Source organism: Bubalus bubalis, chromosome 6 (genome assembly GCF_019923935.1).
Source record: "Bubalus bubalis isolate 160015118507 breed Murrah chromosome 6, NDDB_SH_1, whole genome shotgun sequence".
In the NCBI taxonomy this organism is placed as follows: domain Eukaryota; kingdom Metazoa; phylum Chordata; class Mammalia; order Artiodactyla; family Bovidae; genus Bubalus; species Bubalus bubalis.
In genome coordinates, this window is record NC_059162.1 from 15,722,643 (window position 1) to 15,999,623 (window position 276,981).

The window sequence follows — 276,981 nt, forward strand, 5'->3', positions numbered from 1 at the left end:
TGCTTTAGCACATGCATTAAAATGAACAGGTAAACAGGGAGTTCTGAAAGCTTTCGCAATATGAACAAGTTTATTCTTTTTTGGGTGTGTTTGTAGGATTATGTGGGAGGCAGTGTGAGGTTCACTTAAGAAATTTTAAGACGTCACCACCCCGGGAAGAGAATAGTTGCGTCCAACTCCCTCCTCCCCACGTGTCACGCGCGTCAGCTAAGAAGGCGGGGCCGTGACGTCAGGTTGTGGGAGGGTTGGACGATTCCAAATGAGTTCAGGTAGGGGAGCTTCTTTAAGGGAGAAGGCTGCCTTAGGAATTAACATTCTTTCTCTCCATATTCCACTTGCGCAGGCTTTAATTTAAAACCATGGAAGCACGTGTGCTGGCTGACTGTCGTCTCCACGGCCATGAAGAAGACGGCGGCGGGGGCGGAACCCCTCCTTGTTGCCGCTCCACCGAGTGGCCGCGTCCATTCTGGGCCGGTGGTCGGATTTAAGGGGTAGGGAAAAGTTAGCTTTAGGGATCGCAAAGCGTGGTGACCCTATGGCCCCGCTGGGAGGCGTACCGGGGCTGGTGCTGCTGTTCAGCGGGAAGAGGAAATCCGGGAAGGACTTCGTGACCGAGGCGCTTCAGAGCAGGTGTCCGTGGGGGTGGGGAAGGAGGAGGACCGGGAGACCCCGAGTCATGTGACACGAAGGGTGTGTTGGGGTGTGATGGAGTGAGCTTTGGAGTTGGGGTCCTCAGGTTGCAGGGCAGAAGGAGCACTGAGTGGCCAGAAGTGGAGGACTGTCACCGTCAGGAAAAACAGCAGTCTACACACGCCAACATCAAAAAAGCAGGCCGGGCTATAGATCTTTCAAGAAGTATTAGTAACAGTTGCTACCAAGACGCTTTTTATACACCATTCCTAATCCTCCAGAGAGTATTTTGAAGTAATGTACAGAAGAAGAAACTGAGTCACAAATAAAGGATTTGCCTCAGACCACACCCCCGTTGTACCTGACTCCACAGACAAATCCTTAGCTAGCACTCCACCTAGTTGATGGGATTTATTGAGCCTTTATTGTATGCCAGATACTGTTGTTAGGTACTGTGTGGTATTTTTAGTACTATCTTCATTTTGCACATGCAGAAAAGGAGACTCTGAAAAGTTCAAAAGAAAACCACCCAAATCTGCCAGGAACACAAAGTAATTGGTAGATCCAGGACTCAAATTCAGCTTTCATCTAGCTCTAAGGAATGGGTTCTTTTTGCTTTTCCCCACTGCTTCTTTAATACTTTTTTGTTTAACTGTCTTTTTTTATTTTTTTTTTTTGGCCTCTGCCTGCATGCCTTTGAGACTTAGTTCCCCAATCAGGGATGGAATCCCAGCCCTTAGCAGCGAAAGCGTGGAGTCTTAACCCCTGGGCCACCAGGGCATTTCAGCAGGTTTTCTCCCAAAGGAAGATGTTCTGTGTAGGAGCATTTTTTCTGGGTAAGGAGAGCACAGAAGCCAGAGAAGGTGGAGTGGGGCTTCTCTCCTGTTGAAGGCCAGTGTGTTGAGGGTGCTAGGAGGCTGCTTTTGGGAACCATGGGGAGTCTAAGAGGTTGTGGAAAATCCAAGGCAGAGTTTGCCACCTGAATCTTTCACCACTAAGTATCTGCCACCTTTTCCCAAGTTACATTTCTCCACCCAGCACATCAATCAATTTGTGGTCAGAAGCAGACTCGGGAATTAGACTGCTGGGATTCAAATCCTGACTCACCACTTTATTCGAGTATGATCTTGTCCAAATTTCTAATGCATTCTGTTCCTCAGTTTTGTCATCCGTGAGTTGGAGATAATAGGGTGATTGTAAGGATTATATAAGATAATGTTCACAACTCTTAGCACCTAGTTACAGGCATGGCTTCCCAGGTGACTCAGTGATAAAGAATCCGTCTGCCAATTCAGGAGACACAGGACACGTTGGGCTTTGATCCCTGGGTCTGGAAGATCCCTGGAGTAGAAAATGGCAACCCACTCCAGTATTCTTGCCTGGAAAATGCCAAAGACAGAGGAGCCTGTTGGGCTACAGTATTTGGGGTCACAAAGAATCAGACATGACTTAGCAACTGAACACACCTGCACAGGCACTGGGACTAAACATGGCTTGTATTTTTATTTTACCAACGTGTGCGTGTGTGTGCTCAGTCAAGTCCGACTCTCCAGCACTCTGAACTGTAGCCTGACAGGCTCCTCTGTCCATGGAATTTTCCAGGCAAGAATACTGGAGTGGGTGCTATTTCCTACTCTAGGGGATCTTCCTGATCCAGTGATTGAACCCGTGTCTCTTGCTTTGACAGGCGGATTCTTTACCACTGCGCCACCTAGGATGCATTTTACAATACTGGCTTTGTTACTAGTACTTGACTTGCAGTGGTCCTTGGGGTGAGTCGGTTTTCCTCCCTCAACCTCAGTTTCCTCACCTGAAACATGGAAATAAGAACACCCACCTCACCACGTCAGTGTTTAAGTGAATCTCTGAGCATCTCACAGTCAGGGCAGAAGTCATGTATCTTTTTTTTTGGCCATGTGGCAAGCAGGATCTTAGTTCCATGACCAGGAATTGAACCCATGCCCCCTGCAGTGGAAACATGGAGTCTTAAGCACCGGACCAATAGTGAAGTCCCAGAAATCGCATAGCTTATTCACATTTGTATCACCTGGATCCAAATATAGTACCCAACAGATGGTTGGTTGAGTAAATTGAGCAAGTGAATGAATGAGTTGTTATGTGTGGGGACCAAGTCCTTTAAGACTGAGATACCCCTGGCTATGAGAGAACAAATTCGGGAGCCCAGCAGTAACCAAATCCAGACTGAATATTCCTGGGATCTTCACACTGTAATTAATACTTTCATTTGTCTTACTTGTTAGTTTCAGGGCTTTTTCACATTTGAGTTTCATGTTAATCCTGTGGGAGACAGAACAGACATTGTTACCCCATTTTACAGATGAGGAGATCAGGGAAGTTGAGACCTGACAGGGTTATATGGGTACTGACAGCAGACATGGGGCTTCACTCTTCTGGGGCCTGGAAGCCTTAGGTTAATGGGGTTCGGCTCTCCCTGTCTCACAGGCTAGGGGCTGATGTGTGCGCTATCCTCCGGCTCTCCGGTCCACTCAAGGAGCAGTACGCTCAGGTAGGTGGCAGCTCTGTGGCACCTGGTGGGTTGGAAGGAGCCAGCTCCCAAGCTTTGGTTGCTGTGCTGTCGCTTGAGTCACTAGCAGGGTCCCTATGACCCCCTGCTGCAGGGTCCCTATGACCCCCTGCTGCAGGGTCCCTATGACCCCCTGCTGCAGGGTGACACAGCTCTCCGCTTTCTATAGGTGGACCTATAGGGTGGCATTTTCCATTTCAGTTTCTTTCCCATTGGCCTTACTCACTTCAGGCCACTTCCCTAGAGGATGTTCAGGAAAATGTGTCCAGAAAAGGCTGTAGATGTGAGTTGGCAGCTCTGATGCTGTGTTATTGGTAACAGTCTGTACCCTTGTTCAAAAAATATGACACAGATCACCTCCCCTGCCCCCGCTAAAGTTGGCCCGCCACAACCCATGGAATTCTCCCCTTAGAAATTTAATCACATGACTTGTCAAGTTATATTGTTAAGTGAAAAAAAGCAAGATGTAGAACAGTGTGTAGAGAACACTGCTGTTGCTAAGTCGCTTCAGTCGTGTCCAACTCTTTGTGACCCAATGAACTGTAGCCCGTGAGGCTCCCCTGTCTATGGGATTTTCCAGGCAAGGATGCTGGAGTGGATTGCCATGCCCTCCTTCAGGGGATCTTCTAGACCCAGGAATGGAATCCACATCTCTTACATCTCCTGCATTGGCAGACAGGTTCTTTACCGCTAGTGCCACCTGGGAATACCGTAGAGAATGCTGCATTTATATAAAAATGGGGAAAATTGTAAACATTTGTTCATATATTCAGCCATTCAACAGATACACATGGCGCGCATTCAGCACCATTCTGGATGCTTGGGTTGTGTAAGAGCCTGGGCAGGATACATAAGAGACTGGACCACTGGCTGCCTCCAGGAGGGGAGCTGTGTGGCTGGGGAACAGAGAACGGAGATGCTTCACTGTGAACAATGTTTATTTTTTGAGTTTTGAACCATGTAAATTAAAAAAAAAAAAGGACTGTAAAAAATAAACAGGAATCTCAGAACCTTAGATTTTAAAAAGGGAGCCTAGGAATTGGAATCAGCTCCCCACACCATGGAGAGCCTGCTCTTCGCTTGCATTTCTGCCCTTGACCTCTAGGTGTGTCCTTGTACTTACGGTTCCTTGGTCAGCTGGCCCGTGTCTGGGCGACTGAGTCCATGCAAAATGAATCTGTTCCCTCTGCCATTGGTCTTCTCCCACCAGCACAACAGACCCATTTGTAGGGTGGCAGCCTGGGGGGTCCTGGGATAACAGAGTCAGTGGTTCTCAAAATCTTTTCCTTGTGGGAACCTTTCCCAAATGAAATTGGATGTAGAGATTCTTTGTATCCAGTAGACAGACTGGGAGCAATTTTGAGTGAGGGGGAGGCACTCAGCTTTCCCCAGTGGGGCTTGACACTTCCAAACCCCAGGGCTCAGAGGAACAGTTTAAATACCACTGGTCTGCTTCCAGACTTCCCGAATGAGGCCCCAGTCCAGACTGCTGAGCCAGGCTGTAGGGTGGGGTAGGGCCAGTGGGCAGGAGTTGGCATTTCTAAAACCTCAGTAGGAGACTCTGATAGGCCAGCCTGCCCCTGCTGTTTTTAAGTCCAGCACCACTTCATCCCTTACACCCATTACAAAACAGATTCAAAATGAAATGTTAACGCATTGATTTCTTCAGTTGCAGTGGGGACTATAATTGACAGGCCGACCATAATGCCCCTGGGAGCTAACCTTCTCCCATGGTAGAGTTCGTGGGAAAGTAGTTTATAAATGGGAGATGGCTGTTGGCTTCACCTTGGAAGGTGGTAGTAGTTGATTTGACTGGCTGGGTCACTGCCCCCTCAGTTTGCCCATGAAGAGACTGAGTGGGGAGAGGGTCTTGCTGCATTGAATGCCAGGGGAGCTGAAACCTGAACCCTCCCATTCTGGGGCCCTCTGATGGACCCCGTTGCTTGCAGTGTCCCTGGAGAAAGGGAGGCCCGCCGGGAAGCAGCTGCCCAGGGCGTCAGAGCTGCCCCTCCTGCCTCAGGGTTCCAGGAGTGCCCGGAGCCAAACATAGGCTGACTCAGCAAAGGTGCCCGGAATTGGGAGTGAGGAAGGGGGTGGGGGGAGGGGAGAGAGACAGGGAAGCCAGGTCTCCTGGGCTTTGGGATGGGGACAGACAGTGCCAGAAGGGGTAGTGGAAGGACACAGAGTGCAGTGTTTTGAGACTTCCCACTTCTGGGTGAAGGCTGAGCCTGTGTGCCCAAGGGAGGCAGACTAATTCCAGGACTAGTTTAAGCCAGAAATAATTGGGAAGGTAAAACCGTTGCAGAAGGGAAAACCACATCACACATTTAAAGGCAAGCCAAGACAGTTTCTGGATGACCTCAAGACTTTTCTTCCATCTGTCTGCCAGTGCTCGGGATTTCTCAGTTTCTAGGCCGCTTTCCCTTGCAGGCCTCTGTCCTGGCGGCAACCTCATGAGTCCTTGTAGCAGCCCTCAGGGAGGGCGGGTCAAGGTGGGGGTGGCGGGGAACCCTCTTTCTGTTTTAGGGGAGACCAGCGAGGTTGAGAGGCTGGTGGCATAAACAGAATGTGCTTTGGGCAGGAGCACGGCTTGGACTTCCAGAGACTCCTGGACGCCAGCACCTACAAGGAGGCCTATCGGAGCGACATGATCCGCTGGGGGGAGGAGAAGCGCCAGGCTGACCCAGGCTTCTTCTGCAGGAAGATTGTGGAGGGTGTCTGCCAGCCTGTCTGGGTGAGTGGGCTCTGTGGTGGCACTGAGAAAATCTGTTTCCCCAGCCCTCCGTCCCTCCCCAGGTATGTCCATTTCTCTCTCTCCACAGCCACCTCCTTGGCCCAAGGCCCCGCTGTCTCTCACCCAGACAGCTGGAGTAGCCCCCACACTGGTCCCTGCTTCGACTCTTGTCCCTTGTGATCCATTCATCACACAGCAGCCAGAGTGACCTTTTAAAAACACAAACCAAGTCGTGTTTGGAACCCTTTGTCCTGCCGTTCTGATGGACGAATCGAAATCCTTAACATGAACTTCTGGGCCTTGACGATCGGCTCCTGCTGCCCTTCTAGCCTCCTTGTTCCTTCAACTGCAGCAACATGGGCTTTCTCTCTATTCCTGAAATAAATCAACCTCCTTCTAGAATCAGGGCCTCCGCCCATGTCCTTCTACCTGCCTGGAGTGCTCTTCCTTTCCCTCTTCACCTGGTTCGGTCCAGCTCAGAGTCCGTGGCACCTCCATCGGGAAGCCTTCCGTGATGCCCAGGTCCTAACTGGTGCTCCCTCTCCGGTGCTCCTGTAGCTCCTTACCCTTTCCCTTCCTCATTCTTTCTGGCAGCCAGTGGCACCTTCTTGTACCAGGACTGGTTCCAGGTGATGTGGGGATACATCATGTGAAAATCTGAAGTCCCTACTCTCAGGATACATACATTGTGGCTGGGGGTAGAGGGAGTTAGGCCCTAAATAAATATAGAATATGTGGAGATAGCTACTAAGGGGCAAAAGAAAGCAGGCTGCAGCTATGAGGAGGCCCTGGTTGCTGCTTTGTTAAGGGTATCAGGGAAGGCCTCACTGACATGATGACATTTGAGCAGGACCTGCAGGAAGTAAGGGGTGACCTAGATGGATTTTTGCAGGTGAGAGTTGAGTGGCAGGAGGTGAGGTCAAGTCATGCAGGTTCTCTGGAAGAGCCTGGACTTTGCTCTGAGTGAGATGGGGACTCACTGGAGGGTTTTGAGCAGAGGAGAGGCATAATCTGATCTTACGTTTTTAAAAATTTTATTTTAAAGATGATCTAGGATTTAAGAGGCTCTTCCTGGCTGTTGGGAGGAGGGCAAGAGTGGAAGCAGAGAGCCCAGACCGAGGATCTTTCCACAGGACAGCAAAGTGGCCATGGCTTGACTCGGAGTGGCAGGGGAGTGGAGAGAGGGGTAAATTCTGCACAGGTTTTGAACATAGAACCAGTAGGATTTCCTGATATGATGGCTCTAGGGTGGAAGGACAAGAGACAAGTCCAAGGATTTGGTTCTGAGCAGTTGGACAGCTGGAGTTGTCGTTTTCTGAGACAGCAATGATGTGGCAGAACAAGTTTGGGGAGAAAACCAGGAGTTTGGTTTCACAGTGTTAAGGTCCAGATGCAAGCTGATATGTGCTGTGATTGCCCGGTAATTAGTAAAGCTGCTGGCTTAGAGTGTCTCTCCCACTAGACTGTGAGCTCCCTGAGGGCAAGTACCAGGTCTGCCTACAACTCTACTCTTAAGAGTCTAACACAGTGCCAGGCACATAGCAGGCGTTTGACAGGTGTGTGTTAGTCGCTCAGTCGTGTCTGACTCTTTGCGACCCCAAGTACTGTCGCCTGCTAGGCTCCTCTGTCTATGGGTTTCTTCAGGCAAGAATGCTGGAGTGAGTATTCTTCCCTTCATAGTATTTGTTTAATAATTGGCTGAGTGACCATGCCCGCAGCTTGGACAAGAACATCTGGCCTCTTTATTCACTGATTCATTCATTCATTGACCGTGTGCTCCTGAATGCTCCCTGTGGGTCAGGTGGTGCTATGGGCCAGGGACAGAGTAGTGAGTGAGACACAGTCCTTCCCCTCATGGAGCTACTCTACAGAGCAGGGATCAGACAATCAACCCACAGAGAGATAATGATGGTTTCATGAATACTTAGTGGTCAGAGAATAAACAGCATATCAGAATTGAGAGGGACAGGAAGGGAGCCAGGGTGGTAGGGTCAGCCTGTCCCAGGAGGTGACATTTGAGCAGAAACCTCTCTGAAGTGAGGGAGCCAGGCAGAAGGAGAAGGAAGGGCAAAAGCCCTGAGGAGGAGACCTGGTTGGGATGTTTAAGAAAGGGCAAGGTTGTCCGCTGGACGCAGCAGAATGAATGAAGGGAAGGTGACAGGAAATAGGTGTCACATCTTAAAGGGCCTTGTGAGCTGGGGTGAGAGCTTTGGATTTTATTAAAATGATGGGAAGTCTTAGGGGGACTTAGGGCAGGGGACTGACAAGGTCATATTTCCATTTTAAAAGGTTTTGGGGGCACGGACTGATTAAGGTATCTTTGTTTCTGGCCTGGGTTTGTTCATCTGTAAAATGACTGGCTGATCTGATTTCAGAGCCTGAGGCCTCTTCAGCTCACAGCACACAGAGTGGGAAGAGCAGGGCTCAGGCTGCGTTGATCAGGGAGGGATGCCTGAAGGGAGGAGTGGCTGTCCCTCCCAGCTGGTTGGGTGATCACAGGGAATGGGGCTACACTTGTCTGGGCTCTGAGGTCTGGGCTCCTGCTTACTGGGAGTGGGGCCTGGTCTCTCTCGCTCCCCTTTGGCTCCAGCGTCCGGTCCTGCTGCTTCCTGCACCACGTCCTGTTGGTCACTGGTTTATGTTCTTTTCCTGTAGCTGGTGAGTGATACACGGAGGGTATCTGACATCCAGTGGTTTCAGGAGGCCTATGGGGCTGTGACACAGACGGTCCGTGTGGTGGCCACGGAGGACAGCCGGCAGCAGCGGGGCTGGGTGTTCACACCAGGTGAGCTGCTCACAGCCTCTGCCCCAGGGCTTAGCATGCAGGCTGGCTGGCCCTCTTTGACCCGGCTACCCACTCCCACATTCTCGGTCTTCCGCTGTCTCCCTGGCAGGCTGGGGGGTGTGAGCAGGGGGTTATAAAAAGGAGTCTGAGGTCTGGGCTCAGGAGTGCCTCCAGATTAATAAGTGGAGTTGAGTAGAGGATGGTATCCTTGGGATAAGGGTTTCCCTGTGACCTTGGCCTGGTTCCCTTACCTGGGTTGTCTTCTCTAGGCCAGTGGGCTTCTGGAGGTCTGGCTGGGATTCTCTGCTGCCCCTGGTCCTTCACCTTTGTGTTCCAGCCTGGAGGGGGCACTGACAGTGAGGCAGAGGGCAGGCCTGACAAACCTCACTCCTGTTTGATTGACACAGTGGGGGACGGGGAGAGGAAGCTCTCCTAGATGGCCCTAGTGGTGGCAGCCCAGGACCTGCTCTGTGGCAGTTGAGGGACATAGCTCAGGTGTCACTGTGACTTGAGGGATCAGTGGGTCTGACTCTTCTAAATGAGGTGAATAGCTTCCTAAGGGCAACCCACTCCAGTATTCTTGCCTGGAGAATCCTACGGACAGAGAAGCCTGGTGGGCTACAGTCCCTGGGGTCGCACAGAGTCACGACTGAGTGTCTAAGCACATTCATCTCCTGGGCACTCACTCTGGCTTTGAGCATATTATCTCACTTTATAGTCACAGCGGACCTGCCAGGTGGATGCCCTTGTTACCAGCCTCACTGAGAATGGCACATGCTGCCTCCCAAGGGGCCTGAGTCGGAGATGTCGGGATCGAAATTGACACAACCGGCTTTGCATAGAATGAAAACAAAATTACCGTTTGGGTTGTCTGTGGTTTGAGATGGCAGTGACAAGTGAAGACATCCGTGGGCCCCTCTGTGGGGCTCAGGTGCTGTGGGCCGCTGAATCTGATGTCCCGGTGTTTCAGGGGTGCGGGAGTGCCCTCTGGGGTGACTGGTGCTTAGCTCTGAGGGTCTGAGGAGCATTCAAGAGAGGGTGGCTCCTTGTGGGGCCCGCAGGCCTCGATGCCCTGTGTTTGTTGGGAGGGATGGGCCTGACCCTGCCATACCTTTCTGCAGGGGTGGACGACGCTGAGTCAGAGTGTGGCCTGGACAACTTCGGGACCTTCGATTGGGTCATTGAGAACCACGGGGATGAGCAGCGCCTGGAGGAGCAGTTGGAGCACCTAATAGAATTTGTCCGCTCCAGACTTTAGCTGGCAGCTTCTAGGAGCAGGCCGGGGGCCGCTGGGCTGAGGGTGGGCTGACTGTGTTGGACATGTGGTTGCTGATGCTGGCTGAGGTTGGGGAGCAGACAGAGGGCCTGGGTCAAGCTTTCTGGGGGCTGATAGGTGTCAGACAAGAAACCGCTAGGGACCTTATTTCGTCATGAAAAGGACAGCCCTGCCTCTTTACGAGGAGACTTAAAGGGCAGAGGGAGGGAGTTGGCTGTGTTTGAAGCAGAAGCGTTACCATCTCCACAGGCGCCAGGCCTGTCAGCCTGGGGTGGCCGTGATTCCCTGACTGGATGTTCTCAGCCCCTTGTTCTGAGCAGGAGCCTGGGGCTCCCCAGTGTGGATATAATAAACCTCTTTGGAGCACCTGCTCAGAACTGGACATCTCTCTTCCCAGATGACAGCTCAGCTTGCGTGGGGCTCCGTAGTGTCTAGGCTGACCTGGTGGCTCTGGGTTCCTGCTCTGTCTCCCTCCTGGGCTGCAGCATATCCTCCAGAGGCCGACCTTGATCTGGACCACTCAGGTAACAGGCCTGTGTATGTCTGAGGCAGGATGGGAGTCTGAGGGTCTCATCTGCTGGGATGGCCCCAAGAGAGGCTCAGTGTTCCACAGAAAGTGCACCAGCAGGTACCCAGAAGGGCTGCGGTGTCATAGAAAGCCAGAGGCACCAGAGCTGGAAGGCCCTTGGTAACCATTGAGAGGCCCTGGGCAAGTCATGTAACCTTAGCTTTCCCACAGAAGTCCTTGGACTTGACCCCGATTATTTACAGAGCCGTGTGTGTGTGTGTGTGTGTGTGTGCGTGCGTGCGTGCGTGCCAGGTCACTTCAGTCATGTCCAACTCTTTGCGACCCCTTGGACTGTGACCTGCCAGGCTCCTCTGTCCATGGGATTCTCTAGGCAAGAATACTAGAGTGGGTTGCCGTGCCCTCCTCTAGGGGATCTTCCCACCCAGGGATCAGTCCTGCATCTCTTATGTCTCCTGCATTGGCAGGCAGGTTCTTTACCACTGGTGCCACCTGGGAAGCCCCATAGAGCCTTATGCTGCTGCTGCTGCTAAGTCGCTTCAGTCGTGTCCGACTCTGTGTGACCCCATAAACGGCAGCCCACCAGGCTCCCCCATCCCTGGGATTCTCCAGGCAAGAACACTGGAGTGGGTTGCCATTGCCTTCTCCAATAGAGCCTTATACAATATCTAAATTTCTTCCAGATTCTTCACAGCTACTCTGTGAACAGTCAAGGAGGACATTTTATCTGCATTTAGCAGATGCCAGGAACTCAAGAGAAGTAAACAACCTGTCCAGGGTAGAGGATTAGTAAATGTTGGCACTCTGGCCAGAACACAGGCCGCCTGACTCCTGACCGGGGCCCTCGGCCATGTACCTTTGGGGTATGGTGCAAAGCCGCATGGCCATCTTGGCCATCCTATTGCGTAGCCTGGGCCCACCACCTCTCTGGCACTGACTTTGTTCTCCTTCTATAAATTCTGATGGTTCACACTGATAATGGGACAACCAAGGAAATTCCATCAGTTTCACTGTGACCACAGTGAACTCTACACATCCCTGCCCACATCTCCTCCCTAGATTACCTCTTCCTGAGACTAGTCCCCTGGCTCCCCCACAGGCCTGAAAGCCGTGGACTCCTCTGTGTCCCCTAACCCCCGGCTGATTGGTCTCCAGGTTATGTTAATCTGCCTTGCCTGTGTCTGTTACTGAATGCCAGTCTGTGTGCCTGACACACAGTGAGGCCAGACAAGACTGAAATGTCAGAGTTTGGAGCAGAGAGAGGTTCACTGCAGGGCCACGCAAGGAGTCGGGTGGCTTCTGCCTTAAAAGACCCCCAACTCCTGGAAAGCTTTCAGCAAAGCTCTTTTATAGGAAAGGAGGGTGGCGTGGTTAGTTGTTGCAGGCTTCTTGGCGTCAGAGCCTTTGTTCTTAAGGTCAGGTCAAGGTCCGGTCACAAGGTTGCTGGAAGCCTCCACCAAAACAAATGTTATTCTCTGTTCTGACAAAGAAGGGCAAAGTCCTAAGGCTCAACTTTTGCCCTCTGAGGCCCAGGCTAAGAGGAGGAGGAGTCCCTGGGCTGGCCGGTTACTCTGCCCCAGAGCGTTGGTCGAGTACCCAGTTTGTGTCCTTCCACCAGTGTCCAGGCCCTGCTGAAGAGGCAGATCTCAGGGGGTGGCGCACTCAGGGGCAGGTCCCCAGAGCCTGCCCAGCCATCATCACTGCGGGAGCCAGGCGCCCAGCACCCAGCCAGCCCTCGGGCTTTTCATTTAAACTGGAGCGAATCATTTGGGTGGGATCAGTAGGGATACATGTTGTAGCAAATGCCCATCAGGTTAGTTCCCAGCTCACAGCAGCTGCCGTTCTATGAGAACAGCTCCACCCATAAAGATAGACCTGAAGTCATGATGAGCAGTGACCTTGCAACCTAAACTTGACCTCTGGCCACCTCCTAGGGGATAGACAGCTGATCTCAGCTATATCAATTTTTGAAATGTGAATGGAGACACTGAAGCTGGTTGAAGCTGTGACCTTAATGGCAGTGTCCATGTACTCCAGTTGCTGAGGGAGGCCTCTGTGGCTGGTGACCCGTGGAGACCAGCACCACCATTAGATCGCAGCGGGGGAATGGAGGAGAGGGCGCAGCTGCTGCAAGGCCTGGGCCTGGCCAGCAAGTGGCCGTGGTGAGGGCTCTGGAGCTCTGTGAGAGACAGCTCTCTGCCTGTCCCCGGGCCCCCCAGCTCACCCACCAGCTCTGAGGCTAGAGAGCCTGGATAGCCCCGGGGAGAAGGCCGAGATCACCTCTCACCTACTCTGCTGTGAGGACCACTGCCCGGCTGACTGTTGGCGGAGTGGCACCTCTAACCACAGCGCTAAGGGTCTGGAACTCATCACCGAGCACCTGCCCCGCCCCATCACATGTCTTCCCTCTGGGATTCTCACTGGAAGGTAAACTCCCTGATGGTTGGGCTGTGTCTGTCCATAGTTGCAGTCCTGTCTCCTAGAGCTGTGGGTCCACAGTGGGCATCAGACAGTGGATGTGATTGGAGGCAGGGTGAGGCAGGACTGTGGGAGTCACGCTGGGTGGAATCCTGTGGGTGGTCATTTCATGCATTGGATGTTTCCTCGCCTCCCAGCAGAGGCTCTGATCCAGCCCCGCTACCACTCTCCCTGGGCCTGGAACCTCTGCTTCCTGCTGGTATTGAGGCTGCTGGGGTCCTTTCCAACACAGAGACTCTGGCTCCTTAGTTCCTTAGTTCCACTCTTTGTGAGGGCTTCCCTGATAGCTCACTTAGTAAAGAATCTGCCTGCAATGCAGGAGACCCTGGTTCAATTCCTGGGTAGGGAAGATCTGCTGTGGAAGGGATAGGCTACCCACTTCGGTATTCTTGGGCTTCCCTTGTGGCTCAGCTGGTAAAGAATCTGCTTGTAATACGGGAGACCTGGGTTCGATCCCTGGGTTGAGAACGCCCTCTGGAAAAGGGAAGGGCTACCCACTTCAGTATTCTGGCCTGGAGAATTCTATGGAATTGCGAAGAGTCAGACATGACTGAGCGACTTTCACTTCATTTGTGAGGTCACGTCCCCCTCAGCGTTGTACCAGGCTCAGAGATGATGGATTTGTTTTTCTTTCTTCCTAGCTTTAGTGAGCTGTAATTGACGTATAATATTTATAAGTTTAAGGTGTACACATGGTATTTTGATACATATTATCTATTACAAAATTGGTGAAGAGCCGACTCACTGGAAAAGATCCTGCTGCTGGGAAAGGTTGCAGGCAGGAAGAGAATGGGGCAGGGGATGAGATGGTTGGATGTCATCACTGGCTCAGTGGACATGAGTTTGAGCAAACTCCAGGAGATAGTGAAGGACAGGGAAGCCTGGCGTGCTGTAGTCCACAGGATCACAACGAGTCGGACATGACTGAACAACACCACCTCTGTCACCTCACATAAGGGTCGTTTGTTTTGGGTGATGGTGAGGACATGTGGCAACTTCCAAGTATATAATACAGTGTTGCTAAGTACACTGACTGTGTGGTACCTTAGATCTCCAGAACTTGCTCATCTCGTAACTGAAAGTTTGTAACCTCTAACCAACATCTCTGCATTTCTCCAACTTGCAGCCCCTGGCAGCCAACATTTTACTCTTGTTTTTGAGTTCAGTTTTTTTAGATCCTACATGTAAGTGAGATCATGCAGTATTTATCTTTGTCTGACTCTTTCACTTAGCATAATGCCCTCAAGGTTCATCCATATTGCTGCCAAAGGTGGATTTCCCTCCTTTTTTTTTTTTTTTTTTTTTGGTTGAAAATATTCCATTCTGTGTAAACGTAGCACATTTTCTTAATCCATTCACTCACGGATGGACAGTTAGGCTGTTTCCATGTCTGGCTAGTGTGAACGATGCTGCAGTAAACATGGCGGTGTGGATATCTCTGAAATAGTTGTTTTCTTCCCTTCAGATGTCTGCCCAGCAGTGGAATTGCCCTATGATCACTGATTGTTGTTAATTAAGTTTAAATACCAAGGAGGCAGGGATGAAGCAGAGAAGGGAACGTGGGGTTGGTGGTTCTCATATGTCCCTTGTAGGGGTGCTGACCTGGTTCCTGGCTCGGAGTGTTTGGAAGAGTCACAGGATGTGACTTGGGAAGCCAGTGAGTCTGCTGTCCATCCTTCGACAGGTTGGCCCTGATGCCTCTTAATGTGGGAGGACCCAGTGGCTAACTAGAGTCACTTCTACTGGACTTGAAGATTCTCTGCACTTTAAAAAAAAACCCTGAAATTTCTCTAAATATCAAAATCAATAATAACCCTGAGTTTTGATGCCCTATGTTATGATGAGAGTTTTAACTCCTTTTGTTTCAAGACATTCTCCCCACCCTCCTAATCTGTTAATTTTGTATATGGTTATGATCTCAGAGTATTGCTCTTAAGTTATTTTTAATATTATATATATGTTCTTAATAATAATGATTTGTATCACTAACATTCTCTTAAAATTTTACTATTCTGCTTTTAAACTGCTAAATGGAGGTATAATTGGTATTAATTGCACATATTTAAAGTACACAATTTGGCAAGTTTTGATATTTGTATATGCCCATGATCACAACTATGATGGTCATATCCAGGACTTCCCTGGTGGTCCAGTGGCTAAGACTCCGAGCTCCCAACGCAGGGGGCTTGGGTTTGATCCCTGGTCAGGGAACTAGATCCCATATACCACAGCTGAGAGTTCTCACGCTGCAGCTAAAGATCCCAGATGCTGTAACGAAGATCTGGGATCCTGTGTGCAACTGAAGACTGGTGCAGCCAAATAAATAAATATTAAAAAAAAAATGGACATATCCATCATCCTCAAAAACTTCACCATGTCTCCCTTCCCTCTCCCAACCCTTGTTCCCAGGCAACTACTGATTTGCTTTCTGACTCTATAGATTAGTTGTCATTTTCAATAACTTTGTATAAATGAGCTATACACTGATAGTCTTTTTTGGTCTGATTTCTTTCACTCAGCATAAGTTTTGAGATCCATCTACATCACTGCAGGTTCATGTGGATAGTTTGCTTCTTTTAATTGCTGTTGTGTGGTATGAATATACCACCATCGTCTGTTCATTCACCTGTTGAACATTTGGGTTCTTTCCAGTGTTTGGATATAACAAATAAAGAAGCTATGAACACTCAGGTAACATTTTGGTGTGTGGATATGTATTTTGGATAGATACATTCTTAACTTTTTAGGAAGCCATCACACTGTTTTCCAAAGTGGTGGTACAACATGCTCCCCAGTACTGAATGAGAATTCCAGTTGCTTCATATCCTCACCAATGCTTGGTATGGTCAGTCTTTTTAATTTTACCTATTCTAGTAGGTATATAGTGGAATCTCATTAACATTTTATTTGCATTTCTCTAAGATTAATTTGATACAAATCCTATGTTCAATTTTGATAAAAATCTCTCAGCAAACTGGGAATAAAATGGAGCATCCTCTACCTGAAAAAGAACATCTACAAGAGCCCTATAGCTAACAGCATACTTCATAGTGAAATACTAAATGCTTTCACTCTAAGACTGGGAAATGAGGGAGGGTTGTCAACTCTTATTACCTATTCAACATCATATTGAAGAGTCTAGTCTGTAATAAGAAAAAGAAAAGGCATCTGGATTGGGGCGGGGGGAAGTGTAAAAATGTCTTTATTCACATATAGCATGATCATTTATATAGAAAATCTGATGGAGTCTCCAAAAAAACTACTAGAATTGATAAGTGAGCTCAAGATTTCAAGATATAAGATCAATGGATAAAAAGAAATTGTATTTCTCTTTATAAGCAAGAATTAAAATCGGGCTTCACTGGTCCAGTGGTTAAGAATCTGTCTGCCAATTCAGGAGACAGAGATTCGATCCCTGGTTCAGGAAGATTCTACGCGCCTCGGGGCAGCTAAACGTATGTGCCACAACTACTGAGCCTGGGATCTGGAGCCTGTCTGTGCCCTGTGACCAGAGAAGCTACTGCAGTGTGAAGCCCTCACGCCACAGTGAGGAGGAGCATCTCATCTCTGCAACTGGAGAAAGCCCACAAAGCAGCGAAGACCCAGCGCAGCCAAAAAATAAGAAACGAAATCTTAAAAAGTTTAAATGATGCAAATTAACTATAGCATAAAAAACATGAAATAGTGGTAAATCTGATAAAAGATATGCAAAATCTGTACACTGAAATCATTAAAGATGACCTAAAAAGCAGAGATTATACCATATTCATAGATTCTAAGAATCCAGATATTCATTTTTATTGAGACATCATTACATACAGTGAAATGTACTGGCTTTAAGTGTACAATTTGAGTTTTGACAAATGTGCATATCTGTTTAATAAAAGTCATTTATAAAATAGAGATGTTTTCTTCACTCTAGGTTTCTTTTTCATCCTTCCTAGGAAGTCAGCCCCTGTCCCCCCAGAAACAACTGTTGTTTTAATTTCTTTCATATTAATTAATATTAATTAATTCATATTAATTAATAATTTCTTTCATATATTAATTTTGCCTGTTCTGGAATTTCATATAAATGGCTAACATCCAGTGTGAAAACACGTTTACAACAATTATTTTTTATTTTTAAAATTAATTTTTATTGGAGCGTATTTGCTTTACAATGTTGTTAGTTTCTGCTGTACAGCAAAGTGAATCAGCTACATGCATATCCATGTATCCTCTCTTTTTTGGATTTCTTTCCCATTTAGTTCCCATTTAGTGGATTCTCATTAGTTATCTATGTTGTACATGATATCAATAGTGTATATATGTTGATCCTAATATTGTTTATTGGCCATTCCATGCAGCTTGTGGGATCTTAGTTCCCTGACCAGGGACTGAACCTGGGCTCTGGCAGTGAAAGTGGAGTCCTAACCACTGGACTGCCAGGGAAATTCCCCAACAATAATTTATTTTTTAGACTTAACTGGTTTACTGCACACTTTTGAGTTTTTCCATGTTACCTCAACTTCCCCATTTTTGAATTTTTATTTTACTTCCTCTCCAGATGGTTAATTGCCTTCAAATACTTTTTTCAAAAAGGTCATGTGGGTGGTATGATTTTCTGAGCCCCTGTGAATGAGAGAATGACATTCTGTTGCCTCTACACGTGGACAGTGCCTTGGCTGGCTCAGGATTCATGACCTGGTTCCACTGTTAGTGTTTAATGTTGAGGAGTCTGAGGTCACCTTGAGTTTTGTTCCTTTGAAGGTAACCTCCTTTTGCTGTCTGGATGCTTTTATTTTTTTTTCCTTGGCCTTCACTTTTGAAATTCAAATTCTGGCATTCTCCAAGGCAGAACGTGGACATGTTTGAACAGAAAAAAGTTGGTGCTCATTGTTCCCTGTAAAGCATTATGGAGAAATGAGATGGAAATTTAAACTGTCTCATATATCCAAGAGCCAGCCTGAAGGATCCCCCTCAACAGAGAGGCTGTCTCTATCGGTGTCTTGGAGTGGCTGGACTCCACAATGGCAAATTCTCATCCCCTGAAAGTGGATTTCGGTTTTGGAAACAGCCAAAGGAAATTTGGTGCTAAATTCTGCTGAGAGGAGTGAGGTGAGAGATATACTTTTTGGCTAGAATAAATAATGCCTATAGTTCGGTTCAGTCAGTCATATCTGACTCTTTGTGACCCCATGGACTGCAGCACGCCAGGCCTGCCTGTCCATCACCAACTCCTGGAGTTCACTCAAACTCATGTCCATTGTGTCGGTGATGCCATCCAACCATCTCATCCTCTGTTATCCCCTTCTCCTCCTGCCTTCAATCTTTCCCGGCATCAGGATCTTTTCAAACGAGTCAGTTCTTCACATCAGGTGGCCAAAGTGTTGGAGTTTCAGCTTCAGCATCAGCCCTTCCAGTGAATATTTCAGGACTGATTTCCTTTAGGATGGACTGGTTGGATCTCCTTGCAGTCCAAGGGACTTGCAAGAGTCTTCTCCAACACTACAGTTCAAAAGCATCAATTCTTCAGCACTCAGCTTTCTGTATAGTTCGACTCTCACACCATACATGACTACTAGAAAAACCATAGCTTTGACTAGACAGACCTTTTTGGCTCTGCTTTTTAATAAATAAATAAATAAAATATCTCTTCTTTTTAATATGCTGTCTGGGTTGATCACAACTTTTCTTCCACGGAGTAAGCGTCTTTTAATTTCATGGCTGCAGTCACCATCTGCAGTAATTTTGAAGCCCTCCAAAATAAAGTCTGTCACTGTTTCCACTGTTTCCCCATGATGGTACTAGATGCCATGATCTTCGTTTTCTGAATGTTGAGTTTTAAGCCAACTTTTTCACTCTTCTCTTTCACTTTCATCAAGAGGCTCTTTAGTTCTTCTTAGCTTTCTGTCATAAGGGTGGTGTCATCTGCATATCTGCATATTTCTCCTGGCAATCTTGATTCCAGCTTGTGCTTCCCCCAGCCCAGCATTTCTCATGACGTACTCTGCATATAAGTTAAATAATCAGGGTGACAATATACAGCCTTGGTGTACTCCTTTCCCAATTTGGAACCAGTCTGTTGTTCTATGTCCAGTTCTAGCTGTTGCTTCCTGATCTGCATACAGATTTCTGAAGAGGCAGGTCAGGTGGTCTGGTACTCCCATCTCTTTCAGAATTTTCCACAGTTTGTTGTGATCCACACAGTTAAAGGCTTTGGCCTAGTCAATAAAGAAGAAATAGATGTTTTTCTGGAACTCGCTTGCTTTTCCAATGATCTAATGGATGTTTGCAATTTGATCTCTGATTCCTCTGCCTTTTCTAAATCCAACCTGAACATCTGGAAGTTTACAGTTCATGTACTGTTGAAGCCTGGCTTGGAGAATTTTGAGCATTACTTTACTAGCGTGTGAGATGTGTGCAATTGTGGGGTAGTTTGAGCATTCTTTGGCATTGCCTTTCTTTGGGATTGGAATGAAAATGGACATTTTCCAGTCCTGTAGCCACTGCTGAGTTTTCCAAATTTGCTGGCATATTGAGTGCAGTACTTCCACAGCATCATCTTTTAGGATTTGAAATAGCTCAACTGGTATTCCATCACCTCCACTAGCTTTGTTTGTAGTGATGCTTCCTAAGGCCCACTTGACTTCACATTCCAGGATGTCTGGCTCTAGGTGAGTGATCACACCATTGTGGTTATCTGGGTCATGAAGATCTTTTTTGTTCAGTTCTTCTGTGTATTCTTGCCACCTCTTCTTAATATCTTCTGCTTCTGTTAGGTCCATACCATTTCTGTCCTTTATCGAGCCCATCTTTGCAAGAAATGTTCCTTTGGTATCTCTAATTTTCTTGAAGAGATCTCTAGTCTTTCCCATTTTGTTGTTTTCATCTATTTCTTTGCATTGGTCACTGAGGAAGGCTTTCTTATCTCTCCTTCCTATTCTTTGGAACTCTGCATTCAGATAGGTATATCTTTCCTTTTCTCCTTTGCTTTTCACTTCTCTTCTTTTCACAGCTATTTGTAAGGCCTCTTCAGACAACCATTTTGCTTTTTTGCATTTCTTTTTCTTGGGGATGGTCTTGATCCCTGTCTCCTGTACAGTGTCACAAACCTCCATCCATAGTTCTTCAGGCACCCTGTCTATCAGATCTAATCCCTTGAGTCTATTTCTCACTTCCACTGTATAATCGTAAGGGATTTGATTTAGGTCATACCTGAATGGTCTAGTGGTTTTCCCTATTTTCTTCAATTTAAGTCTGAATTTGGCAATAAGGAGTTCATGATCTGAGCCACAGTCAGCTCCTGGTGTGTTTTTGCTGACTGTATAGAACTTCTCCATCTTTGGCTACAAAGAATATAATCAATCTGATTTCGATGTTGGCCATCTGGTGATGTCCAGGTATAGAGTCTTCTCTTGTGATGTTGGAAGAGGGTGTTTGCTATGACCAGTGCATTCTCTTGGCAGAACTCTATTAGCCTTTGCCCTGCCAATAGTAGATCAACTTTAAAACTTCCTCAAAGCCAATCCTAGAAAGAAACTTTAAAAAATTGTCTTATCACCCATCCCTCTGTGCCTTTGCATATGCCATTCCCTCTGCCTCCAGTGCCCTTCCCTGTGGCTTGCAACTAGCATTCAGGTCGCTCCACTCCCGGAGTGTCCTGTGGCATATGCTGTCTCACTCCTCTACCACCCTGTGAGCAATTCAGGAAGTTTTTGTCTGATTTTGTTTTCTTTGGTTTTTGAATTTTTGGTGCCTGACATATAGTAGATCTCAGTACATGTTTGTTTAAATGGAAAAGTTGTTTTTTTTTTTTTTTGGCCGTACCATGTGGCATGCAGGATCTTCCCTGACCAGGGACTTGAACTTGTGCCCTCCTACATTGGAAGCGCAGAGTCTTAACCACTAGACTGCCTTAGTCCTGAAAATATTTTATAAGTGTTAGGAAAGAATATAACCTCCTAAGATTACTGTCTTGAGTTAGCCAGCAGTCATTTGGACGGATAAAGTTATGGTGAGTGTGTTTCAGCAGCAGCACGCCGACTCCTGTTGCACTGCTCTTATTTATAAACAGTGGTGTGCTGGTAAATATCGAAAACTTGGCTCTCTGGGGGGAAAAGAAGCCCTCTTTGATGGGCTTTTACATTTCTGAGATGTAAATACTCCTGCTATAGCTGATTTCAAGCTGCTGCTGCTGCTACTAAGTTGCATCAGTCGTGTCCAGCTCTGTGCTACCCCACAGATGGTAGCCCACCAGGCTCCACTGTCCCTGGGATTCTCCAGGCAAGAATACTGGAGTGGGTTGCCATTTCCTTCTCCAATGATTTCAAGTTACTAAACACAATACTAACTGGCTACCAAAATTCCCGAATATTTAAAAATGAGCTCTTGCAAGCTCTCTCCAGTACACGGTACATCATGAAAATTCTACACTGCTTTTGTTTTTTCACCATTACCCAGTTTGTTTGGGTGACTTTTTTGCTGTTTATACAGCACATGTCTCTGTATTGTATACTTTATCTCTTGCATCAATCCAATTATTACTCTTATCCTCAGAGACTAAGAGACTTCTCCAAGGTGGCAAAGCTTTCCTGTCTATTCCTGGGTTTGGGCTTTCTGTCTGGAGCTTGCTGCCAGCACCACGAGGGGCTGGAGAGATGTGTGCTTTGCCCAGTGTTCTGTTTGCTGGTGTTGCGGTGAGCTGCTGGAAGGACCCAGGGATCTGTTCTTGGCCCAGGATATACCTGTCAGTAACCAGACTGTGATGAAAGCTGGCCTTTGTTATGTTCCCTTGTGACCTGATAAACAGATGACAAGGAGGCAAATTTATTATATTTTGGATGAACAGCTGTCACTTTCATGACCTCATTCAGGATCTGGACGGTGCCTCATTGTCTGACAGGCGAATGAAGTGATGAGCTCCCCTTTACAGTTTAGAGTGTTAGCCTGTTTCTTTTAGGTGGGTTCAGGGAGAGCCCTGCAGCAAGTTGTGTTCCTCCGGAGCCTCAGCTGAGGGCAGTGAGGGCTCCCCCAGGAGGTGAGAGGTGGACCTGCCGCCTATTCCCGGCTTGGCTTCCCTGGTGGCTCAGATGGTAAAGAATCTACCTGCAATGCAGGAGACCTGCATTCGATCCCTGAGTTGGGAAGATTCCCTGGAGGAGGGCATGGCAGCCCACTCCAGTATTCTTGCCTGGAGAATTCTGTGGACAGAGGAGCCCGGCGGGCTGCAATCCATGGGGTTGCAAAGACTCAGACATGACTGAGTGAGTAACAATTTCTGACTCAAATGACGTCCAGTTTCAGGGCCTGTGAAGCGTCTGTGTTGGGGACTGTGTGAGGCTTTCTGAGGGTGACCACGATATGTGATGTCATAGAAAGCAAGTATTATAATGGGTCTCAGTGATCCAGTTTCAGACCCTTCGCTTACAGATGAGGAGACAGGACCAGCAAGAGGAAGTGCTTTGCTCAAGGTCATACAGCAATCCTGGCCATGCCAGGCCCAGGCCCCGGGGCTCCTGACTCCCCACCCAAGGCTCATCCCCTACCCCTTGTGTCCCTGAGGGTGCGTGAGCCTTGTGCCCTTTATCAGAGGCTGGCAGAGAAAGCCCAGCTTGAGCTCTTGGGAGCTCGGCCTGCTTCCTGGGTTTTTCCAGAGTTCCCTGAGGAGGCTGGGCCACCTGTCTACACCACCTGGCATGTTCTGTTTAGATGAATCAAGCTGTACCAGGACGAGGAGGCCACAGAGGCCACTTCCCAGGAGGGAACACTCGTGGCGTGCGAGGGACAAGGAGGGGAGAGATGGGTGTAGACCCGGACCTGCCTTCCTCAGAGGCTAGGGCTGGGGTTCTGAAAGCAGAGGGCCCTGCCCAGCACCACGGCTGCTTTCCACCTGGGCGTAGACAGTGTCTCCCAGGTGGAGACATTCCCAGCAATGTCCCCGTGTCGTGACAACTCTGGTGAGTTTCCAGGCACACCCAGTCCTGAGCCAGCAAGTACTGTTGGCACATCAGGTCTCCAGCTGCCATGGCTGGCTGGTCCTACAAGATGGTTTGGAGGCTCCAGGACAGCTGGCCAGGGTTGGACATCCTTGTTCTAGCAGATCTGCAATGTTCCAGGAACTATGATAAATCCTGTTGAGTATTGGCCAAGCAAGCCAGGAAGGGCAGGGAGTCCAGACCTTGGCTCGGTTTGGCAGAGTCTTTCTCAACACCTGCCCTCTGTGAGGTGGGGAGGGGGAAGCAGCAGGGAGGGGAGTAGCTCAGATTGTGCCCCAGCGCGGGGAGGGGCACAGGGAGGACAGTAACGGGGGCATCAGGCTTTACAGTTTACCATGTGTGTTTCTGCGTATTATTTCATTCCATTCTCGCAGTCGCTTTATTACTGTCCCCATTTTAAAATTGAAAAAATAGGGACACAGAAAGGTGAGTGACTTTGCTCAGCACGGTCTGTCATCAGGCTTGAACCCCACCTGTCATTATCCAGCTGTGGAACCTTGAGCTGGTTGGATCACTTTCTGAGCTTTGATTCCCAGCTTTGCTACTCACTGCAGAGGTTGTGCAGGTAGCACTGTGCTTGGCTTAGCCCTTGGGAGCTCAGTTCCTGAGACTGCTTCCTTTCCCCCCTCCCTGCAAACCACACAGCCAGCAGCCAGTGAGTTGGGCCTGGAATTGAGCTTCTATTCCATTTTTTAGGGTTTTTTTTTTCTCCCCTCTACCTTTCCCTTTGGTATGTGTAAGCCAAACTTTCCTTTTTTGGAAAGGGAATTCCTACTAAGAAATAAAGGAAAACACAGGACTTCCCCGGGTGGTCCAGTGGTTGAGACTCCACACTCCCAATGCAGGGGCCCAGGTTCAGTCCCGGGTTGGGGAACTAGATCCTGCATGCTGGAACGCAGAGCCTGCATGTGGCCTCGAGGATGTGGCACAGACCAAAAAAAAAAGAGAGAAAGAGAAAACTATCAGGCTGGCTTGCCTGGGGCTCACCACATCTACCTCCGGGCCTTTGTTCCTCTCTGCCTTCCCTCCCTCCCTCCCTTTGTTTCCTCTGGGAGTGCAGACACTGACTTGCAAGGGCCCCCTGGCAGGTTCTCCAGGGCCCTTAGACCTTCCCAGAAGCTCCTCCCACCTTCACTGGGACTGGGCCCTCAGGGTGGGCTCACTGGTGCATGGTCTGAGCCCACCTTGAACCTGGAGGGAGTGCTCAACTCGAATCAGCCCTGGAGAAGGCTCAGCTGTGCTCTTTGGTGTCTCTGGGGCCCTGAGCAGCTTCTCAGCACACCCCAGGATGCCGACCCCTTCCCACCCTGGCTTGGAAACTATAGAGGTTTTTCAATTGATAACCCACACATCTGGGAGGACCACACTCAAGATGGTACTGGACATACAAGCAGAAGTCAGGTGCAGTTCAGGGCTTGTTCAGACCAGACCTCTGTCAATCCTTCTTCAGAGGCCTTGCTTCCATGACATCGATGGGACTAAACCTGATCAGCTAAAAAAAAGTCGGTTATTTTCAGTTTCCATTAAGCCAAGCTGGTACAGGCTCTCTCCTTCCTTCTTCCCTTCCTCTCTCTGTCCTTCCCTCCCTCCCTTTCTTTCACATTTCTGATAGTCACTGATTTAATCACTGCAGCAATTCCCTCCCTCCCTGCCACCCGCTGGCAAGGGTTATGGATTTTATTCAGTACACAATGTACACAGTTGTTTTGGTCCCAGGATATAGTGACCTGTGGAGGCTGTACTTGTAATTAGGTAATTATTTTATTCTGGTTTTTTTTTTTTTTTTTTTTTTTGCTAAATATCTCAGGCAAGCCCTGTTCCTATGGCTTCTACCCCATCCCTTGAATGACTGTTCTATGCTCTGCTCTGCAGCCACCCTGACCTTTCCAATCCTGGTTCTTGGAATCACCAGGTCTTGCTCATTTCTGTGTCTTTGAGTGATCTATACCCTCTGCCTGGAACACCACTGCCCTTGTTGTTCTCTTGGCTCCTTCCTCCTCCGGCCTTGGTTCTTAGCTTATGTGTTGCTTTCTCCCCACGTGCTTCCTCCCTAAGGTGAGATGTCCTTGCTCTGGAATTCCATATCCCCTTCTGTCTAGCCTTACCACACTCTGTGAAGGTCTGCTTCATCTTGCTCCTTGCTGCTCTCTGAGCTCTGTGAGGGCAAGTCCAGGTCCCTCTGACTTTTGTAACTCCCAGCATTCAGTGAAGTACCCATCACAGAGTAGGGGGTGGTGAAGAAAGTGAGTGTTGGTTGCTTGTGTCTGACTCTGTGTGACCCTGTAGACTGTAGCCCGCCAGGCTCCTCTGTCCATGGAGTTCTCCAGGCAAGAATACTGGTGTGGGTAGCCATTCCCTTCTCCAGGGGATCTTCCCGACCCAGGGATCGAACCTGGGTCTCCTGCATTGCAGCCAGATTCTTTACAGTCTGAGCTACCAGGGAAGCCCAATATTGTCAAATAAGTGAATGAGAGAGTGAACCACGGTTGGTCAGGAGATATTTATTATGACCATGGAAGTGACTGGGCTCTTGGGCATATGGGTCCTTTAGCTCAGATGCCAAACACACAGTGGTGGTTCGGCCATGCTGACCTTTGTTTCCCAGGCTGGGGAGGTGACAGCAGCCGCAGTGGCTGAGCCCCAACCTGTGTCCTCTCTCCCCCCTCAACTCCATCCTCCTCCTGGCCCTCCTGCCTTGGGGGTGGAGGGCCTGGCCCTGGTTCTCTGCAGTGTTGTACTCCCACTAGTGGTCCATCCCTCCATCGAGGACTTGGCTGCCTCAATTAACTCCCTTCTGTTGGATTTCCCAGTTTCTCCACCTTCGCCTGTCCTAAAACAGCTTCTGTTCCGTTTACTGACCCCTCAATTACCATCTCAGTTTTCTCTTCCTGTTACTCCTTTACACCCTGCAATTGGACCTCCACTCCTGTCTCTTCTGAAACGGCTTCTATAGGTCACCCACCGTGGACACATGTCTTCAGTTCTCACTCCTGGCCTGCCTGCATCCGCGGAGATGACCACCCACTCCCTCTCTCTTCAATTCACTTTTCTTGGTTCTCCTGCCTCTCTGCTCCTGCCTTTTCTATTTCTGACTCCTCCTCTCTTCTTGTCCTAGAAATACAGGTGTTCTTCAGGCCCTCGCCTTCTGTTCTCTCTCTTCCCCCCTTCCCTTGGTGAGCTCATCTTGATGCGGATGACTCCCAAATTTTCTTGCTTCGCTACACATGCCACTAGTTATACTCAAACCAGCCTTGTCATATCCAAGTCTGCTCCTTCCCTTCCGTGTTCCGTTGCTCAAACTGTAGCAGGGTGCTCTGGCTGAGACCAATCTCTCAGACTTTTGAAACCTTGATGAAAAACTCTCTGGAAAGGTCACAAGTTTTGGTCTTTAGAAGTGATGACTTCAATTCTTTTTGGAGCAGGCAGTTCCTTTGTTTCAGAAAAATTGCCCAAAGCAGTCCCTTCATTATATGCATGTAAAGTAAGCATTTACCCATTGTTCTCAGGGAGAAGTGAAGTCATGGGGTCCTTGAGTGCGTTCCCAGCTGTCCAGTCATTCTGTTTGGTAATAGCAACTCTTGCATATAGTTGAGTCAGAGCTCTGCCTCTGAAACTTTCTTACTTTCAGGGGTGGTGGTTGGGGTGGGTGGTGGTTGGGGTGGGCGGTGGGGAGTTGCGGGAAGTGTTTCTTGAATCTTTGTGAATATGGGGGACCCTGAGCAGCAGACTGCTGTTTGTTCTTCAGCGTTGGGTGTTCTTGTTGGGCCAGTAGTCCGTGGGCATCCAGAGCCGAGTGAAGACCGGCTGGCAGGATCCATGGTCCCCACACCTCACCGGGAGGGGAGACTGAAGCCAGAGCAGCTGGCCCTGGTGCATCCCACCTGGATTGGATGGGCTGCAGGGCCTCTATGTGTGTGACTCTGGTGTCACTCCCTCACGGGGCTGAAGACTTCATGAGGGCGGGGACCCTGCATCTGTCAGGTGAGGTAATGAATGGATAAATAGTGTGTTCTGCTGTCTCTGGGGTCATAGAGCAGGAGCACCCTCTCTTGGTAGGCTGGGGTTTCTCCCAAGGGCCCATCATCCCAGGAAGCTGATGCTCCTGGCTAAGGAAGGCAGATATCTGCCCGGCTATGGGGAAGTCATCTTTTTTCCCTCTGAAGGTGGGCCGGGAGTGCGTTATGGAGGGACTGTGGGCCCTGGGAGTGGCCCCTTCTCTGGTAGCTGGGGTTGTTTATCCTCTGTATGCTTGTCTTCCATCACCCTCAGAAAGAGTCTGAAGGCACAGCCAGTGGACCTGCCCATCGGGTTTGTGTTTGGCTGAGGGGAGAGGCCTACATAATATCACATGGCCAAATGTTTAAAAGTTATAAGGAAAACAAACTGTTTTCTTTATAAATAATAAAATACCTTCTAACCTTCTACTTTGGCAAATATAACTTTATAACAACAAAACTAGGAAATATGTAACTCAAAGTTGGCAACATAATCAGAACTGATTGAATTTAATTTTGTGCATGTCCGGGTGTTCTGTTAATGGGCCAGAGATGACTGGATAAGTAATAAAGACAAATATCATTCATAAACTATTATATAATTTTCATGGAATTGATTTTTCTTGTCTTTATTTTAATAAAATCACTAATTATATTGATTTGGTTAAGATTTTCCCTAGTTTGTGTGCTTGTTGATAGCAATGAACTAAAGAATAAAAGTACAAAGAACACTTTCCAAAAAGTACAGACCTTGAATTGTTTCGTTAATTCAATGTAAATTGAAGCAAATGTAAAAACTATAAAGTGAAAATTAATTACCATATATTTTCAAAGAAATCCCTTTTCTTCCAAAAATCATTAAAGTGCACACTACTAATTTAAATAGAAAAATAAAAAAATGTAGAGCAAATATTTTGAATAAAGCTGATGACTTGAATTTTTATTTTATGAAAATTCAGTAAAATCTTTTTTTTTCTTTGGCTACACCTTGACTTGTGGGATCTTAGTGCCCTGACCTGGGATTGAACCCTGGAATCCTAACCACTAGGCCTTCAATTGAATCTTATTACCTGATTTTATGAGCATAAAACTATTTCCAGCTCTAGTAGTCAGTATTCTTCTGGTGGCCGATGTAAAGACTCAGTACTGAGCTGTATGCATTTCCATCTAGACCTCCACATTTACAAATCAAGGAATAATACGAATGATTTATTATTGAAAATATTTCTCAAAAATCACATGTACGAGTTGTGAATACTCTGCTCATTCCTGAATACTTTATGATTTGAACAGGAAGAGAAGCAAGAACATCAACACCCTCTTCCTGGGAAAAGATGTATTGTCACATGATCTAAAAGGAAGGATCTGGCAAGTGGATTGCTTTTTCTTTCCATCTGCTGAAGACTTCCTCGGGACTGTCTTCCTTGCCCTCTAAAGCAGGCCCATCTCCAGCACTGGCTGTGCCACGGCCACCCCTTGTCCTGACCCTTGGCTTAGGTGTCTTTGACAGGAAGCCATGGGGCCAGAGACATGGAAGAACATGGGTCACAGCAGAGGATGCTGAGGGTTGCACGCTGCACTGCGTGTGCCCTGAGCTACGCTTCTGAGAGAGGGAGGTGTCTGTGTGTGTCTGTGCGTGCGTTTATTATTAACAGCTGTATTCTAACAGTATTTACACACCATACCACTCGCCCATTTCAAATGAATAGGTCAGTGGTTTTTAGTATGTTCGCACAGTTCTGCAACAATTTCAGAGTGTCTTTTTTTTTCCTATCAACTAGAAAAGAAATGCTGCACCCATGAGCTGTCGCCTTTCCTTCTCCCTTCTCCCAAGTCCCTGGCAACTACTAGTCTACTTCTTTCTGTATGAATTTGCCTATTTTGAACATTAAATATAAACAAAATCATAACATGTGCCTTTTTGTGGCTGACTTTTTTTACTTAGCATAATGTTTTCAAGGCTTGTCCAAGTTGAAGCATGTATTGGCACGTCGTTCCTTTCTGTGACTGAATGAGATACCAGTGTTTGGAGAGACCACGTTCTGTTTACCCAGTTTCCTGTTGATGGACATTTGGACTGTTTCCACTTTTTGTGGCTATAGTGAATCATGCTGCAGTGAACATCCATGTGCAAGCTTTTGTGTGGATATATGTTTCTGTTCTGGAGATGAACTTAAGAGGGAATGGAATTGCTGAGTCACTCGTGTTCTTTAACAATATTTCTGTGTATGCATGTGTGTTTGGGTATATGCGTATGTGTGTGTGTGTGTGTGTGTGTGTGTGCACGCGCATGCAGGACGTCCCAGGACAGGGCTCCTTGGCCTAGGTCTAAGAATGGTGCTGGCAGCCTATTTCTGCGGCGCAGTGGGGAATGAAAGCAAAGGCTTTTGTCACATTGGTTCTGGGCGGCTAGAAAGGCATATAGGACCAGAATCCTGGCAGTCAGTCGGCTGCAATTTGGGTAATTTACATGAAATGAGGTCGACCTTATTCTTCGGTCCTAGTGTGGTGAGGTGTTACCCCCTGGTTTAGGGCCATAGCTCTCCTCATCACCTAGGTTAAAATCTGCAGCACAGTTTCTGTGACTCTTGTCTCATCAATAGCTCTCATGCCTGCCCTCTTCTCTGTACTCCCTCTGCCACTGTCCTAGTTCAACTGCCTGCCATTTATTACCTCTTGTTTGCCTTCAGTATTTTCTGGTCACTGGCTTCCCTGGTGGCTCAGTGGTAAAGAATCTGGCCGCCAATGCAGGCAGATGTAAGAGACATGAATTCAGTCCCTGAGTCAGGAAGATCCCCTGGAGGCGGGCACAGCATTTTTGCTGGGAGAATCCCCATGGACAGAGGAGCCTGGAGGCTTGCAGTCCATAGGGTCGCACGGAGTTGGACACGACTGAAGCGGCTTAGCACGCATACACATATGCCAATGCAGGAGACACGGGTTTGATCCCTGGTCTGGGAAGATCCCACATGCTGCGGAGCAACTAAGCCTGTGCACCACAACTATTGAGCCTGTGCTCTAGAGTCTATGAGCTGCAGCTACTGAGCCCAGGCGCCCTAGAGCCGTATATTGAAACGACTGAGCCCGAGTGTGGCAACCACGGAAGCCTGCGTTATCTGTAGCCTGTGCTCAGCAACGAGAGACGCCACAGCAATGAGAAGCCTGTGCACCGCAACTAGAGTGTCCTGAGCAGCGGTGAAGATCCAGCACAGCCAAAAATAAAAAATACACACATTAGAAAATTTCTGGTCACAGAAATAATGTATGGATATACACACCCAACACACTGCAGAAATATAAAATCTAAAAAGTTGCACCTCCCTGCATACAGAATCCCCTCAAAATAACTGTCACAAACAGTTTAGTATATTCTCTTCCAACATTTTTATACACATATTAACATATTTTATTTCTTTTTAAAAACAAAAATAGGATAGTATTGTGTATATGGCTCATTCTGCAACTTGTTTTTCTCCCCATTGGACTATATTAGATGTCTTTTCTAGAAAATACAGATAAATCTGCCTCATCCTTTTAAGTCTGTTGTGCAGTTCTACAATAGTTTATGTAACCAGTCCCCTATTTATGGACATTGGAGTTATAGCCAAGTTTCTGCCATGATAAATAGTGCTGCAGTGTTTTTGTGGGAGTTTGTCTGCAGGATAAACACCCAGAAGTGAAAATGTTGGGTCAGAGAACACAGACATTTAATATTTTAAATAGATACTACCAAAGTTGCCTCCAGAAGCATTTGTTGGTCAGTCACTCAGTCGTGTCCGACTCTTTGCGACCCCATGGACTGCAGCACGCCAGGCTTCCCTGTCCTTCATGATCTCTCAGAGTTTGCTCAAACTCATGTCCGTTGAGTGGGTGATGCCATCCAACCATCTCATCGTGTTGCTCTCTTCTCCTCCTGCCCTCAGTCTTTCCCAAATCAGGGTCTTTTCTAATGAATCGGCTTTTTCGCATCAGGTGGCCAAAGTACTGGGGCTTCAGCTTCAGCATCAGTCCTTCCAGTGAATATTCAGGGTTGATTTCCTTTAGGATTGACAGGTTTGACCTCCTTGCAGCCCAAGGGACGCTCAAAAGTCTTTTCCAGCACCACAATTCAAAGGCATCAATTCTTTGGTGCTCAGCCTTTTTTTATTGTCCAACTCTAACATCCGTACATGACTACTGGGAAAACCGTAGCTTTCACTATATGGACCTTTGTAGGGAAAGTAATGTCTCTGCTTTTTAACACACTGTCTAGGTTTGTCATAGCTTTCTTTCCAAAGAGCTAGCATCTTTTAATTTCGTGGCTCCAGTCACCATCCACAGTGATTTTGAAATCCAAGAAAATAAAGTCTGTCACTGTTTCCATTCTTTCCCCATCTATTTGCCATGAAGTGATGGGACCGGATGCCATGATATTTGTGTTTTGAAGCATTGCATAGTTTATAGTGTCATTATCAGTTCATGAGAATGCTGGTCTCCCTGCCCCTGCCAGCCCTGGATATCTTTGACTGTTGCCTTTGATCAGTCTCGGCAGCATGTTCTCTTGCCTCCCCTGTGGCATCAGTTTCCTACAGCCCCACTCTACTCCCAGCTTCCCTCCTTTTGCATGTCGATCTTCCATTACCTAGTTTTAATAATGACCTTGACAACTTAAAAAACCCCTCTAAAAAATTGAAATAGGCTTGTCCAGGACACCTTTATTCAGCCAATCAAGACGTAGTCATTGCCTATTAATCAGGTCCCAGGCACTGTCTAAGCGCAGTACTGAATGAGAATGATAAGGCCTCTGCCGTTGTGGAGTTTAATTCTTGTAGTGGGGGATGGATCACAAAGGAAGAAGCAGAAAATGATCGAGCAGTTAGTCTGCGTGTGAGGTCACTTCAATCTTATGGACTGTAGCCCCACCAGGCTCCTCTGTCCATGCAATTCTCCAGGCAAGAATACTGGAGTGGGTAGACATTCCCTTCTTCAAGGGATCTTCCCGACCCAGGGATTGAACTCGTGTCTCTTATGTCTCTTGCATTGGCAGGTGGATTCTTTGCCACTAGCACCACCTGGGAAGCCCAACAGTCAGTTTACTTACTAGACAGTTAAGTGTTATCCTGAGAATTAATACAGGGAGACGTGATGGTTACTGGGAGGTTGGTTGAGGCTGAATGGTCAAGAAAAGAACTTCTGAGGGAAAAAACACATAACCCAAGCTCTGAAGGACAAGAGCAAAGATTGGAGAGGAGCATGCTAGGCAGTGGGAGCAGCATGTGCAAAGGCTGGAAAGTAGGAAGGAGCTTGGCTATTTGGTCGGGGGCATTGAGAGAGAACGATGGATGAGTGGGTGGAGTGTGGGTTGCTGCCACTGCCCGACAGTTTTGCTGTGGAGGGGGAGGAAAGCTTGGGGCGAGCCCCTGGAAGGGGACATGAGACTGTGGGAAGATGTTTACGGACACGAGATGCTGAAGCATGCTTATGTGCTGATGGGTGGCTTTGGGAGAAGAGAAGCTCGTGATGCAGGTATGAGGGCCTGGGCAGGAGCCATGTCCTTGGGGAGTGGGGCAGCGTGGGATCAAAGCACCTGGATGGACCTAGGACATTATCCCTCCTCACAGGAGGGAAGCGGACAGGTGGTCCTGATGTGAGTAGGCCAGTGGTTTGTGGTAAGGAGAGGAGAGGGTTCCTGTCAGATTGCACTAGGTTTTTCCCCAGGAAGTAGAAAGCAAGGTCATTGGCGTGGTGGTGGTATGAAGTGGCAGGGGTGGGAGGAGAATGTGGGAGGTGTGAAGAGTGAGAGGAGGAGCATGTATATCACTTTGGAGTCTGGGGAAATGTCATTCTGAGGAGGCAGACGGGGCTCACTGAGCATGCGGGTGCCCATTTGAAATGAAAAAAAATTATTTGGCTGCTCTGGGTCTTTTGTTGCAGCACGGGGAATCTTCCCGTCACAGCATGCGAACTCTTAGTTGCCACACGTGGATGCGGAGTCTAGTTCCCTGATTGGGGATCGAACCTGGGCCCCCTGTCTTGGGAGTGTGGAGTCTTAGCCACTGAGCCACCAGGCAAGCCCCCCATCTGAGCTCGACTTACAGCTGTGCCCAGCTGTTGACTCGGGGAAGCCTCTGTTCTTCCAGGCCCAGCAGTCCCACTCCTAGCTTCGCTCGCTCACCACCTTAGTTGGGAGCACGAGGTAGGAACCCGGATGAATTCTGCACCTGAGAGCTGGCAGGAGGAGGCAGGCGAGGAGGAAGGGCGAGCAGTGGAAGAAAACCAAGCAGGCCCCTGTCCCCAGCTCAGGAAGTCAGTGGCCCTGGGCAGCGGCAGGAGCCCTGGCAGGCCCGGAGGCTAATTTTAGAAGGCCTCCAGGTTCCATTGTTCCGGGTGAAGCTGGGCAATAGAGGCGGCGGCTGGGGCGGTGATACCAGTGTGGGAAAGGAAGCCAGGCTTCGTGTGAGAAGGATGGAAACTCTGAGGGTGGTGTGCAGGTTTCGGCCCTTGGGGACGTTCTGCCCCGGTTCCCACGGGCCAGGTAGGAAGCCACGCCTCCCCTGACTCCTTTCTAACATGGGTAGCTTTTCCATCGTCCTGCTGAGCACGTGGTTGGCTAGAACCCTCGGCTCCCACGCCCGCTCCAGCACTGTTGACCCCGGCCAGCTCTCAGGCCGGGGGAGGGTAAATGCCAGTCCATCAGAGGAGCCCAGTGACCCTGTGCAATTGTCCCCACTGCTGATGAGGCAGCTAGGTCCACTTTACGTGGAAGGATTTGAGGCCCAGATGCAACGAGTGACTGCCCAAGGTCTCACTTGGGTAGCTGCGCCCTGTCAAGATCCACCGGCTGGTGGTTTAGTCGCTGTTCTGTCCGACTCTTGCAACCCCATGGACTGTAGCCCCCCAGGCTCCTCTGTCCATGGGATTCTCCAGGCAAGAATACTGGAGTGGGTTGCCATTTCTTTCTCCAGGGGATCTTCCTGACCCAGGAATTGAACCTGGGTCTCCTGCACTGCAGGCAGGTTCTTTACTGACTGAGCTATGAGGGAAGGCATGATCTACCGGGGGATTCCTAGATTTCTGGAAGAGTAGAACACTGTTGTTGCCCTGGTGAGGTTGGCTGCTGTTCGCATAGCAGACTGTAGGCACAGTGGAGATGCTTTTCTGAGAATTCGTGTAAGAAGAGAGGCAGTGCAGGGGTCCAGGAATGGGCCCCCACCAGGTGCTAGCTGCGTGACCTTGGGCAAGCTATTTAATCTCTGGGTTTTAATCCCAGGTCTTCATCTGCTATGTGGGCCCCAGAATCCCTGGCTGGTTCTCAACTTGGATGAGATAACGTGCTGGAAAGCACTGCGCAAGAAGGAACTCTTATCAACATGAAGCTCTAAGGCCACATCAAAGGCTGGATTTTTATCTCAGCCCAAGGGGAAAAGGCTTGCTTCTCAAAAGGAGAAAGGATTCTTTGTAAGTAGGTGAGGGTTTCATGGCTAGGTGGATCTTGTTGTTAAAGTCTCATGACTGAAGGGCACACAGGGGAGAGGGATGAGGCGTGTCCAGGCTAGGAAAATTCCAGACCCCGTTGGTCTCCAAGGTCCTCTCAAGGTGGAGAGCTCTTACAGGCAGGGAAAACCATTCAAGAGGGCCACTTGCATGATTTAGAATTCTGAAGATGACTTGATAGCTGGGTATGTTCTTTGTTGCTTAATGGGTTTTTTCCAGTTAATTCTCCTGGGTTCTTTCCATTTCCTGGGCAGAAGGAGTCAGCTTTAATATATTCCCACTGGCAATAAGCTGTGGCCTGGTGAACGGAGGTGAGAAGGTGCAGATTCAAGGGGGAGAGAGGACTTAGGGAAAGGATCTCATCTCCAGGCTTGGAGGGAAGTCAGGCTGTCCTCAAAGTGACAGATTCAGCTGATCATTCTTACTTCTCTTGTTAGCTGGCGAAAGCCTACTTAGCCTATCAATCAAAGGTTGAATGATGTCCCCTCTGGGAAGACTTCCTCAGTATTATCAGACAAAATTAATGAGCTCTCTTCTATGCTCCTATATCAGTAAGGATGCTTTTAGATGAAGTAAGAGGAAATTCCATTCAAATGGACTTAAATAATAAAGAGAATTTATTATCTCAGATGCCTAAGAATTTCAGAAGTAACAGCTTCAGGCATGGTTTGATCAGGACTCTGGCTCCTTTTGTCAATCCACGATCATTCGTTCTCTAGATTCTAGCCTCTTCAGACGTGTTGGCTTTGTTTTCAGATTGACTTCTCTCAAGGAGTCAAGGTGGCTGCTACCAGCGATAAAGACTACATTCATCCTTCTTGACTTAAGGGCAGAAAGAGAGAATGTGTTCTTCCCCAGCCATAGGGCAAAAGCCTTAAACCCCACTGTGGTTAGACTGACATAAAGTGGACAAGAGAATCCACGCACCAGTTAATATCGTAGCTTCTCTTCCTGAAGCAGTCAGTGTGTGGTACAAACAATGAAATTATGCCAGGCAGATCACCTTGGAACTGGAGTGCAAGCAATCTCATCCAAGCACGTGGCTCCTACAAAGTAGAAGTGGGGTGGTTCCCAGAGGGAGAGTTTTTAGGACAGAGATGAGGGCAATTATTGCCGGGAATGTAACCAACTAATGCCCACTATACTCCCACGGCACTTGGCATACTGTACTAAAATCGGGTGCATTTTGTTAGGCTCTCCAATTCCCCTTAATTGTGTTGAAGTTCAGTTTATCATTTTTTCTTTTATAGACTGTGCTTTTACTATCGTATCTGTTGATCTATAGATTCAGTACAATCCCAATCAAAACCCCAGTCTGACCCAAGGTCACAAAGATTTTCTCCTGTGTTCTCTTCTAGAAGTTATATAAATTTAGGTTTTACATTTAAGCCTATGATCCATTTTAAGTTGATTTCTGTATGTAGAGTGAGGTATAGATTGTTAGCTTTTTTTTTTTTTTTTTTTTTGCCTATAGATATCCAGTTGTTCTGGCATAAATTATTGAAAAGACTATCTTTTCTCTATGGAATTGCCTTTCCACACTTGTTGAAAACCAGTAGTATGCATATGAGTGTGTGCTAAGTCACTTCAGTCGTGCCCGACTCTGTGTGACCATATGGACTGTAGCCCACTGGGCTCCTCTGTCCATAGGATTCTCCAAGCAAGAATACTGGAGTGGGTTGCGATGCCCTTCTCAAGGGGATCTTCCCCACCCAGGGATGGAACCCGAGTCTCTTAAGTCTCCTGCATTGGCAGGCAGGTTCTTTAACCACCAGCACCACCGGGGAAGCCCTGTGTACACACATGTCTAGGCCTGTTTCTGGACTCTCTATTCCTTTCTGTTGATCTATTTGTCTACTTTTTAAAGCAAACTTCACACTATCTTAATTGTTTTAGCTAGATAATTAGTCTTCAAACCAGGTAGTGTAAATCCTCCAACTTTGTTTTTCAAGGTTTTTTTCAGTTCCTCAAGGTCCTTTGCGTTTCCACATACATAAACTTTAGAACAAGCTCATAAATATCTATAAAAAAAGCTGCCTGGGGTTTTGGTTGGGATTGCATTGAATCCCATAGACACTTTGGGAGAATTGGCATTTTAACATCCTTGAGTCTCTGATCCATGACTGTGGTATATATCTCTCCACTTATTTAGTTCTTCTCAGCCATGTTTTGTAATTTTTAGTGCACAGATGTTGCATGTCTTTGATCAGATCTACCCCTACATCATAGTTATAAAACTATTATTTTGTTGTCATTACTTATTCATTGCTAATAAGTAGAAATACGATTGAGTTTTGTATATTGATCTTGTATCCTGCAACTTCATTGAATTCACTTATCATTTCCAGTAGCTCTTTTAGAGAACTTCATCAAATTTTCTCCATCGATGATTATGTCATCTCTGAATAGAGACAGTGTCTTTTGTTTTGTTTTTTTTTTGCTTTGTTTTGTTTAGTCACTAAGTCATGTCCGACTGTTTTGAGACCCTCTGGACTGTAGCCTGCCAGGCTCTTTTGTCCATGGGATTTTTCCCAGGAAAGAATGGTGGACTGTGTTGCCATTTCCTTCTCCAGGAGATCTTCCTGACCCAGGAATAGAACCCATATCTCCTGGGTCTCCTGCATTGCAGGTGGATTCTTTATCGCTGAGCCACCAGGGAAGCCTAAAGGCAGTTTCACTTCTTTCTAATATGGATGTCTTTTATTTCTTATCTTGTTGCGCTGGCTAGAAACTTCAGTACCATCATCAGAATAGGTGATGAGTTTGGATGTCACTCATCCCCAGTCTTGGGCAGAAAGCCCTTAGACTTTAACCATTACATATGCTGTTAACCATAGTTATTTCTGTAGATGCCTTTTATCAGACTGGGGAAGTTTGTTCTATTACTGGTTCGCTGAAGGTTTTTAATCAGGAATGTATGTTGGATTTCATCAAATACCTTTGCCACATCTAAAAATATCTTTTTCTTTTTACATTTATTATTAATAACATAGGGAATTATATTGATTGATTTTCAAATGTTAGACCAACTTTGCCTTTGTTGGCTAAATCTCACTTGATTGTGGTATTTTATAGTTTATATATATATATATATATATATATATATTCTTTTCAAATATAGCAAAATTCAATTTGCTAAATTTTGGTGTAGAATTTTTGTGCCCATGTTTGTGAGGAATTTCAGCCTTGTTTTCTTTTCTTATAATGCCTTTGTCTTGTTTTGGTATCAGAGTAATTCTAGCTTCATAGAATGAATTAGGGGTACTTCCTCTTCTTCAGTTATCTGGAAGAGTTTGTGTAAAATTGGTATTATTTCTTCCTTGAATACTCGGTAAAATCCATCAGTCAAGACATGCAGGGCTGGAGTTTCTTTGTGGGAAGATTTTAAACAAGGAAATTTCCTTAATAAATATAGGATTATTCACATTATCTATTTCTTTCTGTATGAACTTTGGTAGTTTGCATCTTTCAAGCCATTTGTCCATTTCATTTAAGTTGTCAAATTTATTGGCCTAGAGTTGTTTTCAATATTTCCTCATTATCTTCTTAATACTTAAGAATATGGAGGTTTGTTACTTTCTCAGTCCTGATGTTGATGAATTTTTGTCTTTCCTCTTTTCCCTGATTGATTTGGCTAGAGATTCATCAATTTTTAAAAAAATATGTTACCAGTTTATTTAAGGATATACAGAGATACACGGGGCAAGGTCTGGGAGGGTCCTGAGCACAGGAGTCTCTGTCCCTGAGGAGCTGGGAACCATTGTTTTACCACGATGTGGTGTGTTCACCAACCTGCAAGCTCCCCGAACCCCGTGCGATTGGGATTTTATGGAGGCTTCCTCGTGTAGGCATGATCAATTTTAATTAACTCCATTTCCAGCCTCTCTCCCCTCTCTGGAGGATGAGGAGTAGGGCTCAAAACTTCAGGCTTCTAATCACAGCTTGGTATTTCTTGTGACCAGCTGTTATCCTGGAGTCAGAGATTCATCAATTTCATTAATGTTCTCAAAGATGCAGCTTTTGGTTTGATAGATTTTTTTCCCCTAATTTTTTAGGTTTTCTATTTCATTGATTTCCACTGATACTCCTTTCTTTCATTTGCTTAGGTTTTTAATTTTCTCTTCTTTCCTTAACTTTTTCTTTTAAAATATGGAATGCGTTCACCAGTTTGCCTGTCATCCTCGCCCAGCGGCCATGCTAATCTTCCCTGTATTTGTTCCTGCATTGGTAGGCGGGTTCTTTTCCACTAGCGCCACCTGGGAAGCCCTGTATGGTTCCAATTTTAGTATATGTGCTGCTGAAGCGAGCACCCCAACTTCTTAACATTAAAGCGAAAGTCATTTGTTTGTGATCCTTATTCTTTAAAAAAAATTTTTTTTGGCTGTATCTTTCGGGACCTTAGTTCTCTGACCAGGGATTGAATCCGCACACCCTGCAGCAGAAGTGCAAAATCTTAACTGCTGAACGATTCTTTATTCTTTTCTAAATACAGGTATTTGGTGCTATAACTTTAAGTACTGTTTCGTGGCAAATTATAATTTGTGTGTTTTCTTTTCATCCAAAATACTTTCTCTTGTCCCGTTTGATTTCTTCTTTGACCCATGGATTATTTGGAGGTGTGTTATTTGGTTTCCAAATGGTTGCGGATATTGCTGAGATCTTTCTGTAATTTTTTTTGCATTTTGTACTGGGGTACAGCCGATTAACAATGTTGTGATAGTTTTGGGTGAACAGCCAAGGGACTCAGCCACACATATACATGTATCCATTCTCCGCCAAACCCTGCTCCCATCGAGGCTGCCACATAACATTGAGCAGAGTTCCATGTGCTATACAATAAGTCCTTGTTGGTTACCCATTTGAAATACAGCAGTGTGTACATGACCATCCCAGGCTCTCTTACTATCCCTACCAGCCCCCATCTCTTGCAACCATAAGTTCATTTTCTAAGTCTGTGAGTTTTTTTGTTTGTTTTGTAAGTAAGTTCATTTGTATCATTTCTTTTTAGATTCCACATATAAGGGATTTCATATGATATTCCCCCTTCTCTGTCTGACTTCTGTTATTGATTTCTAAGTTAGTTTCATTATGGTCAGAGAATATTTTTATGTGACTTAAATTCTTTGAGACTTGCTTTATGGTTCTGGATATAGTTTGTCTTGGTAAAGGTCCTATGTGCACATGAAAATAATGTGTTTTACTATTGTTGCGTGGAGGGTTCTGTAAATGTCAATTAGGTCAACTTGGTTGATTGTACCATTTAAGGCATTTACATCCTAACTGAATTTTTGTTTGTCCTCTTTATTTTTGTCTCTTTCCCCCTTTTTTGGTTTAGTTTTGGATTGAAAGAAAGTGAAAGAAATTGAAGTCGCTCAGTCATGTCTGACTCTTTGCAACCCCATGGACTGCAGCCTACCAGGCTCCTCTGTCCATGGGATTTTCCTGGCAAGAGTACTGGAGTGGGGTGCCATCGCCTTCTCCAGGAGATCTTCCCAACACAGGGATTGAACCCTGGTCTCCTGCACTGCAGGCAGATGCTTTACCATCTGAGTTACCAGGGAAGTCTTTAAATCCATTTTCTCTAATTTTTTTGCTTATTCACATAGTTACCAGTTTTAATGTTCTTCATTCCTTTGTGTAGATATATATATATATATATCTACATATATATAACATATATATGGTATCATTTTCCTTCTGTTTGATGGACTTCCTTACATATATATAACATATATATACGTTATCATTTTCCTTCTGTTTGATGGACTTCCTTTGTCATCTATAACTGTAGTTCAGGTCTCCTTTTGATGAAACTTTTTAGGTTTTGTATGTCTGAAAACATCTTTGTTTTATCTTCATTTTGAAGATTTTTCACTGGGTATAGAGTTCATAGTCTACTGTGCTTTTCTTCTTTTAAAAATATTTATCTATTCATTTTTATTCCCTTTGGCTGTGTAGGGTCTTAGCCGTGGCACGCGGGATCTGCGCTGCATCACGTGGGGTCTCTTGTACATGGATTCTCTAGCCCTGGCACGCAGGATCTGCACTGCGTCACGTGGGGTCTCTTGTACACGGATTCTCTAGTTTGGCGCTCAGCCTCAGTAGTTGTAGCCCGTGGGCTTAGTTGCTCCCGGCATGTGGGATCTTAGTTTCCCCACCAGGGACTGGACTTGCCTCCCCACCAGGGAAGTCCGATAGTGCTTTTCTTTTAATACTTTAAAGATGTTGTTTAATAGTTCTCTGGCTTGAATTATTTATGACAGGAAGTCTGCTATTACACTATCATTTTTCTTCTGGATATAATGTCTCTGGTTGCTTTTAAGATTTTCTCTTTAGTCCTCTCTGATATTGACATATCTGAGCATCAACCTTTCTTTTTTTTTTTTTTAAACAAATTATTTATTTATTTTGGCTCTGCTGGGTCTTCCTTGCTGTGCCCGGGCTTTCTTTAGTGGCAGTGGGCGGGGCTATTCTTTGCTGCAGGGCTCAGGCTTCTCATCGCGGTGGCTTCTCCTGTTGGGGAGCACAGGCTCTAGGTGCATGGGTTTCAGTAGTAGCAGCACACAAGCTCGGTAGTTGAGGTGCACTGGCTTTTCATTGCTCTGTGGCATGTGGAAGTGTCCCAGACCAGGGATCGAACCCGTGTCTCCTGCATTGGCAGGCGGATTCCTATCCACTGTACCACCAGGGAAGTCTTCTGAGCATCAACCTTTCATTCCAAGTGCTTGACAAATCGTTTCTGAACTGCACGCCTGCTGGCCTCTCTCTTGAGCTCCGGGCCCACTTAACATGTGCATTTGGTTTGGCTCACAGACACCCCAATTCAACATATCAAATAAGTGGTGTATCATCACCTTGCCCTGATCTCTTCTTCATCCTGCATTCCTTAGCTTAGATAATCTGCCTTCACTGAGCTCCTCAAGACAGGAATTTGGGAATGACCCTCTTCTCCATCTTAATCTATTTTGTCACCAAAATAGATTACCAAAATTGTCACCTTGTCAATCCTATCTTCAACACCTCTCTAATTTTCCTCTTTCCCTCCTTTCTCTTCTTACTGCCTCAGCCCAGGCCCTTATCAGCTTCTTGGATTTTACTGCAGCAGCCTCCAAATTGATCTTCTTGCCTCCAACCTTGATACCATGCCATCCTTTCTCCATTCTGGAGCCAAAGTGTACTTTTTTTTTTTAAAAAACATAAGGTCACTCTCCTGTTTAAATCCTTTGATGCTCTCCATTTCCTTATCAAACTACCTCTCTTGGTTATAAAAATCGTTCAATCTATCTCCTGCTTAATTCTTTTTTTTTTTTTTTTTTTTGTCTCCTGCCATCTCTCAAAGTGTTCTTGCACTCAGGTGAATCCAAGCCATGTGGGATTATTTTCAGTTTCTACAAAACCATCCTCCAAAGCTTTATCGCTGCCTAACGTGAGAATCTCTTCACTCTAGCCCCTGGTTGGCTCACCTCAGCCCCACCCACGTTTTAGGGATTGATCCAGGGGCCTCATCGGTGTCTACTGGCACAGCTCCTAGCTCTATGCTATAATTGCCACTTAACAATTTAAAAAATTAATTAATTAATTTGGCCACATTGGGTCTTCGTTGTGGCATGTGAGATTTTTCTTTGTGGTGCACGGGCTTCTCTCTAGTCGTGGCACACAGGCTCATTAGTTGTGGTGCCTGGGGCTTAATTGTTCCACGGGACATGGGATCTTATTTCCCTGACCAGGAAATGAACTCATGTCCCCTGCACTGAAAGGCAGATTCTTAACCCTTGGACCAGCAGGAAAGTGTCTTACTTAATTTTTGTAGAACTTCTGTGCTCCAGGCCCTAGGTTACCCGGCACCCACTCTTTGGAGTTTCTGTTTTAGTGGGAGTTGGGGTGGAAGGCTCCAGCACTAAGTACATAGCCTCTGGTTAGAATTGAGCTAGTGCCAGGGAAGCTGCTGCTGCTGCTAAGTCACTTCAGTCGTGTCTGACTCTGTGCGACCCCATAGACGGCAGCCCACCAGGCTCCGCCGTCCCTGTGATTCTCCAGGCAAGAACACTGGAGTGGGTTGCCATTTCCTTCTCCAATACAAGAAAGTGAAAAGTGAAAGTGAAGTCGCTCAGTTGTGTCTGACTCTTCGTGACCCCATGGACTGCAGCCCACCAGGCTCCTCCGCCCATGGGATTTTCCAGGCAAGAGTACTGGAGTGGGGTGCCATTGCCTTCTCCAGCCAGGGAAGCTAAGACAGGGTATTAATGGAATGAATAACAGAGAACCAGCCTTAGCCTAGGGATCAGGGATGGCTTCCTTGAGGAGGCGATGGCTGCATGGGAACTCTAGGGATGGGGAGGGGTTGGTGGTCAGGGAAGGAAGATGGTGGGACGGGGTGTTGGTGGTATTCTAGGCAGAGGAACATCACAGGCACCCTGAGTGGTGAGGTCACCTGGCTCTCTGTGGAGCTGGAGAAAGCCAGTGAGGTGGGTGTGTAGGAGCAGGCGGGGAGAGATGAAGGGTGATGTAAGGGAGGAGAGTGAGGTCGGCCCCCTGGGCCATGGGGCTGCACTGAAGAGGACTTTGGCTTTCATCCCAAGGGCCCTGGGAAGCCATTATGGGCTTTTAAGCAGAGGAGCAGGGCTTCCCTGGTGGTTTAGCAGTAAAGAATGCATCTGTAATGCAGGAGCCGCAAAAGATGTGGGTTCGATCCCTGGGTCAAGAAGGTCCCCTGGAGGAGGGCGTGGCAACCTACTCCAGTATCCTTGCCTGGAGAATTCCAGGGACAGAGGAGGCTGGTGGGCTATAGTCCATGGGGTCTCAAAGAGTCAGACACGACTGAAGCGAATCAGTGTGCATGCAAGCAGTGGAGCAATATGATCAGATTCACATTTTCAAAGGATTTCCCTGCTGCCCTGTGCAGGGTGGGTGTGAAGGTGGGGGAGGTGACAGTCGGACCAATCAGGAGCTGTTGGGGTCATGGCTTGGACTAGAGAGGTGGAGAGGAAAAGAGGAAGATGTTGTAAGGCGTTTATGAGCCTGGGTCGGCAGGATCAGAAGCAGGAACTGAGGACGGCTTCAAGCATCTGGAGGCGGCGTGTGGGTGGTGGTGATGGGGCTTTCTCCGCCTGAGATGAGGAATACGGGACAAGGGGATGGTTTTGGGATTGCAAAACAGGAGCCAGTTTGGGACAAAAGGGTGAGTTCCTTAAGGATGGACTCATCTATTATTCACCTTGAATTCTCGGTATTAGGCTCAGCAGGGGCCCAAGGACTGTATGTGGAGTGAACAGCAGGACAGCCGCTCTCAGGCCTGCTGACCTGCTTTGTCAGTTGAACGGCCAGCAGACAAGTGCTGCTCCTTGGATGACAGGGAAAGCCCTGTTATGTTCTTTCCCACCCAGCAGGTTATCTGCCCAAACAGACTGCTCTGGTGGTTACCCCAGATGAGAGCGGAGAGGCTCACATGGGTAGGAGCGGGTGGATGTGTGGGTGTGAGAACACGTGAGGGACACCGGGAGCTGGGCGAGCTTTGTACTCAGCATCTCATCACCATTCGTTCCCTTTGCTGCTCAGCTGGGGGCAGGGTCCGGCTGCCGCAGGGCGGCACTGTGGACCACGGACTTGGAACACTTCCCTGCTGCTAACACGTACCAGTCCCAGATTTCCCCAGAGGCTTGGGGCTCTGTTTTGCAGTCAGGGAGTATAACACACGGGAGGCTGAGATGCTGCCAAGGCATCTAAGCACAGTTCATCCACCCCCACCCCCATCTATGCACCATTCATGCATTCATTCATTTGCCCACTGTGGGGCAGGATCTGGGCTCCAGGTGTATCCCGGCAACCTGGCCCCAGCCCCCTGAGCTCATACGCTTCACCTGCAAGCATACGCCAGTGGTGCCACCGCCACCACAGCCACCTTAGGGTCAGTTAGCGGCTTCCAGAGCGCATTGTCCTTGCTTCCATCTAAGCTGGCTGACACGCAGCACTTCCGGAATCCATCGATGATGCTGTTATTAGAAGCTTTACCTCTAACCGCACATACGTGCTTGCTGGAGGTTCAGAGCAGTGATGCTGATAATGGCCAGAAACTGACAAGCACCCCAAGATAGTGAATGACTGAGCAAACTGTAGACATAAGATGGGAGAGGAAGACTAACAAAAACACCGAGTAGGTAGGATTACGGAGAAGGCGATGGCAAGCCACTCCAGTGTTCTTGCCTGGAGAATCCCAGGGACGGCAGAGCCTGGTGGGCTGCTGTCTATGGGGTCGCACAGAGTCGGACACAACTGAAGCGACTTAGCAGCAGCAGGTAGGATTATACTTATTTGTAGTACGATGGAATTTAATGTGTTGGTGAGATTTCCTTTTATGAAATAAACAGAACAGAAAGTCAGATAGAAAGTCAAATACATACTAATTACAACTACTGTAAAACCTATGTACATACACCACGATCTCAATTTTACAAGGAAAACAGTCCATCGCAGAAGACTGGGATATGCCAAACATCAACAATGCCTGATTCAGATAGAGAGTATATACATGATTTTTTTGGCTTCTTTATTGTCTTCTATTCTTTCCACACCTTTCATGATGAGGAAGCCTTTCCTATGAAAATTCAGAAAAGAAAATAAATGAAAACACTGGAACCTTCCTGTGTCTACACATTTACATAGATTAGTGATCTACTCCAAGGGATGTAAGAAGAGCTTGAATCTTACGTAATTCCTAGATTCTGTTGTTCATGTTTGCGATAAAACTGATATTTGAGAGCTGGACTCAGTGAGTGCTAAGTGCTCTTTGGCTCCAATGTTCTGGGATTCAATTTGATTCCACACAAGTTGAGCAGCTCACCATCTAGTCAGGGAAGCAGACTTATTTATTTATTCATTCATTAAGTCAACAAATATTTATGGCATTTCTGCTATGTTTGTGGCATTGCCCAGTTACTGGGGAACATAAATGCATAATTACAATGCTATGTGAGAAGTGCCTCAAGAGAATTCCTTTTCAGAGTGTTAGGGGGCACATAGCAGGGGATGCAGCTGACCCTTTGGGGGGTGTAAAGGGTCATGGAAGGAGGCTTATCTGAATAGGGTTTTGAGGGGTGAATAAGAGTTCTTTAGGCAGCAACTAGAGGGAAACAGAGCTTTTGCCAAGTTGACAGTTATTCCTGGAGAGGGTATGTGGGAAGATGGAATACACAGATTGTTTATAGACGCTTGTCCTCATCCCATCCACGGAAACCAGGATAAGAAGTGAGTTCAGATGTCAGAGCTCACAAAGTGAGAATAACTCTTTTGAGTCCCAGCTGTTTCTTCTTCCACCTTTAACTAGGAGTCAGGCGTATTCAAGGCCTCTTTGAGTAATGACCCCTTGACCCTTCAGTCCAGCCTCTTTCAGGAACTGGAAACATCTGGATCCTGCTGGCTGGAAAAACATTGTGTGACCCCCGGATTTCTGTCCTCGTGCAGAAAGCAAAGCCAGCTATAAGAAGATTACCTAGGGCTGGAAATTCCAACCAGTAAACAAGAATCCTTGAAAAAGTGATCATTGGACATCTCCTGTCTGCCTAGTTCTGTGGCTTGTCTTTCTTCCCTTCTTTTCCCAGTTTCTCATCTCCTTTTCCTCCTTTCTCTCCCCTTTGTCACAACAACTTTCCTCCCTTTCTCTTTTCCATCTCTCTTTAGTCTCTTGATCTCACTCTCTGCTTCCTGTTTCTCCAAGTGTTTTTGTCTCTCTCGCTTTGCATATTTTCTCTTTCTCTTTTCCCTTATCTCTTGCCTGTCTTCAGGTCAGGGTTTTCTGACCTGAAAGGGGTTTTCTCCATTGAAAGGGGCCCTGGCCTGCCTTTGAGGGGCTTTGGAGAGGGCAGAATTGGTGGGCTACTCTGAGCTTGTTTGGCCTTCTTAGACAAGCATCTCTCTTTAAGGAGTCTGAATTTAGAGCGTGACCACATAAAGAGCCCTTTCATTCTGGCTCTCATATATCCCTACTTGAGCTGAGACGTTTCCAGACAGATAATCATCAGGCTTCCTACAGGAAATTAAAGACCTTGGTGCTGTGTAGCTGCTTGCCTCACCTGTGTGGCCCGTTAAGTTTCACAAAAGGCTTCGCTTCCCTGTTATGTGACAGAATATATCTCTGATAAGATTTCTTTTCCAAATCTCTCTAATGAAGGCTGTTGTGTGTGTCTTCTAGATAAGCAAGCTCACAATAAGGCCAGTGGTTCTCATTTTGGTGCAAGCTGGCGCCTCGCCCCTTTTTATCGGAGTTACAGGGATGCTGAGTTGGTACATGGCCTCAGGTCCACACTCAGGGCAAGCATCCTTTTAATAATGTACATTTGGATCTTTGGCTAACTTGCAGATGCAGTACTTGACTCACGTCTTTCATGAATCCCCACTTTGTCCACACCCTCTGGTCAGCACCTTCCTTACAGGACAACAGGTCCCAATCTAGACAGCATGGTAATCCTGCTCCCATGGGATTTGTCAGTGATTGGCTTAGGTCTGAGCATGCAACCCATTTTTAACCAGTGAGAAGTTAAGGAAAACCTAGGGACTGCTGGGACAGTTTTTCTCATTATTAAAAAGAGATCCAAGGGACTTTCCTGGTGTTCCACTTTCCTAGTGGTCCCTGCTAAGACTCCTGGCTCCTAATGCAGGGGGCTCAGGTTCGATCCCTGGTCAGGAAACTAGATCCTACGTGCTGCAACTGAGAATTTGCATGCTGCAACAAAAGTCGAAGATACTGCATGCTGCAACTGAGCCCTGAAGCAGCCAAGGAAATAAATAAATATTTAAAAAAGAGAGGGAGAGATCCAAGACAAGAGTGCTTCCTTTACTTGTCTCTGCATTTTGAAGTGTAATGGTGGGATGCCTGGAGGTGCTGCAGCCATCTTGTGACCATGAGGGAGTGGCCAACATGCAGAAGATAGAGCAGAAAGTCAGAAAGAACATGTTCATGGTGACACGTACCATCAAATTAATGGCCCTTGAAACTGTCCTACCTTTGGAGTTAGTGTGTGGGATACTAAATGTCCTTTTTTTTTTTTTTTTTTTGCCATGTGGCTTGTAGGACCTTAGTTCCCCAAGGAGGGACTGAATCTGGGCCATAGCAGTGAAAATGCCGAGTCCTAACCCCTCGGACAACCAGGGAACTCCCTAAATGTCTTTGTAAACTCTCTTGAGTTAGGGTTTCTTTACTGGCAACTGAATGTATCTTAGCAAATACAGACAGGGAGGTCCAAGACGGGCCCACTGTGTCTTGTGAGGGAAGCGTGAGTTCGCTGAGACAGGGATGGGGTGGGGAAATGAGCCTTGGGGTGAGCCTTGCTCTGAGCCAGAGCACCAGCTTTGTTGCTCCTGGCTGTGACAAGTCACGGGCAAATCACTTCACCTCCCTGAGTTGTAGTTTCCTTGGCTCAGAATAAGTATTGAGTCCCACGTGGATGCTCAATAATTGTCACTTCTCTTCCCACTAGGTATGTTTCTCTTCCAGTTATTTTTAAAGGGACCAGGAGGGGCCAGGCGCAGAGAGTTATTTCATGGCATTTAAGTGCTAGGGGGAGTTCATACAGAGACCATTCTGAGTCCTTTCCCACAGTTGCTCCAAGTACAAATCACATCTCTAATGCCAGCAAGAGCGCTGAGGGGGAGGCAAATACACCCAATTCTCAATTCTCCATGGTGATGAGGGACGTGGATAATTGAAAACAGCAGATAATCCCCGAACCTGCTTTGAGTCACTGACTTCCACCACCTCCCCCACCATCACTTCTTCGGTACAGCTGACAAACTGCTGCAAGGATGCCCGTCTCTGCTCTCCTCTGGTGCATCGCTCGGCAAAGCTGCTTCAGTACAGTCAAGGCCAGGGCGATGGGAGAAGCAAGGGGACTGACACCTCCCCCGCCCTCCGCCCCAGCCAAGAACAACTCAGAAGCTGCGTGACTAAGCTCGCCTTGGAGTTGGGCTCTGTCTACACTTAGGCTAGTTTCTCCAAGCTCCTCCAGGTGGAAATGAGCCCCACAGATGCAGGTTCTTCACCTCTGATGGGCCCTATTCAGGCCAGACAGGGCAAAACTACACATATGCTCAGAGATCCTCCCCTTACGTCATCATTTCTTAGGGCCAAGGGTGACTTTCCCTCTCCCGAGCAATGGCATGAACTAAAATGAATTAGATGCATTGAATTTAGAGCTTTTGGATTTTTGAAGAAAAATTTTGGCTGTGTCGGGTCTTGGCTGTGGCACGTGGGATCTTTCATTGCAGCTCGAGGGCTCTCTAGTTGTGGAGCACAGGCTTAACTGCCCCGAGGTCTTCCCTGGTGGCTCAGATGGTAAAGAATCTGCCTGCAATGCAGGAGACCCCAGGTTCCATCCCTGGGTCGGGAAGATGCCCCGGAGAAGGGAATACTTCAGTATTCTCATCTGGAGAATTCCCTAGAGAGAGGAGCCTACAGTTGCCAGGAGTTGGACACAACTGAGTGATAAAGCACACCGATGGGATATGAAACATTAAGTGCAATTGCAAAGTCACTCATTTCCCATCTTCCACCACACGTGAGATCTTGGTTCCCTGACTAGGGATCGAACCCACATCTCCTGCATTGGAAGGTGGATTCCTAACCACTGGACCAGCAGGGAAGTCCCCTAGAGCTTTTGGATTCTTTAGCCAGGTGACAGAACCCTCTTATTTACCAAAGCCTCCTTTCTGTCAGTGAAACACCTTCATATGAAAAGGATGAAAAGTGAGGCAAGAAAGATGAACATTTGAGTACCTATCGCATGCTGTCTCTGTGCTAAGCACTTTGCATCTTTTACTTCATGGGGAGACCAGATCTTTCTAATGAAAACTTGTCTAGCCTTAAGTAGGAGATACTGGCTGCTTGCTTGTCTCTGGTAACCTATTCTGGAAAATTCCTGCTTTGGTACCAATAACACAAAAATAAATCTTCTCCAGTCCTAGACCTGGGGTTCAGGTCTCTCGGGCTCTCTTGCAATCTTGTTCTTTTTCTCTACTCTAAAAATTTGATCAGACGAGATCTGTGGGTCTAAGAGAACTGGGCAAACTGAAATTTCTTGGCTGGGGAGTTGCTAGCCTTCTTGGCCTGTATTAGGAGATGCAGAAGTGCCCCATTGGCCAGAATCAAGGCTCAGAGCACCGGAAGCCACTATGATAAGATCTAGGGGGTCTTCAGGGCAGTCTCTCATCCCTCTTTCTCTTCTTTCCCTTCTATGGCCCTTCTGGGTGGTTTAGAAGCTCTCTAATGGAAGTGACAAGAAGTAAGTAGGAAGCCACTGGCCTTTCTCACCCTCTGCGGCTCACATCTGCCAGTTCCTGGAGCTACCAGGAGGCTAAATCACTAGGTTTGCAGGAGGAAAAAGCTATTATGCTAAGAAAGACGATTAGTGCTCACCAGGCCTCCCCGGGGCTCCCACCATGGGCCACAGGGATTTCCAGAGATGGTATTTGTCATAAAATCAGCGCTGGGAACATAGTTTCAGAGCAATCAGAGGAGGCAAGGTTTCCTAAATTGTGGGAAAAACTCCCCAGTTAGAATAATGGCTTATTTTTGGCACATACTCTTTCTGAGAGGGCTTTCCCAGTGGCTCAGCGGTAAAGAATCCACCTGCAGTACAGGAGACACAGGAGACAACGGGTTTGATTTCTGGGTCAGGAAGATCCCCTAGAGGAGGAAATGGCAACCTGCTGCAGTATACTTGCCTAGAGAATCCTGTGGACAGAGGAGCCTGGTGGGCTGCAGTCCCTAGGGTCGGAGAATGGCATTGAAACATGTAAAATATCATGTATGAAACGAGTTGCCAGTCCAGGTTCGATGCACGATACTGGATGCTTGGGGCTGGTGCACTGGGACAACCCAGAGGGATGGAATGGGGAGGGAGGAGGGAGGAGGGCTCAGGATGGGGAACACATGTATACCTGTGGTGGATTCATTTTGATATTTGGCAAAACTAATACAATTATGTAAAGTTTAAAAAAAATATATAAAAAAAAAAGAGTCGAACACAACGGAGGGACTGAGCAGCAGCAGCAGCAGCTTTCTGAGACACACAGCCTCGTCTCATTTCCTTTCTGTACGTGCCTTTCAAACATCAGACGGGAAAACAGCCAAGATGAGCGTGCTGGGCCTTTAGAGTCTGCAACTCAGTTATTTGATCTTGGGCAGGTCCCCTAGGCCTCTTGTTTCTCTTTGTTTTACAGTTTCAATTGTTTTATTTTTGGCTGCACGGGGTCTTCGTTGCTGCGTGTGGACTTTGCCTGGTTGCGGCGAGCAGGGGCCACTCTCTCGTGCTGTGCTCGGGCTCCTCACGGCGGTGGCTTCTCTTGCAGAGCACAGGCTCTAGAGCCTGTGGGCTCAGTAGCTGTGGTGCACGGGCTCTGTTGCCCCAAGGCATGTGGGATCTTAGTTTCTGGAGGGATCAAAACGGTGTCCCCCGCATTGCCAGGCAGATTCTTAACCACGGGGGCACCATCTTGTTATCTGTATGATGGGGATGACAGGAACTGCCTAGCAGAGGATCACCAGCTCAGTGAGAAGTTGGTTGCACAATGTCTGGGGCCTGCTGAAAGTGAAAGTGTTAGTTGCTCAGTCACGTACGACTCTTTGTGACCCCAGGGATTGTAGCCCACTAGGCTCCTCTGCTCATGGAATTCTCCAGGCAAGAATACTGGAGTGGGTAGCCATTTCTTCTCTAGGGGATCTTCCTCATCCAGGTCTCCCGCATTGCAGGCAGAATCTTTACCGCCTGAGCTACCAGCTTGGTAGGTGCCCCCAAACTGTTGTTACAATTGGTTTCTGAACTATGGTTCAGGCCTGGTATTGTGGCAATGGAAGGAGTATCCTTGCGCAGCCCACATGCCCTTTCTCCCCATCCAATGATGGGCAGCCTGGAAATCCAGAAATAAAGTGTTCTCTCTTCTCTTGACCCTCCTGAGAGTCAACCGAGCTCATTATCAGGAAGAGATTTCCCAGGTAGAGGGCAGAGGCCAGGACTGAAAGGACTAGGCTGGCAGCCCCCCTGATCTCATGGGGGTGTCCTATATGAGGTCTCCCCGCTTCTTTGGTGTCTTTCCTTTTATTAGAAAAACCTACCAGAGGCTCTGGAGCAGAAAGCGGAGTCCAGGCTGGATTGTGGTTCCCAGCAGTGGGGAATTGTCACTACACCGAGTGTCCAGCCAGCGGTGCTTGGGCCTCCGCCTTTCTGGCACTGTAGACCCTCAGCATTCTAGCTCCAGCGTCTGTGAGAAGGGTTATCTTTGAGTGACCCTCGCTCCCGGATGGGGTGTTATTTGTGGTTCTCCCGAGGTGTCGGATGGAGTTCCACTTGTCATGAAGTCAGCATTGGAGAGAGTCACTGCTGGTATGTGAGCCCAGCTGGTTGTCCTGCACCCATTTTCTGGGGTGACCTCGTGATCTTGTTTTCAAGGTAAGTCTTGGAATTTCCATTACAGGTCTGGGGGAGAAACAGCTTTTCTGTTCTGCTTCATTGTATTTAATGGCTGAAATTGAAAATGAGAGAAATAGTGTAAATGTGGGGATTTGGAAAAGCTTTTGATCCTTCCCTTAATCAATCTTTTTCAAGCTTTAAAAAAAATATGTGTATAGACACATGTATATACATATATATGTGTATGTGTATGTATGTGTGTAGATCTCTATCTGTATCATCTATATCTATCTCAAGGATCTTTGGGGGTAGAGATAGGGCTTCCCTGGTTCATTCACATGCTTCTTCCAGGATATGGTTTTTTTTTTTTTTTAGTGGTGTTCAGGGCACAGCTTCTTCACTCTCCTCCTTCTGCCATTAGAATGGTATTATTTGCATATCTGAGGTTGCTGATATTTCTCCTGGCAATCTTGATACCACTCTAATGGCAGAAAGCCAAGAGGAACTGAAGAACCTCTTGATGAGGGTGAAAGAGGAGAGTGAAAAAGCTGGCTTAAAACTCAACATTCAAGAAACTAAGATCATGGCATCCAGTCCCATCACTTCATGGCAAATAGAAGGGGAAAAAGTGGAAGCAGTGACAGATTTTATTTTCTTGGGCTCCCAAATCACTGTGGACGGTGACTGCAGTCATGAAATTAAAAGACACTTGCTCTTTGGAAGGAAAGCTATGACAAACCTAGACAATGTATTAAAAAAAGCAGAGACATCACTTTGCTGAAAAAGGTCCTTATAGTAAAAACTATGGTTTTTTTCCCAGTGGTCAAGTATGGATGTGAGATCTGGACCATAAAGAAGGCTAAGCACCAAAGAATTGATACTTTCAAATTGTGGTGCTGGAGAAGATTCTTGAGAATCCCTTGGAGAGCAACACCAAACCAGTCAATCCTAAAGGAAATCAGTACTATATTCATCTAAAGGACTGAGGCTGAAGCTGAAGCTCCAATACTTTGGCCACTCAGTGAGAAGAAATGACAGATTGGGAAAGACCTTAATACTGGAAAAGCTTGAAGGCAGGAGGAAAAGGGGACGACAGAGGATGAGACGGTTGGATAGCATCACTGACTCAATGGACATGAGTTTGAGCAAACTCCGGAAAAAAGTGAAGGACAGGGAAGCCTGGTGTGCTGCAGTCCACGGGGTCACAAAGAGTCAAACACAACTTACTGACTGAACAACAATCTTGATTCCAGCTTGTGATTCATTCACCCCAGCATTTTGCATGATGTACTCTGCATGTAAGTTAAATAAGCAAGGTGACAATATACAGCCTTGTCATACTCCTTTCCCAATCTGGAATCAGTCAGTTGTTCCCTGTCCCGATCTTTAAAGGTTCCTTGTGGCCACTGGAGGCGCTGGAGGATGAAACTGGCTGTCCTTCCAACCAAAAGCATGCGGCTTTTGGTTGAAAACAGAGAAAGGATGTTCCACTTTGAACTCTCCTGTTCAGTTGGACCTGAGTCCATAGCTGTATGGAATCTCGCTCATGGTCTTGGTGACCTGGTCTGATGTGTAGATGGGCAGCCGTGGGATGGACACGGGTAGTTCTGATTTCCTGGTAGAGAGCCCAGTGCCGGAAAAGAGCTCTAGTCTCAGGATGGGGACAATAATAGCAGCGGTGGTATCCTGATCTCTCAGAGGGCATGTCCACAGAGGTGGTGTGCTCTGGTTCTCATGGCAGGGACAGGATTCGAGGTGAGAGTGCTCCTGTCACCTGGTGGGATCCTAATGGGCGGGTGGCAGGGCAGGCTCTGTTCCCATGGTGGGGAAACTAGTAGCGGTGATGATGCTTTGATCTCTTGGGGAGGATAAATGAATGTGGCAGGGGGGAGTTGGGATGCCTCTGCCCACAGGGCAGCAGGGGGTCCAGGAGTTGAGCTCAGAGAAGCTCCTGGACTCATGTTTGTCCTTATGTAAGAGCAAGAAGGCTGTCAAGGTCTTTCCTGCAGACACTGCTCACGCACACAGCTGTGGGGCCTCGCTTCTCCCCCTCTTCCTTTCAGAATCCTGCTTGAGAGACGCCGGCCACAGTGATTAAGTGTCTGATTTGACGGGGATCCTGTTAAGACACTAATGCTTTTCTAATTCTGGCTAAATCGACATTGGTTTTGTCGATCTACCTACAAAGGTTGAGCTTGTTGCTTCCAATTTCAAGTGATTTCCATCTTGTCACTGTGTCCTTCCCCCTTAGCCTGTCTAATCCCTGGGTTCTTCCAGCTGCCTGGTACCTCCTGCGAGGCTTCCTCCTGCCTCTGAGGCTTGGCAATTAGAAACAGACTCCAGCAGGGAGGGCGGCTACGGGATTATTATTGAGGAGGGAGAGCCTGAGTGCAGTGTCCATAGCAACCCTCCCGTTTTCACCTTTACCGGGAGAGGAGGAAGGCAAGGGAAGGCAGGAAGGCAGCGAGATGCCTGCCCTTTTGCATTATTCATATCAAAGTGCTGGGTGCAGAAGGCCTTGGCTGTTGACTTTGCCCTGCGCAGGTGGTGCGGGGAGAGGGGACTTTTCCCCATCTAGTAACAGCGACTTGGAGTGGAGCTTGGGTATGGGGTGGAGTCAGTAAGAAAGCAGGCTTCCCAGGTGGCGATAGTGGTAAAGAACCTGCTTTAACAACGCAAGAGACGCAGGTTCAATCTCTGTGGTTCCTTCCAGCCCTCTCAGTCAGCGATTTTATGCTGGCTTCCTTAGGAAGATGATAGTGGTAATATATTCTTTTCCGATGATGAAACAGCTCGAGGAACCTGCCAAATAGGAGCTACCTCTTCGAAACGTTCACAGAGGTGAATCCTGGCACTGAATGTAGTTCCTGGGTCTCCAAGGAAGGAGGCAGAAGGTTAAGGGCGTGGTTCTGTTTGGGGATCTCCCTCGTGGCTTCCCAAGGGGCCTGGAGCGCAGTGCTATGTGTACATGCCACCAGCAGAGGTCGCCACACTCCTCACAAACCCGCCACTGGTTTCGGTGCCCCAGGTGGGTGACGGGTGAGCATAGGCTGTGGCCTCAGTCTCAAAGCCAGAGCTGGGCTGGGAGCCACCACGACCTTCCTGCTTGAGCCACCACTGGTCAACTGGAGTCTGGGGAAGGGCTGATGTTATCGGTTGGCTCAGAAGCCTGGGGCCCAAGTTACTAGCCAGCCTCTGGGGACCTGTTCTCTCTCTCAACCCGAACTGTAGGAGGGCCATTCATCCAAGGCTACAGAGTGCCTGGGGCCTTGGGCTGCCCTGGTTCTTGGCCTTCTCTTTGGCAGCTCAGGTGCCAGTTCTGGGTTTGGGAAACTGTTAGAGGTAATTTTTTTTTTCCTCCTCTGAGCCTTTTGGGACTGAGACCAGGAAATGGACTTAATCAGTAAATCTTAATTGAGGGCATGCGCTATGCTAGGTACGGGGGATTCAGCAGTGGATAAAATAGACAGAAATTCCACCCGCAGGAAGCTGAATGTCTAGTCGGGGACGGGGGGAGGATGCCATCACCTACACTGCAGTGTGGGGCTGGGAGTGGGCACACCTACCTCTCCACTGACTTAGCCCTCAGTAGACTGGCCTTTGGACCTGCCCTGACTCTAGGGATGAGGGTCAGGTGCTGAACCCTGGCCAAATGGGTCTCATGGGCTCCACCCCAGCCACCAAGGTCCACCAAGGTCCACCAAAGTCCTTGCACTTTCCCAGTCAACCACTTTACAGTTTGCAAAGTGTGTGCCCTTATCCTAGCTCCTGTGAGCCTGGCCAGGCAGCGTGGTGACAAGATGCTGGTGCCCTGTACCCATTATCTCATGCATTCTTTGCAGAGATCATATCAGCACCTTTTGTTTGACCTCTGTGCATGCCAAGTTGCTTCAGTTGTGTCTGACTCTTTGCAACCCCATGGACTGTAGCCCGCCAGGTTCCTCTGTCCATGGGATTCTCCACGCAAGAAGACTGGAGGGGGTTGCCATGCCCTCCTCCAGGGAATCTTCCCGACCCAGGGATCAACCCGTGTCTCTTATGTTTCCTGCATTGGCAGACGAGTCCTTTACCGCTAGCCCCACCTGGGAAGCCCCCAAAGACCTTTAACTCCTCTAAAAAAACGGACCCATCCAGACTGACTCATCTGGCCAGGACAGCAAGTTCTCACACCAAAGCCATGGAGAAAGGGTCAGGAGAAGCATTTAAAAATGTGTCCCGATTTTCACAAGACGACTGTGGAGGGAGGCATGACTGGGTCCAGCTTTATGGGCTCAGAGTGGTGCCGTGTGGTCACCGGCAGGAAGACGGTGGCTCTAAAGCAGACAGATTGGAGTCCCAGCCTGAGGCTCCTCCGGCTCCGCCGCCTGCCTGCTCACTCTGTCTTCTCTTCTCATCCAGAACCAGCCCCGCCGGCCACACGGTTTTTAGAGCAGAATCGTCACCCTTCCTTCACCCTTCTCTGTGAAGCTGCTTTTATGAAACTTCCCCAGGTCCTTTTGTCAGAGGGGGTTTCACGGAGAACCTGCCTAGAAGTGGAGGGCGGGAGGAATTGTCCTCTGGAAGGGGACGAAGCCTGGTGGTGGTGACTGGGTGGAGAGGTGACCTGCAAGCGGACAGTCCAGTTTGGCTCAAGGCATGACCTCTTGCCTTCTTTGACAACAAGCGCAAGCCAGTTGCCTTCCCTGGAACTTAACTCAGTTTCCCCATCTGTAGAACGGGGCTACTAATTCAACCCCACTGGCTTGTGGGGACCACACAAGCACAGAGCAGGCTTTCAGGGAACGCACCAGGGCATGAGATGTTAAGCCGTACATCTCTTTTGAAGCGAGATCCATGCAAAGCACAGAAGTTTCAGTTTTTCTTCAGCAACGCAGGATCCTGGAGGAGAGGGTATATGCTGCCGTAGGTGGCTAAGAGCGGCTGGTGGGTGCCCTGGAAGCAGGTAGGGTGTGCTGTGGTCTTGCCTCACTCTTTCTGCCATGGCTTGGGGGAGGCTGAGCGGGCTTGAGTTAGGAGAGCCCTCGTCCTGGGTCTGGATGTTCAGGGACTCAGAGAAAAGCACGGATGAGGGATCTACACCTACAGATGGGAGCTCACGGTGGCCAGGAGTGCAGGTAAGGGGTAAGCACTGTGTTCAGGGTCACAGTGCCCTAGACTCTCAATCAGGCATCAGTTCACTCACTCACCTCCCAGTTCAACACACAGTCTGGGTGCGAGGTGGAGTGCGGTATTGTGTGTGTGTTTTACAATTCACACTACAGGCTCTTGTCACCGAGCTGCTTGTGGGTGTAAATTAAAAACAGGGGAGGAAAGACATGCATACAGAGGACTCCAATACAAGGCAAGGGGTGAAAAGTATCCCCAGAGAGATACAAATAAAGTGCTAAGGGAATTCAGAAGAGGGAGATGGTGTCAAACTCGGGGGGAGAAGCTGAGGAGGGGGTGTCTGGGAAGGCTTTGGGTGGAGGCAGCACTGTGCTTTCTTCAGATTCCAGTGGGACTGGACGCTGAGTGGGCTGGAGCGGCCTTCCAGGCAGCACGAATGGGGAGCGTGAAACAGCATGAGTCCGGGCTCAGAAGGATCCAGGTTCAAATCCATGACTTACTTACGAACTTCAGCGAGTCACTTCAGCCTTTCTGCATTTTAGTTTATGGGGGTGAGAGTGTAAAGGCTGGAGCGATAAACCCTTCCTGGCCTGCTTTCCAGGGCAGCCAGGAAGTGCAAATGGAGTACTTTATGTGAAAGTAGTTGGAAAACTATAAAGTGCTATGAAAACGCAGGGGCTGCTTTTATTTTTAAAGCATTAATTGATTCAGCAACAAAACTCCTAGGTAAGAACACAGTAATGACTGAACCTGGATGGGCTAGACAGCAGTTCAGCTCAAAGCTATCTCTAACCCAATCATCCAGGGTCTGAGGAAGTGTGGTTGATCTTTGTACTTTCATCCCTGGAAGGTTAAGGTTAGCCCTTAACCACCACAAACTTTCTCAAAAATCCCACCATTGTCTGTTGTTGTAGATCATCTGAACTCCATCCATCCACCTGTTTGTCTGTTCAGCCAGCCATCCAGCCAATTTACCAATCTATCCATTCACCCATTCACCTATCCATCCATCCATCTGTACAATAAACCTATAATGAGTACATCCATGGCCAGATACCCTGCTCAGTGTTGGGGATACAGAAAAAAATTAGACCCCTTCTCTGGGCTCAAGAACTCTACAGCTTAGTGGGAAAGACAGCCATATAAATCATATATCATTACTGTTTCTAAACCCATTTTCAGTCAGTTCTACATTTTTGGGGGTAACAAATTCCAGAGACCACAGATTATAGGATTTTAAGGCTGAGTGATCTTTGAACTCTCTTTTATCACACTCATTTTACTGATGGGGAAATTGTGATTATTGTTTGTTGTGGAAAGCAATATGACTTCCTCTTATTTGCCTCCAAATGACCTCTCCAAGCTTTCAAGTTCAGTTCAGTTCAGTGAATGTTTATGAAACATCTATTGTGTGCCAGGCTCTGGGCAAGAGCTGCAGGTGTGGCAGTGAAGAAGATGCCGTTCCTGCCCTCAGGGATGCACAGTCTAGGGACAAAGGGACATGCAGAGAGATAATAGCTCTAGGGCTTGACAAAGACAGGGATAGAGGTGGGCACAGGCACTGAACACACAGGAGAAGGGCCCCTGCTCTGAATACGAGGAGCTTGGGAGAGGCTTCTCAGAAAGATGTCCTGTGAGCCATGTCTTGAAGGGCAAAAAGCAATGTGTTAGATGAAGATGTCCTGGAAAGGCATGCTGGGCAGAAGGCACAGCGTGGGCAAAGGCATGGAGGCTTATTGGAGGAGCTCCCCTGGAGTAGGAAATGGCATTCCACTCCAATTTTCTTGCCTACAAAATCCCGTGGACAGAGGGGCCTAGCAGACTAGAGTGCATAGGGGTGCAGAGAGTTGTACACGACTGAGTGACTGACTGTAGACTGGAGGAACCATATATGGTGTTCGGACTTAAGGGGGGAAGTGGTGCAGGATGAATGTGGAGAGGAGGGCAGGGGGAAATGGCAGCACACCCGAGGTGGAGCTGGTATGGCCAAAGGCCCCCTCTGCCTTACTGGGTTTGCTGAGCATGCCCTTGTTTACTTTCTCTGTCCTCTCTGGGCTAAGAAACTCCAGCACATTCCCTTGGCCTTCCTCTTTACAGTCTTGGTCACTCAGTTGTGCCCAGCTCTTTGTGACCCATTGGACTGTAGACCACCAGGTTCCTCTGTCCATGGGATTTCTCAGGCAAGAATACCAGAGTGGGTTGCCATTTCCTTCTCCAGGGTATCTTCCTGACCCAGGAATGGAACCAGTGTCTCCTGCATTGCAGGTGGATTCTTTACCTGCTAAGCTGTCAGGGAAGCCCCTTTCAGTCTTAAGAGGCCTAATTCGTGTGAAGGACGAGCCTGTCCTTCAAGGTGTGGGTTTGCATGTGCAGGAAAAGTCAGCCTTGATTTGCAAGATTTGCCAATTACTATGGTGTAAACACTTCCAACAGCAAGGATTTCAAGCTATCAATGCAACATCACTGGGAAGAGAAATACACTGTTGGGTTTTATAAGCCAGTACCAGCCAGCTCCAGCACAGCTTCTGGGCTGCATGTGTGGTCTGAAGAGGTAGCCTGCTCCTGCTGACTTGCATGATATAGGGACCCTATCACTCCCATTTTATAGACAGGGATCAGAAGGTGGTCGTCCTGCCTGTGATCACACAGCCACTGGCTGATAGAGAGGGGCAGCCTGGGCAGCCTGACTCCAGAGCCTGAGCTCTAACCATGATATTGTTCTCTTCCCATTCCAACAGGGTGGCTGTATCGAAGTGCGTGAGCTGCATCAGTGGCATTAGCCTTCAAGTTCCGGCCCATTTCCAGATGAATCTCCAGTTGACATTTGGCTCTGTATAGTCAGTTCTCCCATCTGCCAGGTGTTTCTCACCCCCATCCATGCTAGAAGGACATACTCTAACAGTCCCCATTGGATCCACCTGGCACAGCCAGGGGACCTGGAAGCGGGAGGGGATCCAGAAAGGTCAACTGAGACAGAAGACAGATCACAGTGGTGGAGTGGGCACAGACTTGCCTAGACCTGGAGTCTGTCCCTAAAAATTGGTTTTTCACAGCCCAGATGCTGTGTCTAGCACTGAGAAGCAATAGTAACAGCACATTTCTGCTACTCACGACTCAGTAATGGTAATTTGTTATGAAATCATTAAGCCTAAGTATATGATCTGGAGCCTTGAACAAAACAGGTGGCTCTGTTTGGAGATGGAAGGAGGGAAACCAAGAAGACAGAAGGAAAGGAGAGGGCAGGCCGGGCATGCTGGAGGGAGGGAGGTGTGGAAGGGGTACTGGTGGGCTGGCATGGTTGTGGGAAAACACGTGAGACCCCAGGCTTGTGTCTGAGCCCGTGTTATGACTTGCAGTGGCGGGGGCGGGACAGTGTTACCATGTCATCAATAATAATAACAGTTATCAAGGTATTGTCTGTAGTTGTAATTACTGAGGTTTCAGGGGTTGTGGCTTACAAGTAACGCTTAACTGTCAATTGTTAGGGCTGATAGGGGATTGGAGAGATGAGAACTGGCATAGGAAGGGTACTCTGGGCTCTTTTGATGGGAGCTCTGCCCCTTCCTGACCTAGCTACTTGCTGCTGACTATTCAGAACTGCTTTAAAACCTCACTGTGTGTGTGCATGTTTATGGACCACTGAGTGCACACCTATGTATATATGTGCATCTGCATACGTGTATCTGTGTGTGTGTATGTGTGCATGGCTCTCCTACTCTTCCCCCTTCCTACCAGGAAAGCAGCTAGACAGAGGCCAAGGGGTGATGGGGGAACCAAGAACCCAGGTAGGAAGACATCGCCTTCCTAAAACCCCAGGTGTGCCTGGGGAATCCCAGGCCTCCTCTTCACTGATCTCTAAGTCAGTTGCAGTTAGAAATGGAAATGAATTCAGCAGGGTCCCATTTCTTTGGAACTCCCTTTGCACACCGTGGGAGCTTAATAAATACTTGATGATGGTTCTGAACCTGGGAAGCCAGCAGCTGTTCCCAGCTCTGACTCTCAGAGCTCCATGGAACAGATCAGGTGGGGAGCAACCACGGGGGTCTTCAGTCTTCCTGCCAGACCCTCCCGTGACTCCAGGTCCAGCGGCAGCCATCGTCCATTTCACACATCCTGCTTTGGGGAGGCCAGTTCTTCCTCCACAACTTCTATCTGGCTCTTTCCCACTCGTCATTTGAGCCACATTTATGGAGCCACCACTTTGCACTGAGCATCACAGTAGAAAGGCATCCTGGGAGATGGTATAGGGGCTATGGATTCAGACTGACCTGGGTTCAGATTCTACTACTCTTAATTACAAACGGGGTAACATCTGGCAAGTTACTTATCTGTGCTTGAGTGGTTTTTTTAAACAACGATTTTCATCTGCAGAAGGAGAATAATGACATCATTTTCATAGGGTTGTTGTGAGGCTTAGAAATAACAGATGCTCCTGCACACATATTGCAGGCAGTTCAGTGTCTACCTGGGGTCAGGAGGATGTGACCTTTGCTTCTGTGACCTTGAAGTTGTTACTCAATATCTCTGAACATCAGTTTGTGAAATGGAAACACGATGCCCGCCTCCTTGGGTAGCTGGATAATAGGTGTGAAATAAGCTATCGTAGACCCCGACCATTAATAACTTCCTGTTTCTTGCCACCGCATCAGGGTGCACAGTTCCCCTCCGTACGAGGACCTCTGCTCCTCTTCGCCACCACCCCGCGTGCGCATAGATTCCGTATCGCCGTGGGCTGACGGGTTTCTGCCATACCTGTCAGAGGAAAAGAGGGCAGCTGCTCAGCTCCCGGGTGGGGAGCCGAAACTACAGTTCCCAGCCCTCGCTGCGCCGCCGCCGGGGCTGGGAACGGAGCGCGGCAGGCCCCTCCTCTGGGGAGGAGCTTATGCGGGGGGCGGAGTTAGGAGGTGGTTGGAGAGTTAAGCCAAGCCAATGAGACCAGCTGCTAATAAGTGGGCTTGGCTTACCCTATAACAGTGGCAGGAGGAGGAGAGCAAAGCTATTGAGCCAGCGAGGAGTGAAGCTGAGCCTGGCCTCACACGCTCCTAGAGGACCACCTCCTGAGACAGAGTTCTTTTTCCCCCTTCTTCTTCTTTCTCCAAGCTCCCCTCCTGCCCTCCCTCCCTGCCCAGTACCATGCATTCTTGAGTGGCAGCGTCTGGACTCCAGGCAGCCCCAGAGAACCGGAGCAAGCCAAAGAGAGAGGACTGGAGCCAAGACACTCTGGTGGGGGAGCTTGGATGCCTGGCTTTCTTTGAGGACATCTTTGGAACGAGGGTGGCTTTGGGGTGGGGGGTTGTGCTGCAGGCAATCCAGCCCGGCCCCAAGATGGACACTTCTGGGCACTTCCATGACTCTGGGGTGGGGGACCTGGATGAAGACCCCAAGTGCCCCTGTCCATCCTCCGGGGATGAGCAGCAGCAGCAGCCGCCGCCGCCACCACCGCCAGCACCACCAGCAGCCCCCCAGCAGCCCCCAGGACCCCCGTTGCAGCCTCAGCCTCCGCAGCTTCAGCAGCAGCAGCAGCAGCAGCCACCGCATCCCCTATCTCAGCTCACCCAACTCCAGAGCCAGCCTGTCCATCCCGGCCTGCTACACTCCTCTCCCACTGCTTTCAGGGGCCCCCCTTCATCCAACTCCACCGCCATCCTCCACCCTTCCTCCAGGCAAGGCAGCCAGCTCAATCTCAATGACCACTTGCTTGGCCACTCTCCAAGTTCCACAGCCACAAGTGGGCCTGGTGGAGGCGGCAGGCACCGGCAGGCCAGCCCCCTGGTGCACCGGCGGGACAGCAACCCCTTCACGGAGATCGCCATGAGTTCCTGCAAGTACAGCGGGGGGGTCATGAAACCCCTTAGCCGCCTCAGCGCCTCCCGGAGGAACCTCATTGAGGCTGAGCCCGAGGGCCAACCCCTCCAGCTCTTCAGCCCCAGCAATCCCCCGGAGATCATCATCTCCTCCCGGGAGGACAACCATGCCCACCAGACCTTGCTCCATCACCCCAATGCCACCCACAACCACCAGCATGCCGGTACCACCGCCAGCAGCGCCACCTTCCCCAAAGCCAACAAGCGGAAAAACCAAAACATTGGCTATAAGCTGGGACACAGGAGGGCCCTGTTTGAAAAGAGGAAGCGACTGAGTGACTATGCTCTGATTTTTGGGATGTTTGGAATTGTTGTTATGGTGATAGAGACCGAGCTCTCTTGGGGTTTGTACTCAAAGGTAGGGGCTGCAGTTTCTCTTTATACCTTTGAACAAAAGGAATATGTAGGTAGCAAAAGAGAGAGAGAGTGGGGGAGAGAGAGAGAGATTGGGGGAGAGAGAGAGAGATGGTGGTGGTGGGGAGAGGCGTTTGCTCAATTATATCGAACACTTAACTTCCCATGGTTTTCCTGCTTAATCCCGGGAGAATTCATTCCTTGCTTCCCTTGGAGGGGGGACATCCCCACACACTGTGTCTAATTTGCAGACTCTGTGTTAGGGAGGATTAAAGAATCCCTTCTGAGAAATCATCTTTCCTCCTGGCTCACTCGTACTAAAGCATAACCCAGCAGCTTAACGCACCAATTAATTACACTCTGCCTTGATGCGCTTGCCAGTTCCTGTGACTTCCCTCCTCTCCTCCCCTCCCTGCTCCACTCCATTTTCCTGAGGATAAAAAAGAAATAAATGTCTGGGTGGGGGGTGGGGATTCCATGCCAGTCCCTTCTCTGTCTTCTCCCTCTCTTCCCAAGTTTCCATTTCCCTCCTCCTCCCTGAGAGACTTAGGGCAAAATAGAAAAGCACCGGTGATTTGGCGTCTCCTGTGTGTGTGTTGGGGGTGGGGGGGCATGGGGTAAAAATATAGGCGGAGGAAATCAGCGGTCCTTTCCCTTAGGAAAGAGGACTCAGAATAAACCTGCTGCTGCCTCGTAAACACCCCCTGATAAAAATGGCTACAGGTGTTACCCGGGCAGAGCAGATGGGCGCCGCCTTGGCATCAGCGGCGGCGGTGGGGGGTGGGGGGAGTGCCTCTCCTTGGGATGGAATGATAGGGTTTCCCGGGCGTCCCCGAGAGCCCGCGCCCCCGGCTCAGCCCCAGTTCTCCCCTCCCACCCCAACTCCTTCTTCTCGGGGATAAATAAGGATGAGTGTGTGCGCGAGTGTGTGAGTGCGCGCCCCGATGGAGAACGGCGGCGGCGGCGGCGGCACGGGCTTTAGCGAGGGAGCTGGCCCCGCTGCTCCAGCCTCTGTCCAGTCCCCAGGCGGAGGAGGGGGCTTCCCTCCCATAGCGGGCTTGGAAATCGCGTCCTCCAAGGGAGTGGGGCTTGAGGAAGGTGGATTTCTGTTAAAGCTCTGCTTGCTGGGAGACCTCCTGCTGCGAGCTTGAAGGCTTGGAGACCTGGGGAGTCATTGGGCAAGTGGATTTTTTTCCCCTACTCTACCCTTCACCCGCAGTTTACTTGTCGCTGTGTGTGTGTGTGTGCGCGCTTGCATGCTTGCTTGTTGCTTGGATTTCTCTACTTATTTGTCATTTTGGGCAGGGGGTGGCTAGGCTGGCCAGCGGGTAGCTGGGAGGGGCTCAGCTGTTGGGGGTTTCAAATAGAGCTTGTTTCAGGCTGGGCACAGCTGCTGCGAGACTGTCACATTCCTTGCTGAAATCCAGCCACAAAAACCTGGGAGGTGCTGATCGGATTTCCCCCATTCCCAGCCTCTCGCTCTCTGAGCAGGGGATGGGCTGATCGGCCTGCTCTAGAAAGGGGTGGGGCAGACCTGTCAGATGGCCTGAAGAGCCAGAATGAAGACTTCCAGGTGGAAGGTCCTGGCTGCTCAGAGGGCATTGCCCCAGCTCTGGGCAGCTCCCGGAAGTCGCCTTCATCTCTGGAGGTCTAGGATTTGAGCCCCTCAGTGAGCTGGAGTGAGCGGGGTTTCCCCTGGAATCGCAGCTCACTTAGTCATTCCCTGTAATGAGCCTCTGAGTCTGCAGGTCTTTCTGCTTGCTGTCTTCTCCCACTGGGCCCTCCAGGAGAGGGGGCCACCGGCCTCGGCAGGCCTGACAGCCACTCTGGGCACAACCCCGGCCCCCTCCAGGCTCCCCCTGGGGACCAGGAGCCCTTGCTGGGGGAAACTGATGCAGGCCCAAGTGCTGGGGGGTGGGGAGAAGGGGCAAGACCAGTACCCTCTCTTTTAGTGAACCCTTGAGCTCTTAGGGGAATGGCTCCTCCTTGAGACAGCTCCCAGGGTGGGATCTGTCTGTGCACATCTGTCTTGATGGGGTGGGAGGGTTGCTGCTGGAGCAGGTGGCTCCCTGCTGGAGTATTCAGGGAATGGGGCTTTCCCAGAGCCCGAGAAAGCAGACTCTGGAGCAAAGGAAAGTTGAGGGGATCCAAGGGGCTGGGCTTTGCCTAATTTGAAGTTGATGACCCTCTGGCTGATGGATGCATGGAGGGCAGCAGCAACCCAGAAAGTCTTGCTTGGCTCAGCTAATGAAGTGGCCACTTCCTGTGCACCTTGGGGTTGGTCTTGGTGTGCTGAGCAGGGCTCACTTTCACCTGCTCACCAGGCCTCCCATCCTCTATCCACCAGGCACTGAGTCATTATGGAACAAGTATTTTCTGGGTGTCTGTGTCAGGCCTTATGGGCCTAGGACGGGGTTAGGGCAGCTATTGTCTCTCCTCTCCTGGAGGCAAATAGGATTGTTTTAAAGAAGCAGAGCAGAGTCTGAGTCCCAGCTCTGCCATCTCCAGTGTGTGATCTTGGACAATCCATGTAGCTTCTTCGAGCTTGTCTCCCCAGCTGTCAAGTGGGGAGAGTGGGATGGTCCAGGTAGGACCTATTGTTATTGTTATTGATGATAGGAGGAAAAAAGATGTCTTTTTCCTCTGTTATCTAGCTCTGGCTTCGGAATTAGTTGGGGCCTTGATAGGCTTGGAACCAAGACTTGTCAGTGGAGTGAGAAGTTGTCTTGGAGGGGAGAACTTTGGAGAATGGGCTGGGTCTTCTGATTCACACGCATGCATGTTAAGTCGCTTCAGTCGTGTCTGACTCTTGTGACGCTATGAACTGTAGGCCACCTACATCCTCTGTCCATGGGATTCTCCAGGCAAGAATACTGGAGTGGGTTGCAAGAATACTGGTTCTCTTCCAGGGGATCTTCCTGACTGAGGGATCAAACCCTTGTGTCTTCTGTCTCCTGCACTGGCAGACAGGTTCTTTACCGCTAGTGCAACCGGGGAAGCCTGGAAACCACCTATAACATGGGTCTGTTGCAGGGGAGGTGAACCTTTGTTCCCCAGCCTTGCAGAGAAAACAGATTCTGTTGTGACAAGAGAGTTTAGGTCAGAATGAAGAATCACCAGCTGGGGGAACTCAGAGACAGTCAGTGACCCTAGGGATGGATGGCTGACAGCCTCTTTTGCTGGAGAACTCTGTGTCTGGTTGGTTTGCTGACTGGTGTGGAAGCAGGAGGATGGACAGATTGGATTATTCTGTCCTGATGGTTACAGTTCCCACTCAAAGGCCCTAGAGACAGGGACACACTTTCTTTTCCCTAAGTGATGAAGATTACTAACCTTGAGTTTGAGCTGCCGCTTTCTGTAGTTTTCTGCTCTTTTTCATGGGGCTGTGGCCTTCCTGTTTGCCTGTCTCTGTCTGCTGTTACTGGGGGAGGAATTCACCACAGAGGCCTGGCTCTCTTAGAAGAAACGGCGTGACCCCTGAGCATAGTCAGTTCATGCTAAAGGGTGACAGCCGAAGGAAGTAAAAGAAGTCAGGATGAAATGGTCCTCGGCCTCCTTCTCCCAAGCCACAGGTGATGATGGGAAAGGAAGGTGGGCTGAGCTAACAGGAGAGCTGTTTGTGATCACACCCAGGCCATGGCTCCTGATGGTTCTTCCCGAACCAAATGAGGGTGAGGTGTTTTCTTTACGCGTGGATTCACCCTTGAGGACTTAGCCCACGGCAGGGCCAGGTCTAGATGTCCTGTTGAGGAAGGAGTCTTAGTGGAGTCTTAGTATGCTGCATTAGGGCTGGTCAGGGTTAAGGAATGAGGATGTGGGGGTCCTTCTTGGCGTGCGTTATTTTCCTCCAGAGCCGGTCTGAGCCACACCTGCTCCGGCATCATACGCTGACTGCTGTGCTCTTTCAGGGAGAGCTGGGGGCTCGGTGGCTGCCCCCTCCCCACCTTGCCATCCTGCTGGTGCCTGAGCTGGTGCTTCCGTCCAGCGGGGGAGTCATCATTGGCCTTGTGTCTCAGGGACCTCCGGTGTTGGCGGTGGGGTCAGCCCCGGGGAGGCTGGAAAATGCTGGAGCAGCAGAGTGGCTGTTTTGCACAACCTCAAACCACTTCCCCACCCCCGGCCTCACAATCCGAGTTTCACCTCACAGGCAGAGCCCATCCCCTACCCTCTTGTGCCCTGCTCCCGCCCTCCCCACCAGCTTCCTGCCTCTCGGCTCTTCCTCTCCCCTGGGGGCCTTGTTGCTGGGGTCACCCAGGGCACGAGTGGAGGCGTGGGTATGCCGGGCTTCCCCGGGCCGCCCTATCTACTCTCATGCGTGGCTTCCTTTCTTCAGGCCGCCTCGTGGGAGGCCAGCCTGAGAAAGGCAGGCTTCTCTGCACATCCCGGGGAGCTTGGTCCCCTGGCTGTTCATCCTTCCAAGAGAGTGGGGTCCTTTAGGGCCCACTGGTAGCTCTTTGGTGACCTCACAGAGGTCTGCCCCCAGCCTCCAGCTGGAATAATTGAATGGGTTCACTGGTCCCAGCTCTTCTGTTCTCCTGCCCTCCCTGTCATGGAGGGCTTGTTTGCAGACCAGCAGCTGATGCTGGGTTCTGGGTGAGTGGTCTACACCTCCTGCCAGACCCAGAAGCCGCTCTGGGATAGGAGGGTGACTGTGGGGTGATGTCCCTGTGTATGGGAGCAGATGCCTCAGGGTACTCATGTCTGTGGTTTCCAGCATGTTGGGAAGGTAGGAAAAGGTCTGATTCCTCTCCCTGGAGCCTCCCTATGGGACAGGGAGCAGAAGGCAGGAGACGTTCTGTTTTTTTTAATTATTTATTTGGCTGCGCCGGGTCTTAGTTGCAGCATGTGGGATCTAGTTCCCTGACCAGGGATTGAACCCGTGCCCTCTCCATTGGTAGCACAGAGTCTTAGCCACTGGACCACCAGGGAAGTCCCAGGAGACTCTTTATAAGCGATTGGCTGGAGGCAGGCACCGGGGGAGCCAGCCACCCAGGCCCGAGGCATATGTTTTACGATCACAGGTCACACCCATTGTCTTGGCCCAAGGAGGTCAAGAGATACTCTGGGACTGTGAAAGCCAGCCTGTTCTCCCACCCAGGGTGGCGGTGAGTCTATTTATAATCTTGGTGGACAGTCTGCAAACGAGTCAAACGTTTGTAACCCACAGAAGGGACAGCTAACTTTTATATATGCTTCTCCTTTGCCTGTCATGACACTATTTATAACTGTCCCGGGGGAAAGACTTCATAACACATCCGGACTTCCTTTCCCCACAGGCAGCGCTCCCTGCTGCTCTGGCCCTGGCATCATCGCTGGGGCATTTATCGGCTGCATGGGCTCATTATGAGCCTGGTGCGTGGCCTTGTATTTCCCTTACTGAGCTTGCAGGAAGGGGGATTTGTGGGGCCAGGGTCCACAAAGATCTGCTCTAAAGCAGAGAAGGTAAAGAAAAACAAAATGAAAAGAAATTGGAGTAACCTCTGTTGAAGCTGAGGCCCGGATGGGGATGTAAAATCAGAACCGAGAGCTTTGGCTTTGTTGCAGTTATTTGTAAAGCACATTTGGGGGAGAAAATGAGTATGTGAGAGGGAGAGGGAGCGAGAAGGAGAGAGAGAGAAGGGGTGGTGAGGGGCGGCTGTGTACTGATTAAATACTGCCTTCCTCAGCTCAGTGGCAGGCGGACCAGCACATTCATTCATTCGTAGCTGTTTTTCTTCTCATTCTTTCAAAACCCCAAAGGGAGAGAGAGAAAGAAGAAAGCCTCCTAGTCTTCTTTAAATAATGAGGGTGGGGAATTCTAAGACTGCACTGTTCTTAGGAGCTGTGGGGAGGAAAATTCTCGTGCCTTTTTTTCTGGTGAGGAAAGTCCGGAGGAGGCTGTTGGGTTTTGGGGTGCCCCCTCCTCCTCCCCTGTCATTCTACCCCCAGGAGCTCAGCTGGGATCCGAGAGAGCAAGGATGGAAGGGGGAGCTGGGGGCAGGGACCACCCTGCTTCATCTCTGGGGCTGGCCCTGCAGGGGCCATGAGTGCTGGGTGACAGGAGCGGGGAGGCAGGGAGCATCCGTGCCACACTGGGTCACCTTCCACTGGAGAGTCCTGGAGGTAGGGGGTGGTCGCAGCCCCCTTCGTAGATGACGTCACGGGGCCAAGCTGACGCTGCTGGTGGGTAGCAGCACTGGATTAAGAACCCAGGGCCATTAGAGTCCCAAGTTGAGGTCTTTTTGCTTGCCTGCCTGCTGCTGGAGAAATTGCTTATCATTCTTAAGAGACAAACCAAGGTTTATGGGCCTGAGAGCTGTGATGCAAAATGTGGGAACAGGAGGTTTTACCAAGGGGCGAGAAGGGGCTTGATAGAAGGCGGGTACCAGTGCAGGTACCCAGAGACACAGTGTGGGCAAGGGGGCGGGGACCCACAGGGCAAGGGGGCGGGGCCCTGGGGGCAGCCTCAGTCCAGGGTGACATGTGACAGGTCTATGGTCTCTCCTCTGCTGCCTCCTCACTCGGAGGCCTGGTAATACTGCTCTGGGGCGATGCTGGCAAAGCTGAGAGGGCAGAGGGTGTGGGGATTACAGGAAGAATAGGAGTGTATCCTGCTGAGGCCTGGACGGGGTGGGCCCCTGCTGCGGCCCTGCAGAGCTTGCCCTCCACCCTCTGAGAGTCAGCAGGACGCTGCCGTGCGGGGCTCCCTGGCCTCCGGGCCCTCCTCTGTGCTCCCCGTCGCCCTCCTTCCCTCTTCTCCAGCTCTGACTTCAGGGCTCCTCATTGGGGTGACCCGTGCGGGCTCAGCATCTTGCGTCTCACGAGGTATTTCCGTGTTTGTTCCTCAGGATCCCCTCCTCAGCCCTGGGAGTCATTACAGTCTGCAGGAGCTCACAGATGAGAAAGCTGAGCTGTGGGGGGTTAAGCGGCTAACTCCTGCTGCCCATGTGAGGAGAGAGGGGTCTAGAATGAAAGCTCAGGTCCCCGGTATCCTACTCACCTCTCTGGTCCAAACCCCACCACAGACTTCTTCTGGGGATTTGAGTGAGGGAAATTTCAAGGGCTTCCCCATCCCTGCTTCTAGAACTTTCTTCTGCCTCCGTGAGTCCCAGTTTCCTACTTCTTATTTAGCTCTCGTCAGCAGCAGTTAGTGTTCAAGGAAGGCCTGTCTCTGCTTTAAAGGAGCCTTGTAGAGGTCCCTCTACCTCTTGCTTCTGACATGCTGTGTGGCCTTGATCCAGTCCCATCACCTCTCTGGGTCTCTGATTTTCCAGCTTAAAAATGAGGGCTGAACTCGGATGCTGAGCTCCTTTCCTGCTCCAAAACTTTCCGATTCCACTGAACATACATTTGTCCCGGCATTATCACCAAGATGCCAAGCCATAGTCTTCCAGCTCCTGTCCTCAAGGGCTGCTGGGCCTGCACCCAGGTGCGATCCACCCAGGCTGGGCTGTGGTTTCTGCCAGTGGTGTTGGGAGTGCTGAGGAAGGAGGCAGTCATTCAAGATGTTGGGGGGCTCCCTGTAGGAGGTGGGATGGCCCCTGAAGGGTTAGACAGACCAAGATGGCAGGGTCGCAGACAGCGGGCCTTTCTGAGAGTGAGAACGTTGGCAGCCAGGGTAGAGGGTGCAGAGTGGGGAGGGGGAAGAGCAGGGGCAGCATGGAGTTATCCCCCATATGCTGTCCACAGGGGCAGGTAGGGAGGAAAGGAAAATCTGGGATTTAGTATCTAGTTGATAACTATAATTGCCAGGGGCTCGAGTGCAGAATACCCGCAGCTCTTCTTAGAGGGGATACCGATTGGCAGAGGCGGCCTGACATGGCAGTTGTGGCTGTGGGCTCTGGGCTCGCGTCTAGACTTGGCAGCCCCCTAGTGGTGGGTCCTCAGGGAGTTTCCTGAACCTGGGGCCGGTTTCTCAGACGTTCAGAGAGAACCATGCCTGCCTATAGCATACATGGAACCCAGGTCAGAGCTGGGCATACACTAAGCCCCGACGTCCATCAGTGGTTGCTTTTGTGAGCGCGATGTTTAGAAGATACTCCTGTTATCCCAGAGTCCCCACCACCCCGAGAGCCACGGGGGAGATGGGGACGTGGGGGCACATGTCACCCTCCACACAGGTGGCTGTAGAAAGGGGCTCTGGAAGGGGCGAACACATGTGGAAATGCTGCCTTCTCCTGAAATCAAACGGCTTCACCTTGCGTCCTGTTTCTGACTGGATCCCTGTGGGTAAGTCTGTAGAAGAGGGAAGCAGGCTGTCCCCTGGAAGGTGGGGCTGCGGCTGTGGCCTGGCTTGGGCTTCTGGAGCCTTCTACCCTCATGGGACCCAGTTACTCTACACTCAGCGTCAGCAGTCTGTGGCCTGGGCACAACTCGTTGGGTGTGGACCTGCAAACCGGACAGGTGGAGAGAGATCAAAAATAAGCCCAGGGAGCCAGGCCAGAGGCTGAGAGGCCCGGAGGAAGGTCAGGGGGACACACGATGACCAGGCAGAATGAGGCTGAGAGCATGGGGTGACAGGGAGAGGGCCAGCCAGGAAGCCTTCCTGGAATAGAGCTGGGCAAGAAAAGAAAGGCTTTCCTGATGTGTCTTCAAGGGAACATAGCTTTTTTTCCTTCAACACTTGCAATGGGGTACCTTCTTGAATTCAAAAGGTCGTAGGGGCTTGTGAATCAATCTCCCTAAAAAAAGTTCTCTCTACCCTTCCTGCTCTGCATGCGTGCTAAATCACTTCAGTCATGTCTGACTCTTTACGACTCTATGGACTGTAGCCCGCTAGGCTCCTCTGTCCATGGGATTCTCTAGGCAAGAATACTGGAGTGGGTTGCCATGCCTTCCTCCAGAGGATCTTCCCGAACCAGGGATCGAACCTGCGTGTCTTACGTCTCCTGCATTGGGAGGTGGGTTCTTTACCACTAGCCCCACCTGGGAAGCCCCCTTTCTGCTCTGGCAGGTGGTAACTCTCCCACCCAGGCGTCAAGGAGCAGAAAGAGCAGCTGGGTCAGGGAGGGATGTACCAGGGGATCAGGGCTCGCCCTGCATGAAAGCCATTTTTTTTTCAATAGGCTGGTCGCAAGGTAACCAGAGTTGTATTCTGAGCAGAGCCGTGTTAACACTAAATGAACAACATGCAAATGATGTGTGAAATAATATGCAAATTGGCATCTGTTATTTTTGAGGCGTGTTGGGCATTTTTCTTAAAGGACAGGCATTGTGCTCAGTGTCAAGTGAACAGGAAACTGTCTTACGGGACGCTCCCCTAGTAGCTGAATGGGCTGGTACCTGCCCCTCAGGGTTCATGAGCACCAGACCGGCCAGCCAGCATCTTCAGGAATCACTGGTGTTTAGCTTGAACTGATAAATGGAAAAGCCCAGGAAGCTGGGGGTCTTGGCCAGGGCCCCCTGGCAGACAAGGAAGGGGAGGAGGCAGGTGATCTGGCTGATTGTGGGCAGCTGGGGAGAGACTGAACTGGGGCTTATGCTGGCCCAGTTCCTTGCTGCTGGTTGGCCATAAGGTCAATGACTCAAAGTCTCTGAGCCTCAGTTTCCCCATCTGTAAATGGAGAGAGTGGCGTTCGCCAGCCAATGAGAACTAAACGTGATAATGGTTGGGTAAGTGGCCAGCCTGGTGGCTGGCACACCCCGAGCTGCCAACAAATGGCAGTTCTTCCTAGCGCCTCTGCCTGAGTTGGCACCTGCCTGCATCCTCGCAAGGTTCCACCAGCAGGGATTTTTGCACAGCCTTTTCTCCCTTTTAAGAAGATTTCTGATTTTAACAAATTGGGGCTTAGCCATTTTCTCTGTCTTCTGGCTTCCATCGGGGAGAATGTTGGCTTGCTCAGCCGGTCCCCAAATAGCTCCCACAAGTGGGGATGCCCAGAGCCACGGACAGAGGTGATGTCACCTTCCTCCAGGACGAGGGCTTCGGCTGGGCACGTTGCTGTGGGTTGAGTTACTGCCTGTGGAGGGGCTCAGAGCTGGATGGCATTGACGGGTTGACCCGGAGAGGCCTCCTCTGGGGACAGCCGCTGGCGTATCTGAGCTGGTGTGGTACCATAGCTCCCTGAAGGGCCAAGCTCCATGGACCCACCAGGTGTGCCAGCCTGCATGCCATGGCCCCTCTACAGGCCTCCCACCTCTGTGAGGAAAGGGCAGAGACCATCCTCCTCTTTACAGGACCCCAAGGCCCAGAGAAGTCATGTAACTTGTCCGAGGCCACTCAGCATTGTGAGTGGAATCCAGGAGTTCTGCGGTTTAGTCCCACTGAACACCTGCTATATGGCAGGTCCTGTTCTAGTTTCCAGGAGAGCAAAGGTCTATGCCCTTAAGGATTCAACTCAGCTATAGGGGTGACTCCTCAATGAAACGTGTTGCTCTCTGCATTCTCTTTCTAGAAGGGTTTAGACTTTCAACACAGACCTGGATTCAAATCCTGGTCATGTGCTATTGAACTGTGTGAACTTGAGCAGTGCTCTCTTATTCTGGAAAGAGGGATTATAATTCCTTTTGCTGAGGATGGAGGTGGAGGATTCAACTTGGCACAGACCTGGCTACCGGGGGCTCTTTTGTCCACACTGCTCCATGGCAAGCTTTGCCATGCTGTTTCTTTTGAGAGTTCAGGGGCCATGGGATTGTAGAAACACTTTAGAGTTGGGCCCATGACTCCCTACCCTTCCTGCTCTGGGCTGGACTGAGCATTCAGCTCTGTCAAGGCGCTCTCCCCTGCTCCTGAGGGGCTAATGATGCTGAGCTGGGTGGGAGGACATTTTGGTACAAGACTGTGTGCCAGCTATGGAGAGATCCCTCAAGAGTGAAATGAAATTGATGTGAGTGGAGAGCAAGTCCAGGATGGAGCTTGAGTCATGAGGGTTTCCTCGAGGGTGGAGGGGACCATCTATAATGCATCTGTTCTCAGCAGCTCAGCAGAATGCCCCGCTTTTACAAAATGGAAACTTCTTTCCCCTTTCATAAAAATGACTCCAAAGCAACACTCTTAGTCAGGAGTGTAAAAAGGAGCAGATGGAGGAGGAGAGGACAATGAACATATATCAGGGCCTACTCATCTAATCCTCACAACAATCCTTGTTTTACAGATGACTGACCCAAGGCCCAGAGAGGTTGGTGACTTGCTCAGGATCTTATAGCCAGGAAGTGGTGGTCTTGGAGCTCGAACCCCAAAGCGGCAAAACGCATGCCTTGTGTGGCAGACATGTTTTTGCAGATCACCTCCTGGCCTGGGGCTCTTTCAAGCCAAAAAGCCATTCTTGTTCTCTCCTCCCTTGCCCACTGTCACTGTCTTTCCAGCCTCCTCAGAGCCTCAGTGGATGATTTGAGCTCTGGAGGAAGGGGTGGAGGGGAGGAGAGAGAAGGGGAGGGTGTCAGCTTGGACACAGGGGTCTATTGAACCTTCAAGAGGCCTAGGCACGTTGACAGGGAAGACTGGGCTCTGGGGCTGAGGACAGCCCCTGCGGGCTCTGGAGGGGTCAGCTGAGCAGTCAACAGTCGTGCCTTGGTGTTCTTGTACCAGCTCTGCAGCTTCCCGGCTGTGCGACCTAGGTGACAAAGTTGACCTCTGTGAACCTCAGTCTTCAGATCTGTGAATAGGGATGATGATGTGGGCCAAGAGGAGCCAATGAGATGAGACCCAGTGCCAAACTCATGGTAAAGGGCTGAGGCAATGCCAGCTGGTTTTTATCGTTAATTTTCTCATTGTACAACCTGAAAACTCCAAACACAGACTTAGTCTCCAAAACCCAGAGGACTAGATAGAATCCCTGGCCTTGTGACCCTTCCTGGCTGGACCATCTGTGGCTGGCCTGGCCAGCAGGCATCTCTCTGGACCCATTCCATGAACAGTCCAGTGACCCCTGCCCCCTACCCCATCTCCCCCACCGTTGGTCCCGCTCCCACTTTATCCCAGGACCACCCCCACCCCAGCTTCACCGGCCCTTGGTCTTTTGTGAGTAACTTGACTCATGAGGGTTGACAGGTGCCAGGCTGGCTCTGGGAGTTCAGCACTTAAGCCATGGAGCTCCAGGCTGGTGGGGGAGGCAGGTGGTGAACAAGCCATGACAGGTATGGTGGGAGTTTTGTAGGAGACAAGACTACACACATTTGGGTCCTCGATTTGACCCATAAAGCTGAGACTGAGTCTCCCATTCCTTCTGCCTGTTTCCCTGCCCTCTCTTCCCGCAGGTCCGTCTCACCTCACTCTCTCATCTTCGCTTGTATCTGGCTCCCAGTCACCCCCTGCTTCTTCTCTGTAGCAGCATAGCCTGGTGTTAGGAGAGCAGGCTTTCATATGACAGATCTGCGTTTGAACTTCCTACTGCCTGTGTGGCTTTGGGCAAGTTGATCCAGTGCTTTGATTCTCTCTCCTTGGAGGTTCAGCTTAACCCTATTTCTGGGGGCAGTTGTGAGGATTCAATGAGGCACCACTGTATGTAAAGCATGTGACATGGATTTTGGCCCTTGCTGAGCACCAGTGAAGCCTGTGGGTGAAGAGAAAGGTCCTGGACTAGGAGGGAGAAAACTTAAAACTTGGTTTCTGGGCCTCTGTTTTGTCATCTGGAAAATGGGAGAAGTGAGGTTGATGATAATTTTTCATTTGGCCACTTAAGGGAGGAGGATCATGAGGACCAGATGGAATTAAGGAGTGAAGGGGAAGAAAGCTGTGATGCCCTGAGTGGAGCGGTGCTTGGCTGCTCATGGGTGTGTTTTAGGGGTGGGGGAGGTGTGCTGGGGAGGTTTTATCTGCCTAGCGAGGAGTGAAAACCTGCGAAGGCATTGTGGCTCAGTGGATTTTCTCACTATCAGGAGTCGGCTGAGAGACAGACCCTTCTGGCTGGCCTCCCTGCCTGCTGCCTCCTCCCTGCAGGCCAGCCCTTGGCATGAGGCCTGTTCGACTCCTGAACCCTCCTAGCAGCAGGGATTTAATTACTATAATGTAAGTAGCCGTGGCTCAAGGCCTTCTGGCGGAGGGGAAACAGATTTGTCTTCTCACTGGGAGAATAAAAATCGATAGGAAGGAAAGGCAATGTACCTTCCTCTGGAGTGTGGGGCTGATGGGCGGCTTTCTTGGAGGTGTGGGGAGAGCGGCCTGCGCGGCAGTGGGCAGGAGACACAAGGTCCGGTTCAAGGATCTTTGCTTCTGGCTTTTGTCTTCAGTGTGTGACTCAGCTGAGCTGCCTCTGTTTCCCCAGTCACATGTCAAGCACCTCCTGTGTGCCTTGCAACGCCCTTTAGAAATTTCTAGCCGAGTAGGGAGCCCAGGGAGAAAAAGAAATAACTTTATTCATTCAGTAAATAGTTATTGAACACTTTAATAATTGTGCCAGGGTTGTTCTAGGTACCACAGCTATAGTAGAAAGAGGCCAAGGAGATAAAAACCCTGGCCTCTGGAACTGACAATACACTATATGTTAATTATACTATATGTTAGATGGCAATAAGTGATGTGAAGAAAAAGAAAGCTGAGATGGGAGGGCTGGGCGTTCTGAACGACTTGTAATCTTAAATACATTGGACGGTCTCACTGAGAAGGTGACAATTGATGGGAGATCTTTAGGAGGTGAGGGAGAGAGCCCTGGGGGAGTAGGAAAGAGCAGTTTGGAGGCACTGGGTCAGCAGTCTGCCTGACGTGGTCTGAGCAGCTCTGACCAGTACTAATATAATACAAGCCACATCTGGAGTTTCAGATTGTCCAGTCGCTATATTAGAGCATGGAAAAAGAGAAATGTGAAATTAATGCTAATGGTATTTTCTGTTTATCCCAATGTAGTAAGAAGTGTTACCATTTCAACGTGTCATCAATGCAGAAGATGACTGAGGTAGTTTAGATTCTGTTCTTCCTGCTAAGTCTCTGAAATCTGGAGTGTGGTGTATCTTACGGCACATTTCAACTGGACATGAAATTTTCACTGGAAACACCTGATCTGTATTCAGAGTTCATAAAATTTACAGTTAGAAAAGTAGACTCACAGACTCAGATTGCAGCAAATATATTTAAAAGTTTTCCAATAGATGAATAGAGCGTCATTTTTAAAATATGTTATTGAAAATGAAATACAGTAAGTTCTTCTGCACTCCCCACATTGCAGGGTCGCAGTGGCCACGTGCCCACTTGCTGCTGTGTTAGACAGCGCGGGTCTTGTGCAGTGAGGCTGAGCTGGGGAGTGATGGGGACGTGGAAGAAGCTTGAAGGGAGTGAGGTCAGAGAGGAGGCGGGTCTGACTGCAGGGCTTTGCAGGCCATGGTGAGGAGTTTGACTTCCACCCTGGGTTAAATGGGAGCAGATGGAGGGCTTTGAGTGGAGAAGTAACAGACTCTGACTTACATGTAATAGGGTGGCTCTGGCTGCAGTGATGGGAGCAGATGAGGGGGTGGGGGCAAAGGTACCCAGGTAAGAAGCTGCGGTCACAGTCCAGATGAGGGGTGGTGGTGCTTCAGAACCAGGCAGTAGCAGTGAGATGGTGAGAAGTGGTTAACTCCTGGGCATTTTTGGAAGGAAGGCTTTCCTGATGAACTGGATGCAGGGGTGTGATAGAGGCGGAGGTGGTGGAGAAAGGGAAGGTCAAGGATGAGGCCAAGATTTTGGCCCAAGACTCAACAGACACGAATTTGAGCCAACTCCAGGAGATAGTGGAGGACAGAGCAGACTTTCATGCTGCAGTCCATGGGGTCGCAAAGAGTCGGACATGACGTTTAGCAACTGAACAGCAATATATAAGGATGGAATTTCCATTAATCAGAATGGAGAAGACTGTGAGAGAAGCAGTTTGGGGGAGAAGATGGGAGGTGGGGATTGGACTTGTTAGATTTGAGATGTATCAGTTTCAATATACTGTGGATAGCATGGGCCCTGAGGTTGTGGGAGGTCGGAGGCCTGGGACGTGAAAGTCTGCTGCTGCACCATGACGATGACTCCCCTCCCATTCCCAGGGGCAGTTCATGGCACAGCTGCATTTTAAAAACATTCAAATAAATTCTCCATGCCTCCAGCACCATCAATGCTTACTTCCTGAAGGTCACTGGAAGTTGCTAGGGTCTTCTGAGTCAGAGTCATATTTCAAGGTCACATCTCCCTGCTCCTGGCTGATCCCAGAACAGTGTGATGAATAAAAAAGAGTCATACACGGTCAAGAGCTCTCCCAGCATGCTGGGAAGGCCAATTTTATGGGAAGTTACTAAAACAATACAAGACTCTGAAGCCACGCATTCCTAATTTCCCAGCACTTTAACTCTGCAGGAATGTGGGAGAAGGGATTAACCAGGGGTGGAGAGGGGTGACACTCCAGGTCTCTCAGCCAGGGAGGAGGAGGAGGGGCCTGGCCTCTGGGGACCCCCAGCCTCACATTCACCAGCCGTGCCTCTGAGTGCCAAGGGCTCTTAGGGACTGTGCCAGTTAAGTCACACCTGTTGCTTTTCCAGCTGGGAGGAGAGTTGGGAAAGGGGGCGAGAGTGACTTGCAAGGGCTTCTCCCAATCCTTCTGGTGTCCAGCCCTGCACCTGGGCCTGGAGAGTGAGGGTCCTGGGACCTGTGGACAGAGGCCCCTCCATTCTGGCAGCCTAGGCCTGCGGGGCCTGGGTCTTTTGACTTGGGTCCAAATCCAGAGACTGACCATTATTCGGTGAAACTTCAGTGATTTGATCTTTGAGTCCGTTAGTGCATCTGTTGAATGGGGATGATGATGCCTGCCTGGGCAGTTTTGTCAAGTGATGTTAATGAATGACTTTAGTGCTGAGATGTGACACTTAGTAAATATTGACACTTAGTAAATGTTTATTCTCCTCTTCCTTCCAGGGATGTAAGAATTGCCTGTGGAGGGGCCAGCTCTGCGCTTGGAATGGAGGGAGGTGGTGCAGAGGGTAGTGGTGTTGGAGTGAGGATGCCCAGTTAGCACTGAGAGTGAGTGAGAGAGAAGGAAGTGCCTGTCTGAATGGGAGAGAGTAAGGACAAGGAGCGGGGCGCCTCCTCCCTCCATGAGGTTGGGACCTCACTCTGTGCCTTTGGCTCGAAGCTGCTGAGTGGGGTGGCTTTGCTCCCCAGAGGAATATTTGGCCGCGTCTGCAGACGTTTTTGGTCATCATGTTGAGGGGAAGGCTGTTACAGATGTCTCATGGGTAGAGGCCAGGGATGCTGGTAAACATCCTACAACACCCAGGGCAGTCCCCGCAACAAAGAATTACCCGGCCCCAGTGTCAGGAGCAACGGGGCGGGGAACCCCTGCTGCAGATGATTCATTCGCACAGGCTTCTTGTGAGGAGGCATGAGCAAATGGATGAGACTGCTTTATCAGCTGGAGCCTGCCACTCCAGCCCCTCCCTCCCCACACCCTTTTCTCAGGGGCAGCCCTGTGTCATGCAGGGCTCTGGACCAGGACTCGGAAGACCTGAGTTCAAGGCCCGACTCGGTGGCGTGTGTCCTTCTGTTTGTCTCCATGTCCTTCGCCCTTGCAAGCCTCACGTGTAATTGGGCCGGGGAGGGGGGGTGGTATCTCCACAGCGGGGGGCTGTGGGGTGGACCCCGTGGGAGCCTGTATGGGGAAGGCGCTCCATCAGCTGGGCTGGGCTGGCAAACGAGGGCACCAGGATTGGAACCTTTCCACATTTGCCTTTCCGTGGGCGGGCCTTGAGGAGAGGGGAGTCCAGGAGTGCCTCTCTGCCCCTAAAGGGCCACGTGGCTGTTCCCGCAAGGCCCGCTCCATCTTGCTTCTTGATTTGTGTGTTCCCGAACAGGTGGAGGAATTGGGAAGATGGAATCTGCAGGGAGATGCAGGGTTATTGTCTCTGTGCCGTGTGAGTGGGAGACAGAGCTGCTTGAGTGGCAGATTCCCTGGCAGGGGAGAGTCAGCTGAGTGTGCCAGCCTGGGCATGGCTAGAATCCCTTTGGGGTGAGTGGGCCAGGATCCCCTGGTCGCCCCCTTGGAAGACTGTTCTGAGCTCAAGACTGACTGCAGGGGAAGACAGGCCCTGCTGACGGGGAGGGTCCACATTGATGAGTGGAATCTCTGAGGGTGTTCTGGCAGACTTTCCCCGAGGCCCGTTCTGTGCCAAGCATAGGCCCCAGAAATGCTGGGGGACAAAGAGATGGACAGAATGTGCTTGGGGCGGGTGGCTGGGTGGCCAGGCCGCCACGACTCTGAGGAGCGGCAGACTGTGACAAGTGCTCTGATAAGCTGGGGCTTTACATTGAGGGCCAGGGGCCCCTCACATCTGGGCGTGTCTTACAGGAAGTGGGGGCGCACGCTTCATACATAGGGAGGGCTTCATGAGGCAAAAGGGAAAGAGTGTTCCGAGCTGATGGCACAGTATGGGCAGAGGCCCAAAGTGGGAGCGTGCCCGGTGTTCTTAGGGAGGGACAAAGGAGGTCGGTTTTCCTGGAAGTGCTGGGAAGAGAACACTGGAGAGGGGCGTGGAAGCTGCCCATGGGGCTCACACACCAGGCCGAGCACCAGGCCAAAGAGGCTGCACTTCTCTCTGAAGGCACGGGGAGCCATGGAAGGGGTCTGAGCAGAGAGGGGGCATGATCAAGCCCCAGCAGAGGATGGGTTGTTTCTGAAAGGAGGAAGCTTGAAACTGGGAGGCTGGTTAGAAGGTTATTGCAGTAGTTCTACAGAAGAGGAGGTGAGGGCTTGAACCAGGCTGAAGGCAAAGATGGGGAGGAGGCAGGGCTTTTTGGAGGCCGAGTGTGTTCACGTAGTATCCTTAGTGTCAGTCGCTCAGTCGTGTCCAACTCTCTGGAACCCCACAGACTGTAGCCCGCCAGGCTCCTCTGTCCATGGGATTCTCCAGGCAAGAATACTGGAGTGGGTTGCCATTTCTTCTCCAGGGGATCTTCCCAACCCAGGGATTGAACCCAGGTTGCCCTCCTTGCAGGCAGATTCTTACCATCTGAGCCACCAGGGCAGCTTCGCATTTCTCCACCCTGGATGTTGTGTGTGAGGTCACGGTGAGCACTGGGCCCTGTTCCCCTTACCGCTCTGCTCAAAACCAGCGCCTTCTTGGAGGATGGGAAGCCGTGAGCCTTGAAGCAGAGTGCCAGTCCCAGGGGGTGGGGTGGCACAGTGCCCACACCAGCCACCCTGGCCGGGGGGGCTTTCCTTCTGGAACCCATGGGGCTCAGCCCTGGCCTCCTGCCAAGCCCAAGGGAGATGGAACACACCCTCTTCCTGCTCGTTTTCAAAGACAGGGGAGGAATCACGGCAGCAGGCCGCGGCCAGCTCTGCTTGGGCTCACATCACAGTGCGGGTGCTGACAGGCTGCGCTCGTGGGCAAGCTGCCCGGTCTCCCTGAACTTCAGCCTGTGCAAGTGTGAAATGGGGGTCACGGTGCTCAGCCCCCGGGGTGTTGTGAGAGAGGATTAATAAGGACGCAGGTGTAAAGTTCTTAGCTCAGTACATGGCCACGATTTCAATTTACAAGACATGGTGACAGACTGTGACGGGGCGGGGAGAGCAGGGCCCTGTGGCCTGTGATGGAGATGGAGTCCTGGGAAGTGGTTGACATGGTGAGTTCTGTCTTGAGGGTGTCGCCTCTGGAGGGTTGGTCCAGGGGGCATCCCAGGAGGGTATCCTGCAGGAATTGGGTGATGCTGGGGGTCTTCCAACTGTGGGGTTCACAGGAACTACCCTTATTAGTTGGCTTGGAATCAGCTTTTCAGAACCCCAGAGTCATGTAGGTGGTCCCAGTAGGAGGCTCAGGAGCTGGGTCAGCCTGGCCTTGGTCCTCAGCGCCTCCCTCCCAGAGACTGGCTCCACCTCTGCCCAGGGTCCCGCTGGGTCTTGGCCCAGTGCAGGCTCCAGAGAGGAGGAGCCCTGCGTTTGGGATCAGTGATCTGATACCTGCCCTGGCTCTTCCCTGTCAGGGTGACCTGGGCAGTGTGGGCTCTCAGGGTGGGGGGGTCAGTGTCCTCATCCATGATGTGGGGGTGATTGTGGGAGGATCCGTGAACTGAGGTCTGGGGAAACCTCCCGCGGTGCCTGGCTCGTTGGAGCTCTCAGCAAACATTTGGTGAACGAATGAAGGCAAGCCTGTGCAGGAGGCAGGAAGGGATGTTGAGGGGTGGCCCTGAGGAGAGGCCAGGGAGTACGGTGGATAGCGAGGGTGTGGGCTCGATCCCAGCTCAACTCCTGGCTTTGCCACTAGCTTCTGGGATGTCTTTCTCATTACTGCCATGTGTGGGTGGTAGGGACAGGAGGTTGGGCTTGGGGGCCACCCTCTGCCCACCTCACCACGTGGCGATGGATCTATAGGGATAAATGGCACCAAGGAAGCATGTAGATCACCCAGGAGTGTGCATTCCTCCTTCAGGAAGCATGGTAGGCATTTAGGCCAAAGTTGCCCCCAAAGCGTGCTCCCCAAATGCCTTTATTTCCCCAGCTGGGGCAGTGCAGAGAGCAGGCGGCCTTCTGAAGGTGAGTGTTCTTGCTGCCCCGGCTGCAGGTCATGGATTCCTCTTCTGAAATGTGAGCCAGCTCTGTAGACACTGGCTGCAGCCACCTTAGGGCAGTGGCGGACCACGGCCTGGGAGGGACTGCAGGAGAGCCATCTGCTCCTGTGCCCACGATGAGGGGGTATGCTGTGTGGAGAATGTAAAAAAATAAGAATAAATAAAACCAACTAGAAGTCATTTTATTACCACCGCGCGTGTGCTCTTAATAAGGTTGGTGATCAGCTCCTCCCCTTCTAGGGCCAGAGGCTGTTCCCCCCTTCCCCCCGCTACCCCCCTGGTACGCCCTGCCTAGTGGTCCTCCAGAAAAGAGCCTCAGAGCTGTCAGTGACAGGAGAGGAGCTCACGGAGCCCTGGCGGGCAAGCAGAGGTGATCTGGGGAGTATGGCATTTATGGTGGCAGTGGCAGCGTGGATTTGGGGCCCAGGAGACCTCGCCAGGAAGTGAGAGGAGAAGCGGGTGGGGAGATGTGGGCAGTGGAGGTGCCCGCTGCGAGCTCAGGCTGGGGAGGCATTGTCCAGGCCCTTTGGTTGTGGGCACGGAGAGGGTGTGTTCCATCTCCCTTGGGCCCAGCAGGAGGCCAGCGCTGAGTCCCGTGGGTTCCAGAAGGAAAGGCTCCCAGCCAGGGCGGCTGGTGCTAGCTGGTGTGGGTGCTGTGCCATCCCACTCTGTGGGACTGGCGAGCTGCTGCCCGTCCTCCAAGGAGGGACTGATCCTTTAACTGGGGAGGGGAGGAGTCGGAGCTGCCCTGGGGGCTGGGGGAGCTGGAGGGGTTTGGAGAAGGCAGGAGACACACTGGGATTCACAGTTCTCCACCTGGCAGAACAAGGATGTGCATGAGAGTCAAAAATGAGCGCTTTTAGGGTTTAATGACCATGATTGAACAGGTTTCCTTGCAGGGTTGAGGGAGGGGCCCATGGGGAAGGATTGTGGGAGCATCTCTCCAGACTGCGGAGGCTCAGTGGTCGTTCAAGAGGGGAAAGCTTGTCCCTGGGGCTGGCTGAGGCACAGGGTGTATGTGATTGAGGTCTGGCAGGGCTTGGCTGCCTTTCTCCCTGAACCCCTTCTGAGAGATCGGCAAGGCCCTGGTCTGTTTTGGAACCCGATACCTCCGGCCCCTGCTGCATGTGAAGCAGATGTGTGTTCCTCCAGATGGGCCTCTGTGGTCCTGAGTTGGTGGGGCCCCTGCAGTGAGGAGAGCAGAGACCTTTGGGACTTGGGGGCATGAGGGTCCCTCTTTTGGATCTGCTTCCCAAAGCAGGTGCATCTGGTTCCAACTGGAGCCTGTTTGGAAGCCGTGAGTGGACTGACGTGTGGCTCTCTGGGGCTTGTGGGGCTGAGCAACCAAGCTAAGCCTAGCCCACAGGCATTTCCCAGAAACGCATGGCACCATCACAGTGTTGCCTGGGTGTTGAGGAGTGGGCAGGAGGTAGTGTAGGGACAGCAAACAGGTGTAATCTGGGTGTTGACTCTGAACGGTTGGTCCCGGATGCCAGAAGGGCTGTGTTGAGGAGGATCCTGAGGTGCAGTCTGAGCTTGGTGGGAAGAGTCCTGTGATTGATTCGTGATGTCTAAACCGGGCAAGGAAGGATGGCAAGGTGGCAAATGGTAAGGTATTTGCCCTCCCTGGTATGGTGGAAAGACAGCCTATGTTTGATTTTAGGTGAGTAAATTTTACTTCTCTGGGTCCTTCATCTCTGAAATGGGACTGAAATGTGGCATTTCCAATCTGACACACGTATTGTGGGGACTGAGTGAGAGAGGGGAGTGAAGGTACTGCGTGAAATGTAAGACAGCGACGCAGGTGCAGAGTGGGGGTTTTGTTGTTATTGAGTCACCCAGGGCTCCCAAATGACCTAATAACAACAGAGTCTGCAGTCACTGGACCAGAGCACGTCATGGTCTGGGCAAGAGCCGTGGCTGATGGGACAGGTGATCCGTACAGCACCCGGCACCCATGCCTTTCATCCCCTCTGGGTCAAAGTGTCAACAACGTGTTTGCTCATGTGTCCAGTTGGGGGTCACTCATTTCTCTCACTGATGCTCTCCCCAACTTAAGATTTAGAGACTGTTTTCATGTTTAGTAAGAAAAGGACAGAAAAATATCTCTCCCCTTGACTCTCACACTCCATTAAAGATGGCAAAATTGCTTTATAAAGTCTGAAAGCCTGACAAGAGCACATACTAATAACGCAGGAATTATGCAAATCTGTGTAGTCACTTGATTTGCATAATGGAGGGGCTGGAGGAGGGCTGGGGAGGCGAGAGGGTGGGGTGAAGGCACCAGCGAGATCTGTGTGTAGCGGGGGACACCGTTCTCTCCTCCTTCCCCAGAGGGTGACTGTTCCTCAGCCTTCCCCCGCTGGCCCTGCGTCTGTCGCTCTCCCGCCTGGCTGCACAGCCGTCCCTCGCCTTCACAGGGGTGTCACCGAGGCAGGGGCACACCACCCTGTGGTCCCCTCTCATGTGGAACTGGCTTCATTAAATCTCACAGCAGCCCCTCCGTGTATAGACAGCTTTCCCCGGGAAGTCCCCCGGGTCATTATTTCTCCAAACTGTTCTGTCTCTCAGAGGTCATGGACTTCGTTAAGTGCCGTCTGGATTTGTAACTGCTGCCAAGTGCCTTTTTTTCCGGCTCTCTGGGAAGTGAGGGTGAGGAGGCGTCTGGAGAGGAGAGCTCACCTGGCCTCCTTGGTTTCTGATCATTGCTTGGAAGGGTTTTGTCCCCTGGCTGTCAAGCGGGCTCCATCTTCTGCTTTTCCCTCCGCCCGCCCCGAGCCCTTGCTAATCTTTGACTTCAGCTTTGATGAGGGCTGAGGTTGGGGCTGGGGGAACTTAAGGCCTGGCTCCTGTGGGTGCTGCCTTGGGAAGCCTGGGCAGCTGGGGCTGCCCAGACTGAAGGGGTGTAGGCACCAGCTGCGGAGGTGGAAAGGTGGGAGGGGCTGGGCTGTTGGCTTTTCCAGAAAGCACAGACACTTCCTGTTCTGGGTAAGGGGGATGTTCTGCATGGTGGCTGCAGGGACCAGCCCTGGTTGGGGAAGGAGCAGGTGTATCTAGCTTTTGAAAAGGCTGAGCAGCCTGTGAAGGCGCCCAAAAAGGCTGGCGTTCAGCTCAGTTCAGCATACTTATTAGGTGTCTAGCTCTGTAGGCCAGGACTTGTGTTAAGTACTAGAACCATGGAGATAAAACAAGTACTTGCAGTTCTTACTGAGCGGATGAAGAAGCAGATCAACCCCATGTTTTCGGGTCTGAGGACTTCCCAGGTCTCCCCTCACCTACTGGCTCCCCGGGGCTCCCACCCTTTCCTGGCTGCGCGTGCCCTGCTCAGCACCCGCCATCCTGTGTGATGCACACACACAAGTACACCCTTGCCGTTTTTCCCTCTCACCTGGCCATCCTCTTGGGATGCTCTTAGGCCAGGGCTTTGCTCTGGAGAGAGTCTAAGTGGAATTGTCAGCTGAAGAAGAAGCAGAACGTGCTAATCACATTACTCCCTGAGAGGTCCCTCACACACACTCAGCCTGCTCTCTCCAGCCCCGCCTGCCCCTGGTATCTTTGCTCCTGCCGGGGGCTGGGGGATACTCTTGAGCAGGAGAGCAGGACATGGTAGGTAGATCTGAAAGACTTGCTGCAGGAAGTCTGGACTCCGTGTTGGATCACAGGGGTGTGAGCTGGAATCCTGACTCCGTCACCTATAAGCTATATGATAAATTTTTTTGAGTGTCAATTTACCTCATTAAGAAAATGGGGGTTTCTGAACCATTTGTTTGGTTCAGAAAGGGAATTGATATTTTTGAGTGTCAATTTCCCTTGTTAAGAAATTAGGGGTTTCTGAACCAACAACATTCTGTTAAGCAATTATTCTTCAATTAAAACATTAATTTAAAATTAAAAAAAAAGAAAATGGAGGTAATAGTACCTTCATGGTTCCTAAACTTTGCTGCATTTTGGAGTCACCTGGGGATCTTTGTCGTTGTTTAGTGACTATGTCATATCTAACTCTTGCGACCCCATGGATTGTAGCCCGCCAGGCTCCTCTGTCCATGGGATTTCCCAGGCAAGAATACTATTTCCTTCTTTAGAGGGTCTTCCTGACCCAGGGATCAAACCTGTGTCTCTGGCATCTCAGGTGGATTTTTGCCACTGAGCCACCAGGGAAACCCTTGGGGATCTTTAAATAATGCTATATGCTTTGCCGCTCAGTCGTGTCTGACTCTTAGTGACTCCATGGACTGTAGCTCACCATATCTGATTTCCAGCTTTTGACCTTCTGATTTTGTTGGTTTGGGGTGTCACCAACTACTGCTTTTGAAAATCGGTAGTTTCAAAAACTCCCCAGTTGATACTGGGCTGCAAAGTTGGAAACCACTCCTCGTAGAGAGGAGGACTAAAAGAGGTGATGAAAACACGTGGGAAAGACTTGATAAATGGAGGTGATTATTTTTTAATTCCATCTCCTGCCTCTTACTCCATTTACTGTGGGATCTAAGGGAGAAGGAGGGTTCTCATTTCTACTCCATACTGAGTCTGCCCTGAGCGCTGGCCCTGCATGGCTAGCAGTGGCCCTTCGTTACTAGAAAAGCCCCTCCCTTCCCCCTGTCACTGTCTCTGCAGCCCTGGGGCAGACCCCTGTCTCCCCGACAGTCTCCAGGCAGTTCGTGATCAGACTAGGATGCCTGAGAGGGGATCCAGAAGGAGCTGGGGGTTGATAGTACCTGACCCGGCCTCCATGAATCTCCCTGGTGACTTACAGGATGGAAAGGCTGGTCCCCACACAGGCCTCTGGGAGACAGAGGCCCAGGAAGCTGGCACGTGGGACACTTAAGTCTGGATGTGGTGGTCTGCTGTGGGTGGGGGTGGGCTCAGGGGAGGGTGTCGGTGGGGACAGGGTCGGGGAGGGGCCTCTTCCTTGATCCCCTGACTCTGCTCCTGGGCACATTTGGAGGCTCAGCAGACCTGAAGTGGAGGCTGTGAAGGAAGACACATTTCCCTGGATTCCTCAGCTATTCTAACAGGAAGTTGTGCATCACCGGGGCTGACAGGAAGGAAATGGCTCTGCTATTTGGAGAGAAATAGAGAATTCTGACTCGGGCTGAGGAAAAAGGTGTTTGCTTGTAGAAGCCGTTTTTGCTCCAGTATAGGAACTCTTTTCTCCCCTCAGGCGATGGCTCCCTGTTTATTTTCCTCTAAATGACAAAGATTGAGTTTAGCTAATGAGAAGCTGAGACAGGGAAGTGAGAAGGGGTCCTGTGAAATTTCAGGAGGTGGCGAGCCTTCGCAGGACGTGCGCCCTTCTGCTTTTAATCAGCGTTTCTTACCTGGCTTCCTGCTTCGGAGCTGCAAGGCGACGGAGCGTTTTGTGATCACACACACACCACTCTCTCCTCCATCCACAAACCAAACCTTGGCACACGGCTTTGATTTCTATTTCTTTTTACCACCCACAAAAAACACAGTGAGTCTTTTAATAGCACACGGCCTTTTGGATCGCTAACCAATCGGTCGCCAAATCTGTCCAAAGTGCGCTCAGAATAGACGCTTTTAATAAAAGAGATTCTCTTTAAGCCAGGGTAAACCTGTGAAATTTGTACATTTCTTTGAGAGCATCTCTACAAATTTTACAATATTGAAATTGCCACCCTGCGACCTTTTGGAAAGTACTAGATAAATTACAAGAGACAAATAAACCAGAAGGAGAAGGACAATTTCCAGCGCCTTGCCTACCAGGTTCCCAGGTGGAGTCTTAGAAATCCCTGGCTCCCTGGGCACCCTTCCCTCTGGCTTGTGGTGGCCTCTGCCTGCCCGCTTCTCTCCCTGCCCACCTGGATGTCCTTGGAGACATTTGCAGCTATTAAGGCAGCTCTGGTATGTGGCTCCCGGCACCTCTTCCCATCTGTGTATGCCTTTGCGCTCCACCATTCAAAATGCTTCCACTGGTGACCAGAGCCCCCCAAGATGCTCTTTGGGGAGACTAGGGGCTGCTTTGAAAGGATCGGATGTTCTCCTGGCTGGGTGTGCCCCAGCCACGTGGGAGGTGAGAAACGGGCTCCTGTTCAAGCCTGGCCACTCTCCCTGTGGAGCAGTCTCTGCGTCCGGCTCAGCCCCGGGGTCACCTGAGTGTGGACTGTCCGCTCTGTGGATTTCCCTGCCCCTGGCCCCAGGTCAGGTCCCCGCTGTCATCTCTCCACATCGGGCACCTTCCTTCCCTGCCAGTTGGTGGTGCTCAGGAGGTGTAAACCAGGTGTAGTATGCCGTTCATGCTCTGGGTAGGGACAATAGAACTTGGGAGGCAAATGGTTTATCAAGCTACATCACTTAGAGCCCCTGAGGGGTCTTCTGGGGACTCACTGCTCCTTTGGGCTCTGGGATCCATTCCACCTGCAGGGCAGGTACCCAGAGATTTGCAGCCAGGATGGGGGTGGCACCACACAGCTGGGTCCTGCTGCCAGGGGCTGCTAATTGCATAGTCCTTGACGGCAGTGGCCGCGTGTTGACGTGCTCAGTTCATGGATAAGTGAACTCAGCAACCGGGCAGTTGCTTTGCCATCGCTCTTCAGTGACTTTTGTTCGCATCAGCTGGAAGCATCACTTGGGGCCCCTGGATCTCAGGGGCTGTGTTCCCCACAGAGATACAATCTCACATGACTTTTGGTTGTGATGAGACCCCACCACCCTCCCACATGGGGAGAAAGGGAGATCAGAGAGAAAGCTGGGGGTTAATGAGTATTCTGAGTGCTGCTGGCCCTTCTGGAAGTTAAGTAGCTTCACAAGGAACATAAACAAGGCGCTGTCAATGCTGCCCAGGGGTTCACTCACGCCTTAATTTGATAGTTAATTCTGCAAACATTAATGGAGCTTTTCTCACATACTGGGCACTATGCTAGGTGCTGGGGGTCGGGGAGAAACTGGAGGATGAAAAAGACTTGGTTCCCACTCACAGCGCTCACAGCCTGGTAAGCAGATACTTAGTGCACTTTGATTGTCTCCCAGAGAGGCCTGGTGTCCAGCAGAGAACACAGAGGAGGCGGCGGCTCAGGAGAGTGGGGCAGTGGGAGTAGTGAGCGCGCCCTTGGGTCTGGGTTGACGAGGAATGAGACAGGCTGAGAGAGGAAGAGTCACTCCTGGTCCAGGAAGTGTGTGCAAAGGCCCAGAGATGTGAGAGTGCAGAACATTTTGGAGTGTAACTCGAGACTCAGTGTGGCTGGTGTCTCTGGTGTGATGGGATGGAGAGGTAGGCAATGATCAGATAGTCCAGGTGCCTTGCTTAAGGGGTTCATCTCTATCCTAGAGCCTGTGGGGAGCCACAGAAGGGATTTAGGCAGAGGTGTGTCCCAACTTGTGTGTTTTTAAAAAATGTCATTCTTTTAAAAAAATTTTATTATTGAAGTATAGTTGATGTATAATGTTATGTAAGTTACAGGTGTGCAATAGAGTGATTCACAATTTTTAAAGGTTATGCCTCAGTTATAGTTATTATAAAATATTGGCTATATCCTCCACTTTGTACAATGTATCTTTGTAGCTTATTTTATACATAGCAGCTTGTAACTTAATCCTCTTTCCCCATACTGCCCTTCCCTTTTCCCTCTCTCCACTGGTTACCACTAGTTTGTTCTCTATATTTGTGAATCTGCTTCTTTTATGCTGTATTCACTAGTTGTACTTTTTTAGATTCCACATGTAAGTGATATTATACAGTACTTGTTTTTTTCTGTCTGACTTATTTCACTGAGCATAATATCCTCCAAGTCCATCCATATTGCTGCAGATGGTGAAGTCTCACTTTTTTATGGCTGAGTAGTTGGAGAAAGCAATGGCACCCCACTCCAGTACTCTTGCCTGGAGAACCCCATAGACGGAGGAGCCTGGTGGGCTGCAGTCCATGGGGTCACTAGGAGTCGGACACGACTGAGTGACTTCACTTTCACTCTTCATTTTCATGCATTGCAAAAGGAAATGGCAACCCACTCCAGTGTTCTTGCCTGGAGAATCCCAGGGACAAGGGAGCCTGGTGGGCTGCTGTCTATAGGGTCGCACAGAGTCGGACACGACTGAAGCGACTTAGCAGTAGCAGCAGCAGCAGTATTCCATTATATATTTGTACCACATGTTCTTTATCCATTCATCTGATGATGGACACTTAGCCACATGTTCTTTATCCATTCATCTGATGATGGACACTTAGTCAAGATATGCTACCATATCTTGGCTATTGTATGCTATGCTGAATTAGTGTTTTTTTCAGACGTACGCTCAGGAGTGGAGTTGCTGGGTCATATAGTAGTTCTATTTTTAGTTTTTTAAGAAAACTTCTCCATACTGTTCTTCACAGTGGCTGCACCAATTCACTTTCCTGCCAACAGTGTACAGAGTTTCCCTTTTCTCCACATCCTCACCAACATTTGTTATTTGCAGACCTTCTGCCATTCTGACAAGGATGAGATGAAAATCTTGTTGTGGTTTTGATTTGCATTTCCCTGGTGATTAGGGATGTCGGGCATCTTTTCATGGGTCTGTTGGCCATCTGCATTTCCTCTTTGGAAAAACGTCTATTCAGTTCTGCCCATTTTTTGATAGAATTGTTTTTTTGATGTTAAGTTGTATGAACTGTTTCTATATGTTGTATTTTAACTCTTTATCAGTCATATCATTTGAAATATTTTCTCGCATTCAGCACAATGTGTGTTTTATATTAAGTGCTGTGGAATCTATATGGTGTAGCAAAAGGAGCCCTGGAGTAGGGAGTCTAGGGAGCTGAACTCTAGTTCTGGACCTAGCAGCTGATTGACCTCAGCAGGTCTGGCCTCAGTGTTCTGGTTTGTAAGATATTGTTGTTGTTTTTCAGTCACTCAGTGGTGTCTGACTCTTTGTGACCCTATGGACTGCAGCACGCCAGGCTTCCCTGTCCTTCACTATCTCCTGGAGCTTGCTCAAACTCATGTCCGTTGAGTTGGTGATGCCATCCAGCCATCTCATCCTCTGTCACCACCTTCTCCTCCTGCCCTCCATCTTTCCCAACATCAGGGTCTTTTCCAGTGAGTCAGCTCTTCACATCAAGAGAAGACGCCAAGACCTGTCTGAACCCTGATGTTCTCTGCACCCAACACCTTGTCTCGTTTTGGCTCTCGCACCTTCTGTTCTGGGCTTGTCCATCCAGCTCTGGCCGCCCGACCCATGTCTCCTGGCTGTCCCACCATGCTCAGCAGCTGGTGGCAGCTGGAGGGAGAGGGGCGAGTTCTCCAGGAAGAACATGTCCTCCTGACCCCCAGAGCTTACTGGCCGCCTGGCCTTTTCTACCCCTGCAGGAGCAGCTTCTCTCCCCGCACCCTAGCCCACCTGGCTCCCCATGGCTCACAGTCCTGGGCCCAGCTGGGTTTCCTCAATGAAGCAATTCATTCCCCTGGGCCTAACCATCCCCCCTCCTCCCTCCTAACCTCCCCCGCCCGCCCCCCACCTCCCGCCGCCCATCCACCTGGCCCCAAGTGACAAGAGGCAGCTGATTCAGAGTCCCCGCCCGGAAGCCAGGACATCTGCGTGGAGAGATGTCAGTGCCTTTGGCCTGTGTAATCTTTTCCCTTTGCTCTGACGGAGGTTTTAAAAGCTTAGCAAGTCATCAACCTCAGTGGTTGTTTGGGAGCACCAGCATTCGATCTTCCTGCCTAGGGACCCCTGAGCCACTTCTGCAGGAGAATTGAAAACTGCTGTGGCTGGAAAGACAGGTTTTCCTCACAAGCATCATTTGTTCCACTACGTTTGCAGGGTTATTGCTCCTGGTCCTAGAACTTCTCCAGGGCGAGGAGCTGGGAGAAGAGCTTGGCTGGGGTTTCTGTTTTCCTAGGTCTCTGATCACAGCTGTTACGTTTAAAGGTTTAAACCATGGGTTCTAAACAAATAAATATCTGTTTAGTTAGTGGAATGAGAAAATTAAAAGTGAGTCAGATTCCATCCCCCCACCCCCCATTTCTAGGTGCTATTTACTACCTGAATGATCAGACCTGCAATGGCATCATTTTGCTTGATTCTGCTAGGGAATTTGACATGGTCTTTCATTCATTCTATTCATTCATTCATTTGAGTATTTATTGAGCATCCATTACTATGTGCCAAGCCCTGTGTGAAGTAATGAGGACAGAGAGACAAATAGGACCCAGGCCCTGCCATGAAGCAGCCCAGAGTCTGGAGTGACCATTCAGTGAGAGCCTGGGGGCTCCAGCACAGTGAGTTTCATGCAGACCTAGAACTCTAGCCGACAGTCTTAAACCCTGTTTCTGGAAAACAGGGAAATAGAAATAGTGCAAGAGGAAAGAAATGTGAGTGAGGAGAGTGAGATGAGGGCAGAAGAAATAGAGAGATGGAAGAAAGGAAGCAGAGAACTTTCCCACGAGAGACGCTGCAGATGGCCCTCCAGTTCCTTGAGGCAGCTCATGGCCATGGGCAGCAAGAACCCAGCAAGGGGGAACCGCCCCCGCCCCGCCCCCCCCTGCTCCCTCTCAGCTCGGCGCTGGCAAGCTGGGTCACAGGCAGGCATTTCCAGCTTGGGGCCTCAGTTCCCCTATCTGTAAAATGGGGCTTTGCACTGGGGTTGGGGTTGGGGGGTCTTAGAGATCATTGAACTAGCATGCTGTAACCAGTGCGGGGCAGAGTAGATTCGGGCAGGAGCCCAAATACACACCCTGGAAGTAGAAGGCAGTGTTTGTCTGGCTTCTCCCATTTCAATGCTGAGATACCCTTAGGTGTCTGAGGCCTGTGGGCGTCCTGCCATTCCCCTGCTAGCAAGAGGTATCTTCCAGCAACTCCTCCCGCTGCCTAGTGGAAGAAGGAAGGTTCTGGGTCTCCGTGTTTGGATATTTTTCTGGTGTGGACATTTTTTTCTTGGCATTTCTTTTTCTTTCTGATGGTAAGGTCACTTGAATCGCTTCAGGTACAGTGTGAGTCTGCAGAGTGGGCCTGCAGCATGTGATTCGTCAGACAGGCTCCTTGGCAGACCTGCTCCAGCTGCCTGCAGAGGCTGTCCCGAACGCCTCAGCGTGAGGCCAGGTCAGGCTACTGAAGCCCAGGGGTCACGTTCTGGAGGGCTCCAGTGCAGGTCACGCTCATTGATTGCTAAACAAAACAATGTTTTGGCAACACAAGGTTATTAGTAGGAGAATTGGGCTTCCTAGCTGGGTGACCTTGGGTAATTGCTTAAATACTCTGAGCCTCAGTTTTCCCATCTGTGAGATGGGAGTGACTGTCTGTATCTCCCGGAGATCCAATAGGAAACTGCAAGAACGTGCTTTGTAAATGGAGAAGCCCTAAACTGACACCCATGGCACAATGATTCAGTAGCAAATATATTCTGATATTCAGCCTTGTCCATGGTTGTAGCCTCTTCTGTGCTAGTAATTCAAGCCACGGAGAGTCAAGGCAGCTAGGCACATGACTGAGATTGGCCATAATTGATAGAATAGACCTGAAAGGAGTGACATATAATTGCAATTAATCCATGCACCGTGACACTGGCACTGCCCTGCTGAAAACTGTCTACGAATAATTGCTTTGATCTAGAAAAATGATGCCTGTCTATGAGCCTGGGAGCAGGGACCCTGGCCAAGGGTCTGCTAACGGCAGCACTGAGCCCAGCCGCTGCCACTGGACAAGGTGGGTGGGGGAGCTGGGAGACATGGAAGCAGATCGGCAGGGAGGGGCCCCCAATTCTCTGAGACCCTGTGGCAACAAGTGCTACGTATGTAATCGTGTGATTCACTAAATAGGGATGTTTTTGAGAGCAAGACATTAATAATTGCTATTCATATCCATAACTATTCCAGACAATAGGCATAAACTGGCCTCCCCAGAGAAAACCTGCATATATATGGCCACTATGTGTGCAGACAGCTTCAAGCTTCTGGGAACTCTTAGGTGGCAGAGCATTTCCACAATCACGATTTGGTCTTCACAATAACTGTGGAAGGAAGAAAGGATTTTTTACTCATTTGATGGATATCAAAGATAGAATGAACTCACTTGAATATTCTTGCCTGGAAAATCCCACGGACAGAGGTGCCTGGTAGACTATAGTTCATGGGGTCGCAGAGAGTTGGACATGACTGTGAGTGAGCACAAAGATAGTGCTGGAGCTAAACCAGTCCAGTTGGGATCTTTGGCCTGGCCTGCCCGGTGGCTGGGCGCATGCGGATAGAGGACAGCTGGCCAGGATCAGGAAGCTCTGGGGCTGGGGAGACACATGGTGCTCAGATGGAGAGACCCTGCAGCTTGGGCTTCAGAAGAGTAGAGTGACCACACCCATGGGGCGTGCAGGGCACAGATGCCAACAGGGACTTTGCTCGGGTCTTCTCCAGTCCTGAGCTCAGAACCAGAAGACTCCGCCCCTCACTAATCACACGATCTCAGCTATTTGTGTGATCACTGTGGGCCCCAGTTTCCTCCTTTCTCAAATGGGGACAATAATTCCTTGTCATAAGGATTAAGTGAGACCCTGTATGAAAACGTGTGGCCTCGGAGACTGACATGTCATCGGTACTCAGTGAATCCTTGCAGAGTTAGAATCTGGAGAGAATTCCCAGAAGCAGTACCCTTTACAGCAGCAGTCCCCAACCTTTTCAGCACCAGGGACCAGTTTGACGGAAGACAGTTTCTTCCAGGGACCAGGGGTGGGGGGATGGTTTCGGGATGATTCAAGCACGTTACATGTTCTGTGCACTTGACTTCTATTATTACATCAGCTCCACCTCAGATCATCAGGCAGTAGATCCTGGAGGTGGGGGACCCCTGCTTTAGGGCACCATTGGGATCCTTCTACCTTGAATCAGTTCTGACTTGGACCAGGTAGAGTGGATGTACTCCAGCCTTGAAATCAGGGCTGCTTCAAGCTCTTGCAGGGAGGAGGTGGATAAGAGAAATACAGAGGGGAATTGAGAGCTTCCTGACTCCCCTAAGCTCTGATTCTCTCCTGTATCCACTGTGTGGGGCGGGGGCTCATCCAGGGAAGCTTCAGGCCTTGTGATTCCCTGGAAGTTCTGAACACACAAGCAGCCCATGTTGGCTGGCTGCCTTGGCCATTTAGGCTCAAGGATAAGCTTGCTTGGACATGAGTAGGAGTTACGGCTCCTAGGGTGCCCAGTTGCTGGAATTGATGGCAGCTCAGAGCCAAAGGTAGGCAGGTTGGCAACAATTTGGTGCCGGTGAGCTAGTGAGTGAGAAAGAGTGATAAAAATGCCACATCCGGCCTATTAATAGCCCGTGTTTGGTCTCCACCACTTCTATCAACATCGTCCATCACATCCAAACAATTGAAAAGCCTGTGCCAAGCGCCTAGGAGTTAACAACTCATGGCTGTGCTGAATTTCTGAAAAACAGTATTTCTACTTCTTATGCAGCTCTGAAATGCCAATTGTTCCATGCCAACTGGTTATTTTTCCAGACCATTTCCCTTTATTTATGTTTAAGCTTTTCGAGTTTTAAGCAAGAAGATAGAGAACCTGGACTAGGTGATTATTATTTCTCCTGATTTGCCCTTGAATGAGCCATAGAAGAAATAAATGTCCCTTCCCCAAACATGAGCTGAATATGTGCAGAGGGGTGGGAGAGGAATCAGAGAGGGGTCCCACCCCTTGCAGGGGTGTGTGGCTGATGGGCAAGCAGGATGCGGACGTGGCAAAAATACCAGCCCAGCCCTCAGAAGACTTAGGGCAAGATAAGCCTTTTCTGTTACCTGGTGTGGGGCCTTGACTGGGGACAGAGCCCCTCCCTGGGCCCCCATTTCCTTGCCTATAAAGTGGGGCAGTTAGACTAGACAGCTGAGGGGGCCCCTTCCCGCTGAGTCTGTGCGTTGAGTGGAGGACTTGCTGTCTCACGTTTATTGGCAAGAGCCTGGGTGTGGAAGTGGAAGGAGGATGATGCTGCCCTTGGGCTGCTGCTCCGGGAAGCCTTGGAAATGTGGCAGGGGAAACACGGGACAAGGCTGCTCCTTATCCGGGAAGCTCCAGCCTTCAGCGATGTCTGTGCAGCCTGCCAGGCGGTTGTTTTTCTCACCATATGTGATTTCTGGGCATCTTAAAAATTTCACTTGGCCCAAACATTGCCAGGCTCAGGGGTTGACTGTGCCGCGTGTGGGGATGGAAGTGGGCTTGCATCTGGGTACCAGGCTGGGAGTGGGCAGAGAATTGTGCTGTGGAAGCCTCTGATGAAGTTGGAAGGTGTCGGTGGGATCATGGTGTTGCTTCTGCTACTGCAGCAGCCTCTGGTGCAGACAGAGGCAGGGGCTGAAGGGTGAAGAGAAGGAAGAGAATTGCCGGGGTGATGAGGCTGAAAGATGAAGGGTTGGGGTAGTCTGTGGCTGCAGGTGGTAGGAATTCTTATTTTAAAGACTACCCATCTGAAGAGGTGCTTACCCAGCTCCTTGGGTAAACTGGTTGACCACAGCTCTTGCAGAGGCTCCGGGAGTCTGGTGCATGCCCTGGGGCTGGACGGGGAGAGAGAAGCCCAGGCCTGGGTCCGACCTGGCCTGGTCTGCTTTGGTTCTTGCTGGGAACCCAGTGTGCACTCACAAGCTTCTGCAGAGCAAAGTGATTCCTGTTGTTTTCTTGATTTGGGGGCCACATAGGTGTTAATAAGAGGGAAAAAAAATGACTTCAAAGCAAGCCATCCAGAAAGCAGTTATTTGTCTCCAACATTCTAGAACATTAAGAAAAAGGGTCTCCTGCCGCCTGGAGGAACTATGGGGATGATGGTCTCGGTGAGGGCGGCACTGGATATTTGCAAGGAGAAGCCCTCTCACAGTGATGGCAAACCAAGCAGGCTTCTGGTAGGGCTCTGCCACAGCTGCGGGGGTGAAGTGGTTGAAGTGGTTCTCTGTAGTGGGGGACTCCCAGGCTGCCAGGATGCATGTTGGGACTAGGACAAGAGGCCTTCGGTGTGTGCTTCTCCCGAGATGAAGGCGGGGATCGGGGCCTTCAGAATGAGATGCGTAGTGACAGGTGTGCGTTCATCAAAGCTGCAGAAGGTTGTGCGGGGCTTTGTGACACCATAAGAGTGATGTAATTGCTGACTGGCCAAGAGCACGCAGATTCCACAAGCAGAGGAGGATGAGAGGTAATCAGGAGCAGATTGTTTATGGGAGAAGGAAATAAAGTGGCTAGGTGAGAGGTTCGGAGGTGACTTCCAGGGTAGGAATCTAGGCTTTTGGGAGACAGATAAGTTTAGAGCTCTTATATCTTCAGAAATGGGGGAGGGTGGCAGGGATAGCTACCTTGTGAGCCTAAGCCTGGGAGCCCCCAAACCAGCTTCTAAGCTTTCCTTCAACACAGTCTGGTGTTTGATAGGGGCTGAGCTGACCTCACTGGGCCTCAGTGTCCTCATGTAGAATGAAGGTGGGGACAAGTTGATTTCCAGGGGTGCCTCCAGGTCTGGTACTTCTATTTTTATTGGTATTTGTCTTGGGGAGGGGCTCGCTTATTGAGGACTTTTGCATAGGCACAGATGATCCCAAGATCAGAGTGAGGCTTTACAGAGGCATTTGTTTGTTTAGCTTTATTGGGGGCTAAGCACCTGAGAAAGCTGAAGCCAGGTCTGTGAAAAAGTCAGAGCCTTTCCGACATAGAATAGCCTGCCTTGATAGGAAGTGAGTTCCCCATCCCTGGAGGCAATCAAGCGGAGACTGAATGACTATGTGCCAGGAATCTTACAGAGATTCATGAGCTGTTTAGGAGAGCCATGAGCCATTTAACTAGATGGCTTTTACATTTCCTTTTAGCTCTAAGGAATGCCACTGCTTGTGTATATGATTGTTCAACAGCATTTCCTCAAGACAGTGATGGCAGCCCCAGCCTTCTGGGCTTCTTTCTTGTGCCCCTAGAGGAGAAGTTCTCATCTCTTGCCTGTACATTTGAATCACTGAAATGTGTTTTGAAATGTCAGTGTCCAGGCCTCACCTGCAGAGATTTGATTTAACTGTTCTGGGGTGGAGATCAAGGCCCCTCTGTGCTGTTGGTGCCTGGTGGGCACCCTTCCCCCCTGCTTTCTCCCTGATGGGGTGAGGAGACTCAATGCCACCCGCCCCCTGCTCCCGGTTTCATTCTGCCTTGGTATTGAGCTCAAAAGTCTAACCTTTCGGCATTCATTCACCCAACAAACTTTTGTAAAGTGCTTACTTCCTGTTGGAAGACCTAATGGGCCGGTTCTTGACGACTTCAGGAGCAACCAGCCCCAGACTGCCCTAAGAGAGACCTCATGATGTGTATTTCAATGTCCCACACTTAGCACAGTGCCTGGCACATGGCAAGTATGTAATAAAAATTTTGATTGAATTGCATGGAATCTTTGCCAATAGTGTAAGTGGGGCAGGAAGATAAATTATAAGCAGTCACGCAGTAGCGAATTCACGATAGGCCAGTTCCCCTCTGCTCAGACCTTGTAAAGGAAACCATCTCCTTAATTGGAATTATGTTTGTTGCCCTAGGGATGACCCATCTGACTTGATATTTTGGTAGTATGGTCTTCCAAATGACCTTTTTGTCCTCTCTCAGGGCATTGCACAGCAGGAGAGCCAAGGCTGGTTTCCTCTTAATTGGTGTCCCGGTCATCGTGCTGGCTTCAGTAACCATTACCAAACCACTGTCTGCTCAGACCCGATGCCCTTGTATTAGCTGCACCGTGTCCCTCAGCCATCGGGTTTCATTTCCTTCTGGGAGTGACAGCTTAGAGGGCCGCAGAGAAATGCCCCAGGCCAACCTGACTTTATGAGTTTTATTTTGAGACCTTTGGGGTCCTTCTTTGCACAAGTGTTTTCTACCTGACCTCCCCACTGCAGGCCTGGTCTGGGCTGCACTTACAATGATGATGCAGACCCGCAGACCTGACCTCAAGCTGCTCATACTGTGTCATGGTAGTAAGTGACCGAGGTTTAATGGTGACATGACTGGGGCCTCCTCAGAGAGCCATGAGGTGGGGGATTAGTCCCGCCTGGGAAGGCTGGGCTGGAAAGCGTGATGTTCTGATGATGGTTGGGCACCCTATATGTCATAAGACTGGGTGGAGAGAGCCCAGAACCTGAGGTCTGCCTTCTGCCTGGGTTAGAATCTGATCTCCACTTCATCCTCACTTGGGGATGGTGGGCAAGCCACAGAGCCTCCCTGGGATTGTCCTGAGATCTAAAGCCATCACACCAGTGCTATGCTAAGCACACAGCAGATGCTGGCTGTTATTTTATTTTTTTATATGTAAATAGTTAATTACAGAATGATGTTCAATTGTATGGACATACCAGTTTGTTTATGCATCTCTGATTGATAGACATCTGAAATGTTCTCTGATTGATAGAAGTTTGAAATGTTCTCTGATTGATAGACATTTGAAATGTTCCAGTTTGGGGCCATTATGCTTTTTATTTGTGTTTCAGCTGTTCCGTCAGGCATATGGGACCCTGATCAAGAATCGAAACTGTGCCCCCTGCAGTGGAAGCATGGTCTTAACCACCGGACCACCAGGGAAATCCTATGGCTGTTATTTTGATTGTTTATTAGTTGTCCTGTATTTGGAAGCTCAGGATGGAAGTGTCTACCTACTTGACACATTTCAAAAATTTCCCCCCTTCACTCAAATATTTAAGTTTCGACTAATACTTATTGACCTACTGTGTGTAGGACAATGCCCGAGGCACCAGGATGTAGAAGTGGACAAATGAGATTGAAAAATACTGCCCTTCCGGGGCTTCCATCTAGGTGGTGAGCAACAGCCCCTGGGGCCTGGTAAAGACACACACTCACCTCCACAGAGGGCTCAGGAAGGTGGAAAGGTGCCTGCAGCTTGGTCTCCGCTACCCAGGCTGATGCTTAGCCCTGGTGGGCGTCCAGCGGGGGACAGTCTCTTGCTCTCCTCGTCTGCACAGAGAGCCTGCATGCTCAGAAAAAAGCATCTTTGGGGAGAAGGCACTCTCTGAAGCCTCCTTTGGTCTCTGGTTAGTCTGTAAGCCTCACCTCACATTCAGGATGTAAGGAGCCACTTGTACATCTTCTCTCTCAGCATGGGCCTTCTGCCCATTTCTTCTAGGCCCTACGCACCTGCCCTTCATCTGCCAGGTCGGATTCAGGCTCAGCAGCCCCGGGGCTGAATGGGGTTTTGCAAGTACCCAGCACAGGGCCTGGGCATAGTTAAGTGCTCAATAAATATTTATACTGTGAATGGATGAGTGTATGAATGTTTGCCCCACTGCAGACCACCAAAGCTGTCTTTCTGAAATGTCTGGGGGGCATCTTTGTATATTGTTGCAAACCTCAAATGCTGATGATATTGGAGGGGAATTCTGCAGCCCCTCCCTGACCCACAACTGAGACGCAGCTGGCTTTCCCCGCATTGACATCTGTGTAGCGAGAGAAATGGTGCTTGGCTACAAGAGAATGTGAGCTTTTCTTTCTGTGAAGAAAGAATGAGTTTTTTCTTATGCCTTATTTTACTGTATTCTCCAATACTAATGAGAGTTGATCCTGTTAGATCTGGCTTGCAGAGAAGGAAACAGAGGCCCAGAGAGGTTAAGCGACTGGTCCAGTGGCACATAGCTAGTGAGCAGCAGAGATATGACTTGAATTCTGGCTTTTTGCTTTCAAATCCCATGTTATTTAGAAAAAGACAATGGTAATTTTCTTTGTTAGCCATCTTGTTCTATTTGAGGAGAAGTTGGCATGAGTGAGTTTTGTTGCTGACTGTTTCACAGTCACAATTTTATCATGTATAGAAATGCTTGAGAAAAAGGGAAGAAAGGAAAAACTGTTGGGAGTGTCCCTGTGACCTGTGTACGTTTCACGGCCCGTGTATGGCCAGTGCCATCAGCCGGTAGGCTTCAGGGACTATTTGGTCCAAGGGTCTCATTTTACTGGGGGGTATTGAGGTCTAGTGTTCTTGCCTGGAGAATCCCAGGGACAGGGGAGCCTGGTGGGCCACCATCTATGGGGTCGCACAGAGTCGGACACGACTGAAGCGACTTAGCAGCAGCATTGAGGTCTAGAAGAGTGATGCAGCCTGTCCAAAGTCAGGCATTTATCACAGAGGTGTCTGAGACCTCCTGGGTCCTCTGATGGCAAGCCCAGGGCCCAGCTCAAGACTTCTTGGTTATGAGACACCCTGGGTTCTTGGCACTTCTCTCTTCTCAGGCTTGTCAGAGACCCAAGTGCCCTCTGAGGCTCCCAGGGTCCACCTCCCATCCCATCATGCATCTTTGCCTGTTTTCCTTATTCTAAAATTAGACAGCCAAGGATGCAGAGTGTCTGAGTAATTCCACTCTGGGCCATGAGTGACCAAAATCAGATTCTGGTGGGATCCAGGCTGGACAGTCACTCTGCAGATGCCAGGAAGAGCCAGGAATGTATTTAAATCAGGCAGCTTAACCCGGGATGATGAGCCTGAGCTAAGAGATGAGCATTAGAGTGAAAGGTGTGGAGGGTGAATGAAAATAAGAGGTCATGAGAAAGAGGCAGGATAAGAGCAGAGGAAGGAGGAAGTCAGGGGCTTGATTCTGGTAAGGAAGCACCAGGTTGAGGAAAGAAGCCGAGTCTCAGCAGAGAACATCAACCGAGAATACAGTCTTCCCGGCCAGTGGACGAGGGGCTGGATTTTAATTTGCATAGCATTAATTAGCAAGAGTGTCCAATTAGGACAACCATTATAGAGCCACAGTATTAAGCTGATGCTGAAATGTCAATCAGTTTTGGAGCCTCTCCATGAAATTGAAGGAAAAGTTGACCTTATTAAGCAGAAAAGAATTCGAAATCAATTATTTCCCAAATAAAATGCATAAAACATAGATCTTAATTCAGGAGATACAGACTTTAGATGGTATCACCTCTTCCCCTTTGGGGATTCCAGCCAGTGACAGAGATCATGAATGGGGCTCGTATGTACACATGCATACTCATTCTTGGGGGAAGGCACCTCCCCATTTTTTACCTGATATGTTTCACTTGTTTTCAGTGCCCCTCTAGGACTCTGCTTGCAAGTATGGTTTTCTGTTATTTTCAAATGTTCCAACAATAAAACACATTTAGGACTTCAGAGTCTCTGGGGAGGTCTACCGTAATCATTACAATTCTGGCTTGTCTTTGGAAGTTACAAGGCAGGTGGGGAGAGCAGTTTATACGGCTGGCTCAGAAGCCAGGAACACACTCCATCACACTCCGCACAGCCTCAGGGGAAGAAGGGCTGGAGCGGTTCTGAGAAGGCTCACTGCAGAAACTGGAGGCTGGAAAAGTCTGACCAGCAGGGCAGGTGGGGTGTTGATGCATGGGCAGAGCACGGGACCTGAAAGCAGATTATCTGGAATAAGTCCTGCCTCCATTTTTTGGCCATATCCTTGTATAAATTAGGTGACTTCTCAAAGTCTCAGTTTCCTCCTCTGTAAAAGGAGGTTGATGATGCTCACCATGCATGGCAGGCCCCTAGAGCAGTGCTTTGCAACAGATTGTTGTCATCAGTGAGAAGTCGTAGATCTGTGAAGGGCTGGTTCTTGTCTTGGAGCAGAACAGGGACCACGTGATGCGGGCATCTTGTAGGAATGTGGTTCACCCTCCTTCCCTGATAGGAATCCCCTCTACAGCACCCCGATGGCTGTAGCCAGCTTCTGCTAGGACGACACAAACTCAGCATCTCACATGGGAGTCTAGTTCATTTTGAAGGCATGGGGGGAGCATGGTATATAGAAAAATCTGATGTATAGCTAAAATCTGGGCTAGTTGTATGACCTTAGAGAAGTCACATTGTCTCTATGACCCTCAGTTTAAAAAAATTATTTATTTATATTTTTGGTTGTATTAGGTCTTTGTTGCTACGTGTGGGATTTCTCTAGTGGTAGAGAGCAGAGTCTCCTCTTCGTTGCGATCCAGGGGCTTCTCATTGCCGTGGCCTCTGTGATTGCAGAGCCTGGGCTCTAGGCATGTGGGCTTCAGTAGTTGTGGCGTATAGGCTCAGTAGTTGTGGCGCATGGGCTTAGTTGCTCCACGGCATGTAGAATCTTCCTGCACCAGGGATCCAATCTATGTGCCCTGCATTGGCAGGCAGATTCATATCCATTGCACCATTAGGGAAGTCCGTCAGTTTTCTTTTTAATCAGTAAAATGGAGACATTATGACCTCATCTGTAGGGTGAGGATGCAAAGTAATTTGTGTAGAAGGCATAGTCTGGGACCTGGTATGTAGTTGACACTTAATAAACATTAGGTCAAAATAAAAGCACTATTATTAAGAAGCTTCAAGAAGCACTCATTAAGTACCTGTTGTACTCAGAGCATCAGAGGTAATACAGTTGAGTACCCTGACACTTAATACAATCATACTATATATTTTCAGTCATTTTTACATTAAAAATAATTGGAAATATATATATAGTTTTGGGGTCTGGATTGATCACTTGATATTGAATCATGAGCCTTTCCTGATGTCTTCAAATATTCTCGACAGAAGTGGCTTTGAGTGACAACATAGTGTTCCGTCACTGGCTCGTCTCCAATTTGCTTACCCACTCTAATATTTGGGAGCATTTAGGAATAAATGCGGAGAAGGCAATGGCACCCCACTCCAGTACTCTTGCCTGGAAAATCCCATGGACGGAGGAGCCTGGTGGGCTACAGTCCATGGGGTCGCTGAGGGTCGGACATGACTGAGTGACTTCACTTTCACTTTTTACTTTCATGCATTGGAGAAGGCAATGGCAACCCACTCCAGTGTTCTTGCCTGGAGAATCCCAGGGACGGGGGAGCCTGGTGGGCTGCCATCTATAGGGTCGCACACAGTCGGGCACGACTGAAGTGACTTAGCAGCAGCAGGAATAAATGGCTTTGAAAAAACTCTCATCTGTTGAGATATGACTCGTAAGCATTCTTGTGTATTAAGAATTGTTACTCTAGTGTTTAAAAGGTCTGAGTTGCAGGGGAGAAGGGTTGATCGGTTCGGGTGATCACAGGGCTTGTGTATGTATGTACACACACCTGTTCGGCCCCCCACTCACTGCCATCCAAGGGCCGAAGGGACTCATAGGGCTGGGAGGGAGTGCTGTGATCAACTCAACCCAGTCCCGCAGGCCCTCAAGCCCTACAGTTGCTTGGATTTGCTTCCAGAGTTATTTCGCTTCCGTGAGAGGAATCTTCCACATGCCCAGCACAAGCTGCCAGGCCTGAGCTACTGGAAGGGGGCCTTCTAGCTACCTGTCCATGGACTTTGATTTAGTTTTTGGCCCCTTTTTATCTCTTTATGGCGTGCGGCAGCTAGCCAGCCCTGATGGCTGCCATCATCCAAAGAACCATGTCAGTTTCAAGCTTAGCTGGAGATCAGACAGCAAAGAAAAGATAATTCAGGATTTTAACAAATAGAAAACATTTCTAGTCCAGCTGACTTCTTTGACATATTTTTGGCTATTAAAAATGGTTGACGGTTTGTTTTTTATTGACGTGCTAAAGACTGCAAAGAAATCTGTAAAGTAGCGAGCATTCCCGCTGATCCAATACACAGTCGTCTCCCCATGGGGCTGGAGCTGGCCAACAAGGTTTCACTGGCCAAAACCAAGAAGAGGGTGGAGTTGCCTTTTACGTAAAGGCTTTGAGTTTTAGAACAAAAGGAAGAGGCTTGAAGGAGAGGAGACAGCATCTGGCCCCTTTCCCTTTATTTCTTCCTCTAAAAATGATGGAAATAGACTTGGATTCTGATTTCAGTTAATTTCTGCCAAAAGAAATTAATTAGAGTTTGAAATACGCAGCTGGTCCCAAATCCTTCCCTGGGGAGGCGTGATGCTCCCCAGATGTCTTCAGACCCCTTTGAGAAGAAAGTGATGGTCATTTCTGGCTCAAAAGCATTATGATCTGTTCCCAGTTGATTTCTGAAGGGGAAGTGGCCTTATCCTCAAAGTGTGAGTGTCCCTGAATTCACCACCTGCTCTTCAGCCCTGCTAGGTCTTGTGGTTCGGATGGTGTTTCAGGCACCCAGTAGTGCTTTCAAAGATTGGAACCTTCCAAAGGGCTGAAATTGTGTTCTGTTTTGTCCTGGGCCCTTAATTGGAGCAGCATAGTACTCCTTGAGACATCTCTGTGCATGTGTGCCGAGTAAATGATTCCAGGCTGCTCTTCATTAAGTGTAGAACATACAAGAGGCTAAATGAAACGCGGCTTATAATTAGACCATCGTCTGGGAAGAGCAAAATGGACATCTTTCCCTGCAGCTGGTTGGTCCTACATAGTATAGAAAGTTGGGGTCTGTGTATAAGCCAGTTTGGAAGCTTCTGGTAGGCAGAGGATCTCTGTAAATATCCCATAGTGTCTACCACACTGTTGGACACTTAGGAGATGCTCAAGAAATGAGAAGAGGTTGAAATCATCATGAAAGAAAGAAAGAATGAGCTCCTGCATGGGTTCTCCCTTGGGTTCCCAGCACTAAGTGGGCCCCAGAACTGTATCACATAGATGAAGGGTAGATTGGCAGACACCGGGGAGAGCTGCTCTCTTTCCATCTCAGCCTGCAAAGGGGATTGAGAACACAAACTTGGGCATCTGGGAACCCTGGGCTCAAATCCAAGCCCTCCACTGATTCCAGTGGCTGCCCCATATTGGACCCCTCGCCCTCTAATGCTGCAGATCTCAGGTACTCCTCCCTCTGCCTCTGAAAGCTTGCTTTCTTGGACAGTGATGTCTCCCCCTCTCTACTGGAGGTTGCACGTGGTGATTAATTATATCCCACCTTTGGGACCTGGAGGAGGAAGTGGGGACTCACGCCAGTATTCTTGCCTGGAGAATCCCATGGACTGAGGAGCCTGGTGGGCTATATAGTCCATAGAGTTGCAAAGAATCGGACATGACTGAAGTGACTTAGCATGCACTCACGCACCTTTGAGACACCTTCCATTATTATCTTGTCATTTGGGTCTGTGTAAATGGACACTTCTCACATTTTTACTCTGTTTCCCACCGAAGAGTGGGCTGAAGACTTGTGGGCAGTGAGTCAGAGGCCTTGGCTTTGGACCCTGGCCTGAGCCACTCACCGCTCTGAGCCTTCACCTGTGGTATCTCTAAAGTTGGGTGAAAGACCTGGGGCTGTCTTGAGAATAGATGAGAACAAGGTGTGAAACCACCTTGTAAACAGTAAGTTGCTTTGTAGACACCAGGCATTTTATGATTCTGGAGCACAGGGACTGTTTCTGGTGTGGCAGGCGTCTCTCAGGATGCATGGGGCTACAACACCGTGCTTGGAAGTACTGCCGGCTCTCTGCTGCCTTTGTTCAGGGCTGTGTTCCCGCCTTCCTCCGGGACTGGGAGCCGCCTCTGCTCCCTGGCTTCCAAATGCCCAGGCGGTACCAGCCCTGCAGACAAGGTGAGGGAAATGACGGTAGCCATCCTCACAGGGCCGGGTACCGGGCTAGGCACCTTACATATTGTTATTTAGTTGCTCGGTTGTGTCTGACTCTGTGACCCCATGGATTTGCAGCACGCCAGGCTTCCCTGTCTTTCACCATCTCCTGGAGTTTGCTCGAGCTCATGTCCATTGAGTCAGTGATGCCATCCAACCATCTCATCCTCTGTCATCCCCTTCTCCTTCTGCCTTCAGTCTTATAGAGTGCCTTTATCTTTCACAGCAGCCCTGAGAGGTAGGTACTGCTATTATCCCCATCTGATGCCAGAAGACACTGAGTGCAGAGATAGAGTGAGCGGCCTGAGATCACATGGCTAGTAAGTGGCTGTATCAGGGGTTGGATCCAGTGGGCTGGTCTGGAGCTCTTGCTGCTAACTATGTGGGTCCCCTAAGTGGCCCTGGGGCTGGAGGACTGCAGCAGAGGCCAAATGACCCACCCTGCCTCTCCCAGCCTCAGCTGAAGGGACCCTCAGGGCCCTTTTCCTGCCCAGGAACTTTGCTGTCCTGTGCTCGGCCCCCTTCCTTCTAATTCCTCCACTGCCCTTGCTTCCTTCCGTGCCCTTGGCCTAAAATGGGAAAGCCACCACCAGGACATTCTCATTCATTCCTGAAAGAACTCTGCATTGTCAGGATGGAGGGGACCTTGGAATCCTCTGGTTCAGGTTTGTTAAGAGGAAAGAAAGGCCGAAGCTGGCACAGTATTGATGCCCAAACCAGATAATAGCAGCACAGAAAAGAATTATGTTCATATGACTTATGAGTATGGAGGCAAAAATTCTAAACAACACATCAGCAAACTGGATCTAGCCATGTATAACAAACATAATACATCACGCCCAAGCAGGGTTCATCCCAGGAATGCAAATATGATTTAACCCTAGAAAACAGAGGCTCAGAGGGCAGCTGCTGAGACTGAGCCAGCCCAGGGCCCAGCCCAAGGTGCTTTCTGGAATCTGGCTACCTTAGTGCTGTATTCTGCTCCTGGGAGGTGCTGGTGACAGTCTTTGCTTTGCTGTCGCTGCCCCTCACCCCTTTACGTAGCCTCAGCGTGAGATGTTCTGTCCTGGATCTTTTCTAATCCTCTCTTTCCGTTTCTCCCGCAGGATTCCATGTTTTCACTGGCCCTGAAATGCCTTATCAGTCTGTCTACCATCATCCTTTTGGGTTTGATCATCGCCTATCACACACGTGAAGTCCAGGTAGGTGCCCTTGCCCACATCCCTTCACGCAGGGGAGTTCCTCTGCCCCAGGCTGAGCCCGCCCCTCGCCCCCTCAGGAAGTAGCTGGGGGATCTCACCAGACAGTATCCGAGACTGTGGCTCTTCTCTTTCGTTTTGGGTCCTCATGGGAGAGGTAACCGTGACTCTGCTCTGGGGCTTTAGAACCATGGTGATTATCCCAGAGGCAAACATGGCTTCATGTTTTGGGGACAGTCCTGCTCAGAGTCTTCATTTTGCACTGTTTTACTGTAGGACTGACTTTGCTCTTTCTATCTCTTGCTGGATCTTTTCTGAGTGTGAGCCACTGAATCTCCCAAGTGAAGCAGACCTTCCTCCTATGCCCTTGCATGCATGTGCCTACATGCACACACACACATACACACACAGACACTGCACTAGATAATACTAGGAGTCTGATGGTGTGTTTACCACTTCCTGGACTGTGCCAGGAAGGAGTCGTTTTCTAGATAGAATAGAATCTGCTGTGGTCGAGGAGGCTTCTGTTTCTTGCTGCCCAGGAGTCACTTGGCACCCAGAGAAATATTGGCCTGGCGTCTGGGGTGTACTCCAGTTTGGCCGCTATAAGGAGGATGGTTTGACCTGGGCTGGGAAGGGCAGGCAGGAGTGAGCAGGTCGGAGGCATCTTCTCCTGACAGCGGGTCTCCTGCGTCACCTGGCCCTTGGGCTCACCTGCTGTGCTGGGGCCCTGGAGGGTTCTATGGTATCCAGATGTTTTTTCTCACTTGCATGCACATCTGAATATAACCCTGTTCTTTGGCTGGAGGAGCACAGATAGATCTACATCTGGGCAGCAGGCGAGAAATTGACAAAGACCAGAACTCAGAGTTGGGAAAGCTGGGGCTGAGACTCGGCCATGACCTCTTCTCACAGCAGGTCTCTGGCCAGCCCTGTGACCTCTCTGGACTGGAACGTGTGAACTTTTCTGTCTGGAACATGGGGTTTTTCATTCCACTGTTTACTGGTTGTTGTGAGGATGAATGGGTAGTGTATGAGAGGGCTCTGTGAACTTTAAAACACTTCAAATATCATACCTCTTGTCACCCAGCATTTCTGGGCTGAGTGGCCGCACAGGCAGAGATGGGTGAGCATCTTCTGCTCCTGGGAGGCTGGTCTGATCTCCCATTGCATGCCGGGGGCCACTGCAGCCAGCCTGGGGGAGGGAGCCTTGGCTGCAGGCCACCTCGGCTCCACTCTGTTGATGACCAGAGGACACTCATTGAGAAGGTGGGGACTCTTTAGTCTCTGGAGGGGTCACAGGTGCAGGGACAGAGCTTGTGCTGTGAAGGCTGAGAGTCCCAGACACCACCAAGCATGTTACTTTGTGGGGTCCGACCTGGACAACATGGGTGGGCTTTAACCCCAGGAAGGAGCCAGGAGTACAGGCAGGAGAAATGGGCAGGAATGGGAGATGGGACCCGGAGTCATAGTCGGGGCTCCCAGCCAGGTTCACCCCACCCCAAACCAGCTGTGGGACCCAGGTGTTTCCTTAGTTCCTCTGAGCCCCTGCACCCTCATCGGGAGGCATTGTACTACACTATATCACCTTGATGAAAGTGAAGGAGGAGAGTGAAAAAGTTGGCTTAAAGCTCAACATTCAGAATACTAAGATCATGGCATCTGGTCCCATCACTTCATGGGAAATAGGTGGGGAAACAGTGGAAACAGTGTTAGACTTTATTTTTTTGGGCTCCAAAATCACTGTAGATGGTGATTGCAGCCATGACATTAAAGACACTTACTCCTTGGAAGGAAAGTTATGACCAACCTAGATAGCATATTCAAAAGCAGAGACATTACTTTGCCAACAAAGGTCCATCTAGTCAAGGCTATGGTTTTTCCAGTGGTCATGTATGGATGTGAGAGTTGGACTGTGAAGAAAGCTGAGCGCCGAAGAATTGATGCTTTTGAACTGTGGTGTTGGAGAAGACTCTTGAGAGTCCCTTGGACTGCAAGGAGATCCAACCAGTCCATTCTGAAGGAGATCAGTCCTGGGTGTTCATTGAAAGGACTGATGTTGAAGCTGAAACTCCAATACTTTGGCCACCTCATGCGAAGAGTTGACTCACTGGAAAAGACTCTGATGCTGGGAGGGATTGGGGGCAGGAGGAGAAGGGGACAACAGAGGATGAGATGGCTGGATGGCATCACCGACTCGATGGACATGGGTTTGGGTAGACTCCGGGAGTTGGTGATGGACAGGGAGGCCTGGCGTGGTGCGATTCATGGGGTCGCAAAGAGTCGGACACGACTGAGTGACTGAACTGAACTGATGCCACCTTGACCTGTGCAGAGGGGTCACACAGGCCAGAGAAAAAGGCAGAGTAGTAAAGCTCAGCTGTGATCCAGGCTTGGGGAAGAGGAAAAGGAGCTGATCCAAGCCTGACGCCTGCACAGTGGGTCCACTCGGCTTGGCTGCTGCTATTTCTACTCCAGGCTTTGGAACTGGAAGAGCCAGGTGTCCCTTCTCTGATTCTCTCGGGGTCCTGCCCTGCTGGATCCCAGGGCTGGCAGCCTTAGCTCTCAGACCTGACCCCACCCAACTGCAGTTGTGACCTCAGTTCTTTCCAGGTGGTGGGGCTAGCACCTAGCTGGGCACACTTTGTCCTTTCTCACCTCACAGCTAGTCTCTGCTTCACCCTCATTATGGGCACCAGAGGATGCTATGTCAGTTACTTGCCTTGGCCTGACACTCACAGTTCAGAGCAACGAAGTGAAGTCAGTGAAGGCATTGAATCCTGGCTCAAACACTTCAGTCTGAATGCCCTTGGGCCAAGAACAACTTATAACAACTTCTCTGGGCCTTGGTTTCCCCATGTGAAGTGTGGAAGTCATACCTTCCACCTTGCTGAACTTGTAAGAGGGTGGGTCCATTTCCTGTGACCTCTGTCCCACTGCTTCCAGCTGGGCCTCATCTCACAAGCTGTGCCCACCAGGCGGTCACTGTCAGGACCACTCGGTACTGGCAAGTGGCTGGACTTCCTCTCTACCCTGCCTGCATGCTCAGCTCCCAGCACCCAGTCCGTCATCCTACCTGGCCCACCAACACGTGGGTTGTCACCAGAACGTGGCTCCCTCTGTGCCTCTTACCTGTCCAGTGAAGTTCTTTCTTCTGGAAAGTTCTAACGGGACTTTCTTTGGCCAGAGGGAATCTGGAATGGTTTGGGCCCAGACAGCAGAGCCTTCGTACGTACTTACCTGACCATACTGTAGTTTTCTGTGCTGGTCCTTTTCCCCAGCCTCAGGGACAATGATGTTGTGAATCTTTGTATTTCCAGGGACCCACAGCATGTGACAGGGAGCTGGTTTTCTGCAGGGGATGTTTTGAATGAAACGGTGCTGGATTTGAGATGTCTGATTTCCAAAGTCATTTTGACCATTTCTTAGCCCTGTGGTCTCGGGCCTCAGTTTCCACATCTGTTCATTGAAGATCCCAAGCCCGCCACACCCCAATTCTGTAATTCTCTGATTGAGGTCTGGTGCTAGCCAGCTAGGGAACCTGCCTCCTGAGAGTGAGTGGAGGGAGGGTAATCCCAGGCATGATTGCTTATCCAGAGGGGCTGCTTGGATAACCTCTTCTGTAGGGAGAGGCCAGCCGCTGCTCATCTGTTGGCAGGCAGGGCAGGGACAGGGTAGGGTGAGGTCAGGGGCTTGTGTCAATGATATGCTTGCCACTTCCTTATCCACACCAGTTGCTGGCCACTTGGCTCAATTATAGCAGGAACCGGAAGGCCGTGTTTCCACCTCCCCCCGGCCCTGCCCCAGCTGCTCACACCCAGGCCCCTGGCCCCCGCCCAGCACACACGGGAGGCCAGGAGTGCTTTCTGGAATAGGATTCCTCTTTGTTATATGGACAACTTGTGTTTTTGAGAAAGAAGAATTCTGAAACATTATTGGGAACCTCTCAACCAAACTCTGGCTTCAAGTCCTGCACTGAGGCTTAGAAGGCTCTTAGAGGCGATGGTGTGTACCCCTCACCAGTGCAGGAGGCTCGCCCTCTGTGGGCCGGCCTGTCACAGGGCGTCACGGCCTCTTGGGGGAGGCTGTCCCTGACTGGGCATTGTGAGTTTTAGAAAGTCTGCCCCTCCAACTGAGAGGAAACGGGCCTCTCTGGAACGTCCACTCAGCCCGGCTCTGTTCTGGGACAGGGAAAAAAGGTCCCTAAGCTTCCCACGAGGCAGCGCCCGTCATCTGAGGATGATGTCTTGGAGCACAGAGGCTTAAAGACCCAGGCATCTGTTCTCCTCAGGCTAATGTGTCCCGAAAAGAAATGAAAAGCCAAATACTTTGGGTTTTGTGTTGTGTATCAAAACTTTGAAAACTGAACTCTCCTGTGGGGAGTCCATGTATTCCTGTGGTTTGGTGATCACCAGCACCTCCCAGATTGGCTGCCAGCCTCCTCTCCCCGCATTGCACAATCACACTTTAGGGGCCATTGGCATGTCCCTGACTCGACCTGTCGTAAAGCACTGAACTCCTCTCTCCCTCCCTTTCTCTCTCTTTCTTTTTTCTTTCATTTGAAGTATAGTTGATTTCCAATATTGTGTTAATTTCCGCAAAGTGGAAATTAACAGTTATATATATATTCAGTTATATATATATAACTGAATATAGTTATATATATATAACTGAATATAGTTATATATATAGTTATATATATATAGTTATACATATATATAATATATAGTTATATATATATATAACTTCAGTTATATATATATATATTCTTTTTAAGATTCTTTTCCTTTGTGATTTATTACAGGAAATTGAATACATTTCCCTATATAGCTATATAGTAGGTCTTTATTATCTATTTTGTTGTGGGTGGTGTGTATCTGTTAATTCCAAACTCCTAATTTATTCCCCCTTTGATAAGCATAAGTTTGTTTTCTATGTCTGTGAGTCTATTTCTGCTTTGTAAATAAGTTCTTCTTTTTTACTGTGCTCGGTCATGTTCAACTGTTTGTGACCCCACTGACTATAACCTGCTAGGCTCCTCTGTCCAGGGGGAGGTTTTCCAGGCAAGAACACTGGCGTGGGTTGCCATTTCCTACTCTGTGGGATCTTCCTGACCCAGGGATGGAAGCTGTGTCTCTTGCATCTCCTGCATTGGCAGGCGGCTTCTTTACCACTAACCTCCCATAAGTTCATTTGTATCGTATTTTAGATTCAGCGTGTAAATGATATCATATTTTATTTGTCTTTCTCTTTCTGACTTACTTAGTATGATAATTTCTAGGTCCATTTATGTTGCTGCAATGGCATTATTTCATTCTTTTTAATGGCGAATTAGTATTCCCTCGTGTATACACATAATACAATATCTTCTTTATCCATTCATTTGTTAACGGACACTTAGGTTGCTTCCATGTCTTGGCTATTTTAAATAGTGCCACTATGAACATTGGGGTGCACATATCTTTTTGAATTAGTTTTCATCTTTTCTGGATAGATGCCCAGGAGTAGAATTGCTGGATCATATGGCAACTCTATTTTTAGTTTTCGGAGGAACCTCCTTTCTGTTTTCCATAGTGGCTGTACCAATTTACATTCCCACCAACAGTGTGGGAGGCTTCCCTTTTCTCCACACTGTCTCCAGCATTTATTATTTGTAGACTTTTCGATGATGGCCATTCTGACTAGTGAAACACCGAATGCTTTATCGCTCCCCTGGATCCTCCCTCCTCTGCCCTTCTTATCCATCTAGCTCGTCCATTCATTCAGTGTGTACCTAACGAGGGCCTACTCTGTGCAGACCCTGAGACAGGCACCCAGTCCTCTGTGCTGGAAACCTTGAAATCACTTTTGCTTCTGCAAGGAGTTGTCACTGTGGCCCTGATTAATGTCTTTAGCGACATCCTGAAAGGCAAGATAGCAGGAGGCTGAGAACACAGATTTTTTAGTAGTTCAACGTGGGTTCTGGAAAATGATACTAACAATACCCACCACAGGGTTGTTGTACAGATCAAATTAGATAATATGTGCAAAACATCTTAGCTTCAGTGAGGATGTGTTTGCGGGCTGACAGCAAGGAAAGGATATCCCAGGCAGAGGCCTCAAAATATACAGAGCCTCTGAGACGGGAAACTGCAGAGTACAGTCAGAATGCCTCGAGGGCAACATCCTGGGCAGGGGGGCGGGTCCACTCTGGAGCATGGCAGGACCAGCAGGAACTCATCTGTCTTGCTGAAGGGCTTTAGAAGTGTCCTGTGGGCAGCAGGGAGAACCACGGAAGGGGTTTAAGTTAGGGGGACAGATGATCAGATTTGCATTTTTGCTGCAGCATGGCAAATGTTGCAAGGGCCGATTTCAGAGGCAGAGAGCCTAATTGGAAGCATGTTTCCACAGTCGAGATGAGGGATGGTGACACCCTGAATCAGGGCAAGACCAGAGCTGGGACAGGAGAGACTGTGCCTAAGAGATGTAGAGCAAGTAGAATTGATCAGACTTGGTCACCTGTTAGGTTGGAGGTACTGTCTGTGGGAAATGAGGAGTCCAGCCGTTGCTTGGGTAACTCAGTGGCTGGCAGTGCCATTCATTATGGTTGAAACCATAGAAGGAGGTTGAGGTGGGAAATGACGGCCAGGTTAGTTTTGGACATGTCCAAGTTGAGGTTGGGGGGAGGGTGGGCATCCAGCTGCCTCCAGGATAGTGATAAAGAGGATAGGCCTGGTGGGAAGGGGGCAGTGGGATGAGAGGAGGCAGGGGACAGACCCCCAGAAGGACATCACTGAGTGAGAAGTGGGAAGAGGCAGATAAACCCACAAAGGGGAAGAAAAGAGTCAGGGAGGTCAGAGGAGACCCCAGGGGAGGGAGTCAGGAAGCCGGGACAGGGAAGGAAGTGCCAGTTCTGTTACAAGGGGCCAAGGAGTTGGACTACACTGGTCCTTTGCATTTGGCTGTGGGCAGGTCATTGTGCCTTTATCAGCCCTGTCTCTGGGAGTGGCAGTCACGGGGCGGTGGAAGGTGAAGGGAGGACCAAGTAGGAGGTGAGAAAGTGGAGACTGCATACTGGTCAGTCTTCTGGGAAGTTTGGCTGTGAATCAAGGAAGGCAGAGTGGCCGCTGGGGAGGACACAGTGAGGAGGGAGAGCTGTTGGTCTGCGTGTGTGACCTGGAGAGACGGAGCTGTCTGTCAGCTCCGCAGGAAGGAGCCAGTGGAGAGGGAGAGGAAATACCCAGCAGCCAGCTTCTGGTCTGGGTGCCCCAGGGAGGAAGTGCCCTGGCTTAGGGCCTGGGGGTGGGGTGGGGGAGGGGGGCGGGTGGAAAGCCAAGGTACATCTACATCTGGAGATGTGGAGCTGAGCCTTGGTGTCCTCAAGGAAGCCATAGGGCCGGGAAGCTGCAGGACAGTGCCTGGCACATAGCGGGGCTCAGATAACGTCTGTCAAACTAAAATGGGGAGACTGCTGTGAACCCAGCCTGGGACATAGGCAGTGGCAGATTTCCCATCATCCAGTGCGGATGGGAACTTGAGAGATCATTAATTTCAGTCTGTGATTATTGGCCATATTCAATGTGAAAAGCATCAATCAGATCACAATCTGCTGTTGGCCTCCAGAGCCTTCTAGTCCACTTCAGATCTGACAGAAACAGAATAGTGACGAGATACTTCAACCTCATGCATCTGAAACACAGGAGACCAATAAAAGGGGAGACTTTAAGTTATGTGTAAATGTGGATATTTTTATGAAGTAGCTGTAGAATTCTCAGCTTACAGGGAGATTACTTCAGATTGTAGGACATATAAAATTATATTCAAGAGACAGCTCATGTTACGGAAAGGCTCACATGCCCTGGCACGATGGTCCCGTGGGTTGGACTACCCTCCCGGGCACGTGAAACCTGCTATCACAGGGACGTGGGCCTCTGGAACACAGGAGGTGTCACTGGTTCATATGCTTTGGGCCTGTGCGTGCTCAATCACTCAGTCATGTCCGATCTGTGACTCCATGGACTGTAGCCCACCAGGCTCCCCTGTCCATGGGATTTTCCAGGCAAGAACACTGGAGCTGATTGCTATTTCCTTCTCCAGGGGATCTTTCCGACCCAGGAATCGAACCTGAATCTCCTGTGAATCCTGTATGGTTAGGCAGATTCTTTACCGCTGAGTCACTGGGAATTCTGATGCTTTAGGGGTCCACTGCTAAGTGAGTTAGTAGGAGTGTCTTCCCTTCAGGGAATGGACTGAAGGTTCAGGATGAGTCTTGCTCTGTTCCTTTACTCTCCCTTCTCCTTCTAGAAGAAACTGGGCTCAAGTCACATCTTATCTGTCAGGTGAGGACTACTGTATGTCAGACATGGAGGATCCAGAACTAATTGAGACCTGGTCCCTGCCTTTGGAAGCTGCTTGTCCTAGACCTTGATCCACTGGGACCCAGGCTGATAAGCTTTGAGGTGTGAGGTGTGTGTGTGAAACATCAGGTGGCCACAGAGGGCTGGGAACCTCTCACAGGGAGATGAAATTTTAACCAAGCAGTGTATTCACCAGGAGCAGAGTCCTGTGCATATTTGGGATGAAACTGGCCTGGAGCATTTCAGGGGCATTAAAGAGGAGAAAAAGGAACGTCTGTCTGTCTTCCAGGGGAGAAGGGAGCTGCCTCACCCTGGTGGGGCTGGGATCTGTGTCCTTGCGAGCCCCTGATAGACGTTTCCTAATGGTGTCTCTAGCTGGTTGGCTGACGGGTTTGAATGGCCTTCACTGGGGATTGTGGATGGGCCAGTGGCCAAGGTCCTCCTTTAGAGCTGAACAGATAGATTGGGGACCCCTGAGATCCTGAAGCCCCTGGATAGCCCCTCAGCCTGCTTGGTCCGAGGACATGAGCTTCATGTCCTCAGTCTCAATTAGTTAGGACTTGACTGGAATGTTCTGGATAGTGGCCTCCTCTGCCGAGCTCATGTCCATTTCTTGTCCTGTGCCAACAAACACTCCCCGGACAGATGGCCACACATGAGAGAGACTGGAAATGGGGAATGTGTCCAGAGGACAGTGCCAGGCCTCCCGCCAACCCGCCTGCACCTGGATGGCTGAAAGGGAAGGAGGAAAGAGGGGCCAGTGCTGCTCAGTCCGAATACCACGAGTCCTTGTCAGACTACCCTTCAAAGACAGAAAGCCGAGAGGATGACGCATTGGGAGCCCCCTCGGTGACGACGGCGTCACCTCTCATCTCGTCTAGTGCTGTGTATTTTTTGGAGCGTTGTCGGGTATATTGTCAGACCTCTTGCCTGCCTGACTTCACCCCTTTGATTTTTAGGTTTTTACCTCCTCCAGGAAGCTTTCTGGCCGCCCCCACTCCCTGGGCAAGGTGCCCCTTCTAGAAGTTGGCTGGGTTCTGACCCGGACACTGTTTCTCACCTGTGTCTGCTCCGGCCACAGGTCCGTGGTGGTGGGAACTGACTCGGACTCTGCTCTGTGCCACAGCCAAGAGCAGCCAGCACACGGCAGGGATTCGATAAGTGGGACCAAATGAATGAACAACAAGCCCAGGGGGCAGACGGGTAGATTGATTCTTTCCTTGGTCCATAGAAGACCAAACGGAGTCTCTTTAAGACTGACAGACTGGCCTGAAGTCCCTGGCTTGTGCATCATAAGGGGTCCAGGGTCTTGGCAGGCTGCCCTCTGTGAGCTGGGCTGGCCAGGCCCACTGTGACCCTCTGCATCACCCTCTTGTCCCTTCTTGTCCCCTCTCATCACAGGCCTTGGTCCCAGAGCCTCTTCACACTCAGATCTGCAGCTGGCCATGGATTGCCATGGTTACCACTCCAGCCTTGGCAGTCTCTGTGTGACATTTTGGTTTTATTTGCTAAATATTTGAACACTTGGCTTTAACCCTTTCTGTCCCAGAGAGGGCTTTCCTGCCATGTTGCCCTTCCTTAGGGGTGGTGATCTCCTGCTGCCATCTCAGGGCCCCCCAGAGCCTAAAGGCGGCATGCCTAGGGAGCAGCAAGGCTGTTTCTCAGCTGCCTGTGTTGACTTTCTGTTTTGGCAGTTGGAAATGTCATCCTGTGTCATGCTTCTTGACAGGGCGTCTGTTAACAGGTGTGAAAACCATTGCCCTGGGCATGTTCAGACTTGCCCCAGCCTGGAGGGCCAGTCCCAGACTTCCGGAGTCAGCTGCCTTCAGCTCCATTGACTTCCAGGCAGTCACCTCTTGCCAAGTCCTCCAGAAGCTTCCTCAGCTCCAGGACTCCAGGATGTCAGAGGTGTCCTCTTCCCTTGACCCTGGCAGGGGGACAGAAGGGAAACTGGTTTCGGAAGGAGTCACTGTTTGTAAATGGGGAGGTGGTGTCACCTCACCTCCCACTCCTCTTCCCCTGCTGGTTCAAGATGAGGTGGTGCCTGGGAGGCTGAATCCACCCAGCTGTGCGTTACCTTGGAAACCACACACCTAGCCTTGGGAAACGAGGAGGGCCGAGGCATACTTCTCAAGAAGCTTCCGCTATAATTCAGGGATACAAGAGATCATTGTCCCAACACAGACAGCTAATGAGTGACCGGAGGGGGAAAAATAGCCCAAGTGCCTGCCCCATCCAAGGCACTTCCTCCCAACAAGCCTCTGCCCTCTTTGCATGGTGCGAGGGGCCTGGTCTGTCTGTGGTACTGATCACAGTGTGAGCTTGGGTAGGCTACTTCTCTCTCTACCTGAGTTTTGTCACCTGTAAAGTAGGCAGATTGGATCAGATGATCTCTGGGGCCTCTGATTGTATCCAGTATTCCATGTTGGAAGGATGCTCATGATAAGGAGAGAAAAATGTAAACAGAGTGGGTATGAATGTTTTTTAAAAAAATATTTATCTTTATTTATTTATTTGGCTGCACCAGGTCTTAGCTGTGGAATGGGAGGTCTTCGGTCTTCACTGCCACATGCAGGCTCTTAACTGTGGCATGCAAAATCTAGTTTCCCCCGCCAGGGATTGAGTCTGGGTCCCCTGCATTGGGAGCCCAGAGTCTTAGCCACTGGACCACCAGGGAAGTCCCTGAATGATTTTTGATAACAAGAACAGATAAAGTTTGCATTCAGGAGGCCTTCATGTGGGACTGTCCAAGCAACCTGTCCCTTCTCCTAACTGCCTCCCTTCTCTGTCCGCAAAGGGAGCTGGCTATCCCCTTAGTATAGCCTTGAACTTGAAATAGCAAACAATCAAAAGGACAGTTCCTTGGCTCCAACATACTTAAGTTTAAAGGTGACTCCTCTTAAGTCTCTTGCAAATATAATCTGGTCAGACATCTTAAAGCTTTTAGGATAATTAAAGTCAGTGACCGAATTCCCTTCCTCAGCACTCAGTTCCAACCTCCTTTCCATGAATACAAACTCCCACTTCTTCAAAGTCACTGGGGAGCAAATGTTCAACTTAATAGAATATTCTGTTTCCCTGTGAGTGCAGATGTGCACTGTCCATGACTTTTTCAGAGTTAATTCATTCTGTTTTGTATTGTTCTTTTAAAAATATTTTTGGATGTATTTGACTGTGCTGGGTCTCAGTTGCAGCATGCAGGATCCTTTAGTTGTGGCACGTGGGATCCAGTTCCCTCACCAGGGATAGAACCCTGGGCCCACTGTACTGGGAGCGTGGAGTCTTAGCCGCTGGACCACCAGGGAAGTCCCCATGCTGCTTTTGTACTGTGGTCGGTACTGTTTTCAAATGATGATCTCTTCATCCCTGCTCTACATCAGGGATGGGCGTCAGATCTCCTGTGCCACATTCTGGACCCTGCAGGCTAGGGAACCCCACTGCCTGGGGATGTGTGTTTGGAAAGCACCACAGGGTCCCAGGGCTTCCTCCCGATTAGGACACGTCTTGCTCAGTTGTGAGCTCCACAAGGGCCATGCTTCCTCGTAACCGTCTCAGTGGCTGTCCCTGCTGTGCTTGTAAGGGGGGCTGTATGTAGTAGGAGTGCAGTGATTCTAAATCTGAGCTAAAGATAATCGACTCTCTGAGGGTTTGGAAAATTGGAAGGCATGGTAGAATTTTTACTGTTTGGAGACTTCATTGCATTATACGACCAAGAAAATGCTGATAATTCTAGTCTCTTTGTTCAGCAGGAACCTGGTAAAATGACATCTTTTTGTTTTTAAGAGAATAGATGGCAAAATCACCACTGCTCAAATTCTCCCAAACCTAATAATTGGAAAAGAGATGAAATGTGCCTAGTTTATCTTGGAATTAAAGAATTCAATACAATTCAATCCAGCAGAATTCCATTTCCTCTGAACACATCACTGGTACAAATCTGGTGGCCGTGTGGGAGGGACCCTGGGCCCCAGTTGTAACTTTGTCATTACATTTTTTTTTAATTGTTGTAAATGGATATATAAAACTTACCATGTTAGCCATTTCTAAGTGTACAGTTCAGTCAGTGGGAGTAAGTTCAGGTATATTGTTGCGTACCCATCACCACCGTGCATTTTCAGAACTGACTTTGTCAGTTTTTTTTAAGATTTTTTTTTTTTTTTACATAGACCATTTTTAAAGTCTTTATTGAATTTGTTACAAATTTTTTCTGTTTTAGGTTTTGGTTTGTTGGCCATGAGGCACGTGGGATCTTAGCTCTCAGACGAGGGTTTGAACCTGTACCCGTTGCATTGGAAGGCAAAGTCTTAACCACTGGCCTACTACGGAAGTCCTGACTTGTCACCTTTATGTAACCTTCAGGCACCCGATGGCTCATGGGTGTGTGGGCTCCCCCTCTGAGTCTGGGGGGCTTTTTTCACACATGCATCTCCTACCAGCATACCCCCCTCACTGTGTCAGTCCCTGAAATTACCTTCACCCCGTCTTGACACCCTTATATCACATGCCCAGGTTCTGCTTCCAAGTTTAGATTTGAAAAAAGGTTTGTAAGCCCACAAAAGACAAGAATGCCAGGCTCTGTTTGTTGATCTCTTACGTGCCAGAAATTGTGTCCTTTATGATCTCAGTGGATCCTCAGGTCAGTCCTGTGAAGTGAATTCTGTTATTATCTCTGCTTTATAGATAGGACAACTGAGGTCTAAGAAGGTAAGTGACGTGGCCAAAGTCATGTGGCTGGTGAGAGGCAGAGCTGGACTCAAGTGGACTATCTCCAGGCCCGTTAAGCTCTCTCTAGGCCTGTTAAGCTCTCATTAGGTGAGAGCTCCATCCTCGGTCTGTCTCTCCTGCCCCTAGTTCCTGCAGGATAAGAAGGCAGCTTGAAATTTGGGCTCACCCACTGGGGACTCCTCTCCAAAAAAGGGCAAGAGCGGACATGACAAAGCCCAGGGCAGAACAACAACCCAGACGCTATTGGTTCAACCCTGCGGCAGCACCCCAGGCCCTTAGCCCCAGTTCCAGGAGGGAGCCCCAGCCTCTGCTCTGCCCTGTGGTGGCCCCTCTGCCTGTTAGAAACCCTTTCCCTTGGGAGGGAAATTTGGGGGAGAATGGATACATCTATGAGGCTTCCCAGATGGCGTTAGTGGTAAATAACCTGCCTGCCAATGCAGGAGACATAAGACCTGGGTTTGATCCCTGGGATGGGAAGATCCCCTGGAGGAGGGCTTGGCAACCCACCCCAGTATTCTTGCCTGGTGAATCCCATGGACAGAGGAGCCTGGTGGGCTACAGTCCATAGGGTTGCAAAGAGCCCGACACAACTGAAGCAACTTTGCATGCACATACAGATACATGTATATGTATGGCAAGTCCCTTCACTGTTCATCTAAAACTATACCCCAATACCAAATAAAGAGTTAAAAAAAGAAAGAAAGAAATCCCTTCCTTATGCTAATTGCTCTCTTGTCCTCCCCTTGGGTCCCAGGCCTCCCCCAGGGATGAGGTCCAGCACCCTCAGGGAGCTAGGGGCTGCCAATTCTAAGTGGCTTTCCATCAAGACTGGATGATCCTTTGGTTTCCCTGCTTTCCCTCCTGATCCCTGCTTGGCTAGAGCCTTCTTTGAAGCTCTGGCTGCCTGGCTGGGTGCCCTATTGTGTCTTGCTCTTTTTTGTCCTCCTCCAACCCCCACCCTCTAAGAGACTGGCTCCTACTTCTCTGCTAGCCGCTTGGCCCTCAGGGCTTCCTTGATGGCTCAGCTGGTGAAGAATCTGCCTTCAATGTGGGAGACCTGGGATTGATCTCTGGGTTGGGAAGCTCTCCTGGAGAAGGGGATAGCTACCTACTCCAGTGTTCTGGCCTGGAGAATTCCATGGATTGTATACTCCATGGGGTCCTCAAAGAGTCGGACACGACTGAGTGACTTTCACTTTCACTTTCTGGCCCTCAGGACTAGTCAGCGCCTATCTGGGCTGCGCCTGACCTTCCCTTTGGACACCGAGCCTTTGGCTGCCAGTGTCCTGGGTGCATCAGGCGTCAGCAGCCTCCTCAGTTTCCCCAGCCCTCCTTCCTCCTCCTTCCAGCTGTCCCTGTGGTAAGGGGTCAACAGTTTCACACCGAAGCCCCCCTGGATTGGACACAGGACTTTCCATTGTCTTCTGCTGCCTATATGAGACATTCCCTGCTTCCCTGGCACTCATCAGAGCCCTGTCTCCATCCTGCCCACTGCTTTGCACAGTGCCCTCCCTCTGCACCTGCCTGGGGGTGTGAGTTGCTCAGGACAGAGGACCGCCGCTCATTCCATTATTACAGCCAAGGACAACTAGTGCCCCTGACTCGGACGGTAACCCCTTAGCCCACGTTGAATGGAATGTTTGCTAAAACCCTCTGTCTTCTACACAGAGCTGCCAAGCCAAGCCGCAGGCCTCCACCCCCTTGTCCTCAAGCTCCCACCCTTGCTTGTCCAGTTGGCTTTTGGGGACAAGAGTGGCGCCTGTCGTTTGCATCTGTGCCTTTTCCCCACGTTCATTTGGTTTAGCCCTTCACTCTAGTCTATCTGGGTCTTTTAGCATCTCACTCAGCAGCCTGTGTTTGGGGCTCTCCTGGCTTCATGTCTTCTCACATTTGATAAGCTTGACTGTCACAGCTTCATGCAAGCCACTGATACAAATGTGGCACCAGAAATGGAATCTGGGGAAGTAAAGGCAGGAGGTATAGAGAAGAAGAAATTCAAGGCTTTGCAGATCTTTCTCATTCTAAACATGTTGTGGCCTCCCCCTAGGCTATGGTTTTATGCGCCCTCCTACCCACCTTCCCCGCGAGCCCAGCCGTGTGTGCACACCGTGTCAGTGCTCACTGAGCGGTGCTCCGGTGTGGACAGGAGTCGTGAGCTGCCCAGTGGACCCCGTCTCTGTGCTCCTCACCATTTGTGAATGAAAGGGCGAGGTGGGTGTTTGGCCACCGGGCAGAATTGGGTCATCACAACACTGTCCCAGCAGCCTGCGTCGTAGAAGAGTGTTGCCCGGACTCCAACATTCCTGAAGCCACTCTCGGCTGCAGCAGCTGGACTTGGCCGTGACTGCTGACCAGTGGCTGCATTGGCCGCAGGCACAACCAGAGATCCGTCAGCAGCCACGGTGGAGCCACCCGCCAGGTGCAGAGTGGCCGCGGCCTCTGAGCTCAACACCCCTCGGCTGCTCCGTGGGGGAGGTGGGTGAGCCCCTGACGCTGGTCCTCTGTGTGTGCCCACACACCCTGCCTCTCGCAACCCTCAGGTCCCCCATTTGTGTAACCAGGGTGGGGAACTACGTGCTCTCCAAGGCGCCTCTCGGCTCTCTCTTGTGCCTCTTGCCAGAATGTACTAGAATCCTTGTTGATTTGAGATCAAAGAGAAATGACCACTTTCGGGTGTGTGTGTGTGGAATGAGGGGGAGTAGGGGGAGGGCAGGGCCATATTTGTCTTCCTGCTGCTGTTAGAAACAGCAACCTCTCTCCGCCTCCCCTGAGGACCGGACAAAAGGTGATTAATTCATCTGACACAGAGCTATTGAAGGTCTGTTATGAGCCTGGCACCACGTGGACGGCAAGGCCCCTGCCCTAAGCAGGCGTGTGATCTAATGGGTAGATAAGCACTCAGATAATCACCACCTGGGGTGCCAAGCGCTGGGGGCTGAGCTGCGAGTCCGGGTGTGGGTATACCAGGGCCTTCCCCAGGGGTGGAAATGAGGCCGCTGCCTCTGGGGACTTTGAGCTGGGCCTTGAAGGCTGGGTGCAGTTTCTGCAGATGTGGGCGGGGTGAGGTGCTTGAGGGAAAGAGACCTGCTGGAGAAGATGAGGAGGTGGGTGGGGGGAAACTCAGGGCTTCTGGGAAATGGGAGGGATGCATCTGGCCATAAAGGCAGTGGTTGGAAGCGAGAACAAATGGAAAGGCTGAGGGGCTTCCCAGGAGGCTCAGGGGGGAAGGGTCCACCTGCCAATGCAGGAGATGCGGGTTTGATCACTGGGCCGGGAAGACCCTACCTGCCTCTGAGCCCGTGTGCCACAGCTCCTGAGCCTGTGTTCTGGAGCCTGGGAGCTGCAACTGCTCAGTCCGCATGCCACAACTACTGAAGCCCGAGCACGCCAGAACCATTGCTCCGCAAAAAGAGTAGTCTCCGCAATGAGAAGTCTTTGCATTTCAGCCAGAGTGGCCACTGCTTGCTGCAACTAGAGAAAAGCCTGCACAGCAATGAAGAAAAAATAAATAAGATTATTATGAAAAAAAAAAAAAGGCTGGAGCCAGAACCTGGAAAGCAGGATCAGGAGAGATGAGGCATCCTTGTCTACAGAGGCACTAGTCCTTAACTGTTTATCAGAAAGGGCTCACAGATCTGGTGGGGGGCTGGGGAAGGAAGCCAGACAATTGATCCCCAAGTTGCATCAGCAAAGCATTTTATGTAAGATTGAGAAAGCATCAGTAGTCAGCGTTAAGACCAGAGGTGGGGCTGGGGATGGGAAGACTGGTGGAGGGGGGACTAGTGGAGATTTTGGTGGAAAGCCATCCCCCACCCCTTCTGCAAGCTTAAGCACCTGCTCTGACTTTAAAGCACACCACTGAGCTTGAGGAAACGATGAAGAGCTCCTTCCTTGGGGGATCTTTAGACATAAAGATGACAGCTACCTGGTAAGCTCTTGTTCGAGACGGAGAGGAATAGAAAAATACCCCTCCAGAACCTGGGGTTTTGTGATCTCATTGACGGAACACGACCCCACCAGGAGCCAGGGCCTCTTGGGGAGCCCGGTTTGTCTTGTTCTGTCAGATCTTTTTAGATGCTTAACTGCACTGATGAGATTTACAAGAACCTCAGGATTTTACAGTTTCGCTCTTATTGTTCCCTAATCCAGCCTCTACCTAAATATACACAGCTCCCCAGCAGCCTCCCTCAGGCAGGGAGTTCGCGGCCTTCCTCTGCCTGCGGCATTTGGGGAGGGGGTGTGGCGGGAACGGCCACCCTCCTGGAGTGTTGGCAGGGCGGGCTCCTGTCCCCAAGGCCCAACTTGTCACCTGCAGGAGCAGTGACATCACCTAAGGCTGATGTGGGAGCTTCTCAGTTTGTAGTGAGTTTGAAAGGTGCAAACGCTAGGGAAATGGAGGAGGAGACATGCTGCCTGAGGCTTGAAAAGGAGCCACGGACTTCAGACAGGCACCTACTCCTGCCCCTGTTGGCTTATCCTGGAAGAGCCTGTGACAGTCACCCTGCGTCTGTGCCATTTATTTCCCCTCTTCTCAGTGTCTTTTCAAACCTCTTATCAGCATCATCTAGGCCTGCCTCATTCCACCTTCTCTTCCGTCTTCTCTGGCTCTCCTTTCTTGCTCGTTTCAACCTTTCCTGCCCTTTGTATCTACACGTGGGATGCCTGTCACTGTGGGCTGGCTTCGTGGATATGTGTGGCTTTCAGAATGAGTGGACAGGGCTGAATTGACAGCCGATACTGCCTGGCTCTGGAAAAAGAGAGGAGGACAATGAGGGAGAGGATCTCTTCTAGCCGAGAACATTCTGATCTGGGTGTCGTTTCAGGATAAATTTAGTTCCCAGGGCTGGTGCAACATTCTAATTTGGTGGGAGTCCTTGGGCGCCCATGGTGGGGAGGGAATGGGCCTCTTCTCACCGGCCTGGTCCATTTCAGGGGGCCACGTGAAATCCAGGTTTGTGATCATTACGTAGAATTGCAATTGTGGCCATGCCACGCTAATACGAGATTGATTCATCTGGGGTGAAATTTCTTTGAAGCACCTTCTAGTTTGTGGTTTCTGGAGCGTCTACATTTTCATGGCTGGCCCGCTTCAGGGTATAGATACCAATCAACAGTCTGCACTAGTTGTGTTCTCATGCTCCCTGGATTAAATCAATAATGACTAAAGTGTTAATTGGACCTTTATGAAAGGAAAATGAGATATGGTACAGAGTGGAGACTTCTAAAGTTGGAATCAAAAGTTTGAAGCTCATGATGTTCTGAGGCTAGCTCTGATGCTAATGGGTGACCTCAGGCGACACACTAAACTTCCCCGAGTACGTTTTCTCCTCTGTAGGATGAGATCATAGTGGCCACAAGGAGGGTAGTGAGCATCAGCTACAAGAATTGGGGAAAGGGCCCATGCGAGCCTGGTTCAAACAAGGGGCTTGACTGAGATTTAATTTTAGACCCTGCCTGTCAAACCCAACCCTCTGCTCTTGGCCTGGTGGTCCAGCTCTTGGCTGCTGTTGGCAGCTGTTGAGGTGCTGGACACATTTAGTCCTTTAGAGTAAGTCTCTGAGGCCCTTGCTGACCATTCCCACGATGCTTTCTTAGCTGGTGGTCAGGAAGACTCCCTGGGGGCCTCTCTCTGCCAACCTCTCCCGTTCTCCCCTCCCTCGCCCCATTTCCTGTTGATTCTCAAGAACAGAGTCAGAAGCAAAACACTGGTCTGTGCTGTGTTAATGGGCACTACAGGCCTCCGGGGAGCCTCTTGCTCTGTCCAAGAAAGATGGGCTGGTTCCTACCAGTGTGGGCCCAAGGTCACAGAGCCTCCTACTGACAGCCAGGGACTGAAGCCACTCAGCCATCTCAGGAGCTGGGAGTGGATCCAGGGATGATGGGTAGAGAGTGGGCAGCCCTGTGACAGGTGCATGGAATGCAGGAGGTAGCAGCTCCCTGATAGGATGGTGATGGTTAAAGTGATCATGCATGCATGCAAGCGTGCTCGGTCGTGTCCGACTCTTTGCAACCCCATGGACTGTAGCCCACCAGGCTCCTCTGTCCATGGAAGTTGCCAGGCAAGAATACTGGAGTGGCTTGCCATTTCCTACTCCAGGGGATCTTCCCCACTCAGGAATCAAACTCTTGTCTCCTGTGTCTCCTGCATTGGCAAACGGATGCTTTACCCCTGAGCCACCTGGGATGCCCATAAAAGTGATCATAGCAACTAAAAATTACAAAGTGCTAAGAGTCGGGCTACAAGTTTTTCAGCATTTATCTTATTTAAATCTTCATATTCTTCCCAATTTACTCCCATTCATCCTGTATTAGTTTCTGATTGCTGCTGTAACAAATCACCACAAACTTAGTGGCTTAAAACAGCACCAATTTATCGTCTTATAGTGCTGGAGTCTAAAATGAGTCTTATTAAGCTAAAATCAAGGTGTCAGCAAATCTGCATTTCCCAGAGGCTCTGGGGAGAACTCATTTCCTATCTTTTCCAGCTTCTAGAAGCTGTCTGCCCTTCCATCTTCAAAGCCAGCAACAATTGACCAAGGTTTTCTCACATGGCATCACTCTAACACTGACTCTTCTGGTCTCCTTCTTCCACTTTTAAGGACCCTTCTGATGACACTGTATCCACCCGGATAATCCAGGATAATCTCCATATTTAAAGTCAAGTGATTAGCCATCCTAATCCATCTGCTTCCCTAATTCTGCTTTGTACCGTACTCACAGGTTCTGCCGTTGAGGATGTGGGCATTTGGGGGAGACATTCTGCCTGCCACAACCCCCTATTTGTAGATGAGGAAACTGAGGCTTGGCTGTTACTTCCCAAAGTCAGGAAGTGGCAAGGTTGGAATTTGAGTTGGAGCTGCATGATCTAAAACCTGTTTTCATTTTAAAGGGCTCCCGAGGAAAACAGAGAGAACACACATCCCCAGAATGGCCCCAAACAGTCAACCACAGTGAGGGACGGGCAGATGGAAGGAACATGCCCAGTCTGAAGCCCCCAACATGTTTTTAGCTCAGGATGGAAGAACAGACTGCTCTGTGAATAACACTGCGTAAACTGAACCAACGGTCCTCAAACTCGGCTGAGTGTTGGAATCGCCCAGGGAACTTTAAAACAATACTGGTGCCTTAGTCCCACCCCCAGAGATTGGCATTTAGTGCTCTGGGGAGGCACTGAGTGTAGCGGTTTTTCCAAGCTCCCCAGGTGATTCTAGCACACAACAGGGTGTGGGAATCATTGCTTTGGGCTACTTCACCATGCCCTCCATAATTATGTCAGTCTTTTGCGACCACGCCCAGGGCACACCCCTCCCACCCCCAGCACTTTGCTCTGGGGCCCTTGCCCAGAATAGCCGTGTCTCCCTTGTTTCTTCCTGGCAGCCTCCCTTGCACCCTGGCTATGTATAAAGCCACATCCTCTGTGCACAGAGGAGCTTCCACTTGGGAACAAGGAATACTTTCCTTCTGCGTCTCTTGTATGGCTCTTGTATGGCTCTGCGTCTCCTTCTGTATGGCTGTCTGCAGAATTGAATTTTATTAATTTCCCCATTGCACATGTTATACTTCTCTAAAGGGTCCCTCCAAGAAAATACAATAAACTGTTTCTTAGGGAGTCTGCATCTGTTCAATTTGAGAGGTGGGGATTAGAGATCAGACTCTGAAACCAGGCTTCCCTGGTGGCTCAGATGGTAAAGTGCCTGTCTGCAATGCGGAAGACCTGGGTTCAATCCCTGGGTTGGGAAGATCCCCAGGAGAAGGAAATGGCAGCCCACTCCAGTACTCTTGCCTGGAAATCCCATGGACAGAGGAGCCTGGTAGGCTACAGTCCCATGGGGTTGCTTAAGAGTCAGACATGACTGAGAGACTTCACTTTCACTTTTAAACCAGACTGCCTGGGTTCAAATCCCAGCCCTGCCAGTTCCTGCTGTGAACTTGGAGTGAGTTATTCTGTCTCTCTTTGCCTCAATTTCCTCTATTTAAAAAAATAAGGATAACAATAGTACTTATCTATACCTGGGGTTGGAGTGCAAATTAATGGTTTTGTCTATATAAAAGCGATTAGCAAGAAGGGGGTCGGGCACGTAGGAAGACTGTATAGGTATTTGCTAGTATTACTGCCCCTGATCCTTCTGTCACTACCGTTCTCTTAACCTGGCTCTGTGGGATTCAGTTACAGTCAACAAACATTGATGACCTCGTCTGTGCCAGGACAGGAAAGAAGAAGTGTTCCTGACCCTCACATAGTTCCTGGTCTTGGGAGGGAGTGAGGAGAAGGAGTCAAACAGGTGGGCAACTCGTTGTAATACAGTGTGAAAAGTTTGAACCAAATTGCTAAGGGATGATAAAGACAGGGATGTCCTGATATGGGGATTCAATGGGGGCCACAGATGGGAAGGTGTGTTGTGAATTCTAAGCACTGAAACATCTCCACGGGCTTTTGTCCCTGCCAGCTACACTTGCAAAGTTGTGGTCTGTAACGACTTTCTGTGAACTATTGTGTGAATAGTCAATTCAAATAAATCATGCTAGCGCTTGCTAGTGAATGCATTAATATGTCCCGATTCCTGCTGAGGATGCCCCTTGACGGGAGAACCTGCCCCGGAAGGAAGGGTTACCATCCCAGGTTGCAGGTGGTGGTCCAAGGAGGGTTGTCATGCAAACGAAGGGGAGGGGGTGTGGGGGTAAGAGTGGGGAGGGCAATAGCAGAAATTAACGTGGAGTTCAGAGTTGCTTGGAAAACCCTAGACTTGGACCTTAACACCCCCAAGGAGAGGGACAGCAAGTGCCCAGATGGGAAGCTGGGTTAGTGGGGAAGGAGAGGGTAAAGCCAGGCTCTTTAGAGAGGAGCCCTCCCATCCCTTCGGAGCCAAGTGGCCGGTGGCTCCACCCACACCCTCTCCTGGCTCAGGGCCCCCTTGCTGGGTGCTGGCCCTTGTTGCTGGCAGGCAGCTTCAGCGCATCTGCCAGCTGTGGGAACAGCTGAGCACGGACAAGGGTCCGAATTGTCCCCAGCGTGTTCCCATCCCCGCCTGGGTGAACAAACACGCTTAGAAACGGGACTCAACACTCCTTGGGTTCGAGCTGTAAAATAGGCACTCAGAGGCCTGTCTGCCTGTTGAGGACAGTGGGGTGAATGCTTGATAGGCTTGTGCGTTTTCTGGTTTTGAAAAAAAGTCCCTTGTCTTGGGCAGACAGATGTTCATGAGTATGTTTATGGGGGCTTTGCCCGAGCCAATCATGATACTAGATCCTTACCAAAATGACAGGCGTCAATTCGGACCCACAACTCAGGATGTTACTGTCAGAAAATTTCAACCCCACCTCTGTTGGGGCAGCCTGCTCCACACTGCCAACCTTCAACCTTGCAACTGCAGCCCTGGTGTGACTTGTGGCAAAATGTTTGCAGTAGTCTGGGGTACTCTCCTAATCCACCCGTGTGCCTTACAGGTGTCGGATGTGTCCCTTGTTGTTCCTTGGCCACTGGAGTCTCTAGGAATCTGTGTAGGGAAGAAGAGCCCTTGGGCTCATTGGTGGGGAGACCCAGGGGAATTTCAGAGCCACTTCCCAGGGCCTGGCCAGGGCCCAAAGCCCAGTGCAGTACAGCCAGGCAGAGGCCGTGAGATGGGAGGGCTCCACCCCAGCAAGAGGCATTTCACACCCTTGGTGAGACGGGACAGAGGGCAGAGTCGTGACTCATATTGTGCAACATGATAAGGACCCTCACAAAGACAAGCAATCTCTCCCTCCCATCCGGTCAGAGTGACCATTGAAGAGGTTAGAGAATAAGGCCGCGGAAGAAGCCTCCAAGTGACCCCAGAAGACACGGGTGGGGCCGCTGGGATGGTCATGGTGCCCATGTGAGCCTGAGGCAGCAGGTGGGGCGTGCAGGCCAATACAGGTTTCCTGGGGTTGAGTCTGATAACCTAGCAGTGGCTGGAGTGTTGCAACAGATGGATCCTATTTTTTTCTGTAATATTCTAAATATTTTGTTTTGCCCCATCTTCTAGGGTTATGAATGGTAGTATGCACTGGTAGTCTTCCTAAAACCTGCCTCTGAACAGATCCTCCTCTCTTCACACATTCTTACCCTTTGGTGACTTCTAGATGAATCTGAACCCCTAAACCTGGGTCTCAAGGCCCCAGTGTGGCTGGGCTCCCTGCTGCCTGGGTCCTGCCCCAGGCTGGCTGCCCGTGGTTACTGAACACGGCTCAGATCTCAGCTGCCCCCATCCCTGCATTTATGCAGATGCTGCTCCTTCCTGGCTGGAGAATGAACTCCTGGACATGGAGCAGTGTCCTGTGCTTCTCCGTACAGGTTTGGGTGAGCACTGCCTGTTCACACTGACGAGATCAGGATACGCATCGATGGTTAGTGCCTCTCCTGCTGAGACACAAGTGGGTCTGGTATGGACCTAGCTCTGCCTCTTATTAGCTACATAATCTTGGGCTGGAGGTTTAGCTCTCTGCCTCAATTTCCTTGTCTACAGGCAGAACCGTATTATTATCTTCCTTAAGGGGCTGCTGTGACCATCAGATGAAGTAATGCACAGAAAGTCCTTGGCAGAGTGTCTGGTACAGGGTACAAGTCCAGTGTGGTTGACTGCTATTAGTTTTGTTGCTATTTTACCTTCAGCCTTCCTGCAGGGTGAGCCTCTGGTGACAGTAGGTGCTAATAATTGGAGGATTAATGAACAAGTGAGTGAATATTGAGCTATGTTCTTATTTTTTGAAAAATGTTATTTATTTATTATTTTTGGCTGCGCTGGGTCTTTGTTGCTATGCACAGGCTTTCTCTAGTTGCGGTGAGCGGGGGTTATGCTCTAATTGCAGTGCGCCGGCTTCTCACTGCTGTGGCTTTCTTGTTGCAAAGCATGGGCTCTAGGTTCACAGGCATCAGTAGTTGCAGCGCATAGGCATGTGGAATCTTCCTGGACCAGGGATCGAACCTGTGTCCCCTGCATTGGCAGGTAGATTTTCAGCCACTGGGCCACCAGGGAAGTCCCGAGCTCTGTTCTTATCCCCTGCACTTGGGGCTGTAGCTCCCTCCCGTTTTGGTGCCCATGTGCCTTCCCCTTGCACCCAGCCATCATGAGCATTCTCAGAGCACCCGGGCGCTGATGGAAGCAAACGGAGCACTAGAGGTCAAGTTCTTCCCACTTGGATTGCACATCCCCTTGGGGTGTCAGCTCTTCAGTCTCTTCTCAGGGACCTTTTCCAGGTCCGGCAGCTGTTGGCTGGAGATGCCAACTCTGGAAGCAGCTGTACCTTCACCATCGTTCCTTGTCCTCCCCTTGGATTTTTTGCTCTCACTTTAGCAGGCAAGTGCACTTAAAAATAAGTGGCGAGAGCTATGTTTGTTTGAAGTGTAAGATATGTCACTCTCAGAAAGAGATTTTGTTCTTGCTGTGTAAAAGATAAGAAATAGCTATCTAGTTAAGGAACTTTTTGGGCCAGTTCTTCCTTCGGGGGGTGGGGACGAGCGTCCTTTGTCCTTTTGGCATGGGCTCGCGGGAAGAATGAGTGTACCCGCTTCAGGGCTGTGAGCGCAGCCACACGGTGCTCAGCTTTTCTCATTGATCTATTTCCCTCCAGTGAATGGGTTTTACAGAAGCAGCAGAGAGATTTTCCCCTAATGATTGTGGATAGAAAAGAATAAAAAGTGACTCTGGGGGTATCTTGGGACCTTAACTGTCATTGCATGCTGACACTCATTTCAGAATGTAAAGGGCCTTCTCCCATTTTGCCAAGATAAATGGTTCTCTTTGGTCAGGGATAGCGAGCAAAGAAGCAGGGCTTTCCAGGTAAAGTTGAAGGGCCTCCTCTGTGAGGGGTGAGGGTCTTCCCTGCCCCTTCTCCTGGTACCCCCAGAATCTCAAAGAAAGGATGCTGGAGGCTGGAATCCAGTGACCAGGTTGGGCCCAGGACAGCTCTGTGGATAGTATTTTTTGAAAAATGATTTTATTATTTATTTATTTTTGGCCGTGCTGGGTCTTTGTTGCTGCAAGGGCTTTTCTCTGGTTGTGGTTCGTGGGCTTCTCATTGCGGTGGCTTCTCTTGTCGCGGGGCACAGGCTCTAGGGTGTAGGGGCTTCAGTAGTTGTGGTGTGTGGGCTCTGTAGTTGCAGCACCCAGGCTCTAGAGCACAGGCTTAATTGTTGCGGTGCACGTTCTGAGGCATGTGGGATCTTCCCAGATCAGGGATCGAACCCATGTCTCCTGGCAGCTGGATTCTTTACCACTGAGCCACCAGAGAAGCCTGAGTCTTTTTAAAAAAATTAATTAATTTGGTTGCGTCTGGTTCTTAGGCTGTGTAGTTGTGGCGTGGGCTCAGTTTCCCTGAGGCATGTGGGATCTTAGTTCCCCGACCAGGGATCAAACCTGTGTCCCAGCGTTGTGAGGTGGATTCTTAACCACTAGACCACCAGGGAAGTTCCAATAGAATCTTACTCTGTTTCTTCCTCACAGGTGTCTCTTGGTGAAGCCTGGAGTCTAGGGGAGGAATAATTGCTTACAGGGCCCTTGGGAAGGGCCCTTTTCAGACTGACTGGCATTGCAGTTGGTGTCCAGGAAGGAGGTTCCAGGCTTGGTCTGCCCAGGGCTGGGTGATGTCTGCTTTCCCTATGAGTCACGTGTCCCAGTTAGTTATAACAAGGCCAGCTCTGGAGCTCTGCCCTGGGCAGAACAACCCCCAGCCCTGAGTGCTCATCTCCTGGGTCAGGGTTTGGGTCCGCTGAGCCAACTCTGACTTCCTTGTCTGTGTCCTGTATTAGAGCAGCAGCTCTGTAAGGACAGAGGAAGTTGAGCTGTGCTGTACCAACACCACAAAGGGCCCTGCGCTAGAGGGAATTCCAGTAATACCCACCTGTGGTTGAATGGATGGACAGCTTTTTCTCTGGCAGGGGAGGTGGTCACTCATGATTCCAGGCAGTGGTGTGATCTGCTCTGGGCAGGGTCAGGGGACAGGGAAGGGGAAAAGGCCCTCCTTTCATTTTGAGTGAGCTGTTTATATGGTCCGTTCTGTATGAACACAACCAATGAAGCCGTCCAAAATAGCAGGATGATAATGATGACTTTGACCCATCTAGTGAAGTCAAGGTCCCTTACATTACTCTGCAAAGCTGTTTCCCACATACAGTTCACATGCCTAGACTGGCATTTAGCCTCTGTTTGCAGATGAGGCAGCTGAAGGGCCAACATGTCAAGGAATGTGCCCAGGACTGTCCAGACTGTAAAAGGCAGGACTACCATCTCCTGATCTGGGGTGCCGAGCCCTGGATACCCCAGCACTCAAACCCATTTTACGTCCTGCTGCAGAAGTAATTTCATGACCCTTCCCAGGTCCTGCATTCTGCCTAATCCATTGAGGGGTGAGGGCACCAGGCCGACTGGAAACTCCAGGTCAGGACCCACTCATTGTCTTCCACAAGTCTCCCCCTTCCCGGGGCACTTGTATGTTTCAGAGGGAAGCAGTGGAGGCTCTCGTTGCCCTCAGTAGGATCCAAGCCCTTCCACCTGCCACTCTTTACAGCATTTACAGCTGAATTCCTACATGACCCTATGCAGGGATGGGGACATGACCCAGGACAGCATCACTTTATGAGCTTGGAATATGTGGGTTCCAAAAGCAGGTCAACCTGTTAATAGTCTCTAGAGAGCCTGGCTGCACTGTCTGGATGGTTCACAGGGGTTGTCCTCAGAAGCCCCCAACCAGCACACAGTAAATGCCTGACACTAATGTATATTCACTCCTTGGGTGACCGTGATCTTGAACCTTTGACCTAATCCAAGAGATTGACCTGATCTGTTTGGTGTCAGTGCTGGCTGAGACTGGAGAGCACTCACCTCTTTTCATCTCAGTTTGATCATATTCTAAGTTCTGTATTGGGATGAATCGTTGTATACAGTATGCTCTGGATATGTGTATGTGATTTGTCGTTATTCAGTTGCCAAGTCATGTCCAACTCTTCGCAACCCCTTGCCAGGCTTCCCTATCATGTGTATGTGATTAATAGTATATTAATACAATAAATGTCAGTGTCATATAATTAAATGTTAATTTATCCCAGTAATCTCACCAGGGTATGGCGAGGTGGTGAGGCTGGATGCCTAGAGAGACCAGGATGGGAATTTTATTTCCACCTCTTCTTAGCTTCATGACCTCAGACAAGTACATTGCCTCTCTAAGCCCCAGGCTCCTCATCTGCAAAGTGGGTACGGTATCAGTTCCTGCTCATTGAGTTTTCGTGAGGATAAACCTGGAGAGTGCTTGTGATGTGCTTAGCTGTGGGCCTACTTCACCCTTAGGAAATGCTCTGTAAGTGTTAGCACTTTTCAGTGCTCTTATTATTCCATTAGTGTAAACAATGTTTCCTCTAGAGGCTGCTCTTGAATTAGTGCTATCTTCTTGCCATAAATTATACTTGGGGTATGTCCCGAGTAACAGTCACAGAAAAGAGGACCAAGGTTTAAACTCCACCAGGTTCTTCAGTGTGGGATACTTGGAATCAGAAAGCTTAACTTTGTTACTTTCTGCTTCCCAGGGGGTGTACTAGCATGCTCTCCTGGTCTGTGAGTGGGAATAATGGTATCAGTTCATCCTGTGGTGAGGACCAGAGAAGCTAGCGATGCCAAAGCCCCTGGCTTAGGGTCTGGTGCATTTCCATGCCTGGCTGCCTTCCTTTCTATGTTTTCAAACCAGGCCTGAGACTAAGAGATGAGTCTTGGTGAGTCCTCTGGGCCTGATGCTTGGCAGCAAAGGAGTGGGGTTAGGGTGGCTGTTGGCTGGTGCCAGTGCTCATTTCTACCTAGGAATTGTACCTGGGCTTCTCAGGGTCGTTTTGTGTGGCATTTGTAGAGCTGAGGGTCCAGTGATGGAGCTGGCTTTTCCCTTGGTCCTTTTCAGTTCAGAGCCCATGTGGAGAATCAGAGACAGCTAGGACTGGGCATGCTGGAGAGGGCATTAGTGAACATCTTTAGACCATCATCTTCCTCATCAGACAGATGAAGAATCTGAGGGCCTAGAGGCAAAGAGACTCACCTGTTCCTCACAGCAAGTTACAGAGATTTGTTCTGGGTCACAGGTGGGCTCGCAGCTCCATGCCTCTGAGCTTTCCAGGTGTCTGGGTCACACTGACCACTATTCCTCGAACATCTACCATGGGCCAGGCACCATGTCCCCCAGTTAAACTCATTTACCCAAAAGTTAAAGAATGTCTACATTTTTCCAGGCAGGGGGGATATCATGAGTGATAAAATGAATGAGACAGGTACAGTCCCCACCCTCCTAGAACTTCCAGTCTAGTGGGCAGGAGCAGGGTCAGGCAATCAAAGATGAGGCCTCAGATGGGTGAGTGTGAATGCAGGTGAGTGCAACGCACAAAACGGGCAATGATGGAGAATGAGGCAAAGGGACATTACTTATTGTTGGGGTTTCAAGAAAGACTTCTTTGAGATGATGATTTGGTGCTGTTTCTGTTTTATTTGATTTATTTGAACAGAAATATGATTTATTTCTGTTCATATCATCTCTTTTCTGTTTGTGCTACAATATTATCTCCCTAGGAAAGCGAGGCTTAGATGGATTAATTAACTTACCCAGGATGATACACCTGGTCAGTGGAGGAGCCAGAATTTGAATCCTACTCTGCCAGACTCCAGAGTCCAAGTTCTTTCCACCATCTGTGCTAGTCTCCAGGAATTAGGATAACCCTGCCCTACAAGTTCTTAGAAATATGAAGATCATCGATATGAGCATTAAACCCCTCACCCTGCCAAGGCCAGGCCCTCTCTGCCTCCTGTTCCAGGTGAAGGATGAGGTGGACTATCCAGGTGGCCTTTCCCCCTCCTTTCCCAGGACTGGCCTCATTGAAGTGATATGACACTGTCCCTGGGCCAGGCTTTTTAGGTCACAATTTGTCCCAGGCTCTTTATGAAGTCAGGCAGAGCATTCCTTGGTTCCACAGGCAAACCAGGCTGATGCACTTGTGTCCCAGCTCCCAAATGCCTTTTTCATTTCCCCGTTACTGACTGTTTCAATTCCACCAGCCTCGCTGGAAAAAATGCTTTCATTCATCACAAAAGCAAACCACACAGTCAAAAGCCACATCCTGTCCCCTGGGCAAAGCCTCTTTTCCTGCCGCATGATTGACAAGTACCCAGGAGCACCCTGCACACCTGTGATTGCTGTGCACTTCAACCACTGGGGCTGTGATGCTGGGCTGGGGATGGTGGGGGGGCTAGGTCCTCCCCTAGTGCTCCTGGCTTCAGACAATTCTGAGCCTGCGCTTTATGGACATAATCGGTGCTTGAATCATGACTTGTCTCCCAAACTGCAACTGGCTCAGAACAATCCATGCACCTAAATCTTTCATTCAGTTAAAAATTACATTGAGACATCTATGTCTGCATGAAAGCTTATCTGTCTATCATCTATTTAACTATTCATCCATCCATCCATCCATGCATGGTCGGGTGTCAGCTGTATGTCAGGCACTGCGCTGGGCTGATGGGAAATACAGAAATGTGTGATTTGCCAACTCTGTGGACTGTAATTCAAGGAAGACAGACTAATAACTAAGAGCTGTGCAGACTAGGGAAAGGGCAAAGGAATCAGATATGGAGTAGAGACCAGGATAAGGCTGGGCTTTCATGAGTTTATGATCTCTTTCTCTGTCTTTGCTGTTTATTGTCTGAGATAAAATGCTGTTTTAAAAAAAAGAAAAAACTTTTAATTTTGTGTTGAGGTATAACTGATTAACAATGTTGAGAGAGTCTCAGGTGAACAGCAAAGGAACTCATCAATACATATACATGTATCCATTCTTCCCCACACTCCCCTCCCATCCAGGCCACCACATAACTTTGAGCAAGTGTTCCACGTGTTGTACAGGGTCCTTGTTGGTTATCCAGATAAAATGCCTTTTGGTTGCAGTGTTCACTGTCTCCACTCATCTCCCCACACTGGTCTCTGGTGGAGTGTTAGGGCAGCCTCCAGCTAGTACCCCTGTCTCCTTGCCCGCCCTCCCTCACCCCACCCCACCCACATTGCTGCTGAGGAATCCTCTAGCCACGTCTGACCTTGCCCTTGTCTGAACGCCTTCAGAAGCTCCTCGCTGTCCTTTGAGTGCAGCCTAGACTCCCCAGCCTGGCATACAGGGCGCTCTGGGAGTGGCCCTGTCCTCTCTGCAGCCACGTCTGTGCCATTTCTTCCTCAGATGCTGTGCCAGTCCCCCTGGGTTGTTCTGTACCCCACTCTCGCACATCTCTGGGCCTTTGCACATGCCACCCCTCCTCCTGAGGGCCCTTCTCCACCTCGGCTGATAGGGGAATACCTACTCGTCTCTCTAGCCTGAGCTGCCCCAGGCTGGGGGGCCTCCCTGACCTCCCTGATAGGAGCTGCTGTCCCCCTTTCAGTGACCCCTTCTCAACCCCAGGCACACAGACCTCCCTTATTGTGCCTCTTGTACCAACCAGTCCTCTATTTTTAAAATTATTTATTTACTTTTGGCTGTGTCAGGTCTTAGTGACAGCACGTGGGACCTTTTTGCAACATGCAGGATTTTTCACTGCAGTCTTCTCTCTAGTTGCAGGACGAGGGCTCAGTAGTTGCTGTGCATAGACTTAGCTGCCCCACGGCACGTGGGATCTTAGTTCCCAGATCAGGGGTCGAACTGGAGTCTCCTGCATTGCAAGGCGTATTCTTAACCGCTGGACCATCAGGGAAGTCCCCACACAGTCCTCTGGTTACATGATGGTCTCTCCTAGTGAGTTCTGAAGAGTATCCGGCCCCAGCTGCTCTGAGTTCTCTAGGCCTTATACAGTGTCTGACAGAAGACATGTCTCATGAAATGTTTGGCAAATGAGTGAATTATCTACAGCCTCCACTGACCTGTCAGATGTGAACTGGAGAGGTCGCCATCAAAGAAGCCTTCTTTCAGGCTGCGGTCAGCAGGCAGGGACCTACCTCTGTCCCAGCAGAGGTGCCTCTGCTGTCTGCTCTATTTTGTCCTATGTTTAACAAATGCTTTCTTTCAGGTGGCCAGCCTACTAAGGGTGGCCGGGTTCTTTCCTCAGAAGCCAGTCAAAGGAGGACATGGCTTCTCAGACCACAGCCTAGTGCTGGAACTTCCGTTTTTGTTTAACCAATAGCTGCACAGGTAGCCTGAGACCACAAAGACTGGGACCTGGGCATTGCAGGTCCCCTGTTCTCTAGGATGCCATTTTCTCACAAGACTCCGTTAGCAGTGTTTTAGAGAACATTCTGGAAAAATGTGAATGACCAAAGGTGACACCTGCCTCAGTAACTTAGATGTAGGCTTATGGAAATACCTAGCTGTGGGAAGTCCAGCCACGACCACTAACTGGGAAGAAATGGCCTCCTTTATTCCACAGAGTACTTGGCCTCACAGACTGGGCAGGGAACAGCTGTCTAGCAAGTCAATGAACAAGGCTGCTTGCCTCCTCAGAGCAGGGCTGGCCAGCTCGTGACAGGCATGCCACTGGGATCCCATCTACACCCAGTGCAGACATGATTAATGGATCCCAGGACCCTTTCTAGATGAGCTCAAATGTCTGCCTAGAGTTCTCACTGAGCACTCCAGGCGGGCATCTCCAGTCTTCGGGAGCTGGCCTGAGAGAAGAGCCTCACCCTCCCTGCACTGTGCTTCCTGCCGCCTGCTGCTCCCTGACGCTTGATGGCCAGGTTCCTGTGCACGGTGCTCCTGTGACTCTGCGATTCAACCATGGACCATGTGCCTGTCCTTACTGGGCCTAACAATTGTTTCTTCTCCACAGCCCAAGTCTTTTCTCCTCTTAGAGAGTCTCTGACCTCGTCAACAGGACCCAGTTCCTCCCCCTAAAAACTGGTCTTTCAGGAAAGGCCTGTGGAACCACTTACATGGAGGACCAAAGAGAGTCTCTTCCACCTAGTGTGAGCTCTCTTAAGGTATACTTCAGTTTTTCATCCTTCAAGTATTTATTGAATACCTAGTATCAATAAATGGGGTAAACAATGAAGATAGAAACAAGTATGACCTCTGCCCTCAGGTAGCTTACAGTCTTATAACAGATCAGACTTTAGTAAGACAGTTGCACAAAGAAGTAAAATTGCAGCTATGGTAAGTGTTGAGTGCCTAGGACTGACTCAGTCGATGGGAGGATGAATAGGTTCTAACTTGGCAGAGAGAAGAAAAGAGCATTCCATGCGAAGGGAACAGCATTGCCCAAAGATCCTATGCCGGGTAGAAGAAGAAGAACATGAACTCCTGAAAGATGACTTGAAGTGGAGACAGCAAGGGGCCTGAAATGCAAAGAGATTTGCATTTGCAAATGGTTGACATAGAGACAGCAAGGTGGTTGAAGTGGAGTGAAATGCAGATGGGGGTTGTGGAGGAGGGACCCAATCCCTCGGGGCCCTGCAGGCCCTGAGAAGATGACTTGTCTTCATTTCACACAATAGGAAACTGGTGGGCAGAACCACTGGCTCTGTGTCTTTGGCGGCTGGGACAGTGCCATGCACTAGTCTGAGGAATGGATAGATCTGTCAGTGAGGGATGAAGGGATCCACAGGTGGAAGGATTGAGCATGGTGAGGGCATGAGGGATGCCCTGTGGGGTACTCACAAACCCTGGAATCAGTGCATCGATGCTTCACCCTCCCCCCACCTCAATGCTGATCCTGGGGGTCTTGTGTAGGCTGGGCTTTTAACTTCTGGTCTTTGGCATCTCTTGACCAAGTCAGCTAAGTTACTACTCTGCCATTCTCATAGGTCACTGCAGGCATTTTGTGTTCTATTTCTGCCTTTTAACAAAACAGTTGAATAATAGTCCCTGGAAAATCCCATGGACAGGGGAGCCTGGTAGGCTGCAGTCCATGGGGTCTCACAGAGTAGGACATGACTGAAGCGACTTAACAGCAGCAGCATCCAGAATAAGTTAATATTGATTTGTTGTTTTCCTTTTTATTAAAAGTATTATTAATGATCTATTGAGAATTTGAGGCTTACAGTAATAACCATCATTAATGATAGTTCTTTTATGTGGTCTTTAACTTGCAAATAGGGTTCCCAATCTTGGTGGCTTTCGTAGGCTGGATTGGGATCTGCCCCCTTAATCTCCCAACCATGCTCCCATCCTCCCCCTTTGCTTTAATGTACAGGGAGGGAAATCCAGGTGCAAGCTTTTTTCATGTTTGTCTCTCTCTGAGGACATGCGCCTGAGAAACAGGGCCAGTGTTTCTGGCCCTGGGCCTTGGCCATGGGCAGGAGGAACCAGGCGGTTGCAAATTCAACACACCCCTCCCTTTGCAACTTGCCAACTTTTCGCTCACTGGTTTGCATGTCTGACACCTCACTTGGCACATGATTTATTACAGCTTTTAAATATCCCTTTCTTTCTGGATTGAACTGTCCATATCCATTTGGAATGGGAAGGCTAGGCTGGCTTCTGAGTGTTTGTGGTGAGAATGTTTCTGGATGTGTTGGTTTTAGGTTAGGGGCTTCCTGTTCTTAGTGCTGAACCAAGGATCATGGCCCAGGAACCACCCTTGATCTGGCTGGCAATCAAGGAGATGGGGAGGAACACCCCAGCAGCCTCCTGAGACCTGGCTAAAGGAGGGAGCACACGCAGAGAAAACCCTTTAGTCTTGCCAATACCTTTGAGGATAGAAAAACATCACACGTCTACCTGGATCTCAGACAGGGGAAGATAGTTCCATCTCAACAGACTGGAAAGAGCTGCAGAATCCACGCAGGACTTTCTCTCCTGGATGTATAGGTTGGATTCCATTTTGAAAGCACTTCCCTGGGGAGGGAGGGGGAGGTTTTCTCTAACATAATGTCTGTCTCTCTTCTTCTGCAAGGTTTGACAGTCTCCCTAACCAAATTTCCTCTTGCTAGAGTTAAAGGCTCTTAGGGACCAGTTAAACTGGAATAAAGGATGGCTATAACAAGCAAATTCCTTTTCCTTTTAGAGAGGACTCTGTCTCGTGGATATTACCTGAAGAAACTCATCAGTTTGTTATTACAATATCATTCTGGAATTATAACTGGGAAGGGCTGCAGAAATCCCTGTGAAAATCTTCCATGCTCTGTGTGGCGAGGGCAAGCCCTACCGGTTTCCTGTGGAACATTCTGGCCCCTATTGTTACCCTGTATTTATAGATCAGGCTCCACTAAGAGCCCATCTCCTTCTGTCGCTGGTTGAAAGGCTGTTTAATACAATCCCAACTCAAGGAGGAGGATTTTCCGTGGTTGTAGGAGCTTGGCAGAGAGAGGGACACAGAGGGAGCAGAGCACCCTGGGGTGCTGCATGAGTCACCTGACCTCTGCAAAGGGACACCTCTGCAACATCAGGGCCTTTTGTTTCCTTTCAAGATTCCCACAATGAGCGCCACCCATTTTTACCACAACGGTGACCAGATTTATTCTCCAGCTCATCTGCCTCCACCCACTCTCAGTTCTGAAGCCTCAGTGGTTTCACCCTCCACTGATCATGACACAGGTGCCATGCGCTATTCTGGCTTGGATTTTCTTGCAATCATGTTGTTTTCTGTGTTGTCCCTCTAGCTCAGTGGAAGGATGCTTTTATGAACCAAATATCATCAGCAGGTTGGCAGGTGAGGTGATTTCTGAGGGGCTGGCAGGATGCCCCAAAGGGGTGCAGGTCAGCTCTTGGAGTTTGGTTCTTACCCCTGAATTTATGCAAACAGTAGAGTTTTTTAAAAAAAAATCCTCAATGTCTTACCCATTTGTTTGGCAGAAGAGGATACTTTAAGCCAAGGGAGCGGCATGGAGTCACTCTCAAGTTAGAGGGGGCTCAACTTATTTGTAACATTGACATCAGAGCCCCTGGATCCCTTTTGAGATTCCTTTCAAATGGGTGAGAGACCCTCAGTCTTCACCACAATGCATCTGGGTTTATGCTCATCCTATCTGCCTCCATTCATTCCCAATTCTCAGGGCTTTTACTGCTTTTGTTTTTAACCAAGCTTGGGGTAGTTGTTTAACCATCATTGTGGTGCTTCTGGAAATACCAGCTCACAGCTGGGGAGGGCAGTAGCATCATCCGCTCAACCCACAGGCAGTCTTGTGTTGAGCCCATTCTGTGCACAGATATGATCCCTACCCTGCAAGGACTCTCAGCTTAGAGGAAGGATCATTAAAAAAAAAAAAAATTAGTAAAGTACACATGGGCTTCCCAGGTGGCTCAGGGGTGAGGAATCTGCCTGCCAATGCAGAAGACTCGGGTTGACTCCATGGGTGGGGAAGATCCCTTAGAGAAGGAAATGACAACCCACTCCAGTAGTCTTACCTGGGAAATCCCATGGACAGAGGAGCCTGGTGGGCTATAGTTCATGGGATCGCCAAAAGTTGGACACAACTTAGCAGCTAAACAAATAAAAAAATACACATGGCTTAAGGTCTGCCATCCCAACCACTTCTAAGAGAACAGTTCAGTAGTGTTAAGTACATTCACATTGTTGTGCTGCCAGCCTCCTGAGTGCTCTTCATCTTGCAGAATGGAATCTCTGTACCCACTGAACAGGACCTCTCCCCTCCACCACTAGCCCCTGGAAACCACCATCCTACTTTTAGTCTGTATGAATTTCACTATTCTGGAATTGTACAGTATTTATCTTTTTACAACTGGCTTATTTCACTTAGCATAATGTCCTCAAATTGCATCCAGGTTGTAGCATATATCAAAATTTCCTTCCTTTTCAAGGCTGAATAATATTCCACTGTATAATATGTTGCTTGTCTATAGACACTCTTGGTTATGATGAACAATGCTGCTACGAACATGGGTGTGCAAATACTTCTTTGAGACCTTGCTTTGAAGAGCAAGCATTCTTAACCTAGAGCTCATAAACTCCCAGAGACTATCTGCAAAATGTGATGTGTAAATGCATCTTGTTCTGGGAAAGGCAATTCCATAGCTGTCATCAGGTTTACAGTGGGGTTAAGATGTCAAAAGGGTTCAATCTAGAAGGGAACAGGAGCACCCCCTGCTTCAAAAACCCCTGAGCTCACAATATACCAGATCACTTTGCCACTCACCTGAAATCACTTTACTCTACACCTGAATCACTTTGCTATGCACTTTGCTATACGTCTGAATTAATTTGCTATACACGTGAAACTAATACAATATTATAAACCAAATATACTTCAATAAAAATACATATTAAAAAAAAACTTTAAAAATCCCCTGAGCTCTCTAGAAGTAGGTACGGGAGTGCAGGAGCGAGTCGTCCACATCTAGCACGTGCTGTGCCATTTCCTACCTGAGCGAACCTTGGCAGCTCATTGGACTTCTTGGAGCCTTAGTCTTAGAATCTGTAAAAGAAGAATAATGACAACAGCCTCCCAGAAATTGTTAGATTGTTAGATGAACATAGTGCAGCGGTTACAAGCATGGAGTGATAGGCTGAATTGTTGCTGTTGAGTCTCTACATCGTGTCAGACTCTCTGTGACCCCATGGACTGCAGCACACCAGGCTCCCCTGTCCTCCACTATCTCCCAGTGTTTGCTCAAACTCATGTCCATTGAGTCAGTGACGCTATGTAACCGTCTCTTCCTCTGCTGCCCCCTTCTCCTTTTGCCTTCAGTCTTTCCCAGCATTGGGGTCTTTTCCAATGAGTTGGCTCTTTGCATCAGGTGGCCAAAGCGTTGGAGCTTCAGCTTCCGCAGCAGTCCTTCTGTTAGGTAGGTAGAATAGGAAAAAGGAGTCCAGAATGGCGGTGGCTAAAAGGCAAGGAAGGGAAAAGCCCACGGAAATAGAACAAAGGAAGGTCTGGAGACTGTGGTGAGGCCCTCAGGTAAAACAAACAGCACTCCTGGCTAGCCCAGTTTACACAGGGCAGGCCCAGGGGGAGGAGAAAAGACATATAAAAAGAGGAGCCAAAGTTGGGCTGGGGGGCCTCTCTTCTCTTTGAGTGTTTTGCGTCAGCATGCCCTCAGCCTCGAGGATGTATTTTCCTTTACTTTCTAAATAAAACTGAGCTGTAACATGGAGCTGTAACACTGGTCAGTCCAAGGACTGTAACACTGGTCTGTCGCTTCAAATTTTTTTGTGACGAGACAGAACCGAGGAAGTGACAACCTCCCCCGACACTTTCAGTGAATTTTCAGGCTTGATTTCCTTTAAGATTGACTGGTTTGATCCCTTTTAGGACTGACTGGTTTGATCTCCTTGATAGGTTGAATAATGGTTCCCTAAAATATCCAGGCCATAGTCCCTGGAATCGGTGTTTTTTTTGCCATGTATTACCTTACATGGCAAAAGGGACTTTGCAGATGTGATCAAGTTTGGGATCTTAAGATGAGGCGATAACCCCAGATTTTCTTTTGGGATACTAAATATATATAAAATCACAAGTGTCTTTATAAAAGAGAGGCAGAGGGAAATTTGACTACAGAAGAGGAAGTGACAACTGAAGCCAGAGGTGGGAGACCTGGAGGGAAGAGTCTGTGAGATGCAAAGAAATGGGCTCTCCCCTAGGGCCCCCAAAAGGAGCCAGCCTTGCTCAATGACCTTGACTTTCATCCACTGAGACTGATTGCAGACTTCTGGCTTCCAGAACCAGAAGAGAATAAATTTGGGTTGTTTTAAAGTCACTAACTTTGTGGTAATTTGTTACAGTGGCAATAAAAACTAGTATGTATGGACTCTGGAGCCAGACTGTGTGAGTCCCTCCAGGGTCCACTATTTCCCAGCTATGTGACCTTAGGCTGATCTCTTTGATTTCGGAGGGTAGCTTGCAAAACCTTAGTTCCCTGGGGGGGAATTGAACTCTGGTCACCTGGGTAGAAACAAGGAATTCTGTCTTCTAGACCATGGGGGCTGTTGACTAGAATCTAAATCCCCAGTCCTTGTCTACTTTGAAAGGAAGAATAAGACAAGAAGAATGTATAGGGGAAAGAAAAGCCTGTATTAGGAAAGCAGAGTATATACAGAAAGACCATGAGGGAACTCAAAGAGAGAGTCATGAGAGTCACCCCTTTGGGAAGTTTAAATCCTTTATAAGGGGTAGTCTTCCAGGTCTTTGTCTTCTCCTTGGCCAATGGTCTTCTTTTGACCCCATGGCTACTCTGGCTCAGGATACTCCCTAGGTGTACACACACCCCTCCATCAAGATGGGTTTCATTCCAATGGCATCTGGGAGGGACAGTGGCAAGACTTACTATGGTCTGGCGTGCCCTGCCTTTTTGACCCTGTGAAATCTATTTGCGCATGTATAGTGTCTCCCTTGCCCTAAGGATGGGAAATATGTGACCTCTTGATCTCTTAACAGAGTTTAGCCCCTCTCTGTTCCTGCCATAAAAGTGTCCAGTGTCCGGTTATCCACCCTATTCCTGTTGTTTCTTATATCAAAGTGCAGATCTCAAAATGCAGACAGCAGTCTGGTCATAAATATGTAGCCGGGAGCCCATCTGTCTCTTGCCTCAGGAAATGTAGACAGGGGGCTGGTAGTAAATGTCCAGCCTGGAGCCCATCTTTTTCTCGCCCCCGGAAGTGTGAACAGGAGGCCAGTTGTAAATGTCTAGCCTGGAGCCCATCTATTTCCCGCCTCAACTTAATCTCATCAGGCCTCAACTTCCTCATCTTTGAATGGGGATAATAATAGGGCTCACCACATAGTGTTGTTATGAGGAAGTCAATACTGTAAAGCATTGAGAACAGTGCTTGGAGCCTGGTAAGTAACATACATGCATTTGTTAAATAAAATACCTACAAAGCCTGTAGGTGCCCCTGGCTGACAGGTCATCTGACAGTGCCGACTGACACCGGTTTGGCAGGTTTGGTGTGCTCTGCAGAGCCCATTGAAGAAAACCAGGGAGTGTGTGGTGCCTTTCGGAAAGACCGTCAGCCGTTTTGGTTCACGGACAGCATGGATGCCTGCAGGGTGAATGTGAGTTCTCTGCTACAGTGACGGCCCCACCCCCTGGGCTTTCCAGTCTTCCTTGAAGCATTAATAGTTGTTCCTCTAATAGCTGGTCAAATAAGTTGGAGAAACAGCATTTCAAGGCTGACTGGCTTTCCTTTCTTTGGAAATTCTTGAACATTTAATATTCAGATGAACCCAGTGAATCTCCATGAGGCATTTCCCAAACATGGGCCACCGGACCCCTTTTCATGGCACTTCCTACAGAACTAGGGTCTTACAGAACTCACTTCAGAGCCAGTCTAGAAGCCTGGGGCTGCCATAGAAGGTGAGAGAGCGGAGGACAGACGACCTGAGATGGAGTATCAGGTCCTATTTGCCTGACCTCAGAACAATCTAGAAAATATAGGTGCTGCTGTAGCTGTACAGACATACACCAGATGTCAGAAGGTATTACAGACAGACCCACTCCTGTCACTTTCAGGGCCTGGGGCTAGCCTTGAATGGGGCACCCAAGCACCCCATCCCTAGCATGTCCCCTCCCGCCACTCCCCGGACTCATCAGTACCCTGAGGACTCATGTGGACACCTTAGCACTCAGGTCCAGGCTTCATCCCACCCCTCTCTCAACTGCCCCTTGGCTACCTCTCAGGCCTCGGGCTGCATCTATAAGCAGCCGTGGCCTGCCTGCCAGAGGACAGATGGGGAAAGAGGCAGTAGGGGCCCTGGAAGCCAGCTCAGAGAGCGAATTCAGATGCCTGGACATCTGAAGGGTGGTTGACAAGGTGGGGGTAGATGGGGCACTTGGCATCTGTGGGTTCCTGTCTCCGTGGGATGCGGTGTGACCAGAGGAGGCATGGGCTATGCCCTCTCTTTGGGGTGGCCTGGAGCAGGAGCCAGCGGGAGTCTGGGTACAGGGCGACAGGTGTGGGCACTGACATGGCAGTGTCATAAGGTCTGAGCTGCAGGTAGGGCTCTTCCTTTGCTCCCGTCACCAAGCTGAGCCCCTCCATAGCCTTGTCCTTGGTGATATCTGGTGATTTCTGAGCTCCCAGCTGGGCAGACACTTGCATCCTAATCTGTGCTGTAACCCAGGGGGCCCATCTCTGCACCTGGCACCCTGTGGGCACGTCCCCAGTGACTCTGCCACGAGCAGTCACCCATGGCCCCTACCCGCCATGAGTGGAGGAAACAGTGTAGCTCAATTTACGCTATGAATTGTGGGCGGAGGGCCACTTCTTCTCACAGGAAGCCCGGGCCTCTGCCCACGGTGGGCGCTCAGGGCAGGCTGCTGACTAACAAGGCTTTCAAGGCCTGCAATGTTAACGTGCCTAAGAGGTGGGTCTTCAGATAAGTGCCTTTGCTAATTTTTGTACATGAGAAGTATTTTTCACAGGGTGGTTTAGTCAAAAGAGCTATGGAACAGGTAATGAAATTGGCCTTGTGAGAGGAGCCCGGGTATTAACACTGTTCAGTAGGTCTTGTTCACAGTGTCCTAGTAGGGTGGGAGGCTCCTAGGGGCCTCGAAGCTCTATGTGGAAAATTACAAAGCAGTCAAGGCTCAGGGATTGTTGTCCCTCCAAGAATGGCCATGCTTAAAACATCCCTACTAGGGTCAACTAGAGGCTTCCCTCAGGCCAGTTCTTTTTAAGAAAACACTTTATTGGGTTTTCAAAATTACCAAAGCTTGTTTTAACACAGAAGAATGTTATAATTATTAAAGGGAAAAAAGATCAATAGTTTCCCTGACTCCCACCCCATTACCTCCTCGGAGGTGCTGGCGTTAACAATTAGGCAATTAATTAGTGGGCTTTTACCATGTTTTCGTGTGTGTCTCCATATACAAAAATATATCAATATGTATAAAAGAAGAGCATATAGGGGGATTTTTGTTTTCATATGTTGGTGTTCGCTTTTTTTTTTTAAAAAGAGGAATCACGTTCACCCATTATGCTGCAATTTTCTCTTTTGACTTAACATCACAAATGTTTTCCAAGTCCATTCAAATAGATCCTCTTCATTAAAAAAAAAAACAAAACAGCTACATAATGTTCCACAGTGTGAGTATAATAATTCATTCAGCTGTTTCTCTGTTGTGTATTCAGGCCGTTTCCAGGTTTGGTTTTTAATTATTAGTAGGTCTAATAGCAGTTCTTATTAGCAGTTTTCTTATAAATATTCTTTAGGTTCTCTATCTTGCACATATGTTGCAAAAGACTATTTTACCTTGGGAGAATTATAGAAATGGTGGACAATGAAAACGGTTTTCTTTACCATCACACTGATAAGAGCTTTGAAACCTTAACTTGTCACACTTTCAGAGTATTTGCCCCCAATCACACTTTCATTTGGACAGCCTGCATCTCCTGAGCTCTGTGCGTGGCCCGGGGGTGGGGCAGTGCCCAAGAAGACAGTCTGTCCTCAAAGAGCCATGTGTCGGCATACGTGCGGTGTAGACAGGCAGATAGACCAGAGCATCTGTGAGGCAGCTCGCCGGGAGGGCTAGAGGATTAACAGAAGACACTGTGGACTCTGGGTTCAAATCCTGCCACTACCACTCACTTGATATTGTGGTCTTGGGGAAGTTGGCTCATCTGTAAACCAGGGAAGATAGTAGGATTTTCTTATTTATTTATGGTGGCCCTGGCTCTTTGTTGCTGTGCTCGGGCTTTCTCTGCTTGCAGTGAGCCGGGGCTACTCTCTAGTTGCGGTGCGTGGACTTACTGCTGTGGCTTCTCTGATTGCAGAGCACAGGCTCTAGGCATGCTGGTTTCAGTAGATGCCCCAACGCAAGTGAAATCTTCTAGGACCAGGGATCGAAGCCATGTCTCCTGCCTTGGCAGGCAGATTCTTAACCACTGGACTAGTGGGGAAGTCTCAGACTTTTCTCACGGGGCTGTTGTGAGGACAAAGAGGGTTAATGTAAAGAAAAATACTTTGGACCAAGCCAGCAAGTCAGAAGCTCCGAGGGGCTGCAGTTGCTGTTTGCAGCGGCCTGCCTCTCTGTGGGGAGACTGGGAAAGCTCCCGTGAGGGTGGACATTTCAGTTGATTTTGAAGATGAGCTGAAGGGTATTTTTGTCTGTTGGGGAAAACAAGCACTCCCCACCCACCACTAACACCTGGTTCTGACCTGGTTCTTCTGCACCCCAGGTGGTTGGAAGATTCAGAAACCTCTTCATTTTTAGTTTCAAAAACGCCCTCTGAGCCAGGGTTAGAGAGTTTAATCCCCAGTGGTAAACAAGTTTGTGTTACAATGGAGCTGGGTCTGGCCGCCCCAGTAATCATGCTGTTACCCCGAAAACATTCAGCAGGATCGATTCATGTGTCAAAACGAAATGGAAACTTATCAGAAACTTCCTGTTGAGAAAACGATTCTTCTCACCCCAGACTTAGCAGATATTCAGAAATCTTCTAACTCCCCATTCTGCTAAGGCAGGTAGAGACCCAGAAATACCCTCCAGCCTGGTCTGAGTGGGCAAGTACCTGGGGCCGGCCCCCCTCACATAGCCCAGAACCAGGATATAGTGGTTAAGATTATAGCCTTTGGAACCTGTCTTCCTGGCTCTAGAGCCTAGGTATGCATGCTCTTTATTAACTGTATGCGTGCATGCTCAGTTGCTTAGGTTGTGTCCAACTCTTTGCAGACCCTGTGGACTGTAGCCTGCTGGGCTCCTCGGTCCTCTTGCTGGGGGATTTCCAGGCAAGAATACTGAGTGGGTTGCCATGCTCTCCTCCAGGGGATCTTCCCCACCCAGAGAGCGAACCTACATCTCCTGTGTCTCCTACATTGCAGGCAGATTCTTTACCCACTGAATCACCCAGGAAGCCCCTATTAACTGTTTGGCCTTCAACAAATTAGTTAATCTCTTTTAGCCTCAATTTCCCTTTCTGTATAATCAGAATAGTAATACCTATCCCAGAGCCCTAACAAAGACTCAGGCATGATCTGAGTGAGATCGTGCCTGTAAAACATACAGCATAGGGCCTGGTACACAATGAGGCCGCAAGATCTGATGTCCGGTATTATGGCTGTCGATGGAGATGGCCACTCTGCCTCTCTCCACCTCCCCTGAAATTGGGGCTAGCACGCCAGACCTTCTGACCATCCTTCCCAGATGCTATTTGAGAACTGGTTCTGTGATGGCAGAGGGCACACGAACTGGGAGGTTCCCAAGGGAGGCACCTAACCCTGCCTGGGGTTGGGAAGAGGCCAGTTAAGATGTGTGGAAAAGAGAGATGCTTGATCTGGGCTTTCGAGAATGAGAAGGAAGGATTTCTCTGGCGATCCAGTGAAGACTCTGTGCTCCCAATACCAGGGGCCTGGGTTCTATCCCTGGTCAGGGAACTAGATCCCACATGCTGTAACTAACAGTTTGCATTCCACGACTGAAGATTCCACATGCTGCAACTAAAAAAATAAAAGCTCCTGCACGTCACAGTGAAGATTGGAGATCCCACGTGTGGCAACTAAGACCCGGTGCAGCCAAATAAATAAATATTTTTTAAAGTTATATTTAAAAAAGAATGAGAAGGAGCTCCCTGGTGAAGAGGTTGAGAAGAAGGAACAGCTTGTACAGAACTTCCAGGAACAGAAGTTTGAAGATCATGAGTAACTTGGTTTGGCTGGAATGAGATGCTGGGTTTGTGGGGGGCAATAGCTGGGACCATGTGGGGAAGGGCCCTTTTGCCAAGTACAACTGGGAGGTTGAACTTGATTCTGAATATTCTGGGGAGCCATTGAAAGACTCCAAGAAGAGAAATAACACACTTTGGTTTGCATTTTAAACCATTTGCTCTGGTAGTAGGGTGGAGGATGGATGGGGTAGGCCATGGTCAATCTAACCCAAGCATTATCTAGGGTCATCTTGTCCTTACTGCTTCTAATTGAATTGGACGTGAACTCCCACCCCAAACAAGGAGGGGACCAGTGTTTCTCCACAGGTCTCTGGGGATTCTTGGGAACTTTCATTTCTCTCACCAGCTCCTTTGATGCCACACTCCTGGCTTCTGCTGAATTTTTCAGTTCCATCCTGCACATAGTGACCCCTGTAGGCACTGAGTCACCTCCTGGTCGGTCCCTTCATTCCTACAGGACCCATGATCAAGGTCAGATGTCTCTGTGGGTAGGGGGGAAGCAGGAGGGTCTGATGCTGCTGGGGGCACAAACACCATGGCATTGAGCTTTGCATAGTGTTGTATTTGGAAGTCTCATGACTGTTCCTGCTTCAGGGGGGAGTGGTCAGCAGCAGCTGCTGCTCAGCACGCTCTGCTCTCCCTGCTGGCTCAGGACTGGCTGCAAGGAAATGAACACAATTGTCTTACTTCCACAGAGACCAATGTGGACTGCTAATCACAGTGTGGGTTTCCCAAGGTGGTGCAGACCTAGCCTGTTTTCATTGTGTATTGATCCTGTGGTCAGCGAAGGTTCTTGTGAGAAATGACTATTTCAAACAGTGGGCCTGAGTTTTCTTTAGAATAAAATAAACTAAAGCCCAAACTGCTAGTCCCCAACACAGAGGGTCCTGCTTGGTGGATGGGCAGGTGAAAGGCACATGGAATGCAGAGCCCTGGGCAGTTGATTTAACCTTGCTGGGTTAGTCTCTCCATCTGTAAAATGGGCATGATATTACTTCTTTACAGGAAGATCATGAAGTTGCAATGAGGTAGTGTGTGCAAAATCACTTGACTTGGCCTGTAGTTGGGCTTTAGGGTAATTTGGACACATGAGGACACTACTGTGAACTGAATTGTGTCCCCCCAAAATGCATATGTTGAAGCCGTAACCCCCAATGTAACTATATTTGGGGAAAGGGTCTTCAGGAGGAATAACAATAGCCCAATCATATAGGACTGTGGCCTTATAAGAAGGAGATCTCTCTCTTGCATACGCTCTCTCTGCCATGTGAGAACACAATGAGAAGGAGACTGTCTACAAGCCAGGAAGAGAGCCCTCACCAGAACCCAGCTATGCTGACTACTTGGATCTCAGACTTCCGGCCCCCAGAACTATGAGAAATGGATAGTTCTGTTGCTTAAGCCATCCAGTCTGTGGCACTTTATTATGGCGGCCCAAGCTGACTGGATGAAAGAAGACTGAAACAACTCAGTGGATCTGGGAAAATTCCATGCCTGTGCATCTATCATCTCTTGCAGTAGACCCAAAGCACCTTGATATCCAGTATCACACGTTATTCCTCATTGTAACTGGAGGCCAACTGGTCCAGCCAAAGGTTTTCCAACTGCAGTGTTCTATGGAGGGGTGTGGGCCACCACACAGAGCTAGGTGGAGGAAGAGGTGAATGAGTTGGCTTTGAATGCTCTTTCCTACCCTTTCAGCCAGAAGAGTTGTGAGTTTATCTGTTTCCCATATTGGGCTTTTATGAAAAATCTTATTAGAAAAAAGCAGCTCCACAGCTAGGAGAAGAGGTGAAACCACAAATTGGATCCAACCCTTCATGTTACAGATGAAGAATTTGAGGACCAGAGAGGGAAAGGGCCTTGCCCACGCACAGATGGCCAGTGGCAGAATACTCTATCCCCAGTGGCGCTATGGTCAGGCACCATTCTTGTTAACAATTCTTGTTATGTGAGTGAAAAATACTGGCTTTCTCAAACGCTATAATTTGGCTTTCACTGTCTAAGAAATGGGGATAAGAAAGGGCTTATAGGGGACTTCTCTGGTGGCTCAGTGGTTAAGAATCCACCTTGCATGCAGGGGATGTGAGTTCAATCCCTGGTTGGGGAACCAAGATCCCACATGCATGCATGCTGAGTCACTTCAGTCATGTCCAACTCTTTGTGACTGTATGGATTGTAGCCTGTCAGGCTCCTCTGTCCATAGGATTCTCCAGGCAAGAATACTGGAGTGGGTTACCATGCCCTCCTCCAGGGAATCTTCCTGACCCATGTCTCCTGTGTCTCCTGCATTGCAGGCTGATTCTTTACCACTAGACCCACCTGGGAAGCCTAAGATTTCACATGTGATAGAGAAAGTAAGCCTGTGCACCACAATTAGAGAGTCTGTGAAGTGAAAAGTGAAAGTCATTCAGTTGTGTCTGACTCTTTGCAACCACATGAACTGTAGCCCGCCAGGCTCCTCTGTCCATGGGATTCTTCAGGCCAGAATACTGGAGTGGGTAGTTGTTCCCTTCTCCAGGGGATCTTCCCAACCCAGGGATTGAACCCGGGTCTCCTGCATTGCAGGTGGATTCTTTACTGTCTGAGCCACGAGGAAAGTCCAAAAACACTGGAGATGGTAGCCTATCTCTTTTCCAGGGGATCTTTCTGACCTAGGAATCCAACCAGGATCTCCCGCATTGCAGGTGGATTCTTTACTGTCTGAGCCACGAGGAAAGTCCAAAAACACTGGAGATGGTAGCCTATCCCTTTTCCAGGGGATCTTTCTGACCCGGGAATCCAACCAGGATCTCCCGCATTGCAGGTGGATTCTTTACTGTCTGAGCCACGAGGAAAGTCCAAAAACACTGGAGTTGGCAGCCTATCCCTTTTCCAGGGGATCTTTCTGACCCGGGAATCCAACCAGGATCTCCCGCATTGCAGGTGGATTCTTTGGTGCACCACAACAAAAGATCCCACGTGACACAACAAGATCCTGTGCGCCTCAACTAGGACCCAGTACAGCTGAATAAATAAAGATTTACAAAAGACAAGTATAATTACCAAAAAAAGGAAAAAAAAAAAGAAAGGCTTATGGTCACTACTGGCAGTCCCAAAGAAACTGCAGGCTCAAAAGTCCCTGTGGGGTCTCATGCCCACTGCAGGAGGCCAACGGTGAACTCTGCCAGGGACACGCAGGAGAACCCTGGCCAGACCAAAGAGTCACCAAAGGACATTACACATGAGCCAGTAAGTCACAGCAGTTTCTGAGGGAGAAGGTTTCTTCTTAGAAAGACACAGCTGGTGAACATGGACCCTGACCCTCTGAGAGTCTTGGTGGTAGAATGATGGACTTTTGTGATAGGCCCCTCACTTGCTGACTTCTTTTCTACCTTCCCTTCTTTTCCTTCCTCCTTTTCTTCAGCCACTAAATTTATGTTAACCATTACTGCAAACCCAGGTGTTCATTTCATCACTGGCAATCAGTTCTTGTCCTTGGGGAAACCTAATTAGGTATTACAGGACTTTTGATGTTGTTTCCATGGAAACCTCCATAGTAATGGTGTACATGCAGAATATATGCTCCAGGGAGTTTGGAAAAAATACATATATATTATTACTGGATTTTAAGAAAATCTTTAATTTTTTTCCTCTTGCTTTTTTCCTGCATATATATTTTTTAAATCATGGAAATTTTCCCTGGAGTTTTTCTCCCACAGAGAAAACAGTAGAGAACACAAAGGGTCTTTTCCATCTTCTCTCCTTTAATTAAAAAAAATTGATAGTTGTACAAGAATGAAACTTTTTTGGATCGGTCAGAAAATGTCTAAGAAGGATCTCCCCTAACAGCTGAGAACATTTTGAGAAAAGATATTGCTTAAATAACTTGAAAGGCTTCAAGTCTTTCAAAATAGAATGGGGAAACGAGCAAATTCAGTGAATCTAGTCCAGACGTATTTACACTAAAAAAATAAAAGGCGGGTTCCCTGGTGCAGTTTCCTCTGTTAGGTTGATAGTGGGGGCTTCAGGACAGTCTCCTTGTCTCCCTGTCAAGACAGCCTGTTCCCAGCCCTGCAGCTAACACACGGTGGGCTCCAGAGCTTGTACGTGAACCGACCTCTCCTGGGTGACCAGATGGCCCTTCAGGGTTGACTCCCATGGGGAGCTAGTGAATCACATGATTGCTCTGTGAGAAACTCCAGTGAGGGAAGTGTGCAGACCTGGTCCGACTGAGGTGGGGATGCAGATGGAAGGTGCAGAGAGAGAGAGAGAGCCTGTTAAGCACTCTCATGCCACAGCTAAATTCAAAGGTTCTAGAGAACCCATCAGTTACTGAACTGTTTTCTTTGACACCTCTAATTGACCACTCAAGGATGGAATGTCCACAGTGACCTCTTTGGTAGCTGCCAGCTGATCAATTTACCCCCAGATTTGCCAAGAAGATTCACTGCTCCTAAGAGTCCCTGCAGTTTTTCTCTTCCACACACGATAAATTCTGTTTTGCTTTTGTTCCTTGATTCAGTCTACCAGTTGACTTCCACACATGTGAGAAACATATTGCATGCAAAATAACTCAAATGCTTGCAAATTGATTTTTTAAATGCTTTGAGTTTTCTTTGATATATGAAATGATGTGTCCCCTATGTGGTGTAGGGGTCAGGGAAGCTGGCATGGCCCTTGATCATGATCCCCTCTTCATCCAGTTGCCCAGTTATTGAGATAGACTGGCCAGCCCTGTCTGATTAACCATGCTGGCTGGGAGGGTGGGAGTGGAAGTTCCTTCTACGGGCTGTGGCCTGAGAAGCTGAAAGGGAAATGTTGGACATGGCAGGCAAATCACCCAACATGTAATATGTGTGTTAAGTGAAGGTGTGAGTTAGATTTGTTTATGTATTAGTTTTGTTGCATGACAAAGCACACCCCATATTAATGACTTAATAATCATTTAGCTCACGATTGTGTGGGTCAGCAGTCCGGGCAGGGCTCAGCATGGTAGTTCTTCTGCTGGTCTCACCTGGGGTGAGCTTCTGTCATGCAGCTTGTCGAGGAAAGCCTCACTCTTACGTCTGGCAGCTGTGTTGGCATAGGTTGGAGTGACAGGGAATGTGGGGCCCAGTATTACAGCAAGCCCTGCTGGACTGATCTTCTCCAAAGGTCACATTCTGTGTCATATTCTCTAAGACCCCGCTGGCCAAAGGAAGGCAAATGGCCAGCTTCAGATTCAAGGGCTTGAGAAATGGACTGTACTTCTTGCTGGAAAGAGAAGCAAAGTCACACACGAAGAAGCAGACAAAAGGAATGGGAGGAATCAGTGGTATTGTGTTAGCACAACACCAGGTTTGTCTGATACAGGCCTTCGAAGCACTACTAAATCCCTGTCTTGCCCAAGAAGCTTTCCACGACGGTCCCTTATCGTGTCTCTTGTATGCTGGAGTTAACTGAGATCATGAGCTGATTCATGGGAATGTGTCTGATTCATATTTATATCACCACAGTTTTATCACCTAGTTGATTCTAAAAAGAATCTTAAAATAATTGAGGTATAACTGACAAATAAAATTGTATATATTTAAAGTGTACAATGAGATGATTTGATACAAGTACACATTGTGAAATGATTACCACAGTCAAGTTAATTAACATCTACTGCCTCACATTGTTACCCTTTTTTTTTTTTTAAAGAACACTTAAGACCTGTTCTCTTAGCAAATTTCAAGTACTAGTTGGTTCTTCCTAATTATTTTATTGAATTGAGGTGAGTTGAATTGAATTGGTTCTCCTTTCTAATTACAAGCTCCTTGAAGGCAAGTTTGGAATTGCTCTGTCACATAAAATCTCCCTCCCAAAGCTCTTGGAATTACACCAACTGGCTGAAAAATCCCACAGGCTCTTAGCACCAGTTAAGTGGCAGAGGATCAAGTCTGGAGCCAGCTCTGTTCAGGATAGTATCTGGTGTAAGAGCAGCACTTGCAGATGACCCCAGGTTCTGGCACCAAAGCATTCCATTTTCAGGCTGGCCAAACCCCAAAGGAGTGGAATCACTGTTGGAGGCTAAGGAGGCAGTAAGACTCAGCAGTTTGGAGAATGTGGCATTCCTTCCCCACTCAGGAGAAACCTGGGCAAGGTCAGGAAGGAAGAGTGTTTGTCACAGAGCTGAGTCTTCTGCTCTGTGACAGCTCAGAGCAGACTTCCCCTGCTCCCCACAGGGTCCCGTGGCACCCCATGCCAGATCCTGTCCATGTCACATCAGAACTCTTCCAGAATTTATCAGGGCGACCATCAGACTACTTTAGAACTAGATCTGGGTGACTGAGACCTAACGAGAGGGGAGGACAGTCCTATGCCAGAGTCACCTTCCCCTCTTGGTCCAGCACTGCTCCAGTACTTTCTAAGGCTTGGATATCACCTGGGACCCTTTATTCCAAATTGGACCACCCCCTGGGAATAGGAGGGTATCCTTCTCATGGCATAAGATAACTCGTCAGGTACTCCATTAGTCACAGGCTTAGCAATGAGTTTTCTACATGAGTTTCCTTTCTGGGTGGTTAACAAGGGCCACTGTTCACCTGTCCTTTTCTTCACGTGACATAGTCACTCACTCACACACCTCTTTATTCAGTAAAATTCTATTGGCTGTACCAGGACCATCCTGGCCCTTGGAGAAAGTTGAGATGAGCCAGGCATGAGTCCTGTCCCCAGGGAGCTCACATGCCTCGAGACCACAAATGAGGTCTGCAAAGAACAAGGGCTCAGAATAGAGCACAGAAAGACTTCCCTGGTGGTCCTGTGGTGAAGAGTCTGCCTGCCAATGCAGGGGACACGGGTTCGATCCCTCGCCTGGGAAGATTTCCACACGCTGCAGAGCAACAAAGCCCATGTGCCACAACTAACTGCAGCCAGTGTGCCCAGAGCCTGTGCCCTGAAACAAGAGAAGCCACCACAATAAGCCTGCACGCCACAACGAGAGTAGCCCTCACGTGCTGCAACTAGGGAAAAGCCTGTGTGACGACCCAGCACAGCCAAGAATAAATAATAAATTTTAAAAAAACAGGGCACAGAATAAGGGATCGTCAGAGTGGAAGGCGCTTCAGGGCTCATCCAACCTATCCACCTATTCCTCAGAGGAGGAAATCAAACCCAATATGGGGGAGTCTAATCATCCAGGGTCACACAGTCAACAGTAATTATTGATTCACTACACAAGAATTTACCCAACACCTATATGTGCTAAGAGCTGGGCCGGCACCAGAGATTCCACAGCAAACAAGGCAGCTAGGACCCCCCTATCCCTTTTTGGGTCACAATTCGGGTTACATTTTGGGATCACCCAAGGAAACTTAAGAAAATTCCCAATGCCAGAGCCTCGTGCCTAGAGTTTCAGATTTACTTGGTCTAGGGTGGGCCAGAATGTGAGTCTTTTAAATAAGCTTTCCAAGTGATTCTTGCAGACAGATCAAGAAACACTGCTCTGGGCGGTGGGTGGAGAGGTGGGAAAGAGATAGATAAAAACCAAGCTGTTGTTCAATAGCTAAGTCGCATCCAACTTTTTGCGACCCCGTGCACTACAGCATTCTAGGCTCCCCTGTCCTTCACTATCTCTTCGAGTTTGCTCAGATTCCTGTCCATTAAGTCGGTGATGCTATCTAACCATCTTATCCTCTGCCGCCCCCTTCTCCTTTTGCCCTCAATCTTTCCCAGCATGAGGGTCTTTTCTAATGAGTTGGCTCTTGGCATCAGGTGGGCCAAGTGTTGGAGCTTCAGCTTCAGTCCTTCCAAGGAATACTCATGGTTCCAAGTAAAGATGAATACGTAACTGAGACTTGTGACTTGTAAGGAATGAACAGGATGCTGAGTGAGGATGTGGCAGGGTAGGGTACTGTTATCTGCTTGAGTCTGAAAGGAGGGAGGCTACGCTTACAGAGCTGTGGTTCCAGGGGTCAGATGGGAGCAGGAACAAGGGTGTCCTCCTATGGGACAGCAAAGGAATCTTCTGGGCCGTACTGCCCACCCTGCTGACTGACAGACTCCTACACTGGAGCCCTGTCTAGCAGAGGCTCTTGATCTTCAGCCTGGACTATATCCCCATGGGCCCCCATACATACTGTCTCTCAGTGCCTCACAGGGATTAATAATCCCTCACATTTTGAGAGTACAGGTATCCCGTGGTATCCACAGGGGATTGGTTCCAGTAAACTCTGTGGACACCAAAATCTGAGGAGCAAGCTCAGTAAACTCTGTAGACACCAAAATCCAAGTCCCTTATATAAAATGGTATAGAACCCTCAGCCCTCTATATCCACAATTCTTCATCTGTGGATATCGATGGCCGACTGTAGTTCGTAAAGAACATTCTCTTGTTTTATCTGTATTACTGGATCCTAATGCTAATCCCAAGAGATGGACAGGGTCAAGGTTAACAGTCTTATGACAAAGTAGTGGAAATAGGCATAGAGAAGTGATGGGGCTTGCCTACAATCTGGATCTCAGTCCAGCTAACCAGCCTCCAACTCCACTACTGCGTGTTGTTGTCCCCCTACCCAACCTTGTGCCAGGAAACTGTAGCAGAAGCAGGTCATGTGGGAGGAAAGTGGGGACACCACCCTGGTGCCAGTCCCTTCTCATCAAGCTGGGCAGAACTGCCGACCTGCCGCCACTTGAACATGGATGGTGTATACTCTCATTCTTCATCAGGGAATCCAAGGAACCTGCGACTCTGCCCAGAGTGAACCCCGTTACTATAGTAACCTGATGCCGTTCTTTCTTATAGGGCGGATGGTTTTCATTTTGTATTTGAAGAGTTTGGCCAGGCAGTCACGTTGCCATGGCTCGGCCTGTCGGTGGCAGTTAGGAGCAGAGGGAACCCTTTGAGCAGCCTCTAGGTCCCCCTAATTGATGGTGGAAACCTGTGTCTGGAAAAATCCTGGCTCAGCTGCCCTGAGGAAGGAGGGGGAGTCTCAGCTGGTGCTGGGCTGGTCCTCTCTCCTGTTTAGAGATCACGCCTTTCCAATTACAGCTGCCTGGGCTGAGGTCGGCCCCTCAGCCCCTTGCTCCCATAGTACATTCTGTTAATAGTTCTCCTCCACGGCCTCATCCCAGGAGCCATGCTCAGAGCTGTTTCACTGCATCTTGAATGCCCAACCCCCAGCAGATAGAGGGCCTCCAGCATGTGTTTGTTGAATTTATGAATGAATGACCTTTTGTAGTTTATGAAGCCCTTTTATACCCATTATCTCCTCTATTCCACGTCATAGTTGTATGAGATCCCAGGGCAGGAGGCAGGGTAAACTGTGGTCCAGCAAGGTGAGAGCGCCGCTTGCACAGGCTGCCTCCCCTCCGTGAGCACTCCTGCAGCTTCGCCTGCCTCTTCACAGCTGGCTGAGTAGCCCAGTGCTTGCTCCTTGTGGCAGAGAAAATGGCACAGGCATACCCTAAAAGCAGGGCAGCCAGGAGACCCCTTATCCAAGTCATATGACTACATTGATTCACCTTGAATTTGTGTCACAGATCCCTTGATGGGCCCTTTTTACCCTCAGAGGTCCCAGGCATGGGTGTCACAGTTTTCTTTCCTGCATTCTCGGTTGTTAGGATAGTGGTCTGTCAGGGTGGCAGTGAAGGAAGAAGAAGAGAAAAGTGCGTGGTGACTAACTTCAAAATACAACAGTTTTAAAAAAAATTACCACCACCACCAACAAAAGACAGCAGAAGGCTCCTTTGGCCCCAGCTGTAGAGGAAACAGCAGAACAGACAGAGGAAAGGGCCTCTACATCCCTAAACAACCTGTGAAGTGGAGCAAAGAGAAGGGGGGTTGGTGAGGAAGTCTCAGCTCAGCCTTTGACCAGCACGCTGACCCAACCTCTCTGTTACTCCCGTCATGCTGAAGGTTAAATCAAACTTTCCCAGGTTAAATCAAACTTCTGCCTCCCAACCCTGGCCCCAACATTCATTTCTTTCTAAGGCAGCTGAATTTCTTTCTGGCCACGAATCTTTCCTGGGACTCGTGGGCTGCTCCTCTGGCCAGGTTATACCAGTGCATGTGGAGCCGGGCTCATGCTAAGCTGGGGGACCCTGCCCCTGCCCCCTACCTTATGGGCCAGCCCAAGCAGCCATGCAAAGAATTGCTCTGCGCGGCCCTGGAGCCGGCAATGTGTGGGGCTGTGTAATGGGCAAACCAGGACAGAGCAAGCTGGAGAGGCAAGGGCCCAGCACAGAGAGGTCATGGCATGGGATAAACACTTTCATCACTTCTCAGAACTGAGGTACATGCCTGTCCAGGAGGCCCCCATGTCCAACACAGGCCCCTGGTCTCAGGCCTCACCCTCTAAGAATCAGGACCTTCGAATGTCCAAATTGGATCTTGGAGCCTCTCATTTTGCAGCGGAGACTGGGGCCACGGAGGGGAAGGACATGAGGCCCCCATGCATGGGGAACTCCACAGTGAGACCTCCTTGAGAATAAGCCAGGGCTTTCCTGGTGTGTGAACCCAGTGCTGAGCCCAGGCTGGGCACACAGCAGGCGCTCAGTGAAGGCTTGTTTCAGCTGCTTTGACCGTCTTCCCTGGTACGACAGCAAGAATCTCAGTGTTGTGGAAAGAAGGTGCGGGCTGAAAGGGAGCTTAGACATCCCTGAGCCCAACCCTCATTTCCAGAAAGAGACCCCATGGATTAATAATGCTAAAAATAGCAATAACTAATACTTATGGAGCTGGTGCTAGGCAGGATTCCCGACACTTCATATATACTAGCCCATTGCAGCTTCATGGCCACCTCTATGCAGCAGATATTACTCTCACTGTCCCCAGAGGAGGAAACTGAGGCACAGAGAGGCTCAGTAACTGGCTCGAGGTCACAGAGCTAGTTAGTGTAGGGATCAGGATCCAGATCCAGGCAGTCTGGCTCCAGGGCCCTCAGTGCTAACACCCCGGCAGCGACTGAGAGCAGCGTGCCACCAGCAGACACTGTTCTCCCCTCGGGGAGAGGAGTCCGTGCTAGCCCCCATGAGTTCACTCACTGAGGAAGCAGAACCTTTTCATCTCCACATCCCCCTCAGGGCTCAGCTCAGGGCCTGGCAGGGGCCCAGGGACCTGTGTTCAATATAGTGAGCTGTGCGTCTTCTTAGTCATGGCACAGCCGGTTTAGGGGCCCCTCGGAGCTGGAAGGAACCTTGGGGAGCAATTTACAGAAACGGAGGCCCAGAGATTGACGTGTCTTAGCCAGGTCTCCTGACTCCCCGTCCAGGGCTGTCTTCACCCAAGCGAGGTCTCCAAAGAGGTTCCCCGGGGTGGATCAGCTGCCCCGTCCTCCTTCACCCCACTGTGTGCTTCCCTCCGGGCTGCGCTCAACAGGCTTTCTGCTCCCACAGCTCTTCGTGATTGACAATGGTGCAGACGACTGGCGGATAGCCATGACCTATGAGCGCATCCTCTACATCAGCCTGGAGATGCTGGTGTGCGCCATCCACCCCATTCCCGGCGAGTACAAGTTCTTCTGGACGGCACGCCTGGCCTTCTCCTACACGCCCTCGCGGGCGGAGGCCGACGTGGACATCATCCTGTCCATCCCCATGTTCCTGCGCCTGTACCTGATCGCCCGCGTCATGCTACTGCATAGCAAGCTCTTCACCGACGCCTCGTCCCGCAGCATCGGGGCCCTCAACAAGATCAACTTCAACACGCGCTTTGTCATGAAGACCCTCATGACCATCTGCCCAGGCACTGTGCTGCTAGTGTTCAGCATCTCACTGTGGATCATTGCTGCCTGGACCGTCCGTGTCTGTGAAAGGTATTCCGTGGGTCCGGTTCTGCACTCACCTGGGGCCTCCCAGCACACCGCTCATGCTAGGATGAGGGCAGGGGGAGGGGCAGGGAGGCCCAGATGTATGTGGCCTGATGGAAGAAGCAGGCATGTTACCCAAACACCTCAGGAGAAAATGGGAAAGGGGAGGACCAAGTTGGGGCTGAATATGAGCTGCAGCGTTGAAACATTGGAACCAAGGTAAGCTGGGAAAAATGAATATATAATCTGCCTCATTTCTTGTTCTTTGTAAACCAGTATATCTCAAAGCATCCTGGGTATATCGTTACCCCTTTGGCATGTATAACTTTATAATTTCTGTGTTAACTCTCCCTCTTGGAGTTAAAGAATGCTCGCTAGCATTTTAAAGGCTCTGAGAAGTCCTGCAGTAATGAAACTAGTTTAATTTTGTCCACTCCAGATTTTCTCAAGCATATTCACCCATAAGTCCTTTTCCCTGTATATTACTATTGATTCCTCACTACTCAAAAATTTGGTCCACAGACCCATCAGCATCACTGGGAACTTGTTAAAAAGAAGAATCTCAGGCCTCACCCCAGAACTACCGAATAGAATTTTCACTTTAACAAATTCACTTGTGATTTGTATGCTCCTTGACATTTAAGAAGTACTGCACAACCCACTCCAGTCTCTTGCCTGGAAAATCCCATGGACTGGAGGAGCCTGGTAGGCTGCAGTCCATGGGGTCGCACAGAGTTGGACACGACTGAAGTGACTTAGCAGCAGCAGCAGCAGCAGCCCTGATGAACTGTACTTTGGGAACCATTGTTTAGGAGGCTGGTGGCGGGGCCATGACTCAGAAGTGACTGGTAGGAGAGGAGGGGTCGTGGCCTAATAGAGATTAGGGGCTCTAGGGCATCATGCCAGCGCCTCAGAACTGCCATCGTTGAGGCTCAAGTTTCGTCCATGGCTACCCCCTTCCACAGCCATCGCCAAGCTGCCCTTCCTGGCTCCTCTCCCTTTCAAGCTGGTTCTGGACATTCATTTTTCTCTGATTTTGTATGTGGAGTTTGAACATGAAGGTTAAAAACCTGGATTCTGCCCCTATGTAGCCATGAGAGCTTGAGCAAGTCACTTCACATCTCTGAGCCTCGGTGTCCTCATTTTAAAATAAGGATCACTTGAGATAGAAGGGAAGATCTATATTCACTTGAGAGAGGTAATTTTTAGTACGCTGGGAGGCCTGGTCACGCATCCTGTGTAATTTACTCAGATCCTGTAGTCATCCTTCATTCATCATCACTTAAAATTGTATTATCGAATATTCCATGCACCAGAGAAAACATGCAAGAGCATTCTGGAGGAGAGTTGGTCTAAAAACATCTCAGGTATGCACTGAACCACATTTCCCACCTATTTTGAAAATATTCTGTATGCAGACAGTTCCTTCAGATGTTTGGTCAACAGACACACAGTCAAACAAAGAGCCCATTCTGCTGCAGCCGGACAGGGGCCCCTCCATACAGCAGGGTCAGTTTCTTAGAGCCAGTACCAAGCTGGGACACATTTCTTACATACAAAGCCCGAAGGACACACAATACCCATGTATTCAGAACCCCATCATTACTCAACAGCTGACATTATAACATCTGTTCTAAGTAGGACCATACCTCGCCAGGCTTCATGAACCTTCTCTGGTAAGCGGACACTCTTTCTACAATGGAGAAAGCATATGTTTGGGTTCCAAGCTCAAAGTCCTGTTAGTTGAGCAATATGGTGCCAGTCACTTAGGCCTTAGTTTTCTCATCTGCAAGCTGGAATTAATAATACCAACTTTTTAGGATTTGTTGTTGGAGCCAGATAACACATGTTAAATGTATACCGTAATAGTGATAGCAACAATTAATAATAATAACAGAGATCTCTTGATAACTCTTGGGAATCTTATTGGCTGCTTTTTAATAATTAGAACAAGCCTACTATAGGTAGACCTATGCTCTTCTTGTTTTCCTTTGTAATCGATCAAAGCTGAGTCTTCCAGCAACAATAACAATTGAATTTACATAGCCCTTTAAGGTGTTTGAAATCTTCCATGTTCTCAAATTGATCCTGTTTGGTGTGTATCATCACCTCATTGTCTCAGATGAGCAAACGTGGAACAAAGTACCAGCAAGTGAGTTCCATTGTTTATTGAACCTGTCAGAAGTATGGGTGATGATTTTTTATTGGAAGATAAGCCTGCTTCAAAATGTGTAGCTTGCAAAGTACTCTGTTGCGCTGAATGACCCTCCATGGCCTCCACACTGGGACTGGGTTGACCTGGCCCCATCAGCCCGTGGGCCTCTGTCTGCAGAGATGACTGACATGCCCAGCTGAAGCCCAAGGCAAAGGCACAGAGAAGCAATGAGGAAATCAAAGTTCTCCTAAAGTTTCCCCTTCTCTTGTGAAAAGGCCCTTTGACCAGGAGGCATCTGCTTAGATCTCACATGAGGTATATTAAAACACATGTTGTCATCACCCCTGTTTCTTGGGCACTTTCCCTGTGCCAGTTCTGTGTGAACTAATTCACCAGCAACTCCATTTGCCCTCACAGTGGGCCTGTGAGAGTGCACTGTGGCTGTCCTCATTTTAGAGTGGAGGAAACTGATGTCAAGTGACTGGCCCGAGGAGCCAGGACACACGGAGCCAGAATTTGAACTTGCTTCTGACTCTGAACTTTATATTTGTCTCACCAGCCCAGGCCAAATGCTGCACTTACAAGGAAACTGTGGCCTAAACTCTCCTGGCGACGTTCCCGCTCCGAGCACCTTAAAGCCACTGAGACTGACGCTTACATCCCAGTCTGGCTGTTTGGCCTGCCTCCGATGTCTGTGCTCTTAACCATTTTGTCACCCTGTTCTCAGGGCCACCTTCATGTTAATTTCCAACTTATCCAAGTGTAGTTAGTGGATACTGTGGTGGGCCACCCAGGGGTCCCCTCCCCACCCAGGCTCTCATTCCCTCAGCTGGGTTTGTTGGCCATGTCAGAATTGCTCTGGATGAAGGGAGCTGCCTCAGCCAGGGTCAGGCCTTCTGCCCAGGGCAGCAAGCATCCAGCAACTTGTCAGTATAGGAGTTTAAAGGCCCAGCCCCTCCATCCCCTGCAGGATAGCTCTGCAGGGCCTTCCCGGTTTCTGGACTCCTGTGGGATCACGGGATACTGGACCCTCTCCCCCTCCCCCATCCTCCAGGCCCCACCCACCTTGATCCTGAATGCAGGCCCAGCAAACCTTCCACACTCACATCTCAGCGGCTTTCCCAGGCATCTGACCTATGGAACTGTGAAAGCAAACACGAATAAGTATATTTTTTCCTAATCAGGCAAAGCACTGCTGTTACAAAGACCAAGCAATTTCTTTTAGAACCAAGCCCAAATGAGCATTGTCTTTCCTCAGTGTCAAATAATAAGCAAGACTGGCAGAGACAGGAATTAGTCAGCCAGAGACTGGACAGAAACTGGAGGCAGGGGCTGCTGTGGAGGCCCGGAGCCTCGGCCAGGGTGGGAGGACAATGTGGGCAAGATGGTCTCGATTGCTCTCAGCCTGATGGAATGACAATTCTGTCACCTGAGACAGCAGAGAGGGTAAAGGACTTGCCCAAGGTCACATAGCAGCGTGACAGGTTCTCGAAAAAACTCTCCTCTGCTGATACCCCGAGCGGGGCTTGTTCACATTCCAGGTGGGTTTCATCAGCCCGGATGCATCTCTAGCTGTGTACACACACTTCTGAAGTTGCTATGGAAATCCCTCCTCAGCAAGCCTCATTTGAAAAGACATTTCTCATAGCTGGGGTTGGCTTTTATGTGACAATAAAGGTTTTTCACATTTCCTCCTCCCAAGGAGGGAGAGGGAATTGGTAATTACCAGAACAGCCTGCTATCAGGAGGGCAGTGCCTGGTTGCTGGGAGGGCAGCGTCAACAGCAGGCTTGTTTTCCCTGGACCCTGCCGAGGCATTACATCATGGGTTCCGAGCCCTGAGAGTTGTGGCACTCGGCATTCTCTGGGATTCTCCTGGCCGTGTGCCTGCCTCCCACAGGCCTCCCAGAGCCCATCCGAGGAACCTCCTCATTAAGCACTGTCACACGCCGAGCAGCCTAGCTGGTGGAGAGACCATCGGAGGCCCCAGGCCTAAAGGCCACCAGCGGGGGCAGGGGGCTTCCTTTTCAGGGGGCACACCCCAAAAGAAGTCTACCACCTCACATATGGGTGCTTATCTCCCTAGGAGAAGCCACAGAGTCTCCCATGAGACTGACAGAGTGAGCCGAGGCTTGTGATCCCTAGCCAAGCTTTGTAAATGACCTACTAGCCTCTTGGATGGAATCCCTTTGGTCTCCTCTCTCCTGAGGCCCCAGGCTGTGTCAGTATCTCAGGACTTCCAGCCTATCCACAGGTCCTTGGTGGTGATGGTGTGAATTTCCAGCTATGTCTGCACATTGGCATTTTTGTGAGAAATTTAATTCTGGAGACCTGGCTGCTAGAACGGGAGAAAAACCATGAATGGCCATTCTTTCTCTCATTAAAACAGAGCCACCCCTCCCATCACAAGGACGATAAGAAGAGGCTTCCAAGCTATAGAACAATTTATAATAAATATCCATAGAGCAGGGGGAGGGTGATGCTCAGAAAAATTGCACTATCAGGGGTCCATGATTTAGAGATTGCAAACCACTGGTTTGGAGAGTGAGAAGACTAGATAGTAAGGATAGGAAATTATCTGTCACATTGGATGAAGCCTGCTAGACCCAAAACCCTGCCCTCTAGCTGGAGAAAGGGGAAATCAGCCTCCTTTAGGGTAGAGGAGCATCCTGGGGCCATCCTGCTGCTGGTGCCAGGTCTGGATAGATCACTCCTCATTCAAAGTTGGATTCCTGGCAATGGGCAGTGGAGTGGGGAGGAGTAAGGAGGGGAAGGAAGGTAGGGAGAAGGGAAGGGGAATCCTATAGGAGGCCTTTGAAGCAAATCTGCAGCATTAAGAAAGAGGAAAAGAATTCTCAAGATGCAAAAGACTGCTTATGAGGAACAAAAAGCAACATTTGAAGATTCTTGGGTATCCCTTATAGCCTGCAAGAAGGTGATCATCATAGAGAAGAGTGGGCAGACAGGAAATGAAAATGTATCGAGTTCACATAAGCCTAGAGTTCACAGAGAAGGACAACTGTTTTAGCAAAAAGAAAATCTACATCAGGCCGCTGAGTTTTTTTTTTTAATGCAGAATGTGAAGGACAAAGTTAAAGGTTCTCTCTGAATGTAGAAGACAAGAACAAAGAGATGAGAGAAGAGGGTGAACAGGACAGAATTAGAAGCTGCAGAGTCAAGGCTGAATCCTAGCACTTGAGTTATTTTGGAGGAAGAAACCATAATAAATTAGATAAAAGCATAATCAAGGACATACACGAAGAAAACTTTTCCCAGAATTGGCTGGCCAGAGGGGTGGTGAGGAGGTTAAGATTAGTCAGATCAAAAAGGTTCCTGTTTTCCAGCTAGAATAGGGGGAAAAATTTTTTTTTCTGGAAAATTTACTGAATCGTAGGGTCAAACATAAGGAAATCAACCCTGAATATTCATTGGAAGGACTGATGCTGAAGCTGAAGTTCCAATACTTTGGCCACCTGATGCAAAGAACTGATTCAGTGGAAAAGACCCTGATGCTGGGAAAGATTGAGGGCAGGAGAAGGGGACGACAGAGGATGAGATAGTTGGGTAGCACCACCGACTCAATGGACATGAACTTGAGGAAAGTCCAGGAGATAGTGAAGGACAGGGAAGTCTGGTGTGCTGTAGTCGATGAGGTCCCAAAGAGTCAGACGCAACTTAGCGACTGAACAACAGCAAGGTTAAGCGATCCGAGGTGCACATAGGCAACACAGAGCAGACTTTTCCTTAGGAACCCTAAATTCTAGGAGACATTGGGGCATTAGTGTCATTTACATGAGGGAACACAAGGGTCATTCTTGGAGTTTTGTGGGCTTAGACGGTTACAACCTACATTTTGCGGGGAGCTTGGATATTAGTTGACCCGGGGTGAATCGTATTTAGGATCTTAACAATGGAACAGTATGAAAGAAAGACAGGAGGACATGTCTGAACCCAGGTAAACATGTGATCCCGACTGCATTTAAACATGACCGTGCAACCAAAGTCTGATGTCAAAGAAAGAGTAGATTCTGGAAAGAGTAAATGTATGCAATAAAATAATTCAATCATAGTGAGAGGGTTGCCAACCCACAGGTTAAAAAGGTGAGAGAAGTCTAGAAAGGATTAATAAATACATGCTAAATTAATCATCTTAAGTAGAACAGAATTTTAAAAGCCTTATCTCTCAATTTTAATAATTAGAGAAATATAGTTTAAATCATTTTTAAAGCTAAAGGTAACCACAGGTAGAATTTTATAAGTCTAATGATGTAACAATAGTGTCAGCCAGGTATTGTTTCGCTTCATCCAGACCACAGCTCCATGAGGCATGGGGACTGTTTTTATCTTCATCCTGCATGGGAGGAAATTGAGGCACAGGGAAGCTACGGTTTTGCAATGTGCCTTGGGTCATGGAACAAGGGGTCTGCAGACCTGAGACCACCCCCCCAACCTCCTGTCTGAGAATCTCGCTTTTTCCTACCCGGAGAAGGTGCATTTTCCCCATTCCTGGATGAGAAACACAAACATCATCAGAGACAGAAAAATAAAGGAACCAGGAAGGAAAAATTGAAAAGCAGAAAGCATGAAAAAAGATGAGAGGAAACCAAACTTAAAATGTGTCACAATCAACAGAATTGAATTTACCTCCCCAATTAGAAGACAGTGTCGCTTACTAGATAGGATTTAAAAGCAGAACTCAATGTTATGCTGTTTACAAAAGAGGTACCTTAAATAGAAAGGTCCAGAAAAGTAAATGAATAGCAAAGATGTATTAGGTGAGTACAAACCAAAGGGCAATTGAGTAGAAATCTTCCTTTTAAACCAAGTTGTATTCAAAGCCAAAATCATTAAATGGTCCAAAGGAACCATTTAATCTGGATAAATGCATTATACACAGTAATACTGTGAACTTTTTATGAATAGAGAATCTGAGTTTTTAATATTTTAATTGACTGATACATTTTGAACTTTGTAGCCTATAAACAAATAATACATTTTTAAAGCATCCATTGAACACATTTACAAAATCGATCAACTTCTTGGCCACACATTTCAAAACATCAGAAAAAAAATTTCAGGCACATTCTCTAACTTCAAGGCCATAAAACTTCAACTAAAAGGAAACTTTGGGGCAGCAGGGTTTTGAAAGCAATCTCCTCAATTACAACTTGTTCAAAGGAGAATTATTCAAAACTACCATTGAAGACTATTTTAAAAATTACAACTCTATAAATCAAAACTCAGGATGTACCCAAAGTTGTGCTCAGATGAAAAATATCCTTAAAGTTTTACACTGAGAAAAAGAAGCATGAAAATAAATTGAATTCATTAGGAGAACAAAAAGGCTCAGGAGAACAAATTAGTTTTATAACAAAGACAGGAATTAATGAATTTAAAAACAGAATTAGTAAATCTCAAAGGGATCAATGTTTAGCAAGTCTAATCAAGAAAAAAGAAAACACAAAAATATAAATTTTAAAGCAGAATACCTACTGATTCTGAGGATAATTTAACAAATAAAAGAGAATAGCTTAACTCTTTTTTTTTTTTTTTTTTTTTAGCTTAACTCTTTTTTTGAAAGCAAAGACCTTTGAGGAAGACTTTCTCCACCAGATAGCATTAATAAAATGTATTATAAAACTAAGATAATTAAGTCTCTTTGGCATTGCTGAAAAATCAGTAATGACAGATCAATGAAACCTAAGGGAAAACTTAAAAATAAATCCTAGTATGTGAGAAAATATATGAGGGAAAAAACCAATTAGGAAGCAATAGATTATTCCATACATGTTAATGGAAAGATTGGATGCTTAGATGAAAAATCAAATTAGAATCCCACCTCTCACCAAAATAAATTCCAGGTGGATCAAAGAGTCAGATATAAAAAGAAACCATGAACAAACTCCAGAAAACAAAGTGAATATTCAATCAATCCTGAGATGGGAGAGAATTATTAAGCATAAAATCTTAGAAGAAAAGAAATGTGAAGGAAAACACTGGAGTATCTGATTACATTATACATACAATTTTGGATTTCTGTTCTTCAAAAAAAATAAACTTATTTAAAAGGCAAATGTTACACTAGGAAAAATATTGGCAGCAAACATGCAAGAGGTAAATATCTATATTGTGCAAAGCAATCCTAGTTACCAATCAGAAAAACTCATCTTCTCAGTTAAAAAAAAAAAAAAAGCTAAAAATAAAAACACAGCCACAAAGAAAGAAATACAAATAGCCAATAAAATGAAAAACACAGCCTCTCAAATCAAAGAACTGCAAATTGAAACTACAAGGAGAATTGCTTTTTCTCCTCTGGAACTGACAAAATTTTAAATAAATATAATTCAATCCTGAAGAAAGTTGTTATTGGTGGTGGTGGAGTGGGTGGGTTGTTTCTCTCATACTGATGGCAAGAAGGAAAATTAGCACTGCCTTTCTGGAAAACAATTTAGCAGTATGTCAAGGGAGCCTTTACAAGTTCATAACTTTAGCCCAGGAATTCTCCTTCTAGGAAGCTATTCTAATGAAATAATCAATTTATGTCAAGGTCCTTCATATGCATTTTACAATAGTGGAGAAATCAGAAACCAAGTAAGTGTCCAGGATTTAAGCAGTTAAGTAAATCATAGCACATCCATATGATGGGTAATCAAGCAACAATTTTTTTTTAAACCCATCCTTTGAAGACTATAATAAAGTAGGAAAAAGTCATGATGTAATATTTTTTGAAAGGATCACACAAAAGTATTATATAGGATGTTACCAATTAAAAATAGATATCTAACACGCATAGAAAATGCTTGGAAAATACATATATTGTTTTCTGTGGGATGTTACATGTGATTTTTTTGGTTACATTTTACTTGCAGTGAGAATGCATGACAATATGTATGTGTGTGTGTTTTAATGTAAAGAGGGATCATTTTGTTTTTCCTCCCTCCACAAAGCCCCACTTCTCATCTTCCACAGAAACACATTTTCTATCAACAGGGCTTCAAAGTAAAGTTGAATGGCTCACTCATTTTTTACACGTAATTTTCTCAGAGAAGCACAATAAAAGTTCCTTCCTAAAGGGTTCCCCTTCAGATCTAGCAGGCACTGGCCTCAGTGGACGTAAGCCTAGGCTGGGGTCCTCCCTCTCCCAGGCAGGGGTGACGCTTATAGCCCCTCTGTGGCCGCAGGATGATTACGGGAGGACCTAGAACCAGTGTCCAAGCAGGTGGAGTTCTGCTTGTTAGGTGTGATCCGAGGCCCGGCTGGCATTAGCTCTTCAGCACCGGCTCTGGGTGGGTCAGGCTCTGGGGGCCCAGCGATGACGCGGGAGCGCCCCATCCAGTCGAGAGAAACTGCCAGCCCGCAGGTGCTTCCTGCAAGGTCAAGGCCTTTGGAGCAGGCTGGTGCAGGGGGCGCGGGGCGGGCGGGCGGGAGGGCGGGGCAGGGGCGGTGGGCGGGGTCTCAGGGCAGGGGCGGGCTTCGGGGAGGAGCCAGAGTTCAGGTTCAACCCCGCTGTGCCGCCCGCGCCCAGAGACGCAAGAATACACTTGAAGACTGGTCCTCTGTCCCAGCGCTGCCCCTCACTCCTGCTTCTTGCCGAGCCCCATTCTTATTTCACGCGCATGGTTTGCATTGATCCTTACTCACTCACAGACCACTTGCTCTTTCTCTGTTATTTCTGATTCAAAACTTCTTTCCTCTTTCTTCTTGGAAGTATTTTTGTGCTCTTTCGTAATTTGGCATGGCAATTGTTAATTTGTGACTGGTTTATTTGTACTTTTATTTACATTAAATAACATTCACAAATTATAAGTAACGAATGACACCTCTTAGAAAGGGGAATCAAGAAATGAGGAAAATGCCCCCCAAAATTAGCATTCTGAAGCACTAAGTTTGGGACATGGTGGGTGCAAAGTGAACTCTGTTGTACAGAGAAACCATTCTATTTTAACAGTCAAGTCAATCTCCAAATTCCTCCTCCCTCTGTTACGCTAATCACTAGGCTTCCCTAAACTCTCTCTCGCTGGGAGGTGCTGTGCTCAGTTGCTTCAGTTGTGTCTGAATCTTTGCAATCCTATGGGCTGTAGTCCACCCGACTCCTCTGTCCAGGGGCTTCTCCAGGCAAGAATACTGGAGTGGGTTGCCATGCCCTCCTCCAAGGGATCTTCCCCAGCCAGGGATTGAACCAACGTCTTCTTCATCTCCTACATTGCAGGCGGATTCTTTACTGCTGAGCCACTGGGGAAGCCTGGTGCTAAGAGGTGGCCAGTGCCTTTTTGCCTCCAGGATTTTTGCCTTAGGGTAGATCCAGATGCAGACAGCGCTCTTTCTCCAGCTGGAAAGAATCATTCAACCTTTCTCAACCAGGATCTGAGAATTAAACCCTACAGAAAAGACCTGGAATGACCATCTTTCTGATACCACCTGGAATGGTACACAGTTAGTACCATCCTTGATGTATAAGAGGGAAGTTGCTTGTTTTTTATCATAGATGCCTAAGGGGACCCAGGCTTCTCTTCCCCAGGACCAAATGAAAAACGCTGCAACACTAGGAGGAGACGATGCCAAAAATCTTACAGGGGTGGGAATCCTTGGAGGGAGCCAAGGTGAGGAAAAGGGAGGGGTTCCTGTAAGCTGCGTCAGCCACATCTATTTGTGGGCTGACATTTGTCAAGACAGGAAAGCTACATTCTGTCAACTTTTCCATTTTTCAACTTTGGGGTGGTTTTGTTTGCCCCTGGCGATCCCATGCATCTCAGTGCAGGCCCCCACCAGCAAGGGATGGGACCCTCATCCCACAGACCTTCTCCATGTGTTCAGTGGCTTGGCACATGTCATGCGGACTCCTTGCCACCCTGCGCTTTCCTCCCCCCTCCACTGTGGGCACGGCTGCCGCCGCCCAGGCTAGTGTGAAACCCTGCACTCCTGCTCTCATAGCATAGCTGCTGGGGGATTTTTTTTCATAAGATATTCTCCTTCCACTTAATAGAGTCTCCTCCATCCCCTGAGACTTGGCTACAGCCTCCCAGAGGCTGAGCTGGAAGGGAATATGGGTGAGATAGGACTTCCCTGGTGGCTCAGACGGTAAAGTGTCTATCTACAATGCCGGAGACCTGGGTTTGATCCCTGGGTCGGGAAGATCCCCTGGAGAAGGAAATGGCAACCCACTCCAGTACTCTTGCTAGAAAATCCCATGGATGGAGGAGCCTGGTGTCCATGGGGTCACAAAGAATCGGACACGACTGAGAGACTTCACTTTCTTTCTTTCTTTCTATGCTACGTTCCAAGTGGCACCTCATTGAGCATCCCCAGCCCCACTCTACCTCCCACCCCACTTGGATGCCTACTTCCTGGCTCTGTGTGCTGCCCAAGAGTTTCCCTGGCAACCACCATCCCCTGGTGGCTTGGGAATAGTGGCCCTGGGAACCCACCAACCCTATCACACCTGGTTCTTTTGTTTTCCCAAGAAGTTCATGGGATCTGCCTGCCAATAAAGCCCCCAGACAGGCACGGACATGCTGAGAAGGGCCAGATGGGCTCAACACCCCCACAATAGAAGGGGCACAGAGTCTAGTGAGTAAACCTCCTTTTGAAAATGTTAAACATGTTTCAGCTGAGCCAATACATGCAGTGACACAGTGGTGACGGTGCTCAGAGGCTGGTTACAGCCTGAACTCAGGGTTAAAAGACAGTTTGGCTTCTGGTTCCACCATAGACCTTGGACATTGTACATGTACTTAATCTCTCTAGAGTCATGCTGCTTCTACTGACCATGCTCTGGGACAGGGAACTCATCACTCTAAAAGACCATTCATTCAACAAACTCATGGTTGCCAGGGCAGGGGGAAGGATGAGGGGGAAGAGATAGTTAGGGAGCTTGGGATGGACATGTACACACTGCTCTATTTACAATGGATAACCAACAAGGTCCTACTGTCTTGCAGGGTACTCTTCTCAATGTTATGGAGCAGCCTGGATGAGAGGGAGTTTAGAGGAGAATGGATACGTGTATATGTATTCCACCTAAAACTATCACAACATTGTCAATTGGCTATATTCCAATATAAAATAAAAGTTTAAAAAAATAATGATTCAACCCAATCTGCAGACAACTCTGACTTAGAACTATCTTCCTAATCTTTGTTCAAATTAAATTCCTTGTAGTTTCTGACCTGGGTCCTAACACTGTCTTCTGTAGCCACACAAAAATTCAAGCAACATAGGCTAGAGGTTAAACCATTGCCTTCTAGGCAGATACAGGCTTGGGGTCTTGCTCCACCTCTTAAGCACCCTGACCTTGGGCAAGCTAGCCTCAGGACATCCAGGAAATGGGATAATTCACAAAAAGCCCTTAGCACAAAGCAAAGCATTTAGCACAGGCGGAGGACCCAGTGAAGCAGGCTCGTCTTCCCTCTTCCACTGTGCCTGTGTGTGTTTAGTTGCTTTGGTCGTGTCTGACTCTATACGACCCCATGGACTGTAGCCCTCCAGGATCCTCTGTCTCTAACATTCTCCAGGCAAGAATACTGGAGTGGGTTGCCTATGCCCTCCTCCAGGGGAATCTTCCCCACCCAGGGATCAAACCTGAGTCTCCTTTCTCTCTTGCATTGCAGGCAGATTCTTTACTGCTGAGCCACTGGGGAAGCCCCTTAAATATTTGAGAATTCAGGTTTCATCTTCTTCAGTCTAAAGGTCTCTGATCCTTCAACACAGGACTCTGTCCCGATCAGACTCCACTCTCTTGCTCACCCTCCTCCTTGTTCATCAATGTCTCCACCAGTTGGAGGTCCCAGACTGAACACTGTGCCCCAAGGATTAGGCAACCTCTCATTTTCTCACCATTAGTTTTTAATGCAGCTTGAGAGTGGCCCATAGCAAGGGCAAGCATCTCCCAGAACAAGCAAAATGACCTGGAATTAGGGAGTGAGAGTCAGAGCACGTCTCTGTTTAGGTATAGCACTTTGGACAATCCTATCCTCTAGCCCCACAGCCTGTTTTGTTAATATTCCCTGAGTTCAACTGCGCAGGCCCTGCCTGATCTGTGCCTGGTGACCAGCACCCCCACACCACTCGGCCCGCCACCAGACTGAGCCACAGCTGAGTTCAGGCCAGGGGTGTTAAGCCAAGTGGAGAACCAGGTAGGACTCCTAAGTGTCAAGAGGCTCGTGTCCTGTTTCCAGGACATGACTCGTTTATTCCCATCCTTCAGATCTCAGCTGAAATATAACTTCTCTGGAGAGACCTTCCAAGCAGGACCCACCTGAGTAGGTTTCCTCTCCAACCCCATTACTTTAAAAAAAATCATTGCAACCTTGTTTCTTTTAACACCTCAACAGTACGTGCCATGTACCGTAGATTTGTAAGTATATGCCTGGGCTCAAGTTGTTATTGGTCTCCATGGACATCCCTAGCAAGGTGCTGGGGATCTGGCCTGGGAGCCCATTTCTCTGCCTTCGTTTTCCGGCTGATAAAAGCAGTGGTTTATCAGACCCATGCAGATCTTTAAACAGAGAATGCCCAAATGTTGAGCTCACTCCCTCCACCCTCTGCTCTCTGGACCATTTCATACTGGTCTTCCCCACTCCCTTCTTTCCTCCATCAGATCTGCTTCCTAAATGACATTCTCCACCCCAGAGAATGCATCCACTTTCTCAAGAATGCATCCTCACCTCCTAAGTCTAAACATTGAGCCAAGTCTGTCCCCTGAGCTGTAATGTTCAATTATGAATCACTTGCTGAGTAACAATAACATTAATGGTTATTGAGCCCTACAGTTCACCAGGCATTGTGTTAGCCATTAAATATACCTTAGATAGTAAAACACACATATAACCCCTCATGGGATTTATAGTCTACCAGGGAAGACCGTGTAGAACAATAACAACTCAAGACACATGTATGTACTTTCAGATCTATGGTACATACTGTTGAAGGTGTTAAGATAAACAAGGTTGCAATGATTTTTAAGTAATGGGGTTGGAGAGGACTCCTACTCAGCTGGGACCTGCTTGGAAGGTCTCTCTACAGAGAGGTTATGTTTCAGCTAAGATCTGAAGGATGGGAAGGAATGAGTCATTTACAGACCAAGGGGGTGAGCTTTTCAAGAAGAGGGAACAGCATGTACAAAGATCCTGAGCTGGCAAAGAGCATGGTTGTGGAGTGGCTGGAAGGAGAGGGATATGGATGGGCATGTGACTGTGCAAGGCCTGAGCTGCAGAGGGGACTCCAGGGGCCGTGTTAAGGGGTCAAAGGCAAGTGCAGTGAGAGGCCTCTGAAAGTTTTAAGTCAGAAAGTAATACGACCTCGTTCATTCTAAGACTATCACTCTGCACCTTGTGGAGAATAAATTGGAAATGGGCAAGAAAACTACTAGGAGGATGAGTTAGAAGGCCATTGCACAGACCAGGCAAAAGAAAATGGTGACTTAGAAGGGTGGTGGCAGCAGAGTGGAGCCCTTGCGTGCCTCCTGTGTACCCGGCCAAGACTGAGTGTCCCGTGTATTAAGCCTCTGTTCAAAGCCATCACTTTTGTTGCTGTTTAGTCACTAAGTTGCGTCCGATTCTTTGCAACTCCCTTCTGCAGCACACAGGCTTCCCAGTCCTTCACCATCTCCCAGAGCTTGCTCAAACTCATGTCCATTGAGTCGGTGATGCCATCCAACCATCTCATCCTCTGCTGTCCCCTTCTCCTCCTGCCTTCGATCTTTCCCAGCATCAGGGTCTTTTCCAGTGAGTAGGTTCTTCACATCAGGTGGCCATAGTATTGGAGCTGCAGCTCCAGCATCAGTCCCTCCAAACTCATCCCGCTGCCCCTCATTTCCCTCTGCTTTTCTGTTTCTATCTTCTTTTTCTTAAGAACCTTTCCAGGTAGTATTAGTTTGGGGCTGCAAATCACAGGGAATCCAAACAAACAGTAGCTTGAACAAAATAGAAGTTTCTTTCTTATGCAAAAGAAGACTGGGAAAGGGTCAGTAAGAATCAGGGGTGGTGCTTCATGGCATTAGGAACCCAGGCTGCTTCCGCCTTGTCCTGCCATCCTTGGTGTATGGCTTCTTCCTCATAGTTCAAGAAGGCTGCCAGAGTTCTAGCTATCCCATCTACATTCTAGCCAGCAGGAGGGAGGAAGAGACAGAATAATGTGTGCTTTTTTTTTTCTCTAAAGACATTTCTTAAAAGTAACACATGTCATTTCCATTCACATTCATTGGTCATTCACATGGCTGGGAAAATGTAGTCTTTATTGTTGGCAGCCACTACTTATTGCTGGGCTCTTTTACCAGTGAAGAAGGGGAGAAGGACTATTGGGGCATAACTATCTCATCGGCTCAAAACTGTTCACTATCTCTGTGCCTATGCCCACCCCATTCAGCCCTTATTCAGACCTTAAGCCCCATGGTTCTTACACTGTAATGTCTCTCAGACTCAGCTCTTCCTGCTGCCTCCCAGACACAGATCCCTGTCATCTTACACTGGATTGTAGAAGTAGCTTCTCTGACCTCAAATTACACTATCACTAGGTACATTCTGTTTCCCCTAAAAGTCCTGCAGTTGCTACCTTTAGAAGGTTATGTCATATTCCTTGTTTTAGAGTTCAAGGTCTTCTATAGTTGGACATCACTGGTAGCTCAGACGGTAAAGTGTCTGTCTACAATGTGAGAGACCTGGGTTCGATCCCTGGGTTGGGAAGATTCCCTGGAGAAGGAAATTGCAACCCACTCCAGTTCTCTTGCCTTGAAAATCCCATGGATGGAGGAGCTTGGTGCAGGCTACTATCCATGGGGTTGCAAAGAGTCGGGCACGACTGAGCGACTTCATAGTTAACCTACACTAGAACCCATTTGGTTCAATTTCAGTAATATTAGCAATGATTGTAATGCCTGGGTGCTAAGTCACTTCAGTCGTGTCTGACTCTTTGCAACCCTATGGACCTAACCCTCCAGGCTCATCTGTCCGTGGGCTTCTCTAGGTAAGAATACTGAAGTGGGTTGCCATTTCCTTCTCTAGGGGATCTTCCCAACCTAGGGATCTAACCCGGGTCTCTTAGGTCTCCTGCATTGGCAGGTGGGTTTTCTACCACTAGCGCCCAGGAAGCCAATGATTATAATAACACCTCATATTTCTAAATGTAAGCTTTCATTGTCTACAAAATTGAAAGCAGTGACACCTGAAGTCAGAAAACCCTGGCTCACAGCCTAACACAGAGCACCAGTTGCGTGACCTTGGGCAAGTCACGTGTGTGTGTGTGTGTGTGTGTGTGTGTGTGTGTGTGTATGTGTGTGTGCTCAGTTGTGTCTGACTCTTTGGGACCCCATGGACTGTAGCCCACCAGGATCCTCTGTCCATGGACTTTTCCAAGCAAGAATACTGGAGTGGGTTGCCTTTTCCTACTCCAGTGGATCTACCCAACCCAGGGATCAAACCCACGTCTCTTGCATTTCCTGCATCGGCAGGCAGACTCTTTACCACTAGCACCACCTGGGAAGCCAGGCAAGTCATTTACCCTCTATTAAATAAGACAAGTGCCTATGAGTGTAGATGGCTCATGGTTCTTGGGGAACACTGGATCTTTTCCTTTGTTGAGCCTCATTCTTCTGATCTGTAGGTTGGAGATATAAGCCTGTCTCACCTACTTCCTATATATAAGTATGAAATTCAAATAAGAGAAGCCACAAAAAGCTGGGCAACACATAAAATCCAGGACTCATGCTCTTCTGCTTCTCCCAATGACCCAGAGAAGCAAGCAGGCAGAATAGAGTCCAGAGACCCTGTTTAGTGGATTAGAACATGGCAACTCAATGAGGCTTGGTGATTCGTCCTGTCCCCAACTCACAGGGCAGAGGCGGCCTGGGACCCCGGGACCCTGACTGCCTGCTGTCATGTACTTGGGTTATTTGTTGAATTAGGGAGTTGTCTTCTGTGATTGTGCTGGGGCCAAAGGAGAAAAAGCAAACTGTGCAAAGCGAATTAACTTTTATTTTCAGTTGGGGCTCTGAGGTCAACTTATCATTTGTTTAAGGGCATGCTACCTGCTACCTAGATGGAAATTGTGATTGGTGCTGTAGAAAAACAAACAGCAACTTTTAGTGGGAAGCCACTTCCTGTTAGCAGGTACAGGTGGAAATGGCCCATCATCTTTGAATTCCGTGATGTCAGATTTTAGGGGGTGGCGCAGGCGGGGATGGAGACTGGCTAGACGTTTTCTGAGAAAGTACATGTCAAAATTAATAAAGTAAACAGCTGTATTGTCAAACTTACAGAGTTAAGTAAATGTGAATACAGTTAACTGGGTAGTAGCTTTGTAATTATTTTGTCAAGTTTAACATATGAAATTGCTCCCACTTAGTTACCAGCATTCTTAATTTGTTTTGTTCTTGTTTATAATTTAAACTGTGGATTTTATTTAGGGAGTAAATGTGTCTTGAGGCTTTTCATTATTGCAGAAATTAGACTATATCCTCCTGTGTTTGCCAGACTGTTGCTGCGGCCAAATTAGGCAAAGCCGGAGGGCTCATGAGACTGAGCCAGGGTCTCGGGAGTCTAGTTAAGGATGACCTCAAGCCTGAGGAAGGAGAAGGAGAACCATCATTTGTTGAGTACTGGATTCTTGCATTCGTCATCCCATTTAACCATCCCAAGAATCTTTTATGGTGTCATCTCCATTGCATTGATGGAAAACCTGAAGCCAAGGGCAGTGGGGGTAACCCACCACCACTGAGGGTTATTATTAATTGTGGATAACCCACCACCATTGAGGGTGCTTAATTGCCTCTCACCCAGCAGATGGTAAGTGTTTAAGAGAGTGTTTTCTAGAATGCCAGCACTTGTAGGAGGTTAGGCTTTATTATTTGTTTTTTGGCTGTGCCATACAGAATATGAGATCTTAGTTCCCTAACCAGTGATTGAACCCACCCCCCGTGTAGTGGAAGTGCAGTGTCTTAGCTACTGGACTGCCAGGAAGTCCTGGTTAGGTATTATTATTTTTTTTTTTTGGTAGGCATTATTTTTGAATAAGTCAGGGACACTATCCTCTTGTTCATGGCTTTTCATTCTATGCACTTTCTCTTTGTGCCCTGCACTCTGTGAGGTAGGTGGGGCAGGAGTAATTTTTCCATCTTAGAAGCGAAGGAATGGAGGCTTTGAGAGGTATGTGAGGCAAAATCTCACTGCTGGCCCAGGGATCCTGCCTGGAGAGGGAGGGTCCTCTGCTGGGACACGTCCGTGCTGATGGCCCAGCATCTCCTCTGAGGTCCCCTCGGCAGCCGGGGAGCCATCCAGCCTGGGCATCCCCTGGGCTTGGCTCTCCTTGATCCACTCAGTGCTTGAGATTTCAGAGCCCAAGGTCACTTAAGCTAACAAGCGCATGACCTTGTATTTGGGTGAGGGGGTGATGATGATGCCTGTGGAGATCTTCGTTTTAGGAAATAATCATATTTCCTGGAAAGTCTGTGCAAAATCGTGCCATTGCTTGAGGGTGTTTCATAAAATCACTCATCAAAGTAGAAGCTAACAGATAAGTGTTTGCTTAAGGAATCATCATCATTATCATTACCACCATCCTCCTTATCAACAACCTCAGCTCTAATCAAGACAGATTTTACCAAAAATAAAATAAAGGAGGCCTTTTGAGGACCTGACTCGCAGAGGGCTCTCCTCCATGGTGCCTTCTCTGTCTGTCTCCCTCATTTCAGTGAGTCAGTTTTTCCTCCCCATCTGTTTGCTGTTTGGCACTTTATACAACTGTCTGGGCTCTTTCATTTTGCTTCTGCGGTTGCTCAGCTCCAACGTGTTCCCTCCTGACGCTTCCCCTTTGTTCTGGCAGGCTCCTCTCATCTGCTGGTTTCCAGCCCTATGAAGTGTCAGAGGTGGGTTGTAGTTTTCAGGCAGCATTTTGTTGCCTGGCAACATGTAACAAGCATCTTCTGTGATGGCTGCATCCTGTAAAATAGAGCCAGGGCTGGGCCGCTGGGATGGAGCAGGCTCCGGGGGCCTCTCCAGGGTGGTTGGGGAGGAGGAGAGGGGAGAACGACAGACAGGCAGGCTCAGGTGACTCGGAGTGTAACGTTCTGACTCTTCTGTAACAGAGGGGGCGCCAGCTTACCCTCTCCTGTTCTGTTTCAGGAATCACAGGTGTTCAGTGGTCAGAAGTCCTGGGTAGGAGCCATCAGAGGTTCTGTTTGATTTGGTGGCCACCTGCTATGGCTGCCCGAGGGGTGGCCAGCTGTATCCGGGTGGAGGTTGCTGGATGCTTTCCACTTGAGCCAAGCTCTTAGTTCATCTTGTTCCCCATGGGATGGAAAAGGCCTCCTGTCTGTAAAGATAACTGGCTTCTATATCTGCAGTCAGCCCAGCCACACGCTCCCCAGAGACTGGGTGGAGGTTGAGTGGGGGTAGAGTGTCATCAGAGAAACACCTACCTTAGAACTGGAAAAATCCTCACGTTTTACTTGAAGAAATCGAGGTCCAGAGAAGGGAAGCGACTTGTCTGGATCACACAAGTTGGAGAGCATCCAAACTCCCTGTTGAGTGGCTCTCTCCTGGGGCTGACTGTCGGGTGAATGACAGGCTGAATGATGAGTACCTTGTGGAGGAGGAAGAGGCAGCACCGTGAGGAGAAGCCTAGTGTACTTGGGCCCTGCACGCTCCCCTCCAGCCTCCATTTCCTTACCTGGAAAGAATGATGTTTGTGGGGCTAGAGGCAGCCCCAAGTCTCAGTGACTCCCAGAGACAAAGCCTACCCAACAGGCAAAGCACCTCCTGCCCAGGTGTTTGGTGGTATGACCATGGTTGTTTTCTCCCTTCCTTAAAAAGGCCCAGAGGTTGGGAGCCCTGGGCCTCTGGTTAATGCTCCCTAGGAGAATCCCATTCTGCCAGGAAAACCTCTCAGCACAGCCACGTCATGTTCCTGAGGACACCTGTCACCCTCAGGCCCATTTAGGAAATCTGTGTCTTTCCAAAATGGTCCCATAAGGCATCAGAGAGGCGAGCTGCAGCTGCCCACTCCTCTACCTGGCCAGCTCTCCAACCTGTGTTGGGGGCTGCAGCTGCATGGGGCTGGGGCCCCCTGCTGTCTCAATGGAGCAGATGGAGCTCCAAAGAGGGCTGCTGATGGCACATGGGATTTAATACCACCCTCTCCAGGTCCTGCAAATGAGAATAAACTCCAGGTGGGTCATCTGTCTTCTGCCTTGCTCCTTCTCTTCCTCCAGCAAGAATCTCTCAGTTCAGGAGGCAGAAGAAAGAATTTGGGATGCTCTGGGCTCTTCTTCTCCAGCTGGATCGCTTCATTCTGTTCCTGGGGCCACAGAGATGAGCAAGGAGGCTCCAGCACAGGAGCCTTTCCTTCCAGCTGCTGCTCTTGTAGACCTTGGGGGCGTGCCAGCTCTGAAGATTTAGAAGTTCCTCTAGCAAGAAAGCCCCGCTTGGGGCATGGGCTGGGGTGTGCGGGTGCTGACTGTCTCCATTCCCTTTTCCACATAAAGTCCTGAGCTTCAGAACTCGACGTCTTTCTAACGTGTTCTAGGATCTTCCAGTTAATCATATGAACCAAGGTCTGGGTGCTTTGGCTGTGGCACTGGCAGGCCTGGACCAGCCCCCTGAGAGCCTGCCCGAGACTTTGTCACTCTTTACGTGGCCAAAGCCCGCCCCCGGAAGTCCAAGGATGTGTGCCATCTGGACGCCCAAGCTTGTGGAAAGAGGTTAGAGGTTAGAGGCAGCTCCCTCCACAGCCAGGGCCCAAAGCCCCACAGCCAGGCTCCCCAGATGGGTTTGGTTGCCTCTGCCGAGTTAGAATTCTTCCCACTCACCTCCTTGGCATCCCCTCTTCTCCGTGGCAGGGGAAGCTGCCCAACTGGAGCTCCCACGTGCTGCCCTGGAATCCCCACTGCTCTGGGAAACAGTAACAAGAAAACGCCCTCCCAGGGTATTTATTCCATCCGGCTTCTCTTTGTTCTTGGTTACGGAGCAGCCCCCACCTCCCTCCCACTCTAACGCTGCCCAGGTGAGACTGCAGCTCCGGGCCCTCCTCAACATTGCCTCGCCTGGGGAGCTGCCTGCCTTGAATTCTCTTGGAAGGCAGAACGGAGAAAGACACCCTTCTTCCCTTTGAGGCTCTAGCTGGGACCACTGCCTATGCGGCACTGCACTCCAGGGGGCGCCATTCACATTGACTGCTGTGTGAATGGCGCTCCCCGCAGTTGCGCAGCGCACAATCTGCGCTGCTGTAACAGGGCCGCCCTGGCTCTGGTTCCCTCCCTCGTGAAGGTGGCTCCTTGTAATATAGATCCAGGCTCAGATACCCAAGAAAGGGCGCATCCCCAGAAATCTCTCCTATCAGCCTTACTGGGCCTTCACTTCAGAGGCATGTGCGTGCTAAGTTGCTTCCGTGTCCTAAGCATCCTAGACTCTTCCATGCTGAGTAGTGTCCGACTCCGTGAGACCCTATGGAGTGTAGCCCACCAGACTCCTCTGTCCATGGGATTCTCTAGGCAAGAATATGAAGTGGGTTGCCATGCCCTCCTCCAGGGGATCTGCCCAACCCAGGGATCGAACCTGCTTCTCGCAGGCGAATTCTTTACCACTTAGCGCCACCTAAAGGCGTAATAGTGTCAAAGATGGGGCTGAGGAATCCGCCAGACCCAAGCTCACACTTAGATGTTTTTATTTTGTGCAAGTTCCTTCATCTGGCTGAGCCTGAGTTTCCAACTCAGGAAAACAGGAAATGACAATTGCAAACCTTGTTATTGTGAGGATTAAGTGAGATGATACACAGAAAGGTTTGGCCCACATGGTACATGGCTGTCATTTGACAAATGATGATGACTGTTACTTTTAAAAATAAGATTATATATCCAGTCCTACCCACTTCATAGAGTTAGCCCCAGAAATAAAAGGAGATGAGAAATAGATCATCACTAAGGTCTTTGATGAAATATCTTGCAAGAATCCCAACCACTGTTATTCTTGTCTCCGTATATAAAACACTAAGATCCATGAAGCCTCTTTGCTTCCGAATGACACTCTGTGATTGATGTTGGGAAAAGGTTCAACTAGGAGAGAAAAAAACTCCCAGGTGGAAGACCATGGCCCAGGAGGGTGGAATTGAATGAAAACCAAAGACAGCAGCTGTGAGAAACCAGAGGCTCATAGACGGGAGTGAGATGAGATCAGGCTTAAGCATCACCTCCCCTGGACTGTTGTTTACCCACTGCCTCCTTCCGCCGATTCTCAGAGCTTCCTCCTAGTGCCTGACCACTGGGGCTGGCTCGGGACCGTGGAAAAGGGCAAGCCCCAGGAGCAAGCACACGATTAGATCCTGCGGTGGGAGGGACAGAGAGGACCATGGGGCTAAGGGTGCGCTGCAGCAGACGCTCGATCCAGGAAGGCTTTCTGGAGGAGGGAATTTTCTGGGCCTGAGGGTACTCCAGCCAGAGGGACCAGCACAAGAAGAGCTTAGAGGTGGGGGAGCACAGGGTAGGAGAGGAAGTAAGTAGTTGCTTGCCAGGGGATCAGTGAGGCTGCAGCTGTACTCAAGGTTAGAGTGGTGGGCAGGGGCCAGGCCAGTCTAAGGAGTTTGGATTTAATCCTCTATCATAGACAACAGTAACCAACCTTACTTATTTGCTTTTTTCTTTTATTCCAGTAATGCAGGAACGATGGTTTTGAGATACCCGACTTCTGCTGTGGGTGTGCCATGGGTTATAAATCATTTCTACCAGCCTAGCTGGAGTCCCAGCCCGTCTTTTCTGTTGGAGAAAGCAAATCAGAGTATAAGACAGCGAGAGTGATGTTATGATAGTGATAACCTTGAAAGTACCTTGTAAATCCTTCTCAGATGTCAACTCTTCAACTACTGTTAGTCCTGGAGAGGTTGTGGGTGTGTCAAAGTGTATCTCCACACTGGGAATGCCTGAGGTATTCTCCACACTGAGGCTGAAGAATAGCCCACCGCCCCCCATTCTAGACTAGTGGGGAGCCACTGGTGGGTTTTGAGTGGGGGAGAGTCCTTTGTCTTGGAAAGACTTCCCTGGCTCCAATGTGTGAGGGGAGCACAGGATGACTGTGAGTCAAGGAGACTGGTTGGGAGATTGCTGCCACGATGGACATGGGACAGGATGCCACCTCTATAGCAGTGGCGGAGGTGGTGGCGGGGATGGGAGTGAGGAACAGATTTGAAAGAAGTAGAGGAGGTACTTCCCTGGTGGTCCAGTGGTTAAGACTCTGTGCTCCCAAGAGCAGGGAGCACGGGCTCCATCCCTGGTTGGGGAACTAAAATCCTGGATACTGCATGTTGTGGCCAAAAAGGAGAAGGAACTAAAGGAGCCCAAATTGACACTACAACTCACTGTATGTGGGGTGATGGTGGAAGAACTCTGCGAACACTCCAGCGTCCTGGAGTAGCCGGGTGGTGTTATTGCCCACAGATAGGAAATGCAGGAGGAAGAGGATGGATCTGGAAGGATCTGGGCATAGGGAGGGGCAGGTGATGAGCAGGGTTCAGATAAGCTGAATTAATTTACCTGCTGTCCCCTGGATATGTCCCATGTTGGCAGGTGGGTCCACGGGTTGGAAGGTCAGAGGGGAGGTTTGCTTTGGTTTCAGAGGCCTGGGAGAACTTCCTAGGTGGTGCTAGTGGTAAAGAATCCACCTGCTGGTGCAGGAGACACAGGAGATGTGGATTCGATGCCTGGGTTGGAAGATGCCCTGGAGTGGGGAATGGCAACCCACTCCAGTATTTTTACCTGAGCAATTCCATGGACAGAGAAGCCTGGTGTGCTACAGTCCATGGGGTTGCACAGAGCTGGACACGACTAAGCAACTGAGCACACACACAGACACACAGAGAGGCCTGGGGGTGGCAGCTGAAACCTCCGCTGGAAGAGCAGAGGGTGGAGGTCTCCGGGCCCTGGGAGGACACGCACATGTGGCCTTATTCTGGTGCAGTCCTCCCCACTTCATCCCAGGAGTCTGACTCTGCGGGGGCTTCCCAGAGCAGGGACTCTGAGCTGTTTCATCTCCTGATATTGGTATCTGACCACCCAGTAGGTACAGGATATAAGCTTGCTGGATAAGCAAAACCAAGCTGAGGCGAAGAAAGACTGGTGGCCCCACAGAGACTGTCAGCTCGATGGAGGCAGGAGCCCCTCCCTTTGTGGGGAGGCTCTCCTCACAGGAGAGGGTGAGGAAGAGATTGAGCCAGGGAGAGGAGCAGAGAGGGGAGAGAGAGAGGGATGTGAAGGGGGTGTTTCAAAGGAGGGAGGGGAGAAAGCGGGTGAGAGAGAAGACAGACAAATAGGCAATGGAGAGGAAGACAGAGAAGGGGGAAGAAGGGAAACAAGGGCCCAGGCAGCCGGTGGCGGTGTGGCCAGTGGAGCCAGCCTGTCCATGCTGCTCTGCTCGACAAGGCCCAACGCTGGTGCTTGGAGAGAGCACCTTTTACCCACCCTGCCTCTCCCTCCATGTCCTCCCAGCTCCTCACCCGGCGCACCCCCTCCCTCCCTGCGCTCCAGCCTCACCCCTGGGGGACTCTGTGTAAAGGCTGCAACCTCAGAGGGTGTCCCTGCTTAGCGCCCCATGCTGCCTGTCAGCATGTGTCAGGCAGCATTTTCTAGCTTTTGTGTTGCTGGGTGTCAGCCTCCTTCACTGGGCTGTAAGTGCCCTGAAGTCGGTGCCAAGGCACATAGTAAGGGCTCACCGACAGTTGTTGACCGAATGAACTCTCCTGGTGAGCCCCAGTGCCTGCCAGATGCTGCTCAGGCTCTTATATTTGTTATCTCACCTAACCATCAGCATGATCCCATGGGAGATGTTTTACATTTTGTTTTATGGAAGGAAAGCCCAAGGCGTGGAGAGATGAGCTCCTTACCCAGGTCATACAGAGAACAGATGGCAGGGCTGGGGTCTGAACGCTCATCCCGTCTCCGCCACGCCACCTCCAAAAAGCGTGGAAGACACGCTTCCCATGGGAACAGTGCTTCTTCCAAACATATTGTTTTTCTCCATTTTCATGCATTTTATTAAACATTTCCAAATCAGGAAACATGGAAATATTTTTTAATAAGAAGAAAGAAAACATTGCAAATAGAGAAACTGACTCAGAAGCCTTTGCCAGATGAACCATCTGGTTTTTAATTTAATAACCATTCAAAGAGGTTGACAGTACTCCCCTTTGCGAAGAAAATGGACTATGGAAGGAATGGCAGCTGGCCTCCCTCAAGTGCTGCAACCATTTGCAAAGTGGGGAAGTCGAACAAAACTTCTCAGCCAAACACAGGGAGGGAGAGACCCCAGGGAAGACAAACACACCCCAAGAAAAGCTGAGCTGATGTTCTTGTTCAGACTTCGCCATAGAGAGGCTGCACCCAGATGTATGACACCAGCCAGATGTCCCGAGTCTCCCAATTTGCCGAAAGTCTTTGAAGAAAGCTACCAGAGAGACATGCAGGCCACCACCTCTGAGAGAGAAAGCCATGCCCACCATATTAACAGAAAAACCACGAGCCGCTTCTGTTTGGTGACATGCCGCAACTTGTTTGTTGGAGTTGTCTGTTTTGGTGGTGATGGTTTTCTTCCCTTATAAAAATAACCAGAGGCTTTGCACCCATGCTGTGAGTTCTTGGGTCTGGAAATAAAAGACTGGATTTAGATTTGCCTTGGAAAGATTCAGGGCTGTCGCCTTGAATTACCTGGTGGAGGGAAACATCCTTACTTTCCTAAATTCAAAGCCAACTCTTTAAAAAATAGGGCATCGACTATAGAAATGAAACAAATGAGCAAGTGACTTCATGGATGCTTGTGTCGTCAGACACGTGGTCCAGGAGGCTGATGATTAGCCCTGGGCCTCCAGGGCCATTTATTTCATACTATAAGATGTTTAGAAGGGAAATTGTTTTTAAGAAAAGAAAAAACTTTTTTTTTTTTTTGGTTTGGTCTTGATGTGAACTCACCTGTAGCTAGAATAATGGAGTAACCCTAAAGTCACCATAATAAACCATTTACTGAGCAGCTGACTTTGAATTTCAGTGACACTCTTTCATGTACCTCAAGCATTTCTCAAATCCTCCTAAACAAAGGCTCATAAGATGCTTAAAAATGGCAGTTTTCTCCCCAAGGCTGGAATCAAATGCCCTTGCATGCTGAGGGCACTTGGTAATTAGGGCTTGATTATACTGGCAACCAACATAAAGGCGGAGGTAGGGATGGGAGTAAGACCCAGGACTCCATGAAAATGTCTTCTGTTAGGTAGAACTTCTCAAGCCCCCTGATCCAAGCCGGTACTTACTCGCCAGTCCCCTGGCAAACTGTCCTGCTGGTGAGGACTAAGCAGGGGCTCCAGCGAGCTAGGACAGGCTGGCATCCACACACACTGTCGCCACGCCCCTCCCCATGCCCTGCTCACTGCAGCCACCTTTTGTTGAATCAGAAAACAGGTTTCTGGCCCAGCTTATTTACTCACTTGCTGTGAGAAGTTAGGGAGGTTGCCTAGTCTCCTGATCTTCTCATTGTTTTATTATAAAATTGGAGTAACAGCTCCTACCCCACTGACCTTGTCCTGCTGGCTTGTAATTAAAACCACATAGGATCACTAATTCATTCATTCAGCAAATATTTCTTTGTCTACTTTGTAGCAGACAAAGTAGAAAAAGTCTTTTTCTTCATGAAGCTTGCATTCTTTTTTTTTCTTTAAAATAAAAATAAAATATATATATATATATTTTTAATTTATCTGGATGTGCCAGGTCTTAGTTGCAGCATGTGGAATCTAGTTCCCTTACCAGGGATCGAACCCTGGCCTCCTGCATTGGGAACACAGCATCTTGGCTACTGGACCATAAGGGATATCCCTGAAGCTGGTATTCTAACAGGTATCGACAGTCAATTAACACAAAAATAAGCCAAACGTGTATTGTGTCAGGGGGTGATATTCTTGTGGAGAAAACTGACGCAGGAGAGGAAGGTGGGGTGTGGTGGGGTGTGGTGGGGTTGGGGCAGCAGTAGTCATAGTAGATTAGGCAGGGAGCACCTTCCTGAGAAGTTGACTTTGAGCAAAAGCCTGCAATTAATTGAGGTGAGAGCCTTCCAGATACAAGGAATGGCAGGGATCCAAACTCTGAGATGGAGTGAAGCTGGGCTACAGAAGGAGCTGTACAGACAGCAGACGGCAGGAACAGAGTGGGTGAGGGGCAGCTCCTAGGACATGGGGTCAGAGAGGTCCCAGTGCTGTGGGGGAGGGTTCTTGAGACACATGCCGACTTTGGCTTCGGTCTGAGGGACACTGGTGACATGGTCTGTCATACTGTTTTGCAAGCACCCCTCTAGTTGCTGTTGGTGGGCGGGGAGTGGGGGTTGTATAGGCAGGAGCAGGGACGTCAGTTAGGTGACGGCTGCCGTGGTCCAGGTGAGGAGCTAGGCCTGGAGCAGATGGTGGCAGCAACGGTGGCAGGGGCTGGCTGTATTCTGGACGTATACTGAAGATGAGGCAGACAGGATTTGATAGTGATAAGGCATTGACACACACATCACCAGGCAGAAGGGCTGTGGTCAGCCCACAGCAGGGGGACGAGGATGAGTGAAAGGAGAACCTGGGAGGAATGAATGACCGTTTTCTATGGGGCGGCGTCTGCTGCCACTTCTCCCTCCATGTCCCCTTGGGGCTGCCCTTGTCGCTAGGACAAAACTCCAGGTGGGGATGCTCCAGGTGGGAGGCTCTCCAAGAAGCAGTCACATACCTTTATGTGTATCATATGTTCCAGTGGACAAAGCCCTTCTACATTCACTCCTCGCCACAATCTTGTGAGATAGTCAGGGCAGACATTATTACACCCTGATTCCCTAAAGAAGAAACAGATTCTGAGACAGTAATTTGTTCAAGGTCACAAAGCCATTAGGGCATGAAAGGTAGCCCTTCAGCTCCAGATGTTACATTCTTTCAGCTATGAAAAGGCCAGACTTATCACACAAGAGGGCACAACAAGAGCCAATATTTTTAGTGCAGCTATATGCCTGGCACTGTTCTAATGGTTTAGAAATATCAGCTCATTTAACCCTAAAGGTAACTCTGTGCCAGTTGGTACAAGTATTGTTATTGTTGTTCAGTTGCTAAGTCATATCTGACTCTTTGCCACCCCATGAATTATAGCACGCCAGGCTGTCTATCCATCACTATCTCCCTGAGTTTGCTCAAACTCATGTCCATTGAGTCAGTGATGCCATCCAACCATCTCATCCTCTGTCACCCCCTTCTCCTCTTGCCCTCAGTCTTTCCTAGCATCAGGGTCTTTTCCAATGAATCAGCTCTTTGCATCAGATGACCAAAGTATTGGAGCTTCAGCTTCAGTATCAGTCCCTCCAATGAATATTCAGGGTTGATTTCCTTTAGGATGGACTGGTTAGATCTCCTTCCTGTCCAAGGGAGTCTCAAGAGTCCTCTCCAACGCCACAGTCTGAAAGTGTCAGTTCTTCTATGCTCAGCCTCACAGATAGCTCAGTTGTTAAAGATTCCACCTGCAATGCAGGAGACCCCAGTTTGATCCCTGGGTTGGGAAAATCCACTGGAGAAGGGATAGGCTACCCACTCCAGTATTCTTGGGCTTCTCTTGTGGCTCAGCTGGTAAAGGATCCACCTGCAATGCAGGAGACCCCGGTTTGATCCCTGAGTTGGGAAGATCCCCTGGAGAAGGGAAAGGCTACCCACTCCAGTATTCTGGCCTGGAGAATCTCATGGACTGTATAGACCATAGGGTCGCAAAGAGTCGGATACAACTGAGGGACTTTTCACTTTCACTTTCAGCCTTCTTTATGGTCCAACTCTCACATTCATACATGACTGCTGGAAACACCATAGCTTTGACTATATGGACCTTTGTTGGCAAAGTGATGTCTCTGCTTTTTAATACACTGTCTAGGTTTGTCATAGCTATTCTTCCAGGGAGCAAGTGTTTTTATTCCCTTTTATAGATAAGAAAACTGAGGACAAGGTCATGCAGATACTACAGAGTAAAACCCAGACTCAAACATAGATAATTCACCGTGACACCTAACAATGGTCCACACCAGTGGTCTCCTACCCAAGACAGTGTGTGGGCAGCAAATGGAGAGTGCAGAAGCTGAGTGGTGTGGGGTTAGAGACAGAGGGCCCACATTGACTTAGATGGGTTTTGAGCTGCTTCTTTAAAGGTCACTTAGAAGGGATCAGTGAAGACATGGCAGGCAATACAAGAAGCAGGAAAGGTATGAGGCAAGCTTGGAGCCCAGCAACATTGAAGAGGAGGCCAGAAGAAGCAGCCAAGAAGGATGGTCAGAACAGGAGGAAAGCAGAACAAGTCACTGAAGATGCCAAGAGGACTGTTCTGAGGAGGGAAGTGCCAACAGGCTCCAAGGCCGCCAAAGGGTTGAGTCAGGTACATGTTGGGTTTTTCACTGGAGAACTGAATAAGCACAGGGGCTTGGGGCTAGGACCTAACTGTACAAAGCTGGGGAATACTAGAAGATGAAGACAAAGAATCTTGTCTTCAAGATTTGATTTGATTCCTGAAAATTTCCAACAAGCAAACCAGATCCAGGATAAATGACTAGAGCCATCACATCACTAAGATGCATGTGAAAAGAGCGAGGTCACAGCTACTGTCAAGAAGCTGAGTCCTTATGAATAGTGAGAACCAACTCCAAGACCAGGGAATTTGGCAGCCGCTTTCACAAAAGACTTTCTGCCAGAGAGAACAGCTGAAGTCACTTTAACGTGCGTCACTGAATTACTAAAGCAACTTAACTCTCACAAGGGGACCGGAAAAGCAAGAAGCAGGCCATATTCATTCCACAAGTATTTACTAAGCACCTTTTATGTGTTAGGCTCTGAGAAGGTACCTAGAAAAGGCTACAAAGAGGTAACTCCAAAGTTGGACAAAAAGGCCAATGGAACAGAGTAGAGAACCCAGAAATAGCCTCACTTTCACGTATAATCTATATGACAGACGTAGCATTCTCAGTGGAGAAAGGATGACCTGCTCATTAAGTGGATTTGGGATAGTCGGACACGACTGAAGCAACTTAGCAGCAGCAGCAGCATATAAAAACAATGAAGTTGTATCCCTATCTCACACCATACATAAAATCAATTCTAGCTGAACTGAAGACAAATATGAAAAGTAACATTTAGAAACATTTAAAAGAAAGTCTTAAAACTGCAGATAGGAAAGGATTTCTTTAACAAATTATACAAGTCACTAATTATAAATTAAAATGATAAATTCAGCTACAGTAAAATTTAAAACTTCTGTTCATCAAAAATACTATAAAGAAAAATAATACTATAAAGAAAGTAAAAAGACCTGGCATAAACTGGGAGAACATATTTGCAACATATAAACTGACAAAGTTTTTATCTAAAATATATAAAGAACTCTTATAATGAATTAGAAAAAAAGACAAAAATAAACCAATAGAAAAATGAAAAAAAGTCATGAATAGTACTTTACAGAAGAGGAAATATGAGTGACCAATAAACATATAAATTGACACTCAGATTTCATCAGGAAAATGTAAAGTGAAAGCATGATGCAATATCAATTTACCCATTAGTTTGGCAATAATTAAAGTCAGATGACAATGTGTTGGTAAAGACATGGAGTTACAGGAACATGTGTCCACTACTGGTAGAAACCTAATTTTTACTGTGTTTTGGAAAAGAACATGACATTTTCCAATGACATTAAATATGTACAAACCAGTAAATCCACTCTTAAGTAAGTGTCCCAGAGAAACTCTTAAACAACCAGGAGCTGTGATTAAGAATGTTTGTAGCGGTATTGCCCATTAGAGGAAAACCCTGGAAACCACCCATGTGGCCATCGATAGGTGAATGAATAAGGGATGGTGTAGTAATACGATGGAACGCAGTACAGTAAGGAGAATACATTATAGTCACAAATATCAACATATATGTTGAGTGGCAAAAAGCAATTCAGAGAAAAGTTCATTGTATTAGTTATCTGCATGCATGAAATTGCTTCAGTCATGTCTGACTCTTTGCGACTCTGTGAATGGTTGCCTGCCAGGCTCCTCTGTCCGAGGGATTCTCTAGGCAAGAATACTGGAGTGGGTTGCCATGCCCTCCTCCAGGGGATTTTCCCGACCCAGGGATTGAACCTGCATCTCTTACGTCTCCTGCATTGGCAGGTGCGTTCTTTATCATTAGTGCCACCTGGAAGCCCCATTTGTTATCTACTGCTGTGTAACAAATTGCCCTGTAACTTACCAGCTTAACACAGCAAACATTTTCACCCTCATAGTCGCTCCGTGTCAGGAATTCAGGGACGTCTTAAATGGGTACCTCCGGCTCAAGTTCTCTCATGAGATTATGGCAGCCTGTCGTCTCACCTCAAGGCTTGACTTAAGGGGTTTCTATTTCCAAGCTCACTCATGTGGTTGTGGGCAGGCTGAGGTCCCCCACCACATGTGTGGCTTCTCCCAGGGGAGAGTATTCAAAAGAGATCAAAGTAGAGATCTCCGAGACAGAAGCCACAGTCTTCTCATAAGCAAACCTTAGACATGACAGCCATATTCTGCCATGTTCTTTTCCTTAGAAACTAGTTGCTAGGTCCAGCCCACACTTAAAAGGAGGGGATTACAAAAGTGTGTGAATACCCCAGGAGAAGGAATGCTGCTGCTGCTACTGCTGCTAAGTCGCTTCAGTCGTGTCCGACTCTGTGAGACCCCATAGACGACAGCCCATTAGGCTCCTCTGTCCCTGGGATTCCCCAGGCAAGAATACTGGAGTTACTGGGGGTCATTTTAGAGGTTGCCTATCCCACTCCTACAGTATGATTTCATTTTATGAAATTCAGAGACGAGCGAAACTGAATTATATATTGTTTAGGTAGGTATACATAGCTAAGTAGAAGCACTTTGAGTTTGGGATCAACATATACACACTTCTATATATAAAATAGATAATAAGCAAGGATCTACTGTATAGAACAAGGAACTATACTAAATATTTTTTAATAGCCTATAAGGGAAAAGTAACTGAAAAAGAACATACATATTATGAATATATATATATATGACTGAATCACTTTGCTGTACGCCTGAAATGAACATAACATTGTAAATCTATACTTCAATTAAATTAAAAAAAAATTTAAAGGAAAACCACTGTGAAGAAAAACAAGAGCAGGATAAACATGCAATTCAGGATGTCGGTGATCTCTGGGGAGATTTGGGAGGCTGAAGGTGGTAAGAATGCACAAGTAGGGGCAATAGGACAGTGAGTTCAAGGATGCTTATTTTATTTTCAGGCTTCATAACAATTTTATGTTATGTATATTTATGTTTTTTTTTTTCCTTAGGTTTAGTTTCATTTTGATATTATGGAAGTTACAGCTGCATACACTTAGACTCAGTTGTTCTGTGGTATTTGCTATCCTCCACCCGTTTTTCCCATTTATGCTTCTCCAGGAGTAGCTACATTTACCTCCTTTTGCTAACTAATTGTAAAATTTACCTCCATGTTTCTTCATGACATGCTCATATTGCTGTTTTTCGGTGCTCCAGTTTCAGCATCATCTGTCCCCTTCCTTATCTTATCCTAAGATAAGGATTTAGCTCCCTTTCCTTCCCTCCAACTCTTCCTGTCACTCCAGTACTCTTGCCTGGAAAATCCCATGGATGGAGGAGCCTGGTAGGCTGCAGTCCATGGGGTCTCAAAGAGCAGACACGACTAAGTGACTTCACTTTCACTTTTCACTTTCATGCATTGGAGAAGTAAATGGCAACCCACTCCAGTGTTCTTGCCTGGAGAATCCCAGGGATGGCGGAGCCTGGTGGGCTGCCGTCTATGGGGTCGCACAGAGTCGGACACGACTGAAGCGACTTAGCAGCAGCAGCAGCAGCAGCAGCAACTCTTCCTGTATCCCACCCCCATCCTCCTTTCATCATTATATCACTATGTTGGTTAGATCAGTAATCAGTGTTTACATTACTCAGCCAACGCTAATTTGACTCTATTCAGAGCTAAGCCTTGTAGTAAAGGACAACTTTTCCTTTCCTGCAGAACTTTTTTGTTTTTCCTGGTTAATTATCATGTTTACTCATTTGCTTAGTTTGCTGTGTATTTATCACTAATTTTACTTGAGACTGGCGGTTGTTTACATTTCTTCTCAGTGTGTTCGGGCCCTGCAGGTTTTCTATCAATTACGTCTTCTTGGAGAAATACCTCCCAGAGTCATCTGACCTGCTCCTGTCTGGACAGGTTGTTCTCCATGCCTGCGTGACCGTCATGCAGGGCCTCCAGGTACCGTCGCCTTGGGCCTGTCTCCTCTGCGGATCCCCAGTTTTCTCCACCTCAGGGCTTCCTCCTGGGTTTACTCCTTTGTTTGGGTGATGCTTGCCCTCCTGTAGCTTCAGAAGAAAGGGGGCTGAGGACGCACGTCTTTGAAAGCCTTGGATGGTTTGGAAATCATTTTCCTTCAGAATTTTGAAACCTTTATTCCATGGCCTTCTGGCTTCCAGTGTTTCTGTGAAAAAGTCCAAAGTCACTCTGACATCTGATTCTTTGTTTGACCTCTCTTTCTCTGGAAGCACCTTAGCATCTTTCCTCTTCTCCCTGGTGTTCTGAAATTTCACATAATGTGTCTTGCTGTGAGTCTATTTCCATCCACTATGCTGGGAACAGTGGGCCCTTGATCTAGAAACATGTGTCCTTCAGCTCTGGGAAATCTTTTAATGATATCTTCAATGATTACTTCTTGCCCTCTTTTCCTTCTTTCACCTCCTCCTCTTTTTTTTTTTTTGCCATTTCTCTGTTTCTGAAACACTGTTTGAATTGGTAGACTAATTCACTAATTTTCTCCTATTTTCCTCTCTTTCTCTTTTTCTGCCTTTTGGGAGACTCCCTCTATTTATCTTCCAGCCCTGTGGGAGGACTTTCTTGGTATATGCCATCCTTGTCTCATGGTTCAATATCTCATTTATCTCTCTTAAGATATTAATTACAGGATTTGTTTCAAGAGTTCTTCTCTGTTAATTGTCTGTGATCCAGAGTGCTTTTTCTTTGTTTGTTTAATTGACTGATTTGGTCTGTGTGTTTAATATTTGAGACTTTCCTCAGATGTCTGGGGATTCCTGGTTGTCCACTTATTTTTAAAAGCAGGAAACTAAAACTGAGAGTTGTAGAGGGATAAGCTGTGCTGTGCTTAGACACTCAGTCATGTCTGACTCTTTGCAACCCCATGGACCATAGCCCACCAGGCTCCTCTGTCCATGGGATTCTCCAGGCAAGAATACTAGAGTGGGTTCCCATACCCTTCTCCAGGGGCTCTTCCCAACCCAGGGATCAAAACCAGATCTCCCGCATTGCAGGCAGATTCTTTACCATCTGAGACACTGGGGAAGCCCAAGAATACTGGAGTGGGTAGCCTATCCCTCCTCCAGGGGACCTTCCCAACCCAGGAATCGAACTGAGGTCTTCTGCATTGCAGGTGGACTCTTTACCAGCTAAGGGAAGCCCAGAGGGATATGAGGAGGAAGCAAAAATAGCATCTACCATTTTTACCCAGTCATACAATCTTCCATATCTATCATTTATTTCAAAAATATTAAAAGCAAAAAAAACCATAGTCCACACTCTAATGATAAATTAATAACTATACTAACCCTAAAAACATGCCCACAGCTTTTCCTCTTTAGCTCTTAAGGAAAAACTTGGGATTTCTTTTCTCTAAAAAATTCTGTATCGCAAAAAATATGAGATTAGTACATGAATTTGTGGCAAGTGTAAACCACTCTAAAATTGTGAATAGATTTGGAAACAATTTCTCCCTCCTCTCCACTCCCACGGTCCTGAATCAGCCGCCCAGCTCTCTCACTCATCACTTCCTGCTTGGTGAGTTGCCTGTGTGTTTTATCTCCATGACAATGCTCCAAGCCACGGGAAAGTAGGGTGCATGTCCGGTTCATCTCCTTATCTTCTATAGCCCCTGTCAGGAGGTAGATCTTCAAAGTTGGACAAACAATGAATGAATAACATCCTCAAGATCCCCTTTTCCTCTTCTCAGCACGCATAGTTAACACCAGAGGATTTTAAATGGTGAATGAAAAAGAAACCCACAAGATCATAAGGAGAATTTAGAGAAAAATAAAGCAGGAAATCACACCTCAACTTTAAGAAGAGAGACAGATGACTGGTTGCTGTTATTTAATTCCACTCTGAGGTCTAATCTCTTTACCTCGGAGTCCACCCACATATGAATAGGATGGGCCAAGGTCCTGAGGGCAGCCGAGCAGTTTGGGAACACTAGTTTAAGCAAGGAAAGGAGGACTTTGGAAACCTACATGCACAGCCAATAAGTCAATCAGCCAATTAAATCCACAAAGGACAGGCTGCAAATTAAGTCCAAACCCCGTGGTTTGGCATTCAAGTTTCTCCATTGCCTCTCCCTGGACACCTGCAAACTCCCTGTCTGGGGCCTGCCTTCTTTAATCAGCCTTGCATGTAGCTGCTAGAATCATTCTCAGATACCAAGTGTCCCATATCCCTTCTTTGTCCTGGAAATGACAGATTTCTCTCATCCCTGCATCAGATAGTTCTCCAGCCCAAATACCAAGACATCTTCATCCTTCCCTTCATCTTCATCCTTTCCTTCATCTTCATCCCTCCCTTCATCTACTTCTGTCCCTTACTGGGACCCTCCACCCACTGCACTTGTAAATTTCTGCCACCGTATTTTTCTGTACATTTTTTCCTCAGACTGATAATACTTACCACTCTCAGCAATAACAGTAATTGCTGACATTTAGTGTGCACGCTGGGCACTGTGCTAATATTGCTGGTGGATTATTTTCCTTAATCCTCCTATCAGCAGATAAAGAAACTAGGTCACAGAGAGGTTAAGTCATTTGCCCACAGCCATTGAGCTACTTAAGGTAGAGCTGGGGCTTGAAGCCAGGCGAGCTAAGCTCAAGACCACAGGCTCACCTCCTGTCTAGGCACTGCCTTGAAGCCACCGTCCTCAGACCTGACCCCTTCCAGGAACTGTCTGATGAACTGAAGACCCTGACTCTGCAACATGTGTTTACGCGTTGCTGGCTTGTGGCATGGAGCCATCTTTAAGTCTTCACCCTTCTGTGCCCCTACATTCAATCTGTCACTGAGTCTTGCCTCTTCACAGTTTCCAAAGTGCATCCCTGGATGGAAGGAGTCCCCACCAACACCTCAGCACAGGCCCTGAGAGGCAGGGTTGTTGCAGGAAGGCGGATCCCTTCCAGGGCTCAAAACTGGGCTCTTGTCTAACACTTGGAAATGAATTATCTGAGACACATGTGCTGACAAAGCAGGAGATTTTATTGGGAAAGGGCACCCGGGTGGAGAGCAGTAGGGTAAGGGAACCCAGGAGAACTGCTCTGCCGTGTGGCTCGCAGTCTCGGGTTTTATGGTGATGGGATTAGTTTCCAGGTGGTCTTTGGCCAATCATTCTAATTCAGAGTCTTTCCTGGTGGCGCAGGCATCACTCAGCCAAGATGGATGCTAGCAAGAGGGATTCTGGGAAGTGGACGGACACGTGGTGTCTCTTTTAGACCTTTCCTGAACTCTTCCCGTTGGTGGTGGCTTATTAGTTCCATATTCCTTACCAGGATCTCCTGTCATAAAACAACTCATGCAAATGGGTACTATGGTGCCTGGCCAGGGTGGGCGGTTTCAATCAGTGTGCTTCCCCTAACAGGGTCGCCACCGTTCTTCCCAGCCAAAGAGCAGCAGGCTGTGAGTGGAGGGGACTACATCAGCCCAAGGGCCTGGCATTGCCCCAGGGCTCTGGGGAATGGGAGGGGAAGAGTGGCTGCCCGTCCAAGGCCACGTCAGACCTGGGATGGGGCTGGAGCACCAGGGCAGGCCACACTCCATCTTGGGGATCAGATTTGGACATCATCAGTCTGTGCTACTCCAGGATAGCCAGGTGAGCAGACACAGGCCCAGCCCTGGGGAGATGAGGGCAACTGGGCAGAATAGGCAGCCAGGGTGCCCTTAGGGTAGCAACAGAGTGTCACTGGGGAGGCAGCAGAGCAGGTAGGGGAGGGGAGGGAAAGCATCTTCTCAGCTGAGCTTTGGGAGGGGATGTCTGCTCTTCAGGCGTCCCCCTGGAGTTCCGGGCATGCTCCCATGTACATAGCTATGAAAGGCTAAAATCACCCTCCTCTGACTGCCGGTAGAGCCTCAAGTTGCAGCTAAATAGCCCCCTAATGATGTGCTCACCGGGGTCTGCTCGGGCCAGGCTCAGATGTGCGATGAAGGCTGCCGCTTGCACCTCCATCCTGGCATTGCCATTTGCTCCCCACCTGGCTACCCCACCCCAGGGCTGCATTTTTTAAACATCCTGTTCACCACCCAACAGACCACTCATCCCAGTGGGCCATGTCATCTTGTCATTCAGCTGCTCAAGGACCTGGAATCATTTCCAAGGCCTCTAAGACCAAATCCAAGCCTCTTACCCTGGAATTCAAGGCCTTCCCAAATCAGACCCTTTGTCTCCACGGCTCCCTCATCACCTGCTCCTGGAGCCCAGGTGTCCTCATGTTGCTAAAACTTTCTTACCATTCCCCCATGCACACAGCAGTCGTCTCCACCTCTCTGGTGCTGAGGGAAGAGTGAAAAGAGCATGGGCTTTACTTTGGTTACGTCCTGTGTGTTTTGGGGCAAGTTGCTCAATGTCTCTGTGCTTCCAGTTGCTTACCTGTAAAAATACATTACAAGATGTTGTGAGAATTAGAGTGTTTGTATACAAAGTACTAGCCACAGGGTAGGTTGTACTGTGTGGCTCCAACTAATATAGTGCGAGTCAATAAATATACTAAGCAGCTTCAGCCAACTCTTTGCAACCTCATGGCCTGTAGCCTGCCAGGTCCCTCTGTCCACAGAATTTTCTAGGCAAGGATACTGAAGTGGGTTGCCATGCCTTCCTCCAGAGGATCTTCCCGACCCTGGGATTGAACCTGCATCTCCTGCTTCTCCTGCATTGGGAGGCAGGTTCTTTACCACTAGCGCCACCTGGGAAGCCCCATGAGTCAGTAAATGAAATCCATATTACTGTGCCCTTGTCTTTCACCACTCACACGCCGTCCACCTCCTTTCTCACTGTCAGGCTTCTCCCGGCTTTTAGGCTCCTCTCCAGATGCATCTGTATCTGCAGCCTTTCCAGCACACCTGACTTGGGGTGGGGGTAAGGGAAAGAAGAACAGCATTTGCCAGTTGCCCACTGGGCTCCAGGCCGTGTGGGGGACGTGGAGAGCGCTGACAGAAGCAGCGAATACTTTCTGAGGGTCTCCTGTACTCAGCCATGTCTCAAGCATGTCATGTAAGCCTTATTGGTAACTCAGTTCTATGGATTAAGGCTCCTAAATGACTTTCTGCTCTATCCAACCAGGGTGGTTTGGTCTCCCTGGCCGTATCTCACTTTTCCCATCCAGTGGCCTCCAAGAGGCTGATGGTAAGAGTTTATCCAGGAGTGATGTCCGTGTCGTTCAGGCTTATCCTGTGAGAGAACATTTTGAGAAAAACACCCACCTTCATTCATCTGCCCTGCCACCCCAGGTGCAGCCAGGCCCACCTGCTGCACTCAGGTTGGGCCCTAGCTTTTCACAAAGCTATTTCCTCTGCCCAGAACACCCTTCCCCTGGTCCGCCTGGAAAACTCCAGCCTCTGACCAACCCTCCTACATTGGGGTCAAGATCATTGTCTTTTCCCTCCTGCCCTCCAGGTGCCTCGTCCTTACTCTTCCTCAAATGTCTACATGCTTAAAATGGGCCCTTCCCCTGGGCTGAGAAGCCTAAGGGCAGAGCTGGTATCCTGTTCATCTTTCTATTTCAGTATTTGACACAGAGCCTGGCACACAGCGAGCCTTGGTGTTTGGGGATAAAGGGAGGGACATGAGGGATGGGGTGGAATGGATATCGGGCAGAGGGAATGGTGGGGATATGTTTCCAGCTAGTTCCTCCCAGGGCAGGACAGCCATGAGCCTCCGTCCAGCTCAGAAGAGGAGGCCATGCCTCCACAAAGACTCTGGAAACTTCCCTGGAAACAGGTTCGAGAGAACCCCAGCTGCCGCAGCCTCCCTCCAGACACCAGGGAGGTGCCAGTCTTTGGGCTCCATCAACCTTCTTACGGGAAATTGCTAAATGCGTTTAGTGATTTTTTTTGACATTTTCCCTGTTCAGGAGCTTGTGATTTCAGATTAATCACATCCACATACATTTAGACTGTCAGCTTGGAAGGGAAAATCTAAATTTTATTACTGCATGATTTCATCCAAAGCCATTTTACCAAAAAGGACGTCTGCAATATGGTGCAAATCATGACAAAACATTTTACCGCCGGGACCAAGCTTGTGGTGGGGTGTTGGGGGGGATGGACAGAGAGCTGCAGGCAGGACCTGGGTGGGCAGAGCCTCAACAGCTTCCGTCTCCTGGAGAGCTCTGTGTGCCGCTTTCGCTGCTCTCTCTGCCTCAGCAAAATGTCCTTCTTTGTCCAGGTATGCCCAGAACCCGAGAATGGTAGCTCCACTAACTCACTCCTGTCTTCCACCCCCTCCCCCGGCAGGTACCATGACCAGCAGGACGTAACTAGTAACTTTCTGGGTGCCATGTGGCTCATCTCTATCACATTCCTTTCCATTGGTTATGGGGACATGGTGCCCCACACGTACTGTGGGAAAGGTGTCTGTCTGCTCACCGGCATCATGGTGAGTATCTGCCGCCGCCCATTACCCTTCCCCACCCGTAGGATGCTGCTAGGAGCGATCCCTTTACGGCAGGTTCGGGGGGCCTTCCTTGTCTGGGCGCGGGGCCAGCTGCTAGTTAACGGGCCAGCATGTGTGTCTGTGCACGTAAAAAGACAGATGTGACATCTGTACAGCTTCTCGCTTTTTCATTTCCTTGTCTGAGATAGGAAGAGGTCCTGGTTCCCGAACAGTTCATGGTCTCCTCACAGACCTCTAGGAATGGGCTGGGGGAAGCTGGTCATGGGTCTTACCCTCCACTCCCATCAGGGTCTGCAGTTAATTGTCCTCTTTCCTGTGCCCTGGGCCCCACAGACCTTGGCGCCACATCTGATAAAGTGTAGCTAGAACTCACGGGGGCCAGTGCTCTGAGCCGACCATGAGAGACCTAGGTCCTAGCCTGGGTTGGCCACTGGTTTGGTCCCGGTTTGATGAGCTGGCCCTGGGCCAACTCTTGGCTCCTGCATCCAAATGTTGGGGTGCTGAGCTCCGAGTGCCAGTTCCCTCCCCGTGCTGGCAGCCGGCTAGCCTGTGACAGCATCCCCATCCCTCCCCAGATGCCCAGCAGCTGTGCTGCCTCCTTCCAAGGTGTATTTTTCCTGCCCCATCACCCTGCCATCCCCAGCCTGACACACACTCATGCCCATCACATGGCCGCACAGTATGGAGTATGGGAGGGTAGTGGGTAGGGAGTTTCAGACCAGAGTCTGAATGCCCATAGCTGGACCTCAGTGTGGGCCCAGGCAGGGCAATTAGCCTGCTGGACCTCAGCATTCTCCAGTAGGAAGTGCAGACGGGAGGCTGCTCCGCCCTCCTCCCTGGCTGCTGATGAGGGTAGACTGCAGTGCTTATGTTAACGTGCTCTGTCAGCAACAGGGAGCTGCACCCGCCTTCAGGGCTGGCAAGTCCTCAGCATCCCTACCCCCACTGCTCCTTCACCGGTCGGTCGGGATGAGGGCTTCTTGCCCCTCTCCTTGCTTTCTGACCAGGACAGACAACCGGGCTCTTTGACCTCTTTGACCTCCTTCCCAGAGCAGAGTAAACACGCAGGGTCCTCTTTTCAAAAGAGGAAACTGAGGGTCAGAGAAGACTCAGGAATCTAAGGCTGTGTGTTGGAGTGGGGTGGGGAGGTGTTGGTGGAGATGGAGGAGTACAGGAGGCCCGAAGCTTATTCCTACGTCTCATTGGTGGGTCACGGCAGCCCACCCCGAGGAGTCCTCTCTGCACCCCTGTCATCAAAAGCCTTCCAGGGCAGATCTCAGCCATCATCCCCATTTCTCCAGGAGGAAACAAAAGACCCTCCTTCTGGAAGAGAAATGACTCCATCCCGCAGTGGGCAGGGGTTTAGCTCCTCACTAGCATGGAGGCCTCCTGGGACTGACAGCAGCCAGTTGCTCAGAGCAGCAGAGGCCGTGGGGTCAGAGGCCTGGGCCGTGGGGCAGGAGGGCTCTGGCGCTGCCGTGTCATGACTGGATGCTGTCCTCTCCTTTTTTGACTGAAACCCAGGGCAGGCACTTATTAGTGGGTCCTGGGCAGGAGTTAATGACAGGCGGCTTAGCGCCGGGCTTGGGATAAACCATGGGTAAGTGTAAGGGCTCAGAACAAATACCTCCCGTTGGTTGGTAGGAGTCTGCCTGGCACAGCTCCAGCTGTCACCAGGAAACCAGGGAATGAGTCTTCCTTCCAGAAAAGAATGACATGCCGCCCGAAGACCAAAGCTTTCCTGTCTCAGAGATGCTCCTGGGGTGCCAGCTATATGCCTCAGAACCAGCTCTCAGTCTGGCCTGCACGGAGCCCAGCTGCTGATAGGTGAACGGCCCTGCTGGGAGCCTCCGTTATTTTTAAATACTAGCCATTCTCCCTCTCAGCATGGCTCTATGCCCCAGCCAAGAAGCCAGAGCCTGGGAGCCATCATTTTCCTGGTTTCCTCACTCCTGCATCTCTGGGCTTCTGCTCTGGCAGAGCTGGGCGGTGGGCCAACCGGACCCTGGCCCCTCCCTGCCTTCTCCTGGGGTGTGGTCTTCACACCTGCTTTTGCTCCAGGGGCTTCAGCAGCTGCTTGGAAGAAAGTGTTTGTTCCTTGAGGAGAAAGGTGTGATCAAAGTGGAGAGAATAAACGAGTGAGGAGGAACTGATACCCACCCCCTGTATTAAAAATACAACACGTGCCTTTCATCTTCTCTTTCTGCATCAACCCTGCTGCATAGATACCTATCTATACACAGGGACAGGGAGCTTCCCTCCACTTGTGTTTTTACCCAAATTAAAATCAGCTGCCTCCCTCTGGGGTCAGCCACAGTGAGGAACCCTGGTGGCATTTTTTTTTTCCTTACAAGTGGGACTTTTCTAGCTGAGTCACTTCTTTCCAGGGTTTCACATGGCTGAGAATCCCTTCCTCCCATCCCCCAGTCTCCCAACACTTTGTACCTCTCCTGATTATTACTGCAAGTGCCTTTACCAAAAGGTAGGGCTTCCTGTTTGGTTACCATGGACACCATGCAGGCCAAGGCAAGGCCTAGTGGGAAGGGAAAGGAAGAATTTGTGTGTGCAGGCTGTAAATAGTCTTAATCATTGTTTTCTCTTGGCAATCCCAGTAATGGTGTAATTATCAACCATTAAGCAGGGTATATAATTGTCTGAACAACTTGACATTGTTGGCACAGGCCTGGTGTGTTTGAGAGATTTCACCCACTAAAGCAGATATATCAAAGTCCAGCATCTTTCCATAAAGAATTTTACGATGACAGTTACAAGGCAGAGAGAAAGCTGACAATATTTAGTATCCAGAATGGGCCTCGGAAGGCTTTCTGGCTCTGCAGTCATCTGAAAGACTTTTGGGACCCCAAGACTGATTGGTAGGAATCCCATTTCAATATACAATTTCTAAAGCTGGACTCATTAGGAAAGACCCTGATGCAGGGAAAGATTGAAGGCAAGAGGAGAAGGGGACGACAGAGGATGAGATGATTGGATGGCATCACCGACTCAATGGATGCGAGTTTGAGCAATCTCTGAGTGATGGTGCAGGACCCGGAAACCTGGCATGCTGCAGTTCATGGGGCTGCAAAGCACTGGACACGACCGAGCGACTGAACCACAACAGAGCTGGACCCACTCTGTGGACCCTCCAGGAGTTAGGGACAAATAGACAAAAGATTCCAGGATATGTGCTGGGGACACTGAGCTCTTCCCCTAAGATTTCATGCAAGAGGCTTCTTTGAACTGCAAAAGGAAAGGGATGATGAAGTAAAAGGTGGCACAAATTGAGTCATTTGGGGAGGAGGTAAAGAAGAGGGCTCAGCAAGACATCTGCTTAATGTCAGTTTTAGAAGATGAGCTTCTCCCTGAAACACCTTGGTTTCAAACCAATTGATGTTATTTTAGTTGTTACATGGAATCTGTTGCAGAAACAGAATCCAACTGTAAATCCTCCAGGCTTCCCTCCTCCATTTGTCACTTTCATTTATGTTTTATTTTATTTTATACTTCTTTAGTTAAGAACACCTCATACTCTTCCCCTTGGGATACTTATTTTTCGAGAGTCTAAGGTTTTCCAGCTGGAAAGTGTTTCTTGGAAACAAGAAGTAGGAGGACCAGTGTGAAGGAGACTGGGCCTCTGATTTGGGTCCAAATCCATGGATGAGTTAGGCGTGTTGACCCCAGGCCAGCCACTCCTTTCTCTGTTCACTCCTGCGCTCCTGCTCACTATGTACCTTGGAAAGTACGACCTCATTAGAGGACCCTGTCCCCTCCCACCACTCTCCCATGGAAATAGTGCTGGATAGAGAAGATCCAGGGAATCCAGTTGGTGTCGACCGGGACTCAGGACTTGGCACATCTGAAGGCAAAAATCTGAGTCATGGATCTGCTCCACAGTCTGATCCAGTGCAGCTGCTTACCCTCTTCAGTCCCACTCTGTCCTCTCCTCGAATTCCCCCTCTGCCCACCAGCGATTTCTGAGGTTCCGTGTGAGGACAGCTGGGGCAGCAGGAGTGCTCCCATGCCCAAACCAGCCCAGGCCTTGGCACTCTGTCTCTTAAAACCAACCCACATCCCTGCCACATCACATGAGCCTTTTTAAACTGTTAACATGGCCCTACCGGGCTGACAAACTCACCTAAGTAAGAAGGCCCGTTGTCCCCAAAAAAGCAGAAGTAATCACTGAAAGTGAAGTGAAGTGAAAGTGAAAGTCACCGCTCAGTCGTATCCGACTCTTTGCGACCCCATGGACTATATAGTCTATAGAATTCTCCAGGCCAGAATACTGGAGTGGGTAGCCTTTCCCTTCTCCAGGGGATTTTCCCAACCCAGGGATCGAACCCAGGTCTCTCGCATTGCAGGTGGATTCTTTACCAGCTGAACCACAGGGGAAGCCCAAGAATATTAGAGTGAGCTATCAGGGAAGCCTGAAGTAATCATTATACCACTTAAAAGTAAAGACAGCAGGAGGTGGGAGGGGATCTTGCTGTCTTTATTTCCTTCATTTCCTCTAAGGAGCCAAAGTTGACCATTAACTTCTGACCCAAGTCTTAGGCTCCTTGTTCTTCCTGCCTTCCACCTAATTCCCATGAGCCCATCCCTCTTCCCTATTCCTTTCTATTTTCTTTCCTATTTTCACTTCTTCCTTTCCTCTTCTGCTCTCTGTCCCATGCTGTTGAGGAGGCAGCACAACTTGTTGCCTATCTCAGTCTCTGCTCCAACTCTCTCTCTACATCTTCCCTCTTCCCTTCCTTCCTTCCTTCTTCCTTCTCTCTCTGCCTTCCTCCCTCCCTCTCTTTCTTTCTCTCTCTCACACACAGGAGAGGACCAGTCTGGATTTCAGCACCTTGCACACCACTTTCTGAAGGTTGCTGGTGTCTGACCCCATCTTTGCAAGGTTGCCTGTTAATGGGAATGACCAGATTATGTTTCATTATTGGCTACTTCCCTAACCCATCCAGATGATGGATTTTTCTAAAAGAAAAGTGAAGTTGAAAGTATCCACTGCTATCTATTCGAGTTAGAATTACGGGTTAAGAACAAAGCATCCTTCTGGGAAATATCCACAAGGAAGTCTTGACCTCTTTAAGTTGAAGGAAACTGAGAAATGTCATCTAATCCAACCCCTGCCTCCATGCAGAAATGTGTCTTAATCATATAAGATAGGTGGTTCCTTAATTAGAACACTCTAGTCGGACACGACTGAGCGACTTCACTTTCACTTTTCGCTTTCATGCATTGGAGAAGGAAATGGCAAGCCACTCCAGTGTTCTTGCCTGGAGAATCCCAGGGACGGGGAGCCTGGTGGGCTGCCGTCTCTGGGGTCGCACAGAGTCGGACACGACTGAAGTGACTTAGCAGCAGCAGCAGCAGCTTCTCTTTAGAACCCCTCTGCATTCAGCAGGCTCGGTTGTAAGCCATGGCAGGAACCATGGAGCAATCCGTCTAGCACCTGAAACTTTGGGATTGTGGATGGTTGATTGCTTTAATGAATTTCCCCAAGTGGCATGACAAGCAAGGAGACTCCTTCAGGCTAATTCTGCCCCCAGCTCTCAGGGATGATTTAAGTAGAGTTTCCCTGGACCCGGGGAGATGAGGGAGCCTGGAGTCAGGGAAGAACCCTCTACATCTGATGTTCTGTTTTTAACATTATGATATATCCCGCTTTTTGGGCGTTTAGCCCAAAGTACTTTTGGAACTCCATACAAAAGAGTGAGATTATATACTCGGTCTGGTTGAGGGGAATTGGATCACACATCTTCCCGCTAAAAGAGCTTTTTAAGCTATTTTTTGCCTTTAGAGGCCTGGCTCAATTGAAGACACCTACAGACCAGGCTGTCCAACTGCCCATACCTATCCTTTGAAAACTGGGCACAGAGTCTCCTGCAAGTCACAGATGCCAAGAAAACAGGGCTGTCCCTGAACAAGAAAGAAAAATGAGGTGAGAAAAAGGAAGGTTCACACACACTTGGTTCTTTTCAGTTTGTTGTGCTAGAAATGGGTCGCTGACCAAATGTACCGAGAAACAGGAGATTGTTTTCATGAGAACCCTTCTAAAAAAGCTAGGGAAAAACATTGCCAACTTCAGCTTTTCCAAAACCTCACACCAGCTAGGCTTTGCCGATCTGTGGCAAAGGAAAGAAAGTGATTATGAGGGAGAGAGTAGGGGAATGATCTGTTATATGCATGCTGCCCAACTCTGATACAGATGATAGTACCTTTGAAAACAGTCTTTATGACTTCCTACACTTTCTGCTAGACTGCATGAGTCCCAAAGTTCTTGATGGATTCCTTGAATCCTGGGACCTCAATTGCTAAACTGAGCTCTGTGGCACCTATAATTACTGTTTGGCATCCAGAGCATCAGACTGCTGACTTTCCTGAACTCATCATCTTTCCATGAGTAGAGGTCAGGGCAGTGCAGGGCCCCACGTGCAGGAGAGAGGCAATGGTCCCCAAGAGTCATGCGCTCTCTTCCAAGAACCAGGCGAGGGCAGGGCTATCACTGCTGCCTGCAGGAGAAGCAGGGCAGGAGCGGTTCTCTCTTGCCGTCCCCGGCACCCCCAACCCTGTCCCCCAACTCAAGATGCACAGCAAAGAGGACTTCAAAGTCCTTCAAGAGAATATTGGAAGGAGTCCCTTTCTGCTCATTTCTCAGACAGTCAAGCATGTGCCCAGAGGATTAGGAGAGAGAAACTCAGTCTTCAGGAAACTGCCTCTTTTATTCACCCTCCCTGAGCTCCTCTGGAATAGACCTTCCAGAGCAGAGTAGAAACACTGCTCTGGAAAATACTGAGCGCCTTCTGCGCATTCCTTTAAAATCCCGGGTTGAGGCAGATATATTGTTGTCATCTTTAAAATCTCTGCAAGATGGTGAATTCTGGAGCCTCCTGGTGAAAGCAAGAAGGAACTGACATCTTGTGCTGAGTCATAGGCTAGAACTCCTGTGAAAAGACCCAACCAAGGAGCAAGCGCAGTCGTTGAGCGCATAGACTCTATCCAACTGGGGTTGCCCTGGAAAGCAGTCTTGGGGGGAGGGGAGATGCTTTGCCTCTTCATTAGATCATTTTCAGGAAAACTGTCCACCACCAGCAGATGATCCATCCAGACTGCATGGCTGGTTGTCTTTCCTCCTGCCCTCCCCAGCCCACCCTGCTCTAGACTGGCATTGGGGCTGGGGTATGGGTGAGGAAGAGGGTGCACGTGTGCTGGATTTTCTGTCTTCCCTGCTTAGCTTGGCAGGTGACTGAGCGATTGTCCGGTATTTTATATGACCCCAAGCCTCAGTCCCGTCGAGTACCCTGATCCATGAGGAAGTGGCCAGCTCTAGGAAGGCTCGTGTCCCAGAGGTCAACACCTTCGTGGGTGTGGGGATCAGGGTCCTGCTGGGTTTTGTGACTTGGCCTTGACTAGCCAGAGCTCAGGCCTCCACCCCACTCCCAGAACCCCTCAGTGGGCCCGGGGCACGTGGAGTCTTACACGTGAGCCCTGCTTCATTAATGATGTGCTCTCTCCCCGGTCCTCTTGCCCCCCACAGGGTGCCGGCTGCACTGCCCTGGTGGTGGCCGTGGTGGCCCGGAAGCTGGAACTCACCAAAGCGGAGAAGCACGTTCACAACTTCATGATGGACACTCAGCTCACCAAACGGGTAAAACACCACTTCCCGTGTCTTAAAGGGGGACCTAAGACCCACCTGGGAGCTGGTCAGAAAGTAGCCACAACAAGATAGGGCTGCACCGTTCAGTGGAGGTTGAGGGAGCCCCAGACACATGCAAACGGCTGGTGCAGAGTGGCCGCATGCCTCAGCGCTGCAGGCTCCTGTCTTCTTAAATCACCGTGCATGGTTCAGGCAACCAAATAATTTCCCTGATAATTAAATCTATAGCCTACAATGATGTAACCTACTCTCTTGCCTAATGGTACCAAGTAAATCACCCAGCATGAGATGTTTTGATTTCTGCTCAAATATTTTCATGATTCTCATTAGCAAGGGCAGTAGAAAGTCTTTAAAATGATATTGGAAATGTATCTAAATTCAACCCCTAAAAAAAATCATTACAGACAATCACTCCTAAATAATGTTCATCAAAATATCATCATCCAATTTTTCCCTTTTGGGTTTTCCAAATAGTGTTTCTCCCTTGTGCCCTTAGGGAAGTGGGTAAGAAGGGTTAAAAACTGATTAAGCAGGAATGGGGGAGATCATTTAGCTGCTAAAAATCTGACATCGCACTGAATTGTCAGAAAAGAGAAGGCCCCTTTAGAAGAGACAGAAGCAAGCCTTCCAGGATAAGAGCAGGCCAAATGAGCAAGGCAGGAGCTGTTTATTTAATGACAGCTTTTATGGAAAATTCTTTAGAGCCTGCAGGCTGAACGAAGGTCAGGAATATGATTTCCTGCAAAAACTCTCCTCTTTCTGAAGTGAGAGAGAAGCAAAAACCTGCGCTGGGGTCTTGGCCACCCTAGCAAGTCTTTCTCATTTAGGATTAAAGTGGGGCTGGGAGACCCATGAGCAGCCAGATTTTGATTGGGGTTTTTGAAAGCTGGAGAAAATATTCAGTGATGAATGTTGTGGCACAGTGAAAATGTGTTCGAAATAAAGACAAAGGCAGGAAGGGAGGGAAAAAAAAAGCGAGGGAGAGTGACAGAGGGTGAGCGTGCTCGGGAGGGAGGCAGCGCGGGAGGGGGGAGTTGCCAAGGCTTCTCCAGTTTCTCAGCAGAAGTCTTTATGGTGTTTGATTGTTTGGTCTTTGATTACATGTATTGGATTCTTTAACAAGCCTTTTTAAAGATGTTAAGAAGAAAACATACAGGCAGATATTCTTCTGTGGTTGACATACAGATGGTTATGTATGCACATCATGGCACTGAGCTGTCCGTGGTACAAAAGAAAACACGATTTGTAGCATCAAGATGGCAGCGTTGAGGGCTGTACCCATGGTGGGCCCTCTGGGTTCCATCCAGGGCCCTGCAACCCAGCTGCTTTCCTTCAGCCCCCTACTATGCATGTAGAAGTCAGGCTAGGAATTGAGCAAATTATCAAAGTTACTGGGGAAAAAAATAATCACTCAGTTGTGTCTGACTCTTTGCTACCCCAGGGACCATGGCCTGCCAAACTCCTGTCTATGGGGATTCTCCAGGCAAGCATACTGAAGTGGGTAGCTATTCCCTTCTCCAGGGGATCTTCCTGACCCAGGGATCGAACCCAGGTCTTCTGCATTGCAGGCAGATTCTTTACCGTCTGAGCCACAAATATACTTCCCTCTATTCTCCTGGAACAATGTAGTGCAGGAGTCAAGGACAAGGGTATTTGGCCCCCAAAACCTTTTCAGAAGCTGTTTCTTAGAGCACAGACATTAACAGCCTCTCTGTTTATTCTATTTGCTTTTGAAACCAAGGATATACTTTGTATTTCATGTTATTCCTTTGTCCTCTCCATTTTTCACTGTTTGAATCAGACACTAGAGGAAAATAAAGTTGAAGAAAGCCAGCTCCCTCCTATGACAAGAAAATAAACAATTTTTCTGCACTATGATTGTAGAAGATGAGGTTGTGGTGGCTACTTTCAGTCTTTCTTTCAAACATAGTCTCTAAAATCCTCTTCAAATCTACTTACTTTTTAAAAACTAGGACTGAAAACCAAATCAACAAATATTTATTGCCCATCCGTGAGTACAAGGCACCTTTTTAATCGAATAACATCTCACTTGTCTGAGAACACTTAAATCTGTTGAAATGTTCCTTTAATGTCTAATATCTCTTTCCCAGAGAAACAACCAACACGAAAGGGATGGTTCTCACACAGAGAGGATTCTCAAAGCTGGCAAGACTGGAAAGGTTCTTTTACATAATCTTGATTGAAAGGACACTGGCTGTGAGCTTGGCCTGCTCTGGCTTCAGCTCCCTTTCACCTGATCTCAGAGAAGCCCACCTTCCTTCCCCTGGTGATGCCTCCCTCATCCATCCTCCGTCTTCTCCAAATGGCCCACTGTGTCCAGACGGAGTGGCTCATGGGTCAAACAGATGCTAAGCTTAGTCTACTTATAAGATCTCAGTGAATTCACAGAGAAAGATCCAATCGTGGGAGGAGCTCATTGGGGCATAATTGCAAACCTCCCGGGAGTGGACAATTAGCAGATTTAACAGATAAAAGCCATCTCTTACAAGTACACGCAGCCTTAATTCTTCAAACATCTAAGCAAAAAATGAAAAAGAGGAATTCTAACCTATTAATCGTTAAAATATTCAAATTGTTCTAGTCTTTATGGGTAATAAAGGCTTCAGCCCAGCCTTTTTACCATTAGAGTTACACTATTTTTATTCATTTATTTTCCAGGGAGGCAGGGGCAGGTAGGGTGGTGGTCTGATAGCACAGGGTCCAAACTCATTTTCTGGTTTTCTGAGTCACATGACTTTTCTTCTCTCACTTGTATAACTTGTCAACCCTGGCCGCAACATCATTTCTGTATTTAATGCAGTCGGATCTTCCCACATGGACTTTGCAGTGTTACTGCCATTGTTAATCTCGAATTACAATTTACTGCTAACCTCTGGGCTACTAGATAATATATATGTAAATTACACACAGAGAGACTATAAAGAAGATCCTAGATCCTCATCTTTTCTCCCACGCAACACTGCACATCCCCGTGTCTCTGTTTTATGCAATGAAACACATCCATTGCAGCTGGACACCACACCCTGTGTTCTGGGGACACCGAGATGAATAGGAGATAGTCCCTGCCCTCAGACTTACTGCCTGTCCTCAGAGAGCACCTCTCCTTTCTAAAGAGCAAGGTAGCTGCCCCTGTACACACTTGGCTTAAGAGGTACCAGGAGATGTTCTGTTTGCCACGCCCACTCTCCACATCAAATCTGCAGACACCTCCGTGGTGTAGTGGCACCAGCTGAGGACTGTTATCTCTTCATTCTTTCCATGAAGGGTTCCTGCCTCAAATACTTCATCCAAGTACATTTCCCCCTGAAGTCAATGGGTAAGACAAAAATCAAACCTGTATCTTCCTAACACTAGTGTCTTCTCCTGACTTCCCTATTAATGACATCATCATTCTTCCAGTCTCCAGGTCTAAAATTTTAGCAGCATCTCTGACTCCTCTCTGCTCTGGTACCCACAGGGGTCCAAACAGCTTTGGGGTCTGATTCTACCTGGCCAAATCAGCCTCTCCAGGTCCTCTGGGCACCATACTTCAAGCCACCATCTCAGCCTTGTGCCATTTCAGTTGCTTGCTACCTTCTCATCTCACCTGGACCTCCCTTGCCCAAGTCATCCTGTACTTTATCCTGGTGACTCTTCTTAGATGCTGAGACTTAGCTCTGCACATGCCATCAACCTGCTCAAAAACCTTGCTTAGCCCCCCAGAACCTACTGATCAGTGCTAAAGGAAACTTTTCTTTAATTACAAGCATGTGTCAAAGTTTTATCACAATCCTGCTGGGTAAAAAATGCTTTTTTTCCAGTAGGCTAATTCAAAGGTTTACTCATAGAAGGGGTCTTTTATCGGAAGAAACAATAGTAGTCATTGATATACTGGGTACAGAAAGTCTGGCTAAAGGAGACTAGATTCCTGGCTGACAGCCGGTAGGACCCATGAGTGGATTCCCAGAACAGGTCTTAATCTTTTAAGAATTAGTCAGATAATCAATTGAGCAGTTATCAGAAATGCTAATTGTCCCCAGAAGGGAATTATAAATTATATCACCCACTGAAGTTCTGTCTCAGACAGATTGGGTACAGTTTTTCTTTAATAATAGTCATAGGAACATTGAGTTTTTGAGCTGGAAGGTTCTCAGGGATGAGCCTCTCAGGCCCAGAGATAGGCGAGGGGGCCCCCCAGCCATATGCCATGAGCTGGGTCCCAGCCAGGGCTGCTGTTTGTTCTCAGGCTGGTAGGCAGCTCTCCAGCCATAACCCAGTGGGTTTCCCAGAACAGTTAGTTCCTTGGAATTCAGAATAGTGGTGAGGGTCCCAGGTCTGCTGGAAGAAAAAGCCAGTTTACCTCCAAACAAGCTGAGCATCACATTAATAGTATTATGGAACTAGCCTGCTGAATCCACAGATTCAGGACCGTGTTGCTCTGGGGAGAGACCAGACTCCAGCTTTGAACATGGAAGCACAGCCCTGCCTGCTCCCAGCCTCAGTGTCCTGCCAGCCACAGGAGCCCCCATTTCTTAGTGTTCAGTGAGGGCTTCTGGATGAGGCAGACAGAGGAGCCTGAAAAAGGACTGTGGAGTAAAATGGGGAGGAAGGAGGGTGAGTGTAAGCAGGGAAAGGAAAGAGATGGCAGCCGCAGGAAGCCAGCAGGCAGTGTGGGGGTGAGGTGGAGAGTCGGGGTGGCAGATGCAGAAGAGGGGATGTCCAGGCATAACGGACAACTTCAGGGAGCATCTGAAGACAGGCCTGACCTGAGGGCTCTCAGACTGGGATGTTACCATCCATTCAGATTTATTCATCTACGTTCAACCTCTAGAACTTCTTGAAGTTGTCCAAATCACAGCTTCTTGCCAGGCCTGATCTGCCCTCCTCCCTTCCTTCTTTCCCGCTTCTCCATCCGCCAGGTGCAAACACCCTCTCCCTGGGATGGAGTGCTGGCAGCCTTGTGGGCATGCTAATATTTCTTCTCTGAGGGCCCCACCAACAGGGCTCCTGGAATTACTCTCCCAGGACTCCCTGTGGCTACTGCAAGCATGGGGAGGCAGGCAAGAAGGGTGCTTCTCCTCCTGCCTCACATGTTCCTTCTGTAACAACCAGCCCCTCTCCCGCATAACACAGAGGAGCAGATTACCCTGCAGAGAGGCGGCCAGAGCAAGTTATGGACATGTATAATACAGCCAAGAGCTCAAGGAACAGACATATGTGTTCTGTGTTTTCTTTCGCTGGAGGTGGAGGAAGAAGCTGACATTTGTTGCAGGGGAAGAGCGTCAGTAAGGCACCAGGTACGAAGGTGCCAGGCAGCCAGGCTCTGTGCTAAGTGTTTGAAGTGCATTCTCGTTGAATCAACCCTGCAATCCCGTTGCACAGGTCAGAATTGACATCACTCTGTAGCACCCTTCTGTGCTGCAGCTACAAGACATGCTGGCCCCACAGGATTAGAAGCTCCCTGAGGGCAGAAAGGCTATTGGTTTGTGCCTCCCAGGATTCTTACTTCCTAGAACAGTGTGAGCCCCGTCTTTGGGGTGTGGTAAATGATTTGGGAAGGAATGAATAAGAAAATTGAGTCTCAGAGAGCTTTCCCAACTGGTCCGAAGTGAAGGTGATCATTCATTCATCCCCTTGTGAGGTTTTTCCGAGGGCCAGCGGAGCAACGTAAACATAAAGCGTTAAGCACAGAGCCAGGCACATAGTAAGCACTCAGTGGATGTTAGCTGTCGGTGCTGTATGCAAGATCTTAGTTGGACGACTTTCTTGCTCAGGCCCATGAATCTTTGAGCCCTCCCTGCAGTATATACGTCACTGAGCCTTTTCTCTGGTCACCATCAGAGTGAAAACACACAGTTTCGGGGAGAGAATGAATGGACCCACAGAAACAATTAGCTCATGTGCTACAGATTTGGGGGATGGAACAGCCAGTCTTCATGCACAAACAGCCCTCTTCTAACTATTCCTGAGTCCATCAGATCAGGCCAAGCTTACCCAGACCTTCCCAGTTCCCTGACCCACCCAGTCTCACCCCCAAGAGTATCTTTGGGCCCTGATGACCCTGCCCATCAGGAGCGCTCAGTAGGTACCCAAACCCCCATCATGAAACAGTGCTTGGGAGCCCTGGGAAGCTCAGTGAATCCCAGGAGGTGCACACGACCTCTGCCACTTCCCACCCCAGTGATGCTCAAAGCCATCAGCCAGGTGAATTGGAGGGAGAACCTGGTCACAATAGCATTTACTGTCGACTCGGGAAAGCACAGTGCAGTTAAAAGCCTATTTCTTTTTCTCTTGCAGATATTGATCTACTTAGCTTTGTGCCAGTCTGTTTGCTGACAATTAATTCAGAGTCAGCACCAAGGCTCGCATTTAACATCGCTTTCCCGAATACGCGGGGGCCTCCTGTTCAAACCCATAAAGACGCTGTGACTGCTTCGCTCAGCTACCCAGGCTGGGCTGTGGGTTTAGTACTTTATATTTGGGCTGAAGTTAAGTGCAGGACCTGGACTCTCTGTGCTGTCATATGCTAAGTGAGGGCCCGGATGGTTAACAACAAATCTAATGTCCTTTCCAGTTCCTTGATCCTGGAAAACAGGAAATAATTTTGTTTGCGTAGAGATGACATCTCGTCAGGTCTTTCTTCAGACCACGTGAAAACCTTATGGTCTTTTTGGACCTGGCTCTTGTTTTGACTCTGCCATTAGCTAGCTGTGGGATTCTGATCCTCACATCCTATCTCTGGAACTGCCATTTCCTCATATTCTCAGCGGGGATTTGGGCCAGATGATGATAACTAACATCTTTACGGTACTTTATAGTTTCTATAACACTTAAATTCACATTGACTCAGTTTGCCATTTATAACTTTATGGTCTTGGTCTGTGTCTCCGTTTCTTCATCCGTAAAATGGGGATAATATGAGTACCTGCCTGAGAGGGTTGTTGTGAAGATTAAATGCATTTGCACATTTGTAATCTGGCGCCTGGTAAATGTTCACTCTTAGCACCATCAGCACCATGGTAATTGCCTCCTAGGGGCCTCAAAGCAACCCTTAAGGTAAGGATTTATTTTTCCCATCTTATGGATAATTAAGCACTTACTGCTAAACTGGCAGAACAAGGATTTACCTGCAGGTTTTCCACTTTCCAGTACTGGTCCCCCACCAACACAGAGACTGATGTCAGGGGCTCATCCACGCTGATGTTCCGTCCCTTTATCAGTGTTCCAGGGATGAGACTTGAATAACTGGGGCTCTGCAAGTCACCCTAAATGCTGGGGGAGGCTTTTCCCTCCTATTCTTTTGGGAGGCTCTCCTAGGAGGCTACACGCCTCGGAAAACTGAAGAAACCACCTGTCACGTTGCCCTCTCCCTACAGACGGGAGGCGAGGGGAGGCCCTCCCCAGAGAGGCCCTCCTTTCTATGCTGCCTCTTTTGCCAGGAGGCTGACGTCCACTCTAGCCCCTGAACAGAACCCCCGTGATGACCCCCACCTCTTCTTCCCCCCTCCTCACCTGGACACTCACTGTTTCCAGCTTCCACTCACCACCACCTGCTTCCTCTCAGGCAAGAAAGCACCAGAGGTGGGCAATTAAGTCATTTAAAACCATTTTCATGGGAGATTTTTACTGAGCAGAAAAGCAGTATTTATGTCACTTAGACATTTCTGAGAAGACCTAGCTGTTCTTTTAGAACATCACTTCAGCGCCAATGAAAAATATAATCCAACCTTCGTAATAAATTTTTTAAACACACACACAAAAGTTATCAGCCTACAAAACAATGTTTCCTAAGCCTTCCCACACGTCTCAGTATTTTAACAACGTCCCATCTGTTGATGTCAGTCTGAAGAAGCAGGCCTGTACTCTCCAATTTTATTAAAATCTTTTCTGGCTAGTAACCTGATTTCTACTAGGCTGGCCTACTTACTTCCAGGCCCTGGGCCTGTGGGCCTGTGCCAGTGTGCATGGCTGATGGAAATGGGAACAGTTCATCAAAAATCTGTTTAGCGTGTGCTTAATAAGAAATGTTTCCTCTTGCTCTTGTTACTAATTGCTGAAGATGTCTGTGTTTGGATTAAAACTTTGTCCCCTGCCATCTGGATGCCATTGATATGTCTCAGTTCCATCGTGAGCTGGATGATATCAGTGGTTTCCATGTCAACAGATGACAGCGTCATATGTGGAAATGTGTGATTGCAGTGCAGAGAAGGAGCCAGCCTGCGGAAGGAAGCAGCTCTGGTTTCACACCAAAATATCTTCCCTGATTGCAGACCCTTCTTGGAAATGATGTCAGTTTTATGCCAATTATATGTAAAGTTGCAGTGTAACTGACTTGGGCCATTTGGGAAAGGAAACAATGGACTTGTTGATACCTAGAGCTCCATTTGGTGGGAAAGATTTCCTCAAAGAGGCCTTGTAAAATCTGCAGCTGAAGTGAAATCAGTCAGACAGAGAACGACAAACACCGTATGATATCACTTACACGTGGAATCTAAAAAAGACAACAAACTAGTGAATATAACAACAACCAAAAAACGCAGACTCACAGATAAAGAGAACAAATTAGTGGTTCCCAGTGGGGAGGCAGGAGGGGTGACATAGCAGCCGGGGAGTGGGAGATACAGACTCCTGAGTGTAAGATAGGCTCAGGGACATATAGGACAGCATGGGGAGTGTAGCTGATGTTTTGTAATAACTGTAAGTGGAAAGTAACCTTTACATTTTAAAAAATAAATTTTAGTTAAATTTTAAACAATTTTTAAAGAAATACAATCTCTAGCTGATAGGAAATCTGTTTACTCTCAGAATCCAAGAGATGTGCCATGTGCACTAAATAAAAATCCCATGTAGAGCATGGGACTCTGCATCCAAGGGCAGCAGTGGTACATATTTATCTATTCAAAGTGTACCCCAGGCCTCCAGGCCTCAGTAAGGCAGCCTATCTAAATATAGCAGCAGCAGAGGAGAGGCAGTCCCAAAATAATTAAGAGAAAAAGGCACTCCTTAACTTCAGCCTCCAGTCTACTGTGTCCAATACAGGATTAATGAGAGATGAATTTTCATCATCCTTTCTAAGAGTTCATGCTTTGATTAAGGAAAAAGATCATTGCAGACTCATTTCCTTGCCAACTCGACTCTATCGGCAGACCGCCCTCCCCCCCCAACACGTGTCATGTGAAGCTAGGAACACTCACCTGATAGTCACCTGCTTATTTGCTTTTCCTTAGATCAAGAATGCTGCAGCCAATGTCCTTCGGGAAACGTGGCTAATCTACAAACACACAAAGCTGCTAAAGAAGATTGACCACGCCAAAGTCAGGAAGCACCAGAGGAAGTTCCTGCAGGCTATCCACCAGTGAGTGCGCCCAGGCGGCCAGGCCGCCAGCTGACCAAAGGAGGAGCGGCGGGCCCAGTGCCCCGCCGGCGTCCGCTCACACGCTTAGAGGAGCGGGAGAGAGCTATTCTGTTCCACTCAACAAGCACAGGGGGTGGTGAACTGGATCCAGATCAGTCTGTTTATTCATTTATTGCACCTGCCCCTGCCAGACATTGGACAGGCTGCCATGGAAGGTAAAAACTAGATAAGAGCCTCAGGGAGCTCTCACAGTCTACATACGCACACATACATCACATTACAACTGGAAGCAGAGCAAATTGTGATAAGTGCTTTCTATAAGCTAAGTATTTTAAAAAGTATAGTGGAGTTTTAAAAGTAGAGGATGAAAGCATTTAGTCTGACCTGGAAGTTTCGGGAAACCCTAAAAGGCTGAGCATAAGACCTTCAAGGTGGAAGGCACAGCCTTGATAAAGGCATGGAAGCTGGGACATGATCTGAGAGTGGTGGGCAAGCTATAGTGACTAGAGGCAAGCATCCATGGAGATGAGTTTGCTTTCTTGGGGACCTGCCAAGCCCTTGATTCTGGTCAGTTGTCACCCATGTTTAAGGTCCTGGGCTGGGTTCCAAAACCAGATGAATCGACATGGATGTGGAATCAGCTGGTGGGGTGAACCCAGCATGCACTTGAAGAGTATGGCTCTTACGACTGTTTCCCACAGACTGAGGAGCGTCAAGATGGAGCAGAGGAAGCTGAGTGACCAAGCCAACACCCTGGTGGACCTTTCCAAGGTGAGTGGCAGAATCCAAAGACCTCATAAAGGGTTCTCAGACGCTGGCCTTTCATCTGCTCAGGTGTGGCTGTGAGGAAGTGGCCATGGCTAAACTGGACAGAGCAGGACCAGGAAAGTTAAGGCCACTTCCTCCTTCCTTAAAAAATAATCTAGGTTCAAGTTCTTGACATTTGCAAGCTACTAGTGTGTGTTATCGGAGAAGGCAATGGCAAGCCACTCCAGTACTCTTGCCTAGAAAATCCCATGGATGGAGGAGCCTGGTAGGCTGCAGTCCATGGGATCGCTACAAGTCGGATGCGACTGAGCGACTTTGCTTTCACTTTTCACTTTCACACAATGGAGAAGGCAATGGCAACCCACTCCAGTGTTCTTGCCTGGAGAATCCCAGGGACAGCAGAGCCTGGTGGGTTGCCGTCTATGGGGTCACACAGAGTCGGACGCGACTGAAGCAACTTAGCAGCAGCAGCAGCAGTGTGTGTTATTGACTTTGAAAACCTGGCGTGTGTTCCTTCAATTCTATCGCTTAGGTCAGGCTTTGCTGGGAATTGATGGACTGTGCTAAGAGTTGACTCATTGGAAAAGACTCTGATGCTGGGAGGGATTGGGGGCAGGAGGAGAAGGGGACGACAGAGGATGAGATGGCTGGATGGCATCACCAACTCGATGGACGTGAGTTTGAACTCCGGGAGTTGGTGATGGACAGGGAGGCCTGGGGTTGCAGAGTCGGACACGGCTGAGCGGCTGAACTGAACTGCAGTCCGTTGAGTGTGTTGTTTGATTAGCGGGGCACTGAGTCTGCACTGGAGCACACTGACAAGACCAAATGGTGATGATGGCGATGCTGCTGGTCTAGGTCACACCTAGAAGGATGCTTCTGATTTGTGGTTATAATCCTAAGCTCCTTTTCCTGCATCCTCCAGTCCTTACAGCTCAAGCTTTTCTGGCCCCGAGTCAGGAGCGGGGGGAGGTGCATTTCTTTCTACCTCACGAAGATGCCAAAGAAGAGAGCCCTCCTTTCAGAGCCCTACAATCGTTCTGCATTTCTGGCCCTGAATTGCCACAAATACTGTAAAGAAACTTGCTCCTTTTGCGAATCTCTGGACTGAAAGAATCGGAGGCTGCACCGCTGGCAGAGCTGAGTGTAGGCGCCACTGAAGAAAGGACCTCCCCTCCTCAGCTCCTCCTTCTCATTGCCTCTTGATAGAAATTGTATGTCAAGCGTATAGCCCAGGGCCAGGCTGGCAGAACATTCCAGCATATGTCAATTATCATCACGGAACACGTTCCCTGAGTAAGCAAGAGAAACTCCTTCAGGCAAATTAAACCCCCTTTGAAAAGAGGGTGTAATCAGAGAAATTGCCGGTTCCTGGGCCACGTGCAGTGCCTTGTTCAGTGAAGGGATCAGGCCAGAGAAAGGATCTCCCAAGCTTGGGAGGACTTTAATCAGGGAATGTGTGGCTGGCATGGGTTGGGAGAAGCCCACGGGCCTGTTTGTCTTTGCAGGGGGTGCTGAGGTAGACTGAGGTTTCCTGCGAGCCTGGAGGAGGCAAGAATGTGAATGGAATGCCCAAATGCAGAAGGGAACCCCTCACCAGGGTCTAGCGTGCGCTGCTCAACACTCTTGGCTTCTAGTGTCAGAAACCCTTTGGAAGTAGATTTAAAAATATAGGTGTTTAAGAATACAAGGAAGTCTCATTCCAGGCAGAACCTCAGGGCAGGCATGTGGTTAGACTTCAGGAAAGAACTAACCAGAAGTGGACCTCACCCCAGGAAATAGGTGCCCACCCTCTCTTCTCTCTCGTGTTCAAGTGCCTGCATCAGTTCTCTCTTTCTTCCACTCCCCCATTTCCTGACAACTTTCTATGCCCCTTGTCTCCATGGCAGGCCCCTATCCAGAGAGTCCATGTCCTAGTTCTAGCCACAGGCAAAGACAAATTGACTGGCCTCCTATTGGTCTTAATTCTAAATTCTCAGAAGGGATGAGATTGCTGGCCAGTTTGGGTCACATGTTCACCCTCGAACCAATCACCTGAGGCCAGAAGGAGGGTCAGGTAAGGCAAACATGGCTGGGGAACCCACACTGGGGGATGCAGGAATGGTCACCAAGCCCCAAGATATTTCTTTAACAAGTAGCCATATTTCTGCCTCTGTCACCTGGTAGGACACTCTGTGGCTGGAGTTCTCCTGGAAATAGTGGACACCCTGGACTTTCAAGCCTGCATTTCTTCATTGTCAGTCACTGCCTATTACAGAGATGGGGCCCCTGCAGAGCAGACTGGGCAAAGCAAACTCCATGAATTGGAAAGAGGCTCACAGAAACTGGGTGGGAAAACTAAACCATCAATAACTGGAAAGAAAGGCTGTGGAGGAAAGGGTTAAGGGAAGGTGTCTGCTGGGCTGCAGGGGTGGTGTGAACTCTGCCATGCTTCATCTTTCCTCCCAGGAGGCTCAGCCAAGGTCCTGGCAGCAGCCTAGCATCTTTCACACTGGTCCACATTCCCCCCTGGCATCTTGTCGCCAAGCAACAAAACAGGGGAGACAATAATAACACGGTGTTCTCTCCTTTTCTCTCTGCACTTCGTCCGCCCAGCTCACCACTTCCCACCCCTCTCCTGTGGTCCTCTCGAGATTCAGAAAAGAGCATGTGGCCTCCAAATATCACTTGCTCTACGGAAGAGCTCTCTTGTAAGGTGGCAGAGCTGGGGGGCCGGGGAGGGGTGTGTGTGCTGGGGCTCTTTATACCTAGCTTCAGTGTCTTCCATTGAGATGTAAAACTCCTTCCCCACATCTGAGGCTCAGCTGATCAGATAAGGTGATATCTGTGAAAATGCTCCAAAAACTATAATGGTTCTGCACCTGGTAGTTCTGATTAGAAATCTAGATGAGGAAACCAAGATCCCAAGGAACAAAGAGACCATCCCAAGTTCGGTCTGTTGGCGAGCTGCCATGCTGGGGCTGGGCCCCAGGGCCCCAGACTCAGTCCAGAGCTCGCCAGGGTGCCCCTGCAAGCAAATCCATTTGCGGTTTTGTACATTCTGGGAAGAACATGCACTTTGAGGAGCTTCTGTGAATGTTAATTAATCAAGGAAGCACTGCCACCCTTAAACACCCTCTCCTCCAAGAGAGCCACAGTAGAGTCCTGCCCTGGAGAAGTCACAGCTGCCTCATTCCTTCTGGGGCTGCAGCCAGTTTCCTGGTGGGAAGGTATCGTGCGTGCGGGCTTAGTTGCTCAGTCATGTCCGACTCTGTGCAACTCCATGGACTGTAGCCTGCCAGGCTCTTCTGTTCATGAGGTCTCCCATGCAAGTATACTGGAAGGGGTTGCCATTTCCTCCTCCAGGGGATCTTCCCGACCCAGGGATTGAACCCACGTCTCCTGCACCTCCTGCATTGGCAGGTGGGTTCTTTACCATGTGCCACCAGGGAAACCCTGGGAAGGTATCACTACATTCTCAACGCCACTTCTCCTATCTCCTCTCTGGCTTCTCACATTTTGCCACCTCTAACTCTTTTGTCATTCGCCTCACTTCCTACTCTCTTGGCCCCTGCCTGTACCTATGGTTTCTGCATCTTCCTGGAGTAACTTGAAGTTTCAGGTGAAATAGGATCAGAGTGTCACGGGCAAATGACCAGAGCCACAGTACCTGCAGGTGAGGCTTGGAGGGTACAAAGCAACCGCCAACCCGGCTCTGCCCTTGCAGTCACTGCTGCTGCTGCTAAGTCGCTTCAGTCGTGTCCGACTCTGTGCGACCCCATAGACAGCAGCCCACCAGGCTCCCCCGTCCCTGGGACTCTCCAGGCAAGAACACTGGAGTGGGTTGCCATTGCCTTCTCCAATGCATGAAAGTGAAAAGTGAAAGTGAAGTCACTCAGTCATGTCCAACTCTTAGTGACCCCATGGCCTGCAGCCCACCAGGCTCCTCCATCCATGGCATTTTCCAGGCAAGAGTACTGGAGTGGGGTGCCATTGCCTTCTCTGTGCAGCCACAGAAACACCCAACAATGTGTTCCTGAAGTCTCCCAAGAATCTTGCTCCCAAGTCTAATGCCACTTGTTAATTTCCAAGGAGAAATGTGACTGTCATGTTGATAAAGTCCCTACAGACCAACCCAGGAAGCCAAATTATAACCAAAAAGTTGCCTGATAAGAGTAGAGTCAGAACCATGGTGGTAGTGAATGGAACAAAAGTGGTTTCATTTCAATTGAATGAATTGTATTTGCGGGATCATTAGATGTGCAGTGGGCAGGACTTTGTACTGGTGAGAGGGGGGCCAGGAGAGGATGGTGCCCAGGTTTCAGGTGGGAACAGCTTGAGTGAACGGCCTCTCCTGGGGATAAGGAGCACTGGCAGAGAACAGAGGTAGAACGGAAGATGGCGCACTTGGCGTGAGTTGCGTTTGTTTAGTATTCCGCTGACCTGGTTTATACTTCATGCTCAGAAGACGAGTTTATTACTCTCAAGTTGTATTTTATTTGCAGTTCCCTGGAGGTACTCCATGTCTGCTCTCCTGCTCTCACGACCTCGTTCAGGGTTCATTCACAAAAACTTCCTGAGCACCTGCTCTCCAGAGGCGGGCCCTGGGCTGGGCCCCCACGGGACTCTTTTCTCCTTTCCTTCAGCCACTCAGGTCTCAGTGGGAAACACTGGGAAATCTTCTAGTTATATGGAAATAACTTGTGGTACAAGAGGTCTTCTCCCATCAGTTAAACTTTTACGTTGGCTGAAGAATGGAAGGGCAGAGGTTTTCCCCTGAGACAGTACTTCATTCATTCACTAGTTCTACCAACAGCTTTTGGTGCTGACCATGTGCAACAGACCCCCTTGCTAGGCACATCTATGAATATTTATTCATCAAAAAATGTTAGCTGAGCATCTCCTATGTGCCACATACTATTTTAAGTCCTTGGGACATGTCAGTGAACACAACAGGCAAAGGTCCCCGCCCTGGGGGGGATTTCCTTCTAGTGGGAGAGGGCAAACAACAATATGCAAAAGAAACAGCAGATAGTTAGTGTATTAGAAGACAGCATCAAAGAAAGGAAAGCATTGAGCAGGGTTAGCGGGTCAGGAGTGGAGTGGGGACAAGGTGCCTTATTAACAAGGGCGTGGGGGAGGGGAGGGGATTTTTTTTTTTTTAACTGGAGTCTACTTGCTTTACAATGATGTGTTAATTTCTGTTGTACAGCAACATGAATCAGTCATATGCATACATGTATCCCCTCCCTTTAGCGCCTCCCCCCTGCCCCCATCCCACCCCTCTAGGTTATCACAAAGCACCGCTATGAGCTCTGTATGCTATACAGAGCTTCCCACTGGTATCTGCTTTAAACATGGAAGTATGTATATGTCAGTGCTACTCTCTCAATTTGTCCCACCCTTTCCTTCTGTGGGGAGGTGATTTTTAAGGGAGGTTTAGAGGAGGTGAGGCTGTCGGCCATGGGATGTGTATGGGGTGAGTGCTGGTGATGGGCGGGTCCCGGGACACTGGGAGATGGCACGAGAGCAGGATGTTTACTGGGGAGCAGTGTCAGGACCGTACCTGTCAGAGAGAGAGGTGGGTAGAACGTGGCAGAAAGAGAGTCTGAGCCATGATACGATAGACAAAGTCCTCGACCGGCCCACGGCAGTTCCCAAGGTGGACTGGCCCTTCAGGGGTGTCCCAAATTGAGGCGATGTCCGTTCTTGACCAGGCAGGAGAGGTGCTATAATCTCTGCAAGGCAGCTCCCTTTCACTGCAACCGGTATCATCAGATAATCATACATTCTGGCGGTGGTGTTGAAAGTGAGCAGGGGGCGGAGCAATGACTTCATTACTATGTGTAGTTATTATTAACTTCTATTTTGTAAGGAAACCAAGGTTCAGAGTGTTTAAGGGACCTGAGGGAGGGCGCACTGTTAGTGAGCAGTGTACATGTACTTGAACCCTGGCCTACCGATGATGAGTCTGTTGCATTGTCCACTCCCTGCCTCAGAGCCGTCTCTTTTTAATCAGTAGGTGTCATTGCTGTATGAGCTGAGAGGTTGGATGCAGTTAGAAACGGAGGACACATTAGGGACTTGTTCTATTTCAGAAGTGCTGCTGCTTTTCCATCCTACCTATTTTCTAATATATTTTTATAGGTAATATGCATTCTTTTTGTAATAAAACAATAACAACATAAAAATCACCGTGCCAGGAGCCTCATGTCTTTAAGAAAGTAAATGGCTTCTCCATCCTTGGCCAGAGCAGACACAGCTGATGTGGAAGCTGGTCCCTGGAGAGTGGTCTTTCCACTGTCATCTGGCAGAGCATCTCATTTTTCTCATCACAGATTCCCCTGTGATGACCTGTTGCTTTCCCACCTCTCACCTCTCCATCTCCCCAAACAGATGCAGAACGTCATGTATGACTTGATCACAGAACTCAATGATCGGAGCGAAGACCTGGAGAAACAGATCGGCAGCCTGGAGTCTAAGCTGGAGCACCTCACCGCCAGCTTCAATTCCCTGCCCCTGCTCATCGCCGACACCTTGCGCCAGCAGCAGCAGCAGCTCCTGTCTGCCCTCATGGAGGCCCGGGGCGTCAGCGTGGCGGTGGGCACCACCCACACCCCACTCTCCGACAGCCCGATCGGGGTCAGCTCCACCTCCTTTCCGACCCCATACACAAGTTCAAGCAGTTGCTAAATAAAACTCCCCACTCCAGAAGCATTACCCATAGGTCTTAAGATGCAAATCAACTCTCTCCTGGTCACTTTGCCATCAAGGAACATTTCAGACCAGGGATCGTAAAGAAGAGACACCGAGCTAATTAACTAACTCATGTTCATTCAGCGTGCTTGGTTTGATATGCCTTGAAACCAGAAATCTAATCTCTGTTTAGGTGCCTCTACTTGGGAGCAGGAAGAGGAGATGACAGGAAGCGACGCCTCTGGCAGGGCCCTTGCTGCAGAGTTGGTGGAGAACAGAAATCCACGTTCAATCTCAGGTCTTCACGTGGGGAGGGGTGGGGGGTCAGATGCACTGAAGTAGCCAACAGTGAAGCCAGCCTGGAGGGTCCCGCTGGAGGGAGGGTGTGGTATCAGGCTTGGGAGATGGGTTCCTCACCCCTGGGGTCCTCCAGCCCACTGCTTTCCTTTCCTTTTGTCTAAGGAAGCCCCCAGAGGACAAAAGTAAGAGAGAGCTGTCCACAGCTTGCCAAAATAGATGTTCTTTCCTCCCATCCCTTACACAGTCATGAAATTTAGACTGAAAGAAAAATTGATGAATAAAAAGCCAGACTCTCCATTCAATATTAATAGTCATATAAACCCATGTATTTGCAAGCGTGTGCATGCACACACACACACACACACATCCCACATTCAACCCAGGTCTTCTCTTGTTTGCACTTGACCCAAGTAAAGAGGGACCTGGTACCTTACTCTGCACACAGTAGGCACTCTCTAAATGCACGTTGAGTTGGTCTGAATCTGGATGTGGGTGCTGTCAGTTCAGTGGGGTTTGCCAGTGTTGCCACATTCGGAGCCTCACTGAAGACGCAGGTCCCTTCAAATACAAAACAGGGTACACCGTGCTTGCTCTGAGATGAATGACAAGCCAAAATTGGCATTCTGGAGAGATAAGCAGCCTTCTAAAAATAACAGCTTCTGCAGAGTTTTTATCTCGTATCCAAACAAGCTGTGTTCCACGGGAGTGCATGATCAGGTGTATGGATATGAGGGCAGGGGAAGAGGATCTGTGCACGCATGCACACACATGTGTGAATAGGTGCAATCCCAGGACACCTTCATGAATAGAAGTATTGTCTGGGGGTTTGTTCAGTGATGTTTATCCAGAAACAGTTTTCCAGCCCCCGATGTTAAGAGTACAAAGGTGTCAAGGGCCTCACATGAGAGCTGGGAGGAGAAGTGAGGATGAGTGACCCAGGTGGTCCCTTCTATGTGACCTAAAACCACACCAAAGTAGAAGGTTCTGAAGATAAAGGGAGCCCTTAGAGAACACTGTGGGTAAGATAAGGTGACATAGATTTGTCAGTAGCCTATTCCTATTGTGCCACGTTTATCTTGGTGCGAAAATTATTGTAATACTTCTCCAACTTCAAGAGGCTCCAGAAACATCCAGATCCAGTGTATGATAGGCATTGTGAGGACAGGGCATCCGGATGCAAGATATTTTTCTCATACCATCATCTAACTATACATAATGCTTGTGATGTGAAAACCATCCAACTAGTCATCACATTTCTCATTCCAAGGTCTCTGACTTCTGCCTGACTTCTTCTGACTTCTGACTTAAATGATACTGTAGGGAACATTTCATCTGTTTAGGGTAAAATGAAGGATGTCATCTGTGGTGTGGATGATGGTCCTGTGGGGTATCCCAGGACAGCATCACCTTTTTGAAAGCAGAGTCTAGCTGTGGAGACTTCTACAGCTCTGGGCCTGGTCTTCTAAAGACAAGGGAATAATCAGACAGCAAAAGGTAGACAACCTAGGAAGGCCACTCTTTCAAGAAGACCTGGTCTCTTGTTAAATTTCTTCTTTTATCTTTTTGTATTGCTATTGCTCTTCCTTCGATGGCCTCACTTTTATCTCAATAACTCCTTTGAGCATTTTCCTTGGTGGTTCTGTATACCATAGATGCCACACTTACTGCTGGCTTTTTTTTTTTTACTTGTTGTTTTACCTATCGATTATCTAAAAGATCCATATCTTTTTTTATGTCCCAAGAATGGTGCTCCTGTTTTCAGTGACAGCTGAAAGTGTAAACAGACAGATAAGCAGAAGAAATAACCATGTGTTTTCTTTGTGGCATTAGTTCATTTCACAGGTCAACCTGAGCGTGCCAATTGTGATCATCTAAATGCAGCCCTCAACTCTTAATTCCTACTCACTCTTCCCATTCCCCAGGTAGCCCCATGATGTGTGTGTGTGTGCACATGTGCACATGTAGGGATTTAATTTGAATTTCAAACAAATGGCATGCAAGATTCCACCGCTACTCCTCCTTTCAAAAAGTATGTGCAGACTGTCACTGACCCATTGTTGTCCATGGGTGGCTCTTCTTTAACCCATCACTAATGCTGTTCACTTGGGTAAATCCTAATGACCAAGCTAGCAACACTAGCAAAGAGAGTGTCTGGAGATACTTTCAGCAACAGCAGTCACTGGTATCCTAGAAACACACAGGAGTTTGTAGTGTGACTAGACCTATTGGTAGTGCAGTAGCTAAGTAAGGTTTTTCTCCTTGGGAAAAGAGTACTTACTCTTCAAAAAAAGAAAATGATCGAATTCGCATTTTGACCCTCCAGTGGTAAATGGGACGCTGCTCCTCTGCACTATTTCAGCTTTAGGTGGGGAAGTTACCTATTCTCCTGCAAGTACAATCAACCTTTGATGACTTAGGTATTGATTATCCAGGATGTCACCCACCCGTTTCCTTCCTACAGCCCTTCTTTTGGCTGAGTCCACTGCGCCTCAGCATCACAGTCAGATGGAAAGGGGGCCGGGTGGGTTTTCATGTTACACCTTTTTGTCCTGTAATTTCAAGTTTGGTGGTAGAGGAGATTTAATTACCTACTCAAGAGTTGGCTATATGAAAAAAACAATTAATTATGGTAACCTCACTCCAGTACTGAACTGATTGAGTTCTTCCCCCTTCTGGAAGTCAGACCCAGTGGCCAAGCCCCTCCTATAATCTTTCTGTTAACTCAGTGTCAGATCAAAGTATACTCTGATATTCCCTAAAATATCTAGACACTTGAATTAAAAATATAGAGCCACCCCCTCATTGCTTAAGCCATATTATAGCTTCATGTACTGTAAAGGCAGGGATGTATATGATTACTTAAGACCACTAATCTCAGTGGGATTTCAGGACAGAACATCAGTTGGTAAGTTATACCAGACTAGGGGCTCACCCCTCCTTAGATTGAAGTCCAAATAAAAATCTGCATCATTGGCTCAAAGGCCACATATGTGTGATCATCATCAATAAATGATCATAAAGTGTGTATGAACTGCTCTTGCCATCCTCATAATATGTAACTTCATGACATCTTATCTCTAGAAAGGTATAATACAATGCAAAAGAGCAAGAGGGGCAAGGCCTTGAATCACCACTAACTTCTGACCTCAGCAAGTACCAGTGGTGTAACAATAATCTCCTAAGTGAGAAGGTATAGAGAATGTATTCACAAGCAAATCCTAAAGTGTGGAGCAAGTGCAAACCGTTGTTGCATATTAAAGGCTGGGAGGAAACAATATTGAAGAAATAATGATTCTAATACATTTAGGGCTTTCCCCTTTGATATTTTATAATTTCTTATGAATAAATCATGATGGAAGAGAATAAATCTAGAGATACGGAATCAGAAGAAATAAAAATCTGACACTGGATCCACATCTTTGGCCAATGAATAGAACCACCTCAGACCTCAATTTCTCTATACTTAAAATGAAGACAACAGTTAACATTCTTAAGTGTGAAGTATTCAGTAGATTTTAAAATGGAATCACTATTGTCAACAACACCAGCCCAAACCAACTCTGTCTAGTCCACACTTTGGTGTTGCCTCAGAATGTACTCAGTAGTTACCAAATAGTAATTCTTACATATTGACCTATGTGAAATTAGCAGGGAGAGAAGCATGGGATTAGCACATAGTCCCAAGACCTCTCTCCTCCTTCAGAGTGCACCTCATCAAACAGTGCACCCCAAATTAAGAATCAGTGTTTCATTCCAGAACCCATGATGCGGCTAGCATCAAAGCACCAAATTGAGACGCTGTGAAGTCATTGTACTACCAGCAGGTTACTGCTCTTTAAAAGTTACTGCTTTTAAATCGTAAAATATATCCCCCGTTCTGCAGTCATCCCACTTCCCTAGATGTTGCTTAGAAGCAGATGAAGGCTCGGACGTCATCATTTTGCTGCCCCTATTGACTCTGCACGCGTTCGGTTTCAGTACCTTAGACAGCTACCTGATGGCTTCCTGGTAGGCGGGAGCAGCCTCTTCCCTTCCCATCCTTCCGCTACAGTCGGTCGGCTTAATGACACCCTGGACAGTATCCCTTCCTTCTCTGCTGCCGCCAAAGTAAACATTGTGGGAACGGGATCACTGATACCACTAAGAAAGGAATGTTACAGGGATAGCAATATTAAGTGTCTGCCTCTGGTAGTAGAATATAGGTGAGTTGCTCTTCATCCTGGAAGCTTGTGCCAAGCTGCATGAATAGAAATTAACACTAAACTCCTGTCAGACAAGTAATATGTAGATTTTTCCTAAAATAGACTGAAGCTTATTAAAAAGTTCTCAGTGGAATGGTATAGAAATATATACAGATAGAGAAAAAAAAATAACTGTGATCTTTTTCCTTACGCCATTACTGGAAATGCCCAAATATGAACTGGAGTTCCCTCTGAACAAAACCGTTATCAAATCGTCAACGTATGACCTCCAAATCTAGGTGCCAAGTGCCCTGCCACAGTTGTTTACACACCTGAGGAACGTGTTCTGGAAGCTGTACTCTTGGGCTTGGACCATGTGTTGAGACAAACAAAACAGACGTTGTGACCAACCAAGCTGATGGAGGAAAAGCACAAAATCCAATACCAACCTATAGTTCAGATCCCAAAGAGATGCTGAATTTATAGCCAAAAAAATTTTTTTGACAAATCAAATGTCAATCTGATCGGAACAGCCAACATGAAAGTTCACAGAAGGAGGACAGGGAATAAACAACATTCTCTAGCTGTATCATATTGTCTCAGTTTTTGAACCTCAACCAGGACTGATCTACCTTCATCAGACACACTTTTTAATGGCGCAACAACTCAGTATTGGTCCCAACTCCATTCTGCACTGACCAGACGAGAACAACAAGAGGGAGCAGCAGGATGTCAATGGAGGAAATATATCCATGGCGAACTCAGAGACTGATGTGTTTATATTCAGAATCAGATGAGCTTCAATATGAATTTGCATCTTGCCTCTGTACTGCTTGCTATTTTTTAATGATAGGAGAAAGTATAACAGTTTATTTTAAATATGAAATATATTGCTATATTATAAAATATATTGTAACTTTCAATTAACATTTTGTATCAAACTAGTCTTTAGCAGGTACAGTGTCAACCTGCCCTCCCAACGACTGTTTCTGATTACACATCGCTGTTAGTGACTGCCTGACACCCAGACCAAGGGTCCTCAGCCTCCTGAACTGCCATATTCTAATTCTCTGAGACCTAATAGAGATAAAAGAACGTTCTACCCCACTTAGAAGACTAATTCTACCCTAAATTCTTTCAAGCCATTTCAGAAGAGATTTTAAAAGCCATCACTCCTTTAGTAGCTGTGCAAACCAGTTTAATTAAAGGGCAGGCTCTTTCTATCTAAATGCAAAGGCCCTATTACATAAATGATTTGTCTCAAACTCAGCCAGTTTTTCCTTTGGCAATGGTAGAATGGGGCATAAGGAAGGGTCTTGTTCTCCTGTGACACAAAAGAGTCAGAATCCTAGGCACTGTAAGTTTCTCTGTGTCAGAGTATAACTGGGATTGGAATTCCATTTCCCTGGGGGTCCAGTGAGAGCCCAGCGGGCAGTTATGCTTTTCCGAGTTGGCTCCTTCAGGGAGCCAGGTTTCCACACATTTAACCACAACATGGAGGACAGCTCCTAAGGGAATGAAGGGAGGAGGCAGGACATGCAAAGAGCTGGGCTTCCTTTTCTGCTAGTTTAGCTGGGAGGAAAGAAAGAGTTTCCATCAAGATGTTTTCCTTTATTGGCAAAACTGTGACAAATTTTCTACTTCAGCAACTACGATATCGATGTCCTTCCTTCTCTGATAGAGCAGTTGAGACACATGTGTAAACTTTCTCACTTCCCTCCTTTGGCCATGGGACTATTTGTAGATGAAAACAGGATGCATTTGGTCATGGAATGAAGGTTTCCTGGAATCAGTGGCCTCCTCCCAAGGAGGACCCTTGCTTGTTGTCACATTGGTAAAATATTGCACAGGTGCACACCAAGTAGCTTCAGGATAGATTCTTCAACCGAGTGTATCTCTTCCCTTCACAATCTCTGAAAATTCACACAGATGTACTGAGAGTGCAAAACAGTAGGTTTTCTCCTGGGAGAAAGGCTGGAATCCTCTCACACTTCCATTTTATTTGAGCTTAAATATAGGTAAGGCTGGGGCCTCCGTGATGTTATTCATGCCATCCAAAAGAGGAATATCTAAATGCCCAGCTTCAATCTGCTCATGTGGCTGAGAGCTAACTTGGAGACACTTTTTATTTCTTTTTTATTCGTTGAGCCTTTTATTTTGTATTGGAGTAGAGCCAATTAACAATGTGGTGATAGTTTCAGATGGACAGCAAAGGGCCTCGGCCATACATATACATGTATCCCTTCTCCCCCAAACTCACTCCCATCCAGTTTCCCACATAACATTGAGCGGAGTTCCCTGTGCTATACAGTTTATCCTTGTTAGTTATCCATGTGAAATACAGCCGTGTGTACCTGAACACACATTGTATTTTTATTGAGCTGAATTCTCTCAGTCTCTATACTGGTCCTCAGTTACATGTTTCGCTGAGCTCCATTAAAGCCATCAGAACTCCTGGGCACCTGTTTTTAGCAAGTTACTCACTTGATAATGGAAATTAGTTTATTCTCAATTTTATAATTGACTGATGAATGTACTGGTGGTCATTTATTTGTCTCATAATACTTTTCTGCTACTAAATAGAACTGTCTCTTTTGGCTTTTCCTTCTAGCTGTTCTCAGACGAAGACTTCTACGTTTATAGAGAGTGTTCTGATTTTTCTACTCAAAGTTATTATTCCATCTAGAATTAAGAAAACCAATACAAATTCCTGATTTGGGGGAAATGGGACCTTTGGACAGTAATTCAGGCATATAGCTATATGCTCACAGTTGTTAAGTCAAAGTGCGGTCCACAGATCGGCAGCATTAGCATCACTTGGGAACTCGTTAGCAATGCAGAATCTCGGGCCCCATCCCAGATCTACTTAATCATATTAGGCATTTTAACAAGGTCCCCATGTGGTATACATATTAATTGTAAGCACTGTCCTGACCACAGAGCAATGGTAAATAACATTATTACTATTCAGAAAATCAAACTATTTCTTCCTTGACCCTCATATATAGAATTCTTTGATGAAGTAAAGGTCCCATATGATGATAAAAACAAATGCACCTTAAAATTCCTCTTGAGGTCAGATAGCTCAAGTGGTATATACAAAGAAGCTGTCTTTTCCCAGTCTTATTTTAAAAGTACTCGCTTCCTAGCCTTGAGCCATCTCAAAGCACCTTTTTAAGGTTTTCGTTTTAGCGAATGCTGGCAGGGCCATCAGAATATCAGGTGGTTCCTCGGGCCAGGTCCCCTGGAAGGCCACCTGGCTCCCTGCTCAGCATAATGCAGAAATAGCTGCATCTGTGTTCCTCCCTTGAGAAACTCAGCATCCCATCAGTGGGAACTCTCCTCCCTAGGGGAAACTAGCAAGAGAAGTTAGTTTGACCATCTAGAAACATTCCTAATCTCTCTTTAAACCAAGTCTCTTATTCGTTACACCAACCAGACACTCCGAGGTAAGCAAGGAAAGGTGTGAACTGTGATATTGGCGCCATAAATTGATATGTACCCAGAAACAGTTATGTTCTGAATTAATGGCTTTAACCTGTTCATTGTAAAAAGTGCCTTGGACTTCAATCTAAAGAGGTCAGTATAAATATATGTGTGTGTGTGTGACATATGTAGGCAAATATTTACATATTTATACATACATAGGTGCACACACATATACCCTGCACATTCATATATAACATATACATACATATATAAGTGCTTCGTAAGATATCATATTGCTATTTGCAGCTCCATTTCTTTTGTCTGGTCCTATGCTTATTTGTTCAGTGAGACCTTTACATAGAGAGGTTCTATCCAGGACATTGATGTATTTTTTTGTTTGTTTTTTACTTTTTATTAAAAAGGTAAAGGATATAAAAAGTCAAGTGCCTGAAGGTTTTGAATGGAACTGTGGTCAACTTTCTCAGGTCGCCAAAAAGGAAACTGAATTTGCTTGCGGGAACCATTTTTCTGTTTCAGTGGCTTTGTTCTCCCTCTGCAGGACTGCCTAAGTAAAAGTGGTTACAGTGATTTTGTAATTTCATTATAATCCATTGTAACAGCAAACCTTTTGTTCACTGTAGTGCCAAGTTCTCTTCACACAGCAGCATCAGAAGGCTCTGGTCCTTATGAGCTAGGCATGGTTTTGTTGTCATCTGAAAGACTAAATTGTAGGAGATGGGGCTCAAATACTGCTTGGGTTTCCCAGGTACCTCAGAGGTAAAAATTCTGCCTGCCAACCAAGGCATGGGCTCGATTTCTGGGTCAGGAAGAGCTCCTAGAGAAGGAAATGGTAACCCACTCCAGTATTCTTGCCTGGGAAGTCCCATCGACAGAGGAGCCTGGCGGGCTACAGTCCATGGGTCACAAAAAAAGTTGGACATGACTTAGAGACTAGCCAAACAAATACTGCTTCCGTTTAGTAGCACTCACAGAAGGACAAGTAGGAATTTCTCTCCCTGAACCAGGTGAGACTCTAAGATGGCCAGCCAAGGGACCCCAGTGAACTTTCTAGAGCTCCTGCTCCCTGTCTTTCTACAATAACACAATCATCTGTATCGATCAGCCTGTCTACCAAAGGTCATCTCGTTCTATGGTGTGACAGCTTTTAAGGGACCTGCCTCTCTGGATAGAAGCTCTCCAGAGTCCCAGGCAGAGTCCCATGGTTCCCATGGCTCTGTTCATGAGCTCAAGGAAACACTTTACTTCTTCACATCAACTAAGTCTTCTCTCCATTTCCCTGCCCAAGTGGCAATGCCCTCATGACAGCCAGGGCCAGGCCAGAGAGGCAATGCCCACTCACGGTGTTAATCAGAAGAGACACTTCGAAATATCAGAGGGGCCCAGAAGGACAACCAGTCTCTCCAGCTGTCCCACTGCTACAGCCGCATTTGTGGAACTGTCATTAAGAAGGCTTGGCAGGACTTTCCTGGTGGCTCAGTGGTAAAGAATCCGCCCTGTAGTGTGGGGGACGTGGGTTTTATCCCTGGAAGATTCCACTTGCGTGTGCTGCAACTCAGACCCGATGCATGCAGTCAAGTCAATTAATTTTTTTAAAAGGCTTGGCAAACCAAGTTCCCCAAATTGAAACCCCCATACCATACTGTTCTCCCCATGAACTTTTCTGTAGCTCTAGGTAAAAAAGAAGAAGAAAAAGAAAAACACAATTTAGGTACTTTCAAAACCAGTATCTAATATTTGAGGGTTTTTTCTCAGTTAAAATATTTTCAAAAAATATCTAGCTATATTTCTGTAGCCATTCATTACTTAAAGCTCTTTCCAAAATCCCTTATTGAAGGAATGCATTTACCAACCCAGTGATTACAAAACAACAATACTTCATACTTAAAAACAATAATAACTTTCATCCAAGGACCTCAAATGTCAATAATTTAGTTATCACCCTGTGAGGTAGATGACAAATATTCCCATTATTCAGATGGGAAAATTGAGCTAGAGAAAAGCAAGCAGCAAATAACTTATCAAAGTCAGGAGTTAAGCTGAAAATACAACCTAAGACTTTTCAGCACATTTGGGAAAGAATGGAAATTAATGGCTCAAATTCTATTGCTGGCCACCGTTGTGAAGAAGACCAAGAATATATGTCAACCACATGCCTAGACCCAGGCTTGGAATGTAAATGGTGGGTGGGTTTGGAGGTCTGGGTGGGAGACGACATCTCTTTCTTTGTGCAAAGTGTGAGAGTTGTGCCCCTGAGGGTGAGCTGAGTCTGTGGCCTTTGCCACTTCCTCTTGAACTGAAGCTGGAGAGAAGGGGCATTATAAAAATGTTCTGGTAAATGCTGATATGATGGCATTAAATAAAAACAGGAAGGGAACTGACTCAAACACAAAACCAAAAACGCAAGCGGCTGATTTCCTTTATCTTCTTCCCTATGTCTGCAGTTGTGAAAACAGGAATTTTTAAAGGAGGAAATCTTAATTTAGGTTGGAAACAGAGCCCCCTGGAAAAAGTTGCCTCTCTTGTTTAATCAAGGTCAGCATTGCCTTAGTGCTGATGGCGGTGCCTGACTCAAGAGATTGGCCCTGCCAAGAAGCGAACATGAGTTTAGTATCTAACCCAGTTTTAACAACGTGGGGGAGAAAGTGAGAACTGTGCCGGAGGTAAGCGACTGTTATCAATGAGGATGCATAGACACACTGATGTGTGATAAAGTACGCTTGCAGCTATGTTCAAATAAAGGATCAGGCAGTTACACAGTACGGTGAGTCCATTTATCTGAGCAGAGGTTCTCAGTCTTGGTTTTACACTAGAAGCATCTCAGAAGCTTTTGAAAACATTCAAGCCAGTGCCCCTGAGACCTGAGATTCAGAAGGCAGAGTCTGGGGTGGTGCCCGGGGAATTTCCCTGAAGCCCCCAGGGGGTCTAAAGGGCTCTCAGAGTTGAAGGCTGATCCAGAGCTTGCTGAAGTGAGACCCCCGCAGGTGTCCAGCCTGGCCAGTGGCCCCCCGCCCCCGGGGATCACTACCCTCCCGAGTTGGCAAGGAGCCCATTGGGGAGGGGGCAGAAAGGGCGAGATTTGTATTAAGATGGGGATTTGCTTGAAGCTCCATTCCTTTCAGCCTGCCCTCGTTTCTTTCCAGTTCTGGACCCATGAACCTGTGCTAATTTGCATTCAACTCAACACATATTGGCAAACAATGCTGCCAGGTTATTATTCACTCAGTATTTCTCTGCCTGGCTGCTGCGGCCTTCCGCTTTCTCCTGACACACAGTCTGTCTGGGGCATATCTTTCTTTGGCCTTAGGTCTCTACGAGGATTCGGGGAGGGCCATCCCAACATTTTTCATTTGGCAAAAAAGATTAAACTTGAAAAAAACACGTTGCCCTTGATAGCAGATGTCTCACTAAACTAACACAAAAACAGGGTAACCTGCCGTGTGACACACTCATGGATCCTTTCCTAACTATATTTAACCTTTAAAAAAAATGACCCCTATCTTAAAGAAAACTTGATCCGTTATTACATTATGCATAGCTATGAAAACTGGGGGAAAGGGACCTTAGAACCCCAAAGTGGGCCCAGTTCTCAGAACGGGGCAATCCTGCTAAATACGGGGCCCTCTGAGTAAGACTGCCCCCTGCAGGTAAGACAGAAATACAGCAACCAAGGGAATAGAAAAACTACACAAGCATCCGGGAAATTTGTGTCCTGTCCCTTACCTGACACAGAGGAAATGGAGGGGCAAGAGAAGTGATTGGCTCAAAATCAGAGAACTTCTGCCTAATTGGGCAGAAACTGAACTGGAACGCTGTCACCCCATGTTGAGAATGCCTTCTGTGCCGGTGTGGAAAGCTGAGGCCTGCCCAGAACCTCACCACATTCTTCCCAGATTCAGCCTTCTAGTCAGTTATCAATTTTGCAAATGTTAGCTAAAAATAAAATGCCCTGCTTCCCTCTACACATACATGTTCACACACACACACACACACACACACCATATTATCAGTCTCTCATTGAAAACAAAGATATGCATACTGTGACTGGCTAAATTAATTCATCATGTATTTCATATTCCAGAGACGTTGATCATCTTCAATGTTATCTGCCTTTAGTTTAGAGAATTTCGAGCTAATACTTGCAAATCTACAAGAACCCCCACTGGTTAGGAGACATTAAATTAGATTATTAAAATGATGCAATTTTATATCCAGAATTACAGTGGATTATGCTAAGGGTGGTCAAGGTTATTAATCTTTATTCCAGTCACTGCTACAAATAGTACATGAATATTAGCCAAAATTAGCTTAATCTTTTTTTTGTAGTGTGAATTTGAAATTTACACTGTTTTTTTCCGGGGACAAGTCACACTTAATAGCATCTCTTAAAATGCAATCCTGTCCCCTAGAAAACCAAAGGTGAAAAACATGAATGCAATATGTTACTGCTGCCTACAGGCCATTTCCTCTCCTCTTAGGTAAGGCTTCTTTCCAAATCTGTTCTACCTCCTACTTTGCAACACTGGGGTATCACTTAAAAGCCATCAAGTATTTCTCAAGAAAGAATACATATAGCAGTGGGGCACCCACACCTCAGTCACTCATCAAGGGAAATGTCAGGTCTTCTGTAAGCGCCTGTACACCGTGATTCAATTGCCCTTTCTTCTAACACCCTCCTCACCTCCCACCTCTTGGAATGAGAAGGTAGATACATAGCTCTGCCTGAGCATCAGAAATTAGGAATCCTAACAGATTTATACTTAAGATTTCCTAGGGAATTTTTTCCCTCAGGATGACAATGCAATGTTTACTTGACTCAGAAATTCGGGAACCTAAGATCCTGTTTGGTTTTGGTTCAGATGAGAAAATAATCATCTAGTATTGCCTGAACATCCACAAGAGGGGCTGACATCTTTGGTTCTTTTTGAGAAAAGTGGTGAAAGAAAGCTATGGAGGACAGTATTCATTACCTCCAGGACATCCATTCCCTCCAATCTCCAGCCCATGGTACTGGATTTTAATTTGGTGAATACACCCTTCCCTATCTCCACTATGCATTTGGGTAGAAGTAATTCTTTTTCCAGACCCATGGAAGACCAAGGCAGGCTAGGGCAATCAGAGGAACTCATCACCCTCCCCAAAGGATGGGCACATGGCCCAAATTAAGCCAACATGAGCAAATGACTCTCAGAGTGAGGGCTTAAGCAGAGGCTATCAGAAAAAAACAAACAGTCTTCCCCTGGAAGGTGTGGTGTACAGATTTCGTCAGGAACTGATGTCCCCTTTTGTTTCATGAGGGAAGAGGGTGGGTTTGTCGGGGGCCAACACATGGAACATGAAGCCAAAACCACAGAAGGCAGAGAGGAAAGGAAGAGAGAAATGGGGGCCTTGGAGCCACTGACTCTTCTAATTACCTGAGCTGGTAACTTTGCTTTATGATGAAGTTTGCAGGTTTATGATGAAGTATGAGGGATTTTCAGCCACATTCAGCGTAAAGAGTCCTTGTGGAGAAGAACCAATCTTCAGTGCGCGTCTGATTCCCCAGAGGAATAACAAGAATGAGAATTAAATGGAAATGCTTATTCAGTACTTCTGACATTTAAAAAGTTTAAAACACAAAAACTAAACAGGGTAACAAGAACATTGGAAATGCCAAAATTGACTCTAGAGTGTACCTTGACCACCAGGGTATAAGGGTGATGGAAGACGGAGAGATACAGAATGAGATGCTGTTACATGAATCAGCCAGGTATTCACAGAAAGAAGAGACCAAAGCAGACTGATTCATCAGTCAGGTGGGGGAGAGGAGTGCAGTAAAAGTGACCTGGGGTATCACTTGGAAGGAAGGTAAATATCGATAACTTCAGAGTTAGACAATTAAAATTATAATCAATTATATAGTTGAAACAGAGTCTGTAACTTCCAAATTAGTAGAGGTTGAAAAGCTGAGGGGAAAAAATCAATTCAAAAGGAGGGAAAACACAGAAACAATGGAACAAGTTGAAATGACAAGGGGCTTCCCTGGTGGTCCAGAGGCTAAGACGGCACTCCCAGTACAGAGAGCCCCGGTTCAATCCCTGGTCGGAGAACTAGCTCCCAGCAGCTGCAAATAAGAGCTTGCATGCTGCAACTAAGAGGTCCTGCCTGCCACAACAAAGATTGAAGATCCCACAGTTAAGACCTGGCTCCGCCAAATGGATAAATAAATATTTTTAAAAGGACAAAACAAAATGGAATGAATACATCCAACTATTTCCATAATCACAACGAAATAACAGACTAAATGCTCTAGGCAACAGAAAAGGATTGTCAGACCCAATGTTTTTAATTACCCGGATATCAATAAATGCTATTTATAAGGGATGCATCGAAAACATAAAGACAAATTGAACATACAAATTTTAAGAGCTACACCAAGTATGTTCTAACCAAAACAAAGTGGTGTAACTATATAAATATCATGGGGAAATATAATTTAATGTAAAAAGCATTGAGTTCACCAAGAAATTATAACCATTCTGATTTTATATATTTAATCATTTGGCCCCAAAATGCATAAAGCAAACATTTATGGAACTAGAGCAAAATACCAACAAGCCCACAATTATAGAGAGAAAATTTAACACATCTCTCTGAGTAAGGGTAGATCAAACATGCAAAAAAACTCTGAAAGAATATTGAAAATGTGAATGACTTAATAATCATAAAATTACACCTTTTCCTAGTACATGGAACATTAATGAAAATCAACCATTTAATGAGCCATAAACACATTTTAAGGGACTGGTACCAAACAAACAGGGGCTTTCCCACTGGCTCAGCAGTGAAGAATCTGCCTTTAATGCAGGAGATATGGGTTCAATCCCTGGATCAGGAAGATCCCTTGGAGGAGGGCATGGCAACTCACTCCTGGTGAGTCCCATGGAGAGAGGAGCCTGGCAGACTGCAATCCGTAGGGTGGCAAAGACTTGAACACAACTGAGGTGGCTGAACACGCACACACGCACCATACAAACATTCTCTGAGTACAATGTAATATATACTAAAAATCAGTAAAAAAAAAAAAAAATTATAACCAAAAGAATGTCCTTTGGGAATTAAGAAGCATACTTATGAATAATTCATGAGTCAAAAATAAATCATAATAGAAATTTTCAAATATGTAAAACAGAACTGTAATGAAAATACATTTCAAAATTAGTTGAGTGCCATTTTATTAAAGGCAGAATGAGCAAATAGAGACAGGAGCAGAAATTAAGTAGAAAATAAATATATATTAGATGAGACTTTTAAGAATTCAAAAGTTGATCCTGTGAAAAAACAATTAAAATTGATAAACCTCTAGCAAGATTGAACAAAAAGAGTCAGAGAAGGAAGGGAGGAGCAGGAGAGAGAGAGAAAGCAAAGCAATCTTAGGAATGATGCTATAATCACTGAAAAGATAATAGGAAGCTATTTGGAAATAAATGGAAAAATAGATTTCTATAAAAAAAATCTACTTACCAAACTTGACTCAAAAAAAAAATAGGTTAAAAATAGAATCATAAAATCATTAAAAATAAGTAAGTAAATGGTTCCATTTTTCCCACAAAGAAAATGCCTAGCCTGGATGATTTTAGTAGCAAATTCTAGCTAATATTCAAGGAGCAAAATAATTTCAATCTTAATACACTTTTCCCAAAGCATTACAACAACAACAAAAGGGCTGTTTCCCAATTCATTTTATGAGGCTAGCACAGCATTGATATCAGAACCATAAGGACAGTACAGGAATGGAAAACTATAGACCAATTTTATTTATGACTTTAGATGCAAACATCCTGCTGCTGCTGCTAAGTCACTTCAGTCGTGTCTGACTCTGTGCGACCCCATAGACAGCAGCCCACCAGGCTCCCCCGTCCCTGGGATTCTCCAGGCAAGAACACTGGAGTGGCTTGCCATTTCCTTCTCCAATGCATGAAAGTGAAAAGTGAAAGTGAAGTCGCTCAGTCGTGTCCAACTCTTAGCGACCCCATGGACTGCAGCCCACAAGGCTCCTCCATCCATGGGATTTTCCAGGCAAGAGTACTGGAGTGGGGTGCCATTGCCTTCTCCGGCAAATATCCTAAACATACTATTATCAAACTAAATCTAGAAATAAATGGGGGAGAATACATAATTAAAATGTTTGTCCCCAGAATGTTTAATATTAGAAAAATAATGAAATCTGCCATATTAATAGATCAAAGGATAAAGATCATTTAATTATAATAGATTTTAAAAGAAATTAATTAGGGACTTTCCTGGTGGTCCAGTGGCCAACACTCTATCCTTCCGATGCAGAGGGGTCCCAGGTTTGATCCTTGGTCAGGGAGCTAGACCCCACCTGCTGCAACTAAGACTTCACACACGCCACAGCTAAGAGTTCGTGTTGCTTATTGTTGTTTTACTCACTAAGTTGTGTCCTACTCTTCTGAGACCCCATGGACTGTGCCTACCAGGCTTCTCTGTCCATGAGATTTCCTGGGCAGGAATACTAGAGTGAGTTGCCAGGTCCTTCTCCAGGGGATCTTTCTGAACCTGCATCTCCTGATATGGCAGACAGATTCTTTACCACTGAGGCACCAGGGAAGCCCTAAGGATTTGCATGCCACAACTAAAAGATCCTGCATGCTGCTGCTAAAAGATCCCAAGGCCCTGGGTGCAGCCAAGTAAATAAATAAATAAACATTTTTAAATAAATAGTACCTTTAAAAGAAATTAATTAATATCACCATTGGTTAATTGAAAACAAAACACTGAGAAAATTAGGCATGAGTTTGAGCAAAGTCCGGGAGATAGTGAAGGACAGGGGAGCCTGGTGTGCTGTACTCCGTTGGGTCACAAAGAGTCAGACATCATTTAGCAACTGAACAACAGCAATCACTCCATGATTCATGCCTTTGTATACCCTTCACCTCTTGAGTGTGGGTGGGACTTGTGACTTACTTGTAGCCAATAGAAGATGGCAAAGGTGGTAAGATGTCCCTCCTGTGATTATGTCCACCCCATCCTAGTGGACGGAGAGGTTCTCCTGCTGACTTTGAAGAGGCAAACAGGCATGTTGTCAACTGCCCTTGGAAAGGGTTCTGTGGCAAGGAGCAAGTAGCCTGTCAGACCTGAGGGCAGCCAACAGCGGGTAAAAAGCCAGAACCCTCAGTCATGTAAAGGAATGAATTCTGTCAACAGTATGAATGAGCTTTGAAAAACGATCCTTCCCTAGTTGAGCCTCCGGATGAGACTGCAAGCTAGCCAGCAAGATGATTTACCCTGTGAGACCCTGCACAAATGACCCAGCTAAGCTGGGTACCCTTGACCCATGGAAACCGAGATAATAGATATGTGTTGTTTTGAACAAATTGTTGTACAGCAATAGAAAACTAATACAAAGGGAACTTTCTTAACCCAATAAATGATATCTACAAATGATCTCTTCCTAAAGCGCACACCACACTTAATGGTGAAATCAAGATGCCTGTTATTACCACCTCTGCAGGGAAATTGCTAGCAGTGCAGTATCTGTAGAAAAGAGGGAAAGGAGCAGAAAGTAAAAAATTTTTGTCATTATTTGCAGCTGATATGACTGTCTGCTTGTCTACCCCCCAAATATCTGAAGATAAACTATTACAGATAAATTAACAAATCATTAGAGATAAGTTCATCAGACGGCATGGTTGCTGGATACAAATTCAATCAATAAAAATTAATTATTCTTATTGATACCCTATCAATAAGAAGCTAGGAAATGAAATTTTACAAAAGCAACCATTTATAATAGCATCCAAAAATATTAAAAATCTAGCAATAAACCAACAATATATATTAGCGTTTTAGAGAGACAATTATGAAATGTTATTAAAGGACAATTAAAAAAACTTAAATGGGAAAATATTCAAGTTCAGGATTGTAAATATGTTTATTCTCCCCCAAATTAATCTACAGGTTTTTGGGTGTGTGTGAAACATGACAAATTGAATGTTAAATTGATACAGAAACAAAGAGGTCCTGACATCTCTGAAGGAGAGCAGGTAGGAGGACTTGCCATATATCAAGAATGTTTGTCATAAAGCTCTCTTAATTAAGGTAATGTGGCCTTTGTGTAGGGAGAGAAAGACAAATTAAACAACGAAACACAACTGAGAGCTGACATACATACATTTTTGGAAATCTGATCTATTATCGAGATGGCCTTGTAAATCAGTTGGAAAAAATGGACTGTTCACGGAACAGCACTGAAACAATGACTATCTAAATTCATACACAAAAATTAATGCTGGTTGAAATAAAAACATAAAGAAAAACATGACACTTTCAGAAGACAGTAGATATCACTCCTTAAGCAAGACTCCAAAAGCTCAAACCAAGAGAAAATGACTGACAAATTTGAGTATATTAAGGCTTTCTATCCCATATTTTTTTTTAAAGTGAGAAGGGAGTTACAACCTGTACAACAAAGTCACATAAACCAAAGTGGCAGGGGTGGCAGGGGGAAGAAGAAGAAAGAAACATGAATTTCACAGAAAAAGGAGCCACAAATGTCCATAAACATATTGAAAATGTGGTCAGCTTCCAGTGATCAAGGAGATGCAAACAAAACCAGAAGTTACTATCATACCTACTAGAGTGAAATTGAACATCAATTCCAAAGGTTCTAAGTGTGTGGGGCAACACGAACTGTCACCCACCACTGGTGGGAGTATAAATTGGTGTAACCACTTTGGAAAACAATTTGTCATTGCTTAGATTGGTTGAGAATCTGCATATCCAATGACCCAGTATTATTTGTAAAACAAACAAGCAAACGAAATGCCACTGGCATCAACCTCAAACAAGAATAGAATGAGCAGAAACATAATGGAGAATCAGTCACATGAGGGAATATTATGCAGCAGTGAAAATGAAATCAGTGAGCTACAACCAGGTAACACCAGCGAAAATGACTCCTGGTCACATAATATTAAGAGGGAAAGCAGCCCAGGAAGAATACACATTGCATGTGCCTGTGATACGACAGTCAAAACCAAGTAGAACTAAATGATATCGTTCTTAAAGACATAGACATTGGTGTGTCATGGGGAAGAAAGGAGGATGGGGGATGGGACTGAAGAGGGGTGTCAGGGAATTCTAAGCTTCTAAATAATATTTCAATCCAGGTAGTTAAGATACAGACGTTCATTTTATTCTTCTTCTTTCACCTGTACAAAATGTATTCTTTTGTATACCTGTTATGCTTCATAGTTTTTCAGAGTTGTTAATAAAGCAGCACCCAACATATGTCAGCTTTTTCCTCTGATCTAGTACAGCTGGCTGGCATTATAGGCAGTAGTACCACCTAAGGTGGGCTTCCCAGGTGGCGCTACTGGTTAAGAACATGTTTGCCAATTCAGGAGACATAAGGGATGCGGGTTTGATCCCTGGATGGGAAGATCCCCTGGAGGAGGGCATGGCAACCCACTCCAGTATATTTGACTGAAGAATCCCACGGACAGAGGGTTAGTCTATAGGATTGACTGCAAAGAGTCGGACACAACTGAAGCAACTCAGCATGCATGCATGCACCATCTAAGGTAAGTAGAAGGAATGACCCAACATTCAGGAAAGCAGGGCAAAGCTTAAGGTACACCCTGGAAGCCTCAAATGTGGTTTCAGACTTTAGGAAACAAAAGAGATGCCCATAAATGACATCCCTGCTTCTTCAGTTACCAACAGAACTTTTATCCAGAGGACTTTGACCTTGAGCATGTGACAGACACTCCTGAACACTAAGGAGGAAGGAGAAAGCGGTCCTTACAGGTTTTCCAAGAGGAAGAGAAGCCCTGCCAAAGGATGTCCTATTTGGTCAAGAACAGCATAAGTACCCAACAGCTGGATTTAGACTCAGTTAGCCTGGGTTTCTTATGCTGACTTTGGTGCTTATAGCTGGTGACCTTCTGTGAGATGGAAGAGCTCCAAGCTTCAGTTTCCTCGTCTGCAAAATGAGCACAGTAATAGTACTCTTGCAGAAGAGCTGCTATGGAAATTAAATGCGGTAACCTATGTGAGGTCACCTCCCACACCACGCAGGGCTAGCCCAGTCTCCTGCTGCTTGTGTGGAGTCGCTGATTTTCAAGCTTGATGTTTTACCCAGAGGGAGCTGACTTACACAACCATTGCTTCTATCCATCTAACGATGGTGCTTTATATTCTCCCCCATGCCTAGATTCAACCGACTCCATCAGCATAAAATAAAGAGGGCTGGAAATCCCGACAGAGTGTCCCAGGGGCGGCAAATCAAGGATGCAGCTCACACGACTCTTATTACACCCGGGAGTCTAAAGCACATTATGCGCTGTGATTAAAAAGAGGCTTGACTGCCTCCACCGCGCAATCTTGTCAATCCTCCCAATCATCAAGAAATCGTAAGGACTGACAAATATCTCCTCCCAATCTCATTTCACAGAGGTCTGTAATTCTTAAGGGCATGCAGAGGGAGGCATGGATCTTTCGGGAAACCCCGGGGCCATGGGAGGCAGCAGCTTCGAGTTCCTGCGGAGGAGGATGCCCCCGGAACCTCTTCCTGCCGCATCTCATTCCCCTTGTCCCCACGCCCGTTCCCGCCCCGACTCCCCTGCCCCGTTCCCGCCGCAGCTGAGTGCCCTTCTGCCTGCCTTTTGCCACCTTCCACCCTGTAAGGCTCAGCGATCGATTCAAACCCTTATCCAGCCTCCATGTCCTCTGCTGTGAAAATACTCTCTCTTCCTCCTTTTTCTTCCAAATGAGGTAAGTCAGTGAAATAATAGCCACTTCACAGTGCATTCAATTTTCAACAATCTACTTTCTTCTCTCACCAAAAGCGCTAAGATGCTTCTAGCTAAATTAATTATAAATTGTGATCTTCCTTTTCCTGCTTATGTTTATTTTCCTTCAATGTGTCAAAATTCTTGGAATCAAAAAGGCAAGCTTTTAAGTAAAGACCATGTGGAGAGCAAATTAGGTTCTGCCCTGCATGGAAATTCTTCAATCTCTCCCTGTCTGTGAGATCAAGTCTACATCCCTTTCTAATCCTTGGCCCACTGTGACCCCAACCCACCTTCCAGCCTCCTTCCCTCTCTCCCTGTCTTGTCCTTTCCCCATCCTTCCTTCCTCCCTCCTCCTGTTCGCCTCACACTCATGCACACACAGCTGGGTTTCATAAACCTGAGTTTCACATACTTGTGTTCCCTAAGGGTTTACACGTGCTCTCCTCCTGCTGGAGAGCCCTTACCTCCATTTTGCCAAGAAAATTCTACCGCATGCTTCAAGATTTGCTTCGCTAAAGCCCTCTCCATCTCCCTCATTCTAAGGATAACAGCCCTCATTTGTCTAAACACCTATTGGTTTTCAACCTGCACATCAAGATCACCTGGAGAGCTCTCTAAAAATACATATTCCTGGACCTCATCCCAGACCTTCTAAGTCAGATTCTCCCCGGTGGGAACAAAGCATTTCAAAGCCTCACAGGTGATGCTAACGCACGGCCATGGCTGAGAAGCTGCGCTGTGTAACAGCTGAGATCCTGGGCTCTGGAGCCAAATGATGTAAAGCCTGGCTCTGCTACTAACTGGCTGCCTGACCTTGGGCAAGTCACTCAGCTTCTCTGCTGCTGCTGCTGCTGCTGCTAAGTCGCTTCAGTCATGTCCGACTCTGTGCAACCCCATAGACGGCAGCCCACCAGGCTCCCCTGTCGCTGGGATTCTCCAGGCAAGAACACCGGAGTGGGTTGCCATTTCCTTCTCCAATGCATGAAAGTGAAAGGTGAAAGTGAAGTCGCTCAGTCGTGTCTGACTCTTCGCTACCCCATGGACTGCAGCCTACCAGGCTCCTCCACCCATGGGACTTTCCAGGCAAGAGTACTGGAGTGGGGTGCCATTGCCTTCTCTGCTCAGCTTCTCTATGTTCCGTAAAATAGGCACAACAGTAATAATGGTTTCTACTTCACAGAATTGTGAGTTTTTAATGAGCTAATATAGGACAACCACCTGACACCGAGTCGGTGTTTAATCGGTGTTAACTATTATTGTGTGTTTCTGGCACAGACTTCACGTAATCTTCACAATGGCCCTGAAGGAGTTATGATTAATCACAGTTTACAATGTGGGATCTGCAGCTTAGAGCAAAAAAGAAACCTAGGGTTCATAGCCAGATCTAGGATCTAGGACCAAGCCCGCCCTTGGATCCTAGGTCAGTTCCCATGAACCACGTGGCACGTTATGTGTGTGGCGAGCAAGTCGCATTGAAATGGCCTTACCATTTGGATGGGCCGCTTAACATTGGCTGTTAAATTCTGTGCAGCTGGGATCCTTGTCTTGGGCATCTGTGTATCCCCAACACCTAGCACAATAAATGCCATCTAGTTGGCCCTCCATAAATATTGGCTGAAATGTGAATTAATAAAGAAGAAAAGAAAGCAAGGAGGGGGAGAATCCATCAAGAACAGTGGTCCGAGTCTCTGAGCAGCTCCCCAGACTGGCACTGGGCCACACACCACCCTTGGGAGAATGTCTTCACAGAGATTATCTCCTTCACAAGGAATCCGGTGGCAAGGATAGTAGTCTCCCTATTTTACAGATAAGAAAATGGAGGCAAAGAAGAGTAATGGATCATGAATCTCTTGATGTCTTATCTTTTATTTACTCTCTTCTCTGTGTATTTTAATGTAGTAAGTCATTTCCAAATCATCTATGAAAACAGTACATAAATCAATTAACAAAGCTTTGTTATTGATGAATTTACCCAAGTTTTCCTCCTTGAGAGAAGGGGTAGAAGTCTGAAATTCCTATTTGTTGATGTTCTCTAATTAACAGTAGCATTTGTGATGCATTTGCCATGGGGTCTTCCTCTGGGAAAGCTTGAAGAATATATGTTTGGGTTTTTTTTAAGCACATGTGTCAAATGGAGGAGGCACATGGGTGAGCTGTGGGTCCTCCACTCACCCACGGGGTCCCAGAGGAGTAATTGGTCAAGGGAGCAGCAGCAGAAACCGAATTTAACAAAGAAGTTAAAGTCATGTGGAAGTCATGTGGCCTGAGCTCCCTCTCGCCAGGAGAGCAGCAGTGGCCTTCACCTGGATCTGGAAACAGAGCCTGGGATACCTGTCCCAACCAGCAGAGCTGGAGCGAGGTGAAGTGCCCCAGGGACCTGTGTTGGAACTTGGTAGCAAAGAATGAAGGAGCAGGAGTCAAGACCACACCCCCCACCATCAGCACCTGTGAAAGCCATGGTTCCCAATGCCCAGAGGGTGTGTTCAGTTGCTTCAGTCATGTCCACCTCTTTACGACCGCATGGCCTGTAGCCCACCAGGCTCCTCTGTCTATGGGATTTCCCAGGCAAGAATACGGAGTGGGTTGCCATCTCCTTCTCTAGGGGATCTTCCCGACCTAGGGATCAAACCCAAGTCTCCTGCATTGGCAGGTGGATTCTTTACCACTAATGCCACCTGGGAAGCCCTCCCAATCTTCAGACCATCAAGTAGTATTTCTGCTTTGTCTGGGATAAGCTTCTCGGTTTACAGTCTTTCGTTTATAGCATTCTGTTCCTCGGAAGCCTTACTTTCCCCCTGCGGGCTCACACTCCCTGAGAAGTTCAGTGAGTCAGAGTGAAGGGGCTGAAGGTCAGCCCTGGACCTGTGACCCCCCCGGCGGGCTGCAGTGGCTGGGGCAGGCTGGGAGGATAGGTGACTCTCCTCAGGACACACAGGCTGTCTCCAGTCCCGCTGTTCCCAGCGCCCTGCCAGGTGACCCCACTGCTCAGGGAGCCACTCAGTGCCCCAGACAGGGGCACCTCTCTTTCCCGGGTGCCTGGTTCTGATGCTTTTGGGGGAAGGCGATAGAAGGAAACATTGAGGAGCCCTCAGGTCTGGAGCAGGCTCTGAAAGTTCCTATCACACAGATTCTAGTAACCAAGTTTCCCCTTAGAAATGGGGACTCCAGGCAGCAGGTGAGACTCACCTGGAACCGGAGGGGGTCAGCATGGCAGGATTGCACCACCCAGCTTGCCCACCTCTCCCCCTCCATGGTCTATTCCTAAGGCCTTTGGTGCAGCATTTTAAAGGCCAGGTTGAACAAGGCTGTTCAGTTTGAACCAGACAGGTGAGACCTGACTGGCGAGGAGAAGCAGGAGCCAAGAAGGGGCCTGGCCAATGGAAGAGACCATTTTGTTCGGCCAGACTGGCAGCCTCAGCTTGAGCTGGGGTCATCTCTCACTTTCCATCCTCCTCTTCCATGTCCCACTCCTTCTCCACAAACATTTAGAATAAACTCCACCCCTGCCTCTGAGAGATCAGGTTTAATTTTTTTCTATAAAATTGGGGGGAGTGTGTTGGAGGCAAGCTATGTCTGAGTAATAAATACAGAACAGATTCTCAATACATCATACACTGACACACCAGGAACACAGCAATGGCTGGAACCTGTAGCCAAGTCATTAATTTGCTGATTCAATTCTGGAAAAAGCCCACCAGCTTTGACGTCCTCATTAATTTCCATAGACAAACTGCATCTTCTATCTCCATGGGTGAGCTAATGGATTTGATAATTACTAACTTCTGCCTTATTTTCCCATCCTATTCTAGTCTCAAAGTTGGGAGTTTGGTGATTAAAATATCTCTAACATCAATATTTTGTTTCCAAAGACATTTGAATTTTAAATGAATAGTGCAAAGCTTCTGGTACCTTCATGCACAAGTGCACCTGTTTATTTCAGTTTGGCAGTTTTCCTGATTACTTTTCTACCAGAGGAATTGCAAAGATTAAGTGTTATTGCTAAACTCTTAAAAATTAAAACTATTACACTGGTAATGGTATTGTTTCATATTTTTTGGAGCCTTATTATTCTGAGAAGGGCTTCCCTGTTAGCTCAGCTGGTGAAGAATCTGCCTGCAACACAGGAGACCTGGGTTCAATCCCTGGGTTGGGAAGATCCCCTGGAGGAGGGCATGGCAGCCCACTCCAGTATTCTTGCCTGAAGGATCCTCATGGACAGAGAAGCCTGGCGGGCTACAGTCCATGGTGTCACAGAGTCAAACATGACTGAGCAACTAAGCACAGCACAGCACATGATTCTGAGAAACCCCCAAAGTACAGATTCATTGCCTTTCTCTTATAGATGGTTCCGTGAGCAGAGCAAGGATTTGGAGTCAGAATGACCAGGGTTCATATCCCAGGCCTCCACTTACTAGGATGTATCAGTTATTTCAACTTTTGGACCTCAGTTTTCTCATCTGCAAAATGGAGACAGCATCTGAAACAGCTGCTGAGGATTAAGTGTGATTGTTTAAAGCAATGATTTCCTGGACCAGTGGTATAACATGACCTGGGAGTTTGTTAAAATGCAAATTCTCCAGCCCCATCCCAGACCTACTGAACCAGAAACTCTTGGAGTAAGGTCCTGCAATCTGTGTTTTAACCAGTCCTCCAGGTGATTCTGCTGCCCGCACAGGAATGAGAGCCCCTGGTTTAAAGCACAAAGCATACAGCAGGCACCCAAGAGTTCCTTTCTCCTTTTTCCTCTTTAAATAGCAACAGTTCTTTGCATCTAATGACTGTATGTGAAATGAGCTAGTGATTTCAGCCTACCTGCTCAGTTTTAACTAACACAAACCCTAGACCTAAATAGTCCTTCGAGGATGGATGCCCACAGTCCAATAATATCCTGTAATTCACCTCAAAGAGGTCATCTTCCAGAAAGCCCACTGGGGAGAGGCTGGGCAGATAACATTGTGCATTATTTTGTGGAGGGTTTCTTCGTAGGAGCAGACCTGAAGACTGTTTTCATTTCAAGAAGACACCAGGTACTTTCAAATTCCCAGACAGCCAGGCCACTGGTGGGGCTGGAGCCTTGACTAAATGCTGCCATCCTGTGGGCAGAAGCAAGACACAGTATATGACCACCTGGCCATCCCACCAGCACTGGCTGGGCATCTGTAACATACCAGGCCTAGACTTGGGTCCAGACAGTACAAAGGGGTAGACACTGAGGCCCTTGCCCTGAGGAGATTGCAATAGACTAGTGAATAAGATGAGACTGTAGACAGATAAGTAGGTAGCCGGCGCAGGAGCCCATAAGAGGGAGACACTCACACATAAGTGCCTGAAAAGACTTATTTAAATACACAATCTGTTCCCGAAGGGCAGCAGAGAATTTGCAGAACTATTAATAAATTTTCACAGAACAACAAATATACGGGTTTTTTAATGAGAAACTAAAAATTAAGAGTGACTTAAAAAATTGCTATTCAAAGGCTCCATTTCTAATTATAGTCTCCTAATGGGGAAAACATGGAACGGCTTCATTTCTCCTGATACAGCAGACGCTCAGTGAGAGCTCCCATTGATAAACTGGTACTCTCATTTGTATCTGTTCACTCTGCATGATTTAAAACTCTGGGAGGATATTTCATTTTAGCACAAAATACCATCTTTTGAGCAAATGCAATTAAATTCTATATATACCTAACTCAGTCTTTCAGATAAGTAAAAAGTACTATCTACCAAAACAAGAAATTGTCAAAAAGATTTGGAAGGCAGCTTGAAAGCACTCCCAATGACAAACCCAGAAAAATTAGGGCATCAAAATAAATAATGAAGTGACAAATTACAGCCTAGTGAATAAAATAGGAAATATGACCCTGTACTGCTGTACATAAATTAAATGAATAAATATAAAATTTGATGAAGAATAAGATATTTACATAGTTTTATAGTATCACCCTAGTTTTATAATATCACCCTATAGAATGTAAACTGGTACACAGTACTAGAAAATAGTATGGAGGTTCATCAGAAAATTAAAAATAGAACTATCATATGATCCAGCAGTCCTTCCCACTTTTGGGTACATATCCAAAGGAAACAAAATCAGTGTCTTAAAGAGATGTCTGTATTCCCATGCTCATTGTAGCATTATTCACAGTAGCCAAGACGTGGAAACCACCAGTTTCTGTTGACAGATGAATAGATAGAGAAAATGTGAATAATATACATATTATTCACAATTATATATATGTATAGAAAATGTGAATATATATATGTATATATATATATATATATAGGCTTCCCTGATGGCTCAGTGAATCCATGTGCCAATGCAGAAGATGTGGGTTCGATCCCTGGGTTGGGAAGATCTCCTGGAGAGGGAAATGGCAACCCAGTCCAGTATTCTCGCCTGGAGAATCCCATGGACAGAGGCGCCTGGTGGGCTACAGTCCAAGGGGTTGCAAGAGACAGGATTTAGCAACTAAACAGCAACAAATACTGTTCTCCATCGTGGCTGCACCGATTTACATTCCCGCAAAAGAGTCAGGCATGACTTAGTGACTGAACAACCACACATATATATGCACACACGCAATGGAATATTACTCAGTCTTTTTTCTTTTTTTTTCAAAAAAAGAAAGAAATCTTGTTATATATGACAGTATGGGTCATGGATGAACCTGAAAAGCATCATGCTAAGTAAAAAAGGCCAGGCACAAAAAGACAAATACCGCATGATCTGATTTATATATAGAATCTAAAATAGCAGATCTCTTAGAAGCAGACAGTAAACTGATGTTTGCACAGGGCTAAGGAGTATGGGGAAGTGAGATATTGGTTCAAAGGGTACAAAGTTTTAGTTATTCACAATAAAGAAGTTCTGGAGATCAGAAGTACGGATACTGACTATAGTTAATAACACTGTTCTAACTGTTATCTCCATCAGCCTTATCCTGTGTGGCTTGTGAAGAAGAGGATCCTTCTTACCAGCAACCCATGTTTCATGTAAACTCTGAGAAGAAATGAATCTTGTCTTATTAAATTCTTAAAAAAATAATAATACTATTCTATTTACAGTCCTTGAAATTCGTTGACAAGTCGATTTTTTAAAAGCCTGCAAATATATAGTTTATTTTGTTTTTTTCTTCCAGTTTTACTGAGACGTAACTGGCATACAGCACTATACCTGTTTAAGGTGTACAGCATGATGACTGGACTTACATGCAACATGAAATGATTATCACAATCAGTTTAGTAAACATCCATTGTCTCATAAAGGCACAAACTTAAACATTTTTTTCTTTGTGATGAGAACGCTTACAATTTGATCTCAACAATTTTCATATATAACACATATCAGTATTAATTATATTTATCATGGTATACATTACATCCCTAGTATTTATTTATCTTGTAACTGGAAGTTTGTACCTTTTGACTACCTTCATCCAATTCCATCCATTTCCCCCCGCCCCCCTGCCTCTGGTCACCACAAATCTGATCTCTTTTTCTATGAATTTGTTTCTTTGCTTTGTTTTTGAAGTGTAACTGAAGTGTAATATGTTAGTCCTTGTTACACGATTCAGTATTTCTATACATTTCAAAATGCTCTTTACTGCAAATCTAGTTATATCACCACGCAAGGATATAGGTATTGACTATACTCCCCACACTGTGTATTTCATACCCAGGACGCATTTATTTTGCGACTGGATGTTTCTACCTTATAATTTCCCTCACCTATTTCCTTCCTATTTCTACCCCTCCCCTTGGGCAACCACCTGTTTTTCTCTGTGTCTATTTCTGTTTTATGTTTGTTCATTTGTTTTGTTTTTCAGATTTCACATATAAGTGAAATGATACAGTATTTATCCTTTTCTGTTTGATTTATTTCCCTTGGCAAAATAGACCCTCTAGGTCTATCCATGTTGTCACAAATGGCAAGATTTCATTATTTTTGTGCCTGAGTAATATTCCATTGTCTCTATATACCGTATCTTCTTTATCCATTCATCTGTTTGGGGGCATTAAGTATCCCTCCATATCTTGGCTATTGAAAATGATGCTGCAACAAAAAGAGAGGGGCAGAAAAATTTCCAATTACAGTGTTTTTATTTTCTTCAGATAAATACCCAGGAGTGGAATTGCTGGATCATATGGTAGTTTTATTTTTAATTTTTTGAGGCATCTCTTTCCTGTTTTCCACAGTGGCGGTCCAATTTTTGTACTGAGGTATAGTTTATTTACAACATCATATGTTTTATGTGTATAGCATAATGATTCACAGTTTTTAAAGGTAATTTTCAAGAGTGTCAAGGTCATGAAAATTAAGGAAAGCCTGGGGAACTGTTCCAAACTGAAGGAAAGTCAGGAGACTTAAGAACCAAATATAAGATGTTCTGAACTGGATTCTTCTGCTACAAAGGTTATTATAGGGACAATTGGCAAGCCTGGGCTCTGAGGGTTATATGGTTGTTCTATATCTGTTAAATTTCTGATTTTGATGACTGTGTTGTGGTTATCAAGGAAAATGTCCTTATTTGTAGAACAAATACTAAATACAGAGACTAAAATATTGGAAGGTAATGGGGCATTGCATAAGTTCACAACTTACTCTCCAGTGATTTGAAGGGAAGGGGCAGTTCTTTGTATTATACTTGTAACTTTTCTGTAAGTTTGTGATTTTACAATTATATGGAAGACTACTTTTTTTTTTTTTTAAAGAATATCAGTTCTGGAGTCTGAGTCCATGGGTGTAGTTGCAGGATCTTGGACAAATTACTGAATTTCCCTGTGCCTTCATTTTCGCGTCTGTATAGCAGTAGATCATAATACATACCTTGTGGAGCTGTAGGGATTAAATGAAAGCAATAGATGTTACAGATTAATGGGGTTACAATTTAAAATAGGAATCATTTAATTTATCATCCAAACTGGGATTCTTTTCAGAGTAAAAGGGTGTCAACTGCTGATTCCTCAAAGAGATCAGCTAAATCACCTGCTTCTCAGCAAAGTTAGGTTTCTTACTTAATGCAGCAAGGGAGACCATTACCTTAGTAGTGCCTCCTGAGGAGGCGGTTGGGGTTCAGCAGGTTTGAAGAGTTGGGCCTAAATGGGGTCTTTCAATACAGGGGCCTGAGAGGATGACTGGAACCGACCAAAACCCTGATCTCATAATTTAGAATTGGTGGATACAGGGAGGAGAGGGTTTCAAGGGAACATGGAGAAGTATACAGGTGTTTCACAAGCCAATTGAGTGATCTACTGCTGAGTGAGAAGGGGACTATTACTCTGATGAGGACTAGCTAAGTAGTCTATGTTCAAATAAGTGGATTTTTCTAGATGTGCCTGAGATAAGCAACAATGATATTTACAGATTCCTAAGCTGGAGTTTCCTGAAGTTCAAGTATTGTTAATGAAGTGTTTGTTCCTAACCCTATTAAACTACGTGTAGATGGTTTCCATTCTCAGGGACGCTAACTAGACATGACTTAGGAACAACAGGCATAAACCAGGATATCTGGTTACCCTACCTACCACTAGACCAATACCAAACCCATATAACATAGGAATTATTATCCCCACTCGGCAGATGAGGAAATTGAGGCTTGTGGCCATTAGGAAAGACAGATTGTTGAGCCTTGACAGATGAAGGAAAGCTTCCCAGAGGACGTTAGAGTCAAGCTTAGTTCTGAATAATTAGCAGGAGCTCATTAGGTGACACAGGGAAGAGAGGGAGAGGGTGCTGATTGGGGGGCAGGAGGAAGTGGACCCAGCCGAAGGAGCCAGGGCCGCCTGGGGAACTACAAACACGGAGCCCTGGAATGCCTTACTATGGAGTTTGGGCTCTATTCTAGGGATGATAAGTCATTGGAGGGTGATAAGCAGGAGTGGCATGCTTCCATGAGCACTTTAGGAAGTTAAACTTAATTGCAGTTGTAGAAAGATGGATTGGAAAGGAGCAACAGTTATGAGGTTGCTTCAGTAATTCAGGAGAAGAATAAGGAGGACTTGAAATAAATTTGAATTAGTGAGAGCGGGAGAGAAGTGGGCAGATGAAAGAGAAGGACTTTCTCTTTCATCTACCCAACCAGAACCAACAGGACTTAATGTTTTGAGTAGCAGGAGGGGGCCAAGAAGAGGGAGAAGAGGAATTGCAACTGACATTATAGTGAATCATCCTATCCGGGAACATGTTTCATCCTGTTTTTTAAATTGTCATTCAGTAATGTTTTATAATTTTCTTCATAGAGAGATTACATTAGTTTATTCCTATATATAACTAGTCACTGCTGCTAAGTCACTTCAGTCATGTCCAACTCTGTGCAACCCCATAGACGGCTGCCCACCAGGCTCCCCCGTCCCTGGGATTCTCCAGGCAAGAACACTGGAATGGGTTGCCATTTCCTTCTCCAACATGTGAAAGTGAAAAGTGAAAGTGAAGTCGCTCAGTTGTGTCCGACTCTTCGCGACCCCATGGACTGCAGCCTGCCAGGCTCCTCCGTCCATGGGATTTTCCAGGCAAGAGTACTGGAGTGGGTGCCATTGCCTTCTCTGATATATAACTAGTACTGACTTGCTATTACAAATGGCATTTTAAAGCCCCAATTCTCCTTCTTGAGCTTATGAGCCAGAAGGCAACTGTTAACAAAATGACCTGTTTTATCATTCAGCCAAATGCCCAGCCACTTTGGGATGCCCACATTTAAAGGAAGAATTATACCATCCTGGGTGGCAGCCAAGTGGCCAAATAGCAAATGGAGCAGCTTCCCGGTTCCTGGCCTCAGAGAGGACAGGGCCACAGTTCCAACCCTGCAGCAGGTGTCAGAGCTATAGCCACCCGCAGGGGGAGCCCTGATCACAACTCCAAGGTGGGTGAGAAAATCTGCCAACACAGAGAAAATCTGCAAAGAGCAGAGCCCTGAGCAAGTCTCTCCAGGAAGCAGTGTGCCACTGGCTGAAATGTAGTTTATCATTACTGGCAGGCAAAGAGGAAGGCCTTTGGCTTATACAAGGTTCCAAATCCATAAAGGAAACACATTACCCTTGCCTATCTGAAACTGCACATTTTCACATTTCACCAATTGCGTTTTTATTTGTTATGTACCCAGGAATGGAGAAGGCAGTGGCACCCCACTCCAGTACTCTTGCCTGGAAAATCCCATGGATGGAGGAGCCTGGTAGGCTGCAGTCCATGGGGTCGCTTAGAGTCGGACACGACTGAGCGACTTCACTTTCACTTTTCACCTTCATGTATTGGAGAAGGAAATGGCAACCCACTCCAGTGTGCTTGCCTGGAGAATCCCAGGGACGGGGGAGCCTGGTGGGCTGCCGTCTATGGGGTCGCACAGAATTGGACACGACTGAAGCGACATAGCAGCAGTAGCAGCAGCAGCAGCAGGAACTAAGTAAGGAAATAAATCTACTGAATTTGCAAAGAAGTGATTGGGTATACAAACAAATGGTATTTTGGTAATTGGGTGTGTATAAGTTCTAACAAATGAAGAAATTTTTCAGAAATATTTCAGAATACTATGTGGGTGATAAAGCAACATTTTGATATCGCCCTTTTTCATTTCCAAAGCTCTTTTCTATCCATTGTATCATTTGATCCTTACAACAATCATAGGAAATAAGCAAGAAGACTATTACTTTCCTGAATTTATAGATGCAGAAACTGAGGCACTAGTGATTTCAGAACTTGCCCAAGGAGGGTTGTTATGCTGGCACCCAGCAGAGCGGGGACTCAAAGACCGGATTTTAGGCCACCGCTACAATGACCTTTGGGCTTCCCTGGTGGCTCAGTGGTAAGGAATCCTCCTGCAATGAAGGTATCACAGGAGATGTGGGTTCAGTCCCTGGGTCGGGAAGATCCCCTGGAGGAGGAGGGCATGGCAGCTCACGCCAGTATTCTTGCCAGGAGAATCCCAGGGACAGAGGAGCCTGGCGGGCTGCAGTTCACTGGGTCACAAAGAGTTGGACACGATTGAAGCAACTAAGCACAGCACAGCACACGCTGCCGCTCACCTTTGCCTGTCAGATAGAAATTTATCCTCAGCTATTCCAGGGCCCTGGCCAGCTTAAAAATTCAACATAAATATTTATTGGGGTAGAAAACAAGAAATAAACCAAAGAAAGACATAACTACAAATTTATGCTAACCCACTCCAGTATTCTCGCCTGGAGAATCCCCAAGAACAGAGGAGCCTGGCAGGCTATAGTCCATGGGATCGCAGAGAGTTGGATATGGCTGAGCACAGCAGTTACAGCTTACAGTTACATGGGAAAGCTTATGGTGAAAGAGATTCTCTGAATAGCTAACCTGCCACAGGGATATGAGCATGCACAAATTTATCCTCATCTGGCATTGTCGATCAATAGCATTCACTAAGCAGGGACCCTGAGCTGGCCTCTCCAAGGCCATGGACGGCTGCCCAGGTTGAGGTTGATCGTTTCTAAATTGATGGAACTTGAACAGGTCACACTTCCACTGCCGACCATTCTTCATTCTTGGGCTGGGAAGACAGTTATATTGTCTTCCTATATATGCTTGTATTAAATATGCCATTAGACAAGATGGGTTCTTCCACATGATAACCGTATTACTTCCAGTAGAAGATAGACTAAATGGTTCTTCCTGAAGTAAAATACACTGGAGGATATTTGGTGCCAGTATCCAAATTAGCTTAAATCTTCTTTCCAAAATATTCTGAAGATTCTCTAAGAAGAATTGTGGGTTTTTTAAGCCATTGGAATATTAAAAGAAATTTAACTCAATAACAACTGGCTTTAACCTACACTGGCTAAGAACAGAGAGCAATGAGGGAATCATTTGAATGATGTATTGGAACCATTTGGATTAAGTGAGTTCACTTCAGATCTATAATAGGCAATAACCATCATTATTTCTCCTGTTTTTGGTATTTTTATTTTTCTTGAAAAGTGGAGATTTCTTTACACAAAAGAATATTGTGCTTATCGATCAATCTCATCTGTATTAATATCTTCCCTAATAATTTTTTATATAATTTTATTTCTTTTACTTTCTGTTTGGCTGTGCTGGGTCTGTGTTGCTCTTTGGGCTTTTCTCTAGTTGCAGGGAGTGGGGGCTACGCTCTAGCTGTGGTGTGGGGCCCTCTCATTGTCATGGCTTCTCTCGTTGTGAAGCACTGGTTCTAGGGTGCATGGGCTTCTGTAGTTGCATCACACAGGCTCCTTAGCCGTGGCGCCCGGGCTCTGGAGCACAGGCTCAATAGTTATGGCACACAGACTTAGTTGCTCTGCTCCATCTTCCCAGATCAGGGATCAAACCTGTGTCTCCTGCATTGGCAGGCGGATTCTTTACCACTGAGCCACCAGGGAAGCCTCACGTCCCCTAATAATTTAAACAATGACCCTAAAGGTAGGCTTAGGACTTATATTTTACAAGATACTTGTTTTAACTAGTGGTCATGTGTGAAGAGGGGTTTGGGGGCAAGATAGAGATAGGGAATTAAGAGATACAAACTAGCTTATTGAGTTGGCCAAAAAGTTTGTTCAGGCTTTTCCATAACAGCTTACAGGAAAATTTGAACAAACGTTTTGGCCAATTCAATACATAAAATAAATAAGCTACAAGGACATATTATATAGCACAGGGAATATAACCAATATTTTATCAGATCAGATCAGTCGCTCAGTCGTGTCCGACTCTTTGCCACCCCATGAATCCCAGCACGCCAGGCCTCCCTGTCCATCACCAACTCCCGGAGTTCACCCACACTCATGTCCATCGAGTCAGTGATGCCATCCAGCCATCTCATCCTCTGTCGTCCCCTTCTCCTCCTGCCCCCAATCTCTCCCAGCATCAGAGTCTTTTCCAATGAGTCAACTCTTCGCATGAGGTGGCCAAAGTACTGGAGTTTCAGCTTTAGCATCATTCCTTCCAAAGAAATCCCAGGGCTGATCTCCTTCAGAATGGACTGGTGGATCTCCTTGCAGTCCAAGGGACTCTCAAGAGTCTTCTCCAACACCACAGTTCAAAAGCATCAATTCTTTGGCACTCAGCCTCCTTCATAGTCCAACTCTCCCATCCATACATGACCACTGGAAAAACCATAGCCTTGACTAGACAGACCTTTCTTGGCAAAGTAATGTCTCTGCTTTTGAATATGCTATCTAGGTTGGTCATAACTTTCCTTCCAAGGAGTAAGCATCTTTTAACTTCATGGCTGCAGTCACCATCTGTAGTGATTTTGGAGCCCAAAAAAATAAAGTCTGACACTGTTTCCACTGTTTCCCCATCTATTTCCCATGAAGTGGTGGGACCGGATGCCATGATCTTTGTTTTCTGAATGTTGAGCTTTAAGCCAACTTTTTCACTCTCCACTTTCACTTTCATCAAGAGGCTTTTGAGTTCCTCTTCACTTTCTGCCATAAGGGTGGTGTCATCTGCATATCTGAGGTTATTGAGATTTTTCCCAGCAACCTTGCTTCCAGCTTGTGTTTCTTCCAGTCCAGCGTTTCTCATGATGTACTCTGCATATAAGTTAAATAAGCAGGGTGACAATATACAGCCTTGAGGTACTCCTTTTCCTATTTGGAACCAGTCTGTTGTTCCATGTCCAGATCTAACTGTTGCTTCCTGACCTGCATACAAATTTCTCAAGAGTCAGATCAGGTGGTCTGGTATTCCCATCTCTTTCAGAATTTTCCACAGTTTATTGTGATCCACACAGTCAAAGGCTTTGGCATAGTCAATAAAGCAGAAATAGATGTTTTTCTGGAACTCTCTTGTTTTTTCCATGATCCAGCGGATGTTGGCAATTTGATCTCTGGTTCCTCTGCCTTTTCTAAAACCAGCTTGAACATCAGGAAGTTCACAGTTCACATATTGCTGAAGCCTGGCTTGGAGAATTTTGAGCATTACTTTACTAGTGTGTGAGATGAGTGCAATTGTGCGGTAGTTTGAGCATTCTTTGGCATTGCCTTTCTTTGGGATTGGAATGAAAACTGACCTTTTCCAGTCCTGTGGCCCCTGCTGAGCTTTCCAAATTTGCTGGCATATTGAGTGCAGCACTTTCAAAGTTTAAGTATCTAGAATAACTTAGTCAATTGTCTCAAAAACTAAAAGCTATTTCTGATGTCTAACCAGTCAACTAATTAACCAAACATATCCCTTTAATTTTTTAAAAAGTAAAACAAATTAAATTTTATATCTGTATATAATATGTATGGGCTTCCCTGGTGGCTAAGCTGGTAAAGAATCCGCCTGCAATGCAGGAGACCTGGTCTTGATCCCTGGGTTGGGAAGATCCCCTGGAGAAAGGAATGACTACCCACTCCAGTATTCTGGTCTGGAGAATTCCATGGACTGTATAGTCCATGGGGTAGCAAAGAATCAGACACGACTGAGCAACTTTCAGTTTCACTATAATATGTACACGTGAATAATTTTGAATGCAAATATTTTATGCAGAAATGTCATGGGGTTTTTTGGATTTTTTAAATTGAAATATAGTTGATGTTCAATATTTTATGTCACAGGTGTATGATATACTGATGACAATTTTTAAAGGTTATATAGCTGAAGTTGAACGGTTCTATGAAGACCTACAAGACCTTTTAAAACTAACACCCAAAAAAGATGTCCTTTTCATTATAGGGGACTGGAATGCAAAAGTAGGAAGTCAAGAAACACCTGGAGTAACAGGCAAATTTGGCCTTGGAATACGGAATGAAGCAGGGCAAAGACTAATAATAGAGTTTTGCCAAGAAAATGCACTGGTCATAACAAACACCATCTTCCAACAACACAAGAGAAGACTCTATACATGGACATCACCAGATGGTCAACACCGAAATCAGATTGATTATATTCTTTGCAGCCAAAGATGGAGAAGCTCTATACAGTCAGCAAAAACAAGACCAGGAGCTGACTGTGGCTCAGACCATGAACTCCTTATTGCCAAATTCAGACTGAAATTGAAGAAAGTAGGGAAAACCACTAGACCATTCAGGTATGACCTAAATCAAATCCCTTATGATTATACAGTGAAAGTGAGAAATAGATTTAAGGGCCTAGATCTGATAGATAGAGTGCCTGATGAACTATGGAATGAGGTTCGTGACATTGTACAGGAGACAGGGATCAAGACCATTCCCATAGAAAAGAAATGCAAAAAAGCAAAATGGCTGTCTGGGGAGACCTTAGAAATAGCTGTGAAAAGAAGAGAAGCGAAAAGCAAAGGAGAAAAGGAAAGACATAAACATCTGAATGCAGAGTTCCAAAGAATAGCAAGAAGAGAGGAGAAAGCCTTCTTCAGCGATCAATACAAAGAAATAGAGGAAAACATCACTGGCATCACTGACTCGATGGACGTGAACTCCGGGAGTTAGTGATGGACAGGGAGGCCTGGCGTCCTGCGATTCATGGGGTCGCAAAGAGTTGGACACGACTGAGCGACTGAACTGAACTGAAACTTATATTCATTACGAAACCTCAAGTCAAACTATAAAGCACAAAACACAGTACTTCAACCTTTAAATGTTTTCAAAACATGTTTTGTTTAACTTTAAAGGGCCTTTAAGAAACGATCTACTGTCATCATTTCTTCCATTTTCATTTAAATTTTGCTTTGTTTCTATTAAATTCAAAAAAAGGTCAGCATAATACTTCAATTAGGTAAGGCTCCCTTGGATACAGGGATGATGAAAAGATGAAAGGGAATTTGCTGATATCAAAAATTGAGATAACCAAGTGTTTACCTGAATTCCAGTCAATTTAGACATGCATGGATCAAAAATGTCCTCAGGGCGCCACTCTCTTCATCTTTCAGTTTTATTTATCCCTCCTTGGCTATGAAGCCAGATATCCACTCCCCAAATGACAGTGAGACGGCCTCTGGAAGGCCTCATATCACACAATCCTAGTTTAACAACCTGGAAAAAGAAGCCATCGTTATTTCCCCCACACCCCGCTGCAAAAGCTTAGAAAGATCGATTGTTCTCCTGCTTGGTTGAGTTGCATCCCCAACTTTGTGCCGCTCTAGAAGGCAGAAGAGTGGAGGAGGGTTCTGATTGGCCAGATACAGGTCATAGAACCACACCTAGAGAGGGAAGATAGGCCCAAACGGGTTGTATCAGATGGATTCCTCACAAGAAAGGAGTTCTTTCTGTACAAGAAGAGAGCCAGAAGAGACCTGAGACAGACCGCAAGAGACATTCAGTTCCATACTTTATCTCTGGATGGTAGGAGTAGAGGAAAATTAATTTTTTATGTTTTTATGTATATGTCAGATTTTCATCTAAGACTATGTACTATTTTTCATAAACAGGGAAAAAGCAATGAATATAGTTTATATTTCTAAAAGTCCTATCAGTACAGTTCAGTCGCTCAGTCGTGTCCGACTCTTTGCAATCCCATGAACCACAGCACGCTATGCCTCCCTGTCCATTATCAACTCCCAGAGTCCACCCAAACTCATGTCGATTGAGTCGGTGATGCCATCCAACCATCTCATCCTCTGTCGTCCCCTTCTCCTCCTGCCCTCAATCTTTCCCAGCATCAGGGTGTTTTCAAATGAGTCAGCTCTTCTCATCAGGTGGCCAAAGTATTGGAGTTTCAGCTTCAGCATCAGTCCTTCCAATGAATATTCAGGACTGATTTCCTTTAGGATGGACTGGTTGGATCTTCTTGCAGTCCAAGGGACTCTTAAGAGTCTTCTCCAACACCACAGTTCAAAAGCATAAATTCTTCAGCGCTCAGCTTTCTTTATAGTCCAACTCTCACATCCATGCATGACCACTGGAAAAACCATAGCCTTGACTAGACGGACCTTTCTTGGCAAAGTAATGTCTCTGCTTTTAAATATGCTATCTAGGTTGGTCATAACTTTCCTTCCAAGGAGTATACATCTTTTAATTTCATGGCTGCAATCACCATCTGCAGTGATTTTGGAGCCCAGAAAAATAAAGTCAGCCACTGTTTCCACTGTTTCCCTGTCTATTTGCCATGAAGTGATATGTGGAAGGATGGATTGTTATGTGAAAAAAGGTAAACTGTTGGACAGTATCTATAGTATGATCCCATTTATGGTAAAACACTTCTAAAGTACATAAGAAATGACTGTAGTATTTACCCTAGAGGGTCGTCAGGAACAGGTTATGGCAGTCTTTTGCTTTTTATTTTAGGACATTTATACTGTTGCATTTTTTCATCATGCACATGTATGTCTTTTATAATAAATTGCAAACTGTGGATAACAGATACTTTGTGTGCACAGGTGCATGCATGGGCGCATGCTCAGTGGCTTCAGTCCTGTCCCACTCTTTGAGATCCTATGGACTGTAACAATAAATATAGGATGGTGTATTAGTTATCTATTGCTCTGTAACTGTCCCACAAACTTAGTGGCTAAAAACAAAATATATTTACTATGTCACAGTTTCTGTGAGTTAGGAATTCAGGCATGACTTTACTGGGTCCTTTGCCTCACAGACTTACACAAGCCACATTCCGAGTGTCAGCTTACAGCTGCCATTTCAGCTGAAGACTTAACTGAGAAGGATCTGCTTGCAAGTTCACTCACATACATGGTGGTTGTCATGAGTTCCTCATTCCTCATGAGTTTTTGCACTGAGGCCACCCTCAGTTCCTTGCCATGTAAGTCTCTCTGGAGAATATCCCACAACATCAGCATGAGGAAGTGAAAGGGAAGAGATAGTACCAGCAAAAGAGAATATTAGCAAAACAAAAGCCAAGAACCTGCTACCTCATTACTTTGCTCAATTCTATTTGCTTGTTAGGAGCAAGGCATGGAGAAGGAAATGGCAACCCACTTCAGTACTCTTGCCTGGAAAATCCCATGGATGGAAGAGCCTGATAGGCTACAGTCCGTGGGGTCGCAAAGAGTTGGACACGACTGAGCGACTTTCTTTCTTTCTTAGCAAGGCACTAGATCCAGCCCACACTGGAGGGGAGATTATACAAGGGCACGCATACGAGAGGTAGGGAGTATTGGAGCCAGGCCAGATGCTTCCTGTGACCATTGGATTAGCCTGAACGGCTTCATGGGGGAGGAACTGGAAAGGCGCAACTCAAAAAAAGAGTGAGAAATTCAGCAGAATGAGAGAAAAGTGGAGGGAAATACAGAAAGGAAGCACAGAAATAAAGAAGATACACGGGAGAAAAGTGGGTACATGTTTTCAGGGAAGGGACTAGACCATAGACCATATTGTTGAAAAAAGTGAACTTTTCTTCGAAGTAATGAGGCTGGAAGAATAAGTTAGGAACTAAATGCCAAACTAAGGAATTTAAAGTTTTTCTCTGCCATGACTAACCAGGCTATTCATCAGTATCCTCACCAAAAACTTCTCTTCTGGTTATGTCGTGTTATTAATGATTTAACTAATAGCTCGGGGGGGATCATGACTTTAAGGAAAAGTATCACATCACAGTACATAATTCACAAAGTAGATAATGTGCTTATAAAAAATAGAAAGTTGGTTACATATTTATTCTAATCTCATCATATTGCTTTGATTTTATGTTGTAGTAAATGTCAGCAGTCATATAAGGAGCCTGAAGGTTTTGGAAATACTTCTACAGGGAATGATACTGATTACAATGCTTTCAATTAAATATTTAATATACATTGGTATTCAGTAGCAGTGTCGAGAGTGGAACAAGCAACAATTTTGAAGCCAGGAAGAGAATTTTAATACCGTTTGAATGTACTTTTTGAATGTTTCAAAGAAAAGGATGTAATAAAAATGTGCTGAATAGGTCAGGTAAGCGCAAGGACACTGAGAGGGTCATTAAATATGGCACCATGGAAATGGCTGACAGCTTCAGCAAAAGTAGTTTCAGCGAAGTGGTAGGAATGGAAGCTTCAGCAAGCATTGGAGAATTAACGGGGCTCCCATTCTGGCAATATGAAAGAAAAGTTACTATTCAAAGCACCACAAAACAAACAAAAAAACACTCCTGCTTTAAAAACAATTCCTAAAAATACTAAATAAAATATTTTTTTTAATCTCTCTCTTTCTCTCTCTATAAATATATATATAGATAGATAGATAGATAGATAGATAGATAGATAGCTGAGCAGGCAAGAAAGTAAGGGAATTCCTCAGAGGCTAAAATAAATCAAAAGCATAAAACCAGAGGGTAAATGAGCACCAAATTCAGCCCCCTTTCCTAGGAGCATCTCATGACTCCCAATAACCTAGAACTGTAGTTTCATCAACCATGCTGTGAAACAGAAAGCCAAGTTTAGTGCCCTTGCACGTTGGAAATTTGGTTTTAAAAGCTTGCATAAAGCCAGTACTGTCAAAGGGCTATACTCTCTGTGAAAAGTTTGCTTCATAAAGGGAGAGGGATATAGCTCTTAAGTGGAGTAAGGTAAAATTTCCCCCAAATGATTCATAAGCAGCAAGTTGGCCCTCACAAAGATTTGGTAACCAAATTCATGCTACTGCGTGATCAAAAAACTCCAGGCCAAAAATTCAGTTCAGCGTGGTCCCAAGTTTTGGAGTGTCCCTGACATAGTAAGCAGAAAGAAAAAGTGTTTCTAAGGGAAATACCCTTAATGTAGGCCTCAAATACTGCTCACAATACAGTTTCAGCAAACAGAAGAGCACAATAAAAATTACAGAATATATGAGAAAACAAGACATCATATGAGAAAATCAGAAGAAAAACCTGCAGTGAAATCAGACCCACAAAGATGTGTGGTATTGAAATGATCATATAAACAAAAACAAATATATTGGTAGATTTTTTTAAAAAAAGACTTAGACACATGGGTAAGGAACAAGACTGTAAAAATGACCTTGCTATGAAAAAGTGCCAAACTGAACTTCTAGAAATAAAAAATTGGTGGCATTCTAAAAGAAGGGAAATTAGTCAGAAACGTGGAGAGAATAAAAATAATGAGCTAAATGTCCAACTTAAGAAATTAGAAAAAGAACAACAGACTAATCAAGAGGAAAATATCAGGAAGAAAATAATAAGTAGAGAAATAATGAAATTGAAAACAGGATCAACAAAGCCCAGGTTGATTGAAAATTGATAAACTTGAGGGAAACTGGTTTAGTCTAAGATAGAGAGACAGAAAAAGAGGCACAAAAAATACTGCCTTTTATGCATAACATTGGAAGTCACACCACAGCATTAATTCTGCCAAATTTTATTCATTAGAAGCAAGTCACTACAGCAACCCATATTCCCCTTTTGTGAGAAGAGGTTTAAACATGCAGACATGTTTTAAAACCACTACTTGCTATATTACAGTCTCTACCCGGAACAGTAACACCAAAAAGAAAAAAGTGAATAAAATGTATACAGACTAGAAGGGAAGAATCAAATCTGGTATTCACAGGACATATTATCTACATGAAAAATACATAGAATAAACAAATCAGTAGAATTTAAAAAGCTGAACATAAAATAAATATGCAAAAGTTAGTTGCATAGTTCAGATCAGATCAGATCAGTCGCTCAGTCGTGTCCGACTCTTTGCCACCCCATGAATCGCAGCACGCCAGACCTCCCTGTCCATCACCAACTCCCGGAGTTCACTCACACTCACGTCCATTGAGTCAGTGATGCCATCCAGCCATCTCATCCTCTGTCGTCCCCTTCTCCTCCTGCCCCCAATCCCTCCCAGCATCAGGGTCTTTTCCAATGAGTCAACACCTCGCATGAGGTGGCCAAAGTACTGAAGTTTCAGCTTCAGCATCATTCCCTCCAAAGAAATCCCAGGGCTGATCTCCTTCAGAATGGACTGGTGGATCACCTTGCAGTCCAAGGGACTCTCAAGAGTCTTCACCAACACCACAGTTCAAAAGCATCAATTCTTCGGCGCTCAGCCTTCTTCCCAGTCCAATTCTCACATCCATACATGACCACAGGAAAAACCATAGCCTTGACTAGACGGACCTTTCTTGGCAAAGTAATATCTCTGCTTTTGAATATGCTATCTAGGTTGGTCATAACTTTCCTTCCAAGGAGTAAGCGTCTTTTAATTTCATGGCTGCAGTCACCATCTGTAGTGATTTTGGAGCCCAGAAAAATAAAGTCAGCCACTGTTTCCACTGTTTCCCCATCTATTTCCCATGAAGTGGTGGGACCGGATGCCATGATCTTCGTTTTCTGAATGTTGAGCTTTAAGCCAACTTTTTCACTCTCCACTTTCACTTTCATCAAGAGGCTTTTGAGTTCCTCTTCACTTTCTGCCATAAGGGTGGTGTCATCTGCATATCTGAGGTTATTGATATTTCTCCCGGCAATCTTGATTCCAGCTTGTGTATCTCCCAGTCCAGCGTGTCTCATGATGTACTCTGCATAGAAGTTAAATAAACAGGGTGACAATATACAGCCTTGATGTACTCCTTTTCCTATTTGGAACCAGTCTGTTGTTCCATGTCCAGTGCTAACTGTTGCTTCCTGACCTGCATACAAATTTCTCAAGAGGCAGGTCAGGTGGTCTGGTATTCCCATCTTTTTCAGAATTTTCCACAGTTTATTGTGATCCACACAGTCAAAGGCTTTGGCATAGTCAATAAAGCAGAAATAGATGTTTTTCTGGAACTCTCTTGCTTTTTCCATGATCCAGCGGATGTTGGCAATTTGATCTCTGGTTCCTCTGCCTTTTCTAAAACCAGCTTGAACATCAGGAAGTTCACGGTTCACATATTGCTGAAGCCTGGCTTGGAGAATTTTGAGCATTACTTTACTAGCGTGTGAGATGAGTGCAATTGTGCGGTAGTAACTGATTAGAAAATGGACTTTTAGGAAGAGAGCATTAAAAACTGCAGTAATTGAAAAAAAAAAAAAAAGATACAGTGAAACCTACTCACCAAGTATCTCCTGATAATGCCTGATAATATCAGTAATCCAATCCTGAAAACCAGGTATTCTGCACAAAAAATCTAATCAGGGCTCATTCCCCATTATTTTAAAAGGAAAAAATTATAATGTATTAAATTTCAAACCAAACTCTCTAATCAATTTCCTAAAACTAAACACAGTAGAACACCTGTAAGTAACAGATGATAATAATAGGATAGAAAATGCTAAAACTCTCAATAATATAATTGTTTACAAACAGCTGTTCTGCATGCAGTAGAATGGCTTTTTTTTAAACCAATATCCCTATATGCACCTCCTTTGTTGACACTGGGTTTACGTCTCAAAACATCTGATTCTGATATTCTACCAACAATTCTGATATTCTACCAACAATCCTGTATTTGCAATGTAACTTGAGAATTCCCCTGCATGTTGTTTTGTAAAAACAATTGATGTGAGTTGGGAAGACAAAAAAATACATTTTTACTGTACAACCACAGGCCCCAAATACTGTATTTGTAATTTAATTTCTGAAACATGTTCATTATAGCTATCTTAAACTCTGTGTATGATAACTCTAATATCTGGATTTCCTGTCGACCTCTTTTTATTATTTATCTTGTGTCTGAATTTTGGGAAAGTCTTTTCTTTTTTTCCACCCTATTTTTCATTAAATGCTAGACGTACTGTATGAAAATGTTTGAAGTACTGGACAATATTATCTTCTCCCAGGCAAGATGGTTTATAGGAGAGGTTAAGATAGGGGCAAACCACTTAATACATCTAAAATTGAATTGTTTCAAGCTGGATTTCAATTTCCTTGAGAGTTAGGGATCCCAATCTAAACCTGGTATGTTTACCAGGACCCTTCTCATCAGTGAGTTCTGAACTTCAGTTACTGTTCCCCTTCCAAAAGCTCTATCCAGCTTCTTACCCTCACAGCTTTGACTTCAGAATTCAAAAATACAGTTGTTGCTGTTTAGTCCGTAAGTCATGTCTAACTCTTTGTGACCCCCATGGACCATAGCCCACCAGGGTCCTCTGTCCATGGCATTTCCCAAGCAAGAACACTGGAGTGGATTGCCATTTCCTTCTGCAGGCAGTCTTCGTGACCCAGGGGTTGAACCCACATCTCCTGCATTGGCAGGCGGCCAGGAAGTGTTGGCAGGTGGACTCTTTACCACTGAGCCACCAGGAAAGCTAACAGTAAACACCATGCTGCTGCTGCTGCTAAGTCGCTTCAGTCGTGTCCGACTCTGTGCGACCCCATAGATGGCAGCCCACCAGGCTCCCCCGTCCCTGGGATTCTCCAGGCAAGAACACTGGAGTGGGTTGCCATTTCCTTCTCCAATGCATGAAAGGGAAAAGTGAAAGTGAAGTCACTCAGTTGTGTCCGACTCTTGGTGACCCCATGGTCTGCAGCCTATCAGGCTCCTCCGCCCATGGGATTTTCCAGGCAAGAGTACTGGAGTGTGGTGCCATTGCCTTCTCCGAGTAAACACCATATGTGGGGTCAAATGTTGGTCTCACTTCTGTGGGATTCCCTCTTCTCCAGTCTCTTTACTCTTAAATCCTTTGCTATCTCAATGGATATGCTTTCAAATAGATATTTTTAAAAAATATTTTATCCAGCTCTTCTAACTATTCTCCACAGGAGGTTTGGTCTGATACAATTTGTTTTGAAATGTCCTTGGATGATTTTAATTTATTCTACCTAGCTCAGAGAATTTTTAAAGGGAAGTCCTTAATAACACCCAGAGGATTTCTCAAATGTAAAATTCTGCCAATAAAAACTTTGAGAACCCACCAGAACATTAACAGAACACACTGATCTGGCTCTTGAGAAGTCCTGACATATTCAGTACCATTCCTGTCAGGGATACTGAGATGGACCATTCCAAAGGCTTTTCTTTGCCTTAGCTTTATATCTCTACCAAACTATCACAGCAAAAACATATATGCCCACAAACATCATTTTCTTCTTCCCAGTAACCTGTACCCTCTATCTGTAATTACTCTCAATGTTAGAAATTCAAATTCATGTATATACAACCTGAACTTTGAGCTTACAGAAAAGGCTCACAGAAGTAAAAATACGTCTTTAAGAGGTCACAGAAAGGAAATTCTTCAGTTTGAAAGAAACTGTTTTGCAGCTAGCTTAGTCCCCTGTCCAGGGATTGAACCTGGGCCCCTGGCAGTGGGAGCTCGGAGTCCTAACCACTGGACTGCCAGAGACTTCTCAGAAACTGCTATTCTTGCATTTCCTTAAAGGAAGAGAGCTTTCTTCCATCCCTGTGCCTCTAAAATGCTATTCCTTCTTTTGAGAACCTTCTCCCTCTTCATTTTTCATTATATGCTCCACTTGAGATTTCCTTGGCCTCACTTTTAATCTGGGCCAGCTCTGCACAGACTCCACCCACTTTCATGCAAGTACACACTCTATGCTAACACTACACACCTCTTCCCTCCTGGCTACCCAGTGGATGCAGAGACCTCCGAAACCGTGGGGCGCACTGCATGGCACAAGGAGCAGGGGAGTTAACTCTCCTAACAGAAGGAAAGCGGCAGTCAGTGGGGCAGTTCCTGTCTTCTTTCCCCAAGACAGTTTATTAAGTAATTGAAGACATCTTTAAAATATTTTCCCAGGCAGACTTACCTGAAACACATTTTCTGTGACTTTTTGGAGAACAGCCCCATAACATCAAGCTATCCTATTTGCACAGAGTGGCAGCTAGTCTATAAACACATCCTCACATTAATTCTCCTTCTTTCTCTGTATGTAAACTCAAACAAATATTGTCTGGGTAAATAAAATGACAATGACCAGTTTACGGAGTTAATAAAAGAGAAAAAACAGAACCAAAAATTAGACAATAGTGCTGTATTATTCAGAAGGGGTAAGAAAAGTGCTAAACTATTCAAAAGCTCTTGTACTGTGTAGAAGAGAATGTCAACATTGTGTTAAATTTAGAATGCATGATAAATTTTAAGGGTAACCACTAAAAAGAGAAAGCATAATTCCAAATATTTAGAAAGAAAAATATGGAATAGGAAAAAAGTTCAAAAATAACTCAGTTAATCCAAAAAGAAAGAAAGGGTGGGGGGAAGCAAGAAAGAAAAAAGCCAGAAACATAGAAAACATGGATCGAGTAGAAATCAGAATCAGTTTCAAATATATCAAGAATTACAATAAATATATGTGGACAAAAATTGACAGTTACAAGACAGAGATTATCAGAATTTTTTTAAAGTCCATCTGGATTTCTGAGTACTTCTAAAGCAAAAGAACTTAGAATGATTAAAAGTAAAAGGAATGAAAATGATATTCCAAGCAAATACTAAAAGAAAGCTAGTTTGGCCATGTTAATATCAGATAAAATATATTGAAGATAATGAGCATTCGAGGGATAGAAAGGGATAATTCTATAATGATTTAAGATTTAATTACCATAACACTTCCCTGTGGCTCAGCTGGTAAAGAACCTGTCTGACAATTCAGAAGACACAAGAGATGCAGGGTTTGATCCCTGGGCAAGGAGATCCCCTGGAGAAGGAAATGGCAATCCACTCCAGTATTCTTGCCTGGAAAATTCTATGGACAGAGTGGCCTGGAAGGCTACAGTCCATGGGGTTGCAAAGAGTCGGATATGGCTGAGCACACACCATAACACAGATCTAAAAATATAAGCATCTAATAAAATATGCTCAAGATAATATAGAGTATACGGTGATGACCTAGAGGGGTGGGATGAGGGTTGGGTGGGAGGGAAGCTGAAGAAGAAGGGAATATATGTATACATATAGCTGATTTACTTTTTCGTACTGCAGAAATTATCACAACATTGTAAAGCAATTCTACTCCAGTAAAAAAAGACATATAGATTGTAAGTTGATAAAAACTACAGGGAAAAATGGACAAATATATCATCACTGCAGGAGATTTTTTTTAACATGTCTTTGTGTTTGATGATTCCAGCAGACCCCCCCCCAAAAAAAAGTATCAGCAAAGATGTATATCTGAACAACAAAATTAACAAGCTTATAGTAATGGACATACGTCAATTTTGCACCCAACAGTGAGACAGTACAAATTCTTCTCAAGCACATATGGAACATTTGCAAAATTAGGCCATGAATTAAGCTATAAGGCAAATAACAAATTTCAAAGAAAAGTATTACAAAACTATGTTCTAATCACAATGCACATATTTTAGTATTTAAAATCTCCATAGATTTTGAAATTGGAAACTATGCTTTTTAAATAACTCATGAGTCAAGGAAGAAACTATAATACAATTTTAAATACATTTTACAACTTAATGAAAACAGTATATATTAAAACTTGTACGATATTAGTACTTCAAGGGAAATTTATTGCTTTAAATAATTTCTACAGTAGGAGAAAGAGGCTGAAAATTAATGAACTAAGTGTATAACTTAAGTAGAAAGCAAACAACAGAATAGACTCAAAGAAGGTGAATGGAATATGATAATTATAAGAGCAAAAGTAGGAACTAAAAAATAAAATAGCAAACTAAGTTATAGTAGAGAGGAGCAACAAGGCCAAAAGTTGGTTCTTTGAAAAGACCAACAAAATAAACTTCTGCAATGATTTATCTGTGAAAAACAGGAAAGAAGACATAGACAAATAATTTATCAGTCAGTTTTCAGTATAATATGCTGTGGTAACTAACAAAACCCGAAATCTCAGTGTTTATTTTTTGCTTGCTCTGTATAGCACATGTCTTCTGCATTCTCAGATCCCCAGTGGAGGACATGTCATTCTCACTGAAGAGGGAAATCAGCAAGAGAGCTAGTGGAAACACAGAGAGAATATTTTTTAAAGATTCTGGTCAGATATGAAGTCATTGTGACCAAAGTCATTGTCAGTTGGGTGGATATGCATACTCCTCCCAAAATGGGCACTTCAAATCACATGGCAATAGGTAGAAATGTGTAGTCCTCCTACAAAAAGGGGAACAAATATTTGAGGAACCATCTGTCCATCAAGATATGAATGGATAAAAGAGCCACAGAAAAAGAATGAAATACTTGCAGCAACAGGGATGGACCTAGAGATCACCATACTAAGTGAAGTAAATGAGACAGAGAATCTTGTATGTGGAATCCAAAAAAATGGTACAAATGAACTTATTTACAAAACAGACATAGAAATAGACCCACAGACATAGAAAACAAACTTTTGCCAAAGGGAAAAGGTAGGGGGAATAAATTAGGAGTTTAAGATTAACATATACACATTATTATATATAAAATAAACAACAGGGACTTACTGTATACCACAGGGAACTACAGTCAAAATCTTGTAATAAACTATAGTGGAAAAGAATCTGAATATATACACATATATATGTATATCAGTTCAGTTCAGTTCAGTTCAGTCGCTCAGTCGTGTCCGACTCTTTGCGAACCCATGAATCGCAGCACGCCAGGCCTCCCTGTCCATCACCAACTCCCGGAGTTCACTCAGATTCACGTCCATCGAGTCAGTGATGCCATCCAGCCATCTCATCCTCTGTTGTCCCCTTCTCCTCCTGCTCCCAATCCCTCCCAGCATCAGAGTCTTTTCCAATGAGTCAACTCTTCGCATGAGGT

The 276,981-nt window shown here is 47.6% G+C and overlaps 2 protein-coding genes, 1 long non-coding RNA gene and 1 other non-coding gene across 18 annotated transcripts; 2 read left to right on the forward strand and 2 right to left on the reverse strand.

The window, feature by feature from the left end:
• Positions 1 to 316: 316 nt before the first annotated feature.
• PMVK (phosphomevalonate kinase) lies at positions 317 to 16,877 on the forward strand. Of its 10 annotated transcripts, none has more exons than XM_044944297.2 (6): positions 319 to 630; positions 3,094 to 3,157; positions 5,757 to 5,909; positions 8,565 to 8,694; positions 10,368 to 10,494; positions 16,372 to 16,877. In XM_044944297.2, the coding sequence occupies exons 1-5, from the start codon at positions 536 to 538 to the stop codon at positions 10,403 to 10,405; spliced, it is 480 nt and encodes a 159-aa protein (XP_044800232.1). In that variant the 5' UTR covers positions 319 to 535; the 3' UTR covers positions 10,406 to 10,494; positions 16,372 to 16,877. The 10 variants fall into 10 exon arrangements, with proteins under 10 accessions (XP_044800228.1, XP_044800232.1, XP_044800230.1 ...); XM_044944295.2 differs by lacking the exon at positions 16,372 to 16,877 and adding an exon at positions 14,567 to 15,669; XM_044944296.2 differs by lacking the exon at positions 16,372 to 16,877 and adding an exon at positions 11,180 to 13,367.
• A 21,688-nt stretch (positions 16,878 to 38,565) lies between these two features.
• Positions 38,566 to 38,669, reverse strand: LOC112585844. The gene has a single exon (XR_003110422.2). It is a non-coding gene; the product is annotated as a U6 spliceosomal RNA (small nuclear RNA).
• Positions 38,670 to 61,858: 23,189 nt separating this feature from the next.
• On the forward strand, positions 61,859 to 236,165 carry KCNN3 (potassium calcium-activated channel subfamily N member 3). 3 transcript variants are annotated; one of them, XM_045166030.1, is made up of 9 exons: positions 61,859 to 63,146; positions 108,053 to 108,148; positions 163,065 to 163,483; positions 203,204 to 203,345; positions 210,898 to 211,008; positions 220,245 to 220,372; positions 221,074 to 221,143; positions 227,516 to 227,761; positions 228,009 to 236,165. In XM_045166030.1, exons 1-9 carry the CDS (start codon positions 62,250 to 62,252, stop codon positions 228,039 to 228,041), a joined length of 2,142 nt encoding a protein of 713 aa, XP_045021965.1. In that variant the 5' UTR covers positions 61,859 to 62,249; the 3' UTR covers positions 228,042 to 236,165. The 3 variants fall into 3 exon arrangements, with proteins under 3 accessions (XP_045021965.1, XP_045021964.1, XP_045021966.1); XM_045166029.1 differs by having other exon boundaries at positions 227,516 to 236,165; XM_045166031.1 differs by having other exon boundaries at positions 63,005 to 64,320; positions 227,516 to 236,165.
• LOC123465886 lies at positions 181,025 to 184,561 on the reverse strand. 4 transcript variants are annotated; one of them, XR_006641179.1, is made up of 5 exons: positions 184,428 to 184,561; positions 183,039 to 183,202; positions 182,723 to 182,932; positions 182,255 to 182,470; positions 181,025 to 181,183 (listed from the first exon to the last, which is right to left on the reverse strand). It is a non-coding gene; the product is annotated as an uncharacterized LOC123465886 (long non-coding RNA). The 4 variants fall into 4 exon arrangements; XR_006641177.1 differs by lacking the exon at positions 182,255 to 182,470; XR_006641178.1 differs by lacking the exon at positions 181,025 to 181,183 and having other exon boundaries at positions 182,388 to 182,559.
• Positions 236,166 to 276,981: the final 40,816 nt, after the last annotated feature.

Coding starts and splice junctions, on each gene's coding strand:
- KCNN3 (XM_045166029.1), top strand. CDS start 62,250: ATGGACACTTCTGGGCACTTCCATGACTCTGGGGTGGGGGACCTGGAT. Junction 108,149..163,064: donor ATCACACACGTGAAGTCCAG/GTAGGTGCCCTT, acceptor CTGCTCCCACAG/CTCTTCGTGATTGACAATGG. Junction 163,484..203,203: donor ACCGTCCGTGTCTGTGAAAG/GTATTCCGTGGG, acceptor CTCCCCCGGCAG/GTACCATGACCAGCAGGACG.
- PMVK (XM_025287732.3), top strand. CDS start 536: ATGGCCCCGCTGGGAGGCGTACCGGGGCTGGTGCTGCTGTTCAGCGGG. Junction 631..3,093: donor ACCGAGGCGCTTCAGAGCAG/GTGTCCGTGGGG, acceptor CCTGTCTCACAG/GCTAGGGGCTGATGTGTGCG. Junction 8,695..9,815: donor GGGCTGGGTGTTCACACCAG/GTGAGCTGCTCA, acceptor ACCTTTCTGCAG/GGGTGGACGACGCTGAGTCA.